The sequence below is a fragment of the Dama dama genome, chromosome 20 (assembly GCF_033118175.1).
Source record: "Dama dama isolate Ldn47 chromosome 20, ASM3311817v1, whole genome shotgun sequence".
NCBI classification, from domain to species: domain Eukaryota; kingdom Metazoa; phylum Chordata; class Mammalia; order Artiodactyla; family Cervidae; genus Dama; species Dama dama.
The window spans coordinates 48,336,660-48,625,017 of NC_083700.1; the positions used below are offsets into that span (position 1 = coordinate 48,336,660).

The window sequence follows — 288,358 nt, forward strand, 5'->3', positions numbered from 1 at the left end:
AGGTGAGGAAGCTGGAGAAGAAAAGCTTAAAACTAGCAGAGGTTTCGGAGAAGGCAATGGCACCCCACTCCAGTACTCCTGCCTGGGAAATCCCATGGACGGAGGAGCCGAGTAGGCTATAGTCCATAGGGTTGCTAAGAATCGGACATGACTGAGCGACTTCACTTTCACTTTTCACTTTCATACACTGGAGAAGGAAATGGCAACCAACTCCAGTGTTCTTGCCTGGAGAATCCCAGGGACGGGAGCCTGGTGGGCTGCCGTCTATGGGGTCGCACAGAGTTGAACATGACTGACGTGACTTAGCAGCAGCAGCAGCAGAGGTTTAAGGGAATAAGCCATCTCCAATAATGTAAAAGTGTAAGATGAAGCAGCAAGTGCTGATTTAGAACCTGCTGCAGGTTATCCAGAATATACAGCTAAGATCATTAATGAAGGTGCTATACTAGAAAACAGATTTTCACTGCCTGGCTTCAAAACTTCAAAGGACAGGTTGACTCTCTTGTTAGGGGCTAATGCAGTGGGTGATTTTAAGTTGAAACCAGTGCTCATTTACCACTCTGAAAATCCTAGGGCCCTTAAGAATTAAGCTAAATTTACTCCGCCTGTGCTCTGTAAATGGAACAACAAAGCCTGGATGACAGCACATCTGTTTACAACATGGTTTACTGAATATTTTAAACCCACTGTTGAGAGCTACTGCCCAGAAATAAAAGATTACCTTCAAAATATTACTGCTCATCAACAATGCACCTGGTCACCAAGAGCTCTGATTGAGATGTGGAATGAGACTAAAAGTATTTTCAAGCCTGCTGACATAGCATCCATTCTGCAGGCCACAGATCAAGGGGTAATTTCAGCTTGCAAGTTTTATTATTTAAGAAATACATTTCATAAGTCTGTAGCTACCATCGATTGGGGATTCCTCTGATGGATGGGAAAAGTAAGTTGAAAACCTTCTGGAAAGGATTCACCATTCTAGATGCCATCAAGAACATTGTGATTCATGGGAAAAGATTAAAAAATCAACAATTACCAGGTTTTGGAAGAGGTTGATTTCAACCCTCATTGATGACTTTGAGGGGTTCAAAATGTCAGTCAAGGAAGTAATTGCAGTTGTGGTGGAAATAGCAAGAGAACTAGGAGCAGAGCCTGAAGATGTGACTAAAGTTACGTAATCTCAAGATAAAACCTGAATGGATAAGGAGTTGCTTCTTAAGGAGGAGCAAAGAAATTAATTTCTTGAGATGGAATCTATTTCTGGTTAAGATGCTGTGAAGAATGTTGAAATGAAAGCAAAAGTTTTCAAAAATCACATAAACTGAGTTGAAAAAACAGCAGCAGGGTTTGAGAGAATTGACCTCAATTTGAAAAGTTTTCCTGTGGGTAAAATGCTGTCAGACAGCATTGCATGCTACAGAGAAACTGTTCATGAAAGGAAGAGTCAATCTGTGTGGCAGATTTCATTGTTTTATTTTAAGAAATTGCCAAAGCCACCCCAACTTTCAGCAGTCACCACCTTGATCAGTATGCAGCCATCGACATCAAAGCAAGACCCTCCACCAGCAAAAGATTATGATTCACTAAAGGCTCAGATGTTGGTCAGCTTTTCTCAGAAATAAAGTATTTTTTAAAGTAATGTATGTGCACTGTGTTTTTAGATATACTGCTAGTGCACACTTCATAGACTACAGTGTAGTATAAACATAACCTTTATATGCACTGGGAAATCAAAAAAGTTGTGTGACTTGCTTTATTGCAACATTTGCTTTATAGCAGTGATCTGGAACTGAACTCATAATATCTTCGAGGTATGACTGTATTGCCTATAACTCATACCTATACCTGCTTCAAGCTGAAAGTAAAGAGTGCTTGCATCACTTTACAATGCAGTTGCTTTGAAAACTTTTTGGAAAAAAAAAAGACTGGGTGAGGTCAAAATATTTTTAAGATCTGTGATCAGGATCCAAGCATTTTAAAATGCAAAATTGGAGAAAGAAATGGAAACTAATAGAGTGGCCAATTCTAAACATACAAAAAAGAGTGGAAAAATGTTTTCCTGTTATGGTGACCACATTCCTCCCCTAAGTAATAAGAATTTTACTTGAACAAGCATTATAATATAATAGGGGCTCATTTATCCAGAATGACTAGAAAATGGGTCCACCTACTTAATAATGTATCAGATAACTCACTCAAGAATTTCTATTTTTAAGTCATCTCAACACTTCACTTATTTTTCGGAAAATAAGTACGAAAGAATTTTTCAGGACCTCAGATCACCATTGCTACTTTTTTGAGGCCAAACTCCTCGCAGCCTTCAATACCTTCCTGATCTGGCCTCTGCCTACCTCTCCCACATCATCCTTCTCCATCTTACTCAAGACCTCCAGCCAGTTCTCTCTGTATCTTGAATCTTCTGGCCTTTGTCTCCACTTAAACATCATTCCTCCCTGGCTACCCTCTCTGAAGCTGCACACAGACTCCCCAGCAGAATACTGATACACTGTCTTCATGACTACAGGAAATTATCTCCCCTGTTGTATTTGCTTAAGTAAGCTCCTAAAAAGAATTTTTTTTTTTTTTTTTTTCTTTCTGCAAGGCATGTGGAATCTTAGTTCCCTGACTAGGAATCAAAGCCATGCCCTGTGCAGTGGAATCACAGAGTCTAAACCATTAGACTGGCAGGGAAGTCCCCAAGAAGGACTTTTTTTTTTAAAGCAGGTTTCAGGGTGGTTTTTACTTTATAAATTTTTAAAAATTTTATTTTTACTCTATTCTTTTCCAAATTCTTTTCCCATTGCAACTTCCCTGGCGGTCCAGTGGTTAAGACTTGTGTTTCCAGTGTAGGGGGCATGGGTTCCATCCCTGATTGGAGAACTAAGATCCCACATGTGCATGGCATGGCCAAATAAAGAAATAAAAAGAAGAATCTTAACTGTCTCATTTACCATTTTGTTTCCCGAGGCTAGAAGAGCCCTCAACAAATAATAAATGAAATGAGGGAAAGGCTGATCAAATGACATGCCTTCAAAAATGATTTCTAAATTTAAAAATAAATAAATTTAAATTTTAAAAAATGATTTCTATAAAATACATCCTGTTATTAACTTGCTGTTTTTCATTTTTTCATTAGATATTTATTTAATGGCTACTGTGTATAAAGTGTGGGAGATAACAATGTTGAACAGATTGGTTCCTGCCCTCCTGGAGTTTATAATCTACTGAGAAGTAAAAGAGAAATCCAGTTAATCTAGAAAAATAATACAGATGAACTTATTTGCAAAGCAGAAATAGAGAACAGACCTAGAGAAATGTATGGATATCAAAGAGGATGAGAGGGCAGGATGAATTGGGAGGTTGGGATTGATGTATATACACTGTGTGGGGGTGTGTGTGCGTGCGTGCTCAGTTGAACAGTCATGTCTAACACTTTGTGACCCCACATACTATATATAAAGTAGATAAGTAATGAGAACCTAGGGTATAGCAGAGGGAACTATCTTCAGTGCTCTGCAGTTACCTAAATGGGAAGGAAATCCAAAAAAGAGGGGATATATTTATATACATAGCTGATCCACTTTGGTGTACAGCAGAAACTCAACATTGTAAAGCAACTATATTCCAACAAAAATTAATAAATAAAAACCCAGTTAGTTTAGCTGACTATATTAATGTTTTTAATATTGTTGAACAAAACACCTATTTTCCAACAGTAAACATATTTATTTTAAGAAACAGGTGCTAGGCAACTTTCCGTGAAAATATTCTCCTTTATTAGAATAGTGCTTTGTGCTGAAATTTAGACCATTGAGAAAATGATTCCTGCTGGCTCAAAGAGAAGAAAGGAATTGCATTTCAATAAGGAACTCTGGCCTTTGCATTCCTGAGTAAACAAGTTTACAAAGGAATTAAACAGCATTAGTATTTTGATACCATCTTAAATTATCTAAACTTTCTGACAAGCAACAAAGATTGGAATGTGAATCATTTTGCATTTCAAAATGGTTGCCTAACTGAGATTCTTGATTTCTTGATGTTAACACTGCTTCTTACAACAGAAGTTTTTAAACATATCCTCTTCAAAATTAAGAACACAACTACTATAAAGAAGCTAAAATGAGGCAACTGTATGATGCAATGAGAAACTTTATGATCCTCTTTCTCTTTGATAATCAAGGGAAGCAGTAGGATCCTCCTCAAGAAAAATGTCACACACACACACACTCACCCTTGCATAACAGTTTTTTGGAAGATTATGAATCCCTGATTGGGATCTCACCCATCTTCCTAAATTCTTCCCCAGACTGCCAAGTTCTGGCAGCTGGTGAAGGACTGGTTTGATTTTGAACACCAAGCTTCAACAGTCAACAATTTCTCTCATCTTGAATGACAATATATAAAATGACTAGATATTACCCGTGGCTTCAGGTAGGAATAAGGCAAGAATAAAAGTAAAAGGAGGGAGAAGAGCAGAGAAGACACAGGAAGAGAATGAATGAGGAATGAATCAATATGGGAATGAAGGGAGGAAGGAGAGATAAAGAGAAAGGGAAACTGAGACAGCAGGTGGGGTGTGGGGAGGAGGGGGAAGCCCTCCCTCCTAGAAGTCCAGAAGAAGCACTTTATTCTCTCAGCTCCTGCTGGGTCTTCTGGCTCCACGAACGGCCAGCCATCTGTCCAGCTCTCCCAGCACCTTCCATTGTACACCTGCTTCTCTCAGCCCACCTGCCTTTTTATTAAGAACCACTGCACTTCTCTGCTTCTTCCCACTAGAGATGGGTTTTCCCATTTGCTGCCTCCATTTCTTCACTGACCCCTCCTTTTCTTACCAGCAATTTGATTTCTTTTTTTAAAAAATAGTTTTGGTTGTTTTATTGTATTTTGGTTGTGCTGGGTCTTCGTTGCTGTGTGAGGGCTTTCTCTAGTTGTGGGGAGTGGGTGGCTACTCTCTAGCTGCCGTGTGCATGCTTCTGGTTGCAGTAGCTTCTCTTGTTGTGGACACAGGCTCTAGGGCATGCAGGCTCCAGGAGCTGTGGCACATGGGCTAAGTAGTTGCTGTTTGTGGGCTCCATGGCTCGGGCTCAGTAGTTGTGGAGCACGGACTGAGTTGTCTCACGGCATGTGGGATCTTACCAGACCAGGGATCGAACTGGTGTCTTCTGCATTGCAAGGCAGATTCTTAACCACTGGGCCACCAGGGAAGCCCCAGTAACTTGATTTCTACTGTGCTCTTAGGGCCTTCCATCAAGAAGGACCATAGTGAAAAATAAAAGGTTTTTTTTTTTTTGGTCTTATAGTTACTCACCTTTGCTCTTAAAACACTTCTACCTTTTTTTCTGGGTTCCTTTTAGTGATTTTTTTTTTTTTTTCACTTCTTTGTTGTTATACTGTTCCATCTCTCTCTCTCTTTCCTTTTTTTTCTCCTCCTCTCACCAAATCTGAGCAATCTCAGAGTTTAGCTTTCACTTTCCTGCTTTCATCACATTTCCTCCTTGAAGAGACTATGAATTATAATGATGCAGTATAGTGCAGTAAGAAAACCATGTGGTTCAGAAGCAGAAAAAAACCTAAATTCTGGTAATATCACTGTTGTGCCACCTTGAACAAGTTATTAACCTCTCTGAGCCTCTGCTTCTTCCATCGGAAAAAAAAAACTGAGGATGGTAGTATACTCCTAAAATTCTTGGTGTAAGGGTTAAATGGGATAAGATTTGTAAGAAAGTGCTTGTCATAGTTTCCCATTGAGTAAGCATCTTGACCATCAACTATATATAAGATGCTGAGGAATGAGGCAATCAACAATATAGTTTTCTGTCCTAAATCTACTCGGAATCTAGGAAGATGATTGGCATGTAAACATGTAAATTAAATACACTGTGTCAGGAGCAATAATAGGAGTATTCACAAAATATTTATAAAGGACACACGGGGAAGGGAATAGATAAATCTACTGGAGGTATGTGATACAAGGAAGGCTTCTGGGGGAAAGGCAATGTTTGAGTTGGATTTTGAAGGATAAATGTGAAAGAACAGAAGCAGAAAAAAACAGATTATGTAGAGGCACCTAATTGTTAAACAGCATGGACTACTCAGGCCAGAAAAGTATGGACAAGCCAGATAATAGTGTGGTGGTGATGATAATGGTAATAACACCCAATTATTGAGTGAATGCTCTGTGCCAGGCATTGCCGCATCACTAAGCACTTGGCATACATGATTTCTTCATATCCTCATTATGAAAAAACCTTGTGAGTGGGAGAGCTTGGGCTTGGCCCTGTGGCCAAATGAAAAGCCACGAGACCTTTAAGTAGGGTGGATGTCATGATCATAGTATATTTAGAAAAGTGATTGAGGCATCATTTTTTTTAGTTTTTTTAATTGGTGAACTACAACATACATTTTGTCCATTTTTAAGTGTACCATTCAGTAGCCTGAAGTATATTCACATTGTTGTGCCACAATCACCACACCATTCGTCCACAGAATTTTCATCTTGTAAACCTGAAACTCTGTACCCATTAAATAAGAACTCATTTCTCCCTCCCCAGCCCCTGGCGACCACCAGCCTGCTTTCTATCTCTATGATTTTGACTATTCTAGGTATATGATATAAGTGGAATCCTACAGTATTTTTCCTTTGGGGACTGGCTTATTTCGTTTAGCATAATGTTCTCAGGGGTTGTCCATGTTGTAGCATGTGTCAGAATTTCCTTTTTTTTCTTAAAGCTGAGTGATATTCTATTGTATGTATATACCATGTTTTGCTTTTCCATTCATCTATTGATAGCCCCTTGGGTTGTTTTCACCTTTGACTATTTCGAATAATGCTACTGTGGACATGGGTGTACAAATCTTTTCAAGATCCTGCTTTCATGCCTTTTGTGTATACACATGGAAGTGAAATTTGGGTCATATAGTGAGTGTGTGTTTGTGTGTGTGTGTGTTAGTCACTCAGTTGTGTCCGACTCTTTGCAACATTGTGAACTGTAGCCTGCCAGGTTTCTCTCTCCTTGGAATTTTCCAGGCAAGAAAACTGGAGTGGGTTGTTGTCATTCCCTTCTCCAGGATCATATAGTAATAGTCTATTATTATTCTTTTCCACCATGACGCATCGCCTAGTTCCCCAACCAGGACTGAACGAGGGCCCTTGGCAGTGAGAGCAAGGAGTCCTAACCAGTGGACCACCGGGGAATTCCCAGTAATACTCTTTTTAAAAAGTAAAATACTCTTTTTAAAAAGTAATACTTTTTTTTTTTTTTTTTTGAGGCAACCCATGCTGAAAGGCATCAGTTTTGGAGAGGAAGCCTGGGGGCAGGATGTCATTCCCGGACAAGACTTGATAAGAACCTTAACTCCAGGCTATTGGAAATGAAGAGAAGGGAATGCAGGTAAGCCATTGACAAGATCTTGGTGCCTCACTGATGATAAGAGAAAGGAGGAGGTGGGTATTCTGGATGACTTCCTTACAGGTTATCTCCAGACTTTTTGCCTGAGGCAAATAAAGTTTAAGGACCCTCTTTGAGAAAAAGAATCCTGTGGTGATTGGGGAGCTGCCTACTTACCTCCCATTCCATATCAGGCCCAGACCTGCCAATCAGAGCTTTTCTCCCTGTGGCTAAAGAGATTGCTGTACAGAGTAGGTGACCCAAAGCAGAACTCTCAGTTCTGGGACTGTTGTTGGGACTGTTGAGAAATGGTTCGTTTTTCTATTACCTCTTTTGTGTGTGTGTGTGTGTGTGTGTGTGCCTGCTGAGAGGTTAGGATGTAAGCCTGGACCTTCTGGTGGTAAGCCTGGCACCCAAAGGGAAGGGACAATGGAAGAGAAGAGGTATTTGGAGATATACTGGCTTGTGATACCCTTTGATTGAGTCTCTGAGTCAGTCATGCATCAAGCTCGACCTATTTCAACCATTTCTGTCACATGAATCCATTTTTTTGTCTGTATCACTTTGAGTTAGTGTTCTATCTGATGTAACCAAAATATTCAGATTCTATGTCTGTTGACCAAAAAGAACAATGGTGGGCCCTGCTTGAAACATATGACTCCTTGGACCCAATAATTTCCTCAGGGCATAGGGTAAACCCTTTGACGTGTCAGCCAAGTGTGACTGAGAGACTGTGATTGAGAGACTAACATATCACATGAAGTGAGTGGTGGGTACTCCACAGACGGATGAGATGAAGCCAAAATTAAAAAAAAAGAAGAGCAGATGTGCCTTGTCAAAGAAATTTTAGATTCTTGAGGGATCTGGGAAATTGGTTTTTGAGAAATCATCCAAAAGCAAGCCTGGTTTCAAATCCTAATTTTGCTCTCGATTAACCACCTGGCTTTGGCCAAGTTGTGTATCCTTTCTGAATCTTAGTTTCTGATTGCAAAATAGGAATAAATAATATTTACCATCTCAGGGTTGTTGTGAGTGATGCCATTAAATGAAGTGATCATTTTAATTATTGAAATCTGTATGCAGGTCAGGAAGCAACAGTTAGAACTGGACATGGAACAATGGACTGGTTCCAAACAGGTAAAGGAATACATCAAGGCTATATATTGTCACCGTGCTTATTTAACTTATATACAGAGTACATCATGAGAAACCCTGGGCTGGAGGAAGCACAAGCTGGAATCAGGATTGCCAGGAGAAATATCAATAACCTCAGATATGCAGAAGACAGTACCCTTATGGCAGAAAGTGAAGAACTAAAGAGCCTCTTGATGAAAGTGAAAGAGGAGAGTGAAAAAGTTGGCTTAAAGCTCAACATTCAGAAAACAAAGATCATGGCATCCGGTCCCATCACTAAATGGCAAATAGATGGAGAAACAGTGGAAACAGTGGCAGACTTTATTTTTGGCTGGGTGCTCCAAAATCACTGTAGATGGTGACTGCAGCCATGAAATAAAAAGATGCTTACTCCTTGGAAGAAAAGTTATGACCAACCTAGACAACATACTAAAAAGCAGAGACATCACTTTGCCAACAAAGGTCCGTCTAGTTAAGGCTATGGTTTTTCCAGTAGTCATGTATGGATGTGAGAGTTGGACTATAAAGAAACCTGAGCACCAAAGAATTGATGCTTTTGAACTGTGGTGTTGGAGAAGACTCGAGAGTCCCTTGGACTGCAAGGAGATCCAACCAGTCCATCCTACAGGAGATCAGTCCTGGGTGTTCACTGGTAGGACTGATGCTGAAGCTGAGACTCCAATACTTTGGCCACCTGATGTGAAGAGCTGACTCATTTGAAAAGACCCTGATGCTGGGAAAGATTGAAGGTGGGAGGAGAAGGGGACAACAGAGGATGAGATAGTTGGATGGCATCATCGAGTCAACGAAAGTGAGTTTGAGTAAACTCCGGGAGTTGGTGATGGACAGGGAGGCCTGGTGTGCTGCCATCCATGGGGTCACAAAGAGTCAGACATGACTGAGCAACTGAACTGAACTGACTGAAACAGGCATACTTATTATTTATCATTGTTATTATTGGGCTTCCCTTCTGACTGAAGCTGATGAAGGAATCCGCCTGCAATGTGGGAGACCTGGGTTTGATCCCTGGGTTGGGAAGATCCCCTGGAGAAGGGAAAGGGTACCCACTCCAGTATTCTGGCCTGGAGAATTCCATGGACTGTGTAGTCCCTGGGGTCACAAAGAGTTGGACACAACTAAGTGACTTTCACACACACGTGGTTATTAGTGACTGTGCTGGGTCTTTGTTGCTGCATGGGCTTTCCTCTAGTTGTGGCAAGCAGGGGCTACTCTCCAGTCACAGTGCATGGGCTTCTCATCGTGGTGGCTTCTCCTGTTGTGGAGCAAGGGCTCAAGGCTGCACAAGGTTCAGTAATTGTACTCCTGGGCTCTAGAGCTCAGGCTCAGTAGTTGTGCAGCATAGGCGTAATTGCTCCAAGGCATGTGGGATCTTCCTGGACCAGGGATCAGACCTGTGTCTCCTGCACGGACAGGCAGATTCTTTACCACCGAGCCACCAGGGAAGCCTAACAGGGATATTTTGGATCGTAGAAAAGAACATTATCAAGGAGACTTATCAGAACTGCCTGAGACAAACAATATTAGCAATACCCCTTTTCACTCTCGGAAGTATTCCTATTCGGGTGATAAAATTATATGATCTTGCTGCCCATGATGCACCTCTAATATTGCTTAGCACGTAGTAGATGCTTAAAAGTTGCTTAGTCTCCTCTGAGTCTAGGATAAACTGATGCCTTCTTTCTTCTTTGTAATTCTCCTGCATTGTGTATTTACAGGGTGTATTCTCCAAAACATTTTTTGCTATTGTCCAGGTGGGAAGGTATGTGACAAATGTGACCCATAGATTTGTATCTGTGAAAGAACACTTTCTTACAGCTCCCCACCAACTTCTTTTAATTAATGGGAATTTAGAAAGGTAGTATTGACCTCTTTAAGAGCATTTATTTCAATTCTGCATATTAAGGCAGCTCCAGTTAAAATAATTGAGATTGTTGGACCACACCTGGTAGTTATTTTGTAATGTGAAATTTTACTTTCTAGCATTTGCTGGCACATTCTATTGTTAGACTTTGGTCAGGATTTTCTAAATCTATTCTGGCAATGATAAGTTAAAGATGTCTACTATAATAGGAAAACACATAAAATGGGGGAAAGATTGAAAAAATTCTTCATGAAAAATATATACTCATGACAAAAATAAGCACAAGAAGAGACACCTAGTATCATTACTTATTTGGGAAATTAAAATTTAAACCACAATGAGATATCACCTTACATCTATTATAATTGCTAAACTTAAAAATATTGACCATAACAAGTGTTGGTGAAGATGCAGAGAAGCTGGAATTCTTGTACACTGCTGGGGGGAATATAAAGTGGTACAATTATTTTGGAAAAGACTGGCAATTTCTTGAAAAGTGAAACCTATGCCTTTCTCATGATCCAGTCATTCCATTCGTAGGTATTTATCAGAAAAAAAAAAAAAAAAAAGATGATAGCATATGTCCATAAAAAGACTTGTACATGAATTTTCATCTAGCTTTATTTGCAATAGCTAAAAACTGGAAACAACATAAATGTTCATCAACAAGAGGATAGAGATATATATATGTACATACACACACACACACACACACACACACACACACACACACACACAATGGGGGAGACCTGGGTTGGATCCCTGGGTTGGGAAGATCCCCTGGAGGAAGGCATGGCAACCCATTCCAGTATTCTTGCCTGGAGAATCCCCATGGACAGAGGAGCCTGGTGGGCTGCAGTGCATGGGGTCACAGGAGCCCAACATGACTGAGTGACCTAGCACAGCATAGCATACTGTGGTATAACCTTACAATGGAATGCTACTCAGTAATAAAACTAGGATGAACTACTGATATATGCTACAAAGTTAACAAATCTCAAAATGATTTTGCTGAGTGAAAGAAGCCATTTGAAATGGAAACATTGTATGGTCTCATTTATATAAAATTCTAGGAAACACAAACTGACATGCAGAGACAGAAAATGTATCTGTGGTTGTTTGATGAGGTTGGGTAGCAAGGAGGAGAAAGGGAGAGATTAAAAAAGACCCATTTAAAAGTATATAGTGGCATTAATTACATTTTCATTGTTTTATGACTATTGCCACTATCCATTTCCAGAATTCATCATTCCAAGCTAGCCTTTGTACCCATTAAACAATAACCCCCATTACAAAAAGGTCACATTTTGGTCTTTGTTTCCATGATGAAATTGAATATGATTCTTGTATATTCTATGATACAAGGAATGACCTTGAAATATATGAAAGTGATTTTGACTCTATGTTCTCCATCTTACTGTAGTCAGACAAGCTTACATCATGTGTTCTCCATCTTACTATCGTGAGACAAGCCTTCATCACAGCAGGAACATCATGTGATAGAACTGTGACTTGTACCTCAAATTTGGCCGCCATTTCTCACTCTTTAACCCCAAAGAAGAAAAGTGGGTGGAGTCTTGTCCATGACACTCAGCCACTATCACACTTACTGGAAAAGCAGCCTAAATTGCTGGCCTCACTAATCCTGGGTCAATCGTGTCATTTCTGTGTGGGACGACTGACCTAATTATCATTCCTACCTCCTTACTAAATTAGCAAATCACATGCAAATCATACACTTTCCTCCCTTCTAGTTGCCTCCACCTTCTACCCTCCCGCCACCAAATCACTCAAAAGCGCTTGTAAAGCTAATAGCACTTTTGTGCATTTTCTTTCGAAGTTGCCCTGTTCATTTCTGTTCCAAGCAGGCTCAACTGCGGGAAAGTTTGACTCCTCCTCTCAAGCAGTTTGCCACACCTGGTTCCATGATCTGTTCTCGCACAGTAGCTGGTGTTTGGTAAACAGAACTCTTACACTAGCCTCTCAGGGATAGAAACACGCCCTAAGTGTGCACGAGAAAGCTGGGGCAAGAGGCAAAGTTTCAGAGGCCGGCAGACCTGGGTCAGTCTACTTCCATCTCTGAGTTTGGGTTTTCTCACCCCTAAAATGGATATGATGTCTACCTACGGGTTGTTTGAGGGGAGTAAATGAGAATGTGTTTGGGAAGTGTCTAGAACAGTGCCAGGCACTCTGATGAGTGAGGAGAGTTCTGTTCCCTTCCTCCTCTCTATCAAGTTACTTGAGATCTGAGGGAAAGAAAGTGATGCGTTGGAAGCGGGACCATGAAGGCCCTTCTGGCCTAAAGGATACAAGTTTACTTAGCTCTACACAAAAGATCTAGCTCAAAGAAGCCTACGGATTAGAAAGGAAAAAAAAAAAAAAAAAAAACAGAACAGTCACCTGGGTTTTTGGATTAGTTGAACCCTGGATAAAAGATGCTTGTAAAAAGGAGTTGGTGCGAATCCAGAAAATGACTTAAAATGCCCAGGCTCTGCCATGGCACATTCCCCACTTTTTCCGTACAGCACACACAGAGTGAGCTCGAATTTGGCCCGAAGCCTTGACTGTTCCCAGGACGGCAGCAGTGGAGAGGTCAGACCAACAGGTGTGGGAAGCTGCAGGGTAAGGGAGGAAGCAGCAGGTGTCGGAGGAGGGGGCCCCCTCTTTCTTGGGCACAGGGGCTCCAAGACTGCTCCCCGCATCGAATGGAGGGGTCCTGCCCGCCACCTGCGCGCGCGGAGTCTTTAGCCAGGGAGGAGGCAGAAGGAGGCGGTGGATCAGCCACGGGTCAACCCTGGTGGGCTTCCCTCTCCTTTGCTGGCCGCAAGCGGATGCCTGGAAGTTGACGCGAACTCCGGGCCTCTGCGAAGCCCCCGGGAGCCAGGGCGACTCCCATTGCGGGGCAGTCCTCCGCCGGCGCTGCCGGCTCCGCCAGGCCTGGAGGAGGGGCCGCTTCGCCCCTGCAAGGCGTGAGGGCGGGGACCGGGGCCAGAGACCCGCGCCGGGAGGGAGCGCGGCGCCCGCCGCCCTTCAATTGGCCGCGCCGCCCCCTCTCCGGAGACGCGGGAGGCGGCGGCCCTCCATTGGCCGGGCTAGTCGGCCAATCCCTGAAAGTCCGGGGGAGGCGGTGGGGGGCAGTTCGTGCGGGACTCCGGAGCCGAGCGGGAGCGTCTGGGGGACCTCGTCCGACCGAGTAGCCGAGGCACCGCCCGCGTCCCGCCGCCGCGTCCCGGCGACTCCTGCGCCGCCCAGGAGAGCGAGCTCCGAGCATCTTGTAGTGAGGCCACTCCTCGGGGCCAGGAGCGGGGAAACCGAGTGGAAGAAACCCCCGGACCCGAACTCAGCCTCTTCCCGCCCCCGAATCATCATGACCCACTTCAACAAGGGCCCTTCCTATGGGCTCTCGGCCGAGGTCAAGAACAAGGTATGCCTGGGCTCGGGTGGGGCGGGACCCTGGGGCCAGAGGTGGGATGCAGGGCGCCGCCCTGAGACCCGGGTGGCCGGGGCCGCGCTTCTCCCCGCGCGCCTTGGCTGGCGGGCTTCGCGGATAGTAGATGTCGGGGCGGGGAAGGGGGTGCGCGAGAGTTTCTGCGCGTCCCCGTCCTGTCCCCGGCTGCAGGCGCAGGCTCCCGGGCGCTCTGCTGGCTTTGTTCCAGCGCCGCGGGCCGAGGCTAGCGACGGGCGGTGGGTTCCCAGGCTCTTGGAATCCCTCAGCGCCGTCCCTTGGTTCCAGGAGCGGGTCCGCGGCTGCAGGACGCACCCCTCCGTGAAGGGGGCGCTCCTGCCTGGTCATTCGCCCTTAGGTGGGGCCCGTCGGCGCGGCTGGGGACCCAGCGAGCAGCCTCCGCCATCCACTCCGGCCTGGGCCCCTGGCAGACCCTGCACCTTCACCCACGCTAGCCCCCGGGCGGAATTCAAAGCCGCGAGTAAAGTTAGGCGGCTAGTGGGCAAACTGGGTCCCCATTGTTCCTCGCCTCTTGCCGGGTGGGAGACCGCTGAGCGGCCCCACGCAAGGGCCTTAGGACCACCGGAAGGACGGGAGCCGGCCAGAACCGTTCCTGGTTTTCGAATCCCGGTGCCAATTGCTGCTGCTTTTGCAGCAAGAGGAGACAAAGCTTGAGCGCGCCGCTTCGGGAATATCCGCTGTAGACTTGAGCTTTTTATTTTTCTTAAAAAACCCAAAACACTGAAGTTTGTAGTACGTTAGACTTTAACGGTGTCCAGGAAATCTTCGTGCGTTGTCTTTGTTCAGGGTGTATTTGCCGAGGTGGACTGTAGTTTGGAGTGATTGGGCTTTGGTAACGCTCTGTTTTGCCACTTTGCCCAGCATAAGAATGCGTTGAGTTTATCTTTGGGACTTTCGGTCTGGGAAGGAGATGAGAGGCGTCCCCCTCCCCAAACCCGCTCCTTCCTTCCTCCCTCCCTGCATTCCAAGCCCATGACATCAGGGGTTTCTGAGGGGAGAGAACAGCCAATCCGCGCGGAACTGCGCACAGAACGCTCATTGTCTCCTTTCTGCTGTTCTGGCCAAAGCGCCACAAAGCAGGGCTGCTGTGGTTTAATTCCCATTAACCTCCCGGGAGCCGAAGCATGTCAGGATTACCACCAAACCGTCCTACCTCTGGCAGAATTCACCGGCATTGTCAGAACTGTAACATCCCAGCGTTGGGCGTGTAGGAAGTGTGGAGGGAATTACCTAGGGACCATGAAGCGCACCATTGTCACACCGCAAGGGAGGATTGTGGCTCTGCTCAATCCCTGATATAGTCTCCACATCATATTATTAATTCAGTTGTTACTAAATTCTAAACAATCTTTGAAGCAAGCAGTTGATTTTAGTTTGTGTATCTAAAATTGAAATTTAGATCTTTTACCTTGTCAAGAGTGTTGCCCCTGTTAGAAAACGGTTTCCTGAACATTATTTTGAAGAACAGAAAATGAGTGGTTTGTGAGTACAAACCCCACCAATTGAAAACCCGTAGACTATTGTGCTGTTCTTCCCAAGGTTTGCAAGTGGACCTTTAGGAATCCTTTCAGTGGAATCAGCTGGATGTAATAGCCTGGCCTGGCTTGTGCACATTAATTTGCCCTTGAGATACTTGCATGGCAACCCTTAAGTCTCTACCTTTTGCGTTGTAAATGAGGTACTGATAACCTTGGCAGTCCTTCAAGTGACTGACTTTTCTTGGTTGTTAATATCATCTTTTTGCTGATTAATGAAGCAACTTCTGCCCCTTTCCTACTTATTATTGAGTAGACTGAAGGAAGTGCATAGACTGAGGCTAGATCACTGTTTTATTATACATTTTTAAAAATAGTAAAACCTCAGCTTTCAGGATCTTTGGAAAGTTGGTTTTAACTTTTGGTTTGTATAACTGTGGGTTTATCCCTTTAAGCATCAAACCAACCTTTAATAACCCCTTTCATTTATATGGTTCTTTCAGACAGTATCCTTTCATAGGAAGTCTTTTGATCTCCACAGCAGAGCAGCCCTCTGAGATGGGGAGGATTCCTGGGATTACCCAACATCGTTTACAGATCAGGATGCTGAAGCTCAGAGAGGTGTGATTTGCTCAAGATCACAGGAGAGTTGGAATATTCTAAGAATTTTAACTTGAAGAGTGATGTCTTAGTTTAGTGGAGTACTTAGGCCTGTTCTGTTACCAGTCATTATTGTCTATCCCCCTCCCCGCTATTTTTGCTATCCACCTGTCACTTCCTGGCATCATGGTTATTCATTTAATGCTGTTTTAAATATCCCTGTTTGCTAATTCTTTGTATGAGATAATACATTTCAGCTGAGGGCTCAGAACCACCTGATGAGTGACTCTGTGGAACTTCAACTTTGACACTGCTTTATTTGGATAGCTTTTGATTTCTTCTTGCTTTTTCTCTATGTATTGCATAACATAACTTGCTTTTTCTCTATGATAGGTTGCTTAAATGTCAGTTTTTTTTTTTTTTTTTCTTAAAACCTCGTTTAACCATGTGGGGGGTGGTAGTGTGGTATGGACCTTGGAGTGAGGCAGATGTGGGTTCTAATCCCCCCTTGCCACTTAACTGCCTTGAATGATGTTGGGCAAGTTATTTGATATTTCTGTCCTAGTTTCCTAATCAGTAAACCAGGGAAGTAATAGTTACCACTTCTAAAGTTTGTGTTACTGAGATGTGTCTGGCTTGTAGTAAGTACTCAATGAGTATGTTGTGGATATTAATTCTCAGAAAAGAAAATTAGCACTGGTATTTCTTAGACTTATATGTCACTGCCTCTTTAAATATTCCATTTTATTTTAAAAAGCCTTTAGTCTATTTATATTTGAGCTGTGAAAGCAGTTCATCAATGAATTGAGGAAACCTTTGATCTCAGATAGCTTTAATTAATAAAATTTCAAGGGAAAATCAGTCAATTTAAGATACTTGTTTGAGAAGATAATAATACATGGCAGAACATAGTTTTTTTTTGTTTTTAATTGGCAAGATGTTTGGAAACAGACAAAAAAAAGTAGAATCCTTTAGCCTGCAGTATAACAATCTCTCTCTAATAAGAAGAAAAGGATCATAACTTGCAATCTACAAAGACTATAATGTAGTAGAAGGTCCAGGAAAATATAGGAGCTGGTGTAGATAGTTCAGTGAGAGATGGAAGCATAAAGTAGAAAGGTCTTACATGGGTCATACAGGTTGAGCCAGGCCCTTGACTGCATCTAAGGGACCGGAGGTAAATACCTCTGTGCCTTATGAACCATGGAAACATGACAGGCCCCAAAGGGAAGCACAGCATTTCCGACACTTGGCTCTGATGTTGGAGTCAGGGTGCATGCATGCGTGCTCAGTCGTGTCCAACTCTGCCAGGCTCCTCTGTCCATGGGATTTCCCAGGCAAGAATACTGGAGTAGGTTGCCATTTCCCCCTCCAGGGGATCTTCCCAGCACAGGGATCAAACCTTGCTTGGTCTCCTGCAGCTCCTTCACTGGCAGGTGGATTCTTGACCACCGCGCCACCTGGGAATCCAGGGTACTTTCTTGTAAAGCTGAGGATGCAGTGAAGTATGCCCTCATCAGTCTTAGAGCAAGTGCTGCAGGGGCACTTACAGTTCTCAGGGAAGTAGAGGAGTGAGCCGTGGGGCAGGAGTGAGTGGAGATGCAGTGATTCTTACCTGGGCATGTTTTTGGGGAGGGGTCTAATTGAGATATTAAGAAGAATGGAATTGGAATGCACACTCACAGTTTTCTGCTCCCAGGGAATGTCTGATTTGAGCAAAATAGCTTCTCACACAGTCTTCTTGGTTTCAAGATGGTATCCCTCAACAGACAAAAACCACTTTGGAAGACTTACTACTAAAACTGTAAGTCTTTAAAAAGTAAGTTAAGCCATCATAGAGTAATAATTAAATATAATTAAATATTATTACCAGATGTCCCATTGAGACCCTGCCGGCCTGCCAGCCCAGTGCCATTTGGACAAGCAGTTTGCCCCACGGATCAGAGTAACCCCGGGGTGATAGTGGACTCCTGCTGTCAACTGATCTCTAAGGTGGTCTGCCTCGTTTTGCTGCCAGAGAATCCTGATAGAAACGTATGGATAGGTTTAACTTTAGCTTTTTTTTTGACTTTACAGTTCAGTAATAGCTTTTTAATTTAGAACTTTTTGTTTATTACCTCTTTACACCAGCAGTAGGATCTTTGTCTTATTCACTGGTGAGATATCTCAAAAATCTATCTTTTAGAATACTACTTGGCGCATAATGGATGCCCAATAAGTGTTTATTGATTTAATGAATTTATTCATCAGGAATAGATTTTGCTGTCTCTCAGAACTGGAAAGTAGCAGTGTTTGAGAGGTCTATGTAAAGAATTCTGTGGTACGAGTGTGAAATTTTTGAAGGAGATGGTGATTTTTATAGTTCATTTTTCTTCAGTTTCTTTTCATTGTTAATACTACACTGAAAATTTATCACTGAGATAATTCCTTCTTGTTGTTGAAGTTCTTTCTTAGACTCCCAGGTTAGGGAGGAACAGTAGAGATCCCCTCTGCAAGACTCTGTCAGGTCACCTCCCAAAAGGCCTTCTGCGAAGTGGCCCTTAAGCCCTCCTGGATATGTGCCACTCCTGGGAGGGGTGTACCATTGTAATTTGCCTGCTTTTGGGGTTTGTTTTCTTGTCTTGACCAAAAAATTAAAGGAAAAACAGTTTGCTGAATTGAGAAGAGGTACTTAACTACCCATTTAAAGTGGTTTAGTCACTAAGTTGTGTCCAACTCTTGCAACCCCATGGACTGTAGCCTGCTAGGCTCCTCTATCCATGGGATTCTTCAGGCAAAATTACTGGAGTTGGTTGCCATTTCCTTCTCCAGGGAATCTTCTCAATCCAGGAATCAAACCCAGGTCTCCTTCATTGCAGGCAGATTCTTTACTGACTGAGCTATGAGGAAAAAACCCAAAGAAAACACAGTTTGCTGAATTGAGAAGAGGTACCTATTACCCATTTAAAATACTTAAGACTTATTTCCTCTGGAATATTAATAAGGATCATTATCAAACATTATCCTATGATCTACAGCTTTTTACGTTCTTTTCTTCGTGGAAATTGTGCAGTTTGTCTACCTCTGTCCTTTAAAATTCCCAAAGTGAGCTTGACAGTGAAGATCTTGCTGATACCATCATCAACAAGAGTCAGATCCTCTATTTCTCTAGGCGTTTTTCCCTTGTAGGTGGGATCATGAGATCAGTGATTGTTTTCTTTTCACTGAACAGTGTATCAGGAACCCCAGTTAATATTATATATTTTTAAAAAAAGCACAGTTGGGTGGTTTTGGTTTTTCAGCCAGTCGTGACCATTATATCTAAGAGAGAGGGGAAATGCTTATTTCTCATCTCAATATGACTAGCTCATGGGAAGGAGCTTGTTAGAACTTTTTTGCAGGTTTGATTTTCTTCTAGGCATCCTTCTATAGCATTTACTATGTGCCTTGGCTTTCCTGAACTCTGAGCTCTAGCCATGTGGACTCTTAACTGTTACTCATATGTACTTGTGCTCAGGTTTTTGTTAAGGGTTTTTTGAGCCTGTGGTTGATTCACACTGTTTGTGGGGCCTGAAGCTTATACAATTTAGAGTTCGTCATTACAAAAGAAAAGTATTTTCCAAATTTTATGAAAACATGACCATGGGAATCTTTGTGAACTTGAAGATGTCAGGTGGGTCCCCTCTTAAGTTCTTCTCCATGAGAAAGTAGAACCTGGTGGCCCTGGAGGCTCTGGCTCCTGCTCTTGGTTCTGCCTCTCACCCCGTGACTTTGGGCAAATAACCTCTCAGTGTCTCATCTGTCAAGTGTGGGTATGCTAGTACTTATCTGTAGGGTTTGGGGTGAAATAAGCAAGACAATCTATGTAACGTGTTTCAGGTAATACCTAGAACCCAAAGTACACATTTCGTACATGTTAGCAATTGTTCCGTTTTGCTCTACCGGTTAGATTCAGTCCTAACTGGTTAGGTTAAGTCCTAACCAGTTCAGCTGGTTCGCCCCAGCTTCTTTTACCTTCTAGATTTTGAGATTATCTTGAGGACTCGGATATTCACGCACCAATCTGTGTCTGAATGAGGCTTCTGGCAGACTGGGGACTACAGAGCCAAGAAGTACCTCTCTATTTCTAATTCAGGACTGTGATCTACTCCCCAAGTCCTGATCCATACCTTCTCCCCCAGCAACCTGTAACGGAGTCCTGCAGTGAACCCTGGGCTGTCTCTGTCACACTGCCCTCAGGGCCGTGGACTTCTGTGTAGGGCTAGAGGCTTTGCTTTCTGGGTGTACCAGTACTTGGCTTTTTCTTCCTAAGAAATCGATCTCTGTTAGACAAGATACACCTTTCATTTCTGGATTTCAGACAGGGTAGATATTCCTCCACAGTGGACTGATAAACATATTTACCTTGTGGTGTTGTCACTGGAGACCGTCAGTCTTAAATGGTCTTAGGAAGGTTCTCCCTAGACCTGTGTGAAGCAAGTCCATGAGGAGAAAAGACTTAATTCCTAGCTTCCCCTTGGTCGGTAGGGAGGGATCCTCTTCAATGTCTTCCTTCCTCCCAGGGCCAGGAAGCTTCAGGGTGTGAGTGTGGGGCAGGCATATCCGCCCTGGGAAGGTCAGGAATTAGGGATTCAAGTGCAAAGAGAGGAGGTGCTCTGGGCAAGTCATAACCTAAGCATTTATGGCACTTTCCCCTCTTCCCCCACACGTCTTCCAGGGGATCCCAGCTGCTTGAGTGGCTAGGCACGCTGGCTATGATATCGTTCGTTCTTCTTTCCTCTTCTCAGATGTTTGCATACTAATCTTTCATCATTATCTTAAGCCTCTCTGCCTGCCTAGTGCTGCAGAAGGCTCCTCAATTGGATGGCGAGAGTGCTTTATGATTGCAGTTTTCCCTCCCTCCTTTTGTTTCACGTGGGAGGAAATAGAGAAAATAATCAATACCATGTGTAGTGAGTCTCTTATAACTCCAACATGTGATTCTACTTTGGAAGCAAAAATAGCAACAGCAATCATACTTCTAATTGAGTATAGAAACTCTACTTATATGAAATAGCACATTTTGAGCTTGTTGGAGTCCTTGGCCCTTAGGAGCTGAGCTGGAACCTTAGGGCGGCTCTTCAGAGTGCTCCCACAGCCAGATCGCTTCCCCTGAATGGACATGCATTCATCTCTGTCTTTCCATTTCTTCAGAGGCCTGGATGTGAATAAAACCCCCTCCCCCAACCTCACCTCGGCCACACGCACACGCACGCACACACACGCATGGGCTTTGCCTGCCAGGTTTTGTTCCTAAATTTCTTCCTCTCTGGGCTTCGTTTTTTTCATTTTCTGTTTCTCCTTTCAGTGACAACTCTGCTGTTGACACCCCTTCCAGCATTTTCTAAAACATGCATGTGGAAGGAAGCTACTTTTTATAGGGGCCAGTGGAAGAACTGAAATGCTTTTAGTCCGAAGCATCTCTGCCAAATCTCTTATTATGAACTTTTGAACCATGCTGGCAACACCCTTCGAGACTACAGATTCCGAGGCTGGTTTGAATCGAAGCCGCAAGTTCACGGTGCACCAATCTGCTGCAGTGATGGTGCTGGTTGTTTTTGGATGCCTTCTCACATCTCCCTGAGTTGGAAGGACTTTTTAAGCCACAGAGTCTAAGCCACCACCCTGTTCTCTGTTCTTAATCCTTTGTCTGCAGGCCGCAGAGTTGCCTGTGCTAGCTTAGAGAGTTCTGTCTCAGCTTAGTTAGAAGGGTGGGAATGGGAGAACGTTCAGGGATAGAAAAGACTCAGGCTTTGGAGCCACATGTGGGCTGGATGAATCCCTGCCAAGCCCGTGACCTTGGACAAGTCATCGCTGCATGAATACGATGCATCTACCTTGGGATGCCATCTTCCTTGCCTATGAGAACCTCTTTTCTTTTTTGATCCTTATTTTATGAATGAAATATTTGTCAGGAAGAATGCAAACAGTACCGAAATATGAAAGTAAAGAAGCGAAAGTATCCTGTATCCCTTACCCCCACCCAACTGCTTGTACAACTTTAAATATCATTTGGATGTTTTAGAAATTGAATTATAGTCTATTGTGTGGACTTCCATTATGTGTTCATTCATTACTTCCCTTCTGGTGGATATTTCCTTAAAAAGGCACTTGTGTGGAAAATTTAAATGTGCTTATGGATATTGCCAACTTGCTGCCTAAAGACAGTTGACTAGTTCCCACTAATGGTTCAAAAAAAGAAGGGAGGTTTCCTCTTGATGTTAAAAACAAAACTATCAGAGCAGCCTTGTCGAAGTTCAGGTCACTTGCTTTAGTTCTTTATTTTCAAGTCTTGAATCGGTGACATTTGTGGCCCCTTCTCCATCTGTCACCTCCACCAGACTCAAGTGGGAGTTGGCAATGAGATGAGGCTAAAGAATGGAGTGAGGGCATCTCTTTCTTAAATTATTTGACTATAATTTTTTTAAAAAAACAGCTCAGTTGGCATCAAAATGATAACTATCAAAATAGCTATCAAAGAGTAGCTGGACAGGAGTGGCCAGCAAAATGTAGATAGAAAGTGAAGGGTTAACATTTATTGGGTTCTTAAGATTTATGTAAATGAAGACATTGATTCTTCTCGGCACCTTCTGATGTGATTGTTATTAATGATCTCTGAGATACAGGTGAGGAAATAGGCATGGCAGAGATGGGATTCTAAATAGAGCATTCAGTTTCTGGGGCGCATGCTCCTAACCATTTTAATTTGAGGTCAGAACTCAGGGCAAATTGGCATCTCTCGGGGGAGGAGGAGAAGGCAGACCAGAGAGGGAAGCTCCGGATCTTTTAACAAGAAGTCAGAAGGAAGAGAGGTGGGAGGGGGCCCCAGGAGTGCTGCAGAGAGCCCCGGAAAAGGAAACAGGCCACCAGACTTGGCCACAGAGAGATCACTGGTGACCTTTTAAGAGATCATTTTCAGTAGAGCAAATTTCTGATGGGAGTGGAGTGGGGTTTAGGAATAAGTACTAAGTGAGGGAATGGAGAGGACTGTCTTGATAGAGAAGAGAAACAGGACAGTATTTGAGGCTGGCAGCAGGTTCAACTGAAGATGCGCTTGTTTCAGACAAAATAGGGGTAGTCTCTGCCCATTGATGGACTAGATGAAGGCCAGGGCTCAATACACATGGCGGCTGAGAGCAAAGCAGCCCAGAGAAGAAGCTTTGCCATGAAAATCTGGGAAGGTATTGGGTTGGTCAAAAAGTTCTTTCAGATTTGCCCATGTTACAAAAAGCCAAATGAACTTTTCCGCCCACACGATAAAAAGGACGAGGACCAGAGAAACAGAAGCGAGGTGGATAAGACGTCCCTTTTTCTGTGGGGGGTGCTGTGTTGCTCTTCTCACGGAGCCCCTGGTATCTGATGGCATACACAGGAGGAGCAGAAGAGGGGCCAGGCCAAGGCCTGCATGTGGAAAACACTGTTGATTCAGCCGCTTCTCTGCTCAGTCCTCCTGGAGCCCCCTTTGCAGCCTGGGCACCGCTCTCTCTTCATTCCCTTCCTCAGCCCTTGATTGGAAAGGATGCGAAGTTGGGCTGATTTTGTTATTTTTGCCTGGGTGAGCAGCGAGCCTCCGTGACACAGCGTCCAGGATACCTTGGTGTTGGGTGCAGCCATCTGACGGAGGCTTCCGTGCTTCCAGAGAAACTCACTTTCTCCCTCCCTTTCTGTGCTCTCAGATTGCATTACAATCAGGTACAATATGTGGAGTTAGCTTTTACTGTTGAGATGCAAGAGTGCCCTCATGGAAAATTCCTTCCCTCTAGTTTTCATGGGGAAAAAAAAGGGCGGTGATAGCTTGCACAGACAATACATTTTAAGACTCTCATGAAATATCTCTAGCCAACATCTATTCTACGTGTAAAATAAGATGTTTCAATCCTGTTCTTGCTGGTTGTATAAGGCCATCTCTCCAATGGGCAGACTCCATCATAGTAAGCAGAAAGGGACCCCCAAGAGGAGCTCCCCTGAAAGCTAATGAGATGGTGGGGTCTGCTTCTCCTTGGCCTACTTTCCACTGTTGTCCATCAGAAGCTCAGAGTAGGGGGCAGTGTGTGTGTTCTGACTCTGTGCCAGGGTAGGCAGCTGGGAACACTTGGGTGAGCGTGGTCAGTGGTCTGGAAGTGGAGAGGGCTTCCAAGATGGGGAGAGAGGAGTTTACAGTTGACACTTGGGATATGAGAGTGGATTTCATGCCTTCTTCCTCAGGTCATAATGAACTCTGAGACTTATCCTATGAAGCAAACTTGCCAATGAATAGACATTCTCAAGCTCCAAAAAAAAACTACTGCCATGATACTCCTTGTAATTACAGAAAAAGAAAGGAAGAATTTTTAGTGCTGTTCACATGCCCGAATCAGATTATTTAAGAGGCTTCTTGGGTAGCACAGTGGTAGAGAATCTGCCTGCCAATGCATGAGATGTAGGTTCAATCTCTGGGTCCGTGAGATCCCCTGGAGTAGGAAATGGCAACCTGATACAGTGTTCTTGCCTGGAAAATTCCATAGACAGAGGAGCCTGGCGGGCTACAGTCCATGGGGTTGCAGAGAGTTGGACACAACTGAGTGACTGAGTGCATGTGCATGCACACACACACACACACACACACACACACAGTTCTATGAGGAGACAAGTGCTTGAAAATCTTGTTTAGTCTCTAAGTTGTGTCCTCGCGACCTGTGCTGCATATGTGCACGTCTCCTCCCCTCCTTTGTGCCTCTAGTTGGCTCCTTACGATCTGTCCAGAGTTCACCGTCTGTGTGGCATTCAGAATAAATCACTCCCTCTTCTACATGACGTCCATCTACATAGTTAGGTGGTACTAGTCTGTTTTGCCTGCCCCCAGAGACCCTTCTAGGTCAAACATAGCCGTTCCCAGCTGACCAGTCTCTCATGATAGGCTGTATACGGTTTTCCTAATCTTTTCCCCAGCCAATTTGCTCCTTCTGGAAACTGATCCCAGTTTGTCAATGTCTTCTTTTAGAGTGTGGCACACAGAACTGACTACCGGGGTACAGTGGAATTATTAACTCACTCTTTTGTTTGACTACAAAGCACTAACCTGTTCTGTTTTGATCAATGTCATCACCTGATGAGGTGGTTTGAAGGAAGATTACAATCTGTGCTTGGGCAGGTTGATTTTTTTGAGTCTCTAAAGTAAGGGTGATGATAATTGCCTGAGGCTTTATAGTTCACATACTCCTCTCACGTTTGTTTCATTTAAATAATCCTTTCCTTGATTTACCTCATGAGGCTGTTTTCATCAAACAAATAAGATGAACAATAGTATGTATTTCATAAATAATTGTAGACCTCTGCAGACCAAGATAGCATTCACTTTGTTTAGGATCACTGAGTAAGCATTACTAGTTAGTTCTAGAACTTTGGGGCAGGATTTTACATGTATCTTGAATTTGTTTATTAAGCTAGGATCTTTCAGAATATGAATTTTGTTTCTTTTTAACTATTCCCGATTTATGTTCTGTAAGTTTAATAAGTGTGTCCAATAGTTTCAAATCATTAATTACCAAAACAGAAGAGCAGAGATCTAACTCTTAGCCTCTGGGTACCCATCCCTGGGAGCCCCTCCCGCCTTGACGCAGATCAGCACAGTGGGCACGGTTGTTCCTTCTGACCCGGCCCTACTTCTAGGGTTACAAAACTGGGCTTCAGGAGTGCCATAGACATAAGGGACTTTTATCAGAAAGTAAAACAGATATGTCCCTAGTGATCCATCTAAGATGACTAGATTGGTAGATCAAGGAGAAGTGATGCCCATAAGAGTCAGGCATTCAAATGCAGATGCCTTTTGGTAACAGGAGAGATTTTTAAATCTGTGGCATTTCCCTAGTCTGGTAACACTGTTGGTGAATGAAGAAACAATTTGCTGAGTATCCACGATGGGCAGACATGGGCTGTAAGGATGGAAAGATGACTGAAGCCTCTTCTGTCATCAAGAAGACACAGGAAGGTGTTCTTGGATGTGCCTTGCATACCTACTCTGGCTCCTGGCGGTGACTGTCCTGTCCCCTAAGTGCCAACACTCCTTTTCTGGCGTCTACTCGAGCATGACAGCCAGGCTCTTCAGCCTGTAAAGGAGGGGCCCTTGTTTTTGGGTGGGAGTGGGGAGGAGTGGGCCCCTCTCTAGATTCCTGTTAACTGCTGTTCGCCAAGATTTCTTACACGGGAAGCTATTCAGTATGCACATCTTTACTCATCATTATTTTTGAGTCTGGATTTTTCTGGGAATCCAGCCTCTGTGATTACTTCCTCCTTGTTTAAGTTTTAACTTTCTATATCTACTTTTTAACTATCTATATTCTAAATGCTATAGTCTGATGGTCATTTTCTAGATAGAGAAGACAAAGTTGACATTCTGTTGTTTCTGCATTTTCCTGTTAGTTATACTGTTTGCTTTAGGCCCTGGATCAGCTCCTCTTATTTTAAAATCTCTAATTTCTTGTTAATTTCACAGTGTTCATATGTTGAGTCATAGTACTTTTGTATTTGTTTGACTATACATATTTGGAGGGGAAATTTTGTGCTGGTGCCATATATTGCTACCTTGATCTGAAGATTCAGCTGTACCTCTCAGAGAAGGGCCCACATTTTAAACACCCTTAGATGTTGCTCTGGTTTACTGCAGGCAGATGTGGCTTTCCATAGCTTGGGAATATATAGTCATTTCCTGTAAATATTTAGTAAGTTCAGGCCATAGGATGAATCTCAGATTCTATAGTGAACTTGAGGAAGTTGCAGTGTACCTTGACATCAATGTAAAGTGATTTTTTTCTAGAATTCCTACCCCCTACTCTCCATAAGATATAAACCTGCCTTTAACTTTTTAAGTTAAAAAAAAAAAACTTTTTTTTCCCATTTAGGGGGAAAAAAAGTATGTTAAAAGTACAGTTGAGCCCCCAGTCCCATGCTTCTCTCTTCCCTGGAGAGGCTGTTGTCTGGCACTTGGTATTTATCATTCCCACAGGAGCCAATTTTAATCCAGTGTTTAAATGTTCAGTAGACTGAACATTTGTACCAGCTACATCTTTTTTTTTCCTTCAATTTTACACTTTTTATTATTTATTCAAGAAATTTAAAAAAATGTTATACAACTTTTAAAGGTTACGTTCCATTTATAATTGTCACAGAATCTTGGCTATATTCCCCATGTTGTACAATACATCCTTGAATCTAGTGTACAACCAACAGTTGGTATCCCCCACTGCCCCATCCCTAAATTCCTAAATTGCTCCCCCAGGTGTTAACTACTCGTTCTGTTCTGTGTTTGTGAGTCTGCTGCTTTTCTGAGAAACCCACTTAAAAAAATACTTTATCCCTTTCACCAGCAGTAATCTGAAAAGAACGAGAATTTGGCATGCAAAGACAGGCAGGAAGAAGAGTGGAGATGTGTGGCGATGGGAATGGACAGGAGTTATGGGCAGTAGGTGGGCTGAACCTGTCTGCAGTGGCATGTTCTTTTTGAATTGTGGATGGTAAACAGAACAGGTTAGTGTGGGATTTGATTCATACAGGTCCTGCACTCAAGCTTGAAACCAGAGGGAAGGGGCCAGGGCATAACCTTTAAAAGAACGACATAGCCCAAGGACACTACATAAACTGACTAGAACCAAATGGAGTTGACTTCCACTAGATCTTGAGCCTTATTGTATGTTCATTGTAACACATCAGCAAGCTAGATGATGCACCCACAGGCCTGCAATCCTGCAATAAAGGTCAAAAAGTGGCAGTGGCCCAATTCCTGCAAGTCCCCACCCCTTCCCCAAAATAGCTAGAGTACTCCTCCCACTCATTACCCTATGTAATTGTTGTTTAGTTACAGAGTAGTATGTGACTTTTTTGCGTCCCCATGGTCTGTAACCTGCCTGGCTCCTCTGTCCATGGGGTTTCCCAGGCAAGAATACTAGAGTAGGTTATGCCATTTCCTTCTCCAGGTGATCTTCCAGACCCAGGGATCAAACCTGCATCTCCCGCATTGGCAGGCGGATTCTTTATGACTGAGCTGCCTGGGAAGCCCACCCTATGAAATTACCCACCTCTATAAAAACTGACAGCCCCATATCTTGGGGCCACTCTTCACCTTCTGAGATAGCTCACACTCTGTCGAGTGAGTTTCTGAATCACTTCTTACCTATCATTTTGTCTGTCACTGAATTCTTTCTGTGATGGGACTTCAAGAACCTGAGCTTCATTAATTCCTGAGACCAGATGTGATCTCAGTTAAAAGACCAATTTGAGTTGCAATCTGAGTTGCACAGTTTCAAGCTGATATAAATGGCTAGTGTTAATCCGGAGGGGTGTGTGTGTGTGAGGCATTGAGATGGGCTTCCTCTTCACAGTGATCTTGGAAGGAAGAAGACTACTTGTAAGAAATGAGGTCGCCAGAGTTAAGTTACTTAGGTCACTCTGGAATTGGAAACACAGTTTTTTGGAAGATGGACTTCAAAGCATGTGATCTTTGGTCTGTTGTATCCCCAACGTGAATACTTAAAAATTTACCAAGGTGTTTTACATGCTTGGAGGATCTGTTGGGGGAGGGGTTTAGGGTGGGTAAACCCTGTTAAAGCCTGTTCATTGTGTTGCATGAGGTATCAATAGGGACAAGTGATAAAGGAAGGGAAGCGGCATCTTGATATTTCAGGTGGAAATTGACTTATTTCTTGTTTTGAGACTGGTGGTCCCAGTCTTTCTATTCTCCCTTTAGTTTAAATACCCTTCTTTATTCTCCATGGGGTTGCAGTGAGTCAGACACAACTTAGCGACTGAATAACAAGAATACTTTTTTTGGCGAATGTCTCAACACACCTTGTTTAGTATTTGTCTCCTTCCAGTAGAACTTAAGCTTTTAGGGCAGAGTCTTTGCCTTTGAATCATGCCTGTTACACAGTCACCATTTGAGTGAAAGGAAGCAGGAATACAGAAGGATATTGAAGGAAGAATGCGAGACACACTTGGATCACTTGAAAGCAGGAAGCTGACATTGAATGTGATTTTACAGAGAGTTTGGGGTAATGCTGCCTTGTCCTGGTGGCTTGAAACAGTCTGTGAGAGTTCAGGCACAGCTGAAATTTGGGGGACGCTGTTGTAACTACCAGAGAAAGAAACCTGTCTGTCTGTTTCAGGTTTTAACAACAGGGCAAGAATAGAGATGCAGATAGAGAGAAACTGACATGTGGGCACAGACCAGGGGGTTGTGATTTGGGAGATTAGCATTGATGTATTTACACTGCCGTGTGTAAAATATGTAGCCAGTGGGAAGCAGCTGGACAGAAGGAAGCTCAGCTCAGTGCCCTGTGATGACCTAGAGGGGTGGGGTGGGGGGTGCTGGGAGTGAGGCTCAAGAGGAAGGGAAGTGTTAGTCACTCAGTCAGGTCTAACTCTGCGCCCCCGTGGACTGTAGCTCGCCAGGCTCCTCTGTCCATGGAATTCTCCAGGCAGGAATACTGGAGTGGGTTGCCATTTCCTTCTCCAGGGGATCTTCCTGACCCAGGGATTGAACCCAGGTCTCCCGCATTGCGGGCAGATTCTTTACCATTTGCGCCACCAGGGAGGCCCCCAGAGGGAGGGGATATGTGTATACATATCGCTGATTCATTTCATTCTACAGCAGAAACTAGCACAACACTGTAAAGCAGTTATGCTCCAATTTAGAAAGAAGAAGAAACTACAGAAAAACAGGAGTTTCAAAAAAAAGGTGAGAAGGAATATATGGGAAAGACACGCCTTTATTCTTTAGCAGATTCTAGGATATCCTGGGTGTGAGTGGGCCGTCAGACACTTGTTGTAAGTATATAATCATCACTCTTCCTCTGCCAGGTACCACTCCATCTTTCCACTAAATCACCTCCTGGCTGAATGCTCCATAGTGCAGTGTGGGAACAGCACTTTCGGGTCAGTTGTTGAGATGCTTTTGAGGCTTGGTTTCCCTTGTTATTCAATGTCCCCTTGTAGGGATTCCGGGGGAAACTTCTCAGACCTTAGTGCCAGGAAGGGCTGGGCAATTCCTAACAGCCTGCAGGAGCAGGCGTTTATCTGATGTTATGGCTCCCTTTACTATTAGGAAGTTTAGGCCCTCAGGGCCTGTTTTTGAAGGGGATCTTTTTCTAGTGCTATTTTGCACATGATTTATTGTAAGATAAATGCGATCTGGAAGACAACTTGCAGACAGGACAGGCGCTTACCCCTGGGGAGGGGGGAAGGATGTGGGATTTGGGGGAGGAGTGAAGAGAGACCTGTACTTTTAACCTGTGTGTGTGTGTGTGTGTGTGTGTGTGTGTGTGTGTGTGTGTGTGTGTGTGTGTGTGTGTGTGTGCGCGCGCGCGCTTAGTTGTTCAGTCAAGTTCAACTCTTTGCATCCCTTCAGGCTGTAACCCACCAGGCTCCTCTGGCCACGGGATTTCCCAGGCAAGGATACTAGAGTCGGTTGCCATTTCCTTCTCTGGGGGATCTTCCCGACCCAGACATCAAACCTGAGTATCCTGTGTCTCCTGAATTGCAGGCGGATTCTTTACCCGCTGAGCCAACGATTTGTTTTCCTCATCTCTTTCCCAAAGACATCTTTTGAGATGTTTTTCCTAATTGCCTCCTAACCTCCCCCAAATTTAATAGAAAGGAACAGAGTTTGTTGGGGGAGGGTCACAAATGATTGTAATATCTAAGAGAATGCATTGCCCTACATAATTTTTTTAAACAAGTTATTTTAGAAGTCCAAAAGAAAGCTCACACAACCGGAGGACTGCGCTGCCTTTGAACTGTAGGGTGACTCCACACTGGAGCGCTTGGCTGCTCTGTGGAGAGCGTGGGAAGGAGCAGGGGCTGGAGCCACCGTGGGCCTGGGCCCTGGGCCCTGGCTCAGAAGCTGTAACAGGAGAATGGTCTACGCCATCAAATGCCCTGGAGGCTTTTTCCCAGTCTTCATTTCTGCTTTTTGATTGTATTTGGCAAGGTGGGGGTGTTTGGTGAGCTTTTGAGAGAAGCCTCCAACAGGTGTTCTCTGCAATTGTAGGAAAGTCATTTGCAAGAGTGTCTTGGTGTTAGAAGGGTTGGTAGGCCCTGCTGTAGAGAATTCCTGGGTGTTTAGGGAAGGAGGCAGGGCTGTATGAGGAACCAGGGACTGCTGTGGACTTGAAAGGACCAGGCAGAAATTCTGAAAGCTGCTTAGGAAGGTCAAATAAAATAAATCTTAAAGACTAGTACAGAAGTGAATGTTTATAAACAACTTAGAGGAGTGATTTTTAAACAGACTAAAGTGAAGTTTCCATAGGTATTAATGATTAAGTAATTTTTAAAGGTAACTTTTTTGGTCCAAGGGAAAAGAATGTCAGCATTTGCTTACTGCCTGATGTTTAGAAATGAAAGATTTTTAGATAAAAAATAGTAAGTAAATTTTATTGGCCAAAGCCTACTTTTTATTTTTAATTGCTCTCAGTCCCTTGATTTTAAAAGATGTGTATAACAAAAAAAAAAAAAACAATGTGTATAACAGTTTAAAAATAACCTGTGTAGTTAAACAATATAATTACATTAGTTTGAGGTGTATTCTAGTATACTTTTAAAGGAAATTTATGATTTTTGCATCCAGTGGAACAGAGCTGCAGGCTAGAAGCTAAGAGACAAATTGAAATAGATTTTTCTCCCTAGATGATTTCATAAATTTTTTATTGTAAACTTAAAAAGTGCACATTCCTAAGTCTTGAACTCTCTATTAAGCTGACATGACTGCAGAAAGCAGTCACTTATTAGCAGTATTTGGGCAGAAAAATCCTTGCTACTCCTTCACTTAAAGGAAAACTGTTAAGTGAAAACCAATCGTTACATGATGTGGAAGCATACCTAGTTTTCATTTTTAGTTTATCAGTTGGGGTGTTGAGCTTTGCATATATGAGCTTAACGAATTTTTTCTTCGCACGTGCTATTATTACATTAACTCTCTGACTCAGAGACAATCAGCAAGTGGTCTAGAGCCCCATCTGTAACTAGTCAGAGTGAGGGTTTGAACCCAGGTCCCTCTAAGTCCAGTCCTTGATTTTTCTCTCATGACTCTCTCGATAAGAACAGTGAACAGAGGAGATAAAAATTTCTCTCGGGTGTTCCTTCTGGGATATTTCATGTTACATCTGTAATCACTGTGGTTTGGGGCATGGCACCAAACCTGTCAGAAACATTTTGAACACAGGAAATGTAAATATGCTTTTATGTTTGTTTGGTTGAACATACCGAATGAACATACTGATTTGGTTAAGAATTACCACCACCACCCCACAAGAAAAACAAAACCTCCGACATAACTTCCATCTCTACAACTGAAAATAATGAAGAGAGAGAATTTCTTTTTAAATTTTATTTTGGAGTACATATAGTTAACAATATTGTTAGTTTCACTTGTATGGCAAAGTGATTCAGTTATATATCAGTACGTGTATCTATTCATTTTCACAAAAGAGAAAGAATTTCTTTACAGTTTTTGCTGATTAACCAAATTATTTAACAGAAAGCTTAGCATGGGAGCAGACCTGGTTCACTTTTCAGCCTTCCTGTTGTATAGACAGGAAATGGTTTGGAAGTGAGATGAATTAACCAGTGGTCCCTAGCAAAATGGGTAGAACCAGGCGTTAGCCAAGGTAGAGCCCCTCCTAGCCTAGGATATTGTATTTCTTTGATTCATTGAAATGCCTCTCCCAGTTGAGAGTGCTTTGCTTTTGAAAAAAATTCAACTCACTCTTAGATATTGTTTGTCATAGCTATGCTTAGGGAGTACTACTTTCTACATTTCTTCTTTGCTTGTCCTTTTCCATCCATTTTCCCTTTACTCCCAAATTTATATATAGACAGAACTTCTTTTCTAGCCACCTAGAACCGGATTTCAGTGTGAAAATAGAGTCAAGTCTTAAACTTTTTCTAGTTTGTTGTTTATTCCATTTTCGAAAGGTGTCATGCGTAAACAGGTATATTTGGTATGTTGGAGGAGATGCACTATCCAGGAGTATTCGTCTGAAGTATATATAGTAGGGGATGGTGCCTTCTTCACACCAGAGGCTGTGTGTTCCTATGGCAGAGCCTTTGAGCATCACTACCTCCTTCTCCCTGCTCACACGTTTAGATGCCCATGTAACTCAGACTGGCAGGGAATCAGGATGGATAGATGTGTGATTTTGGGGGGCTGGGGGTCCTCATGTAGGAATAACTCAGTGTGGTGCCTGAACGATCTCATAGAAACCAATCTCCAGGCCAAACACTAATCCAGGAAACGCCGCAGTGTTGCTTACCGTAACATGAAATATAAACTCACGGAGTTTCCGATTTCGATGGCTGGTTAAGTAAATCTACAGCTTAAATAAGTTACTACTTTGTCAGATATTTTGCTGAGCTCTTTCTCTAATTTGGGGAGCGATGCAGATGATAAGGACTGCTGTCTCAACTTGTGTGCGTGCTAAGTAGCTTCAGGCGTGTCTGACTCTTGAGACCCTATGGAGCCCATCAGGCTCCTCTCTCTGTCCATGGGATTCCCCAGTCAAGGATACCGGCACGGGTTGCCATGCCCTTCTCCAGGGGGATTATGTCTCCTGCATTGACACCAGCGCCACCTGGGAAGCCCCTGTCTTCTTAAAGGACACAGTAATGACTGGAGCAGAAGCCCCAGCCTTGGTGGGGGAGCGGGGAAAGGTTTCCTCTGTGTCTGAGACAGACTGGAACTTGAAGGGCCTCTCCATGACAAAAATGTCATCCTGCCATCTCATTTCTTTCAGTCATATGTTATAGAAGCAAACATTTCTACCAATTCTTTCCATTTCCATCAGTGCTGCAGCTCAGCCCCAAGCTTACTGTGATGCCATCCCCCCGGGCACTGTCTGTGTGTTGGTGGCGCTTTCACCTGTGCTAATGAGCAGGAAAATGACATAATCTTTCCTTCTGCCCAGCTGTGTTCTCCTTAATAACTCTGTCTGACCAGCCTGTTTAAGGACCGACCCTGGGATAAGGAACAGCTTAAGAACTTGAGCATGTGATCTTTAACAATATTTACATTTTATTATTATTTTTGGAATCGAGGTTTATGGTTTTATTATGAAGAGATCTTTTAAAACCTGTTCTTAGCAGGTATTTTTAGCATGTATGATAGTAAAGCAGATATCTGTGTTGGTAATGTTGCATTTATTATTGAATTCTCTAAGTAAAGAGTTAGCTTTTCTTTTACTTATTAAATGGTTGGGTGTTGGAGGCAGTGCTGGGTACTAAGAGTCTAAAGGTGAATTAAATGCTTTTCCTTCCTGTGAGGAGTCTAAGATGATACAGACTATGCATAAGCAGAATTTCAATATTCTAGTGTATATACAATAATTATTATGAGGAAGGTGTGTGTATATGCGTAGGGTGCTGTGTATTTGGCCAAATAGAAGACACAAACACCCAAACTTTATAGGCAACAGAACTTTTAGACTGGTAGGTACTGGCCAGTTGCAATACCGTGTAAAATAGTTGCATGTATCAGAATCCTGCCACTTTCTCTCACTTGATGTGGTAGCTGATGACTTAATCTTCGACGTTTAGTGTTGCCAGTGCCATACTGAAATATACTATTAGCCTGTCACTTCCTGTGTGTCATGAATGGGAATCTGTTTTATCTTGATCCATATCTTCTCCCTCGCAGTCCCAGCTTCCCTCCATGTGTTGTTCATCGTTTTGTATGACACCTCCTTAATCACAAAAGTTTTATTAGTTACTGAAGCTCAGATGGTTAGGTTTGTCAGTGAGTGCCAGTGAAGGTAATTTACTGCAGGTCACAGCTATGGTCTGAATGAATAATTAAGAAGCAGCCAGTAGCTTTGGGTGCTTCAGTGTGAAACTTCTAAAGTTAGTTAACTTGTATTTCAGATTGCTTCCAAGTATGATCATCAGGCAGAAGAAGATCTCCGCAATTGGATAGAAGAGGTGACAGGCATGAGCATTGGCGCCAACTTCCAGCTGGGCTTGAAAGATGGCATTATCCTCTGCGAGTAAGTCTTGGTCCTGACGTGGCTGCTCTTCCAGTCCTCCCTATGACCTCTGTCGTGCCCTCTTTCTCAGTCCAGGGTGTCAAACCTTGATATTCTGCAAATGTGTTTAATGCTTTCCTTTACTGATGTTAAAAGAACCAACTTTACATTCCAGTCCTTGTTTGTTATTCCAATAAGTATGCTGTCACTTAATGCTTTTCTTTTCAGACTCATAAACAAGCTACAGCCAGGCTCAGTGAAGAAGGTCAATGAGTCCTCATTAAACTGGCCTCAGGTAACAGCCAAACAGCAACCCCTGATACTACTTGGTTACTCTTTATGCAGCAAGAACTTGATTATAGTTTTTAAATAGACAATTGAGCAGAAATCTGTGCATATGACTATATTTAGTTTTCTTATAGTGCTACTTTTTTAAGTGTTCCCATAATTACTTAGAATTAGTTCTGTGACTCTTAGATGTTGAGCTTACATGTTTTTTTACTCTGTATTTAGTCTGTGTACTCTCAGGAGTTGACACAGCTTACACAGAGAAATACAACCTAGACCACAGGATGAATAAGGGAAAAATCAAGGAATTTAACATAACCGAGGGTTGACTGTAGAACATGGTATTAACCATAGTCTTAGTTTATGAATGTGTATGATTAAGTAAAATTGAATCTTTTGTCTTGAGCATGTTTTGAGATATAAGAATAAACATTTAGTAACCACACATTTTTGAAAATTAAAATTTAAACATAATAAATTGTGCATTAATGTAATTTTGTACCATTTGAGAAAGAAAATTCCAATCTTGGATAGCTCAGACACTGAATTCTTTAAAACATGTAAGGAAGGTCTTGACTTTAAAGAAAAAACCTGACTGCTTAAAAAGACCATTATATAATCCACTTGAAAATACTCTTTCCCTTTTTCTAAGAGAGCTACGCTTACTATGTATCTGGTCAAGAATCCTTGCCAAGTAGCTTTCTGCTTGCATCTTGTATTTAGTCATAAAGACTTAGAATTCCTAGATAATATGAACGTCAGTGTTTAGCTCCAAAAATTTTATGCTTTTTTTTTTAATAGTTGGAGAATATCGGCAACTTTATTAAAGCTATTCAGGCTTATGGCATGAAGCCACATGACATATTTGAAGCAAATGATCTTTTTGAGAATGGCAACATGACCCAGGTTCAGACTACGTTGGTGGCCCTAGCAGGTCTGGTACGTATATGTCTTTAATGGCTAGTTAAAAAAATCCCTGCTACATTGGTGATTAATTGCGTCTTTGCCCTCATGGGAATTCAGGCTAGGCAGGGAGAAGCCTGTCTCTCTGGTAATTATTAGCTTTGGAGAAAGGCTGCTGACATCAACTGCCTCATACTGGATAGCTTAATTAGAGTACTCACGTTTCAGAGGTCTCTGGTGTAGTTTGAATGGCCTTAGATATTTTTTTCACCACAAGTTTGGGTCTTACCGAATGAAACCTTTATCTGTGGACCACATAATTTCTTTGTTGTTCCTTCTGTAAAACTGTTGGCAGAATCTCTGTGTAAGTGTTCCTTTTCAGTTAGTGTGCATATTTCTGTGTAGGCCAAAACAAAAGGATTCCATACAACCATTGACATTGGAGTTAAGTATGCAGAAAAACAAACAAGACGTTTTGATGAAGGAAAGTTAAAAGCTGGCCAGAGTGTAATTGGCTTGCAGGTAAGTAATGTGGTATCGGGGCTTCCCTGGTGGCTGAGTGGTAAAGAATCCACCTGTCAATGCAGGAGATTTGGGTTCGATCCCTGGATCAAGAAGATCCCCTGGAGAAGGAAATGGCGACCCACTCCAGTATTCTTGCCTGGAGAATTCCATGGACAGAGGAGCCTGGAGGGCTACAGCCCATGGAGTTGCAAAGAGTTGGACACAACTGAGCAACTAATACTTTCACTTTTTCATTCTTTCCTGGAGAATCCCATGGACAGTAGAGCCTGGCGGGCTAGAGTCCATGGTGTTGCAAAAGAGTTGGAGCTGACTCAGTGACTAAACAACGATGTGGTACTGCTTATTGTTTTTCACCATCCAGAGTGTCTCTTATAAGGAACAGATATATACATTTTGTGATGGATATGCGGCTTATACAATTTATCTCCATTTAAAGCCCATTAGACGATGATGGTTTTAGGAGAAACCTCAGACACGCCCTCTGACTTGGTAATTGTTTCTCCAGGAAATGTTTTTTAGTCCTAATTACATTGTCCTAGTTTCCAAGAAAACATATTTTATAAATTCCTAAATGTTATTGACCAAATAAAGCAATTTTACAAAACCTCAAAGCCAGTCATTTATTTACCCTAAAGCATGGTTTGTCAGTCCTGGGGAATTTTTCATTCAGGTATTTTTTTCCTTTATGTTGTTCTCTTGGAGAATGTCACAAAAACACCACTGCTGAATGCCTAGTATGCTAAGGGCTTTACTATCTCATCCTTTTGGATACAATACCTCTCTGTTGATTGAGTCAAATGAGGTGGATCTGTTCATTAATTTCGGCTTTATTGGAGTATAACTGACATATGAATTTGTTTTTTACACAGTACAAAATTGTACTGATGGTGAGAGATTACAAATATGAATTTCCAGTAATCAATTATTTAAATTATGATAACTGATTACTCAAAATATGATAACTCCATAAATGGAACTAGTAATGAAAAAATGATAATACAAGAGTTCAAAGATTAAGGAAAACAAATGATTATAAAATACTGTAGTCAGTGTGATCCCAGTTTTATTTTTAAAATGCATGTGCATATTTTTGTATGTATGTGTGTGTATTTATAGGTATATGTATCTGGATATATACACAGAAACAAGGTAAAACTAAACGGTAATACACAAGTGAATGTCTAAATATTAGAACTATAGTGATTTTCCCCCCTTTTTGCTTATTTTTTTACCTTCTCCAATAAACAGGTTTGACTTGTAATAATACAATTTTCCTCTAATATATCTTTGTTTTTAAGGACAAAAGACCAACAGTAGAAATGTGTCCCCAACTAGAACAGGGTATGCTGGTTAGCCCTGAAGCCATGTTACTCACAGTGGAGAAGAAAAGTTAGTTAATTTTCTCTCAACATGGTTGAATTTAAATTCTTCATTCTGCCTCTCTATGTCTAATGATATGAGAATTGGAGATATAAAATGTAGCTTTTTTTCCCCTAAAAATGTTGATTTTAATGAAACTTAAGCCCTTGCTAAAAGCTGCCAGACAAGACACCTGGCATTTACTATCACATTTTATACAAAACACATCTGGAGTAGAAAAGCATGTTGTTGAGCCAGAGATTGTTCTGTCCCTTTGAGTGGCTGAAGCAGGTGCCCCTTAATTTGGTTACCTGTGCTGCAGAGTGTGGGGGAAAGAGTAGCATAGGAAATTATTCATAATTCTGCCACTGTCCTAATTTTGTGTGTCTGTCCTTCTCTTCCTATGTGCACATTTTTGTCTGATTATGTTGTGAGGTTTTATATCCAATGAAGTCTTTGAAATTTTTCTTTTGCAAATGAGCACCTTAAAATTTATTTGTAAAAGCATAAAGGTTTTGTGTTTAGTTAATGGCAACCTCAGCTCTGGAGGGGACTTGTCAATGGCGTGTCCCTTCTAAGAAACCTTTTTTAGCAGAACAGAAAGTTTGGTTGTGTCAGATAGACTGTTGACTTCTGGTAATTAGTGATTTTACTTTTAACTTAAAAGATGGGAACCAACAAATGCGCCAGCCAAGCAGGTATGACGGCCTATGGGACGAGGAGGCACCTTTATGATCCCAAAATGCAAACTGACAAGCCTTTTGATCAGACCACAATTAGCCTGCAGATGGGCACCAACAAAGGCGCCAGCCAGGTAAGCGACACCGTGTTTATGCTTGTTTCAGAGAGCACAAAAGAGCCATTTAAATTCACACTTAACTTTCTTATTAACCGAGTTCAAAGTGGTTATTTTTGTGCAATATATATAGAGTATACTCCTTGAGGAAGGTAAGATTTGCTGAGAAAGCAAAAGGATCACAGGGCCTTTCTGTAGCCACACAAGTACTGTGTGGCCCATGGCTGTTATTGGCAGTAAGAACAGCTGGCCTCTCTATCGAAGCAGAAGAAAAAGATACTTTTATTACAGTGTTCTTGCTCCAAATCCAAGTGAATTGCTCTGACTTTTATTTATTTTTAATGCTTCTGACTTAGTTTTAAAGGAGCCCTCAACAAACTTGGCAGGTAAAATTATCTGGCATTTTACACAGAACTCTAGCTAGCAACCTGGTAAATGTGTGAATAAGTGGATGGAAATCAGCACAAGGAGAATGCTGCTAATAGTATTCTAACACTATGCACGATGGAAGTATCTCCTGTGAAAAACATCACCAGTGCCTCGCAAGGAGGTGTACCCATGACTACATCAGAGCAGGACACGTCTCATATCCAACAGGAGTGGGGATAAGGTTTGAGAAAGCGTCTTGTCATGACCTCAGGAGGCGTGTTGTTGTTGCCCTTTATGGAACTTGTCCTGTCACATGGGCTCTGTCTTAGAGCTGCCACTCAGGTATTTTTTAACGATTAAATCTGAAGCATGTGCTTAGCATAAATGAAGAGATGAGGTGAGTTACCGGCCTGTGAAAAGGCAGGGAGTAGATGTGGTAGAGGCTCTTTGGTGCCTCAGAGCCTCGAGTCCTTAAGGACTGCTCAGAGTGAAATATTTTTTTAAGTTATAATATTTTGAGAAAGATCTTTATTTGCTTTACACAGCAGTAAAAACTATATTATACATTGTGTACGTGTGTGCTCAGTTGTGTCTTGACTCTTTGCGACCCCATGGACTATAGCCCACTCTTCTATCCATGGAATTCTCCAGGCAAGAATACTGGAGTGGGTTGCCATTTCCTATCCCATCAGTGTGATTTTTGTTAAATGTATTACAGACTTTTGAAATTGGTAACCTGGATAGCGTGTATGGTCATAGTAGGCATTCTGTAACTTTCAGGTATAACTTTCAGGTATGCCAGCATTATGCCTTGTTTTTCTATTCTTTGTGTCCAGTCTTCTCCCTAATCCAAAGTAGGTGGTATTGTCTCCATCTTGTACATGAGAAACCTAAAACTGAAAGTAAATTAACTTGTCTGAGGCCACAGAACAATGTTATAGCAGAGCAAGGACTTGAAGGGAAGGACTGACCTAGCTTGAAAGTCAATGAGTATTACTTTGTAAGAGAGATTCAGCATCAAGATATTTTGGTAAGCTAGCTTTACCCCTGAACGGAATGAAAGTTATTAGTGTTCACGTTCAATGTGCATTTCATAATTTAGAGACTATTCACAGGAAAAGATTTTAGCTGCTGTTTTAACTTTGCTATGTTTTAATACTAGGCGGGAATGTTAGCACCGGGTACCCGAAGAGACATCTACGATCAGAAGCTAACATTACAACCCGTGGACAACTCGACGATTTCCCTACAGATGGGTACCAACAAAGTCGCTTCCCAGAAAGGAATGAGTGTATATGGGCTTGGGCGGCAAGTGTATGATCCCAAATACTGTGCTGCTCCCACAGAACCTGTCATTCACAATGGAAGCCAAGGCACAGGAACCAATGGGTCAGAAATCAGTGATAGTGATTATCAGGCAGAATACCCAGATGAATATCATGGCGAGTACCAAGATGACTACCCCAGAGATTACCAGTATGGTGACCAAGGCATTGATTATTAGATTCACAGAGGAGCTCAGTATTTAGCTCATTGTTTTTATTCAGTGAGAACCAAGCTAGCCTTGAGTAATTTTTATCTTGTCTTCCTAAAACACTATTATGCTTATTGTACCTAAAGGAACTATTGCCTTACATACATTCCTTTTTCCTTTTTCTGCCTCTTCCCTAAATAGTTGCCTTTTAGTGCTGTGAAAGTTAAATCCTACAGCATAACCAATAACTCACATATGAAGTAAAAAGGAATACTGTGAAAGGGGAGTACTCTTGTACAGTCAATTCTTTCATTAAAAATCTATGCATTTTTACAGTCCTCTACTTAAACTGGTATTTTCAAACAATAGGAAGCTATTTTTTTTTTTTTACAGTTTAGTATCTTGTTTCTACATGGAAGACTAAACATGCTTATAGCTAAATGTGGTCTTTGCCAACTAAATTTAAGATGCAGCGTTTTAGAAATTTACATATCAATGTTTCTACAGTATTGTTTGCTAATTTTTAAATAAAGTCCTGATCAGTGTGCATTTGTGATTATATGTGTACTTATTTTTTACCTAAGCCGACGAGATCTTTTCCGAGTGGTGTTTCAAAAGGAGCATGTACAAAACTGGCCTGCAGACATCAGAGTCTGGGGGTGCCTTTGCTCTTCCTGTTTGTGCCAATGTATCGATGTAGAATTGCTCTGTTTTCTTCCACTGTATTTATTGCTGCATTTCTCAGCATAAACCTATCCCATTGTATTTTTTATAAATAAATATTTTTTTTGAACATTCATACGAGCCACAGGCTGATTATTTTTCTGGCTAACTTCAGATGGGTAGAGTCAGACTTTTTTTTTAAAGTATTCTTTCCCAGGTATTGCTACAAGGTATTTTAACATTTCTTTACTGAATCTACACACCATTACACTGGGACTGAATGCTCTAGATGAAGCTTAGAAAAATGAAGGGACCTGCCCATTGCTCACCGGAAATGCCAGCCAGGATTCAAACTATCATTTGACCCTTTGCTTATTCCATTGTCCTTCAGCTGCCTCTACCTCATTCTAAAACCAATTTGGAATAATCTTAAAATCATCTTGGGAAACACTGGGGATGGGGTGGGGTGATTTTATGTCATATTCTAGGGTGAATAGATACTAAGAAACGTCTGGATCAGGAATAGAACATGCTATTTGACAACAGATGAGAATTTATACTAAGTGTTAGCAAAAACCTAACCTTCAGTTATGACATGGAGGAGGTCGAACATCTCAGAGTTGTAATGATAAAAAAATCCAATCATGAAGAGACAAGTGGTTAACATACTTTTGGAAGTTTTCTCAGACAAGTGGTATCCTCTGATAGCACCGGCTCTCTCAGGCCTTGGGGGTGAAACATGCCTGCTTGTTTTTCGCTGAGGCAGATAATAAGGACATAGGGGTGTTTGTACCCGCAAAAGAAGCACAGTTGACTTGCTCATCACACAACAATGACTTAGTTTAACACTTCAGAGAAACTGCTCTGTAAATCCTTTTCTTAAAAGGAGACGAGTTCAACTAATTCAATGGTGCTGTTTAAGAGAAAAGTCGTAATTTGCATCTGTTATAGGAGACCTGAGCCGGCGTGCAGTTTTCTGCCCTCTGTGAAGAAGAGAGAAACATATTCACTGTTTGCCCTGCTAAATAAGCCAGACTGGGTGTCCTGTTAGGAGAGTGGGTGATTCTGTTTACCTGCTCATCTAGTTGAAGCAAGGCTGCCAATTAACATGTTAGATGTTCCTATTTGTTGAAAGCTTTAAAAAGGAAAAACAGTCCAAGGACACCCCTCCCACCCTTTCTCTGACCCACCACTGAATCTAAATCTGGGAATGGGGTCCAGGCAGAAGAACTTGAAATCTTCCTCTAGGCAGTTCTCAGGTGGGGCCCTGCTTGAAAACCACTTATGCAGAACGTTTTCTAATTTCTACAAGGTAGCCTTGTACTTTGAACAAAATTTAACTTCACATCTGATTAAACTCGTGCCTATTCTATGCCATGCCCACCAGGTGGTAGTTCCAGTTACACTTTTGGTTTTAATTGTCCCTAAATTGAAGAATTGTACTTTGAAAAGCTGTAACATAAATAGCTCATTTCCAGGAGTGGAGGATTAGGTAGGAAAAAGTTCTTTGTAGTAGGGCAATATTCCAGAGATTTCTGGTAAGGTTTATTGATTGTGAATGAGGAAGTCCTTTTCAGGGTGCCCTGAAATGAGTTTTTACATAATGTGCTTTTTTAAAAACTGACCACATAAACAAGGTCTTAAAAGATTTTTCAGTCTTATTTGGTACAAAAAAGGTTGCATACTTTTTCTGTGGTTCTAGTATTGTAATGTGGTCAAACAATGTGGACAAAAACAGTGGTGAAGATCTGGGGCCACACTGGGCCTTATCGTTTATTCTGCACACAGCTCTTAGGAGAAGGGAACTTTTTCAGGTGCAAATACCTGATGGGCACTTATCTCACAATGGCTGGAGTTCTGTCCCCTCTTCGATTGTTAATGAGCTCTTGTCTCTCTGTGCCCTTGTGTTTAATTTGTTGATCCTTTTTACAAAATTCTGAAAAATAAAAGAATGAGTTAGACTAGTGTTCTGTATCCACACTGATGGGCAGTCATTTACTTGGCCATATCATTTCGGGGAATTTAATCCTTAAAGTTTTCCCTGCTGAACTAAAATATCTTGGGGGGTAGATTTCAAAGTGGGTTTTTAATCAAAAAAGTGTAAATTATAGAAAGAGACCTAGTTAACTTCCTAATACCATACATAAGAACAACCATAAGAAACATGTTCTTTGGAATACATACCAAATATGTTAAAGTGTTATCATATTTTTATGTTCTGTTGGGAGAAGGATGAAGATACACTTATTTATAAAACTATAGACGTGCTTTTAAACTTCAGTGCCTGGCTGGACTAAGGAGTGCTTTGCATTCTCTGTTTCAAAGCAGAAGGGCCTTAATGCCTAGATTTTATGGTAATCGAGTGAAAGAAAATTGTTAAAATGTTACTTGACAGAGACAAAGGAAAGAGATGAGAAGACTCATTCAGCTGTTAAAATATCCCTGTCTACACAGGATAAGGCAAATATGCAACAACTGTGTTGCAAAAGCTGTTGGGAACAGCTGCCTGCTATTTCCAGATAGCAGGATGGGGGCTCTACTGAGGGTGTGGCTTTTCTCAATCTTGTTGTGCCCTGGTTAACAAAGGGCCTCAGAATCACAGATCTGTCAATAGTGGCCTTGAAAGTGATTGGTCTCCATTGGAGTAGGCGTTCCCTAAAATACAACTGGTATGACATGATATTTGGGGATGCAAAAATGCCTTGGAAAAAAGATCAACTGTGAAAGCTCCGGACCATACAAAAGGCCAAAATAAGCCATTAAAACCATTAGGGACTTGGATGGCTACTGCACCCAGAATACCTTCTACCCTGGGTCATTTGCTAAGTGTTCATTGTTCAGCTTCACTTTTCTCCAGGAAGAAGGTTTCAATAAGGGAGGTGGGATCAGCCTCAGAAAATAAAACACAAATCTTACTCTCAGGACATTTGGGTCTTGGGACATCAGGCTCACAGAGCCTGCCCACCCAGGAGAGAAAATAAGATGGGGACCAGCCTCCTTTATGTGCAAGTCTTCAACACTTTTGAGATTATGAGGATGGAGGTTGAAAAAGGAAATGGGATGTTTACTTACCAAAAACTCTTGGTCCATAAAGTAGGGCTTTTCTGAGGATCCATCATTTGTTTCCAGATCAACAGCAAAACACAGGAAAAGTGCATCCAGCACAGTTTCAAACACAGATAAAAAACTGTGTGCTACTAAGTAGGCAAAAAAAGCAACCAAGAGCAGTGGGATTGCCCACACCTGAAGCACACGGTGGTAGTTAAATGCCATCAGTCCTCCAAAAACTGTGAAACACACCACTAACACCTGTCCAAAACAATAGCTCATTGAGAATTTCTATAAATTGGTTAGGGTATTTTAGAAAAGACTTTTGTCAGGTATAAGCAATAGTTTGATATATGTGCATATGTGGGGGTGTATATGCCTTACTCTAATGAGTACTTGTCAGAACACTGGATACAGTAATATAGGAAGAAGAAAAAATGAAAAGCTATGATGATACCAAAAGAAAACCCAGTTAATTTGGAGAATGGGAAGAATATATATACTTTCATTTTATCTGTGCCTAATTTTTTTTAATTTATGTAGCGGTAATGGTACCTCAGGGCTTCCCTGGTGGCTCAGTGGTAAAGAATCCATCTGACATTGCAGGAGATGCAGCTTTGATTCCTGGGTTGGGAAGATCCCCTGTAAAAGGAAATGGCCACCCACTCCAGTATTCTAGCCTGCATAATTCCCATGGACAGAGGAGCCTGGCAGGCTACAGCCCATGGGGTCACAAAACAGTCGGACTCAACTGAGCAACTAAGCAACAATGGTACTTCACAAAATTTTTAGTCTTTTTTTTTTACTAAAAACTACAATAAGCATCTTCATTAGAAAAGTTTTTTTTATACATCCTTATTTTTAAAAACAATGATGCATCAATCCATTGAGTGGATGTACTGTAGTTTAACGTGTGATTACTTTTATCCTGGGGATTAAAGTGGATGGGCTTTCCAGTGCTGGTGTAGGGATAATAGGATAATACGCTTTTGCTATATGTAATTACTGTATTTCCAGGAAATGATTATAGGCCGTGAGGAACCTAATTCTTTACCAGACAAAATGGAACCTGCCGGACCCCTCATTGTGCTTGGATATCCATAAAGATGGATGTGAATCTGCATGCCACTTCATTCAAAAAAAAAACCATCAGTAATTATGTGTTCCTTTTGAAAAATACAAGAAAATGAATTACTGCCTAAAATAAAACACAAGTCTTATAAAAATGAAACCTCTTAATAAAAATCTCTGGAAGTAGTTATTACAAAATGTATCACCCACAACCCTACCAAGCTAATGTAAACAATATTATCCATTTAGATACACCTACAACTTCAATTATTAGGCTGTTTTAAAAGGCGTAATCAATTTGTGCTTCTAGAGCTACTGTCACAAGAAAAGTCTCTGGGACCCAGCTGTGCCTTAAAATACATGTGCAGTTAGCACACACCTGTGGAATCCAAGCATGTTCTAACTTGCTCCTGATGGCTCACCGAGATGGTGATGCACTGGGGACATACACCAAGTGCCACAGGAGCACACAGTGCTAAGCAAGGAGTCACAAGTCCCCACATTTGGCACTGGCACAAGTGGAGACTGGATCCCGTTCACTCTGGGGCTCCATGAAAGCCACCGGCGTTTATGTCCTGTGAGGAGGCATGGCTGGAAGAAGCAAGGATGTCTAGCTTAGAAAAGTGAAGATGTGGAAGGAGGGTCAGGATGTCTGTGAAACTGTCAGGATGTCTGTGAAACTGTCTGTGAAATTTCAAGAATTTGCAAGGCAGTCAGATGGAATTAGGATGAAGCAAACTGAGGTGTGCAGAATTAAGCCCAGTGAGTGACAACTACATGGAAAGAGACACTGGCCAGTATAAAGACCCTTCAGCCTGAGGCATGGTCAGGAAGGGGCTGGAGGACGGCTGCTACTTCAGGGACTCTAACCTGCAACCCGGAGGGGGATCTTATTTTTAGTTTGTAGGTAGGAAAAATGAGGTTTTCACAAGATAACATACAACTCCATAGAAAAAGATGACAGCAGGAATGCAACTGGCTCCCTTTGAGACATTAATAATTCTGTATATTTAGGAAATTAATGCTCTTAATGTAGACATTTCATCAGGCTTTAACACTATGTCCATACATATTTTTTAAAATATTTATTTATTTATATTTATTTGGCTCTTCTGAGTCTTAGTTATAGCATGTGGGATCTAGTTTCCTAACCAGGGATTGAACTCAGGCCTCCTTCATTGGGAACATGGAGTCTTAGCCACTGGACCACCAGGGAAGTTCCAATTTTCATATATTTTTATGACACAGAGTCTTCATTCTAGATATGAAAAAGTGGGATCACAGTGGTAGACTGGATAATAGCTAAGCGTAAAACTAAGATTTGAATCCTGACTCAACCTACTGTGGAATCCTAGCTAAATTATTAAACCCTAGTTTCTTCACCTGTGAAGCAGAGATACGTCACAGGATTGATGATTAAATGAGAGGATGAGGCCCAGCACAGAGTAAGCACCCAGGAAACAGTTCTCTGTCAAAGTCTTGTTGTATGTCTTAATTTTTGGATGCCAAGTTACTTTATTATTTTAGTTAAGACATCCTACCTTGCCTAGAAAAATTATGAAGTCTCCAAAGCAGTTAACAGATGTAAAATGACTTGAATTCTTGGATAAAAGTTTGAGTGCATCTTTTGCTGATGTACAAAAATCTGTCCCATTAATGGCAGTTGTAGTGTATGCATTCTGCAATAAAAGACAATAGTTAAAAAGATGACGAGTTTTACTGTTTTAAAGATAATACAATGCCAGTACAGAATATTTGCAAAATAGTTACTATAAACCCACTATCCCTACCCATAAAAGTCATTTCAAAGTCCCTTTCAGTCTCTGGAATATATGCACATATATTTTCACATAATTGTAGTAAATGGAAAAGAAATATTTCTGGTCAATACGGTGGATTAAATGATGAGTACTGCATAACTATCTTAATGCATAGCAGAGTTTGAGGGCAAAGAAGTTTAGGTACTAGAAACAAAGCAGACCCTACCTAATGGTGAGCACTGAACCACAAAGACTCAGAGGGCAGGGAATCAAGTAAGGGCTTTAGGAGTGAGGGGCTGGGGGTTGAATCCCTTGCGGGTAAGAAATAATGCTCAAGCCCATGCCAGGAAACTGAACTGTCTCTACAATCACAGAATTTATATTCAGTCATTCAAGGAAATTGGTCAAAAAATGCAACTTCTGCCTGGGACCCCTGAAATGACTAGGGTCTGGGCAGAGGAAACCATATTCCCCAGGGAATGGTGGAGCTCCACAGATAACCATACTTGAAGAAGATGAAGTGTTCGCACGAAAAATTTACAGGAGACTCAAAGAAATGAACAGTGCATCAACCAAGAGAATCTGCACCTTGAGAACAATCCGAAATAAAGCATCCAAAGAAGTATGTTTAAGATGTTAAGAAAATGACAGAAGGAAGAGTAACCATAAAGAATGAACAGTATGATATGAAAAATGAAGAGGCAGAGTAGAAGACAAATGGAATAGAAATTCTAGAAGTAAAAAGATATACAATTTAAATGGTGCGATGTCATCGTTATATATCTGACTTACTTTACATAGGAAATAAGCATCTTCATGTTGCTCCTTGACTTTTATTATTCTAATTTTTAATAAATACATATTATATCAGGAGTGTGTATATGCATGTACATATGTAGCTAGGACATATTTAAACTATTTCAAATATTTGATATTATAAATAACTATGCAATGAACATCTTAATTTCATGATTTTGGATCATTTTTCAAGGATAAATTTCCAGAAATGGGATTACTAAATCAAAGAGGACAAGTGGGTGTATGTGTTCATCTGAGATTTCTTGGGTCATTTTTCCAAAATACCTTTTCCTTATAACTACATGATAATTTCAAAGCCATCTATTTACATTTCCCCTGAAATCTTTAAAATGCTACCTGCACTGCCAGTTTACAATAATTTATAACTTCCCTTGGAAAATATACTGGAATGTTACCTGCTTTGGTTTTGCCTTTTCTTTTGGCTTAAAGGGAGAAAGTTTTATTTCATTATACAAAGCTAATCCTTTCAAACACCCATTCAAAAACACTGTAAAGAAACCAACTTGGAGTCTACTGCAGTAATCCAGCCCTCAGTGGTGCATGTCTTAATCAGAGCGAGTTACAGAAGAGAAGGGGAGTAAGGCCAGAGAATTATCTTTTATTTTTTGGCTATGTACACATTGCTATATTTAAAATGGACAAGCAACAAAGACTCACTGTATAGTATATGGAACTCCATTCAATATTATGTAACAACCCAAATGGGGAAAGATTTGAAAAAGAATAGGTACATGTACATGCACAACTGAATCGCCTTGATGCACACCTGAAACCTAACTCAACCTCTCTTGGTAATTCCCTCTTCCCCACGGTCAATTAGAAAGGAATATTTGGTTCTCAAAGATGAAAGATTGGGTATTTACCTCCCCAGAGAAAGCACCCTGCCTGCCTCAGCAGGATATTCTCTGTCAGATGTCAGATGAGGTCCCTGCAGAAGTGCCTTAATGGTATTCCACAAGAACTTTGGATTTCTGACTTACTGCGAATGCATGTAAAATTCACTTTTAAAATCTCAAACTGGCTGTTAGCAGACTTAAGTCCACTAGTTTGAGGACTTAAGTCTTGAGAAGTGATGTGAAAACTCATTGCTCATTATCTGATTAAGCATCTCTGATCATCTAAGGTTCTCAGAGCCCTCACCACCAACTCAATGTCCTGAAGACATATGTGCGGGGCAGGTAGGTAAATGACAGAATCAATCTTTTACAGACTGAAAACCAAGGTCAAAGGCATTGCCCCAAGTGCTCTGTAACATCAGGGAGGTTTTTTGTTTTTTTGTTTTTCTTTCTAACTTTCTGGATATGACACTATCAAAAGGCTATTTAAAAACATGGTGCTTGGCACAAAGAAAGAAATATAGATCAATGGAACAAAACAGAAAGCCCAGAGATAAATCCACGAACCTATGGACACCTTATCTTTGACAAAGGAGGCAAGAATATACAATGGAAAAAAGACAACCTCTTTAACAAGTGGTGCTGGGAAAACTGGTCAACCACTTGTAAAAGAATGAAACTAGAACACTTTCTAACACCATACACAAAAATAAACTCAAAATGGATTAAAGATCTAAATGTAAGACCAGAGACGATAAAACTCCTAGAGGAGAACATAGGCAAAACACTCTTTGAGATAAATCACAGTAGGATCCTCTATGACCCACCTCCCAGAATACTGGAAATAAAAGCAAAAATAAACAAATGGGACCTAATGAAACTTAAAAGCTTTTGCACAACAAAGGAAATTATAAAACAAAGGTGAAAAGACAGCCTTCAGAATGGGAGGAAATAATAGCAAATGAAGCAACAGACAAAGGATTAATCTCAAAAATATACAAGCAACTCCTGTAGCTCAATTCCAGAAAAATAAATGACCCAATCAAAAAATAGGCCAAAGATCTAAACAGACATTTTTCCAAAGAAGACATACAGATGGCTAACAAACACATGAAAAGATGCTCAACATCACTCATTATCAGAGAAATGCAAATCAAAACCTCAATGAGGTACCATTACATGCCAGTCAGAATGGCTGCTATCCAAAAGTTTACAAGCAATAAATGCTGGAGAGGGTGTGGAGAAAAGGGAACCCTCTTACACTGTTGGTGGGAATGCAAACTAGTACAGCCACTATGGAGAACAGTGTGGAGATTCCTTAAAAAACTGGAAATAGAACTGCCATATCCCACAGCAGATATCCCACAAATGGAACAGCAATCCCACTCCTGGGCACGCACACCGAGGAAACCAGATCTGAAAGAGACACATGCACCCCAATGTTCATCGCAGCACTGTTTATAATAGCCAGGACATGGAAGCAACCTAGATGCCCATCAGCGGACGAATGGATAAGAAAGCTGTGGTACATATACACAATGGAATATTACTCAGCCATTATAAATTTGAATCAGTTCTAATGAGATGGATGAAACTGGAGCCCATTATACAGACTGAAGTAAGCCAGAAAGAAAAACACCAATACAGTATACTAACGCATATATATGGAATTTAAAAAGATGGTAACGATAACCCTATATGCAAGACAGAAAAAGAGACACAGATGTATAGAACAGACTTTTAGACTCTATGGGAGAAGGCAAGAGTGGGATGATCTGAGAGAACAGCATCGAAACATGTATATTATCAAGTGTGAAACAGATCACCAGTTCAGGTTGGATACATGAGACAAGTGCTCGGGGCTGGTGCACTGGGATGACCCAGAGGGATGGGATGGGGAGGGAGGCGGGAGGGGGGTTCAGGATGGGGACCACATGTAAATCCATGGCTGATTCATGTCAATGTATGGCAAAAACCACTACAATATTGTAAAGTAATTAGCCTCCAACTAAAAAAATAATTGGGAGAAAAATAAATAAATAAAAGCACAGTTCTATAGCAAAAAAAAAAAAATAAAGACTCATAACTTAACAAAACTTTAAATAAAGCAATATAAAAGAAAAAAGAAAAAAAGCATGGTGCTTAAGGTCCTGTTGGCAGGTAATCTCTGGGTTCAAGTCCCAGTCTTCAGTCTTCACCACTGACTGGCTGTTGATTTTGGTTGATTTACCCCCTGTCAGACTTCAATGTCCTGATCTATAAAATGAATTACAGCACCTACTGCAAAGGGATGTTGGGAGGATTAAAGAACCTTTTCCCTATAAAGCATTTAGCAAAGCACAGGGACATAGAAAGCATGTAATAGAGGGTGGTTATTTTCCTCCAGACCTCACCAATGATGATCTCATTTACAACTGGGAAACATAGAGGCCATTCTTTAAGCACTGAGGAGGTGGGGAAAGGACCGGCGGTTTCTTCATCCGCAGGCTTTAATCCCTCACATTCATAGGGAGCCAGGAGAGGCAGGACCTGCTTCCCAGATGACACCCCAGGTCCCCACGTGATCTTGCTCAGCAGCAGGGCCACATGCCACTCGGCCTCTTTCTTCGGGTTCTGTCCCCAGCCCCTACCCCTCCACGTCTCCCTGTTTCAGGATGGGTACACAATTTCTGTGAAGATTTCCTTTTCCTACAGATCACAACCTCATAGGCAGTTTAGCACCACTGCTCATAAGCAATAAAAATAGATTTTGTTCCTTGGCTAAAATGATTAAATGTTAAAATGGTACTTTCTCACACATGTGTTGACTCCACAGATCTTGGGGGCCCGTAACCATTTATCTTTTCTTTAATGTATCATGCCCCATGAAAGAGGGCATTAAAACCACTTTGACAGGGAAATTATATATATGCCTTCCTGCCGCTACTGCACCACTGGTATTTTACCGCAAGGTTCAACCCTGAGTGCTGCAGAGAGACCTAGAATTAATGTCTGAATGAGGAGCTGGGGGAGGGAAGAATCACTCACAATACAGGATATGGATTGAAAATTTCTGCAGTTTCAGCATTAGCTAATTTATACTTAGTCTGAGGAGAAGTGCTTCCTTGTTAGGCAACTGGAAGATGAACAGCAGTAAGTGTTCAGTGCTGTTAAGTCCTGGCTTGGAGCACTGGCATTTTCCTGGGATGACAGAATGCTAAAGTGACCTGCAGACCCTAACAACATGTTAGGAAAGGAATGATACGATAAGGAACTGAGAATACATTGTGTTGGTGGTCAAGGTTAATCATGAGATCCTGAAACAAGAAAAAAGGAGGTAGCAGCACCAGGCTTTTAATACCAGACCAAATTCAGTGTGCATGTTTCTTTAGCATGACTGAACAAGGGAACATGTCTATGCCTTGAGCTGGAACCCACGGAAACACAAAATTGATACAAGGAAGGTTTACCCACTTGGACACTAGGTCCCACTGTACTTGCCTGGGACCTAGGACTCTCTGCAGGTACAGGTGGATTAGCTTTCAGACTCTCATGGACGGTCCACCAGGGCCTGTCCCAGGCTGCAGGGGAGGGTGTGGAGGGGGTCCTTGTATGGCTGGGAGGACTCGTGAATAATGAGCTACAACTCAAGCTCCAATGAGACAGCAGCACAGTGGAGTGGAAACCCAGCCTGGGGTGAGGGGAGGAGGGCTCATGGGGGAGAGGAAGGGGTGGAAGATGTCATAGAACTGGCATCGGGCTGGCTCCCTGCAGGGAATGGGGGTGGATGGGGTCAAGGCAGCAGCAGGAGACAGTGAAGTGAGACTCAGGGGTCAAGCAGAGAAGTGTGGTGGAACTCCCCCAGACCCGGACCTCAGTGAGGCTGAAACGTCATGCTGCGGAGCAAGGGGGTGACAGGAAGGCACAGTCTGTGCTTCTGGAAGCTCCCCAAGGCTGCCCCGTGAAGGTTCAGGGCAGATCTCTTCTCACCGTCTTCTGTTGAGCCAAAAAGCCCTGCACCTCCCAAAGCTCATTAGCACCAAAGCCTTTGGGGGGGCCCCCCAGACACCTCTACTGGGCCTCCTGGGCTCTGCTTGAAGCACACTGATTGAAACCGCCCACCCTGGCCAGGCACCATAGTAACTATTTGCATGAGCTGTTTTACGACAGGAGGTCCTGGTAAGGAACATGGAACTAATAAGCCTCCACCAACCGGAAGAGTTCGGGAAAGGTCAAAAGGAGACACCACCTGTCTGACCACCTCCCAGAATCCTCTCTGGCATCCATCTTGGCTGAACAAGGCGTGAAGCATCAGGAAGGGCTCTGAGTCAGAATGATTGGCTAAAGACAACCGGGAAACTAAGCCCATCACCATACAAGCCGAGACTGCAAGCCATGTGACAGAGCTGTTCTCCTGGCTTCCCTTACCCTCCTGCTCTCCGCCCGGGCGCCCTGTCCCAATAAAATCTCTTGCTTTGTCAGCACATGTGTCTCCTCGGACAACTCATTTGAGTGTTAGATAAGAGCCCAGTTTCAGGCCCTGGAAGGGGTCCCCCTTCCTGCAATGCTGTGACTGCTCAAACACTGAGCACATTGGTATCATTAGCTATCAGAAGCCAGGGGCCAGATTTCCCCCAAATTAATTCTTCTGTGGGGAGAAAACAAAGAGTATTAGGAATTAAACTCATGCCAGGTACTCTGCTCCCCTCTACCCCACTTCAAGAGATGCCTTAGGGATATGTCTGCTTGCCAGTAACCTGGAAGCAGCTTCCTAATTTGTTCCTGTGGCCTTGTTTTTCTTTTGCTATCAGTAGGCAGGTGTGCAACTTCTGTGTGTAAATAAATAATCGAAAACGGCAAGCACTCATGGAGTACATACTATGTGCTAGACCTTGTTCTATATCCCCCTGAAGACATCTAATCCTCTTAACAACCACAAGTGGATGATGAGAACTAGAGCGCAGAGAGGTTGGGTAGCATACCACCGACACATACATGCAACTGACATTGCATCACTTACAAGAAATGGACCTCTGACTCATTCAGGCCCATCAGGAAAACATTTACTTCAAGCTGTTTTTTGTGCTTCCTTCCAAAAGATTCAAAATAATAAAGTGGTGCTCTCAGGAGACGTATCATTAAAAAGACCCAAGGATGTGGCAGGATGGGTTAGTAGAAAGAGGCTGGGTTCCTGTTACGTTGCCTCCGCAGACCGGCTCAACAGCCCCACTGAGTAACGTCACGTCACACTAACACCCGCTCTCAGGTTCTCGTTAGAGATGCTTCACGTTTGCACAGTACTTCCAAGCGGACCAGGCACCCTCCTGCTATCATCTGACTTGATCTGCTTCTCACCACAACTCAGTGAAATAATTACCATAGGTATATTATTCCCATTTCACAGAAAACTCTTATTTTTGAAGAGAAAGGAAAGAGATTAAAGTGTAATTTTAGGCAACAGAAAAGTTGGATTATTTCTTTGATTTACTCTGAGAGCTGTCCAAGAGTGTTAATTGCAGCTTTTACACAGAAAGCACATTTTCCCTCCTTAACTCAAGCCGGAAGCCAGCCCAGTCCACTCCGCGTCCTTCATCAGCGAAGGGCAGCCATTAGTCCTCCTGTGAAACTGAAGCGGGCCCTTCTTCTGGAGGCGGAACTGTGAACCCGAGCTTCTGTTGACTCTTCAGAAAGGTAAACAGAGCTTCCCTCTGCACCGGAGGAAAGGCGTTTGCCAAAAGCCCTGCCGTGAATACTCAGCTTTATTTCTGGAGTGCCTTCCTCACAAAATCCTGATATTTATTAACTCAAAATAAAACAAGAACTATGAAAACAAACCCGAGACACTGGATGATGAATAAATAACACTGGTGTTCATACTTTCCGAGGGACTGAAAGAAATACAGTGAAATCTGTGCCCAGAGCCATCCTGGTACATCCAGGGGTCTTTTCTGGTAAGACTCGCAGGAACCATCACAAGCGACTTTCATCTCAGCTCCGTTTTTATCACAAACACATGCTGAGGGAGAAGGGGCACAGCCTCGGGGCCTGGCATCTGCCGCTCGGATCCGTCCAAGAGTTCACCGCTCACCAGTTACTCAAGTCCAGGGAGATGGGGAGTGCGGAAACCTGCCAGGCCCTTCGGGGTTGGGAGCAGGAGGCGGGTGAGGAAGAAACTTGCCTTGGCTGGGGCCTGATGCTGCCAGTAAAGCCGGGCACTAGTATTCTTGCCTGGAGAATTCCGTGGACAGAGGAGCCTGGCAGGCTACAGTCTGTGGGGTTGCAAAGAGTCGGACACGACTGAGCAACTAACACACACACACCTGCAGTGTGGTCCTGTTTGCTCCTTTAAAACGTATTTTCCTTTTGCTTATTTTTTTAGAAGAATGGCTCTATCATTTCCATGCTCGTCTTTAAATAAAATCAATCAACATAGAGACAAAGAAGAAAGCAAGAAAAAGTTACTCTGACTCCTCCCCTCAGAAATAACCATTGCTAATATCACATGGACTTCACCCCAGTGTTTCTCCGAAAAGCTACACAGCAGGCAGACAGACAGAAGAGCGGATGGATGGGCAGGTAAGCATGGGTCCTAAAACTGGAAACAAAAAGTGCTGTTAAATGAAAGCACGAATGTGAATTCTACTTCAACGAAAGGAAACTGAAACTGCAGGACTATTTGAATGTCAGACAAATGTATCTTCACACACAAGACTTCGGTTTCTAACAAAAAACAATCTTTCTAAAATTATTGTGAAAAACGTTAAGAGGTTAGAATGCTTATTTTTTAACACCATGGCTTAAGTTTCAGCAGCATGGATGGTGAAAGATGAATCCTCCCCCGTTTTTTTCCTGCCTCCCGAGTTTAGTGTGTTTTGTTATTGCCATGACTTTATCAGAAGCTTGAACATATACAGCTTCTTCCATAGTGACGGTCTCAGTTACTGAGTGGCATGTACGCAGCGCAGCCCCTGTCCCTGCTGCTTGACACTCAGCTCTGGGCCAGCGGTTCTGACTCTGTCCTGCAGGGCACGGAGTGGGGGTGGGGGGAGGCCCTCAGCTGAAAAGCCCTCTCTGTGAGGCTCATGCACATTGAATGCATAAAGGAAGATGCTTTCGGCAAACCAAGAATGGCCTCCAAATAATACTTCATCCAAAGCCAAATTCAATTCATTGGTACATTTGTTCCTTCAGTACAATGTTAGGATTAAAAGGTTATCCCAGACACCACCCTGGAAAACCCTCTCATTTGACTAATGAGGAAGCAGAAGTCTCAACAGGCTAAATGACCAGGCAGAGGTGATAAAAAATGGACATGAATTGGATATTCACAGTCATGCCCTCTCCTCTCCCCAAATCCAGAAAAAGCCAAGTCAGGCCACTGCATTTTGCTTGGCCATCACTGATATGCTAGCAGAGTTCTGTGCCCCTCCAGGGAAACCCACCAGGACAAGGATGCAGGGCTTAGTGATGAGCAGGCCCTGGATACAGGTCTGTGCAGAGTGCCGCCGCCTCCCCCAGGCCCTTACGGAGGGCAACCCCTGCTTCAACCTCATCTGACCTGGAAATAATTGGTGGTGGAAAAGAGGGAAGCAAAGAGGCCTGGGCATCCATATGGCAAAATTAAAGTTGTGGATCTGTGCAAAGGGAAATATAGGGGATGGGAAATGCTCCTACTATTTTTTGACTTTAGGCTTTATTAGAAAGAAGACTAAATGGATTGGCTGTCCCTGGTGAGTGAAGACCATTGATTTCCTCTCCTCCTTACTCTTACCCTTGACAGGGAACTCCAGGCAGCTCGGTGAAGCCAGTAGGGCTACAGACTTGAAGTCATAGGATCTCCACATAGCAGCTAGCATCCTGGGTAAGCTCTTCAGCCTCTGGCCTCAGCCTCCTCATTTGTACAGTGGCAGTAACACCTGCACGGTGTTCTTGAAAGGACAAACTTAGATCATATATGTAAATGTTTACCAGGGTGCCTGATAGATCATAAAAACTCAATAAATGGCTTCCTAGGTGGCACAGTGGTAAAGAATCTGCCTGTCAATGCAGGAGACACAAAGACACAGGTTCGATCCCTGGGTCAGGAAGATCCCCTGGAGGAGGAAATGGCAACCCACTCCAGTATTCTTGCCTGGAGAATCCCATGGACAGAGGAGCCTGGCGGACTATAGTCCATGGGGTTGCAAAGAGTTAGACACGACTGAGCAACTGTCTGAGCTGAAATGGCTATGTTTTTCACAGACCCGAGAAGACTGGTTCTTTACAGAATGTCAAACATCTCTGATTTGGAGTTCAGGCCCAAGGAAATGGCAAGAGGGAGATGGGGAACAGAAATGAAAATGTTTATATGTTTTCACATATTGCATATTTTGAGGGAATAATTTCTAAGTCAGGTGCATGTCCCTTCATGAACATGCTGTTGATGGGAGTGGGGCTGGCAAAGCAACAGTTGACTTGTGAGGCCTGCTGACAGAGAGACTGGTAATCAATTGAGAGGTTGCTGGGGGTAATCACTGCTCTGTGCATGGCTTAGCCCAGCATACAATGGAAACTCTCTTATAAGAGAAATGCATCTGCTTAAAGACACTGGCTGTAACAACAGATCTCTTCTTCCTGAAGCTCCAAAGACTACTTGCTCTTGCATTCTGGCCTCCTCTAACCACTAGCACTTCTGTTCAGAAAGCAGATTCCCTTGCAGTCCGTCCTAGGTGTTGCCAGGGCAGCTCCAACAAGTGAAGGCACCTCTTATGAGCTTGCATTTTTCTTTATTGTCTCCCTGATATTCCTAGCAGATGCTCTAGGCTGTGTGAAGGCAGCACAAACCAGGGCTGGTGCTGAGAAAGCAGGGGCTCATCCAAAGACATGTATGGAGGGGGTGCCTCTGCTGGGCTCAGGGTTGGGCACCGGGCACTGAGCCAGGCTGACAGGTTTGTGTTCTTGGACCTCATGAAGTTTCTTTATTGCTGCCTTGATGGAGGCAAGATGTTGACGGGGCCAACAGTCCCCGAGGGCCCTTCTTGCCCCCACCAAGATGCTTCCTGATGAAGTCATCCAGCCTCAGCTCTCTCACTCCTTGGATGAATGCAAGTCTAGCAAATGCTTCTCCCTGCCCCACCCCTGTGCCAGCTGAGGCCTTCTGGAAAAGGCAAAAGGAGGGAGAAGACAAAACTTCTTGAAGAACTTCAAAGACTGGATCCACTTGCCAAAACATTAAGGAACTTTCTAGCCCTGCCTAGATAAGAATGCTAACTGTGCCAAAATGCTCTTAGTCACTTCCTCTCCTATTTTTCACAGACCTCGTTTCTGATATGTCGGTAGAGATGAGACCTTAAATGGAAGGAGGACTGTCTAGCGGTCCCCAGTGTGTGTGATGGTTCACTCTGCTCTCATGACTTCTGTTTCTCTTCCTGCATCTGTTTTCTCATTTTTGGTCTGTCTGCCTCATTCCCACAGGATTCAATCTGTGGCTCATTCCCCCAGGTGAGGGGAGGGAGCTGGGGGTAGGGTACTAAGAAGACACTCAGTGTGAAATTCTTACTGGCTTTTGATTTCCAAAATTTTAGCTCTCTAAACCTTTCCTACCAGTGAATAAGGTGAAGGAAGGGGGTTCCCAACAAGACCCCAGTGTCTGGGAACAACAGGTGGGCGTGCAGGTCTTCCTCTATCCCCGGATTAGAAAATGAGACCCCCCCTGAACTGGGGAAGGAGAGGGAGAGATCTGTGGGTTCCGAACACATGTCCAGGTCTGCTTTATTTATTTACTTATTTTTAAAAAAACAGAGCATGGAGAATTGGCAGGACTCTAAATGGAAGTGTCCATTGGTAAGGTCTGAGTTTGCTGGGCGGGAGGGGGTTTCAGAGACCTGGGGCTTTCAGAACTAAAATCAGAACAATCTCAGGCAAAGCAAGAGGGTTGATTACTCTACCCATAGGCACATCTAGGCAGACAGGGCCAGATAGCCTTTCAGAAGACTCCAGGATCCCCAGCAGGGCCTGAAGGAGCCATGAGGACAGGAGGATGGAGGTCTCAAGGGCAAGCTGTGTGTACCAAAGCCTGGGGCTACCTGATACTTTGTATAACCCCATGGAGGGATAGCCCCAGAACAATGGCTTAAACTTTCTGCCAGTTCAGTGGAATGGGGGTTCACAGCCAGAAATTAGGTTGAGAGTCATGATATAATATTTCTTGCACATCTGAGACTGTGGTTGTGGTTCACACCTGTGTGGAAGTCAAAGCTGAGACTCATATAGTGGCAGTGTCAGCCCAGAATACCGTCAGGCTCTAGCTTGTAGCAGAATGTGAAATCAGTACCTGCCACATCAAAGTGGCTTTTACTCCCTCCACCACTGTGACTCACACCACCTTCCTTTAAAAAAAAAAAAAAAATTTATGAATGCATTCTCTAGTCTTTGGCCAACAATCAATACCTTCTCCCAACAAGTCTAATGCCCAAGACGAAAATAGTCGGGGAGCGACAGCTGAAGACCACACTCAGTCCCTCAGAAGGGTATGGTAGTGAGGAGGAGAGGGCGTGGCTTCAGAGGGGGGCAGTCTGAGCCTCGGACAGCAACTCTGTTCCAGAAGCAGATGCAGATAAAGAGAAATGACATGAAGACACCTGCTCTCCATCATGAGGAAGATTAGATTTGAGGTAGGAGCTAGTTGATGGTTTAATTTCATTTCCCACACTAAATGAATTTGGGAAATGTCAAAGCTAATCTATAATCTTTCTGTTTCTTAAGCACTTAGGATAATGTTGCAAACTTGGATTGTGGAAGTTCTATCTTCCATCTGAACCATCCCCCTGCCTGGCCCCGACCCTGGCCACCATCACAGATGATGACACAGCCTCAGTTGTAAGCCTGGTGCCCACAGCAGGCACTAGACTGAGGGTGTGAAGAACACAGCAGGAGTCAACACGCAACTTCCTCCACCCCAGGACAAACACTGTTCATCGGAGCTCAGTGTTTTCACGGGTCACCTGCTTCCTTATTTGTAGAAAAATTGGATTTTGCTGACTCAAAAGTCAGTTTCCATAGATCAAAGTTAAAAACACAGGCCATCTCCCTCAGCATATTTGCAGCACACCTAGAGCATGCCACGACGGGAAGGGACAAAGAACAATAAGGCAACATGTCCTGAGAGTTTGGAGGGAGGGTCAGAGCACAGGCTGGCTCAGCACTTTGGGATTCACCTGCCCCTGGGAACAAACCTTCTCAGCTTATCCACTGAGTTCACAGGGGCGACTTCAGGAGCTGGGGTTCGCTGTTGGCTGAACCTGGGAAAGAATGGTTTGGTCTCTTTGTTTCAAGGGTGAAACATTAATAACCTACTTTTACAATGCACTTTCCACCCAGTCATTAGATATTCAAGGTGATATTTTTAATTTTCATCTGCTGTCTCTTGGATCTCTCTGTTCAGAACTTTATTAGGAAGAGGGGGTGACTTATTAGGTCCCCAAAACCTTAACACTCAGCTCTGGTATTTTCTTCCTGTGTAACCTGGAGCCTTTTGATGAAAGTGAAAAAGGAGAGAGTGAAAAAGTTGGCTTAAAATCCAACATTCAGAAAACTAAGATCATGGCATTTGGTCCCATCACTTCATGGCAAATAGATGGGGAAACAGTGGAAACAGTGACAGACTTTATTTTCTTGGGCTCTAAAATCTCTGCAGATGGTGACTGCAGCCATGAAATTAAAAGACGCTTGCTCCTTGGAGGGAAAGTTATGACCAACCTAGACAGCTTATTAAAAAGCAGAGACATTACTTTGCCAACAAAGGTCCATCTAGTCAAAGCTATGGTTTTTCCAGTAGTCACGTATAGATGTGAGAGTTGGACTATAAAGAAAGCTGAGCACTGAAGAATTGATGCTTTTGAACTGTGGTGTTGGAGAAGACTCTTGAGAGTCCCTTGGACTGCAAGGAGATCCAGCCAGTCCATCCTAAAGGAAAGCAGTCCTGAATATTCATTGGAAGGACTGACTACTGAAGCTGAAACTGCAATACTTTGGCCACCTGATGTGAAGAACTAACTCATTGGAAAAGACCCTGATGCTGGGAAAGACTGAAGGCGGGAGGAGAAGGGGACAACAGAGCATGAGATGGTTGGATGGCATCACTGACTCAATGGACATGAGTTTGAGTAAACTCCGGGAGTTGGTGATGGACAGGGAAGCATGGCGTGCTGCCGTCCATGGGGTAGCAAAGAGTCGGACACGACTGAGCGACTGAACTGAACTGAACTGAACCTGGGGCAAATTGCTATTTAATCTCTCTGAACCTAAGTGTCATCTTCTACTAGAAAAAGAAAAAGGGTGATAATTGTACCTTTCTCACAGGATTGTTTGTGAGGATGAAGAGCGTTAATACATGTGAAGCAGTTATAGCTTGGTGCTTGGCACGCAGAGTGCCTGACAAGTGAGAGGTATTCCTGTCTTGAGGAGCTGCACACCTTGCATGCATGTGTGTGTGTGTGTGCACACGTGTGTGTGCCCAGTCGTGTCTAACTCTTTGTGACTCCATGGATAGTAGCCTGCCAGGCTTGTCTGTCCATGGAATTCTTCAGGCAAGAATACTGGAGTGGGTTGCCATCTCCTCCTCCAGGTGATGTTCCCGACACAGGGCTAGAACCTGTCTTCTGCATTGTCAGGTGGATTCTTCACCACTGAGCCACGTGGGAAATTGCTGCACACATTGGAGGGAGCCCAACAGTTGTCTCCCAAGAGCATTTTCTGATCAGCTGAGGGTCCCCTACATAACTCACCCTTCCTTTCCTATAATAAGGCCATCATTCATTCAACAAACAGTAACTGCTTCTCTGAGAAGGTAGAAGAATTTCAAGTCAGGAAAGACAGATGGCAACTGTGCACTGGGCCTTTCCCCAGAAGGACGAGAGGCTGCTGAGGCCCACTCGGGGCAGGAGGCTTTAGGGCCACACCTTCCTGATGTCTGAGCCTTGCAACACGCCCATGGCAGGTGGGAGCCGGCCTCTAGCAAGGCTGCTCCCCAGGAAGCCACATAAAGCCAGGGCCCTCAGCCCAGCAGGTTCTGAGCCACACACCAGGAAACATGAGGACACAGTCAGTTTTCTCCCAGACAGTCTGGGGCCTCTGATAGATAGGTGTCTCAATTCCTTTCTATCTAAAGTCAGGACAGTAGCATTTGGCACAAAACAGCTGGGCCGTGAGGATTACCATCATCTATAAATGGGCCTTAATGTAAACGATCATATTGACACACTTGTGTGTTTCCTTCTACACCATGCTCACACAGAGGCATCTCTCCAGGGCTCTTGCCGTCAGCTGGCCACCCCAGAATAGCTCTGAGCCAGTCGGCAGGGGTGGGAGGATTCGGAACCGCCACTGTCATGGAAAGAACAGCTGTCTGGATGCTCTGTGATGAGGCAATGTCAACTACCCTAAGAACCATGTCCTCCTAAGAACCTTTACATCATTTTCATAATCAACTTAGAGGAATTGCACAATATTCATTACTTTTCTGAGCTGCACATGCTGCTCTGGGGAGAAGAGAGGAGTCCCTGGAGGTTTGCCAGCTGGCTAAGGATGAACCAAAATCAGACACAGAAAAGTCACCGAGTGCTTTCGCTCTTGGTGGACTGTGAGAAAGAGAAGCATTGAAATCGAGCTAACTTCAAGGGAGGTGGTGGGGGGAGAGAAGGTTTTGGGGTATTACAGAGTTAAGTCTGCCACAAAGCCTTAGAAGACAGAGACCAACTTTCTGTGCCCTGAAAAACAAGCAGTGGCAGGCAGTGTGGGCTGGGATGGGGGTGGGGTATAAAGTAGGAAGGGGAGAGAGGTGTATGTTTGCCAAGTAGCAGCAAGTTTTTCTCTGTACTGGATTCAACAGGATTATCTGGAGCTTTTCTGTCCAGTATATTTGTTAGTCAGAAGCCAGGAAGCTATGGGCATTTCCAGTCAAACGCTAAGAGGCAATAATCTCTGCATGCATTTCTTGGTATTTCACATCTAGACAGACGTCACAGTAAAGCGGGCTGGCAGCTTGACGTGCTGCATTAAGGCAGATCTGAGTCACCCCATCCTCTCAAGTTGCTGACCAGGAGATACGGCAGAGATTCACCCAGCTTCCCTGCATGGCGGCCCACAGTAGGAATGGGGGTAAAAGCTGCTGGACACTACCCTCCACTGTTAAGAATGACCAAGGTGACTGGCATTTTACCGGCATCTGGTCACCAGTTGGATGTATTTGTTGCTGTCATTACTGCAGCAGTGTTGGGAGAATCACCATAAGGGGATGAAGATAGGGGTTCACTCACATCATCAGTCCACTTGACAAGATTCTGGAGGCTTGAGATCCAGGCAACATAAAGCATCACCCACCTTTGTGATCCCAGGGTAAGTCCTCACCACGGATAAGAATAACAACATGAAAAAAAAGATTCAGGACTTTCCTGGTGATCCAGTGGCTAAGACTCCAAGCTCCCATGCAGGGGTCCTGGGTTCTAGAACTGGTCAGGGAACTAGATGTCACATGCTACAACTAAGACCTGGTGCAGCTCAATAAGTAAATAAATAAATATTAAAAAGAAAAAGATCCTGCCATTCTGGACACAATGGAAAGACACACAGTTCAGGTTTTCCATCCTGCCCCACATTCCACACATGTCACAGCGGCAATGTGGTAACATGGTACCTGTGTTCCCCAGCTCTCAGCAAGCCACCAGGACAAGGCTGAGCACACCCAACAAAGACCTCAGGTCATTTAAACTGACCCTCTTCTTCTGCAGAAGCTCAGTGAGGTGGAGGGATTCACCCAAGTTCCACCAAGAAGGCAGAAACCAACTGCTGCCACACTTGACTAGGGGCTGCCTTTACTTAAGAGTTCCTCCCAGAAGACAGGTTGGAAATTATTTTCAAACCTGTTTGACCTCAGCCCATAGCTCACTTTCTACACCCACTCCCACTTCTTCTGGAAGAATAAAGAATTGAAAAAGAAGTCAATGCTCAACATGATAAACATATAATGTATTAAACAACAGCCAAATATTCACCAGAAATGAAGTGGGAGACAAGTAGGACTGTTGTTGAATAACAAAGCCAAACCAAGGGGACTCTGGTGGTACCCACAGTGAGGGTTCCTTCCCCAATCTGCAAAATCCCAACTCTTCCTGGGCTCACTTACAAGCCTTGAATGCTCATCAGGCTTCACTTTGGCAGTCAGACATCTCAACAGAATTATGAATTTGAGACCTCAGGAAATTAAGTAAAACACCACTTCTGATTCCTAAATGACACACTTCAGTAAGCTTTAAGGTGGTCCAGCAGTAAAGAATCTGCCTGCAATTCAGGAGATGCAGGAGATGTGGGTTTGATCCCTACGTTGGGAAGATCCCTTGAAGAAGGGTATGGCAACCCACTCCAGCATTGTTTTTTTTTTTTTTAATCCACTCCAGTATTCTTGCCTGGGAAATTCCACGGACAGAAGAGCCTGGTGGGCTACAGTCCACAGGGTCCCAAAGAGTTGGACACAACTGAGTGACTGACCATGCATGTGCAAACATACCAGGCACTTTACTGATTGGTAAAAAGCCTTTAGTTGTAATGTGAAAATGAAAATCCATGAAATTCTATCATTTGCCTGTAAGAATTGAAGCAAGAACATTCTGGAACATTTAACCACTTTGGAACCATCAGGAAGATGGTTCCCAAACCAGTGAGCCCACCAGTGGGTGTCAAACCTAGAGGAACACTGATCTAAAGCCACTATCAGCACTAGTTCAGATGGCTGTGTCCTCTGTGGACAGGATGTGCACTCAGGGAGGCATTTCCATGGGGAACCATGTGTGGACCATAAGAATAAGGGGCAGGCCTCCTGCTGATGGGCTAGCCTGCAAGGTCCCACTTGGGGACTTCTCAGTTGGGCTCCTGCAAAGTGCTGGGAGGGAGAGGGAGGCTGAAGGATCTCATCTGAAAAACTCTGAGAACAGCCTGGCCAGTCGGCCTCCCAGAAGCTCTGACACAGACGTGCCTGAGGGGAGGAGGTGGGTTCAGACCACCCTGACTGGCCTTTTCTGTGTTTATAATTGCCTCATCCAGCCTTCACCCCCTTCATTTTTCCCCACACCTTTCCTGTCCTCTTCCACAAAAATCTGCCTGAAACCAGCCTTGCTCAACAGCCAGTCTGGACTCTGGCTTGCGCAGGCGCTCAGGAGATGCACCCCAGACAGTGGCTATGACTCCCTCTCTGGCTGTTTCAAAATGCACAGTGTTCAGGGCTTGGGTCCCAGAGGCAACACGGATGTGGATTCAACTCCTAGTTCTGCCACTAATAAACTGTGGGCCCTCTCTAAGCCTCGGTTTCCTCATCTGTATGTTGGAGATAACTATCTCAGGGGGCTGCAATGAAAACTCACAGTTGATCTACTGCAGGAAAGTGCTGAGCACACAACTAGCCATACATAAGGGTAAAGTGCATGCGTTGTGTGCTCAGGCGTTCTGACTCTTGGTGACCCCAAGGACTGTAGCCTGCCGTGGAATTTTCCAGGCAAGAATACTGGAGCAGTTGTCCTTTCCTACTCCAGGGGGTCTTCCCAAACCAGAGATTGAACCCGTGTCTCTTGCATCTCCTGCATTGGCAGGCGGATTCTTTACCACTGCGCCACCTGGGAAGCCCGTGAGTGCCAAGAAGCCGTGACTACTGTTGTTGCTATCAACTGTGACCTCCGGGGGTGCTCTATGCTCATGCCTGACAAATCCTACCTCTTCAGGGCAAGCTGTCCTAACCATCAAGTCAAAGCCCTTCCCCGTACCAAGACTCCCTTTCCTGAACTTCAAAGACCTCATTCCAGCACATACAGTGATAAAAATATCTCATGCAAGTGTTTCATATTCTGCCCCATTCCCCACACTAGTTTGTCTGCTCCTTGAAGCCCTGACTTGCTTTATATTGACTCTGTTTCACTACAGTCCCCTCCTCGTTACACCTTATACAAATGGTTTGAATACGGCATAAATAAATAGATGTTGGATTAGTAATTGTGTGAGGTGTACACACACTTGGGATTTACAATGTAGAGAGGCAAGTAATGAGAAACAATGAGATGTGGAATTTCATCCCCTACCCTGCAGGTGAATTACCTCCCCTTAGGCTGGGTGTCGACAAAATGCGGCAACTGCCACTAGCCTCCCTCCCAGGGCTGGGGAAGACGGATTAGGCTTTTAAGCAGCGAAACTGAAACACAGCCCGCTCCTTGATGTTAAGTAAAGAAGAGCATCTGGGTTCTGATGGTAACAAATGGATCTCATTCTCCTCTAGCATTTCCCGGCTCTTTCTGCACAAAACTAGCACACACACACAAAAAAGCCTCAACTCTTTTAAATCGGATTTCCAGAGAAAATCTTTTCCTAGCAACTCATTCCAGTGCCAGGAAATTTTTCAAAGGCTAATCTAAATTCCTTCTCTCACTTTAAGCTCCCTTTCCTTTGTCCACTGCCAAATGAGATCGACAATAGCTCTGGCCGCGACTCCACAACAATCATCTTTATTCTTACAAATCTTTTTTTTTTTTTTTTCTTACCATGCTGCATAGCATAGGGGATCTTGGTTCCCCAATCAGGGATCAAACCCATACCCCCTGCATTGGAAACACAGAGTCTAAACCATTGGACTGCCAGGGAAGTCTCTACAAATCTTTATTTCACTCTGCTTTTCAGGAGTTGTTTGGACAACAGGTGACCTTTCCTTCCTCATCAGTATTCGCATTGCTTCTTTCTCTTTGATTCTTCCTCCTCTTCTTTCTCAGTCTCCTAAACCTGAGGCCCACATCACCTAGCAGTATCCAGTCCTATAGGAGTCACCCCACGTTAAAGCTGCTCTGAGGGACTTCCCTTGTGGTCCAGTTCCCAATTCAGGGGGCCCAGGTTCTACCCCTGGTTAGGGATATATCCCATGTGCTATAACTAAACAGTTTGAGTGCCACAACTAAAGATCCCACATGCCACAACAAAGATTGAAGATTCCATAGCCAAATAAGAAAGAAAAAAAAAATATATATATATATATATATACATATTTTTTTAAAAAGCTGCTCTGACGGCTAGTTTAGGCCCAGGCACAATGCACTGGCACCATGATCAAAATTCAAAGACCTATCCCTGTTTGCAATACTAAATCACCATGAGCTGGATCCTCGAGGCTAGCTGAGTCTTTTTGTGATTCAGAGACAATCATTCCTATTGTACGTCTGTGAAAAGGATTTCAACAATTTATAGTAATTATACTGCAATTAATACTAACACTACTTACGATTTTGGAAACATTTTGAACTCTCAAAAGTAAAGGTACAGGGTTAATATAAGATGCTGAAATGTCAGAATGCAGAAAGTATGTCCCTTAGGATAAGAGGGCAGAGAAAAGAAGCAAGAACATAGCTTGAGATTGTGGCTTTCAAGTGTGTTCAAGCAGCATAGCCTGTCTTTAAATGAAACCTTCAGTGGAATCCCACTCCTCAACCAGATAAAAGTGGAGGTGCTCTGGTTGGAAGGCAGGGGCGGGAGGTGGTGATGTTGATATGGGCCCAGAGCCCATCCTTGCCCCTTCTCACCCATTTCTGTCCTCTCCTGAAGTGGTGGTCCCTGCAGCATCCACAGAGAGCCCCAGGGTGGCGGGTCTATGAAGCAGTGAAAGAAGGACATGGAAAGAACCTGAATTTACTAATACTGTGAGGGAACAGCAACTCAGCTTTAGGGCCCTAAAGGACCATGTGACCAACATATTGGTATATCAAAGGTTCCACTGTTTTTGTCTTTCTAGTCTGTTTATATGTATCTTAGCTTGATTTTCATGTATATGTATTTTATCACAGTACATTTTTTTAATGCACCTCAATAGCATCTTAGAGAATAAGCTGGTGTCTGGATGTGTACAGAGTCCCAGGGGGGACAGGCTGGTATATTACACTGTCAGGACATTCACAGGGTCTGGCTTGACTTGCTACGGGACATACCGTTCTGAAAGGTGCAATAGTATTTTACTGTGCTTTATACATGCTTGCTTGAAGTGATCCAAGTGAAAACTAAACATACTCTGAAATGTATGCCAAGAGTCTTAAGAAGAGCCTTAAATATAGGGCTTTACTACAAGAAGACTACAATCTCCCCCGAATAATGAAAGGTATTCTTAACACCATTTATAAGACACTAAACATAGATGGCCTAATCAGTCCCTTTACTTCTACTGGTACATTTATTAGGAAGAGGGGCAAAAATAAGAAGTACTTTTCTAAGTGAGTACTGTGAACATTTAAATTATAAAACAGCCTGCTGACTTACAAAAACACTGCTTTGTGTAAATTTGACTAAGGGTTATTACAGTTTCCTAAATTATTGACAGAAAAATAAAATACATATCTAATTTTCCACTGGTTTGAAAGACACAGGAGGAAAAAAATCTGAAATTCAAACAATCACAGTATATAATTTTTCTGATTTTTAAAGGAATATTTATAGCTTGAAAGTGAAAGGCTGGTGAAATATATAAAAATTAGGGAGGCAGTCCTCTTCCTATTTCAGGAAAATTATAGTTCTTGGAGAAGACATTGAAAATTAACTCTCAGTTGATACATATGCACTGTATTAGAGTTTCTAAAGCCTCCTCTTTTTTTTTTTTGAAAGAGAGACACATTTCTTTCAGAATTTGAAGACTTGTATTATGACCTAAGGTCTTAAGGTAAAGGACTGCAGACTACAGCCAAGGAACCAGATCCATCCATCTATCTCCGCTTCCCTCCGGACAGAGCTAAGAATAATTTTCACATGTTAAAAATAGTTGGACAAATTCAAAATAAGGAGAATATGTCTTGACACATAAGAAGTATAAAATTCAGATCTCAGGCACTTCCCTGGTGATCCAGCAGTTAAGAATCTACCTTCCAATTCAGGGGATGTGGGTTTGATCCCTGGTCGAGGAACTAAGATTCCACATGCTGCAGGGCAACTAAGCCCTCGCACTACAACAAAGACACAGGGGAGCAAAAACAAAAAATAAAATTCAGATTTCAGTGCCCGTAAGTAAAGCTCTGCTAGAACACACTCAGGCCCATCCAGTGACATCCTGTCTGTGGTTCTGTCCTGCTGCGGCAGCAGAGCTGAGTATCTGTGACCAAGACCCAGATGACCCAAACCCTGAAAACTTTTACACAATCTGGCCTTTATAGCAAAACTGGCTAACCCCCGGCCTAAGAGACGGCGCCCACTGGCAGGCCCTCACACCGTGTGTCCCCGGCGCAGGGGGGACGTACCTGGTTGAGATGGCGCAGGCACTTGTCAAGACACCAGAAACAGCAGCAGCAGCACTGGGACACGCACCTTGACAAGGCACCGTCCTGCTGGGTCAGGTTCGGAAAGAAAGGAACAGTGTCACCAACAGCACAGGAAAGAGGCAAGCAGAAGTGTCTTCCAGCACACCCTGTTCGTACTTGGAGATCTGTGTACCTGGAGAAGCATCACAGCAATTCTCATGGGTACAGAAGTCCTTCTGTTCTGTATATGCTACCGCTACTACTAATTATTATCATTACTATACTGATGAGCAAGTGTTCTCTTCTGTGGGCTTACCTGTCAGGAGTGCTGTTGACTTCAGCAGAAAGGGAAATAGATTCGCCTGTTTTTACTAGCAAAGGTGAACCAGACCTTCTGGTTCTAGTAAAAAAAAAAAACAAAAACAAAAAACTCTCTTCCTTCCTCTTTTCCTAAGTGTCTTCAATCATCAACTCTGCTTTTTCAAACCATAGTTTATATTCATGAGAAATTCACATCCCACAGACAATAAAACTAATGCATTCTAGATACTAGTTGTGTGTCCACACACACAAAAAAATCAGGTTTAATTTTTTGGAAAAACATCCCATATTAAGACTTTCAGGGTTAAATTTTAGGGATAAATTAGTCCTTTGAAATATAACTTGAACTTGTGTATAACTCAAGAATGGATGAATTAATAAAACTCGTTGGGGGAAGGGGTGATTAAATGTATCTTACTGCCCAGATTTGGGGGGGGCGGGTGGGGGAAGTCCCTGAAAACAATCCTGAAATAGTTTTCTACTAGGACCCCAGGGACAACTTAGCCTTATATAGACATTTTCTCGTCCCAGTGTTAATTCGACTGGATGAAATCTGACCTGCATACTTTTCAGCCTGGCTATGGTTATGAATGAGCCATTTAATGTAAGAAGGATCTCACAGCTGCCGCCGTGTGAAAAGCTTATACTGCAGGTACAGTATGGGGCTATAAGGCTGCTGAGGAAGACTATTTTTTTTAACCTAAGAAAGGACGCATTTCTCCAACAGTGACATCGCTAAAAGGGAGTTTAACCCCTTAGTCTTTATGGGATCTAGGAAGTGATAAATAACCTCTTAGACCTCAGCCAGAGAGGCTGACCCATTGACTATTAGATTTACGGAAGCTGTTTCCCCAAAGAGTTTAAAGTGCTTAGCTCTGGGGGGTACAGCGAGTTACCTGATGTTTATTAACTTATGATTATCTAGTACTAATGCATATTTATATATAAAACACATGCATATATACATATATGAGGGCTTCCCTGATGGCTCAGCAGTAAAGAATCCACCTGCAGTGCAGGAGCCACAGGAGACGCGGGTTTGATCTCGGGGTCAGGAAGATCCCCTGGAGGAGGAAACGGCAATCCACTCCAGTATTCTTGCCTGGGAGATCCCATACACAGAGGAGCCTGACAGGCTATAGTCCATAGGGGTCACAAAAAAGTTGGACTGAGCAACCAAGCAGAGCATGACATACATATATGAATTTATTTAATATATATAAACTATATGAATCTATTTGAAATAAAAAGTTGCTCTGTTCAAGAAATCTTTCTCCAAGTTTCCTAAGATTGAAGGATCAATTTCAAAATGCAACAGCCAGAGTAGCTAGATTTATCCTCGATGTGGAAATGTCTCTTTAAGTCACAAATATGTAGTTAAGCAATATTTCAACAGAAAATACTCTCTGATCAGGGGTGATGGCTTAGTGTGCATTTCAAGGTAAGGAAGCTAGATAATTTTATGTGAAATACAATCAACTGCTCTTAATTAATATACTAATTTTAAATCTTGATTTACAATTAAATCTTGATTGGGCTTCCCTGGCGGCTCAGATGGTAAAGAATCTGCCTGCAATGCAGGAGACCGGGGTTTGATCCATGGGTTGGGAAGAATCCCTGGAGAAGGACATGGCAACCCACTCCAATATTCTTGCCTGGAGATCGTGGACAGAGGAGCCTGACAGGCTGTAGTCCACGGGGTCACAAAGAATCGGATACAACTGAGCAACTGACACCGACTGACTGAAATCTTCAACAATTCAGATTTCTGCTTAAAAGAGCAAACGAAAGCAATTCTAAAGTATAATTACGAATCCACATGTAAAACTTTCCCAGTTTACTAAAAGCACATACCTATACTCAAATGGCTGGACTCAATGTTTGTGAAACTCTGACCAAGTCACCAACACAGAGGTAGGGATGGGGGGTGGGGAGACTAACATTGTGTGAGAACAGAAAAGTTGGGAAAAATCCAACCTTTCCTTATATGGCAGGCCAGAAATACCATGAGAACAGCTGTTTTCCTGGTGTTTTGGTTTCCACTGGCATTCATAACCAAATGTGCACGGAAATAAAAACCAGGGAGAAGAAAAACCCCCAGGCACAAAAGCCCCACAGTTTTCTGTCTTTAGAGCTGAGATTTAGGTCAGCTTGCCCATTTCTCACTATTAAGCATGAACGCACACACAGGCACATGCAACTAACTTCCCATGACACCCTCCAGGAAACACAAAAGGTGGGGACTATTTTAGCATTAAAACAGAAACAAGCAAATCTCCTCATCTTATAGTATATTTTTCTTTCTTTAAAAAAGCATGATAAATGTCCATAAAACCTTGCTAGGAATTTCTGCCATTTGTTCATCATTTAAATAGGAAGAAAAACCAGCAAGCTAAGAACTATGCCCTCCCTACACCACCTGTGCCACCATGTTGGAGAAAATCCAACAAAATTAAACAAAACAGGGAGCTGGACAGGAAGGTTGCTGGGGGCGGGGTGCAGAGGGGACCTGAAGCACACCGGAGCTCTCTGAATGGCCCCTGGCACAGGTCACATTCCCGTCCCGGGACCCAGGGCAGTTCTCCAGTGATTCACTTCTCTGTAACCCAAACACAGCACACTGTTTTAACGTGTTGCCTTACCTTCTCTTTCAGAGTGTTACACACGTACATGAGAACGGCTCTTGGAATCCTCACTGCAGTGATTAAAAATGACCCTTTGACAACTGTTCCCTGATGGTAGCAGAAAAGAATGGAGAGAGATGAAAGGATCGGGTGATCAGGAGGGTCACTTTTATTTCTGGGAACAGGAGGAAAAAAAGACAGCATTTAAAAAACACTATTTAGAAAGGAACAAAAAAACTTCTCTCTGGTTCAAATCATCTACGGTACTAGCAATTCAGAAAGCAGTGACACCATCGGCATTTGGCAAAATTTTTATACTCCTTGCTAGCTAAGGTTAAATTATTTCTTGGACTAAGTTAAGAAATATTTTTTGGTGGTACTCAATGCTACGAACAAAGAAGAGAACATTTTAAAACATAGTGATGAGGTGAATAAGTTTTCCTCTTTACAATGCCTAACCACCTCCACCAATCCATTAAATTGGGTATTGATCCCATTTTCAGTTTCAGAAGTTTAATTATGTAATAATCCCCTAGGTTTAAATTACACACTTGCATCTGTAAATATTGCCAGTATTAGCTTAGTGATGAACATCACTACCACATCACATGACCAGGATTGGCAGCCAGAGAGAATCTGGCTCACAGCAGAGGGAGGAAGAATTCTAGCTTCTCCAGCTCCTGAAACCCAGCTGATTTCTCCTCTGTTCTGTAAAGGTCACCTCACTGTGAATCATTTACGGGACTTGTCATGACACAGCTCTCAAGAATGCGAAAGTCAGTTTCACAGGCAGGGAAAAAAAAGTGAAAAAGAACAGAATGGGCACATCTTTCTTCCCGCTCCCCCACACCTGAAAGATAAAACAAAGGAGGGAGGGCTGATGTCACCCCTCCCCCGGCCCACAGAGGCCAGTTCTAGAAAGTGAGGCCCTTTCCGAGAAGCTCCTTCACTCGATTCCAAGGGAGGCTTGCTTTCTTCATAATGGATTATTCTACAGCTCGCTCTGGTTGCTAATAAGTCACTATGAATTAAGGTCTTGACCAGAGCCTAGGTTTTCAGGGAGGAAAAGGAATGCAGCCAGAAATGTTTCAAGAGCTGGCAACGGCCACATTTTGCTGTTATTTAAATCATCCAGGAAGGAAGAGAGAACATGAAAGTAATATTGGGAGCAGAGTAGCTGCAATCCAATCGTCCCACAAAAAGGGCGATATGTGTTTCAACCCAATATTGTTGAAAATAGGAAATGCCAGGGAAGCTATTGCTGATATGAATTCACTTAGATCTGATAAATGAGAAAAGCAGCACAGCCAGGAAAGTCTGACACATTTTTTTCCCTTTCCTCAGTCCTTTTTTTTTTTTCAAGAGGAAGACTGTTTACTTTCCCATTGAGGAGATCCATGTGCCTTAGAATGGACTGGTTCTCAAGCAGGGATGCAGGCAGACGATGGAAGCGCTTGCTCTGCATCTGACAGGGAAACAATTTATTCACAGGCCTGGGGCTGGTCCTCCAGGTACTGAAGTTTGGGCTTAGGCATCCGTTTTCTGAGGTTTCGCAGGGATGGGATTGACCACTTAAGGCAGGGTGGGGTCTGCGTTGTCTAGATGGCTCTCATCCGTGTCACATCCCGGTGATGGCTCCAGCCACTTTTGGGCTTGGCTGGAAGAAGATGTAGAAGTTCCAGAAGCTGACTTACCACTTGGGAGAGAAAAACCTGAAAAGAGGGCCAGCTCACAAACCAGGCCAGCCTGAGGAGCCAGAACTCACTCAATACCCTGTCCTAAGAACTAAATGATTGAACTGGTCAATCACTGGGGGGTCTTGGAGACCCCACCTTCTTGCCCGAGACTCTTTTCCACATTCAAAGTTTATATCACCCTGTCACCCCTCCTCTGCTGCACATGTCCCTGGGGCCTTTATCTCTTCACAAGCAGCAAAACCTGCCTTCAGGAAGAGGCTTTGATTACACCTAGTGAAGCTTAAACTAATACATCACCGCATCTTGAGAACTGGAGTTTGGGACCACAATGCGGCGAGGGTCATACTGAGCAGCTCGGTGATGGGCTTATGAGGATGCCAGGGCCTCCTGGTGGGCTTCTGTCTACGGGGAGTGCCGCATGCTGGGCACCTTTCACTGGGTTCTGTGGTTGGTGGCAGTAGGAAGGCCCCGGGCAGTTGGGGAGAGCAGGAGACTCCAGGATGTACCCCACATGCCCAGCTCCTCTAGTTTTAAACTTGTGGCTGCTCTGAGTGCTGAAGGTGCCTGGCGCTGTGTGATGGGGCCAGGGGGTCCTAGGACACAGCGTCAGCTCAAATCCCTGGGCAAACCATTTTCTTTTTTTTTAAGCACTACTTTTTAACATTTTTATTTATTTATGGCTGTGCTGGATCTTCACAGCAGCACGCAGGCTTTCTCTAGTTGCGGCGAGCAACTATGAAGGGACTACTCTTCATTGCAGTGGCTTCTCTTGTTGCAGGGCACAAGCTCTAGGCACACAGGGCTTAGCTACTCTGTGGTACGTGGGGATCTTCCTGCACCAGGGATCAAACCCTTGTCCCCTGCATTGGCCGGTGGATTCTTAACGCTTGGACCATCAGGGAAGTTCTGTGCAAAGCATTTAATGCTCTCGTTCACCTAAGTCTATAACGCCTTTGGGTCATGGTATCTAAGTGCTATTTTGCAGCTATGATTTGTTTCAACATAACTTACTCCAGAAACTTAGGAATCTTGGAGGCATGTTTTAGCTCTGGTTAGATCCAGTCGAGTGCTCACGGAGAACTCTTCAGGAGCATGGATAATCCATTCTGTGTTGGGGCTCCTGGACAAGGATCAGGCTGCACAGGATGCTTGGCCTCCAGTGTCTGTCTGGTCCTGGGCAAAGGAGCGTGATGTGTCCCTGAAGAGACCTCGTCCTTTCCTGACATTTCCTTCAGCAGAATCACTGCAAGATGGGGTTGGAAGGACTGTGGGGGAAGCTGTGAGGTTCATTTATCCAATCCCAAAGAAAAAAGGAAACTCTTTGTTATGAAGAACAGGTCCTCGGCAGCTCTTGTCAGGGTTAGCAAACTCATGTGTCTCCTACCGAAATTCCTCAGGCTCTGCTGTGAATCCACTTTCTCACTTCCTCCTCAGCAAATCCAAAGCAGCTGGAAACCATCTTCTGTATACTTGGAAGCGATGAAGTCATGACTCAAGCGTCCCTTCTCCAAACGGAGCAGTGCTGGCTCCTTCCTATCACACCCCAGCCCCATCTTTATGCCTCTCAGTTGACCTCTCTGAAATTCAAGCAAATGGTGGTAAAAGGGAAATTACACAGGATGCCCATGTCCTGGTACTTGATGCTCCTTGGATGACCTCTTCATCTGTCTTACTGCTTAAATGAATGACAGAGATGAATGCACTCTGGCTATATTTAATTCTTACCCTGCATGCAGACTGGAACATGAGATTAAAGAATTGTAAGCCCTGAGATAAGGGAAAACCTTGAGGTTTCAAAATTAGCACTCAGTCAAAAAGAATGCAGAACTCTTTAATAAATGAAATAGCAGTGCTAAAAATAAGTCAGCATGCATTCTATTTTAAATTAGTTTATTTTTATCAAATATGTGAAATATCTTAAAAAGTCAAATAGTACTGCTAGGTGTAACAGGAAAAACAGCAGTTTTCTTTCTCCACCACTAATTGTCTCTCCCGAGAGGCAATATTTTAGCTGTTTCTTCTGGAACCCACCTTCACACTCCTAAATTACTTGTTCTTACTGGAATTTCTTCATTTTTTCAGTCTCAGAGAATGTCTACCAACTTCCCACTATGGAAGATACAGGTTTCATTCTCCTTGGCAGCTTAAACGGCCAAGTACACTCATTTTTCCCACTCCTCTTCTTCTCAATATAATTATACTGAAGTTCTAAAAGATTTCTCCCCAGTTTTATTGACATATAATCCACATGTAACATTATCAAGTCCAAGGTGTACAATGTGTTGATTTGATCCACATATATATTGCAAAATGATTACTATCTTAGCATTAGCTTATGCCTCCACCACCTCATATAATTAACCATTTCTTTTTTTGTGTGTGTGTGGTGAGAACATTTAAGGTCTCTTCTTTTAGCAACTTTCAAGTATATAACACAGTATTGTTAACTATAATCATCATGCTGTAGTTAGATCCCCAGAACTATTCATCTTCTAACTAGAAGTTTGTGCCCTTAATCCATACCTCCCCTTCCCCCCTACCCCAACTCCCGGGCAACCACCATTCTACTTGTTTCCATTAGTTCAGCTTTTTTAGATTTGACATGTAAGTGGTATCATCCTTATTTGTTTTTCTGTGACGTATCACTTGGCATATTGCCCTTAAGGTCCATTCGTGTTGTTTTAAATGGCACGATGTCCTTCTCTCTCATGGCTAAATAATATCCCATTACATACACCACATCTTGTTCATCTATTCAGCCTTCAGTGGACACTGAGGTCGTTCCCATATCTTGGCTATTGTGAATAGTGCTGCAATGAACATAGGCGTGAAGACATTTCTTCAAGATTCTTTTTTCATTCCCTTTCGATATATACCTAAGAAGTGGGCTTGTTGGATCCTACAGTTCAGACTTTAATTTTCTGAGGAACCTCCACACTGTCAGTTTCCATAATTGCTGTTACCAAATTTACACGCCCCACCCCACAGTGCTCAAGGGCTCCCTTTTCCCTACATCCTTGCCAACACTAGTTACCTCTTGTCTTTTTGATGACAGCCATTCTAACAGGTGGTATCTAATTGTGGTTTTGATATGTATTCCCTGATGATTAGTGATGTTGAGCACATTTTCATGTGCCTGTTTTCTGTATCTTCTTTGGAAAGGAAGTTCTGCTCCTCTGCCCCTTTTTTAACTGAATTTTTTTTTTTTACTATGGAGTTATAGGAGTTATTTATATATTTTGGTATTAACTCCTCATCAGACAAATGATTTGCAAATGTTTTCTCCCATTCCATAGGCTGTCTTTTCATTTTGTTGATTGGTTCTTTTATCATGTAGAACTTTTTAGTTTGATGTAATCTCACTAATTTTTGCTGCTGTGGCTAGTGCTTCTGGTGTCATATTTGAAAAATCACCTCTGAGACTGATGTAAAGGAGCTTTTTCCTTATGTTTTCTCGTAGGAGTTTAGGGACTTCAGTTCTTATGTTTAAGTCTTTAAACCATTTTGAATTAATTCTTGTGAACCGTCTAATACAAGGATTTAATTTTATTCTTCATGTTGCTGTCCAGTTTTTCCAGAACTGTTTATTGAAGAGATTATTGTTTCCCCTTTCTAGGACCTCAGTTCTCTTCCACTGATCTATGGGTCTATTTTCATGCCAGGACCACACTGTTTTGTGGTGTAGTTTGAAATCAGGACATATGATGCCTCCAGATGTGTTCATTCTTAAAATTGCTTTGGCTATTTGGGCTCTTTTGTGATACATATTTTAGAATTTTTCTATTTCTGTGGAAAATATAACTGAAAGGTTGACAGGGAATGCATTGAATTTATAGATGGCTTTGGGTAATAAGGGTATTTTAACAATATTAATTCTTCTGATCCATGAACAGAGGGTATATTTCCATTTGTTTGTGTCTTTCATCAGAGTCTTATACTTTTCAGTATACAGAGCTTTCATCTCCTTAAATTCATTCTTAAGTATTTTATTGTTTCAATGCCAGTGTGAATGAGACTGTCTTCTTTATTTCTTTTTCAGATATTTTGCTGTTAGAGAAATGCAACTGTTTTCTGAATGCTTTGTATCCTGTACCTTTACTGAATTCATTGACTAGTCTAACAGTTTTTTTGATAAAGTCTTTAGAATTTTCTTTATATATTAATAAAGTCATATTATCTGCAAACAAAGGCAATTTTACTTCTTCCTTTGTGATTTGTATATATTTTTCCTCATTTTCTTGCCTGATTGCTCTGGCTAGGTCTTCCAGTACTATGCTGAATAGGAATGGCAAGGGTGGGCACTCCTGTCTTGTTCCTGATCTTAGAAAAAAATTTTTCAATCTTTCACCACTGAGTATGTTTTAATTAATGTTTAGGGCTTACATTATCAGTGCATGAATAACATTCACAACTGTTTGAAACAGTGTATTCTGACTATATTTTCTTTTTTTTAATAGCTTTTGACTTTTAAGTTAATAATATTTCACCTTTTTTATTTGCTTGGTTTTCCACATGCTTCACCAAATGCTTCATCAAAGTATAATTCTTTTTCTACACATATTCAAACAACACATCTGATAGTCTCTAAGTTTTCTTTTTTCTTTTCCTCTAAGTTTCCTTTTTATTTTTTCTTGGAGACATCCCTCCTGGAGCCCACTGCTCTCCTGCTCCTCCTTGGACTGGACGTTTTCCATACCTGCTATATAGCTACCCTCCTGGAAATTCCCTTTTCTTCTTCACTGTGTTGGAGTTCAGTGCAATTCCTGAAATTCATGTTTTCCCCCTGGTTTACTCATTAGTTTCAGAGGAGAAGGGATATGGGGAGGAAATCTTTCGTGATATTACATGCCTGAATAGGACTTTATCTTCCTTTATCTTTGACTGATAGTATGAATAGGTATAGAATTCTAGGTTGGAAATAATCTTTTCTCAGAATTTTGATAGTTTTGTCCTACTATCTCCCTGGTTCAGAGTTGCTGTTGAACATCAGATTCCATTCTAGTTCTTTTTAAATTTTATTTTTTATTGAAGTGTAGTTGATTTATAAGACTAGTTTCAGATGTATGACACAGTGATTCAATATTTTTAAAGATTATACCTCACTTGTTATTTTAAAATATTGGCTGCATTCCCTGTATTGTATAATATACAGCTTATTTATAGTATATACAGTAATTTGTACCTCTTGATTTCCTACCCCTACCTTGACTCTGTCCACTTCCCTCTCCCAGATGGAAATCACTAGTTTATTCTCTAAATCTGTGAGTCTGTTTCTCTTTTGTCATATTCATTTGTTTTATTTTTTAGATTCCACATTTAAGTGATAACATATAGTATTTGTATTTCTCTAATTTATTTCACTAAGTATAATGCCCTCCAGGTCCAACCACATTGTTGCAAAATAGCAAAATTTCATTCTTTTTTATGGTTAATATTCCATTGTATAAATATATGACATCTTCTTTATCTATTCATCTACTGATGGACACTTAGGTAGCTTCCATATCTTGGCTATTGTAAATAAAGCTGCCTGAACACTGGGGGGCATATATCTTTTTAAATTAGTATTTTCATTTTCTTTGGCTGTATACCTAGCAGTGGCATTCATTCAAACAGCAGTTCTATTTTCAGTTTTTTAAGGAACCTCCATACTATTTTCCATAGTGGCTGCATCAATTTACATTCCCACCAACAGTGCACTTGGGTTCCCTTTTTTTTCATTTCCTTGCCAACATTTGTGGTCCTTTTAACAATAGCCATTCTGACTGGTGTGAGGTGATATCTCATGGTTTCAATATGCATTTCTCTGAGGATTAGCAATGTTGAGCATCTTTTCATGCGTTTGTTGGCCATCTGTATGCTTTCTTTGGAAGAATATCTATTCTTCCCATTATTAAATTGGGTTCTCTTTTTTTTATACTGAGTTGTATGACTTTGTTAATAAATAGTTTGGATATTAACCCCTTATTGGTCTTATCAATTACAAGCATTTTCCCCATTCAGTAGGCTGTCTTTTCATTTTGTTGATGACTTCCTTTGCTGTGCAAAAGATTTCAAGCTTAATTTGTTTATTTTTGCTTTTGTTTCCTTTGCCTGAGGCAATAGATCCAAAAAGACACTACTACAACTTATGTCAAAGAGTGTCCTGCTTGTTTTCTTCTGGGAGTTTTATGGCTTCTGGACTAATATTTAGGTCTGTAATCCACATCGAGTTTATTTTGGTATACAGTATGAGAAAATGTTCTAATTTCATTCTTTTACATGTAGGTGTCCATTTCCTGGCAACATTTATTAAAAAGGCTTTCTTTTCCCCCACTGTATATTTTTGCCTCCTTCATTGTAAGTTAACTGAGCCTAAGTACATGGGTTTATTTCTGGGCTTTCTATTCTGTTCCATTGATCTATGTGTCTGTTTTTATGCCACTGTAGCTTTGAAGTTTTGATTACTTCAGCTTTGTAGCACATTCTGAAGTCAGGGAGTGTGAAACCTCCAGATTCATCCTTTTTTCCAAGATTACTCTGGCTAGTCTGGGTCTTCTGTGATTCTGTATAAATTTTAGGATTATTTTAGTGCTGTGAAAAATGTCATGGGTATTTTGCATTAAATATGTAGATTGCTTTGGATAGTATGGATATTTTTACAATATTAGTTCTTTCAATCCATGAACACTGGTTATCTTTCCATTTATCTATATAATTTTCAATTTCCTTCATTAATGTTCTATAGTTTTCAGAGTATAGATCTTGTACCAGTTCTAGTTCTTGATGTTTTGCCTGTGATCTTTCTCTAAAGCTTCTGGGATCTTCTCTTTACTCATGTCCTCCAGCTCTGGGAAATTTTGACAATTTCCTCCCTTTTTTCTTTGCTCTCTATTTCTAGAACTCGTATTAGTCAGGTGTTGGGTGTCCTAAATTTTATCTTTTTTCTCCTATTTTCCATCTCTTTGTTCTATCTTCTGGAGGAGTTCAACTTTATATTTTAATCCATCAGTAGAAAACTTTCACTTTTGCAATCATATTTTTAACAACAAAGAGGTCTTTCTGTTCTCTCACTATTCTTTTTTCTTGGTTCTTATTGTATGAAAGCAACATTTTTTGGTTCTTTCTGAAGATATTATTACAGTTGCTATTGCAGTTTTCTTCTGCTGCCTGCATTGCCCCTATTTTTCCTAATTTTTTTTGTTTGTTTTGTTCATTTTGATCTTTTCTTTCACAACAGACTTCTTCAAATTTTTAATAATCACTGGCTATAGGTTCACATTTAAGCATGAGGAACCAAAGAGTGAATTGGAGGTTCTATACAAGGGTGACTGCTGACTGGTGAGTTTCACCATCTGCTTCAGAGTCAGGGCATCAGGCCATTTCATTGCGGGGATCCCCACGTGGTACTATCTGCAGGTCTTTGCTTTGGGTTATACAGTTTCTCCAAAGAAGAATCCGATAATCTCATGCCTAAGAAATATCAACGTGGCTGTCAACATCCTGGAGGCTGAGCTGTGGAGTGTGGATTGGTAGCCGGTAGAATGAAAGTGAAGTGTCAGTCACTCAGTCGTGTCTGACTCTTTGTGATACCATGGACTACAGCCTGCCAGGCTCCTCCATCCATTGAATTCTCCAGGCAAGAATATACTGGAAAGGGTAGTCATTACCTTCTCCAGGGGATCTTTCCAACCCAGGGATCAAACCCAGGTCTCCTGCATTGCAGGCAGATTCTTAGACTTCCACTTGCTCCCCCTTCTTTCAGGGTAGAGCTTTGTCCCAGCCTTGGCTGTGCCAGATACCCTATATCCAGGCCCTCTCTGATGACTTCTCCAGAGAGCAAAGCTCCCAACTTATATCTGCTGGTATGAAGGAGGGGCCATGGGGCCTAACTGCTCTTTAGCAAGACCTTTAACTAATCTTTGCAAGCACGTTTTACACCTGAATTCCTGAATCTCTCTAGATTTTCATGGCTCAAATCAGCCTCCTCTCCCACCAAATGCACAGAAGATAGGCTTTCTGAGGCTTCTCCAATCTGCTCACCGCTCATTCATCCTGTCTTCAGTTTTCAAAATTTGACTGATGTTTCTTCATTCATTCGTCCATGCTTAGTCATGTCCTACTCTTTGCCATCCCATGGGCTGCTCTGTTCGTGGGATTATCCCAGCAAGAACACTGGACTGGACTGCCATGACATTTCTAAGCTGCGATCATTGCCTGGTTCCTGCTGCCCTTCTGTGTTTATGCCTTCTTCATTTTCTCATGATTTCGGGGGAGGGGAGTTAGAGTGGGGGAAGACATTAAGCGATACGTATATACACTTCACTGGAGGTTAAATAAAAAGCCCTCACTGAAAATGTTTTGATTTTGTGTGACTAAAATAGAACAAAATCACTGCTATCAAAGAGATGTGACCTGCTGCTGGCCAATTTGGTTAGAATAATCTCTGCTCCTGTACTTAGGAGCAAGCAGCACATATCACCTCCTCCGAAGGCACAAAAGCTCTCAGGGCCAAGGGCGATAGCCTTTCGTGCGTCTGACAGGGTCTCTAAAGAAGGAGGCTCCCAACAGCACCTCTGCAATAAGACCCATAGCACTCCTTGTCGTCGGAAAGTAATTGTTCTACAGCATGAATCATCCCTAGATGACTTTTTTAGCCCCATGAACCCTCATGTTTTTCTGCCCATTCAGTCTGAGGGATTAGAGGAAGACCAGCCCCATCAGAAGTAAACTTCCTGTTCTGAGTCCAACCCTGTCATTGCACTGGCCTTGTTCTTCTTGCCTGTGGTTTTATCTGCCTCATAGAGAACCTCACAAACACAAAAGAGGTGAAGAGTTGAGACGTATGTGCATGTGTCCTCAATTATTTTGATGAGGTAATGGAGGATAAACACTTAAATAAGTATCACAGTGAACAGAAAAGCAAGAAATGAATTCACTAGCATTTAACTATAAGAACATGAATTGTATTTTATAGTTATGTACAATTCCCTTAGGATTGAAAACTGCTTTCAAAGAAAACATTCTCCTCATTTTACATAGGATTAAATGATGCTCATAGAGCTTACTGCAGTGTGTTCCAAATAGATCAGCAATTTTTTTAAAGTTTGAGGTTAGTAAGAATGGATATTTACAGGAGAAGTCAACCCTTTCTTTTGAATATCATTCAGTTCTAAGCAGTTTGATTACTTCCGTGTTTGGCTTCCTATTGGATTTTCTAGCTTAAAGCAAAAGAGGATGGAAATGTGACAGATTTAAGATATAGTATTCCTTTTTACTGCTAAATAAACATCCTGCCAAATTTTTTTTGCCTAACTTTTTAAAATTAATTTCTATTGGAGTATAGTTCCTTTACAAGGCTGTGTTATTTTCTATTGTACAGCAAAGTGAATCAGCTATACGTATGCATTTATCCCCTCTTTTGATGGATTTTCTTCCTATTTAGATCACCATAGAGCACTGAGTAGAGTCCCCTGGGATATATGGTGGGTTCTCATTAGTTATCTGTTTTATACACAGTATCAACAGTGCACATATCTCAATCTCTCAATTCATCCCACCATTCTGCCTAATTTCATGCTTAGTCTTTTTCTCTTGGCAATCTCTTTTGAGAGGTCATGTCAAAATTCCAAAATATCTTTTGAGACACACAAAGGAAGCACACAGACAAATCAACAGCAGTAACACACTAGACCTACCTGTTAAAATAACACGTCACCACTGTCCCAGCTACGGTCATTTGTTGGCATGCAAGGATGAATTCACTAGTCCAGATGAGGCCAATTAAATGGTACCACCACATATACCGAATGCCCGAAAGAGGCTTATATTCCACTTGGCCACCTTCAATAACCTGTGCAGCTCCTAAAGTTTAAAACACAAACATGCTTTATATCTGTGTTTTCCTAAGTATGGAAGAAGGTTCAAGAGGCCATTCTTCCTCCATTCTAGACTTTGGCATCACACGAAACACAGATGTCAGGGTCAAGTTTGTTTAAGATCTTCATAGCAAAACTAAAATTGAGAATCCACATTTAACTTATGAATAATATTAACAATGATGATTATGATAACTGGTAGGCAACTTGTATAAGATGACACTTATCTTCTAATAGTCACCCCACTTTACAGATATGAAAACTGAGGTTTGGCAGAGTCAAGTGACTTTTGCAAAGTCTCACTGCTCATAATTAGTGGAGGAAGAATATAAACCTAGACACGATGGACTCTAAAACCCATGGTTTTTCTATCACAGCACTTTGTGATGCAAACAAAACTTATGTTGATGAAAGTTATGTTATAGAACCCTGCCTAGGACTGTGTTATAGAATCCTGTGTTATAGAACCATGCTTCACCAAAAATTTAGACTCAAAAAAGAACCTTAATTTGTTCAAAAGGATTCATTTCAGATTTCAAGAGCAAACTCTCCTACTACATTTAAAATGGCTAGTGGGACTCAGTGTTAACCTCCTAGATTCAGATCTCAGCTTTATCCCTTTTTGGGTAGCCTGGGGCAAGTTATCTGGCCTCTTGGAGTGTTAGTACCCTTATCTGTAAAACCCATTTCCTGACGGTCATTCGAGAGAGAGTAGAATGGGTTTACCTGGTGAGTACTGGCCCACAGAAATATCAGTCCATAAGTAACGATGATTTTTATCACTTAAATTTCAGGAGCACAATATTATATTTAACTGAGGCCAGTGAGGTAACCCCAGCAGTGCTCTGCCATTCACTGACCATGTCCTACTTTATTTGCTCTCATCTAAAGAAGTCCTTGAATTGGCTCTGCAATTCAACTCAATTCCATACCAAATCAGAGTTCTGCAACTATACTTGATTTCTAGATGTTCTCTGCTCTGTTTCATTTTATTATTATTATATTAGATTTTTTTTTATGTGGACCGTTTAAAAAAATCTTTATTGAATTTGTTCCAATATTGCTTCTGTTTTATGTTTTGGGTTCTTGGCTGTGAGGCATATGGGATCTTAGCTCCCCAACCAGGGGTCAAACCCATACCCCCTACATTGGAAGGCAGTCTTAAGCACTGGACCACCAAGGAAGTCCCCTGATGTATATTTTAAATAAACCACTATAAGAAAGAAGATGGCACTTTGGTCTCTGGCAAAACCTACAACTTGAAGAACATTTAAAGACAGTTTCATACTAATATTTCCTTTCATAGCTATAAATTGCTCCTAGGTTCATAATTCATATGTCTTTAGACATTCACAATAGGGTCTGAGCAAAGGAAGTGGGAAAGATAATCATGTTGTAGAAGGAACTGATTGCGCAGACAAAGGCTGGTCTTAGTAACTCTGGCTCTGTGTTCTGCTGAGCAAGAGTCACATTGTGAGAAATACTAGATCAGCTTGGTTAACAGACAGAAGTTAATACTTTATTGAATACTGGATTCATTCTGGCTTGGAGGCAATCTCTATTTCAGGTAAGGCGCTAATAAATGCTTACGCATTTCCAAAATGGATGTGTTTCAGAAAAGCATTCCCAGTCCCAAAGGAGGTGGCCCCTCATGACTGACAGGCACATGTATGTAGTAAATCAGGTGAGTGGAGACTTGGAGAGCCACTCCTGGAACAGCAGAAGTGATGGGGCCAGTCAACATGTACGGGATCACCAGTGACAGGGACACACTGCAGTTTGCAAGCACAGGTCTACAATATCACACGTGATTTGGGGATGGATGAAGTTTCCAAAGAAGAGGAGGGACGATTTCCTCAACAGACAAAAGGCAAGTACATAAAAAGGCCTTGGGTGCTAAGGAGGGATTGTGTCTCCTTGGGGCTGCCAATGGCACATTCACACACACCCCAGCTTGGGACACTGATGGCAGCAGTCAGCAAGCGGAGGATGACTAAAAGGGATACATCAAGATCCGTACATGCCGCCACACTCCTGGCATTCCTCAAAGAAGCAGAATGCATAAAGATATTCTTGACTGGCCACTTGTTTTTGATCATCTTTACTGAAACCATCGACTATTTATTCTTCTAGTTCAGTTATACCAGGCTATTTACAGACTTTGCTTTAGGGCAGGGTTTTTCAACCTCTCAACATAGCATTTGGCATTTTGGATCACATAATTGTTAGGGGTGTGAAGTGGGGGAGTTGCCCTATGCATTGCAGGCTATTAAGCAGCTTTCTTGGCCTCTACCCACTAGATGCCAGGAGCATCTTCCCTCCCCTCCTCCAGTTAAGACAACCCAAATGTCTCTAAACATCATCAAACTGCTGCTTGATAACCACAGCTTTAAGCAAACATTCTCTGAAGAATCGGGAGCTCTAGCTTGAGGGAGAAGCTTAAAACACGACTGTGGGTGGGGCAGGTGTGTTTAAGCACACACGACTGCCCTCTCCTGGATGGCTAGGTTAGTGCAGGCAAGAGCCTCCCATCAAAGTATCAGTTGCTTTGTTATTAATACTAACACATTACAACACTGTTACCACCATGGGTAGCTAACAGATGCTAAGGGGAACTGGATCCCAAGATGAGATTTGATCTGGATCCCAAGATGATTTTGATCTGGTGGTGAAAATGGCACTGAACTGGATGAGGGCCTGGTTCCAATCTTGGCCTTGACATTTGTGATAAGTAACCTGGGCCTCCGTTCTCTAACGGTAAACATGAAGAGGGAAGACAAGATGAACCCGGGGCAGCGGTTACACAGTCTGACAGTCACACAGACTGAGATTCACATCTCTCTTCTGTCTCCTAATGGCTGAACAACCTCAGGCAGGTTATGAGGTTGCGGGGCCTTTTAAAATCTCTGTTTCATTGTCAGTAATCTGAAGATACTAATACCTACTCTTCCTTTCCTTGTTGATTCCATCCAGCCTCATGGCTCTAAATGCCATACATGTAGCTGTTAACGAGGATTAAACAGGCAGTTGCTTAGAATATTAAATATAAGATAAGATTAGCTATAATTGAGGTATAAGCAGATATGATTTCAGTTGTGAAGAAATATTTATTTAGCATTCTAGATTTATGCTGGATGTCAGCTATTAAGGGAAAAAAATGAAAAAGGCAAACAAAAAAATCAGCAAGAAGATACAATCAGAGTGAATATCAGGAACTCACATGCTGCTACACTAGTTTATTCACCTCCCCTTCTTCTGGACTGTTTATAACCTCTCCTCCAATCTCTAACTAAGAGTTGTTTTCCCATCCTCATGCTCAGTCAGTGACCTCACTTTTGGTTTCTCTAAGAAAGCCGAAGCCATGGGAGAATCTCTGCGAGCATCTACCCCATCTCTACCCCTCAGCAGCATGCGTCCATGACTGGACTGCTGCTGCTGCTGCTGCTGCTAAATCACTTCAGTCGTGTCTGACTCTGTGCAACCCCATAGACAGCAGCCCACCAGGCTTCCCCCGTCCCTGGGATTCTGCAGGCAAGAACAGTGGAGTGGGTTGCCATTTCTTTCTCCAATGCGTGAAAGTGAAAAGTGAAAGTGAAGTCGCTCAGTCATGTCCAACTCTTAGTGACCCCATGGACTGCAGCCTACCAGGCTCCTCCGTCCGTGGGATTTTCCAGGCAAGAGTGCTGGAGTGGGGTGCCATCGCCTTCTCCGATAACTGGACTACCCCACCTTAATATGATAAACTGTCCGTGATTCTAAGGTCAGCCCCTGCACTAGATCCCCTTTCTCATCTACTTGAAGATACCACTTCAGAAAATTTCCCTCTCTTTCTTGCTTCCTTAAAATATTCTCTGACTGAATCACTTTTAATAATTTCATATCTTAAAACCCCTACTTCTGAGCTCCCTTCACTCCTCCGACTTCCTTCCTACTTCTCTGTTCCTCTTCACAGCCAAATTTCTCGAGGTTGTCTCTTACTCTTTCCAATTCTTTTTCTCTTTCTCTTAAACCCACTCTAATTGTGATCCACTCCCCCACACTGCTCTGAAACTGTTCTGTTTCACTTCCATGCTACTAATTTCAATGGTCAATCCTTAGCTCTTATCTGACTGATCAGCAGCATATGACACATTCAACATTTCACCCCAATTCCATACAGCACGTTATTCTCCTGCTCACTGGTTGCTCCCTTTCAATTTCCTTTCCTTTTTCTTCCTCATTTCCAAGACCTGTTAACATTGACATGCCCCAAAGGACAGTCCTTGGATTTCTTTTCTGTCTGCACGCATTCAAATCTCATGCTTTTAAATACTATTCATGTGTTGCCCAATTGCCAAATGTATACCTCTAGCTGGGCCTCTCCAGAAACTTCAGACTCAAACTGTTAACTCCCTACCCAACATGTCCACCTGGATGTCTAAAAGATATTTCAATCAACACAATTAAAAATGAATTTTTGCTCTTCCTGGAAGATGTTCCACTCAAAGTCCTGTCCTGTCTCAGCTGATGGCCATCTCATCTTCCAGTTGCTCAAGCTAAAAAAACCTCAGTGTCATCCCCAACTCCTCTTTCACATTCTTTATCTAATATCAGGAAATTCTTCAAAATAGACACAGCACCTGTACATCAGAGCATGTCCACCATTACAACCCTGTTCTAACCCACTAACACCTCCTCCCTGAATCACTGCCATGAAAATGTGAGTCAGACCATGCCACTCTGCCGCTTAAAATGCTGCAATGACTTCCTGTCTCAGAAACAAAGTTCTGTAATGGCCCACGAGGCCCCAGGATCTGACCCTGTGCTCCCTCTGACCCCAGCCTGAACCACGCTCCCCCAAACCACACTACTCTGGGGAGCGGCCTCCTGACTGTGTCCCCAGAGTCTCTGCCTTGCTGTCCCCTTTGCCTAGAACACTTCCCCTCCTTTACATAGACTCACGGCTCTGCCCTCACCTCCTTCAAATCTTTGCTCACAATTATCTTCTCAACAAGGCCTTCCCCAATCATTAAACTAAGAATTGGAGCCCCCTCCTTAAGCATTTCTTGTTTTAAAAATATACTATGAAAATGTAATAAATGCTAGAATACATTTAAGATGTCTGAATTTTACACAGTTTGAGGTCCCTTGATAAGACAAAGAATACAAGGTTAGGTAGTCAGGTACTGAACTTTGCAAGAGTTCTTGCAAATGAAAGACCCTGAAGTTTAAGCTTTAGGGGCTTGAAGGTAAACTTGTCTCAAATTTGATTTAAAGTGTTATGATAAGTTAGTCTGATAAGTGTTATGGCAAAAAGCAGAACAGGTTAATTGGGGCTCCTTAAGCATTTATTCTGGAGTAGGAAATGGCAACCCACTCTAGTATTTTTGCCTGGAAAATTCCATCGACAAAGGAGTCTGGCAGGCTACAGTCTGTGGGGTTGCAAAGAGTCAGACATGACCGAGCACACACAGTCCAGCACAAGCATTTGTTATTCTTCTCTGCTCTATTTTTCTCCTTACCATCTATCAAATTTGAATATACTATAAAATTCACTGACTCATTTTATTTAATGCTTATCTCCCTGTAGCCTTCACACTGGAAGGAAAGCTGTATCTCCAGCATCTATAGCAGGGTCTGATATAGTAAATGTCCAATAAGTACTTGTTCAGTGAACAACTGCACGAATGAATGAACCAATCTTCCTCAAGTAATACATCGTATCAAAGAGATCTGAGACAACTTTCAGGAAGTCTTCCTAGAGATCATCGTCATAACCTGGAGGAAATGCATCATGCAGCTAGCTATAAATTTGGGTATTACAAGCAAGTTTTAAAGCAATTTGAAAGACTGATATGTTACTAATGATTAGTGTAAATGGCAGTTTCTCAAGAAAGGCAGTGCAGCTGATTGGGATCATCTCCCAAAGGATGCAGACCCAGCTGAAAACAGTCCTATGTTCTACCACATTCTGTGCACTTGGCCTCTTCCAGCCAAGTGGCTTGGTGTCCTGCTGACACCCAGCCTGCCTGAGCCTCCCACTGCCTCAGCTTCTGCTCTGACAGCACGGGGATCAGGGAAAAAGAGAAGAAAATCTCATGGCCATCATGCCTGGAGTTTACCTAGCTCTTTCTGGTATATATCACATTCAATACAACATCGATGTGAATTCACTCCCTGACTCAGCACACACTGAACTCACTCAAGGGCTGTGCACGAACTTTAGAGATAGAAAGAAAAAGACACAGTCCTTGCCCTCCAGATGTTCATTCTCCTGAGGGAGGACAACACACAAGTCATTATCTTGCGTGATTGTTCAGAGGTCTCATCGGCACCTGACATAACACATTTATGCTCCTTTTCCCATTCCCTTCATCTGGTTCACTGCTGTATCTCTAGTTCTCACGCCACGTAGCAGGCATTCGATGAATAGTTCTTGAAAGAATGAAGAATATACAAAATGTAAGGAAAAAAAAAAAGAAGAAATAGCTCAGTATGCTTGGGCAATTTATAAAAGAGTTTCCAAGAAATATACTGAAAGTGAAAGTATTACTTGTTCAGTTAGGTCCGACTCTTTGCAACCCCATGGACTGTAGCCCGCCAGGCTTCTCTGTCCAGGGAATTATCCAGGCAAGAAAACTGCAGTGGGTTGTCATTTCCCTCTCCAGGGAATCTTTCTGACCCAGGGATCGAACCCAGGTCTCCTGCACTGCACGCAGATTCTTTACTGTCTGAGCCACCAAGGAAAGGTCCAAGAAATACATTACTCAAAACAAATCTTGAATAATGACTCATTTTTCCAAGCAGTGATGGGCAGAAAGTTGGGGTGAGGCTTAGGAAGGGGAGAAAATTCTAGACTAAGATCACAGCAGGTGCAAAGACCCCCAGATGTTCATGGAGGCTGTCTCCCTGCACACTTCCCCACAGGGACATAAACTTCTGAAAAGCAGGAGCTGAATCAAATCTCTCCTGAGCAACCCCTCTTCCCCTGTTCCTAGGACAGAGCTGGGCTACTAGGAAGCTTTTGTGAAATAATTTCAATTATCTTCTAGATCTCTGATAACCTAAAAGGAGGACAATTTTCTTTTAGACTGTGTTCTCAAATATGCCAAACAGAGAACAAACCACAAACCGGAAGTTAGTACTAGACATTCCTTGGTTGACATTAGTTCCTAATATAAGAAATACCTAGGGTCCCCTAATTGCAAAGCAAAGCTCTGGTCCCATCTCAGCCTCCTAACTTCCTTATGAGGCAGCCTGGGGAAAGCACCATTTGTCTACTGCAAAAATGGGAAAAAGGAAGCCCAGATTAACATTCAAGGAAGGCCAGAGCCAGCCTAGATCCCAGGGCCCTTGACGGGAGTCCCTCTATCTGATCCTGCTGCCTCCTTTCCAAGCACAGTCCTTTGCCTTTCAGCATGCTAAGCACGTTCCTCTGAGGATAGATCTCTTCTGACTGTAGTACCACGGGGAGAGAAGGCCACCCCCAGCCCAAACGGGCCCCTTTCTTCTACTGTTTCAACTCTGAGGCTTCCTGACCACCTAATGATAACTGAGGGTCATCAGATCATCTGGGCTTTTTCCAACCTGCCAACCACACCTACTGGATTCCCAAGGTTATTACCGTGTTCCTGTAACTACTTCTTCCACTGGATTCTAGTAATCACTGTCACACTCTGGTAGCATACAAGTCCCAGCTGACTAATTACTGTCATTTCTGGGGGGCCTCTCATTTCTTCTGCTCCACTGAAGGAATCCCCAAACAAGCCCGAGTTTGTCACCTAGTTAAGAGACTTATTAACAGTCACTAGAGAAACAGCTCATCAAAAAAAAAAAAATGGCAAAAACTTATCAACCTAAGTTGGTTTTTTCTACATTTTTTTCTTTTTTTACACAATAAAGTATTAACTATTCAGTCACATGACACAATAAAAATCTCATCGGATGTACCACTGAGGACACCCCTACGACACTGGGGACTTTGGGCGGAGACTGGAGAGTCTGAGGGCTCTCTGACTGCCTGAGGGGTCATGAGATGAGACAGCTGCTGCGCGGGCATCCCTCACCACCCCCATCACCTGGGCATCTGCTGAGGGAAAGTGAAATGAGACAGGTGCTGCGCGGGCACCCCTCACCCCCCCACCCCCATCACCTGGGCATCTGCTGAGGATCCAGACAGCAGCAAATGACCCGCCCAGGCCCAGAGCTTGTCATCCTGGCACTGTATGAAAAGGCCTTTGAAGACAAAGGGACCTCTGTGCACCACGCTGGGCCACAGGTGAGTGGAAAGGAGAGGCAGGTGGCCTGGTTTCTATGCTGCCCAACCCTGGGGAGGAGGGAAGGCGGGAGCTCTGTCAACACCAGGCCTCCTGGAAGCCTGGTATCTACCTGCTCACAGATTCCTGAAGCAGGTCCTGGGCACCTAGTTTCCTTTCCTGCCCTTCATATTTATTTTTATTTATTTGGTCTGGTCTTGGTTGTAGCATCTTGTAACTGCAGCACGCAAACTCTTAGTCGTGGTCATGTGGGGTCTAGCTCCCCAACTAGGGATTAAACTCTGATCCCTGCATTGGGAGCAGAGTCTTACCACTAGACCACCAGGGAAGTCCCTCCTGCTCTTCAATTCATCTCACTTTTGCTCATTTATCTCCTTCCAAAATGGCCACGCTTTAATACATAACCTTCCAACGTGCTGCCTTCTACCCTATAGAGCAGCCCACTCTGTCCCCGGCCCTCCTCTCAGCCCTGGGGCCCAGGCTATTTAATGCTTCCCAGACCTTGGACCCAAGTGGGGCCTAAGAGGGAGAACTGAAGAGGCACCCTGCTAGCGGATCAAGTCACCGCCCCTCAACCTGAACTGGCCTTGGGGCATGATCCTCTCCACCTGGGCCCCCAACTCTCAGGACCAGCTCTCGTCTTATTACGACCAGGTTCTCTCCTGTGCTTGGACATGACCCCGCTAAACCCCTTTGCTTCTTTCTGTACTTCCTGATCTTCTGGTAATTTCCAGCCCATCCTCTGAGAAGCCTTCCCTGTCTCACAAAGTCGGCTGGAGCCTCGCTGTGGTACTCTCACAGCTCCCCAGATCTCTCCTCCTGTGATGGTCCTCTAACTTTTCCATCCTCACTGTGGGCAGAGGTCAACACTCTTCTCCACTGCCTTGCCAGGACCTTGTCGACAGCCATCACCTAACATTTGTGCAGTAAAGAAAGAACAAAAGAATGTGTCCTGCTCCAAACCACAGAGACAATTCCCTTCACCCAGGCTCACAACCCATAATGACAGCAAAGTTGGGCAACTGTGCTCTGGAGGCTGGAGGAGGAAGGCCCCTCCCTGGGCCCAAGTCATGCTTCCCAAGGCCTCATCTCTTCCCTGTGGTTCTGGAGGATGAGGGCTCAGCACCACAGCCTACCACCCAGAGCATCAAGTCCTGCCACCCCCCTGCCACCCCCTGGCTTCAGCCCCTAGCCTGCCATGTTGCCCTCTAGTCACAGGCTGCAAACACCACACTATGGGCATAGCCTGCATCTGCCAGCCAGGCTCTGTGGTCACAACGCTGCTTCGGCTTGAACGGACAAAGCTCAGGAGGCCTAGTTTGATTTCCTAGCCCCGTATCCCAGACACAGGGACACGTGAGGTAGTGGAAAGAGCACAGGTTCTAGAGCTAGAGCTGTTCTAGAGCTCTGGTGTCAGCTAGCTGGATGGCCTTCAGCAAATTACCTACTAGAACCTCAATGTTCTTGCCTATAACTTGAACACAACAACACAGGCATCAAAAGGGGGTTGCAATGCTTAAAGGAGAGACCATAAGGAAGCACCTAGTACAGAGCTCAGAATTCAGGAAATTTTCAACAAGTATTCACTTTCCTGCAGGCCCCGAGGCCACTGCCTTCCTATCTGACCAGGACTAAAACTGTGTCGAGGAAATGAGCTAGAATGTGATTGTTCAGTGCTGCCCCAGTTGAGACTTTCAACTGTCTCATGATTTCTGTTCTTTCATCTTTTCTTGGTCACAGAACCTCTTATTTTTAAACTGTGCACAGCTGCCCCAAATGAAACAGCCTTGTCTTCTCAGGACCAAGGCAATGCAGAGGTCTGTGTGCACTCTCATTAAATTTAAACTGGTTCTTCTGAGACAGCAACAACATTTCAGAAGGGTCCTTTCCCGCCCCCCTCCCCCAACATATTGACACAGTAGAGGGAAAAGAATTTCCTGCATCCCCCCATGACAGAGCCCCAAACACTATCACTGCTGCCACCAGAGGCCTCAAGGTGCATGGGAAGTCTGGTCTCTATAAAAACAAGCCAGTGGTTCCAGAATGCTGGGGCCTTCTGTGCCTGACTCCAGCATCATGGACCCCATCCCCACGACCCTTACCTGCAGTCCCCAGGCTCAGGAGCACAGCTACCCAGAGGACCCAGAAGAAAATGAGGATGGTAAATGTCCACAGTGGCTGGAACAGCAGGAAGGGAGAGCTGCTGATGGCTTTATTTGTGACTTGGAGAAGTTCAACTGTCAATTTGATCCTCTTTCTGAGGACATAAATCAAGATGAGTAGAACTGCCTGGTGAAAAAGGGGTTTAAATTATTCAAAATAATGCAGAACTGAGACAAACTTAAAACTTAATATTTTACTGACATCTCAGCAAATAGCTCTTTTAACACAGTCACCTCCTACTTTGTTATAATGGAATAGACATGTTCTCAAGTACTGATTGAGCATCTACTATGTGCTGGTACTTATGCTAGATTCTGCTGCAACAACAGTGGACAAGACAGAGCCCCTGCCCTAAAGGAGCTTGCAGTCTGTCAGAGAGAGAGAGAGAAAGAGAATAAGGTCCTCAGGTGTCAGGGAATTCTCTATTTCTTTTTCCCAATAGCACCTAACATGCTAGAGAATGCTGAAGGACTGCAGAAGGGCAAGGGGCCACAAGGACAATGCTCTTTCCTTTGGGTCTCCTTCTACTTCTTCAGTTGCTGTTTCTTGGGATCTTTTGGGTGGTCCTCCCTGCTCTTTTGTGGTTATAGCATCCTTCTTAGATGCTTTAAACTTACAAATAAAAATCTCCAGGGAATTCCCTGGTGGTCCAGTGGTTAGAACTCCATGCTCCCACTGCAGAGGGCACAGGTTCAATCCCTTATTGGGGAACTAAGATCCTGCAAGCTATGCAATGCTATCAATCTAAAATAAAAATCTCCAACCTCACCTTTCTCTACATGATGGATGAGTAAGCACATCAGTTACTGACCAGGCAGTGGGTATCCTACTGTGGATCAAACTCAACGTGTCCAGAACTGACTTCATCATCTTCACACAGAAATCTATTTCCCCCGTATTCCCTACTCCAGGGGTCCTAATTTTTCTGCACTTTCCAAGAAAAAGTTAGGTTCCTCTCTTGCGGACTTCCATCTTACCCTATTGTAGCACTCAGCGTGCTCTACTGTGGATGTTTATTGCCTGCACAGCACATTACTGACATCAAGCTTCTTGAGGGCAGGGCCATCGCTTATTGTCAAGGGCTGGCAAAGCGACAGTCATAGCACAATCTCAGTTTGCTGACAGAGCTCCCAGACTATTCTCTCCTCTCGATTCCCACATTGATGCCACAGCCCAAATCTCATCTTCTCTCTCCTAGACCCCCAATAACCTCATTACCTCTGCTTTTAATTCCCTCAACCCCCTACTCCTGACCTCATCCCTCCTCCAAACACAAGCTAAAGGGATCTTTATAAAATGTGCAGTCAAGGATGTCCTCTCCCAGATCAAAATCCTTTGACATTTCCCCAGAGCTCCTGGATAAAGACTGAAGTCATCACCACTGCAAATCAGGACCTCCCCGGTCTGGTCCCTTCCTGCCGAGGGAACGTCCTACAGGCTCCTCTCTTGTCCGTGTGACCCAGCACACCACCCCCGGAGCCCAAGATGTCATTCCTCTTCCCGCAGGACTCGGGTGTTGCTGCCCATTAGGATCTCATAGTAAAGTGGAGGGAAGTCGGGTGAAAGAGGAATAAAATGTGCAAAACCGCTCCCAGGGCTGAAGGGCCCAGTCGTCACCCAGCTGTGGGGACTGGCCTGAGGACCCAGGGAGGGATGCCTGGAGGAGATGTGAGAGTTGTGAAGGCTGAGTAGGAATTTTCATCTCTTGTGTCCTCAATGCCTAGCACAATCAACGAGGGAGAGGGACTTCGTTTTTTACTAAAAATTTTAATGAGGCAAAATGATATAATATTTAGGCAAATAAACTTGTAGCTCCTGAGTGATTGGTAGCTCCTGAATGGAATGCTAAAATGTGTGTATTTAATATGTGTGTTTTTCAACTTAAATATGTGTGTGTGTGTGTGTGTGTGTGTGTGTATAAAAGGCTCTCCTCATGGTCAAAGTACACCACGAGGACACTGACCAGAACTGAAGAGTTAACTATCCCATTACTCCCTAGTTTTAGGGAGATCAGCATTACCCACTGGGGACCCTGCTAGGGGTGTGGGGTGGGCAGCAGAGCTGACTTACCACAGGGGTCAAGCCTCTACTCCCCTTTCTGGGCCCTAAGCTGCAAATTGCTACATCTCAGCCTGCACCCCTAGGCTGACACCCTGAGGTGAGCAGCCAATGCCATTCATCCTATTTTCATTGCTGCTACTGAGTATATTGAAACCACTGAAATAGCATTCCTAGGCAGCTCCCCCCACAGGATGGAATCTTGCCCCATGCATCATGTCATGGCATTGCTGGCTCTGTAATTCACCTCACGGTGGGGTGTGTGCTGGCTGTGTGTTTTTTCTGGCCAGCTCCGTTGTCTAGGGCAGGGCCCTGTGCAAAACAGGTGCTCAGTAAAAGGTGATGGTGACAAAGAGTCTTAGGGATCTTGTTAGCACAAGCTCCCCAGAAGCTGGTACTTGGCAGAAACTACGTCGCAGGGACACACGTGTAAACGAATGGTGTGTGAGCCGTGGTGCGGCTCCTCCCTCTCCGCCCACAGCCTCCCCTTTCTCTATCCTTACACCCAGAGAAGAGACTCCCCTGACCCTGGCACCTGGCGGCCACTGATGGTTCAGTGTGTGAAGACAAAGGGAGCCCTGCGGAGGGCTGGGGAGGACAATGGTTGTGGGGGGAGTGGAAGGAGGTGAGCTCCCCCGGCTCCCAGCCCTGCTTCTCCCTGCTGCTTGTGCCCAACAGCCCAGCACCTGGCCTGGGGTGTGGGGGGCTTTCTTCTTCAGCCTCCTGCCCAGGCCCCGGCTCAGCCATGGGCCTGGACCCAGGACAGACCAGGAGTTTTGCTTTATCAGATACTTGCTCCCTGAGATGCAGTTCATGTGAGGAACCCAAACCTGACACCTCCCTAGAGAGGAGAAAATGTCAGGCCTGCATCAGATGTGAGAACCCAGGTATTTCCTTAAAGGTGAGTTGGTGTGAGTTGGTGAGAGAATCAGGCTCTTACGAGAACTGAGTTGCTAAAACATTTAATGGGCATGTGAAAACCCCTGACTGTCATGCCTCCATGACATAATGCTTAGGAAGCAACACACTAAAGGATGCACATGGGCCGCCTGAAGCCAACCCCTGAGCCTGTCCAGGCCTGTGATGCCAGCACCACCATCAGCATCCAGGAAGTGGCCTGAATGATTCTCAGTTGCCAACCATCCTCCGCCAACAACCTATATTGCCAGGCTCAATATTCTATGTTTGCCTGCTCTCAGCCAGGGAATTCACTGGGGAGGCAGCAGGTTCTCTGCAAACCAAATGAAGCTAGTGGCCGGCAGGTTTGGAGACAAAGGGCTCTCTGTGTTCAAGGGCAGTGGGAGCTGTCACGCCTTTGGGAGCAAAGCATCCACTGGCTAGAGGAGAAAGGGGGGCTCTTCTCAAACCAGGAAATAGGAACTGTTACAAGTCTGCCTCCCCCTCCACACTGTAGTGTTCACCCTATAGCTGCCTGGGGGTGAAAGCAGTCCTACTATAGCAAGGGTAACGGATCAGCAAGGGTAATGAATCAACTTCTGAGATGGCAGAAATGACCTGGAAAGAGGTAGGATTGTTTTTTCACTTTTTGAGGCTGCAATGCATTCCTACACAGGTATCTCAAGTGAAATGTGAAGGGACAAAAAGTGTATGTACACTCACTACATTACCATGTATGTACCTTCTACAGGGAAAGAAAACCAAATGCTCATTGTTTTGGGTTAAAATGCAACTGTTTGGATTTCAGAGTTCTGGCAGGCTACCTGATCTACTGCTGGAAGAGTGCTTCTTACCGTGATGACTGTAGAGACAATAGCAAATCCCAGCAGACACTTCATATTTTCCCTTTCTGTGTCCAGTTCTATGCTGAGGTCATTGGTATAGTCATAGTACAGCCACCATAAGACACCGCAGACAACTGGAAAGCAAAACAACAGTGGAACTTAGCACACATGCCGTGAGGTAACCCCCCTGTCCCCTGACACTGGGTGGCCCTGCTCGGGCAGTGGGTCCCAAATCCCTTGGGCTTTGCAGGCAATGACCGACCCTCTGAAGCAGTTAGGCAGGGTCACGGCGGCCCACGAGGAGCTTCCAGGCCTAGGGCGGCTGTGTATCTCTGGGAGATGTACGACGGTGATTCCAAAACACAGGTGTGCCCTGTGAGCCTAGCCCATAGGTGGGGCTGGGTGTGAGCCTGGAGCAAACTGTACGGACAGGATGGTGAGAGGAACATTAGAGTCCAAAGGCTAAAATTCCCAAACCAGCTCTGCAGGTGAGAACTCCAGAGGAGCCTGGATATTGGTCTTGCTGTTGTTCCATTGCCAAGTCATGTCCAACTTTTTGTGACCCCATTAACTGCAGCATGCCAGGTTCCTCTGGCTTCCACTATCTCAATGGAGTTTGCTCAAATTCATGTCCACTGAGTCTATGATGCTATCTAAACATCTCATCCTTTGTTGCCCCCTTCTCCTTTTGCCTTCAATCTTTCCCAGCATCAGAGTCTTTTCCCAATGAGTTGGCTCTGAGCATCAGGTGGCCAAAATACTGAGTTTCAATTTCAGCACCGGTCCTTACAAAGAATAGTCAGAGTGGATTTCCTTTAGGACTGACTGGTTTGATCTCTTTGCTGTCCAAGGGACTTTCAAGAGTCTTCTCCAGCATCATAATTCAAAAGCATCAATTCTTTGGCACTCAGTCTTCTTTATGGTTCAACTCTCACATCTGTACTGGTATGACCATACCTTTGACTATATGGATATTGGCTTGACACCTACAAAACTGGGCAGATGTCCCAACATCACAAATGCTCTGCATTTAGGGACGTGGTGACACCTGCGCCACATACACAGTGGCTTCAGGGAGGGCGTCTTTACCACTCGTGGGTGGGGAAGAGCATCCCTCACAAGCCGTCCTGCATGTCCTCCAGCACGGGCACGCCGGGCACCTGTGAGCTGCAGGGCTGGGAGGCGCTGAGGACAGAACTGATTGTTCAGAAGATGAAACACTATGGTCATGCCAAGTATTTATTTAGTCACACCAATTATTAAAAATTAAAATATCCTATACCAGGATCCTATACTGCTGCCTTGATCTTCCTGCCTGCCCCTGTCCCTCGGATCTTCTTCCCTGACAACTCCTGGATGGACCCAAGATCCAGCACTGAAAAGGAAAACAGTGGGCATGGGACATATCTCTGGTACCCTGCCCAGCTCAAGGGCTGTGTCTCTTCAGACTGGCCTGAGCCTTTGCAGGGTAATATGGGCCCCTAGGTGCCAATGGGTGATATGAAAATTCAGAAAAAAATCTTTAAAGGGCTTCCAACAGGCACTGGAATTGCCTTTTAATGGATGAAACCAGTACCACTCACTGGGCTGGCTCATCTGAGAGTGCAAAAGAGATGGCAGGCCAGGCAGGAACTTTGCTGTTAGCTGTGAGACAGAAGTAATCCTGTAGTCCTCCCTGTCCTCTTTGGGCCTGTGTTTCCTCATATATAAAATGAGGGAGCTGGACAAGAGCTTCTCTAAGATCCCATGTAGCTCAAAAATGCCAGCTTTTAAGTTCTACATGTAACAGAAAGGTTTTTCATTTAATCAAGAAGAAACCAATCAAGTGGAAATACTTACACAACAATCCCAAAACAATCAGTGCAATGAAAATGTGAACCAGAAGGGTGGTGATGAAGCGGAAGGTGAACATCATAGCCAAAGACAAGGCTAGAAAATTAAGCAAAACATATAAATTCTAACAACAATCAAGGCATGAGGGTGATTACAATGGGGCTGGAATGACTAAACCTTCTGAAAGAGTGAAGGCTGAGGACTTTCTTCAATCTCAAAATATCTTGGACATCTATCAAACAGAAAAACAAGACCCCTCTGAAGCATGTTCAAGTTCAGTCTGTGACAGTAAGCCATGTCCTGAAAGTGCTAGCATGCTTCTTAAACTATAAAAATGTTTTCAAAGCAGGTATTACTCTCAAATATCCTAAACTTTTTTTCTTTTAAGTCCAAATGAAATATCTAAAATTTTTTTTATTAAACTTAACTCTTTTGATTTCATAACTTAAAGTTCTAATCTTGTGTTCTCAGATATCCTCACTAAAAATGAAAGATGAATGCCTTTAAAAATGAAAAATTTAAGATTATATGATAAGATATATGTATAAAAATTTGCATATCTGTTTCCACTTTGGGGGTTTTTAAGCCTATGAATTTATTGAAAGTGAAAGTGTTAGCCACTCAGTCCTGTCTGACTTTGGGACCTATGGACTGTAGTGTACCAGGCTCCTCTGTCCATGGGATTTCTTAGACAAAAATACTTCTCCAGGGGATCCTCCTGACCCAGGGATCAAACCTGGGTCTCCTGCACTGCAGGCAGATTCTTTACCATCAGAGTCACCAGGGAACTTCAGTGAATTTATAGGTACTATTTTACTCTTTTTCTGAGCCAGAATTCAAGATTACATATAGATATTTCAGTGTAGTGATTAAGATCATGGGTTTGAAGTCAGACAGATCTGGGCTGAGTCTCAGCTCTGCCACCTCCACTAGATGTGTAAACTTGGTCAAGCCTCAGATGTCTTTGGGCCTCAGTTTCCTCTCATACAGATGGTGACGGGATTCTGATGAGGTTTAAAGAGTTAACAATAAGCACAATGCCTGGTGCACGTGGGTCATAAGAAGTCTGAAAGTTACATAATGGTGGCTAGTTAAGCATCCCCAAGCACTCAGGAATTAGTAACCTTTGGGTAATGAAATTATGGAAACCTCAATTTATAAACTGGAAACATGATGTTAATGGATGATCAAAGAGCTTTCAACCTTCCAAGGTTGGGAGGCAGCCATTGTAAATGACAGGGGTAAATAACAGGCCACTACTATTGCCTAAAGCAACAGAGAATATTAACTCATTCAAAGAGAAGGCTGACTCTTAAAAGGACTCATCAAGCTAAAATAGCAAAAGGGAAGTTAAACCGTCAGGAGTGGGGAAGTGGCTGCTTCCAGAAAGACTCAGAAAAGGCAGGATCCAGCTCAAGGCCTTGACCTGCCTGCAACCCAGCAAGCCTGTTCCTGGGAGGAGCTGGATCAGAGGCTCAGTGCCCTCTGACGCTAACATGATGGACACACCTCCTTCCCCTACTCAGCAGGCTCTGATCTTGCTTGCCTGCAGGAAGAGGCATTACAGAATGTCCACACTTGCTGGACATGCATTTCTGGCACTTTCCATGGCCAGTTCACAAAGTGGCAATCTTCTCTGCACATCCATCCTCAGGCAGAGCTGAAGAGCAGACCCTGGAACATCATCAATGTGTTAGGCAACCCCCACCTAGTGAGGCCTCTAGGCAGGGTCATCTGGCCTTTTCCCAGTCTTACCACCCCTCCCCCACTTGAACTTGAAACATTGACAATATCTACAAAGAAAATATATGAAGTGAAGTTTCATATTTAGGTCAAGAGGCTAATTTTCATTGTACAGCACACATAAGTGCTAGAAATTTTGGTATAAAGAGCCACTGCAGAAAAATTAATGAAAAATTACCAAAGGCGAGGATACAGAGGCCGAGGACTGTGTCTCTTCCTGACATTATTCCACTTAGAATTCGATGGAGGGAGTCCACATCATTGATCAGAACAGATGCAAACAGAGAATAGCACTCAGGAGTTTGAGGGATGCATCGATTAAACAAGGGAAAAGACTTGCTAAAAAGAAAAGATAGAATAAGTGGCAAAGATGTTGATTTCATTTCTTATCTTAAAAAAGATACTTATTTAAAATTCTCAGCAACCAAAATGTATAAGATCTAAAGTAATAAAAAGAAGGTTAAAGTCCTGATTGAAATGTACACCTTATGAAGCCAAGCCATCTGTGGTGTCACGGTGATTAGCTAATGCCTGGGTGGGAAACTGATTATAGGGACCCACAGACACCCAAAACCTAAACTTGGGGAGTGATATTTCTGAATCTCATATCTTGGCCCTGCCTGGATAACAAGCACCAACTCCAACGCAAGGATCACATTTCTTCAGGGAACTTTTAGAGCTAAAGACTGGCTCAGTCAGAAGGTGTACTAATGAAACCACAAGATTTATTTCTATCCTCTTTATGAAGACACATAAAGCTTGAGAGTTTTGTTACGAACAGAGTGAGTGCTTTAGAAATGAGTGATAAATGTATGAGTGAAACTGTGGTTGGTACCTGTCTTAGGTGGATGAGAAGGCTGACCTCTTTTGGAGCCTTTCCTGAAATGGAAAAATCTTTAGAAATGAGTCATAAATGTATGAGTGAAACTGTGGTTGGTACCTGTCTTAGGTGGATGAGAAAGCTGACCTCTTTTGGAGCCTTTCCTGAAATGGAAAAATGCCCAGGAATGTTCCTCCTAATGAATTTAATGTAGCCACAAATACCTTCACAGCATCCTTCTGTGGGCTCCACAGAGTAGAAATAATCCCAACCCATGAAGTGCCTAATCATCTAACAAATTGCTGAAGTATCAGGCAGTTACCGAATATTTTGTGAAATGTGTGAAGATGAAGCAGGGGGAACCCAAATGCAAATGACATTACAGCATCATGAAGGAAAAACGTCTTTGAAACACCCAATGTTTCTCAACACAGAACATACAGAGGATCTTTCTCAGGAGGCACAACAGTATAGAAACAGTTCCTGAGTCATCAAATATTGATTCAAGAGTTAAACAACCAAGCCATTTTTTTAAATTAAAAATTTTACAGATGGGATTCATTCACATGGCTCAGATTCCAAAAGTACATCAGAATAAACCATAAGAAACTGCTCTTTCTTCTCCTTGAGCCTCTGAAGTACATTTGTCCACAGGCCATCAGATTTTGGTTTCTCGTATATCACCAAAGAGATATTTGTTAGCATATATGAACGTAATAGGAAATTTAAATAGCAGTCTGCTGCTGAGCCTCAAAAATAGTAAAAATTATATCCTCAAATGAGATACCAGACTCCACCAAGCTGGGCTTTTCAAAAAAGAGGTAGGAAAAAAAACTGTTACTCTCATAAATCTTTCACCTACACATTATAAGGGGCTTTCCTGGTGGCTCAGTGGTAAAAAATCTGCCTGCCAAGGCAGGGGACTCAGGTTCGATCCCTGGGTCAGGAAAATCTCCCAGAGAAGGAAATGGCAACCAACTCCAGTATTCTTGGCTGAAGAATTCCATGGTTAGTGGAGACTGGCAAGCTACAGTCCAAGCTGTAGTCCAAGCTATAGTCGCAAAAGAGTTGGACACGACTCACTGACTAAACAATAACAACACATTATAAGTGTTAGAGGCTGGAGAACAGTAAAGCATTTTAAAACAGAAACTTTCATTCTGGAATATCTTTAGCATTACTGAAAAATCACAAAGAAGGTACAGAGAGTTCCCACATACCTTCCCTCACCTCTACCTGATGTTAACATCTGACGTAACCATAGTACATTTGTGAAAATTAAGAAATCAACACTGGTACTACATTATTTACTAAACCACAGCCTTTATTTGGAAATCACCATTTTCCACCAATTCCTTTTTCTGTTCCAGCATACCACACTGCATTTATTTGTTGTGTCTCCCTTGGTCTGGGACAATGTCTTAGTTTTTCCCTATTTCTCACTACATTGACACTTTTGAAGATTCATGATCAGGTATTTTATAAAATATCCTGCAAGCTACAGAATGACCCTCATGTTCTCTCATGATTAGACTGCAGTTACAGGTTTAGGGTGGTGGCCTGCTACAGGGTTGGGAGCACCAGGTGTAGCAGTACATGCATGGGATCTTCTGAGGTAGCCATTATCTTCACTACTTCCACCATAGTTTCAGTTCAGTTCAGTCGCTCAGTCATGTCCAACTCTTTGCGATCCCGTGAAATCGCAGCACTCCAGGCCTCACTGTCCATCACCAACTGCCGGAGTTTACTCAAACTCATGTCCATCGAGTCGGTGATGCCATCCAGCCATCTCATCCTCTGTTGTCCCCTTCTCCTCCTGCCCACAATGCCTCCCAGCATCAGGGTCTTTTCCAATGAGTCAACTCTTCGCATGAAGTTGCCCAAGTATTGGAGTTTTAGCTTCAGCATCAGTCCTTCCAATGAACACCCAGGACTGATCTCCTTTAGGATGGACTGGTTGGATCTCCTTGCAGTCCAAGGAACTCTCAAGAGTCTTCTCCAACACCAGGTAAATACAGGGAGGAACACAGATCCACCCATCAACAGAAAATTGGATTAAAGATTTACTGAGCATGGCCCTGCCCATCAGAACAAGACCCAGTTTCCCCCTCAGTCAGGCTCTCCTATCAGGAAGCTTCCATAAGCCTCTTATCCTTCTCCATTAGAGGGCAGAAACACTGAAAACCACAATCACAGAAAACTAACCAATCTAATCACATGGACCACAGCCTTGTCTAACTCAATGACTGTGAGCCATGCTCTGTAGGGCCACCCAAGACAGACAGGTCATGGTGGAGAGTTCTGACAAAACGTGGTCCACTGGAGAAGGGAATGGCAAACCACTTCAGTATTCTTGCCTTGAGAACCCCATGAACAGTATGAAAAGGCAAAAAGATAGGACACTGAAAGATGAACTCCCCAGGTTGGTAGGTGCCCAGTATGCTACTGGAGATCAGTGGAGAAATAACTCCAGAAAGAATAAAGAGACAGAGCCAAAGCAAAAACAACACCCAGTTGTGGATGTGACTGGTGACAGAAGCAAGGTCCAATGCTGTAAAGAGCAATATTGCATAGGAACCTGGAATGTTAGGTCCATGAATCAAGGCAAATTGGAAGTGGTCAAACAGGAGATGGCAAGAGTGAACGTCGACATTTCAGGAATAAGCAAACTAAAATGGACTGGAATGGGTGAATTTAACTTAGATGACCATTATATCTACTACTGTGGGCAAGAATCCCTTAGAAGAAATGGAGTAGCCATCATAGTCAACAAGAGAGTCCGAAATGCAGTACTTGGATGCAATCTCAAAAATGACAAAATGATCTCTGTTCTTTTCCAAGGCAAACCATTCAATATCACGGTAATCCAAGTCTATGCCCCAACCAGTAATGCTGAAGAAGCTGAAGTTGAACAGTTCTATGAAGACCTACGAGACCTTCTAGAACTAACACCCCAAAGACGTCCTTTTTATTATAAAGGACTGGAATGCAAAAGTAGGAAGTCAAGAAACACCTGGAGTAACTGGCAAATTTGGCCTTGGAGTATAGAATGAAGCAGGGAAAAGGCTAATAGTTTTTTTAAGAGAACACACTGGTCATAGCAAACTCCCTCTTCCAACAGCACAAGAGAAGACTCTACACATGGACATCATCAGGTGGTCAACACCGAAATCAGACTGATTATATTATTTGCAGCCGAAGATGGAGAAGCTCTATACAGTCAGCAAAAACAAGACTGGGAGCTGACTGTGGCTCAGATCATGAATTCCTTACTGCCAAATTCAAACTTAAATTGAAGAAAGTAGGGAAAACCACTAGATCATTCAGGTATGACCTAAATCAAATCCCTTATGACTATACAGTGGAAGTGAGAAATAGATTTAAGGGACTAGATCTGATAGACAGAGTGCCTGATGAACTATGGATGGAGGTTTGTGACACTGTACAGGAGACAGGAATCAAGACCATCCCCAAGAAAAAGAAATGCAAAAAAGCAAGATGGCTGTCTGAGGAGGCCTTACAAATAGCTGTGAAAAGAAGAGAAGTGAAAAGCAAAGGAGAAACAGAAAGATACACCCACTGAATGCAGAGTTCCAAAGAATAGTAAGGAGAGATAAGAAAGCCTTCCTCAGTGATCAGTGCAAAGAGATAGAGGAAAACAATAGAATGGGAAAGACTAGAGATCTCGTCAAGAAAACTAGAGATGCCAAGAGAACATTTCATGCAAAGATGGGCTCAATAAAGGACAGAAATGGTATGAACCTAACAGAAGCAGAAGATATTGAGAAGAGGTAGCAAGAATACACAGAAGAACAATGCAAAAAAGATCTTCACAATCCAGATAATCATGATAGTGTGATCACTCACTGAGAGCCAGACATCCTGGAATGTGAAGTCAAGTGGGCCTTAGAAAGCATCACTACGAACAAAGCTAGCGGAAGTGATGGAATTCCAGTTGAGCTATTTCAAATCCTAAAAGATGATGCTGTGAAAGTGCTGCACTCAATATGTCAGCAAATTTGGAAAACTCAGCAGTGGCCACAGGACTGGAAAAGTTCAGTTTTCATTCCAGTCCCAAAGAAAGGCAATGCCAAAGAATGCTCAAACTACCGCATAATTGCACTCATCTCACACGCTAGTAAAGTAATGCTCAAAATTCTCCAAGTGCGGCTTCAACAGTATGTGAACCATGAACTTCCAGATGTTCAAGCTGGTTTTAGAAAAGGCAGAGGAACCAGAGATCAAATTGCCAACATCCGTTGGATCATCGAAAAAGCAAGACGAGTTCCAGAAAAACATCTATTTCTGATTTATTGACTATGCCAAAGCCTTTGACTGTGTGGATCACAATAGACTGTGGAAAATTCTGAAAGAAATGGGAAAACCTGACCACCTGACCTGCCTCTTGAGAAATCTGTATGCAGGTCAGGAAGCAACAGTCAGAACTGGACAGGGAACAACTGATTGGTTTCAAATTGGGAAAGGAGTATGTCAAGGCTGTATATTGTCCTCCTGCTTATTTAAGTTACATGCAGAGTACATCATGAGAAACGCTGGGTTGGAGGAAGCACAAGCTGGAATCAAGATTGCTGGAAGAAATATCAACAACCTCAGGTATGCAGATGACACCACCCTTATGGCAGAAAGCGAAGAACTAAAGAGCCTCTTGATGAAAGTGAAAGAGGAGAGTCAAAAAGATGGCTTAAAGCTCAACATTCAGAAAACTAAGATCATGGCATCTGGTCCCATCACTTCATGGCAAATAGATAGGGAAACAATGGAAACAGTGGCTGACTTTATTTTTTTGGGCTCCAAAATCACTAAAGATGGTGACTGCAGCCATGAAATTAAAAGACGCTTACTCCTTAGTAGAAAAGTTATGACCAACCTAAACAGCATATTAAAAAGCAGAGGCATTACTTTGCCAACAAAGGTCCATCTAGTCAAGGCTATGGATTTTCCAGTAGTCATATATGGATATGAGAGTTGGACTGTAAAGAAAGCTGAGCGCTGAAGAATTGATGCTTTTGAACTGTGGTGTTGGAGAAGACTCTTGAGAGTCCCTTGGACTGCAAGGAGATCCAACCAGTCTATCCTAAAGGAAAATCAGTCCTGAATATTCACTGCAAGGACTGATGCTGAAGCTGAAACTCCAATACTCTGGCCACCAGATGTGAAGCGCTGACTCATTGGAAAAGACCCTGATGCTGGGAAAGACTGAAGGCAGGAGGAGAAGGGGACGACAGAGGATGAGATGGTTGTATGGCATCACCAACTCAGTGGACATGAGTTTGAGTAAATTCCGGGAGTTGGTGATGGATAGGGAGGCCTGGTGTGCTGCAGTCCATGGGGTCGCAAAGAGTCAGACACGACTGAGCAACTGAACTGAACGGGTTTAGGGGAAGAGTGCTGCTGAGGGGAGGTGCTCTCAGACGACCAACTCGGGGACACGGCAGCAGCCTGACTTCACTGCTGCATTTGACCATGATCACTTGGTTAAGGTGGTTGGGCCCTGCCAGATTTCTCCACTGGAATGTGAGTATTTTTTCTCTTTCTGTACTCTGTTCTTAAAAGTGAGTCACTAAGTCTAGTCTGCTCTCAAGAGGAAGGAAATTAACTTCCACATCCTGGAGGAGGAATTTCAACACACATTATCAGAGATCTCTCTGTAAAGATTTATCCATTTCCTCCCCTTTATTACTTAGTCACTTATTTATGTAAGTAAAGACTCATGGATATATATCCTTTGGGTTATAATCCAGTATGATTGTTATTTAGTCTGTTGCTCAAATTGTTCCATCTTTGTCCACTGGGAGGTATTTCAGGTAGGCCCCTGTGTCTTTTTGACATGGCCAATCCCTTTTTTTTCCCCTTGAGCACTTCCTTACTTTCTAATTTGACAAGATGATGCTAGGCTTATCCGGTATTTCCCTCATTCAAGCCCTAAAATCAGACCGTTTGGAGCACAGTACTTAGAAACCAAGCTCCAGACATTGGGTATATTCATTGCTACTGGAGAATCACTGATCCTAGGCCCTCTTATAATCAGCCATAATATGTAGCTTCAAAATGGCCAAATGGTCCCCTGTGAGAAGTAGGGAGGGCGATCAAGAGAATGTGGAACTCATCCCACCCCCACAAACACATCAAAAATACATCTACATGTGGAACAATTCTCTTAGAAAGCTAACTGGAAACCAGCAGAAGAACTCCTATACAACCAAACCTGCAAGAAAAAGTGGTTCCATGTAACTGGCTGGGACAAAAAGGCATCGCATTGGAACCTGTGCCCCTGAGAAGCAAGCTGTCAAGCCCAGTCTGGGCATCCACATCCTGGGCTCCTGTGTGGAGGAGACGAGCCCCCTTGACTGCTAGAAAATCTGCAGAGACAGACAGAAGGACTAGAGAAGCCCAGACTCCACTTGCACAGAGTGGGTGCATGCTGGCTTGCTGACAATCGGGGTGGAGAGAGCCATGTGCTGGTGGCTGCCACCTCGCCGCACTTAATCAGAAGGGGCAAACGCCCTGGCCCTGCTCACTCCACACCACAGCCTGGTGCGAGATCAGGGCACAGATCCAGTTCAACTATGCAGAAACAGACCGGGGCACCCGGGGTGTGCTCCAGGTGAAGCCACGCGGGACACTGTCTAGTCATGCATGGGGCGAGTGGAACCACACCGGCCATCGGTGGGGTGAGCCCAGGGAGGTGCCACACAAGTACACAGAGGCTAAGGGCCGGGCAGACAGGCCCTGGGACTCATCTAGCTACACAGAAAGCGTCCAGAGGGCCTGGAATGTGGTCTGGGCGGGGCGGCGATGGCCAGTGAGTGCATTCAGAAGGAGCAAGTCCTCTCCCAGTGAGAGCGTCTCAGCTTCGCCCTCACCACACCACACCGCAGCCTCGCCCTAGGTCTGGGGCAGACAGGTCCTGGAGAAGACTGGCACAGAGGCAGCACAGGTCCTGGTGGGGGGGGTGGGCACAGCCTCATAAACTTGCGCAGCCACAACATCCGACCCCTAGCCCCAGCCTACTCCACGCCACGGCCTTGCATTAGATCTGGGACCAACACAACAGAGAAAGGGATGTGATCTTGGGCTGCTTCCAAGCAGAGCCATGGGGACCCACAGGTCCTTTGTGACCACAGAGGCCTCACTTGCTTCAGCAATCACCTCCGTAGGGGTAGGGGCACACTCTCAAGGGCAATAAAGCCTGACTGATCCTGACCTTTAGGGTTTCCAATTCAACAACTAAGGAGCTGACACTGCTCCTAACAGAGTGACAACAGTCACGGAGCAAAAGGGAAGCCCCACCTCATATTCTGCACAGGTTCTAGAAACCCTCCTCTCCATAAAGGGCAAAATGACCAGCAAACTCTAAGGAAAGACCTGACTGGCAGCCATACTGAAATCAGCAACTTGCACCAAAGACATTGGACATGCAGAGGCTACACAGGGATGCCCCCACATAAAAACTTCTCTTCAAGACCATAGTAGATAATTGTTTCTCCTAAATTTATAAAGAAAAAGAAAGTTAAATAGAATAAAAAGGCAGAGGAACTACTTCAATTAAATGAACAAGAGAAATCCCCCAAAAGAACAAATAATAAATAATGAAACAGGCCTTTCTAATCCACTAGACCCCAAGTTCAAAAACAGGGCAATAAAAATGCTAACTGAATTAAGAAAGATTGACAGAAACAGAGATCATTGTAACAATGAACTAGAAACTATAAAGATGAACTGATCAAAAAAGGACAATTCAACTGCCAAGATAAAAACCAACCTAGAGGTAATTAATAGCAGAATAAATGTTATAGAAGAATGAATAAGTGATCTGGAAGATAGCATGATGGCAATCATCTAGTTAGAACAGCAGGTGGACATACAAATGAAAACAAATGAAAGCAACATACGATACCTACGGGATAATATGAAATGTGCCAACCTACACATAATAGACATTCCAGAAAGAGAAGGTGGTGGGTTGTTGAAAATGTATTTGAAGAAATTATGGCTGAAAAATTCCCAAACCTAAAGAAGGGAACATATGTTCAGGTATAGGAAGCACAGAGGGTCCCAAACAATAAGAACCCATGCATATTCACACCAAGACATCTCATAATTAAGATGGCAAATGTTAAAGAGGATTCCAAAGATAGTGAGAGAAAGACAAAGAGTCAGTTACAAGGGAATCTCCTTTAAGCTATCAGCTGATTTCTCTACAGAAACTTGGCAGGCCAGAAGGGAGTGGCAAGATAAAGTCCTAAAAGGGAAAACCCTGCAACCTAGGATGCTCTATGCAACATGATTATCATTTAGAACAGAACGAGAGATAAAGAATTTCCCAGACAGGCAAAAGCAAAAAGAATTCAGCAATATTAAACCTACCCTAAAAGAAATATTGAAGAGTCTTCTCTAAATAGAAAGGTAGCAAGAATCTATAGGAAAGGGAAAATTATAATAGGAAAGGCAAATCATAAAAGGATTGAAGATCACTTAACTAAGCCAGTACATAGACTAAACAACAATCAAAAATTGTAAAAAAAAAAAAAAAAAAAAAAAAGAATTATAACTACATTAAATAGTAAAAGAGGGCTTCCCCGATAGCTTAGCTGATAAAGAATCTGCCTGCAATGCAGGAGAACCTGGTTCGATTCCTGGGTTGGGAAGGTCCCTTAGAGGAGGGCATGGCAACCCACTCCAGGATTCTTGCCTGGAGAACTCCCATGGACAGAGGAGACTGGCATGCTACAGTTCATGGGGTTGCAGAGTCGGACATAACTAAACGACCAAGCAAAGCACAAATAGTAAAAGGATAAGCATGAAGATACAAAATACAACACCAAGAAAACAAAATGTGAGGGAAGGGAGCATAAAAATGTAAATCTTTTACAATGTGTTTGACCATAAATGGTTGATAGTTTAAAATGAGTAGATACAGTCATGAGTTAATATGCTTGAACTTCATGGTAACAATAAATAAAAAATATAGACTATATTCACAAAAACCAAAAGGAAAGGAAATCAAACATACTACAACAGACAGTCATCAAATCACAAAAGGAAAAATAAAAAGAAGAAATAAGCGAAGAAGAACTACAAAACAACTAGAAAACAAAGATTAAAATGGCAATAAGGGAACTTCCCTGTTGGTCCAATGGCTAAGACTCTGCATTCCCAGCGCAGGGGGCCTGGGTTTGATCCCTGGTCAGGGAACTAGATTTCACATGCTGAAACTAAAAGATCCCATATGCTGCAACAAAGTTCAAAGATTCTACATTCTACAACTAAGACCCAGAACAGCCAAAAAAAAAATTTTTTTTTTAAAATAATAAACATAAAGGAACTTGAAAAAGATTTTTTTAAATGGCAGTAAGTACATACTTATCAATTATTACTTTAAATGTCAATGGGCCAAATGCTCCAATCAAAAGACACAACATGATAGATTGGATAAAAGAAACAAGAATCTGCAATATGCTGCCTACAAGAGATTCACTTCAGGGCAAAAGACACACACATACTGAAAGTGAGGGCATGGGAAGATTTAATGCAAATGAAAACAAGAAGAAAGCAGAGGTAGCAATACTCAGAGACAAAACAGACTTTAAAACAAAGGCCATAAAGGAAGATAAAGAAGGGCATTAAATGATGAAAAAGGGGTCAATACAAGAAGAGGATATTATACTCATTGATATATATACACCCAATAGGGGAGCACTTATGTTCCTTTTACACCACTCTGTAAACCGTTGGTGGAAATATAAATTGGTGCATTCACTAGAGAAAACAGTATGGAGATTCCTTTAAAAAACTAGGAACAGTGCTATCATATGATCCAGCAATACCACTCCTGGGTACATACCAGAAAAAAATGAAAAGTCTAATTTGAAAAGATAGAGGCATACCAATGTTCATAGCGGCACTATTTATAATAACCAAGGCATGGAAGCAACCCATGTCCATCAATAGATGAATAGATAATGTTGTATATACATATAATGAAATATTATTCAGTCACGAGAAAGAATGAAATATTCTCATTTGCAGCAACATGGAGAGACCCAGAGAATATTATATTTAGTAAAGTAAGCCAGGCAGATAAAAACAAATATTATATCATTTATAATGCAGAATCTAAAAAGTAATGCAGGTGAATCTATATAGAAAACAGAAACAGACTCACAGACATAGAAGTCAAACTTGTGGCTACCAAAGGGAAGAAGGAGGGAGTATGGGATTAACAGATTAAAAACTACTCTACATAAAATAGATAAGCAACAAGAATGTACCATATTATACAGGTAATTATTTTCAATATATTATAATAAGCTATAATCAGAAAAAAATAACTGAATCACTATGCCGTACACCTGAAACTAACACAATATTGTGAATCAACCACACTTCAATGCAAATTAATGAATGCATGAATTATACATTAATGACTGATGAACACTGATGAATTACCCTCCTTAGAATCCTGCTTCAGCATTGTATACAAGTGCCTATTTCCCTACCCTTTTGCAAAGGGTGCTTTTTTTTTTTTTTTAAACATGTTGCCAGTCTAAGCCTGGTGTGCAGCAAGCAGTCCATGGTGTCGCAGAGTCAGACATGACTGAGCAACTGAACTGAACTATAAGGTGAAAACATCAGTCCTAAATGGAATTTCCCCTATCATAAGGGAGGTTCAGCCTTTTTTAGTATCTTTAAAAAATACTGTGCTTTTCTTTGAAGCATCTATTCATATTTTCATTTCGGTTTTATATTGTGATACTGGTGTTTTAAAAGTTGATTAGTAAGACCTTTCATAAATGAGAGGTCAATCTTTTTTTATATGAATTGTAACTTATCTGCCTGTTAATTTTGCTTCTACTATTTTGTCATGCAGAAATGTTTCTTTTTAATGTAGCCAAATTTACTGATTTTTTTAGTTTTATGTCTCTTGAATTTTAAGTCATAGTGAGAAGCCTTCTTTACTTCCAGGTTATAAGAGAATTCTCCCCTGTCTTCTAGTACTTCCTGATTTCACTTTGTAAGTTAAGATCTTTAGTCCATTTGGAATCTATCCATATAAGCCATGAGGTATAGATCCAGTTTTTCCCTCTGGATTCCTACCCAGCTGTCCCAACACCACTTGTTGAATAGTCCAAGTTTCTGTTACTGATTTGAGACACCATTTTTTATCATGTACTAAATTCTTGTAAGAATTCCTATTCCTGGATTCTATAATATCTTTCACTGATCTATATATGAACTAGTACCACAATATTTCAATTATTAAACGTTATGTTTTAAAAACTGGAAGGACTGGTTCTCCTTCATTGTTTTCTTCAGATTTTTCATGGTCATTTAAGAGAATTTTTTTCCTTACAGACATTCAAATCAGCTTATCTAGCTACAGAAAAAATCCTATTATATTTAATTATGATAAACCTATATTTTTCAACTTAGAAATATCATCTTAAATACTGTAGAGGGAAGTAACATTTTTATCATGTTGAGTCATACCATCAAGAAGACATTCTATCTTCCTATTTGTTCAAGATTACTTTGCACCTCAGAAGCATATGTAAGCTTTCATCCTGTGGTCCTTATACATTCTTGTTAATTTCTAGGCATTTTTTTGTATATAATTTTTCTTGCTGTGATAAAAGCAGTCTTTTCAAAAAACATATGAATGCTACAGATTTCAGTATATTAATCTTGCTCCCTGCTACCTTAGTTTTCTTATCATTTGTTGTTTTTCAATTAATTTTCTTACCACATTGTTGTTCAGTTGCTAAGTCACATCTGACTCTTTGCAAACCTCGGGACCATAGGGCATATAAAGCAGTATGTATATCTTACCACATATAAAGTAGTAATTTTAATTCCTGCTTTCCAACATTTTTTATTTATTTTTTCCATTTATTTTTATTAGTTGGAGGCTAATTACTTTACAATATTGTAGTGGTTTTTGCCATACATTGACATGAATCAGCCATGGATTTACATGTGTTCCCCATTCCAATCCCCCCTCCCGCCTCCCGCCTCCCACCCCATCCCATCCCTCTGGGTCTTCCCAGTGTACCAGCCATGAGCACTTGTCTCATGCATCCAACCTGGGCTGGTGATCTGTTCACCCTTGATAGTATACTTGTTTCAAGGCTATTCTCTCAGAACATCCCACCCTCACCTTCTCCCACAGAGCCCAAAAGTCTGTTCTGTACATCTGTGTCTCTTTTTCTGTTTTGCATATAGGGTTATTGTTACCACCTTTTTAAATTCCATATATATGCGTTAGTATACTGTATTGTCTTTATCTTTCTGGCTTACTTCACTCTGTATAATGGGCTCCAGTTTCATCCATCTCATTAGAACTGATTCAAATGAATTCTTTTTAGTGGCTGAGTAATATTCCATTGTATATATTTACAATAGCTTCCTTATCCATTTATCTGCTGATGGGCATCTAGGTTGCTTCCATGTCCTGGCTATTATAAACAGTGCTGCGATGAACATTGTGGTACACATGTCTCTTTCAGATCTGGTTTCCTCGGTGTGTGTGCCCAGGAGTGGGATTGCTGGGTCATATGGCAGTTCTATTTCCAGTTTTTTAAGGAATCTCCACACTGTTCTCCATAGAGGCTGTACTAGTTTGTATTCCCACCAACAGTGTAAGAGGGTTCCCTTTTCTCCACACCCTCTCCAGCATTTATTGCTTGTAGACTTTTGGATATCCTGCTTTCCAATGTTTAAATCTTGAATTTCTTTCTCTTTTCTGTTACTAAACAGTTTTAACACCAAAGAATCTGAACTGTTCTGAAAGAAAATGCTTTCTGAACTTTTATTTAGTGTTATAAAAAAATAAGATCAGATAAAGATTTCACGTCACTTTGTTTTTCCCCAAACACAATTCTCCATAAGACCCTAATCTTGACAGTGTGGCTTGTTAAATATTGTTCTTTTTAGGCATTTAATTCCCCTATGCTGATTCTGTCTTAGTTCTGAGAGTGATGGAGGGAGGCATGTAAAGGGTGGGTCATCCCTGGTAGGTTGCGGACCAGCCAGATGCACATTAATGAGTATGTCATTAGCTGGGGCAGGGGATGTGTCTATTGGTTACAAATGGTGGTTTCTTTCCCACTTCTGTTTTTCCTCCCCCACCAGGAAAGCCACTCAAATACACAGGGAGCTACCTAGAGAGCTGATCATGTATTTAGATGACCCTATACATGGAATTTATTCAAGCAAATAATGCAGTGACATGGACAGGCTCCTATGTGAGAGGCTAGAAACAGAATTTACTGGAGGGAAAAACCCAAGCCTTTTAGATTTTAAATCTAAAATTTAACGGGGGTGGGGACTCAAACTACAATATTACATTGAACACCAAAAGGAAAAAGATATGCTTCCTGTTATCTTCTGCAGTATTTCTTCACTGCTCTTAGCAGCTTGTTCCTAGGTATACAAACCTTCTCAATACTCAGTCATTGCTCTAAAAGGGTATGTTACACCTCACATGATCAACCCAGAATGAAGAAACAATTGGTTTAGTCAATGAGAAGTATTTAGAAAACGTTCTTTGGCCGTATGGCCACACTTCTCATGTTTTCAAGCTTTTTACTCTTGGCACTGCTCTACCATGATAAAATATGATAATTTCCATCTTAAAACAACTACTTGCTTGTGTAGGAAAAGGAAATGGAGCCCTCAAGGCTACTTCTATCTCCCTAACGCCATCCAAGAAAAACCAGTCAATCAGCAGTTTTGTCTTCATTTGAAAAGTTAAGTGTTGGAAAGGTCTGCATTTAAGGGGAGAAAGGACTTGGACTGGCTTGAGATGTAGAAAAGACGGTGTTCCGAGGACACAGGGTACAACAGGACCAACCCCGCCATCCCCTCCCCAGCTTGGTGTGAGCCCTTTGGGCTATTTGCCAGACAAAATAAAACCAACAAAGACCTGTTTGCTTAGAGTTACAGGAACAAATGCAGACGCTGTTTGGGTTTGAATGCCAGCTCTTCCACTTGTATCACTTTAACCTGCCTCTGCAACAGCTTTCTCAGCTATAAAACAGGAATGGAAATATCTACAACACACAGGTTTTATGAGGTCCAAGTAAATTAACACATGTTAAGAGCTTAGAAAAGTACATGATAATTTTCTGGCAAGCAGCAAACTCAATAGATGTTTGTTATTATCATCAGTATCAAGATATAAGCTTTCCAGGAAATTAGAATAACCATCCCATTGATAGTAAGAGGAGAGTTTATTCAACTCTGGTTAAATTACAGCCTTAAATATTCTATTCTCTTTCAATTCCTTCTTCAGGCCCAGTTACAAATAGTGTTCTTTAAAAAATCCTTCTCAAAAGACAAACACTGCATGACCTCACTTATATGTGGAATCTAAAATAGTTTATCTCACAGAAGCAGAGAACAGAATGTAGTAGCCACAGGGTGGGGGTGGAAGGGGAGATGTGGTCAAAGGGTATAAAGTTAAAAAAAACTTCTCTCCACATATTAAATAATTTTCTTTTGAGTTACTGGAATATTTTAGTTTTTTCTGGATTTAGTTATGTTTCATTGGGCTATGTTTATGACATCTAATAAGAAATCAGATTTTAAAAGATAAGGTATTACAGAAAAATAGTATGGTATTCTCCTCTGGAAAGAACTCTCTCCTCTTTAATTACTTATAACACAAAGTATTTTAGAAAAGGACACAAGGATGGTTAACTATATTCTTCCCTGTGTTCTGTTAAAATCTACTCATTTTTCTTAGCATCTGCTATCTCAGCATTTTTCAAGCTGTTAGAAGATTATGAAACATACTACTTTTTAAAAACTGAAACAGACTAGGAACTATTAGTAAGAAAGAAGTCTTGTTTTGTGAGACTTTATTTCTGTCTCCATATACATCAGTATGAATGAAGATACATGTATCCTGGAGTTGTGATGTAATACGTTTCATACTGGGAATCCTGACCACAAGTTTGATGAACATTATACTAGGGAGCTGGCATAATGCCTCGGTTCTACTTAAATTGTGATTATCTTGAAGGGATTTTGCACAGAGGTCTCATTCACTGTAAACATAATTTTCAAAAGAATGGTAATGCAAAATAAACCCAAGTCCTCCTTCAGTACCTCTCAGCATCCTGATGGTGATGGAGATTATTAATTGCATTTCCCCGCCTCAGCCTTCTCAATGGCTCACACATGAGCAGTGCAACTTCTGCTTCACCCTTAGAGCTTTAATTACAGGGGACCTCCTCTGTGCCAGGTATTGCCCTAGTTGATAGGGATGAATAAGACTGTGAAAGTAGTTTACTGAGTAATGTTCTTGAGCAGGACCTGTTTTCTATTCTCACTGAGAAAAAAGGTGTGTTGACCATCTGGCCTTGCCCACCAAAGGCTGCTTCTTATGGAGAAATCTAGAGCCAAAGAAACTAACAATATCAGGTTGCAGTAAAAAAGCAAAAGTAAACAATTTATACTTTGTATAAATAGTTGCAGTAGAAAAAACACATCAACTACTTTCAAAAATCATTCATTTGGTTGGTAATAATTCACACAGTACTTTTTGTTAGCTCAAGGATTGTCATTTGGAGACTAATTTTTTTTTTTTTTTTTTACTGTTTGTTGAGTTTTCTCCTTATTTAGCCTGGTTCCTAATCCACTGTCCTAAATCAATATGCATATTTCAAACAGCCCCTCCCTGTTTATCCCTGGCCTTCTGTAAACTATAAGCTCTCTGCAGGCAGTGAATATCTCCTTTGAGCCACTTCCCATGATACCCAGAAGAGTAAGAGACTCTCACCATATAAAAAGTTTTGTTAATGGATAAGGAAAATGTATGAAAACTCTTACCTTGGAGGAACTGGTAGCCTGGGGCACAGCAAGTCTGCATTTGGAATCTGGGTGTAGTTGAAGGAATTCAAATTATAAACACACAGGAAGGACCCTGGAAGCAGAAAACACACAGGCTATACCATTTTCCTACACTGTACTTATCTCTCTAAGGGAGCTAGTAAAGAAACCATAGTCATTTTACCCAACTGGGGAAAAGATAGAATAAACCACTCAGATTTAGAAAACAGGTCTCTGGGTGTACTAGAGACAAAAATAAGCATCCGGTTGAGATCAAATCCGGTTCTCTCCTTTCCTCTCTCCAAAATGTCAAATTCAAAAGTTATAAAATGATTGGTAACAAAATGATTTGAAGATGATTTATTATATAGGCTTGATACTTTTAACCCAGTCTTGCAAAGAATTTTTAAAAATTTGGCACCCCACTTCTCAGGCAGATGAAATTTGCAGTGGGCTGCCTCGAATTTCTTCTTACTTCCCTTTGCTTGTTTAATCCTTAAAATATAAATCTGAAAAGCAGGCTCAGAGTAAGTTACACAAGTGCTTTTGGAACAACATACAACTGTCCCACTGGTCAGTGAAACTATCCACAGCCCTAATATTTTAATGAAAGAACATACTTGTCGGCAATTCAACCCGAAGCCTGTGGGTGCCTCTCTAGGACTGGATGTGCCAAGTGCACTTCTCTGACCTCCATCTGACCCTGCCTTCGGGCCCTCAATGTCTGCTGTTTCCTCCCGCTTTCTACGGCAGACCAGACCCTGGCAGTGAACAGAGAACAGCTAGGGTTTCAGATGAATTCCAGATAAACCTGAATGCAATTAAGCTCAGGAGAAAATGTTTATGGCCCTTTCTACACAAGGAGAGGCACCCACAAGGAAGAGGACAATTTCCCACTTGGCAGAGGAAGCAGGGGCAAGGCAAGTGATCTGATCTATGTCTGTACAGGTTACCCTGCTGTGATCCCCAGCCTTAGGGGGAATGGCGACCCCATCCTTCGGTACCCACCACTGGTGTTTGCAAAGAGCTGGACCTCTTCCAGGGTATCAAGCTGCTCTTCAGGACAGCTGGACACACAGAGAACGGTGGAACCGAGCCTCACATCCCTGACTTCCAGGTTGCAGGAATTCATAAAAAACACGTGTCTAGGAGGCAGATAAAACGGAAGGAGAATGTCGGAGAGCATTTCCTGTCGTTGAGTTTAATTGTGGGACTTAAACGATAGCCACATGCTATCAAACATGGGAATAAATAAAGCCAACTTTCATCATCAAATACTTCCTGCATAATTTAACAAGTATGATGCCCACCTGGGGTCATCTATGGAGTGGTACAGTTTGGGAGCTGTATTCAAATGTTAACAAAACTTCCCTTTTACAGATTCAGCATTTTCTGGGATGTTGACAACATTAAAGGACTGATAACACTGCCCTGAGTTTGCTAGGTGAGGCCAGTGCATGAATGATTCGTGAAGTCCACAGAAAGCATAGTGTATTCAACTGTATCTCAGAGAATAGCTCAACCCAGGGAAGTGAGAAGGGGAGAGGAGGCGGCTGAGGCTGTGAATTAAAGGCTCACCCCTCCTGCTGCCTCCCAGTCTGAGCCAGGAAACTCGAGACCCTTCCTGCTGCAGCTGCCCAGCCACTGGGCACAGGAACAAAACTGCTTGTTGCCATTAACGAGGTCACGTGAGGGCTGGCAGCGGCAGCTCCCAGACCATGCCCCCCACTTATCCGGGCTGCTGAGATCAGAGCAATGTCAGGTCAAGAGCCCTGTAGGCAGTCCTCCAGGAGAGAGGCCCGGAGAAGGGGTCCCAGAAGCTTCTTTTCCCTCAACTGGGGTTGGGAGAGGGGGGAGGTGGTGTAACAGGAGATGGGTGAACAGATTTCCAAGCGTATGATAACTATATACTTTATTCTACTTATTTTATTAAGTTTTAAAATTTGCAGTAAAATACACATAAAATTTTACCATCTTAAAGATTTTATGTGTGCAGTGGCACGAACTACATTCACATTGTTATACAACCATCACTACCACCCACCCCCCCCAACAAGAATCTTTTCATCTTATAAAACAAGCTCTGTACCCACTTAATAATAATTCATCATCCCCCTGTCCTGGCAACCACCATTCTACTTTCAGTCTCTATGAATGTGACTACTCTAGACAGTTCATATATGTGGAATCAAAATGTTTATCTTTTTGTGATTGACTTATGTCACTTATCATAATATCCTCAAGATTTATCTATGTTGTAGCATGTGTCAGAATTTCTTTCCTCAAAAAGGCTAAATAATATCCCATTATATGTATATACATTTTGTTTACTATTCATCTGCTAGACACTTGGTTGCTTCTACCTTTTGGCTCTTAAGAATAATAAAATATATACTTTTCATTTCAAAGAGGATGACTGTTTCCCAGCACTGCATTATGAATACAGTATTCAAAGAGAAGCACAGGTGTATCTGGGAAGCCTCTTCCTCCTGTGTTCTGTGTGAGTGACACCCACAAGTGTATGGGGAAATGGCCCCGGGGCAATCCATTTCCAGCAGTGCAAAGCCCCTTACTCGAGAGCAACATTCAGGGGTAGAAGAGGCCTGCTCTGGGATCTGTATTTGGTGACTCCAAACTTATACCCAGGTCCTTATACACTTAAGATGTCTTTCCTAGGAGCTGCTTTCGTTTGTCAAGTCTTGAAGTTATTATAAGGCCTTATCCATCTTAGAAAATCATGGCCAGGGATTTCTCTCCCCTCGGGGATTCCTGTCTCTTCTCTCCCCTTTTGGTTTCTCTTTTGGAGTCAGAGGGATAAGAGTATGCACACAGTGCCACAGCTGGGAGTGTAGGCTGGGAAGGGAGTGGGACACAGGTTTTCAACATCCCCAGGTGGGACTGAGGTATTTCCACATAGAAACAATACTGTGTTTGGTGTATAATTAGTAACATGATTCTGATACATTGTAGATAATAATGCTTCCCAGGTGGTGCTAGTGCTAAAGAACCCGCCTTCAAACGCAGCAGACTTTAAGAGATGTAGGGTCAATCCCTGGATTGGAAAGATCCCCTGGAAGAGGAAATGGCAACCTGCTCCAGTATTCTTGCCTGGAAAACTCCACAGACAGATGAGCCTTGCGGGTTACAGTTTATGGGGCTGCAAAGAGTTAGACACGACTGAAAGACTAAGCTCACATTCACACACACACACACACACACACACACACACACACACACACACACACTGGATAATAATAGTGACAATTAATACCTATTAAGCCTTAGCTCATGCAGTGTCTCAGTGGATCCTGAAAACAGCCTTATGAAACAGGTATAATCACTGGTTTAAAAGATGAAAATTCGGCTCAGTTAAGTACCCTGCTCAAGGTCACACCGCTAAAAAGCAGCAAGGATTGAATTTGAACTTGGGACTGGCTGGTACTAAAACCTGTGTCCTTACTACCACATCAAAATTTCCTTTTATGAGTTGGGGTTGATCGAGTTTTGAGCGGGAGAACAGTTTCCAGGCTCAAAATGACTAACTTATACAAAGTTGTGAAATCTAGCACCTCTGTAGGTTGAGGACTTACTTCAACACTTACTTTTTTTGAGTCATATCCTGCCCTGAAAGAGGAGCCCCTTCTACTGGGGAGTTCTTCTTGCCACACACATTCCCAAAGCTGTCGTAGCCGAAGAGGAGTCTTCCTGTGGCGCCAGCCGCCACTGAGTAGCCCATGATGAACACCTGGCAAAACCCAAGTGGCATGTGAGAGCCTGGCCAAAGGGCTGGAAAGCAGCCCCCCACACCCCTGAATGCTGATGTAAAATGGAACCTGGTAAAATCAAATCTCCCCAGCACCAATGCACTTCCCTCCTTCAGCAGTGACACCGGCAAGTCACATCAATTAGGGGTCCCCAGCCTCCATGATCTAATGCCTGATGATCTGAGGTGGAGCTGATGTAATAAGAGAAATAAGGTACACAATAAATATAATACACTTGCATCATCCCCTAACCATCTCCCATCCCCGTCTGTGGAAAAACTGTCTTCCATGAAACCAGTCCCTGGTGACAATAAGGCTGAGAACCGCTGATAAGGGTACTGCTTCTCTAGTACTCACTTTAACAAGTTACAGAGGGACACTATTCTAAAACTCTAAAGCAGATTCCTCTCTGCTTTCTCCCCTTCTTCCCTAAGAGTCTGTCATTTTCTCTTTTTGCCTAAGATCACCAGGATAACTCAAACTTTTGCCCCTTGTTTTATCTAAGGCACTGGGGCTCTGCTTCTTTCCCTGAGGTTCTATCCATCCATCCATCCATCCACCTTTCCTCCCTTCCACCTCTCTCTCCTCCTACTTCCTCTTCCACTTTTATTTTTATCTTGTATTTAGGGGACTCTGATCTTCAGGGGTAGAAGCAACACAGTTGAAAAATACCAAAATACTGTCTGTAACAAGTGAGAAAATGGTGCTTTGGAATAAGTGCTTAAAATACATAAGGAACCTCAGGAATTTTGCTGGACAAGAACATCATGCAATCTGTAGTCACTTTTGTCCAATTTCATAATGAATATGGAATATTTAAAATTTCAGCTCAAGTGACTAGTCCCTTAATATGCATTGATGGGCCCTCTACTCAGATTGAGTCTGTATCTTCCCATAACACAAGCTTAGTATCATACATTTCTCTATCTGTAATACGGAAAATATCATTCAATATTTGGAAAAAATAACTGTGGTACCAGATGTTCCAAAAGGACATATTCCCAAAGTCAATTATGTTTCAGATACTTTACATTCATTACTAATTCAGGAATCAAAATAACAGTCTTAAAGTGCCTACTAAGGGATACGGAAACAAAATCAAGCCCCCAAGGAACTCAGCCTAGAAGACAGGCAGGGCTCAGGGCTGATACACTTCTGATATCCCAGGGAAGGAGGGTCTCTGCCACCCCTACTCTACCAGCACCTCCTCAACCTCGAGGTCAGACTCCAGGACGAGTGGGTCACCTGTGCATGTGGACAGATCCCTCACCCTTTACTCTCAGGCTTTGGGTGGGGGGTGGGTGTGTGCCCCTGTGGCTGGCACCGTCAGCTGACCCACGCCTCGGTTGGTCCCCCTCCTGCTCTTCCTTTTGGAGTGTGGTCAGATTCTGATTGGTTTTAGACTTAGAGGGAGGAAAGGGGTCCTGGTCTTCCACCCAGATCAGCAGAGATCTAATAATAAAGGTGAGCTTAAAGGGGAGCTCCCGCCCAGGAGGGGAAGGGATTTTTTTGGTGGGAGGGGCCAGTGGCTGGAGGGAGATGTGCATAATCCTGAGTCCCTGTCATACTACCACCTTAGACCATTAAAATTTTCTTTCAACTTCAAACACACAATTGCAATTCCAAACAGTAGGTGGGTATACCAGTTACCGTGGAGCTATCAAGGAGGTTACAGTCAGTCGTGGGAAGATATGGAGAAAGGAGTCTTGAAAGATGAGTAAGAAAAGGCAAGGTGTGAGGGGACACTGGAGAGGGAGCACAGGCAGAGATGGTCCAGAATTGAGTGGGTTCTGTCTATGCACATATAAAGAAAGGCTGGCACTCTTTCTGTTTGCAATAGACTGTCCCGGTTCATAATTCTGGTCCCTCACCCCAAACCTCCTTTGTTCAGCCCCAGCTCAGGACAGCACCATCAATAATTCCATCCAGCATGTGCCGTGTTCCTGGTCAGGATGTCATAACAAAGACCAGAAAGCCGAACAGCAGAGGCAGAGATAACATCCTTGCCCTCTTGGCTGTGGTTAAAAAAATATTGCAAAAGATACAAAAGCTAGTCACCTAAGGAAGAACTATCATTACTCAAATTTAATATAGTAAAGAGAACATGGGCACATTGAAGTTTTCTGATTTATTTTGCAAATGATATGTAAATGTGAAGCCATTTCCAGCTTTGTGCCACCTCTCTGATGGTTCTTAGTTCTCTGGGCTGTAATGAGCCATCTATAAATCCTTTCCCCAGACAACTGCTGGCTGAAGGTTTGATAGTGAGGCACTGGGTTTGAGCTGTGGAGAGGCAAGGGAAGATCATTAACAGTCCAAGTTCAAAGCAGCCGGGAACTGGCTGAACAGCTGCTCCCCGCATTTATACAACAGCAGACCCAGAGAGAAACACCAGCATCTGTGGAAAGTTTAAGAGGAGGTGTTATAGGTATAGTTTTCCCCAACTCCTAGAGAAGAGCTCCAAGGGTCATTCTAGAGGCTCCACAGAACATTCGATTATGCCTTTAAGGTCCAACCTTCCACTGTGCCTGTTATTCACCTATCTGTGTGAAACCAGTAGGTAAGTCAAGTGAGTAAATGCCTTTCTAGCTTGGAAAGAGGTTCATATTTCAGGGTTTATTCAAATTTACCTCTTTTCAACAAAGGTAATTACGTGGTAGCCACTGTCAGGCTTTATATAATCATTTACCATGAAGAAACAGCATGCCTCCAAATGAAATGGATGATTTCATGAACATGATCTTTTAAGAACTCGAGTGAGTCTTTTTCTGCTGTTACCTACAACTTTAAAATAAGTTATAAAAGCATCAAGGTTTAGCTTCCAAGAGACTATTCCAGGACTAAAATGGAAGGTCTACCAGCAATCACACACACCTGGAAACTAGAGTGGGCAAAAACCTCATTACCTATCCAACTAGAGGGTTTATAGCAAAGGCTTGTTTACCTATTAGCTGCTAAACACAACATTCCAAAAGCATGTTACACTCAGCTAAAGTAAGAGGAATTTATTTCTGGGCTTACCTGGATATCCCTCCGTGAGAGGAACATTTTATTCGGGGGACTGAGACCAGATGGTAAAAGAACTTGCTCCTCAGTGGGCTGGTACTAAGAGGCCTACTGAATAACAATCCCACTGCAGACGGTGGTTCTCATTTCCTAATGGCGTCTGGGTTAGAAAGTGGCCCATGGTAATAAGCCAGCCTCTCCAATTTACTGAGCCTAGAAGGTTAAGAGATACCCGACTGGCACTTCCGAGAACTGCTGTTTGCTCTGTGGCAAACGTCTCTAGCCGCGGCACAGCCTGTTACCTGGTACCACCTGGAACCCTCACCCCCACCTCACTTCACCCCCGCCCAGGGACGCGATTTACATTTGGGGCACAGCTATTTCTGGACACACACACACCCACCCACCATTCTGGGTCTGTTCCCTGCCAGGCACCCACACTTACCAAACCAGTCCAGAAGAGAAAGAACAGGAACAACCATGCCGTATCTGTGCATTTTCTATAAATCTGAGGTCGCCACGGTCTTTGCCTGGGGGTTCTTTCTGCGGAGTCCTTCCAGGATAAGAAGGAAGGGTGTTTAGGAAAAGAGGATAATTATATATTTAGCTCCCAACATAGAAAATAAGCCCAAACTTACTCGAAGACTGTTTAAAGTAACTTTTTTTTTTTTTTAAACGTGGCCTCCCCAAGCTTTCACCAAGCCTCTGAAACACCTGCCATGTGCGGAGCGGATGAGAAGTTCCCAGCCGCCGAGTCCTTACCCGGAGACGCACCTAGAGGCGGCCCCAAGTTGGTGCCTGGAGGCCAGCGACTCCCGCCCCTCCGCCCCAGCAGCCGAGTGGGTCCGCGGTCCACCCCGCCAGGTGCCCCCGGGACGCAGCGGCGCAGGGGCGGGAGGTCGATCCGCGGGATCCCGGGAGGCGGAAGTGTCCCCGCGGGGCAGGTGTGTGGAGGGGTCCGAGCCTTCCCCGCGCGCGATCCCTCCCTGCGGCCAGGTGCGGGCCTTACCAGGTGCTCCGCTCCGAGGCCCTGCATCTTGCCCCTCGCGCCAGGGGCCGCGCACTGGGAGCCCTGGGTGAGCCCGCGGCGGACCGGCTCGGGGCCTGGCGGCCGACCGGCGAGAAGGGGCGCAGCGCCGCCCCGCGGCAGCCTCCGAGCGCCACGGACTTCGCCCTGTGCGCCGTCCTGAGCGGCCCCCGGCCCCCGCGCGCCCCCGGGGCCGCTCGGGTGCACCCGGCGGCCCGCGCGAGTCCTCCCCGCACCTCCCCCGAGGCGGGGCTCTTCGCCGCTCGCCTAAACCACCGCGCGGTGCGTCTCCCGACTTGCCCGCTAGCGCGCTGAAGCGTGAGGTCGCCGCTGGCCCCTCCACGACCCTGCGCGCGCCCCCGCTGGGGCCTAGTTAGCGTGCGGCCACGCAGAGAGCAGGATATAGAAAGTCTCGGGAAACCGTTGCGGAGGGCCGGCCACGGTGGAATGCTGAATTACATCTACATAGCTAACAGGTGAGTGCCCGTTCCCTGCACCGGGTTCTGTTCTAACCGCTTTCAAAGGCATTATTAAAGAGTCAACCAGGCAGAAACTACCATTGCCCCAATCTACAGATGAGGCAAACCGAGGCACGGACAGTAGCCATGTAATTTGCTCGGGGACACACAGCCAGCAAACTGTAGAGCTAGGAGAGCTGAACCCCGAGACTCGGGGGTTGTCAAGGTGCTTCTCTTAACACCAGGATGCGGCCCGGGGCTGCTCTCCCACGATGCGTGGAGAAACTAAAGCAGCTGGAGGAACCGCAGCTTCCCGGAAGTAAAACAGAAATAAAAAGGCTGGGGAATCTAAAGATTGCCTTAATCTGTGAACATGTGGAAGGTGGGTGGCAGGAGGAGACGCCACAACGTTAGGTGGGATGAACCAGACTTCAGGTTCTGCTTTCGCCGCTCCGTCCCAGTGGCCGCTCTTCACAGGTGAAATGGTAACTCAGAAGCCACTGGTGGGGAGTCCTCCCTGGGAATAGCTGACCGACACAAAAGTGCTGTTGGGGTGAGACATTAAAAACTGAAGGTGGCCCCCCTACCGCCCTTTCACTCTCCTTCTCCCCACCCACACACCTAGGGCGGCCAGGTTACTGTTTCTTTTCAGCCTTGCTTCTCCCCGAGGGTAGAAACCTGGCTGAGGGATGATCTGGTGTAGTCAGAGAGCCGGAGGGACGCACAGTGGCTCTCCTGTGCTTGAGACTTTGGTTCTGGGCTCATCACCGACCTCCCACCCCTGAGTCACTGGGCCTTCTAGGTGCATGTCGATCAGAGTAGCTGAAATTCCAAGAGAACATGAATTCACAGGCCAAATAACTAGACCTGTGAGGAGTACAACCACCATAAAATGACAACAATTGAACAATGTATGCCGTCTGAAGTGGAATAATTAAAACTGGACCAAGATTTTTAAATAAGCATGATAAATATATTTAAGAAAGTGAGGAATGACAATAGCAATATAGGTCAGGAAAAAATCATGAAACTAAAATAAATAGAAACATCAAACATGAAGAATATGATAATAGAATGAATATTCTTTATCAATAACATGGATAAACCATAGACTGGATGCAGCTGAAGAGGAATCAGTGATTGGAAAGAGTAGTTTCAACAGCTTGCCAGCAAATAAGGCAGCTATTGTTAAAATTTCTAATTAATATCAAGAATAGAACTAGAACAGAAAGGGGAATGATATAAAAACAGAGAGGAAGAAATATTTGAAGACAATGGGAATAAATTTCAAGGCAGAAAGAGGGAAATAAATCTCACATTTAAAGGGCAAGTCTCAAGCCAAATATTTTTATTGTTTTAGGAATTTCTTAAAAATCCACTTATTAGAGCAATAGATTGACTACTCAAGTAATTCTCGTTAGAAATACAGCTTCTCCTCAGAACCATACATCAGTCAACGGGGTGATCCCATGACTGTGCCATTCATGGCTCTCTTCAAGCCTGCCCCTTGCTGGGCCCACCCATCCTCAGCTGTTAAATGACAAACCTGCTAATCCAATCAGGCTGCCTGCATTGAAAGGCCCGTCTTATACCAGACCCTAAAGATCTTATAAATATCCTATCCTTGAAATACATCAAATAATACTCATGTTCATAAATTCACAGTAATACTCAACAAAAATTCATTGATTGCCTTTAGAAGATTCTAGGGAACTAACTCATTATAAAAAACTGGTAAATAAAAGGACAGAACCAAGCATATATCCTGTCTCTTCTACCTGAACCATTCATCAGGGTAATCATGTAATGGATGAAGGAGGTTTCTCTTTATAAAAGTATTCTGGCTTTTAAGTGCCAAAGGAATGATAGAATTTAGGACATCACAGTTTTGTTTTATTTTTTTAAATTTATTTTTATTAGTTGGAGGCTAATTACTTTACAATATTGTAGTGGTTTTTGCCATACATTGACATGAATCAGCCATGGATTTACATGTGTTCCCCATCCCAATCCCCCCTCCCGCCTCCCTCCCCTCTGGGTCTTCCCAGTGCACCAGCCCTGAGCACTTGTCTCATGCATCCAACCTGGGCTGGTGATCTGTTTCACCCTTGATAGTATACTTGTTTCAAGGCTATTCTCTCGGAACATCCCACCCTCGCCTTCTCCCACAGAGTCCAAAAGTCTGTTCTATACATCTGTGTCTCTTTTTCTGTTTTGCATATAGGGTTATCGTTACCATCTTTTTAAATTCCATATATATGCATTAGTATACTGTATTGGTCTTTATCTTTCTGGCTTACTTCACTCTGTATAATGGGCTCCAGTTTCATCCATCTCATTAGAACTGATTCAAATGAATTCTGTTTAACGGCTGAGTAACATTCCATTGTATATATGTACCATAGCCTCCTTATCCATTCATCTGCTGATGGGCATCTAGGTTGCTTCCATGTCCTGGCTATTATAAACAGTGCTGCGATGAACATTGGGGTACATGTGTCTCTTTCAGATCTGGTTTCCTTGGTGTGTATGCCCAGAACTGGGATTGCTGGGTCATATGGCAGTTCTATTTCCAGTTTTTTAAGGAATCTCCACACTGTTCTCCATAGTGGCTTTACTAGTTTGCTTTCCCACCAACAGTGTAAGAGGGTTCCCTTTTCTCCACACCCTCTCCAGCATTTATTGCTTGTAGACTTTTGGATAGCAGCCATCCTGACTGGCGTGTAATGGTACCTCATTGTGGTTTTGATTTGCATTTCTCTGATAATGAGTGATGTTGAGCATCTTTTCATGTGTTTGTTAGCCATCTGTATGTCTTCTTTGGAGAAATGTCTGTTTAGTTCTTTGGCCCATTTTTTGATTAGGTCATTTATTTTTCTGGAATTGAGCTTCAGGAGTTGCTTGTATATTTTTGAGATTAATCCTTTGTCTGTTGCTTCATTTGCTATTATTTTCTCCCATTCTGAAGGCTGTCTTTTCACCTTTGTTTTATAATTTCCTTTGTTGTGCAAAAGCTTTTAAGTTTCATTAGGTCCCATTTGTTTATTTTTGCTTTTATTTCCAGTATTCTGGGAGGTGGGTCATAGAGGATCCTACTGTGATTTATCTCAAAGAGTGTTTTGCCTATGTTCTCCTCTAGGAGTTTTATAGTTTCTGGTCTTACATTTAGATCTTTAATCCATTTTGAGTTTATTTTTGTGTATGGTGTTAGAAAGTGTTCTAGTTTCATTCTTTTACAAGTGGTTGACCAGTTTTCCCAGCACCACTTGTTAAAGAGGTTGTCTTTTTTCCATTGTATATCCTTGCCTCCTTTGTCAAAGATAAGGTGTCCACAGGTACGTGGATTTATCTCTGGGCTTTCTATTCTGTTCCATTGATCTATATTCTGTCTTTGTGCCAGTACCATACTGTCTTGATGGCTGTGGCTTTGTAGTAGAGTCTGAAGTCAGGCAGGTTGATTCCTCCAGTTCCATTCTTCTTCTCAAGATTACTTTAGCTATTTGAGGTTTTTTGTATTTCCATACAAATTGTGAAATTATTTGTTCTAGTTCTGTGAAAAATACCATTGGTAGCTTGATAGGGATTGCATTGAATCTATAGATTGCTTTGGGTAGAATAGCCATTTTGACAATATTGATTCTTCCAATCCATGAACACGGTATGTTTCTCCATCTGTTTGTGTGCTCTTTGATTTCTTTCATCAGTGTTTTATAGTTTTCTATGTATAGGTCTTTTGTTTCTTTAGGTAGATATACTCCTACAAGTATTTTATTCTTTTTGTTGCAATGGTGAATGGTATTGCTTCCTTAATTTCTCTTTCTGTTTTCTCATTGTTAGTGTATAGGAATGCAAGGGATATCTGTGTGTTAATTTTATATCCTGCAACTTTACTATATTCATTGATTAGCTCTAGTAATTTTCTGGTAGAGTCTTTAGGGTTTTCTAGGTAGAGGATCATGTCATCTGCAAACAGAGAGAGTTTCCCTTCTTCTTTTCCTATCTGGATTCCTTTTACTTCTTTTTCTGCTCTGATTGCTGTGGCCAACACTTCCAAAACTATGTTGAATAGTAGTGGTGAGAGTGGGCACCCTTGTCTTGTTCCTGACTTTAAGGGAAATGCTTTCAATTTTTCACCATTGAGGACAATGTTTGCTGTGGGTTTGTCATATATAGCTTTTATTATGTTGAGGTATGTTCCTTCTATTCCTGCTTTCTGGAGAGTTTTAATCATAAATGGGCATTGAATTTTGTCAAAGGCTTTTTCTGCATCTATTGAGATAATCATATGGTTTTTATCTTTCAATTTGTTAATGTGTATTACATTGATTGATTTGTGGATATTAAAGAATCCTTGTATCCCTGGGATAAAGCCCACTTGGTCATGATGTATGATCTTTTTAACATGTTGTTGGATTCTGTTTGCTAGAATTTTGTTAAGGATTTTTGCATCTATGCTCATCAGTGATATTGGCCTGTAGTTTTCTTTTTTTGTGGCATCTTTGCCTGGTTTTGGAATTAGGGTGATGGTGGCCTCATAGAATGAGTTTGGATGTTTGCTGCCTTCTGCAATTTTCTGGAAGAGTTTGAGTAAGATAGGTGTTAGCTCTTCTCTAAATTTTTGGTAGAAGTCAGCTGTGAAGCCATCTGGTAGGACCTCACAGTTTTCCCAAACAAAAGAAGGGACAGCTCGACATCAGCCTCCTCTCAGTGAAGAACACACTGCCCCCTGTGAAAGAGTTGTACCAGAGGAGTTCATGTGAATCTATCAATTCATAAGAAATACAGGGAACAGAGAAAAGAAGTCAAATGACACCACAGTGATTCCATCAGCAAAACCAAGAATGGGACCTCCTACATACACATGACCTAGTGTTTTAACAGGGCTTCCCTGGTGGCTCAGATGGTAAAACATCTGCTTGCTATGTGGGAGACCAGAGTTCGATCCCTGGGTTGGGGAGATCCCCTGGAGAAGGAAATGGCAACCCACTCCAGTACTCTTGCCTGGAAAATCCCATGGACAGAGGAGCCTGGTAGGCTACATTCCATGGGGTCGCAAAGAGTTGGACACGACTGAGTGTTTTAACAACAACAATAACAGCAGCAGCAAAAATTTTTCAGAAAAAAGACAGGGAAGGAAAACCTGTAAATTAAAAGAGACTTGGGGAATATTTTAACTAATGATGTATGGACATTATTTAGATCCAGATTAAACTAACTGGAAAAATGAAAGGAAAGACAACCATTTGGAGGACCATCTGGGAAATGTGAATCCTGATTGGATATTTGGTAACTTGTGTTTCTGTTAAGGAATTTGAGGATGTGATGATGTTGATGGTGTCGTTGGGGTTAAGTTTTAATAAAGAAAAGTCCTGGGTTTCCCTGATGGTTCGGTGGTAAAGGATCCACCTGCCAATGCAAGAGACACGGGGTTTGATCCCTGGTCCAGGAAGATACCACATACGGTGGAGCAACTCAGCCCTTTCGCCACAGCTATTGAGCCTGTGCTCTGCAACAAGAGAAGCAGCCCCAATGAGAAGCCTGTGCAGTGCAACTAGAGAGTAGCCCCCACCCACCACAACTAGAGAAAAGCCCACACATGGCAACAAAGACCCAGCGCAACAAAAAATAAATAAATAAAATTATATAAAAAAAGGAAAGTCCTTATCCCTTAGATTTACATACTGAAACTTTTACAAAATGATACTATATCTGGGATTTGCTTCTAAAACTTCAGGGCAGAGGGCAGTGGGTAGAGGTGTGGGGGAAAGATGATTGACCATCAGTTGTGCAGAAGTTGGGGGAAGTCTCCATGGATGGAGGTTCATTATTTTCTCTACTTTTATATGTTATACATGGACACACACACACACATGCACGCACGTGCACACACACAGAAAATAACACATGCCACATCCTAGTCTCCAATTAGGAAGCTTCTAACATGTACTATATGCAAGTACCTGTTTTTGAACATACTTGCCTTCTCTCCATTCTCACTCCCTACTGCCTCGACCTGAGGCTCCGCCTGACCCCATCCATTCCTCAGGAGTAACATCCCCTGCTGGACCTCTAGGATGGTTGTATCTCCAGGCACAACCTATTAGCATAGCCAAGGTGCTCACCCTCATGGTTCCCCTGCCCCTCAATCTCCTCTTTGACTCCATCTGGACCCCCAGTTTTTCTGCAGCACTTTGGTCATAGCATTTTCTCCTCTTCTGTGTGAATCTGTTTATCCCCTCCCTCATGCTGCCTCTTCACCCATCTAATCCTAGGTTTCTCATGATTGTCTTTCCTGATTGTCTCCTCCTTATCAAAGGCTTTGGCACCTTCCTGAACTTCTAGCTGCTCTCCACAGCTGCTGGGCTCTTGCTCCTGGCCCAGCCAGCCAGAGATGCAACTGGAAGCACTCAAGTAGCCTGCTTTACTTTCAGGTGTCTGACATTTACCCTTTGGGTCACGTCTCCAGGTGCAGACGAAGGCTTGAGCTAAGCTTTGGCTGGTGTGTCTTAGTGATCCTGTGCTTGGGGGCCAGCTCCGGGGAAACGTCTGGATTCCCACCCTTTGTTCCTCTTTCTCAAACTTCCTCCCTCTCCTCACCAGCTCCTGTGGCTGAGTTCCCAGTATGCTTTAAACCATAGCCTGACGCTGTATTGTTAAAATACTGTGATGTTAGACTATGATAACGAAATTTCTTTTCCAGGACTTAGGGCTCACCTTAGAGAGGCCTGCAGTGCAGGAGACCTGGGTTCTATCCCTGGATTGGGACGATCCCCTGGAGAAGGGAAAGGCTACCCACTCCAGTGTTCTGGCCTAGAGAATTCCACGGACTGTATAGTCCATGGGGTCGCAAAGAGTCAGACACAGCTGAGCTACTTTCACTTCACTTCACTTAAAGAGACAGTTAGGAGAGGCTCCAGAGGGACCGTGACCCTCAACTCAGGCTGAGGGTCCAGATGGTTCTTCATCTTGCCTCTTCTATCAGTTGTGAAGACTCATCCCTTAGATTAGAAGCCAGAAATAAGATGAATACAGGGGTTCTTTGGTTTGAGCTTTGGTTTCTTAATTTGTCTGGGAATCACTTAAGATGCCCTTGTTAGATAAGGGGGTTGCAAAAGGCCGTTTGGCCAGGGGACAGGGAAGGGAGCCAAGAAAGGTATGTGTGCAAAGGAGTCCCAGCCCTTTGGAGCTGGGTTGAAGTAATTTCAGGATAAAAAAGTTGGGGGCTCAGAAAAGTCTTTCTTTTCTCCTTGAGATCTTTGCACAGAAATCTGGTCTCTGGGATCTGGACTAATTTTAGCACATATCCTTTCAACAAGGATTGACTGAGCATTTGCTTTGTACCAGGACTTGGTCAACTCTAGGTGCGCAGACACCAAAGCAGGGAGATTCGCCCCTTCAAGGTCATGCTCACTTGGGGTTGGTGATGAGACACGAGACAGGTGATAAGGGTTCTTCACCCAGTTGACGTTACCTGAAGCCTTCCTTGAAAAGGGCTGCCTGAGTGGAGAGGTGAAGGATGAATAAGATATGGCGAGGCGGGGAAAGGTGAGGGCATTCTAGGCAGAGGACACAGCAGCGTAGAGGCCTGGAGGATGCATGGACCTGCACAACCCCAAGCAGTGTAGCATGACGGAAGGAGGGGTGTGAGCCAGAGAAGGAGGGACGCAGAGAGGGTGTGGTGACCTAAGGGCCGACTGTGCTGGGCTAGGCTTGCTGCAGCAAGCTGTTGCTTGTTCTGCTGTGGTTTTCTCATTCCCATTAACCCTCACTTTGTAGGACAGCTTTTGGAGAATGTTCCCCTGCCTGGCTGTGCTCTGAGGACTGGAGGGAAGAGAGGCTTGTTTTATCCTTGTGTCTCCGAAGAGCTGGGAGCAAGAGTGACAGTCTTGTGGCCGGGCTTGGTGGAGACAGCAAGAATCAAATGAGAAAACTCTTATGGGGAAGTAAGACATGGAGACAGTACAGCCACAAGGTTTCCCCCTAAATGTGGTCTTTGGAACACCGTTGTCCTCAAGCCCTGAGGGGCTTTCAGTTTGGTTAATTTCTTTCTTGTAGAAGACTATATATATTTTGTGTGTGTTAGTCGCTCAGTTGTCTCCGACTCTTTTTAACACTATGAACTGTGGACCACCAGGCTCCTCTGTTCATGGAATTTGCCAGGCAAGAATACTAGAGTTGGTTGCCATCCCCTTCTCTAGGGGATTTTCCCAACCCAGGGATCAAACCCAGGTCTCCCACATTGCAGGCAGATTCTTTACCATCTGAGCCATCAGGAAGCCCATGTATTTTAGGTTAATATATTCTTTCAAATGTATCAAGTATTGCATAATAAAATTGTATATAACACATATGTTATATATGTCACATGTATGAGTTATAATGCATGTTAACATGAACACTCTGAGCCCACCAGCCAATCTCAGAGCTAGAATATTACCGTGCTCTTCCTCCTTGAACACAACCCTTGCCAAACCTTCAATCTCAGAGGTAACTGGTTCTCTGAATATTATCAGTCTCTTGCTTGAGCATACTCACCTCACATTGTCCTGTTCCTTAATATAATTTAGTTTGCTTTTTAGGGGATGTTACAAAAATGGCACATGATATAGAGTTGTTTGGAACTTTTTTCACTCATAAAAATTTTTTTTCATGCTTGGTTTTAAAATTGAGGTTGGTTCTTCATAACAATCAATTTCAGCGCAGACTTTCTGACTGTAATATGGAAGAGCAGATCCCAGAGTTCTCAAATGTTGTTGAAGACAAAATGCTTGTGCTGCTGGGGACTGACTGCTCTCATTTGTTGACTTTCCTTTGTCCCACCACTTTCACATAGTCTGATTATAATGTTATTTGTATATTAATCAGATCTCTCACCAGCTTTCTGCATTTGTGCAGGGCAGGGCCTTCCCATGAATGACCTTGAGACACTTCCTACTTCCCCTTACCAAGCAGTTGTTCCTGTCTCTAGGACACCTCTTGCCAAAGCCTTTTAGGTCCACGCATGTCTTCAGAAGCCATTTTCTTCTTTTTCTGTCTTACAGTGAATAATGAGTTCTAATGGCAATACTGTCAGAAAGCCTTCAGGATGGTTCTTTGATGGGGCCGGAGACTGAGCAGAAGGAAGTTCATGAACTGATTCCTCTTGTGTGTTCTGGGGAATGTTAGGCCTTGTGTTACTTCCCCTGGGCTGCTGCAATAAATCACCACACGTTTGGTGGCTTAAAACAACAGAAGTTTATTTTCTCACAGTTCTGGAGGCTAGAAGCCTGAAGTCGAGGCTTTGGCTAGGCCATACTCACTCCAAAGGCCCTGGAAGGGAAGAGCCCTTCCTTTCAGCTTCAGGACTTCAGTGTCCCTTGGCTTGTGACTGTGTCTTTCCAATCTCTGCCTCTGTGTTTATGTGGCCTTATTTTCTGGGTGGCCATGTGTCTTTTTCTCTATCTCTTGACAGGACACTCATCATTGGATTCAGGGCCCACCCTAATCAATTCAGGGTGATCTTACCTCAAGATTCATGATGTAATTATCTTCATTCCAAGTAAAGTGACATTCTGAGGTTCCAGGTAGAGGCATCTTTATTTTGGGGGAAGGGGTGACATTATTTAACTCATTACAGACCTCCAGATGCTACTTGAAGAAGATGTCTCATGGTTGAATATGTTTAGAAGTATTCTTCTCTATGTCCCTCTCAGAGCATCAAACTGTGGCCCAGTATATTAGAGACTAGACCACACTGTGCGCGTGTGTGTGTTAAAAACTCTAATGCTACTTTGGGAAGTGCTTTTGGGGACTACACATTTTTGGAGGACATGGCAAATTTGTGTTGAAATATTCAGGGTCTTGAATGGAATTATTTCTGAGCACCTGGAAAGCCCTTGTCCCCGCCATACTTACCTCCCTGATCAAAGCTACCTCATATTTCTTAGACAAGAAAACTCACAGTGAAGGAGAAGGTCAGATACAAACAGCCCTAGAGAGGGCACTTGAGCAATATCTCCTTCCTAGATGTAAATGACTAACCTCACATTCTTTCTTATCCAAGATCTTGGCAGAGGGAGGGAGATACCTGGCCCTCAAGGCCACCAGGGCTTCTGAAGTCCCAGGGGTGGCAGGAAATGAGCCCAAAAGTACAACAGCTCCCTTTTAACCCTACAGGACCAGTGCTTTTTACAAACAATTCAACACGTTTTATGGCTAGAAGTGCTCATCTGTTTAACCTGGAATGTAAGACTACCTTTGCATTTTGACACTAATACCTGATTCATTAAGATACTATCAATTTTTGCTTCTTTCCAAATAGATAAGTATCAGAATTTTTATAAATACAAACATAAACTTCTAGAAGGCCAATTGAATTTTGTTTTATAAAATTGGGCTGTATTTGATTACTTGTGACGTTTCTGTCTTCTTATTCATTAGGTAACCCTCCCTTTGGATTGGGCTTCCCTGGTGGCTCAGTGATAAAGAATTCACCTGCCAATGCAGGAGCTGTAGGAGACTCGGGGTCAACCCCTGGGTCAGGAAGATCCCCTGGAGACTCGGGTCAACCCCTGGGTCAGGAAGATCCCCTGGAGAAGGAAATGGTAACCTATTCCAGTATTCTTGCCTGAAAGTTTCCATGGACAGGGGAGCCTGGGGAGCTATAGTCCACGGGGCTGGAAAGAGTCAGACATGACTGAGCACGCACCACACACCCTTTGAACTGAACATGCTGTGTTATAACAACAGAAAACCCACCAACACAAATGTGCTCTGATTTTTAAGTTCTTACATGCAGCTCTTTTGAGGAAGATATTTATCTATTTCTTCTGAATTTTATCAATCCAAAAATATTATCTTTTTCTCTTCTGGGCTGAGGGAGAGGTATGGGAGAGGAGAGAGAGAAGAAAGGAGAGTGGTGGTGTGAGAAGCAGTGAATGGAGAGCGTGGGAGCTCTGTCCCCAGCTGGAGGATTTTAGGCAAATACCCTTTCCCTCTGGGCCTCTTTATAAAATGAGAGGGGAGGGCCAGGTCTTGTCTCCTTCCAGCTATGGAATTCTGTAATTTAAAATTACATGGCAGAGGTGTGGAAAGTAAGAACCCAAAGTAAGTAGAAGGAAGCAAATGACAGAGATGAGCAGAAATAAGTGAAGTAGAAATGAAAATGTAATAGAGATGGTCAATGAAAACAAAGCTTGTTCTTTGAAAAGACTGAAAAAAGGAAAAGGCAAGGCTGTGTAAGATCATAAATCAAATAGGCTGGAGATAAAGCATGCAAAATACCTGATGCATAAGAGAAGAGATATTAATGACACAATGATTGGTGACGTGGCACCGCCTCCCTACTTTGGCTTCCTTTTTCCTTTCCATTCTCTTTAGTTTTCCTCCTTTAAAAATTTATTTTTATTCTTATTTTCATCTTTGTTCTACAGCCACATATTATATCTGATATTGGCACTCACTGGTGATAAAGAGATTTTAACCCTCAGACCAGTGTCGATATTGAGGGCCAATGCAGTTGCCACTTTCTTACAGCAGGTGGCACTGTAAGCCAGAGGCTGCATAGTAAACTAGCCATAAATTGTAGTATGTTTTTTTTCCCCACAGATTCTATGCTCTCTTCCTCGTTGTTATTTAGTTTTGCATTTTCACATTTCCAAAATTGTTAGGCATCTTACACTCAATGTACGGATTTACTCTAGAATTTTATGCCCCTGAAAACTGTTATTCAAATGATGTTACTTCTTATTAAATCTTAATATTTTCTTAGAATGGAAGACATTCAGTATATTATGAACCTATGACTCTGGAATGAATGAATCACCTGAAAAGAATATTCGAAATCAGTGGACATGGGTTCTTACCAAAGAATTGAAAATGATGCATTATTTAGTTGTCTGGAATAACTTTTTCTTTGGGGTTAGACAGACTTAGGAGTTTGAAACCCAGCTTGGATACTTACTCACTATGTTATCTTGGGTAAATTTCTTATCTTCTGTAAACCTATTTCCTCATCTTTAAAATGGTGATAACAGTGGCTAATTTGAAAAATTGTTACTGGATGCCTACCAGGTATCTTGGCTCAAGACAGTTTCAGTAACCTCCATCTGTGTGTGTTAGTTGTTTAGTCGTTTCTGACTCTTTGTGATCCCATGGATTGTAGCCTGCCAGGCTCCCTCTGTCCATGGAATTCTCCAGGCAAGAATACTGGAGTGGGTTGCCATTTCCTTCTTCCTGACCAGGGATTGAACCTGGATCTCCTGCATTGCAGGTGGATACTTTACCATCTGAGCTACTAGGGAAGCCACAACCTCCATCTAGTGTTATGTAATTTTGAAAAGCTGAGGTTAACAATGAAATGTGAAACAGACTTCTGTTATTTTATAACAACTGAGGAGAGTGTACTTGTGCTATTCCATGAATTAGCTAATTGACTTGGGGACTGTGGGTATTGGACCACTGTTTGGCACTTAACCCAGATGGCATTGCTTTATCATCTCCAGTGGTTTCCCGAACAGAATCTCCTGGGATGTTTGTTAAACAAATGATGAGTCCCTGGGCCCACCCAGACCCACTAGTTTAAAAATCTTTGGAGGTAGGTCACAGAATATGTCTTTAAAATGAGCTCCTGGGACTTCCCTGGTGGTCCAGTGGTTATGACTTTGTACTTCCAATGCAAGAAGTGCACATTCAGTCCCTGGTTGGGAACCAAGATCCCACATATTGCATGGCATAGCCTATATATATATATACCTGAGTTCTCCATAGTGTTTGTAGGGAGATTAAAAAATATAGCTCTGACCTAGAGTATGATTTCCAACGGACTAGTGTTGGAATCATATTAACATAGCTTGCTTTCTGTAGTACTTGAGTGATATGTGATTTTAATTTGTCTGTTGGGTATTGGAAAAACAAAATGAAAGGGCAACTCTATTTTTTTCTGTTTCCCCATGTGTGGTTCATCTTTCACAAGTCAATCACACTTAAATAGGTCTTGAACTTGCAACTAGAAGATGAATAAATTCTGGGGATCTAATGCACAGCACAGTGACTATAGGCAATGATACTGTATTATATATTGCAAAGTTGCTAAGAGACTAGGTCTTAAATATTCTTATCCCCTAAAAGAAATAATTTTGTGACTTGACAAAGTTGTTAGCTAATGTAATCATACTGCAATATATAAATGAATCGAATCAGCATGTTTCACACCTTAAACTTATGCAGTGTTACATGTCAATTATTTCTCGATAAAAACCTATAACCCATTTTTTAAAAGTGAATGGGTCTGGCATGACAGCGATAAGGTATCATCTCTATTGTGTGAAATAGAAAAGGATAATTCTGGATTGGTGAATGACAGTTCTAGATAACTGAAGTTTAACTTTTTAAGTGTCAACACTACTTTAATGTGCCTGATGGGAATTATTTATTCAACAAATACATGCTGATGGCTTCGTTGGTCCCAGGCACAGGTTCCTCTTGTCCGTTCACTGAACGCGTGGAATAGAGCACATGGTGTTTGGAACTGGGAGACCCAGCTGGACCGGCTCTCCGCACACAACAAACTTCCTGTGAGGAGGGCCTCCCGGGCTGTCCGTTCCCTCAATCCCGCCTGTCGGGTGTGTGTTCTTCCTGCTGCCCTTCATGAAGTTGTTGGTCAGTCTTCAGGGCTCCCCCCAAATACCAAATTACCTGCTGAGCTTAACAGTCTTCTCCTCTAATGTTTTCATTGAAGGCAACTCAGGGTGCCCTAAACCTTGAATATACAGCTCTCTGCTTATCTGTAGATGTGTATACACACAGACACACGTGTGTGGCAGGTCGAGCACACTCTCGCTTCTGCACATTTGATCATCTACTCTGGCTCAAGGAGGTTTTCAAGTAACACGACAGGAGACAAGGTCACAGCTTGAGCCACACACAGGGCTGGATGAGGCATCCGGGGGGCTCCTGGCCGAGAGCTTCTGGAGATGCGGGTCCACGTTGGCTGCCAGAGAGCATAGCTGTCACGTCACAGAGCTCACGACAGCACCTGGAGCATGGGAGAAGGGAGATTGCTGTCTCCTGTATGACTTGACATCTCTACTTACTTCAGTAGCCTCCTATTTTACAGACAAATGGTATTACAGTGAAACAAAGTAGTGTGACTCCTTCAGATGGGGGCATGCGTGTCTCAACCTTCTTGCTGACAGAGGGTCGTTGTTGCGTGAGTGTTAATTTCTCAGTCACGTCTGACTCTTTATCACCCCATGGACTGTAGCCTGCCAGGTTCCTCTGTCCATGGAATTCTCCAGGCAAGAATACATAAATTATTGTACTGCGAGATCACCTGGGGACTCTGTGAGCAATTGTGTGGTTGGTGGTGGGCAGCGCATTTACCCTGCGCTGAGTGGCCCTGCCCTTTTTGCCTGGCACCTCATCCTGCCATGACCCTCTCCCCGTCCCAGGATTTTCTCACTGTGTGAGCCTCTTGCCCCGCCGGGTAGCTTTCTGCTCTCTGACGTCCTCTTCCATCTTCTCTCTTCTCTTTCTTTTCCTCTCTAATTCTGAATTTTATCTCAGACTCTTTGTTTTGAGCCTTTTCTAACCAATGAGAAAATGTCCTGCATAGCTAAGATTGTTAAATAAATTTCCCCTTGCCCCTAACCAAAGCTATTTTGTTGTGTTTGAATAGCATATAAAGACTATGGAATCAGGCCTCATATATATCTAGCCTCCTGATGTCCATTTTACAGTGCATTTTATCATAGTTGCTTTCCTCTGCTTATCTCCAACTCTTCTTGGGTTTTTAACTGGCTCTCATTCCTGTGTTCAAGGATTATCTGGTTCTTCCAAGTGAGTGGTGGTTCTGGACAGTTAAGGGTGGCAAAGGCCAGAGTGCAGGTCACGACTCCATTGACCTATAAAGTGGTTCAGACAAATGGTCATGGACCCTGTAAGAGCATTCCTATAGGTGTCAGGCAGTCACCCTGGTCTAGTATTTGTTTTTTTGGGTTTTTTTTTTTTGCTATCAAAATGCAGAAGTGACCTGGATAAGCAAAGATGGGGGCCATCTGTCAAGCAGGACTAAGAGCTCCTCACAGACAGGGACAGGCCCACCCCTGCAGGCCCCTGGCAGTGCTCTGGGGGTGGTCTCCTCTCCCAGCTGCGGGCTGTCACTACCCGGCACACGGCAGCTAGCCTTCTGGGGCGGAACCAGGACAGGGGTGAGGAGAGGGAGTCACCTCCAGAAATTTTGAATTTTGCATCATGGGCACCGCACCTGCTTCACTCTTGTCCCGACTCTGGGTACTCCAACTGTCCTCACTCCAAATAATTGGAATTCCACCTCGAAGATGGAGCCAAGTAACTTTAAAAAGAACTTACGACTCTCCTGTTCTGAGTGGTTATTCATGAGATAAAAACAAATGGCTTAGAGAATGCTACCCTTCTAGTTATAGCTCATGCCTCTTAGGCAACACATTGTTAGCTAATTGTTTAGGTAAATGAGAACTGATCCAGGATTTCTCATCTGTAGTAAATGAAAGTCCTATTGTGTTGTTTGGACGTGCATAAGGAAACAGGAGAACGTGGAGTGAAACTGAAGTGGGTGGGAAGAAGGAGACCAGATGTGGCAGAGATAAAAGTACCAGTTTTACTGAGCAATGCAAAGGAGGATGGAAGAAAGGGAAGGACCCCACGTGTTGAGAAAAGGAACCATTGTGGAGATGAGACTTTGCAAAAATAATTCATAGGCTTGATGCATTTTCAAATTGAACCCAGTAGGATTTTCTGTGGGGGAGAAGTCTTGGCAAATTTAAAGTCTCAAAATTGATCTAAAAATATATTCAGACAAGACCACCTCATATTCTAAAGATAAGGGGGAGGATGAAATTGCCTGGTTAAAGGATCTGTGTTATCAGAGGGTAGCACAGAAATAGTAATGGGATGGAAGGATACAGTTTTTGGAGCAGAATCGATGGCCAAACAATGGTGCATGTTATATGTACATTAATTCAACATGCAATACAAAGAGAAGGAATAAATAAACAATAATAAATGAAATTAATCCTTGTTGGAACAAGGCTACACATAAATGAATATATGTAATAAATAAATGTCATGAGTCAGTATAAGTTCTCATCTCATACCATGACCCCAGATACATTCTTGATAAATTAAACAGATATTATATTGCAGAACAACTTTATGGATGTAAGTTTTAATATTTGTCAGATTGCTAGTAGATGAAAGACTGAGTTTCCAAGTGGTAGAAAGAAAATCATAATGGAAAATATTTGACTATAGAATGTAATATAAAATTTTGGAGTTAGAAATTAAGTAAATTGTCATATATGCTGCAAAGAACCTGGTATCCTTATTCTAATGATCATAAAGACTGTAGAGAAAAATGGACAAAGGAAAAGAAATTAGCCAATTCAGCAGAAGACACACAAATGTAGAAATAAACACACATATGGAAAAATGCCAAATCTTGATATTAAAATCAGCAGGGCTAGAACATTCACTGATGTGAACATTTTAAGTCTATGCATTTTAAAAATGAATTAATCAATTGTTGACTGCACTGGCTCTTTGTTGCTCTAGTTGTGGAGAGCGGAGGCTACTCTCTAGTTGCGGTGCATGGGCGTCTCATTGTGGTGGCCTCCCTTGTTGCTATGGCGCACGGGCTGTAGGCATGATGGCTTCAGTCGTTGTGGTACATGGACTTAGTTGCTCCACGGGCCTGTGGGATCTTCCCCGGACAGGGATGAAACCCATGTCCCCTGCCTTGGTGGGCTGATTCCCATCCATTGTACCACCTGGGAAGTCTTTAAATATATGCTTTTAAAAATAAAACAATCCATTGCTGGAGAAAGGGTGATATAACAGATATGTTCACACTTAGAAGAAATTGATTTGTGTTTATCTTTTGAACACTATTTTCTAATGTCTCCTGTCTCCCTGTCTGCATAGACCCCTGGATAGCAGACTCTTATTTTGGCTTACCCCTAATAAAGATATCTCTGTGTAGCCCCAAGTGAAGTATTGTGTAAGAGCTCAAATTTTGGAGTTTAAATAACTACTCTGTGCCTTACTGGTTTGGGGCAAGTTGCTAACTTTACAGGCCTCAATTTTCTTATCTTTAGAGTGGGCGTATTATTACTTCCTTCTTTGCTGTGAGAATTAAATGAGATTATATGTGATGGACCTAATAGAGTGCCTGATCACAATAAGTATTCAATAAATGCTAGTTGTTACTTTTCTTATTTTCACCCTTCTCTCTAACTCTCCCACTTTTAAAAAATACTTGATTAGATGTGTTTGCTTTTGTAAACTGCTTCAAATCCTCATTGGAACAAGGCTACATATAAATTAATAATCTATATTTCCAGTGCCACCTTTAATAATTGTGTAAATTTATCCTGCCACGTCCAATGTAGGAGAGTAATTAGACATAAGGTCAATTGCAATATGCCAACATCTATCCTAAGACTTAAAATTCTCATTAACTTTGACACAGTAATTTCACTTTTTGACTGCACATGTGGAAAAAAGCTGAACAATTTTGTATCCATAAAAAGCTCCTTCACAGAATTTTTCATAGTTCTATTGTAGCTAAAACTTGAAAAGAATCTGAATGCTGTTTAAAAGAGAAATGGTTAAATTTTTCACTCAAGAAACTTTATGTAGGCATTGTTTATGAAAACTGCATGATAGCATGGTAAATGCTTATGATATAAAACCAAGAGGAAAAAGCAGTTTACTTAATTGTGTCTATAATATAACTGCAGCATCCTATGAAAACTTATGAAGAAAATGCCTGGAAGGAAATATACTAGTATGTTCACAGTAGATTTTGAGTGACGAAACAATGGATAATTTTTAAATCTGGTTTTTTCTTTTTCCATTTGTTTCTGTTAATTCCCAGTTTTCTCTCCTAATGAATCTCCCCACCCACACACAATGCCATATAAGGTCCCTGTTCATAACTCATGGATCAACGCAAAGGACAGCTAAGTTTGCACTGTTTTCTTTGGGCATGATGTCATCTTTGTTTCGCTAAAATGCAATTGCCTAAGGTATGCTTTTGGGACAGGGGAGTAGCTTTGGGGGCTGTATAAGGGGGCAATTTAGTGTGGATTCCTGTCATGGCCTTGCTTGGACTGATAAATTGAGAGAAAGCAGAACACCTGTAGAGAAGGGAGTGCGGATGCAGAGTTTTTGGTACCAGTCACAGAAGCTACAGAAATTCCAAAATCAGGAAAATGAAATTCCAGAGCAGAATTCTTTGCCCGATTGGGCATGAAATCACTCAAACCTTATTTCTTTAAGGAAGTATGCAAAATCCATTTGAAGCATGTTGTTACTGTCATTCCTATTTTAGTAATACTTATCTTTTAATCTGAAGTCATCAAATTAAAGACGTAGAATCCAAAGATAAAATTATATACTTTTAATTTTATGCCATGAATTGTCTTTTCTGATTAAAAATTTCAAATATACAAAATGTGTAAATTAATTAATGAAGTTCATTAGTGATCCTAGTGTTAGTTAGGACTTACAACATAAGTTTCTTCATTCTTTCCCTGGTATAAATAGAGCTAACATTCCTTGAGTGATTAGCAAGTGCTTGGCACTGCTTGGAGAATTTTATATTATTAACTAGGCTCATTCTCAGTGAAGTAGGTACAATAACCATCTACATTTCTTTGGTGAAGTTCAGCTTCTTGTCCATGCAACTAGGATGTGGCAGAGCCAGGATATGGAAGCCAGGCATTCTAGCTCTGAGTCTGTGCATTTAACCTCTTTCTCCAATATGTTTATGAATACATACTAACCACAGTTGGGTTATACAGTACCTAACCTTGTAATCTGCTTTTTCTTTCTAATGTAGCTGAACATCATTCCAAATCAGTAGAGATATATCCACATTCAGTATTTTTAATAGAGGCATTGTATTTTATTACATGGGTAACTCATAATGTAGTTAACCATAATCCACATGGTTGGATATTTTAAAAAATTTTCTCTACTGTAAACAGCAAAGGAATGCACATTCCCATATACAAGTATACATTTGAGAGAATATTTCACTAGGATAAGTTCTTAGATAAGGAACATGTAGGTCAAAGTGAAAATTTTCAAGGCTTTAAACCCCTGTTGCCAGAAGGCCCTCAAGAAATGTGCACATTTAAATTCCCCCTTAACAGTACAGGAGAGTGTAAGAAAAGCATTTTATATAGTGATTCAATACACACATATTAAGTTTTCTATTTTCTTTACTAGATGCAATGACCTCTTTTCCTCTCCTCTCTTCTCTCTTTCCTTTTCAAAATTCTCTTAAGTGCCAGATATGATTCATTAAGTTAATTACATGATCCATGAATGAGTAATAACAACAATTTGAAAAAAACACTATTCAATGCTTGGATACTAGCATTCTTTTTAGTGTTTGCCTGTCTGGTAGTCTGAGATAGTGGTAAGCTATTGTTTCTATCTTGACTTCTTCAATTACTCAAGAGGCTGAACATTTTGGAAAATCATGTTTTTGAACAGAGTAAACTATAATTCATTATTTCTCAACTTATAGTGCATATTAGAATTTAAAAAATTATAATTCTTGTATTAATTGCTGGGCCAAATAATCTCTAGAGACTCAGGTATCAAAATTCATAGCCAAGGCCGAGAATAAGTGTTGTAGATGGTTCTAGTAGACCATCTACATCTACCATCGTGTGATGGTGTTGTTCACAAGATACCTAGGTTGTTACCTTATAAAACTGCACTTGGGTTAATATTCCATTGAATTTGATACTTATTTCAAAATTTACTCCACGGGCATTTAAATAAATAAATATGACTAACTTTTTAAACAGTTTTATTCAATTGCAAGAGTTCTGACTATTAAGCACATGTCACTTCCAAGGGTCATTGTTGATTTAAATTTAAATACCTGTTCAGTTCAATTCAGTTTAGTCGCTCAGTCGTGTCCGACTCTGTGACCCGATGAATTGCAGCATGCCAGGCCTCCCTGTCCATCACCAACTCCCGGAGTTTACTAAAACTCATGCCCATCGAGTCGGTGATGCTGTCCAGCCATCTCATCCTCTGTCTTCCCCTTCTTCTCCTGCCTCTAATCTCTCCCAGCATCAGGGTCTTTTCCAGTGAATCAACTCTTTGCATGAGGTGGCCAAAGTATTGGAGTTTCAGCTTCAGCATCAGTCCTTCCAATGAACACCCAGGACTGATCTCCTTTAGAATGGACTGTGGATCTCCTTGCAGTCCAAGGGACTCTCAAGAGTCTTCTCCAACACCACAGTTCAAAAGCATCAGTTTTTCGACCTTCAGCTTTCTTTTACCTGTACCCTAACCTAGACATGCAGATAACTATAACACCAGGAAGAGAGTGGAACTTTTATAATCATATGAATTTATAAATAATGCGATTAAAAACATATGTTTCTACCCTGAAAATACTATCGAACAACTGCTGGAGCTAATCAATGAATTAAGTCACAGGATACAAAATCAATACACAGAAATCCCTAGCATTTTGATACACTGACAATGAAAAATTAGAAAGAGAAATTAAGGAATCAATCTCATTCACTACTACAACAAAAGAATTAAACACCTAGGAATAAACCTACCTAAGAAGACAAAGAAAGAAAAAGTAAAGTCACTCAGTTGTGTCCAGCTCTTTGCGACCCCATGGACTGTAGCCCACCAGGCTCCTCCATCCATGGAATTTCCTAGGCAAGAGTACTGGAGTGGGTTGCCATTTCCTTCTCCAAGGGATCTTCCCGACACAGGGATCAAACCCGGGTCTCCCAAATTGCAGGCAGATGCTTTACCATCTGAGCCACCATGGAATCCCAAAAAGACAAAAGACCTGTATATAGAAAACTATGACACTCATGAAAGAAATCAAAGATGATACAAACATATCATCTTGTATATAAACAGAGATACATATAAGAACATAATATATCTTTCAGAGATGGAGAGATATATCATGTTTTTGGATTGGAAGACTCAATATTGTGAAGATGACTATACTATCCAAAGGAGTCTACATATTCAATGCAATCCCTATCAAATTATCAATGGCATTTTTTCACAGAACTAGAACAAAAAATTTCGCAATATGTATGGAAATACAAAAGACCCCACCCAAGTAGCCAAAGCTATCTTGAAAAAGAAGAATGGAGCTGGAGGAATCAACCTTGCTGACTTCAGACTTTACTACAACTACAAAGCTACAGTCATCAGATGGTATGGTACTGGCACAAAAACAGAAATATAGACCAGTGGTACAAGATAGAAATCCCAGAGATAAACCACCCACCTATGGGCACCTTATCTTTGACAAAGGAAGCAAAAATATACAGTGGAGGAAGTACAGTTTCTTTAATAAATGGTGCTGGGAAAACTGGACAGCTACATATAAAAGAATGAAATTAGAACACTTCCTAACACCACACACAAAAATAAACTCAAAACTGATTAAAGACCTCAATGTAAGACCGGAAACTATAAAACTCTTATAGGAAAACATAGAACACTCCATGACATACATTGCAGCAAGAGTAAGGGAAATAACAAAAATAAACAAATGGTTCATAATTAAACTTAAAAACTTTTCCACAACAGAGGAAACCATAAACAGGATGAAGTAACAACCCTCAGAATGGGAGAAAATAATTGCAAATGAAGCAACTGACAAAGGATTAATCTCCAAAATATGCAAGCAGCTTATGAAGCACAATGTTAGAAAAACAAACTAACTCAATCAAAAAATGGGCAGAAGACCTAAAAGACATTTCTCCAAGGAAGACATACAGATGGCCAACAAATACATAAAAAAAAAATCACTCATTATTCAGTTCAGTTCAGTCGCTCAGTCATGTCCGACACTTGCAACCCCATGGACTGCAGCACGCCAGGCCTCCCTGTCCATCATCAACTCCAGGAGTTTACCCAAACTCATGTCCATTATTAAGTCAGTGATGCCATTCAACCATTTCATCCTCTGTTGCCCCCTTTTCCTCCTGCCTTCAGTCTTTCCCAACATCAGGGTCTTTTCAAATGAGTCAGCTCTTCGCATCAGGTGGCCAAAGTATTGGAGTTTCAGCTTCAACATCAGGCCTTCCAATGAACACCCAGGACTGATCTCCTTTAGGATGGACTGGTTGGATCTCCTTGCAGTCCAAGGGACTCTCAAGAGTCTTCTCCAACACCACAGGTAAAAAACATCAATTCTTCAGGGCTCAGGTTTCTTTATAGTCCAACTCTCACATCCATACATGACCACTGGAAAAACCAAAGCCTTGACTAGACGGACCTTTGTTGGCAAAGTAATGTCTCTGCTTATTAATATGCTGTCTAGGTTGTTCATAACTTTCCTTCCAAGGAGTAAGTGTCTTTTAATTTCATGGCTGCAGTCACCATCTGCAGTGATTTTAGAGCCCCCCAAAATAAAGTCAGCCACTGTTTCCACTGTTTCTCCATCTATTTGCCATGAAGTGATGGGACCAGATGCCATGATCTTAGTTTTCTGAATGTTGACCTTTAAGCCAACTTTTTCACTGTCCTCTTTCACTTTCATCAAAAGGCTCTATAGTTCTTCTTCACTTTCTGCCATAAGTCTAGTGTCATCTGCATGTCTGAGGTTATTGATATTTCTCCCAGCAGTCTTGATTCCAGCTTGTGCTTCTTCCAGCCCAGCGTTTCTCGTAATGTACTCTGCATATAAGTTAAATAAGCAGGGTGACAATATACAGCCTTGACGTACTCCTTTTCCTATTTGGAATTAGTCTGTTGTTCCATGTCCAGTTCTCACTGTTGCTACCTGACCTGCATACAGATTTCTCAAGAGGCAGATCAGGTGGCCTGGTATTCCCATCTCTTTCAGAATTTTCCACAGTTTATTGTGATCCACACAGTCAAAGGCTTTGGCATAGTCAATGAAGCAGAAATAGATGTTTTTCTGGAACTCTTGATTTTTTGATGATCCAGTGGATGTTGGCAATTTGATCTCTGGTTCCTCTGCCTTTTCTAAAACCAGCTTGAACATCTGGAAGTTCATGGTTCATGTACTGTTAAAGCCTGGGTTGGAGAATTTTGAGCATTACTTTATTAGCATGTGAGATAAGTGCAGTTGTCGCCCATTATTAGAGAAATGCAAATCAAAACTACAATGAGGTATCACCTCACACCAGTCAGAATGACCATCATCAAAAAATCTACAAATAAATACTGGAGACGATGTGGAGAAAAGGGAACCCTCTTGCACAGTTGGAATGTAAATTGATGCAGCCACTATGGAGATTTCTTTAAAAACTATGAATAAAACTACCATATGACCCAGCAATCCCACTACTGGGCATATACCCTGAGAAAACCATCATTGAAAAAGACACATGTATCCCAATGTTCATTGCAGCATTACATACAACAGCTAGGATATGGAAGCAACCTAGAAGTCCATCAATTGATGAATGGGATAAAGAAGTTGTGGTACATATACACAACAGAATATTACTCAGTCATGAAAAGGAACAAATTTGAGTCAGTTCTAGTGAGAGGGATGAACCTAGTGTCTATTACACAGAGTAAAGTAAGTCAGAAAGAGAAAAACAAATATCACATAATAACATACATACAGAATCTAGGAAAATGGTACTGATGAATGGTACCTACCTATTTGTAGGGCAGGAGTAGAGACACAGACATAGGGAACAGACTTGTGGACACAGCAGGGGAAGGAGAGGGTGGGACAAATTGAGAGGGTAGCATTGAAACGTGTACATCATTATATGTAAAAAAGATAGCTAGTGGGAAGTTGGAGAAGGAAATGGCAACCCACTCCAGTATTCTTGCCTGGAGAATCCCAGGGACAGAGGAGCCTGATGGGCTGCCGTCTATGGGGTCGCACAGAGTCAGACATGCGACTGAAGTGACTTAGCCGCGGCAGCAGCAGCAGCAGTGGGAAGTTGCTATATAATACAGGGAGCTCAACCTGGTGCTCTGTAACAACCTAGAGAAGTGGGATGGGGTGGGAGGTGGGAGGGAGGTCCAAGAGGGAGGGGAAGTATGTATATTTATGGCTGATTCATGTCGTTGTATGGCAGAAACCAACACAACATTGTAGAACAAGTATTCTGCAATTAAAAAAATTTTAAAAATGCATGTTTCTAATATCCTCATGGTATAGCTCATTTATGACAATTTTATTATTTATACCAAAAGCAACAGGGAAGTTTGGAAACTCTTAGCTGGGTTCAAATAGAGTATGTTTGCTCTTAAAATATTACATATTTAAAAAATATCTTAGTCATCTGAAGGTATGATTTCACTCCATCTTAAGTGTGGTGTTAAAGAAGTGTTCTAATTTGGGCTTATGAGCTATTAGCTGTGCAAATCACAGTTAATGCTTGTGTAAAGTCTGATTTGATGGTGGATTATGGTGAGGAAACTCACGTGAGAGAGTTTAGATTCTCATGAATAAACTCATGTAGTGGGAGAAGCAAGGTGCTAATTAGTATTTCAGCGTTCCATCAGAGAGTTCCAGTTGCCTGCTGGACCATCCACCTAGGTAGTCCTCTGGAACCCCAATTTAATGTGTCTCCCTAGTAGAGTTCCTAATGCCTTCCTGCCACTTCCCCAAACCCACCCTCCCTCCTCTAACTGTGGCATAGTGAATAGCCGTGTGCTTTGCAGTAGGACAGAGGTTTCTTTACATTTCTAATGCAGTCTCCTCAAGTTAGAGATATGGAAACTAGGCTAGCGTGTTGCAAGTGGTCTGTGGGGCTGACTACTGAGGTTCCAGCTCTTGAAAGCCCAAGAAGGCCAGCCTTCCCACACCTTGCCCCTCCAGCTTCAGTCTTTTGCTTCTCTGTTGTACATGGAGGGGGCTTCAGGAAATGAGGGGTGCTCACAGGAGGCTCTCAGAGGGCCAGTGGGACCAACCTCGGTCACAGGACTATCCTGGAGAAGTGAAACCAGCAAAGTAGCATGACTGCCCTGGGTGTCGCTCTGAGAGCAGGCACTGATGAGTGATACGAATTCCAAATGTGCTCTATAAATTGGTGAATGGCAGGTGACTAAGAGGAGCTGGGGGTTGAGGTCAAAACGTGACCTCCCTTGGCGTCTGTCTTTAGCCTGTCACTAGCCGTACTTGGCAATTCCTGTCTCCAGGTTCCTTTGCTGCTGCCCCCTTAGAAGTATGCTGCAGTAGAGAAAGTTTTGCCTGGAATAAGTTACTTAGCGACTCTTTGCGACCCCATGAACTGTAGCCCGCCAGGCTCCTCTGTCCATGGAATTCTCCAGGCAACAATACTGGAGTGGGTTGCCATTTCCTCCTCCAGGGATCTTCCCAACCCAGGGATCAAATCCAGGTCTCCAGCATTGCAGGCAGATTCTTAACCAACTGAGCCACCAGGAAGTCCAAGAATACTGGAGTGAGTAGCCTATCCCTTCTCCAAGGGATCTTCCTGACCCAGGGATTGAACCAGGTCTCCTGCATTGCAGGCAGATTCTTTACCAGCTGAGCTTCCAGGGAAGTCTATGCCTCAATTAACTAATCTATAAAACTGGATGAATGACAGCTCTTTAGAAGGAGCCAGCCCTGATGACCAGGATCAGACCCCCTTCACACATGCAGCTGATCTCAGATGATCATATGGAGTGTCCAGTAAGGGGGCTGGGAAGTGGGTGTGGGCTGTAAGTTCACATGTGGTCCCCGCTATCTTCTCCTGCAGGGTAAAATGATCACCCTTGGGGGCAGCACAGCTCTTGGCAGAGATACAGCAGAACAGTTATGGATCCAGTCAGATGTTGGATCAGTTCAGTTTTTACCTGCTCTTTACCTGTTTCAGGAGAGGAGACTGCTAATCATCTAGGAAAATTGTAGCAAGTTCAGCAGCCTTCAAGCCTCAGATGATTGGAATATGGATTTTCCCCTTGTTATTCATGGTTACTAGAAGTCAATGATCAAGTCATCAAACCCAGACATCAGGCTTTCAGAGCTGGAAAGTTGAAAACAGGGAGAGCTGCATCCTGTTGGGTCACATCCTGTTCACGAAGGCAGGAAGTGGGGCAGCAGACCAAGATGGTTAGAAAAAGATGATGCTCACGAGGCCTTTGCACATTATGTGTGTGTACATGTGTATTGATATGTAATGTTTTTTAAGACTCTGAATCAAAGCTCAAATATAATGTTTTCGGAAGACCTCAAGCTTCTTGTGAAATACTGGCTAAAAGCCAGCTCTTTTGTTGCATGACTGTGCTCAATCTGTAGCCATACCCATCGAAGAAGTAGAAAGAATATCCTATTTGTCACCTGAAAACTGGTTACAAGGGCACTGAGTGTTTCCTCGGGGAATAGGAATGTAATGTTGGGAATTTCTCAGTGGCAGTCTTAGTGAGTATGAGATTATAGATCATGTCCAGAAATAGAAATGTCATGGCTTCTCTCAAAGGGAAGGATGGATTTTCCCAGTTGTGGGAAGCCCTTCGTGCATTGCTGGAGAGGCATCGGCTCGTGTGGAATTGCTGTCACATGATAACTCCCTGCTCAAAGCACAGCTTGCCTTTCCTTCACTCAGCTGCCTCCGTGGACAGAAGAGCTTCCGGGACTGAGGAATGTCCGAAGTCCTTTCTGCTTCTTTATAATTACCTTTACTGCTTTCATTCGTCTTCTCTTTCTTCTCCCCTTTTCTTTTTTAATTTATTTACTTTAATTGGAGGATAATTGCTTTACAATACTGTGATGATTTTTGCCATACATCAGTATGAATCGGCCATGGGTATACATGTGTCCCCTCTATCCTGAACCCCCTCCCACCTCTCTCCCCACCCTTCTCCTCCAGGTTGTCACAGAGCACCGGCTTTGGGTGCCCTGCTTCGTACATCAAGCTTGCACTGATTATCTATTTTAATATGTATGTTTCAATCCTATGCTCTCATAGAAAACCCTGAAGATCCCCCTTTCTTATATGTGTTTCAGTCAGGATGGTGATTGCACAATGGTTCCATGCTGCTTTGCATGGGGGTGGGATTAAGCAGAAAGCAGTTTTATGCTGGTGATTGGCATCTGTCAGGAAATGAGAAGCCTCTTCCAGTGCTGGGCTATCCAGTAACTCAGGAGTGAAGGGCTTTGAAGATAAATCAAGCATTCAAAATGATGGTGCTCAAACTTTTGGACTGCTGGTCCCAAGCATCTGCCTTTTTAAAAAAAATATTGGTTTGGCTGTTCTGGGTCTTAGGTGCAGCATGTGGGATCTTTTAATTTATGGCCGTGCTGGGTCTTTGTTGCCGCATGGGCTTTTCTCTAGTTCCGGTGCATGGGCTTCTCACCCTGGTAGCTTCTCTTGTTGCAGAGCAAGGGCTCTAGGGCACTCGGGCTCAGTAGTTGTGGCTCCTGGGCACCAGAGCACAGACTTAGTAGTTGTGATGCATAGGCTTAGTTGCTCCATGGCGTGTGGGATCTTCCCAGACCAGGGAGCGAACCTGTGTCTCCTGTGTTGGCAGGCAGATTCTTTACCACTGAGCCACCAAGGAAACCCCCAAGCATCTGCCTTTGAGATTTAAAAACTATGTGCTTTGCAATTAGTACTCAATCGTTTGCTGATTTCTTTTATTTCCTCTAGTCTCTGGTAAGTAATTGTGCTAGGAATGGGTCACAGTTAACTAGGGAAATATCTCTTAGGAATATCCATACATCCTGGAACTAGATGAGAGGAAATCTGCTAAAGGCTTTACCTATCACCTCGTGACTTCAGATTTTAGTATTTAGAGAAAGAGACAGAAAGAAAGCAAAAGAAGAGAATGATATTGACTATACTAAGATCTATGCATGGGTAGTGTAGGTTTTATTATAAAAATTTTCAATAGTGGAAACCTAGCACAAATATTGCATATAATTTTACCCCAAAATAAAATTGTATTTTTATTTGTTCATGTGCTCTTCTAGTTCTTGTGATATGTAATGTTCAATCTGTATATGTATCATCATAAATATTTTTTCACCCCAATTCATGTATAAGAGGTGTTCTTTAAAAGAAGAAGTGACAATTAGACCCGCTTTTGGTGCTCGTGGACAGAGCAGCAGAGTGGGTTACAGACCACAGCAAGTTGTGGGCTTCCTTTTGGTTTTGTCCGTGGGGACTTCATCGTTTTGGTATTTCGGCTCAACCTTTGAAAAATGGGAGTGGGTGACTCGTCACCTTACAAATATATTGAATGGAAAAATAACTGGTATGTAATTTCAGTATCACCAAGGTGGAATGATGTGGTGTGAAATGCTGCAGTATAAACCTCAATATTGAGCAAGTCATCAGGCCTTCTGTTATCCTTTAACTTCTTTCTTTTCATTTTATTTCTTACTATACTCAGTCACTCCTTCCTCAAAATCTAAGGAGCCAGGATCCTGCTTGATAATCCCTGGGTGCTTGCTGTGTGACAGGAAATGTGTTAAGTAAGGTCTTTGCTCACATTCCTCATTTAATCCTCCCCTCTAATGCAGGAGGTACCCTTATCCCCACTTTAGAGATGAGGAGACTGAGATACTGTGATTAATTATTTTGCTTAAGGTCAACTGGTAAATTATGGAGCTACTGTTCTCACAGAGATTTTTGCAAGGGTAAAGACCTTTCTACTTACAGATTAGGCTCTTCTGCAACACTGCACTGCCTCAATGCAGTACCTGGAACAGAAATGATAGAAAAAGAAGGCATGTTTCAGAGTTGACTACTAGTTCTTTATGTGACATGATCTCTTGTTCCTTTCGTTTTTGTAGCTTGGATTTACTGTCACCGCCTTCTACAAGCGGGGGACAGTCATTAACAGACGTAATTGTTTAGAGAGTATGGTTTTATGTAATAGGAAAATATATTTCAGAAATGTAATCTGGAGGAAAAGAAAAAAATATTGCATTTCCGGATATGTCAGTTCCTTTTTTGTTTCGTCTTGTTAATCATTAGGTTGATTCTGCTCAGAATGTGACGTTAACCTCCTGAAGGATAAAAATAACTTCTCTTGTAATTTTTCTTCATGTAGCAACAACATATTGTGCTTGTTCATGGAAAGATCTATTTTAAAAAAGAGTGCAAGGCACCCTTAGTCCCATGAGTAATAATTGGCACGATGATGCTTATGGCAGGTCATCACTCTAAGCTTTGGAAGGCTTGTGAATTGTTTTTCACACGAGTTGTACGTGTTATTTTGTGATACGTGAAACCTCATTTAGTAATAATAGAAAACTGCCAAAGGGTATCATGTATATGGTTTGGGGAATTCCTTTTACTTCCCGTATAGTGACTCACAGCTTAGATGTACTAAGTTGGGTAGGGGAAGCATCTCTATCATTGTCTCACAAAATACAAACCAGGAACCAGGAAGAGAAACTGCAGACCTCTGCATGCTCCTCTGCACTCCCATAGGCAGGAGGTGGCATCTGGAGGTGGTAGCTGAGGTCTAGCAAATGCAGCCACTGGGGGACCAGGAACAGGATGATCCTGGAAAGAGGAGGGGGGAAGTTTTCTGATACTTAAATTTGTGACATTTACTTTTCGTTTTTGGTTTAATTTTCCCCAGGTTCATCTAATCAAACACAGCCAGAACTGATTCCTTGCTCTGAAATATACACATGGCTTAGCAAAACAGAAAGTGGATGACTAGAATATGGATTTCCATGTAAACTGGTTCAACTGCTATGGAAAATAATATGACGGTTCCTCAAAAAAGTAAAAATAGATCTACCGTATCATCCAGCAATTCCACTTCTGGGTATATATCCAAACGAAATTAGAACAAGACATCAAAGAGATAAGATTACTCCAAAGTTTATTGAAACATTATTCACAACAGCCAACGTATGGAGACAACCTCAGTGCTCATAAATGGATGTGTGGTGCTTGGATGAAGAAGATGTGATATATATATATTTTTCCTTTCCCATGAGAAAGGACATTCTGCCATCTGCAACAATATAGATGGACCTTGAAGACTCAATATTAAGATGTTAATTCTCAAAAATTGATTTATAAAATCAAAGCAGTTATAATCAATTTCTTGGCAGGATTCTCACTCCCTTTCCTCCCCCCCTCTTCTTTTTCCTCTGTAGAAATTGCTGCACTAATCCTGAAATTTATATAGATATGCATATGAAAAGGACCTAAAATAGCCAAAACAGTGTTCAGAGAAGAAGAAAGCAATCGGAGAACTTAAATTATATGGTTTTAAGACTTAGTAGGAAAAAAACTATGGTAGTCAAAAAAGTTTGGACCTTAAACTTACAAATGTAACACATTAATTATATCTTAATAGAGCTGAGGGGAAAAAACCCTTATTGGCCATTTTGGGTTCTGAATCAAGGTTTTCAATCCTTGGCATCTTATTAAATGTTTTACAGTTTAAAGGAACACATAGCATTATACTTTTCTCTGAACAATTCCTTTCCTGATTTGGATTGGAAAATTGATCAAGATTTTGTAAAAGGCACACAAATACAACCCTAAGTAAAGAGGCCTTTAGTTGTTGTTGTCTAGTCACTAAGTTGTGTCTGACTGTTTGCAACTCCAGGCTCCTCTCTGTCCATGAGATTTCCCAGGCAAGAATACTGGAGTGGATTGCCATTTCCTCCTCCGGGGGACCTTCCCTACCCAAGGATTGAACCCACTCTTGCACTGCAGGTGGATTCTTTACCACTGAACCACCTGGGAAGCCCTGTGGCTCTGATATTGCTTTTAAACATTGTGAGCCTCAGTCCTGGCTAAGGTTGCTTGTGGATGTTTGAGAGCAGGGGAGCAACCAGTGAGAGAACCATTGTTTTTGGATAATCTATGATGAGATGGTTAGATAGCATCACAGACTCAATGAACATGAATCTGAGCCAACTCTGGGAGACAGTGAAGGACAAGGGAGTCTGGTGGGCTGCAGTCCATGGGGTCACAGAGAGTCGGAGATGACTTAGTGACTGGACAATGACAGCGACACAACATGGCAGATGCTTTAGGGGATTTTATCTCATACTTGCATCATCAGGCAGGTACAGCATTACCCTTAATTTATGGAAAAGTGAGAGGTGAAGGCAAACAAGATCCTTTGAGTTCAGATTTAAAACTTATTGTCCTAAAAGCAGAAGTGCTCAAGGGGACTTGTCTGGAGGTTCAGTGGTTAAAAGTCCACTCTTCCAAAGCAGGGGATGGGGGTTCAATTTCTTGTTGGGGAACTAAGATCCCACATGCTTTGTGGCCAAAAATAGGGGAAAAAGCAGAAGTGCTCAGCTTTGATATCTTAGACTCTCATATACTTTATTCTGAAGCTCTCTTCACTTATAATCAATGACTGGCCTGTCCAATGGAGCTTCCCAGGTGGCACAGTGGAAAAGAATCTGCCTGTCAATGCAGGAGACACAGGAGATGCGGGTTTGATCCCTGGGTTGGGAAAATCTCCTGGAGGAGGAAATGGCAACCTACTCCAGTATTCTTGCCTGGGAAATTCCATGGCTTCCGATGCTGGTGGTCTACAGTCCATGGGGTCACAAAGAGTCAAATGTGACTGAGCAACTGAGCACGCACAGGCACACACACACACACACACACACACAGCCCTGTCCAATATGTTTACCAGAGTGGCTGCTGAATGCTTGCAGAGCAATTAATCCAAATTGAGTTATGCTGTGTCAAATACATATCAAAATTCAAAGTCTTGGTGTGAACAAAAAATTTTAAATATCTCATTATTTTTGTACTGCCTGTATGTTGAAATTATATTATTTGGATATATTGGGTTAAGGTATATTATTACAGTAAAAAGAGAGCTTGGTATTAGCATAAGATAGACAAATCAATAAATGAAACAAATAGTCTAGAGCTACTCATATACTGTCAATTGATTTTCAACATAGGTACCATGATAATTTAATAGGGAAAGGATAATCTTTTCAATATATGGTGCTATATAACTTAATACCTGTACAGAGAAAAATGAACCCTGACTTTTAATATATGTGAAAAATTAATTCAAAATTAACTTGAAGTTATTAACTAAAACTATGAAGTTTGTAGACCCAAATAGGAGAATATCAGTGAAACTTGAGGTAGTCAATGACTTAGAGTGTAAAACCACTAACCATGAAAGATTGATTTTTAAAAAGACTGATTAATTGTACTTCATGAAAATTGAAAACTTCTCAAAAGTCACACACCATTAAAAAAATCTAAACACAAGCTACACATTAGGGGAAAATACTTGCATCATGTATCTGATCAAAAAACTGTATCCAAACTGTATCAAGGAGTCCAATAATTCAGTGATAGACAAAAATGCCAATAAAAATGAAAAGCAAAATATTAAAAAAAAAAGAGAAAGAAATATGGATTTCTGAACTTTGAGAGTCACTAGAATTACATAGATGAACTCCAGGGAAGTTTTAGGGATGGTTCCTGAGTGAGGTGGCTGGTCTCTTTCACATCTGAGCTTATATCATTCTACAGCTTTTTTCTTCCTCCAGGTCTGATATGGGGTCTCCCTGGTGGTTTCCCTGGTGGCTCAGTGGCTCTGCCAATACAGGAGTCATGGGTTCGGTCCCTGGGTTGGAAAAATCCCCTGGAGAAGGAAATAGCTACCCACTCCAGTATTCTTACCTGGGAAATCCTGTGGACGGAGGAGCCTGGTGGGCTTCAGGCCATGGGGTCTCAAAGAGTCACACAACTTAGCAACTAAACAATAACAAGGTCTGATAAGTTTCCCCTAGGAAACAAATTTTCAGATTCCCAGAATCTCAGAGACATTTGACCAAAATAATCTTCTGAATAAGAATTCGATGAGTAACGCTCTCATTTCTGGGGAAGCAGTGCTGACATTAGCTGGAAAGAGCTGGTGATCTCTATCATTATTCCAATTATAGAAATAACTACTATCTTCTAAAAGTTACATTTCATCTAAAACCCACCATTTATAAATAGAGCCATGGGTTTTTTGCTACTAAATGTGTGTTGGGGTCCTTTAATGGGCCGGAACCTGGTGATCCAGAGTCTACGATAAGAAAGTCAAAGAAGGAAAGAGGCTAATATTTCCTGGGTTATGCAGCCAGCCTTTGCGCTCCAGGGAATCAGTCAGAAATAGAAAGAGAGGAAGAGAAAGAAAGAAAGACACAGGGACCCAAGCTCTGATGGATCAAAGGTGTTTTAATCAACATGGTGTGGGCCTATATACTGTCTTACAAGGTAGTTATTCTCAGCAAAGATAAAGATTAAAATTCCAGACTTACAAAACATAAGGTGATCCATATTAGAGTTGTAAACAATCACTTTTACCATATGGTTCATAAGAAGGAAGAGGGTACTTATCACCGTATTAAAAAACTAATGAAGGAAAAGCCTACATTCCGCAGCCCTGGGAAAATCTTGCCTCTCCTCTTGATTCCTGAATATTCAGGAATTAATAAGGAACAGAGGATTCATGACAGATCCAAAACAGCACACAGGAAGCCTCCTGTTAAATGCTTCCTGACAATTCCCCCTATTTTATTATATTTGTAAAAAAGGTCCTGACCAAATGAGTTTGGTTAGTATTAACCAACCTTATAGAAAGGCAACGATAAACAACAAATATAATCACCAAGACAGTCACCAAAGTTACAGTTCCAGACCTGATGCTGTGGGTAATACTTTGAAACCATCTTTGTGGGTCTAGCCCAGACAATCAATCAGTGAGCCGTTTAGCTAAAGTTTTCAAATTAGTGGAAGAGGGCAGATGTTTAGAAAAAGTTTCAAAGATTTCCTTTTGCAGTAATTGTACATCCAGAGAGGCATTATCATGTAAATGAAACTTGGTTTGTTCCCAGTTGTAGGTACTATGATTGAAATGAACAGGAGTAACACAAAATTGGCAATTAATACGAGTTACACAATGTAAAGTCTTATTAAATTGTAAATTTCCTATGGCTACAACAAAAGGAAATGGGACACAGGCCTGTATAAAATATGACTGATTATAGCGAAAGAAATAGTTACTATGACCACGACTGGTCCCTGTGAAATGTCTGGTGGTCTAAGTCCCAAGTTCTTCAGTGCTGGCAGCAAGTTTCCATATGTCCCATTGTTCAGGCCCAATTTGTTCATCGAGGACGATTTGAGGAGGTGGGGGGGTGTCATTCCACTGTCAAGCCAGCCAAGAAGTCCTTTGTCATGGTAATGTTTTATTACTAACCTTTTACATAATGTTTTTTTTTTCTTTCCCTAACTTTCCCTAAAGTTTCAGTAGTGTAAACATGGTTCACAGTAAATAACCCAAGCAATGTCCGAAGGTGTTTTGGAGGCAGGATGAAAACCCAAGTTTATTGGCTGATGTTTATGTATAATTTCCCTGAGCCTAGGCACAATGGAAGGACTTCATAGCCTAAAGAAATGTTAATTAGTTTTCCCTCCTCCCTAGGGTGTGAGGGTTCCAGGGAGGGGGCATATGGGTGGAGTCACTGGTTGATACGATCAGTCTTTTCTGTGTCCATTTTATGACCTGTAATAAAGGGGGGTTGGGTAAGTAAGCCCAGTTAAGTCTGATTTGTGAATCCGGCTCAAGCAAGGGTCGAGCAGGTCAGCATAGCGATAGGAAGGTTTTCAGGACTCTGAGGCATTCCCTGTTGAGAAACCAGATTTTTAACTTGATTAGTAAGGGTTTTTATTTGTCCGCAAGTGGGGAGATCATAGGGTTGATGTCGCCGAGGGCGGTGCTTTCTGGAGATCTTTAGAACCGACATGGCCCATATAAGAATTTCTTCCTCCTGAGGTTCTTGTTTCGTTTCTGTTTTAATGTCGAGGGCCCCCTTGGGTTGAATTTTCCGAGGAGAAAGCCATGTGAGTTTGTTGGACCCATCTGGGGGAAATACAAGCATATCCCTTTCCCTGTAAGATTAATTTTCCAGATTTCCATTGTTTATTGAACCTGTCTTGATACCAAATGGGCAGAGGAAGAGAAGTGTCCTTCAATTCCTCGAAATGTTTTTCTGTTCTTGTTAAGATATCTCCCTGTAGTAAGTTAAAAAAAATTTTTAAACACATAAAGCTGTATTAAACTGTAGTTATAGGTTTAGAAAATATCTTATATTAGAATCTAGTAAAGTCTGCTCTAGATAAGGAAGATAGTAGTGTTCCTGTGTATTCCCCCTTCTTTTAATTTTTTTATTTGTAACTTTAGTGTGTGATATGTTCGTTTGACTATGTCTTGTGTCTTTGGAGTATAAGGAATACCTGTAATATGTTTAATAGAAAAAGATTGTAAAAATTGTTTAAAGTGTCTAGAAATATAGGCAGGGCCATTGTCTGTTTTAATAAAACTGTTAGGGGAGGCATACTGATTGAAACCGCCCACTCTGGCCAGGCACCATAGTAACCATTTGCATGAGTTGTTTTATGACAGGAGATCCTGATAAGGAATACGGAACTATAAGCCACCACCAGCCAGAAAAGTTCAGGAAAGGTCAAAAGGAGACACTGCATGTTCGTCCACTTCCCACAATCCCTCTCGCTAGCATCCATCTTGGCTGAGCGATGAGTGTGCCACCAGGGAAGACTCTGAATTAGAATGATTGGCCAGGGGCCACCCAGAAACTAATCCCATCACCATAAAACCCAAGACTGCGAGCCAGCCACATGGCAGAGCAGTTCTCCTGGGTTCCTTTACCCTCCTGCTCTCCACCCGGGTGCCCTTCCCCATAAAATCTCTTGCTTTGTCAACACATGTGTCTCCTCGGACAATTCATTTCCGAGTGTTAGACAAGAGCCCAGTTTTGAGCCCTGGAAGGGGTTCTCCTTCCTGCAACAAAACTAGGAGTTTATGGTGGAGGTTTCTATATTTTTTAATACAAAAACTGAATATATAGAGTCAGACTATTAATGGGGTAAGGATGTAGGCAAGTAACTTGAATAAGAGCATATAATTCATTTTGTTGAGCAGAAAGAAATTTAGTATAAAAGACTTTATATTCCTTAAAAGACCAGAATGAAGCTTTGGCATTTTTAGTCCCATCTATATAAAAAAACCCCTCAGCTTGTGGTATAGGCTATGAGTTGATAATGTGAGAAATAATAAATTCAGTGTTCTTGAAGAAATTCCACAGCTTACCAGGATAATGAAATGAAATTTCTCCAAGATATTCCAGAAAAGCTATTTGGAAATTGGTAGAAGTTTGTGATGCGTTCTCAAATTGAGATTTATTTGTAATAAAATTTTATTAAAGTATAAAGGAGATAGAGAAAGCTTCTGACAGACATCAGAAGGGGGCATAAAGGGTGCCCCCCTGCTAGTCTTTAGCCAGATGTCATATAACAACTAGCAGTCTGCTAATTAGAGAAGGGAAATGTCTCAAAACTCAGAGAATAGCACCAGGTCCCTCACCCACAACATGCATTTTGAGATGACCTTGGCACCAGGTGAGTTGTTCTGAGCCATAAAATGATTGACATGAATCTTGAAGAAGGCAGATTACCATACAAATAGTTTTGTTTACATAGATTAGGGGGACAATATCTGAGTATAACATACTGGTTTGTCAAGTAGGTTCTGAGCCATTAGGCAGAACTGACTTGAAGACAGTGTCTGGGTTAAATGTATAGCATATTAACATAGCTTAAGACATATATTTCTATAAGAAAATTGCATTGGTTAACTCAGGGTTTGAGAATAGTTAACTTTAAGTGAAACCAGGTGTCACTATGGCAACACAGTATTTCAAGAGAAATCTTTTAAATTTGTATAGAGAAGGAAAAGAAAAGAAAAAAAAATTATATATATATATATATATATATAACTAGTTTGTTTCCTCCTGCCGCTTAAGAGAGATAAAACTGTCTGACACTTGCAAACTATTTTCTCCATTTGGAGACCCCTGGCCTTTCTGCCTGTTAAGTCAAACTAGATCGGCCAAATAAAAGACTGAAGGTTTGTGGGGGCAGGGGCCCATAAAGTCCAGTAGGTATTCTAGAGGGGACTTCTTGAGGGTAGAAGAGAAAGTCACTTAGGGCTGGTACATCAACGGCAGCACTGCCGGATGTTGAGGGTTTGAGGGAAAAGATAGAATTTGCCCCTGGTTTTTGTTGAAGGGGACCTGGGGTCCCCTGTTTGGAGTTTCCTGGAATAGGTTTTCTTTCAATATCAATTTAAATTTACACTCTTTGGCCCAATGCATTCCTTTACAGCAGCGGGGGCAGAATTTAGGAGGTTTCTTTTTCTTTTCTCTTCTTTTTTTTAGCTTTCTTAGGGCAGTCCCTTTTTAAATGGTTCTTATCTCCACATGTAAAGCATCTTTCATTTCCCTTTCTAAAGGTAGCAACCATTGTTTCAGCCAGCATATGCATCTTTTGAGTTTCTGATCCTAGATTGCGACAAGCCTTCAAATAATCAAAAATAGTCCCTGTCTCACAAATTGGGGCTATAGCCCTTTGACATTCCTGATTTGCATTTTCATAAGCAAGTAATTTCTCTAGTTGCCTTTTAGCTTCTTCTCCAATTACTGTACGGGAAATAGTTTCTAATCTAGGTAAGAAATCAGCGTGCGTTTCATTAGGTCCTCGTAAAGGAAAAACTTTTGGATTTGCGCCTGTTGACAGAGGAGGAGCATCTGGAGCAGCCAGGGCAGGGCTTGTAGGAAAATTCTGAAATATTTTATGTTGCCGAATATCAGGAGGGCTAGAATTACCTTGAAATGTCAGAATAATAGCTTTAATGAGAGCCCATAGGGTCCAGATATCTATTGGAATATTTTTTCCTTGTCTGGCGGCTCATTCAACATTCTCTTTGACCCGGTGCCAAATTTTTAAATCAAAACCGCCTTCATCAGGGCACCAGGGATTATATTTAACTATTGTTTGAAGGCAAGCCTCTACTCTACTCGTTGGTGCGAAACTGAAAGTCCCTGAACTTTAAGTAAAGTAGAAAAGTGAGGGGGCTTTCCAGCTGATTCACCCATGTCTTAGTACTTATCGGCCTCAATAGGCCCCGGTGTCACTCCGTAGGAATGACCACGTGTACCAGGCTCCTGTTCGGACGCCACTTGTTGCGGTCCTTTAATGGACCGGAACCTGGTGGTCCGGAGTCAACGGTAAGAAAGTGAAAGAAGGAAAGAGGCTAATGGTTCCTGGGTTATGCAGCCGGCCTTTGCGCTCCAGGGAATCAGCCAGAAATAGAGATAAAGAGAGGAAGAGAAAGAAAGACACGGGGACCCAAGCTCTGAAGGAGCAAAGGTGTTTTAATCAACATGGTGTGGGCATATATACTGTCTTACAAGGTAGTTATTCTCAGCAAAGATAAAGATTAAAATTCCAGACTTACAAAACATAAGGCGATCCATGTTAAAGAGAGAGAGAGTTGTAAACAATCACTTTTACCGTATGGTTCATAAGAAGGAAAAGGGTACTTATCATCGTATTGAAAAACTAATGAAGGAAATGCCTGTATTCCTCAGTCCTGGGAAAGGCTTGCCTCTCCTCTTAATTCCTGAATATTCAGGAATCAATGAGGAACAGAGGATTCATGACAGATCCAAAACAGCGCACAGGAAGCCTCCTGTTAAATGCTTCCTGACAGATATGGGCATCTTTTCCCAGAATTGTGTGTATATTTTGTTTGGAATTTCATTGCACAAACTAGTAGGTATAGTTTGTTTCAGTTTTTAGCCAACTGAATTTTTTGGAGTGATAATTTCATCAACAGTTCAACTTAGTTGAAATTTATAGATTGATAAATAGATTCTAAGCATGATTTGATTTGGGATTTATGAAGTGTGAAAATTTTAAAAATCTTTTAAATCACTCACAGAACTTTCTAAGTATGAAAGAAGTGCAAAGTTTGGCTGAAGGGGCCAGTGAGATTTACTTAGGGTTTCCAAGATCCCAGAACTCACATTCTGGGTGGCACTGGGTCTGGAAGGCTTAATGAATAGGCTCCAGATGCTGATGCTGAAGCTCCAATCCTTTGGCCACCTGATGTGAAGAGCCAACTCATTGGAAAAGACCCTGATGCTGGGAAGGATTGAGGGCAGGAACTGAAGAGGGTAGCAGAGGATGAGATGGTTGGATGGCATCACCAACTCAATGGAAATGAGTTTGAGCAAACTCCAGGAGATGGTGAAGTACACGGAAGTCTGGTGTGCTGCAGTTCATGGAGTCGCAAAGAGTCAGACACAACTTATTGACTGAATAACAACAACCATAGAGGAGTGTCCCAGTAATTTCATCTCTATGTTAATTCGAGGAAGATGCAATATAATTAGAAACTATAAATCTTCTTAAAGAAGACTTTAAGTCTTTAAAAAGCAGTAACCTTGGCTCCAAGTAATCATTGCTATAGATTTGGAGGAAAGATTTGCACATAGGGGAGTGGAATCTTACCTGGACCTCATGATTACTGTGGATTCTTGTGTTTTGACCCAATTCTTGAGCCTTTTCCCAGTGAAATAATTTCAAAGCACAAAAGATTTTGAAGAAGGAATCAAAGATATGTAACAGAATCATTTGCATTTTCAAAATAAATTATAGGATGATGAAGGCAGGTGGCCAACTTTTGTTCAAACTGATTCTCATAGTAAAAAGGATAATGTTTTCTTGGGGAAAACTAAAATAGATGAAATAGGTATGAATTTAAATCTATAAATTCGAGAATTCAAGATTTAGTACAATTTTTAAACACAACTTTATCAAAGTATAACTTATATACCATATAATTCATCCACTGTAACCTCATCAGTTCAGTTCAGTTCAGTTCAGTTCAGTCACTCAGTCATGTCCAACTCTTTGCGACCCCTGAATTGCAGCACGCCAGGCCTCCCTGTCCATCACCAACTCCCAGAGTTTACTCAAACTCATGTCCATCGAGTCGGTGACACCATCCAGCCATCTCATCCTCTGTCATCCCCTTCTCCTCCTGCCCCCAATCCTTCCTAGCATCAGGGTCTTTTCCAATGAGTCAACTCTTTGCATGAGGTGGCTAAAGTATTGGAGTTTCAGCTTCAGTATCAGTCCTTCCAATGAACACCCAGGACTGATCTCCTTCAGGATGGACTGGTTGGACTACATGGCCACTAATGACCCTTTTAAATGTAAAATTCAATGATTGAATAAATGTTAGATAATAATTTCTAACTTATGAGTCATAACAACCAAAAAAATGTTAGACAGTCTCCAAAAGATATATATATTTGCACATGAAAAGCAGATGTTCTGATGGGAATCTAAATCTTTGTTGACAATATATGAGAATTCTCAAGAAGCCAGCAGGATGTTGCTCTTGAAAAGAGATAAATCATTTTAAGATAATGGAATTTAGAGAAGCATTACATTTCAGGGTGTGTTTAAACATTTGCTCTTTAATCCATTTACCATATCCAAAACCCAGATTTATGAACAAAATAGCCAAGAACTGAATCCCTTCAGTTCAGTCGCTCAGTTGTGTTCAACACTTTGAGACCCTGTGGACTGCAGCCCTGAATAAGAACTGAATAAGAGAGCTAAAACAAGCTTTGGATGAATCTTTTTTTGAGAAACCCTAAAGGTCTAGACTTTGGTCACTCTTCGGGAAATCTGATTGCAACACTTTAAGACAAAAATTTCAATATGTTGGTCTTATAGACGTGGGAGTCAAAATTCATTTATTCCTTCATTCAAGAAATAGCTGGGGGGGTGGGGGGAACAAAAAGAAAAAGCTGGGAAGAAAAATTACCTCGTAGTAAATATCCACAAAGACACATACACAGAAGACACTGCAGGCTGAGCAATATGAGTAATTCCAAAAGGAAAATGAGATAATCTATGATATGTTTTAATAACCTTTTAAAAAAATTTATTATAAAGTCATAATCATCCACTACATAAAAAAATTTTTTTTTCATTTATTTTTATTAGTTGGAGGCTAATTACTTTACAATATTGTAGTGGTTTTTGCCATACATTGACATGAATCAGCCATGGATTTACATGTATCCCCCATCCCGATCCCCCCTCCCACCTCCCTCTCCACCTGATTCCTCTGGGTCTTCCCAGTGCACCAGGCCTGAGCACTTGTCTCATGCATCCAGCCTGGGCTGGTGATCTGTTTCACCCTAGATAATATACGTGTTTCGATGTTGTTCTCTCTGAACATCCCACCCTCGCCTTCTCCCACAGAGTCCAAAATTCTGTTCTGTACATCTGTGTCTCTTTTTCTGTTTTGCATATAGAGTTATCGTTACCATCTTTCTAAATTCCATATATATGTGTTAGTATACTGTATTGGTCTTTATCTTTCTGGCTTACTTCACTCTGTATAATGGGCTCCAGTTTCATCCATCTCATTAGAACTGATTCAAATGAATTCTTTTTAATGGAAATAGCAAAAAGATCACCCATAATCATTTAATAAATAACTACTGTTATTATTATTTATTTCCTTTGAGTGTTTCTATGCATGTAATTTTTATATGAGTGTAATATCAGCATAAAAGTTATTTTGAACTTTAAAACACTAATCTTTGGATAAATTGGTGGGAATTTCTTAATTTGTTGGAATGTTAACCTAATTACCTAGAATTTAAATGTACATGTCCTGACTTTCATTTGCGGACCTTAAGTATAAATCTTTTAATTAAAATTATAACAAATTTGTATTTAAACAACAGCAAAGTGGATTAAAAAACTAGAATTAAAAAAACCAGAACTTTGTAAATTTCATGGCCAGATTGCAAAATTAGGTTACAGATTAGTAACTGGATACCTAAATGGTCAGAACTGACTATGCTGTGTACTCAGTCTCTCAGCTGTGACTGACTCTTTGCAACCCCATGGACTGTAGCCTGCCAGGCTCCTCTGTCCTTGGAGATTTTCAAAGCAAGAATACTGGAGTGCGTTGCCATGCTCTTCTCCAGGGGATCTTCCCAACCCAGGGATTGAACCCAGGTCTCCCACATTGCAGGCAGATTTTTACCAACTGAGCCACCAGGGACAGTCATTGCCATTAGCTTTAAATAGCACACATCATATCAACCATAAATTATTTGGCTACTGTTTGTTTAGTGACCATATCCTTTGTTAGATTTTAGGCTCTGTGAGGCCAGGGCTATGTCTGTCTAGTCCACAGCAGTATCCCTAGTGCTTGTTTATTTCCTGGTCAGGCTTGGTTCTAGTATAATTTGAGTAAGTCAATGAGTGGTTCATTTACTGGCAGGTTTGGGGATAGTTATCCATCTATCCCATCACCCATTCATCCATCATCAAATGCCTTAGGGAGAACCTGCCATGTGTCAGGTACTTTGCTAAGCACCAGGGTGGTGCTGGGCTTGCTGCCTGGTGGAAAGGAGTAAAGACCTTCCTTTTGGGCCCTCAGACACCACTTCTGTGGCTCTCTTGCCTGATGGTCTACTCTGGAAGCTGTTCCTTTGTATCAGGGCACTGTTCCTTTAAAATCACATATATGCTGCAAGGTGGGCTTGTCATTCCTTTACAATTTAGAGTTTTCAAGAACTAGTTTCTCAAATTTTAGAGGGGAGGGAGAGTAGGCAGGTCATACAGCTATGGAAGGGGTGATCAAGGAATCACTTGCTCCCTTCTCTGTAGCAAGAGGCCCCAGGTTGTAACAGCAAACAGGTCCAGGTTGGCTGAGTCCATCACCGCCTGTGTGGTGACAGGCTGCATAGTGCCTTACCTGCCCAAAGACACTGCAGATCAAATGGGGCTGCTGGCCTGGCAACCCTGTGAACCACACGGGCCACGCTGTCCCTGCATCAGGGAGAAGGTCAGCCCCTCAGACCTGCTGCTCTGCGGATTGCAGATGCATCTCCTGGGCAGCTTCTCCTGGAAGGGTTTCCTCTTCCAAGCGTGGTCTTCCGCATCAGGGCCACAGGGACACTAGCTTGAGTCTCCTTTTCCTTCCGTCTATGGACAGAGGCTGGAGCCGAGCTCCCAGCTGCCGCAGGCAGGAGGGAAACTCTGCCAGAGGAGAGTCAGATCTGGGGAAAGAGGCAGGGCTTGAACTGAACTCTGCCTTATTGCCACACAGCCACCATGCCCCTCCCCAGGGCAGTCCTCCTGGCCCCCTGGGGCCCTTTGCGTCCTGGGAGGTGGCCCTCAGAGGCCTCTCGGGCTCTGTCCTGTCCAGGAGGACCTCATTCCTCCTGGGTACCAGGACAGGCAGCTCCTCCCTCCAGCCCCTGGAGGCCCTGCACCATCACCTCCATATTGGTGGCGGTGAAGAGGGGCTGCGGTGGAGGCCTCACTTTGCCTCTCTCTTGGCTCCGGAGGATCCCCAGTTTCTAGCCCCTTCTCTTTGAAGTTCTTTCACTGTCTCCTCTCCTTGTGAGGTGGACTGGAGTGGAGGAGAGACACTCCTATAAATAAATTCGAGGCCAGTGGCTCCGTCAGCTGGTCTCAGACAGGAAACTCTGGCTCTCAGACCTCAGGGAAGGTACGGGGAGGGGAGGAAGGGTGGGCTTCCCATGGTGAGTTCCTGAGGAAAGCAGGCATCTGAGTCCAGGTGTTTTCACTTGTTAGCAGTGTCAGAGTTTAAATAATTACAGTAAAAGAATTAGAGTTGGGATGGTGGGATTTATATCTGTTTCTTGGGTGTAAATCTGAACTCAAGGAAATAAGCACTCATTTCAGTAAAAGATTTTATTCAAATATTAATGTCATCCCATATTTTAAAAAGGCAAAGTGCTTGAACATTGATTTTTCAAACATTGAACACATGTTCAGATGTGAAGCAAGTAGGAAAAGTGTTATTATATTTATTTCTGACAGATGGGGAAACGGGGACTACAGGGAAGCAACAGGACCTCCCTGTGGGAGCATCTCGAGCGTCTGCCCTGAGCTGGATCTTCTGCCCTGAGGACTTTGGTCAGATCACCCAGGTCTGAGCATCGCAGAATCCTGACCTGCACTGAGTTCTTTTTTTTTTTTTTGCACTGAGTTCTTAATAAATGCCAGTCAATCAGACAACAGCCCCCCGCCCCCCTTATATAACCTCTCTGGTGCCCTGTGCTTTTCCTCTATGCCATTGATTACAGCCTCCAATTACAGTCAACACTTAACTACATAGTTTGAACTGCATAGGTCCACTTATACACAGATTCTTTTCAATAGTAAATAGTATAGTACTACACAATCTGTGGTTGGTTAAATCTGAGGATGTAGAGTTGTGGATGAAAAGGAATCATGTAATGGAGGGATGACTCTAAGTTATACACAGATTTTTGACTTCATGTCAGGTTGGTGCCCTTAACCCCTGTGTTATTCAAGGATCCATTGTATATACTTATTTGGCAGACGTCAATCCTTCCGCACCCATTTCTTGATGACAAACACCAAGTCTGTTTTGTTCAATTCCTGTGTGCTTGCTAAAGAGGTTCTAGGTTAATGAATGAAAAATGGGCCTTCTCATAGCAGTTCTGCACAATTGTGATACTTGGCCACTTTTCTGCCTTAATTGCTAATCAATTAAATGGGAGCAATAATATATCTTTCTCAAGGAAAGATACATTGGGAAGATAGCTTGGGAAATTTTGCTGTTCCCTTGGAGGATCCATCTCCCAGAGGCTTCTCCAACCACAGCCAACGTGTTCTCTTTCTCCACCCATGAAGTATGGAAAGAGATGTTACCTTTCACAAGGGTCAATACAATTCTTTTTTTTTTATACAATTCTTAATTTGTACCCCAAACAGAAGTTTGGATGTTGCCGTGTTTTGAAGGAAAATGAGGTCAGAAACTATCTTCAGGAACTCCTGAAACTGAGGCCATTCCAAGGCCACCATTGGTCATGGATCATTTGTCTGAAACCTTCTGTCCTGCTCACTCCTTGCCGTGCCCCACACTCGGCCCTTCAAGTCCACTCAGGGTGGCCTACATGCAGACGCTCTCATTCTGGTGATGAGGATACCGTGTGGGTGTCCTGGGAGGCAGGCCAGGTGGCCAAGGAAGGACCTAAGGATCTCCAGTAAGTCTTGTAGGACAAATGCAAATTAGCTAGCAAAAGAAGGGTTCTGGGTGGAGAGGACCGGATGATGAAAGCCACGAAGAAGTGAGAACTCCCGGCTAGTCTGGGATCCATCTCTACATGTTGTCTTAGGGTGTGTAAATGGCTCAGCAGTTTCTGTTTTTTCCTAAGCATGAAGCAGTGTGTGGTGGTTTGTTCCAGGTGACAATGCTTTCTTACCTTGGGCTGTCTACAAGAGTGGTCACCCAGTATGCTTCTGAGAGACCACACTCCTAGCCAGCTAATGCCAGTGGGGGCATGAGAAGGCACGCTGTTCCAGCTACTTCCTTAACGGGGGTCCCAAGAGAGTGCTGTTGTGCTATATTTATGATTCATTTTTTGGCAATGGATGGACCTCTTGCCAAATCCCTGTCAACAGAGCTGAGAACTGGGGTGGGGTGCCCCAGGCCTGGAGAGGTGGCTGGGCTGAACCTCAGGGCTTCCCAGAATCTCAGAAGAGGAAGGGGCTGAAATGGGTAGGTTGGCCAGCGTCCTGTAGACGCTGATGTGGAGACCTCTGCGGAAAAGTCCAGTGGGCTGCATGCACACTTGCTGCAGAGGGGATCATGGGCTTGCGGAGGAACACGGCCTTAGATAGTCAGGTCCAGCTTCCCTTTAGGTTGGCGCACTGGGCAACAGAGCCTGGGAGAGGCACACCCTCAGGTCAGCCTGTTCTTCAGTGCCGCAGGTGGCTTCGTTTCCCTCAAGGCTGGTCTGCTTATGTTGATTCTGGTTCTTCTTCTAAAGTGATGCAGATTGTACTCACAGGTGAAAAACATTAGGGCCTGGATTACCATGAGGTCCGTTTGCTCCCACCTGGGAGGTAAAGCCTTCTTTCTAACTCAGCGTTTCTAACTCAGAGTTTCATAACATGAGTGTCACAATAAACTAATGAGTAGTCCATTTTCTTATTGAGGCTCCTACGAGTTTCCACATTTCCGGAGTGGTCCAGCTCTCGGTGGCAGCTAGGGTTTCTGTCCCAGTGAGCTAATGTTCTTATCAGCAGTTCCTTCTGATAAATTGAGGAAAGTGGGGAGTTTAAGGACTGGAAACATTGAAACCTAATTGGGGAAAGTGAGCACTTGAACTTCCTACCCAATCAATGATCCTTTTGTTCTAGTCTAGTCTTCTTGGGATTTGAGGTACAATGAATTGAAATGTGGCTCTGCTCTTCATCTCTGGGTTCCTCCTTCACTGGAACCACTAACTGGAAGGGACCTCCGGGATGGTTTATCTCACCCCACATCGCTCATTGAGCACAAAGGCCCAGAGACCTTATGCCTGAGAGCACGTAGTTATTAATGGAGGGGATGGGCCCAGAATCCAGGCTTTTCCACAATCAGCTCAGTGCTCAGTCCACCAGCCCACACTGCCTCCAACCTCATGTTCAGCCCTGGATATTTTATTACCTTCTTTCCCCCAACCCTTTGTGCCTTTGTAGCCAGAGCACAGTGTTCTTTATGCAGATGATACTAAAGAAAAGTGTTGCTTAACTTTTGATTTGTTGAGGTTGTCATGTCATCTTGAAGGAAATGCACTAGAAGTGTGTGGGGAAACACTGCATGTCATCTTCCATGACTTTCACGTTTGGTTTTCAAGGAGTAGGGCAGTGATATCATTCGTTCTTGAATAGGAAGAACAAACCAAGCTTGTTTTCAGAGTCTAGCATAGCACTTCACACGGAGGCTGAAAGTTCCTTACTGACCGTCATGCTGAGTACAGAGCATCACTGTACTGTCAGGTCTCTGGATCTTTGGGGCTTAAATGGAAAAGCATCATCTCCAAGGTGGGGGAGAAAGGATGGGCTTTGTAGTTTCACATAAGTAACATCCAAGTAACATCCCTTGGAATACTAGCTGCCACCATGGCCTGCTTTGTATGTATCACATATGGTGCTCTTATTAAACTGTGCAAACCATTAGCTCATTCAATGCTCAGTGCTAAGTGGTGAAATTTATATTATTCCAAATTTTACGAATGAGAAGAGTGAGACTCAGTTTCTTACCCAAAGTCACACACAAAAAGTCAGACACAACTGAGCGACTGAACAACAACAGCAACAATGGCAGGAGGGCTTCTAGGAAGGAGAGTCATTGAGCTACTGTAGAATGTTGCAGAGCATGGAGTCAAATTGGCTGACTATAAGCCCTCCAATCTAGAAATGTCTGAAGACGTGGCAGGAGGGGAAATAGATGGGGAAACACTGGAAACAGTAATAGAGTTTATATCTTGGGCTCTAAAATCATTGCAGATGTTGACTGCAGTCATGAAATTAAAAGATGCTTGTTACTTGGAAGAAAAGCTATGACAAACCTAGACAGCATATTAAAAAGCAGAGACATTGCTTTGTCAACAAATGTGCATCTAGTCAAACCTATGGTTTTTCCAGTAGTCATGTATGGATGTGAGAGTTGGACCATAAAGGAGGCTGAGCACTGAAGAATTGATGCTTTTGAACTGTGGTGTTGGAGAAGACGCTTGAGAGTCCCTTGGACTGCAAGGAGATCAAACCAGTCAATCCTAAAGAAAATCAATCTTAAATATTCTTTGGAAGGATTGATGCTAAAACTCTAATACTTTGGCCACCTGTTGTGTAGGAGCCTCAATAAAAAAAGTGGGCTGATGGAAAAGAGCCTGATGCTGGGAAAGACTGAAGGCATGAGGAGAAGAGGACAACAGAGGATGAGATGGTTGGATGGCATAACCAACTCAGTGGACATAAATTTTAGCGAGCTCTGGGAGTTGGTGAAGGACAGGGTAGTCTGGCATGCTACAGTCACAAAAAGTCAGACACAACTGAGCGACTGAACAACAACAGCAACAATGGCAGGAGGGCTTCTAGGAAGGAGAGTCATTGAGCTACTGTCTCCTGCCGAATGCTGGACTTCTGTTCTCCATGCTCAGACTCCTAATGGGGACTGCCGAACACTTGTTCATGCTCTCACCTCCACATCCTGTCCCTATGGAAGGGTGAAAAAGGAGAGGAGGTCCAGCCATCTCCACTTGCCCTCTCAATGTTTGTCATCATGAGCTGCAGCAATGAAGATGGACTGGACTCTGGTGTGATGTGCTGGTAAGCCATCTCAAGTTTCTAGTGCTGAGGTTTGGAACACAGCTAGCTGCACTTGCTTCAGGGAGAAAGAGGAATGCTGTTTATCAACACTAAGCCTCTGAACTCATTCTAGTGACCTTTGAGAAGTCACTCTCTATGGGACTAAAAGTTATGGAGAAGGAATTTTTTTTTATCCTCTCACATGTCTAGGTTGAATTACTATTGCCAAGTAAAACAAGTATAACTTTCCCCTCCCATATTCTTAACAGACATATTCCAGAAACATTTCGTCCTTCTCTTTAGAAGATTTCTGTGGTTTTTCTGGTGTCAGATCAATAGAAAAATGTGATACCCTGGTAGTAAAAGCCAGGGCCAATTTTTGAGCAATATCTGTATAACTGGTAGATTTTATGTTATTATTACTTTTTGTTTGCCTTTCATCATACATTCCTCAACAGAACTAAAGACACTCCCTGTCCTAAAGAAGTTCATAATCTAATGATGCCATTGGGAAGTCACTGGTTTTTATTGCAGATATTTTGCAAATTAAAAAAAAAAGAATTAATGCAAGTCATAGTCCATATAAACAAGCCTATTAATAAGGAATCAGAGAAGTTACAAAGTGTCATGAGGATTTGTTATTCTTGGAGATTTGTTATTTCTCTCTGTAATGAAAAGTGTTTGGTTTTGTTTTTAAAACAAAATTGCAAAAAAACCATTAAACATGGTGGTGGGAGGATATGTCCATAGGACCACCTTATAAGGAGCAATGAACACTTGAAAATTATCGATATTCTTTTAAATTTAGGAACACCTTGAGTGCTCTGAGTGAATAAATGAGAGGGAGTAAAGAGGTAGGCTATATGTGAACTCCATTCTGGAGTTAGTTTTCTAGGGGGATGCTTAGTTTATGTAAGGAAGTAAGCAAAGGTTGGAGAGCCAAATGGAGCAAGGTGATTCTACCCAGAAGGTTCTCCCAGAGCAGTGGGGAGGAGGAAGAGTGTTGCTTCCTTTTTACCATGTGACTGGCTGCAGATCCATGGGTCGGGTGACGCCATCGGTGTGAGGACATAGCCATCTCTCCCCTCCCCTCTCCTCCTCCCTGAGCCTCTTCATAATTCCAAAGGAGCCAGAAGCAGTCAAGCCAGTCAAGCTCTCTGAGACTCAGCATGCCTCCCAGGATCTTCTCTGCCACATGGAAGAAGAGGGAATATGTCTTAGTTTGATGATTTGCTTCTAGTCCATTTAAAGGTCAACTGCCAAAAGTGGAAAGGGGATGCACAGTAAAGACTAGATCTAAACGTTGTTAAGGTAGAAAACTGGTACTTGAAAGTCTGCATTTCTGCATTCAGGGGTGGAAATAGAAATTTACCTTTGGGGCACCCTAGTCATTTTTTGAGGAGACAATTAGGTGCCACTTCCTCCATTATACTGGTCAATATAGCAGCAGGTGGCCTTGTTTTCCCCTTTTGGAATATCTAGGGAGTGAATTCTATTCATTGCTGTTTGTATAGCACCTAGAGCTGTGCTTGGTGCAAAAGCAGGTAAAGAATTGTAGGAATGAATGAATGCTTAATCAAAGGAGGTAATTCTCTTCTGCTTCTAAGATGAATGTGGGGGCTGGGAAACATGTTTTGAAAACTCTACATGGGAGTTTGACATGCACTTTTTAATAGAAGCAATTTGATATATAGTGATTAGGAGGTGTACTGAAATAGCACTCTTTGCACCACAGTTGCGGTAGGCACTTATGGCTTGACCTGAGGCCCTTGTTCAGTTGGTCACGCTGTTTCCATTGAAAAGGCATCTGAGTCCTAAAAACTGGCTGATAAGTGACCATGGAAATACACACCAATCTTAGTTGAAATCTGCCTGAAAATTCAGTTCAGCTGTGGCTGTTTAGCAATCTGTCCACAAATAAGGCATTGCTAGGAAACCCGATGGCTTTTATTCTTGCAGTTGGTCCCTGCAGGAAGCATTGGTATAGTATCAGAAATGTGAACTTGGACTTTTTAGACCTCCTTGCAGCTATGACATCTCCTTAAGTGGCCCACATGGACCAGGGAAAGTCCTTCCACGTATGTTAATATCTTAGATGCTCTGGCTTAGCAGCACATGACCCAGAAACAGAGTGGCCTCTAGTGGTCACGACTTTCAAGGAGATGCAGATAAACCAGAGAAAAATCAGGATAACATCATGGAAGATCATAAGGTTGGACATGAGGCTGGTCAATCAGTTCTAGGAGATGGCTGGCCTGTCACACGTAGCAAATAGCATTGTTGCATAGTGATGCAGATTTGAAGGGATATTCTCCATGTAGGTTCATTCAGGTACCCTGGTACCCCAACCTGCTGTCCTGGAGATTGGGGTTTGTGAGAAGCAGGTAGTCTCAGATGGCACCTGTGTTGAGGTCACAGATACCCAGGCAGAAACCTGACACCTTGTTCTTCTACTTGAAGACCCTAGGACCTCAGGGGAAGTTGGAGAGTCTAAGGCTTTCTAACTGTGAGACAATGCCTCCCTGCTGATGGAGAAGCCTGTATCAGTTTGGAGAGAGTTCCAGACTGACTGCTCACAGGGGTTCTTCCTGGAACATGAAGAAGGGGTTGGCAGGTCTTGGCAGGGTATAAGGATAGTGTTATAACACACCAAGCAAGACAAAAGTTTTAAATAGTTGAAGACATTATTATTATTATTTAATGTATTTATTTTTAATTGGAGGATAGTCGCTTTATAATATTGTGTTGGTTTCTGCCATACGCCAACATGAAGCAGCATTAGGTATACATATATACCCTCTTTCTTGAACCTCCCTTCCACTTCCACCCCATGCCACCCCTTTAGGTTGTCACAGAGCCCTGGTTTTACTTCCTTGAGTCATATGACAAATCCCCACTGGTTATCTATTTTATGTATGGCAGTGTATATGTTTCCATGATACTCTCTCTGTCCATCCCAGCCTAGGAGAGGTTATTTGATCTCCACCGGGATGTGGGGAATCAAAGTAGGATGAGGGGCCTCTTGAATAAAGGTGGTATCTGTGGTCACCGTGTCCCCCATCAGGGGCTCCTCTGCTAGCATCCAGTTGCAGTGACATTCGTAGCCTCATGGGTGGGTGGGGAGAAAGCCATGAAGGGCATTAACCAGCCTGAGCAGAAACATGACATTGTGTTAGCTTCATTTTCAGGTGACCCTGCTCAAGCAGTGGCAAAGATAAGTCCTGGTAGTGCCAAGTTCACATGCCACCAGCTTGTTACCAAAGTGGGGAAGAATTTTTCTCCTTCTCATGAGAACCAGTGACAGTTCCAAGGCTGAGGATGCTCCTTGGCCCACATGTGTCAGGTAGTATGACTGTGACTTTGATCAGCTAGGCCTGGGGCAGGTAATCTCTCTTCAGTCCTTGGCCTGAGATTGAGGGAGAGGTGGTTGTCTAAGAAAAGGGCATGAATTCCAAGCAGCAAAAATGTCATATTTCCACACTCCCTGACTTGAAATACTTGACTGGGTATAAGTCAAAGCCAGAATTTAAATGAAGAACTGGTCACCTAGGGACTTCATGCAGCTGCAGTGTGCCTAGAAAGTGAAGGGGTTTTCCTGATCTGCTCTAGAACATTTCTTAAGAAATAAAATATGCTCAAGCACTTGGCCTTGGAAAAAATTCACGTGACTAACAAACAAATGGACTGGAAGCTGGGGGAAGGGTAGGCAGGAAGCTAAGAAAGAAAGCTCATATCCTTTAAACAAATAGGCAACACTACTGAGAATAAAGGAGGAAATGAAGCAAGAGTTGAAATAATGAAGTGGTTTATTTTTTTGGCAAAAAATGATGCAACATCTGCGTTGATATATAACCTAAAGAAAACCCCAGTAATTTCCGTTATTGTGATATAATTAGATGACAGTGACATTTTTTTATTTCTACCTTGTCAGTTTTTTCTAAGCTATGAGTTAATCTAATCTGGCAATCACTTTCCTCAGGTAAAGTCCCTCTCATTCTTCAGTGGTACCTCTTTGAAAGTACCATTCATGTACCTTTTTTTCAGATTGACGCAGGGTGAGATCCTTTTTCTTTCTTGTCGGCTTTTCTGCTTCTATACATATCCCTAAGATAGCACTTGTCATGTTGCACTGTAATTTTTCATTTGTTCAAAAAGTTCTGTTAGGCAAGATGGATTTGAGGTACGTCATTTGACTTCTCTGAACGTCAAAGGGGAATAAAAGTTCCTTCCACAAGGAAGTGCCATGAGAATTCAATTCAAGGAACTGATGCAGGAACAGCATACTAAGTTGCTTCAGTTGTGTCTGACTCTGTGCAACCCCATAGACTGTGGCCCACCAGGCCATGGAGAATTCTCCATGGAGAATTCCATGGACAGAAGGGCCTGGCAGACTACAGTCCATGGGGTCACAAAAGAGTCAGACACGACTGAGCAACTGACACACACACAGAGACCAAGAAAAGGTAAGGAGAAGGTCTAACACCATAAATGTGGTATTTTTGGTAGGGGCTGGAATACAGGCTGACTCTCGGGGTTATTCCACACAGCTCCTGCTGTTGTCTGGGTCAGCCTTTTGTCCTCTCCATCTTCCTTAGCAATGCCAGGCATCCACATGGCTTGATAAACCTCAGCTGACCTCTGCCTCTGAGAGAATAGAACCTTTCCTATCCATGCCTAGCTGGAGACTGAGGAAAACTTAGGTAGTTGGTGGGAGTTTTTGATTGTCTCCTGTGAAAAACAGAAGACAGCCATTAAGGAGTAACATGGTCCTGGCCTTAATGTGGTTTGTTCTATGGGATTAATTCCTATTTGCACCTATAAGGAGGATCACTAATTACAAGTGATGAAGCAGTTAAAGAAATACAGTACATGTCCTTCCTGAACATAGGTTTGGGCTGAACAGCCTACAAGCATTACTGCCTTCCTTGGGAAATGGGCTTGCATTTAGGTGACCTAAGATTCCAAATAGGATATCTGCAGCTCCTTCTGGAGGGAGTATCAGAAAAAAAAAAAAAAAACAAACATTCCTGTGTGTGGGTGGATTTGGCTCCTCAGAAGTGAGTGAAAACTAATATAGAGACTTACAGGAAAAGTTTAAAAGGGGATTTGGAATAGAATTGAGAAAAAAGAGCCACAGTGGGTGTTGTAATATCTGTAATATACTTTTAAATATTTCATCACAGGCAGTGTATTCTCATGTTTGTAGGTTACATTATACTGTAGGTGTAACCAGTTGTCCTATTTGGGAATTCACACACTAGGGTGGCAAGTCAGCATTCTAATTAGGAGAACTGTATTCCAGAATCAGCTTCTATAAGAGCTTTCATGATCTTTATCTCTAATCAACAGCAGAGGCTTTACCAGTTGGCATAGAAATAGATTTCCATTGTTGAAAGCAGTGGCTTTCTAATTGACATCATAATGCAACATTTATATCATTTTAATATGTTATGAACCGAATATTTGTGTTCCTCTAAAATTCATTAATTGAAACCCTAACCCCCAGTGTGGGGCCCTCATGGTGGGATTAATGCACTTATGAAAGAGGAAGGCATGGGATCTGTCTCTCTTTGTGCACGTACCAAGGAAAGACCATTTGAGGGCCCTCAAACTAGGAAGAAGGCCCTCACCATGAATCTGACCATGTTTCAACAGTTGAAAATGGGGTTTCAAAAGCGAGATTGCTAATTGTAAAGATAAATGGATTGTCTAAAATATTAGGATAGCTCTCTGCTCTTGCTTGAGAGTGTAGAGAACTAGATAGTCCCGTAGCTCTTAGTGAGGAAATCCTGTATCTGAATTTGACTTCTGATGATTCTGGTTGTTTAATGCTTATCGTAAAATTAATTGAATTTTGCTCCTAGAATATTGTCACATTTTCTGACATGATGCGGTGACGTCCGGAGTTGTAGCCTTCATGCCTTAACTATGAAGGAAAGCCAGCATGGTGAATGTATTAGTTATATAATGCTCCTTAAAAAATTACCCCAAAGTTTAGTGGCTTAAAACAACAATCATTTATTATCTTCCGATGGTTTCTGTGAGCCTGGAATTTGGGAAAGGTTCTAGCTTGGGTGTTTCTCATGACGCTGCAATTAATGTTTACTAGAGCTGTAATTATCTAAAGTCTTGCATGGAACTGGAGGTCCTACTTCCAAGATGTCTCACTCATATGCCTGGAGTCAGTATTTCCTGCTGCAAGGAGGGCTCAGTTCCTTCCCATGTCAGCCTCTCCATATGGCCAAGACTTCCTCACAAGCATCCTGAAAGAGAGAGTGCCAAGGGGAAGCTAATCCTCTCTGTGACCTAGCTTCATATAGCATCACTTCTGCCTTACTCTGTGGATTGGGATGGCCACAGTCCCCTGACTAGACCTGAAAGGAAAGGACATAGACTCCACATCTCATCAGAAGGGACATCAGTCACATTGTATGAGGAGCATGTGCCATGGAAGAAATATATAGATGTGGCCACCTTTGTGGAATACAATCAACTGCACAGTCTTAGTCTACTTCTGCTGCCATAACAAATACCATAGGCTGAGTGACTTAAATAGTAAATGTTTTTTATTTTTCTCACAGTTCTAGAGGATTGAAGTTCAAGATCATGGAGCCAACATGGTCAGATTCATGGTGAGGGCCCTCTTCCTAGTTTGAGGGCCCTCAAATGGTCTTTCCTTGGTACGTGCATAAAGAGAGAAAGATCCCATGCCTTTCTCTCTTTTCATAAGGGCATTAATCCCATCATGAGGGCCCCACACTGGGGGTTAGGGTTTCAATTACCGAATTTTAGGGGAACACAAACATTCAGTTCATAACATATTAAAATAATATAAATATTTGGAGAAGGCAATGGTACCCCACTCCAGTATTCTTGCCTGGAAAATCCCATGGACGGAGGAGCATGGTAGGCTGCGGTCCATGGGGTTGCTAAGAGTAGGACACGACTGAGTGACTTGACTTTCACTTTCATGCATTGGAGAAGGAAATGGCAACCCACTCCAGTGTTCTTGCCTGGAGAATCCCAAGGACGGGGGAGCCTGATGGGCTGCTGTCTATGGGGTCACACAGAGTTGGATACGACTGAAGTGACTTAGCAGCAGCATAAATATTACATTAATATTTACGTAAATAATATAAGGGGCTTTCCTTGTGGCTCAGATGGTAAAGAATCTGCCCACAATGCAGGAGACCTGAGTTCGATCCCTGGGTTGGGAAGATCCCCTGGAGAAGGGAAAGGCTACCCACTCCAGTATTCTTGCCTGGAGAGTTCCATGGGCAGAGGAGCCTGGTGGGCTACAGTCTATAATATAAAGAGAAAAAAATAGAAAAAAACCTAGGTCCTTGATACCATAATTGTGCTGCTTAAATAACGAATCTTACAAACATTGCTGAATGTCTTATTTCATAAGAGAGTACATTTTCTTTACTGATTTATTCCATTATTGTAGCTGAGAGTATATTACTTGGTATAAAAGTGAGAGTAAAAGAACTGGGTATAAATTCTCCTGAAGTCACTTAGATAATTCAACCAAAGCATTTAATTACATTCATTTATTCAACAGATACTTATTAATGGCCTTCAATGTGCCAGGGAGGTATGATGTAAGACACTAGGGAGGCAATATAGTGAGTAAAAGAGAAATACCTGTCATCGTGGAGCTAAGAGTCTACTATGTGTTCTGTGGGTCTCTGTGTGTGAGAGTGATGGTGGTATGTGGTGGCAAGTGAGACACCAGATAAATAATTAAAATGATGTAAGTGGTGAGGAGTACAACAGAGAAAAATAATGCAGAGAGGGATAGAGTGGCAGGAGAAGTCCTCACACAAAAAGTGACATTTGAGTAAAGACTTGGAGGAGGTGAGGGGTGAAGTATGTGTAAAGGCCCATGTGGAAACACACGTGTGTGTATGAGGAGCATCAAGGAGCCAGTGGGGCCCAGGGGACTGAGGACCATAGAAAATGAGGATGGAAAGTTTATAGAGATGGGAGCAAGCTGTATCACGATATGGGAAGCCATCTGAGCTTAAAGAGAATGAAAGTGTTAGTCTCTCAGTCGCATCCAACTCTGTGCGACTGTAGTCTGCCAGGCTCCTCTGTCCATGGAATTCTCCAGGCAAGAATACTGGAGGTTGAGGGTTGATGTGATCTGACTTACATTTTAATAGGATCACTTTGGCTGCTGTGTTGATGATTAGATTGAAGAGGAGCAAGGTAGAAGCAAGGTGACTAGTTGGGTAGCTATTGAAATAACTCATATGAGGAATAATGATGAAAATTTGGCAGCAGTGGAGGTGGTAAGAAGAAGTCAGATTCTAGACATGTTTTGTTAGAATTTTCTGACAGATTGGAAGTGGGCTATGAGAGAAAGAGAGGGGGCACAGGTGACTTCAATGTTTTGGGACTGGGCAGCTCTAAGAACAGTGCTTTTTTTTTTTTTTTTTTGGTTTCTACTACTGTATAACCAGCCTGTCGAATTGGCATAAACAATAGCAACATTTATTGGCTCCCAAATCCGCAGTCTTAGCTGCACTCTGAGGAAACAGCTGGTCTTTTTCTCCCTTGAGTCAGCCAAGGCAGCTCAAGTTTAGGGGCTGAAGTCATCTGAAAGGTTGCTTGCTCACATGTGTAGAGACATGCTGATTGTGGGCCAAGGTTGGCTTTGTGTGGCCTTTCCATTTGGCTCCATGGCTTCCTCACAACATAGTACCTGGGTTGTATGAACTTTAAATTGGCATTTGCCAAGAGCATTGCCAGTGACCAAACAAAAAGGGCATTTGCCATCTGCCTCTGCAGAGGTTGAAACCTGTGCTGTTGCAGCTGTTGACCTTCAACTCCCCCTGAGGGAGTTCAGGGCGGAGTGAGGCACTATGTGCTCTAGGGAATCTGATGGGACAGGTCTTCAGATGGTTGGATGTTGTCAGGAACTGATTTCATGATTACAATCCTTCAGTTCAGTTCAGTCGCTCAGTGTGCTGACTCTTCTGCTACCTCATGGACTGCAACATGCCAGGCTTCCCTGTCCATTACCAGCTCCCAGAGCTTGCTCAAACTCATGTCCATTGAGTTGGTGATGCCATCCAATCATCTCATCCTCTGTCGTCCCTTTCTCCTCCTGCCTTCAAACTCTCCCAGCATCAGGGTCTTTTCTAATGAGTTGCCTCTTTGCATCAAGTGGCAAAGTGTTGGAGCTTCAGCTTCAACATCAGTCCTTCCAGTGAATATTCAGGACTGATTTCCTTTAGGATAGACTGGTTTGATCTCCTTGCAGTCCAAGGGACTCTTCCTTCAAGAGTCTTCTCCAACACCACAGTTCAAAAGCATCAATTCTTTGGTGCTCAGCTTTTTTTATGGTCCAACTCTCACATGCATACATGACTACTGGAAAAACCATAGCTTTGATAGACCTTTGTTGGCAAATTAAAGCCTCTGCTTTTTAATATGCTATCTAGGTTTGTTATAGCTTTTCTCCTAAGGAGCAAGCATCTTTTAATTTCACAGCTGTAGTCACCATCTGCAGAGATTCTGGAGCCCAAGAAAATAAAGTCTGTCACTGTTTCCATTGTTTCCCCATCTATTTGCATGAAGTGATGGGACTGGATGCCATGATCTTAGTTTTTTGTATGTTGAGTTTTAAGCCAACTTAAAGATGAAATTCCAATGCTTGTATCTCATCATATCTAGAAAAGCACTAAATACCTTTGTGATGACATCAGATCCTCATGACCTTTTGCAAAAAACCTTTTTTCTGGCAAGGTTTTTTTTGCAAAAAACCTTTTGTAAAATGAGTGCTTAATTGTATTGAACTCCCCCTTCACCAGAATCTTATATATTGACCTTCCCCCACTGCCTCTTTGGAGCAGTCTGTCAGTGCTGTATAAGGTGCTGCCTCCCGGTCTGCAACCCTCATTTTGCCCCAAATAAAACTTAACTTGCAGCTCTCAAGTTGTGTATTTTTTTTAGTCAACAGTTGCAAAGATTCAAGGGTGAGAGGCCCCAGAAAAAGAGCCAGGTAGAAGCTGTATCAACTTTTATGAATTCCCCATGAAAGTCTGTGTCACTTCTGCCACATTTATAGCATCAAGGCAGTTACAAAGTTCTGCCAAGAGTCAGAGAGTAGGAAACAGTCTCCATCTCTTGATGGGAGAGTAGTAAGAACACACTGTTGTTGGTTAGTGTCTGACTCTTTTGTGGCCCCATGGACTGTAGCCTACCTGGCTCCTCTGTAAATGAGACTTCCCCGGTAAGAATACTGGAGTGGGTTGCTACTTTACCACTGAACCACCAAGGAAGCTGTCACCAATGTATCAGTTCAGTTCAGTTCAGTCGCTCAGTTGTGTCTGACTCTTTGCGACACCATGAACCGCAGCATGCCAGGCCTCCCTGTCCATCACCAACTCCCAGAGTCCACCCAAACCTATGCCATTGAGTCTGTGATGCCATCCAGCCATCTCATCCTCTGTCGTCCCCTTCTCCTCCTGCCCTCAATCTTTCCCAGCATCAGGGTCTTTTCAAATGAGTCAGCTCTTCGCATCAGGTGGCCAAAATATTGGAGTTTCAGCTTCAACATCAGTCCTTCCAATGAATACTCAGGACTGATTTCCTTTAGGATGGACTGGTTGGATCTCCATGCAGTCCAAGGGACTCTCAAGAGTCTTCTTCAACACCACAGTTGAAAAACATCAATTTTTGTGCATTTAACTTTCTTTATAGTCCAACTCTCACATCCATACATGACCACTGGAAAAACCATAGCCTTGACTAGACGGACCTTTGTTGACAAAATAATGTCTCTGCTTTTCAATATGCTGTCTAGGTTGGTCATAACTTTCCTTCCAAATAGTTAATATTTAAAATCAGAAAGACAGATTCTGTGACCAAAGAAGTGAATGTAAACAGAAAAGAATGTGACCCAAGAATTGAGTTCTAGGGCCCTAGACATTTAGCAGTAAAGGAAACATGGGGCAAATGAGACTGATAAGGAGAGGCCAGGATGGAGCGTGGTATCCTGGAAGCCAGGTGAGAAAAATGCCAGAGGAGGAGTCACCGGCCGGAGTTTTCAGTTTTGTAGATTGTGATTCTGTGATGGGAAACACCTGAACAGGTATTTGTGTTTCTAACTCAGGCTCTTAGCTCCATCAGTACAAATTCTTCTCTCTTCTGCTGGATCAGATAGCTTCTGGAGGACAAAGATGTTAGCTTGGTCATCTCTGGACCCTCTAAGGTCCCATCATGATGTTTTCCACAAAACTGATACTTACTAAGTGAGGGTGGACACACATTAGCAACGAAGGGGTACCATGTAAGTTAAATTCCCTTAAAAGAGCACTTGTAAGCTTGAGAAGCTTCCCTGGTGGCACAATGGTAAAGAATTTGCCTGCCAATGCAGGAAATGTGGGTTCAGTCCCTGGGTCAGGAAGATACCCTGGAGAAGGAAGAAATCCCATGGACAGAGTCTAGTGAGCTACATATGGTCCATGGGGTTGCAAAAGAGTCAGACACAACTTAGTAAACAACAACAACAAAGGAATTTCTCATTATTTGTGGTAGTTATGTTCTATAAAGTTGTTGTAAACTTTGAATTAGTGAACACTGAACCATCACTCCCGGTAGAATATAGTGCTAGATTTCTGTGAGCCTCTGATCATAAGTTTTGTCATCTGAAGACCATTATTGAGTACATACTATTGGTTCATTAAGTTCACAGTCAGCACCAAAACTCAGGCCTGAAGGAAGCTTATCTAACATTTTCTCCATCACAGCCTGTGTTGTGAATAGGAACACTGGACAGCACTTCAGCACATGCTTGGAAATCATCTTAAACAAGGAAATCTAATCACCAAAAAAATGCACGAAAACGTGAGGAACGTGACACTAACTAGCCTGAAAAGAATTCTTGTTTATAGTAAGAGGGCTGAACCAGGGTAGAAAGGCCCTCTGTTCTGTGGTCCTCTCCTTCTCAGACCTTAGCCAGAAGCTCTTGCACTGGGTGACTCAGCATTTCTGCTGCTCTGCCCCTGTCTGCTAACGACCATGGGAGGACAGTGTGCATTCATTTTGTCATCATGAATAAATTTTAGAAAGTACACATATTTGAAAATACAGAATCTGAACCATGAGGATGACTGTATTTAACTTGTCTTAAGCTGAATGTAAAGGTCAAAGAAGAACGGTTTTTATAGCTTTATCTCTGTACATCCATATGGAAGGGGCCCTAACTTCAGTATTTTTTAAAAATTTAAAGATGCCATCAATACTTTGCAGCTTAACAATTTGCAAAAATAACTCTGAAATTATAGTTTGCTTTCATCTCATTGGTTTGAAATCATATTTTATTGCTTTAAAAATGCGTTACTATTTCTGAGTGTGTCTTCTTTGGTTAGCACATTCTTCTTATAGTCCCATAAATTAGTTGCTCTGAGCAGACTTTTCTATTTGGACACTGAGGTCATTGAACAGAATAGAAGCTGGGGTACCCCTTTAACACTCTTGGGGAAGGTAAGCTCCTGCAGTGTGTTTCAGTGTCTGATTTTACTCTAGGCCACAGGTGAGGCTGCCTAGAATCCTGCCACTGTACAAAAGCTCTCAATACTGGGTTGGTGGCAATTTGCAGAAATTCCCTGGAAGTTTTAAAAAGCCCCAAAATGGGTCAGGTGGGTGGAAATTGGGAAAAGCACAAACTAAATAATAGTATTTATAGAGATTGAGCCAAAGCAGCACTAGGTCACCGAAGCAGAGGGGACCACTCCCTCTCTAAAATTCTGTGAAATTCCTGTGAGAGAAAACATATTTGGCTTTAAGGGAGAACAATATCTTGATCTTTTGGTTTTATTAAGCAATTTCCTAAATAGCTAAATTAAGTTAAAGGAGAAAAATAAAAACAAAGTGAGCAGAAATGTGAACCCCAATGTCCTTTAAAAACACCTTTATAATTTTCCATGGTAAAGTTTTTTGTTTAGTTAAGGAGAAGCAAATTTGTCATCTTTTCTGGCAGCCTCAAACTATTTGGTTTCTAATTCCTAAAGTCATTTAGCTCATTGAAGAGTAAGCCTATCTCTCCTAACAAACACCCACTGCCTGCTTGGAGCTGGGGAGACTCTCTGGGGGCGGGGGGCTCAAGGGCACCCCAAGGACATTGCCCTGTACTATTCCCTGTTAGACACTGCTACATAGCACGTCCAAGACAAGCCAAGGGTCTCTGGGAGAGAAGGCAGCACCAATCTTGCCATTAGTCTGACCAGCTTTCCTCCGCCTCTTCTCTTTCCCTAAGATATTGTCTTCCTGCCAAGATAATGTCCTGAGTTGTGCAGATGCGAGAAGCAGGGTAGAAAGCCACTCCACTTTGTTTTGCCTACAAGTTAACCTTGAACTCTCAAGGGAGCACTTAGCCTCCGGCAGAAACAACACCCTCCAAATACAGCAACCCAGTTATTCTGGGTGCCAGACTGCCCTTGACTTCAGCTTTCCCAGCTGCAAAAGATTTGGAAAACGTCTTTGAGGAAAAGGTGATCGCGAAAGCTACCCACTTTTCTCAGGCCAGAGGGCCAGGCAGATTAAGGAGGAGGCCCCGAGAGTGGTATGGATGTTGCCTAGGATACTGGTTTTAAAGGAGCGCTAAAACCTCACTGGAATAAACTAGAGATGTAATGTCATTTAACTCAGGCTTTCCCTCACAGCTTTTCTGTGGAAGTAAGTGGTTCCAATGAAGCATTTGTTTTTGTGATGCCATGCAGACAGCGGGGCACATCTACAGGCCTGCCTCAGACCCCCACCCTCCCCACCAACCTTGTTTACACAGGTCAAGACTGAAGTCACATTTCCGTCAGCTGACCTGGGAATAATGCACAACTCCTAAGATGTTGTTTCCTGGAAATGAGGGTTTTATTATTACAAAAATCTTTTCTTGTCTAAATGATAAGCTCTTTAACATACCCCCCGCCAAACAGCCTAGCTTAGAAAATTGCCCACAATAAGTAGTCATTCTCTTGTTTTGAATATGAGGAAAGAAGTATATGATTTTTATCCATAGAAACTTCTTACCCTCACTATGTTGAACAAATTAGCTTTAAGGGGAGTGACATTATTACTATTCTGGAGCCCCTGTGTCTTTCTGGCCCTACTGGTTTAAGTTGCTTGGTTAATGATTCCTTCCTGGTCCTCAATGGCTAGGGACAGACTACTGGCAGCAGAACATCTGGTCTGCAAAAGCCAACTTTATGGTGAGGGTTTCCTGCTCTCAAGTAAGGGTGACCAACTCTTGTGGTTTTTCCCGGACTGAGGGTTTTCAGTGCTAAAACCAGGAAAGTCCAGACAAGTTGGTCACTTTATTTTAGGCCGACTTGTGCCGAGGGAGGCAGCAAGGTAAGGCTGTTACAGGCTCTGAAAACCACTACCTGAATTAGGACTTGTCTCCATCATTTCATTTGCCGTGTAACCGTGGGCAAGTGACTTAGTCTCCCTGCTTTTTAGTTTTTCACACCTAAAAATAACATTGACCTCTTAGGGCTCTTATGAGCCCAAAGTAAGAATAATGTATGCAGAGTGCCTCTCAGTGTGCTTTGCAGTAGGAAGTGCTTATAAATGGTAACTTTTTGTTGTTGTAAGTATTATTATTTGATGGTATAATGGCAGTGATTGGGTGGGCAATCCTGTGGGAAAAATAGCAACTGATACATCTGATGTCCACCCAGAGCTAGCAAGAAATGATCAGATAACATTCCAGAAAGCTTAAGAAGAGGGTGAGTGGGATTATGTTCTTCCTTTTAGAAACAGTTTATCAAAGTGGAATTTACTTTTGAAAAGTTTGAAAGTTTGAAAGAAGTTTGAAAACTTTTCTTTTTGAAAAGTTTGGGTGTCTATAGGGACAAATTTCAATAATCTGGAAAATCCAGGCAGATGGCTTTTTTTGGATAAGGGAGACACTGTTCTGTGTGCATGCTCAAATCTCTGCAGGCCTCTTAAGCGCCTTCAGTGAGGAAGGGAGGGAGCCTGTGGTTCATCAGCCCCCCTGGGGCACAGGATCAGGCTGCACACCCTTGGCATGTGCTACGGAAAACCTGTGCTGGGGCTCCAGACACATGTGTTTTAAATCAGTATTAACAGAGTCTGGTTCTGAAGCTCTTATTTCCTGTCGGTGAATTTTTGCTGAGTCACTGGAGCTCATGCATCTTCTGAGACAGCAATAACATGACCAGATGAAACTGCTGTGGGCCCACCGCTTGCCTGTGGGCACATATTTTTGCAAACTTGATTCAACCAACATGCCTTCACAGATCACATACTGCGTGCCCTGCATTGAGTTAGGGACCTGGAACTTACTCCAAGGGACAGGGCCCAGCTTTGTCCACAAAGAGATTGCTTTCTAGTGGGGAGGACAGGTCCATAATCAGGGACTACAAATTGAATCTTGAAGAGTTTTATAGATTATAAATAGAAATATAAACCATGTGACTGGGAAGCATGGAGTAATTCCTTCTGACTGGGGAGAATCTCAAAGGAAAGTATGTAGAGCTAGGTTTTGGAAGAAGAAGAGACTACTTTAAGTAACACTTCAAAAAGCTGAGAAAAGGAAAGGAAGTTTGGGCAGAGGATATGAGGAAGCTGTAAAATGTATACAGCTTCATGGCATCATGTCAGGCAGCCAGCATGCTCCACTGGACCACAGGAAGCCCAAAGGCAGCTTCGTGGGAGATCAGTTGGGCTGCTGATAGAGGCTGTGGAGTGGCTGTGAGACTACAGAGTTTGTACTTTCCTTCATAAGCAAGCGAGTGAGGGAGCAGAGTTCAAGTGAGGGAGCAGTATGATCATGGCTAGGTCTTAGAAAAATGAATTGGTCAAGGAGGGAGTCTGTCTGTGGTTATGGAGGATGCAGGAAGACAGGAGAGAGCTCAGGTATTAGCTACGAAATGCAGATAAGAGTTGTTGAAGGCCTGAACTTTGGAAGTGCCAGAGAGAATGGAAGGGAGGGAAGAGAAGCGATTAAGGAAACATGTGGGAGGCAGAAAGAAAAGATTTATCTATGTCCAACCCCAGTGTGGGAATTAGGCAGGGTGGTGGCAGCTGGGAATGGAAGAGTGAATGGAATCTGTGAAGAGCTGCAAAGATGACAGGTGGTGAAAAGGAGGGAGGTGGGGTCATTTAGCTGAGAAAAAAAGGTTGACCAGAACCTTAATGAGAGTGTGAAAGAGACAACTGTTTCCTGGTCTCAGAAAATGACTCAAGCTAAGGTCTAAAGAATATGGAGGACTCATAAGAAAGAATTTCCAAGTAGGGACCTGACAGGAGGAGACATTTTGCTGTGAGCACCAATCCCCACATCACTGCCTGGAGTGGGGAAGAAGTGCCTGGAGTGGGGAAGAAGTTCCATCCCCCTTACTAGAAACCCAGCTAAGTCCTTCCTCCATCAGTTGTTTCCTAATATCTCTTTAAAAATCATAACAGGATAAAAATTCAAATCTTCTCTGAGTATGTGGCTGAGTATTTGAAATGTAGAGACCAGGAATATATTAACCAACATAGAGTAAGTTGTTTAGAAAAGTTGCTGTTCAGAGTTATAGAAGCATACAATGCAAATAAATTAGCTATTAAAGTGGCCAAGAAAGCATTGACCAGCCTTTGGCATTCTTGAAACTCACCAAGAGTCACCAGTCATTCCTGTCCTATGAACAGGCAGGAACCACCACTACCAAACTTTCCTCATGCTTCAAGTATATGGCAGCTTTGTTTTGATTATGTCAGTTCCCTTCTCAGAAATCGTATTTGTTGCAAGTCTTAAAATTTTTTAGCAAGAACCTCAAAGCCCATAGCATCACATCTCATTATTCTCTATTCCCCGCTCTTTGCTTTGATTCTGTTTGCTTACCTCAGTGTATCCAATCTCACTGGTTTCAAATCCAATCTCAGTGGTTTCAAATCCATGTCATATGTTAGATTCCTGTGTCTCAGCCCTGAAGATCCTAATTCTTGGTTTTGGGAGTCTGTGTATTTTTTAAAAATGTTTTTTGGAACATAATAGACATATAATAGCCTATTTTATTTATAACATACAATTTGATACATTTTAACATATTTATAGGGACTTCCCAGGTGATTCAACTGTAAAGAATTTGCCTGCTAATGCAGGAGACACAGGGCTGATCCTTGGGTAGAGAAAATCCCGTGGAGGAGGAAATGGCAAACCACTCCAGTATTCTTGCCTGGAGAATCCATGGACAGAGAAGCCTGGCAGGCTATAGTCCATGGGGTCCTGAAGAGTCAGACAAAACTGAGCGACTGAGCATATACACATGCAACATTTGTATATGCCAGTGAAACTGTCACCACAATCAAGACCATGAATGTATCCATCATGCCCCAAATTTTCCTCCTGCCACTTTGTCATCTCTCCCTCCTGCCCTTCCCTTCCTGCTGCTCTGTCCCCAGGAAATGACCAATCTGCTCTTGTTACTATAGATTAGTTGTATTTTCAGGAATTTAATACAAATTCTAGCTCCTTTTTGTCTAGCTTCTTTTACTTTCATTTTATAATGGTTTTGAGATTCATCTTGGTTTTTGCTTTTATCCATAGTCCATTCCTTTTTATGGCTAATGTAATATTTATTAATAGTTGTGTGACTATATCACAATATGTTTATGCATTCACCTGCTGATGGATTTGGATGGTTCCCAGGTTTTGTCTATTGCAGATAAAACTGCTATGAATGATTGTGCACAAGTCTTTTACAGGTATATACTTTCATTTATCTTATCTAGGAAGAAAATGACTGGAGAATATGGTAGTTATATATTTAACTTTATGAGAAACTTCCAAACTATTTTCCAAAATGGTTGCACCATTTCACATTTCACCAGCAGTACATGAGAGTTCTAGCTCTTCTACATCCTTGCCAATACCTAGTATGATCAGTCCTTTTAACTGTAAGCATGCTAGTAGGTATGTAGTGATGGCTCATTGTGGTTTTACTTTGCATTTACTTTGCATTTCTAGTGACTAATAATGTTGAATGTCTTTTCACATTTTTGTCATCTGTGTATTTTTTTGATGAGGTTCCTGTTGAAATCTTTGGCTGAGTTTTAAAAATTGCATTCAGTTCAGTCACTCAGTCATGTCTGACTCTTTGCGACCCCATGAACCACAGCATGCCAGGCTTCCCTGTCCATCACCAACTCCCAGAGTCCACCCAAACCCATGTCCATTGAGTCGGTGATGCCATTCAGCCATCTCATCCTCTGTCGTCCTCTTTTCCTCCTGCCTTCAATCTTTCCCAGCATCAGGGTCTTTTCAAATGAATCAGCTCTTCTCATCAGGTGGCCAAAGTATTGGAGTTTCAGCTTCAACATCAGTCCTTCCAATGAATATTCAGGACTGATTTCCTTTAGGATGGACTGGTTGGATCTCCTCGCAGTCCCAGGAACTCTCAAGAGTCTTCTTCAACATCACAGTTTAAAAGCATCAATTCTTCGGCGTCCAGCTTTCTTTACAGTCCAACTCTCACATCCATACATGACCACTAGAAAAACCATAGCCTTGACCAGATGGACTTTTGTTGGCAAAGTAATGTCTCTGCTTTTTAATATGCTGTCTAGGTTGGTCACAACTTTCCTTCCAAGGAGTAAGCGTCTTTCAGTTTCATGGCAGCAATCACCATCTGCAGTGATTTTGGAGCCCAGAAAAATAAAGTCAGCCACTATTTCCACTGTTTCCCCATCTATTTTTTCCCTGCAATTGAATTTGGAGAATTCCTTGTATAGTGTAGTTACAAGTCCTTTATCAGATATGTGATTGGCAAATATTTCCTTCCAGGCTGTGGCTTTTCATTTTCTTAGCAGTGTCTTTTAAAGAGCTCCTAATTTTGTCTTTTGAAAAGTTCTAAATTTTAAGTTTCAAATATTTGTTTTTTCTCTCATGGATCACAATTTTGGTGTTACGAGAAATCTCTGCCCAATCAAATGTCAAAAAGGTTTTCCTACCCTAATTTTTTTCTAGAAGTTTTATAGTTTCAGCTTTACACTTAGGTTTATGATCCATTTTAAGTTAAGTTGTAAAAGTTACATATTGAAGTTCAGTTTTTTATGTGTATCTATTAATGGCAACCCACTCCAGTGTTCTTGCCTAGAGAATCCCAGGGATGGGGGAGCCTGGTGGGCTGCTGTCTCTGGGGTCACACAGAGTCGGACATGACTGAAGCGACTTAGCAGCAGCAGCAGCAGCAGTATTGATATAATGAATTTGGTCTGGAAGCATTTGTATAAAAGACTTTCTTTTCTCCACTGAATTGCCTTTGTGTTATACTTTTGTTGAAAATCATCTGACCACTACATATGAGTCCATTTCTGAGCTTTCGTTCTGCTCCATTGATCAAGTTTGTCTACTGTTACACCAATGCCACACTGTCTTGGATACTTACTACAGCTTTGTAATATTTTAAAGTCAGGTAGTTTAAATTCTCCAGTTTTGATTTTCTTCTTCAGCATGATCTATTTTATTTAGGTCAGTCATAGGCTGAGTGTTTAGAGAATTATGACCTCACAAAATTCATCCGTTGAAGTCCTAACCCCAAGTATCTCAGAATATGAGTGTGTTTACAGATAGGGCCTATAAAGAGGTTATTAAGGTAAAATGAGGTCATATGGGTTTGCCCTAATCCACTATGACTGATGTCCTTACAAGAAGAGAACACAGGTACATAGAGGGAAGACTGCATGAACACATAGGGAGAAGATAGCCATCTTCTACAAGCCAAGGACAGAGACCCCAGAAGAAACAACCCTGCCTCCAGAACTATGAAAAAATACATTTTTGTTGTTTAAGCCACCTGCTGCTGCTGCTGCTAAGTCGCTTCTGTCATGTCGGACTCTGTGCGACCCCATAGACAGCAGCCCACCAGGCTCCTTGGTCCCTGGGATTCTTCAGGCAAGAACACTGGAGTGGGTTGCCATTTGCTTCTCCAGTTTAAGCCACCTAGTCTATGGTATTTATTATGGCAACCCTAGCAAACTAATATAATGTTCCATCACATTTTCACTTGGATTTTTTTAACCAGTTTGTTATTTTCTAAAAAGTTCCTGCTGAGATTTGAATTAGGATTACATTAAATCTATAGATAAATTTGAGGAATATTTATGAATTAACAACTTTGCATCTCAAATCTATAAACACAGTTTATCTCTCTCTTTAGATCTTCTTTCCTTTTTATAAGCAATGTTTTGTAGTTTTCTTTGCCTGCCTTTTGAGATTGAGCTTCTGTCAGATCTATCTCAAAGTATTTAACACTTTTTGATGTTATTATAAATAATATTGATGTTGATTTAAATATGTAATTCTTCATTATACATAAACAGATTTTTAACTGTTTAAACTTTTCATTTTGAGATAGTTGTACTTTCACATGTAGTTGTGAGAAATACAGAGAAACCCAGTGTATCCTTTACCCAGCTTCTCCCAATGGTAGTATCCATAGTACATATCGCAGTCGGGATATTGACTTCCATACAGTCAAGACAGAGAATCATTCCATCACCCTAAGGATATCTCTGTTGCCCTTTTGTAACCACATCCACCTCCGGCCTCGTAACTCATCTCTGATCCCTGGAAACCGTCAATTTGTTTTCCATTTCTATGGTTTTTCTCATTTCAAGAATGTCACTATAATCTTTGAGACTGGCTTTTTTCATACAGCATAATTTCTTGGAGTTTTATGCAAGCTGAATATATCACTAGTTCATTCTTTTTTATTACTAAGTATTATTCTGCTCTATGGATATCCCATAGTTTGTTTAACCATTTACTCTGTTGTTTCTTTTTATTCTTTTTGCCTCTGTTTTATTGAGGTAAAATTGACAAAATTATGAGCTATTTGAAGTGTACATCATAATGATTTACTATATGTATACATTGGGAAAGGATTCCTGCGTGAAGCTAATTAACATATCCATCACCTCACAGATTTATCTTTTTATAATTTATCTTTCTTTTTTTTTTGTTGTTGGTTGGTAAGACCCTTTTAGTGGGAAAAAAGTGAAAGTGTGACTTGCTCAGTCATATCCAATTCTTTGTGACTGCATGGACTGTAGCCCACCAGGCTTCTCTTTCCATGAAATTCTCCAGGCAAGAATACTGGAGTGGATAGCCAGTCCCTTCTCCAGGGGATCTTCCCAACCCAGAGATCAAACCCAGGTCTCCTGCATTACAGGCAGATTCTTTACCATCTGAGCCACAAGGCAAGTTGTAAGCAAATTTGTTATACAATACAGTGTTATCAATTATAGTCACCATGTTATACCTTAGATCTTCAGACATTATTCATCTCATAACTGAAAAGTTATTGAGTTGATCATAGTTTTCTTTTGGAGTCTGTTCATATGAAGAATTATACTAATTAGTATTCAAATAATAAACCATCCTACATTCCTGAGGTAAATTCCATCTAGTCATAGATTTTTTTTCCCAATATAGTGTTGGTTTTGACTTGTTAAATATTTGTTACAAGTTTTTAAATCTATAAGGGTTATATTGATCTGTGGTTTTATTTTCTTTTAATATCAGTTTAGTTTTTATATCAAAAGTCATGGTGGCCAGTAGAATGAGTTGGGAAGATTTCCCTTTTCAAGTTTCTAGAAAAGTTTTAGAATTGATATTATTTCTTCCTTATATATTTTGTAGAATTTCTAGAGAAACCATCTCTTCCTGAAGTTTTTTTTTTAATGGAAAGATTTTTTAGTATAAATTCAATTTCCTTAATAGATACAGCATTTATCTATAATTTCTTGAGTGAAATTTAATAGTGTGAGGCTTTCAAAATAATTGTCTATTTCATATAAGTTGCTGAATTTATTGGCACAATGTTCATGTGCTCTTATTTTTTTAAAATATCTATAGAATCTATAGTGATACCAACCCTCTCATCTGCGACATGGACAATTTTTGTGTTTCTCCTTATCAGTGTGGCTAGAGTTTTCCAACCTTATTGATCTCTCAGTGTTTTCTCCCCATTGTTTTTATTTCTTTCTTTAAAAATAATTATTATTTTTAACAAAAAATATTATTATTAACAAAAAAATATTATTATCTAGAGTCTATTGTTGTTGTTTAGTTGCAAGTCGTGTCTGACTCTTTTGTCACCCCATGGATGGTAGCCCACCTGTCTGCTCTGTCCATGGGATTTCCCAGGAAAGAGTGCTGGAATAGGCTGCCGTTTCCTCCTCCAGGAGATCTTCCCTACCCAGGGATTGAACCCATGTCTCCCGCATTGGCAGGAGATTCTGTTTTTGGCTACTGAGCCACTGGGGAAGCCCAGCTAAAGTCTATTCCTTATTCAAATTTCTTTCATTTTTACTGGTCTGATCTGCTTGATAGCATATCAAGCAGGTTTCAGACAGTCAAACATCTGCAACTTGGAACAGGCAGGAACATATTCCTTGTGACTACAGAGGATCACCTCCCATGTGTTAGCTAAAGTTAGGGAGGCACTTAGATTCAGTGTGAGCCTTACCGCTTCTCCAGCCAGAACTGTCCAAAGATAAAATGGCCTTCCTTGAAAGACAAGTGTCCTATTACAGGGGCCATTCAAGTGCTGGCTTAAGGAGCACTTGGTAGGAATGTTGTGGAAGACATTCAGATGCCGACTGGTGGGAGTGGGACGGGACAACCTTACAGCTCCATTCCAGCCAGACAGCATGTGCTTTTGTGAACTCTGCTGCCCTCGTTTCGCAGTGGGACGGCATTTCCTGTCTGCAGCTGGGAGGCTGGCTGGGCTGCCCCACCACCTGTTGCCCGGGCTCCTCCCCAGAGATGTAGCAGAAGGGCTGGCAGCTGATTGCTCCCCAGACAGGCAGCATGCCCTGGGCCCTGCTGTAGGATCTTAGAGCCTGGAGGTAAGCCCATGCTCCAAGCAAAGTGCCAAAACCACCCCTCCCCAAACCCCAACACTGCGAGTTTCTTCTTTCTATGACCCTGAGGTCACTGTGGCTGAGGTCTTGCAAGACTGGAACAACACAGCAGGACAGACTGTTTTGTAAGTGTTTCTTAGTCTGTCCAACTTTCTACTTCTTTTAAAAGACCTTTCAGGTGTTTCCTTTCCTCTCCTTTTCATTAACTTGAAAATTGCAAATTATATTTGCAAAGAGTGAAAGAAACAAAAAATCCCTTGCCTGAAGGATTTCTTCTCAACTTACTTCCTGGTAAACTCTGCTCTGAATGGGGTTTCTAGCTGGCCCAGCTCTGGATCTACTGAGGAGAGTACTCAACAGCATTTCAGAAAGAAGATTTAGGACTTGTGGCCTTGATTTGAAAATTACCCTGTCTCTACTTCTGTTGTTTTTCAGAGATGAAAGATCCTTGTGGTGTGGAGTGTGTATGTGTGTGTGAGTGTGTGTGTGTGTGTGTGTGTGTGTGTGTGTACAGTCAAGGGCACATCCATCATTTTTCCCAGTGATGAAATATAGAATACAATAGACAATAAACAATAGATAATAGAATGCCAACTGTTATGATAAAAAGTGGCTTGTGGGCCAATGGACTCCACTTCGCCATGTTGAATGAATTCAAATCCAAACACCTTAATATGCTGTGAAATATACTCATGGTGATCTAGCTCCAAATTTTCTCCCTGCTTCCTCTCCTATTCACACTCCTTCCTCAATAATCTACCAAGTTGCTTGAAATTGTTGCCTTTAACAGTGCTGCTTACATGTCTCTAAGAATTCTAGTTGAAAGGATTGAGTATCATAGGATGGATTTCTCACTAACCTATTTGTACGCATCTTAGCAGGGATAGCTCGATCACAGAGTCTACCTGAGAACTTAGATTCTAGAGTGGAGATAGAATGGGATCTAAGACAAGCAAAATTTTTAAAACACTTTTTATTTTGTACCAGGGTATAGCCAATTAACAATGTTGTGATAGTTTCAGTGAACAGTGAAGAGATTCAGCCATACATATACATGTATCCATTCTCCCCTCCTATCCAGGCTGCCACATAACATTGAGAGTTCTTTGTTCAATGCAGTAGGTCCTTGTGGTTATCCATTTTAAGTACAGCAGTGTGTACATTTCCATCCCAAACTCCCTAACTATCCCCTCCCACATCCTTCTCCCAGCAACCATAGCTTCATTCTCTAAGTCTGTGGGTCTCTTTCTGTTTTGTAAGTTCATTTGTATTATTTCTTTTTAGATTCTTTTTATATTGTGACATATAAGAGATGTCACAATATTCCTCCTTCTCTGTCTGATTTACTTCACTCAGTATGGTGATCTCTAGGTCCATCCATGTTGCTGCAAATGGCATTATTTCGATCTTTTTAATGACTAAGTAATATTCCATTGCCTATATGTACTACATCTTCTTTATCCATTCCTTGCGTGTGGACATTTAGGTTGCTTCCATAAGACAAGCAAATTTTGATGGAGAAGGAAAGAGACGCAAAGGACCTGATGGAACAAAGACCTGGAGCAGCTCTGACAACAAAATGATATCAGGCTTCTGTCTCCACCCACCAGGTGAGCTCACGGACTCCTGTTATAGCAACTAGTGCCAATATGCCAATATCTCCAAAATCCAAATCTCCAAGGCAGACCCCTCCTCTACGCTCCTGAGGCCTGAATCCAAACTTCCCTGATCATCTCTGTTTGGAATTTGCAGGCCCCTGGAGTCTTGTATCAATCTATCTGCTCACCTTTCCTTCAAAACCAGCTTCTCTTCCTAGTCACACTCAGGTGAATTACAGTGTCACCTACCCATAGGTGCCCAAGGAAAGCTGGATGTTTGCTCTAGCTGTTCCTAGACCTTCCACGTCCAGCCGTAAGTCCTGTGTGGTGTCCTCTTAAATATCTCTTGAATCTAGCCCTACTCCCCAGCCCCACTGCCATTGCTCTGAATGGAAATCTCAGCATCTGTCTCTCCTAGACCACGTTAGTATCCTCCTGCCTCACCCTCAGTCGGGTCACTGCCCAATTACTTTTTCTAAACCGCGAATCTCATCGTGTGCCTCTTTTACTTAACACCCTTAGTGATTGCCTATTTATTCCCCTTGGAGTAAACTCCTTAACATGTCCTGAAATATATTGCCCTGTGGTCTGGCCCCCGAGGTCCTCTCTTGATTCATTCCCGGCCCATCTTCCCTACCCCATCTTACATTCTGTCTCAGACCACATTCAGCTACTCAGAGCGCCACAAATGGGCCAGACTTTCTCTTGTATAACTTGAACGTCCTGCTCTCTTGCCTGGCATTCCTTTAGCCTCCTTCTTTGCCTGTCCAGGCCCTCCCATCAGGGCTGAGATCCATATTCTTCCTCGGGAAGCCTCCCTGGTCCATCTGAGCTAGATTGCACCTTCACCTGTGACATCTGGTGTACTGAGTGGTGTGGCTGCGCCTGCCCATCTCCCCTGGGAGTCTGTGAGCCCCTCATATGTGGGCAGGATGCTGCAGCCACCCCCGCCGCCCCATTGCTTGCAATGGTGCTGAGCTTTCTATCACTGCTTGTTGAATGCATGAGTGTCTGAGTCTTCATTACCTCACAGAGTGTTTGTGAGAATTAAATGATGACACGAGAAAGGACTTCATAAACTGTAAATGTGTTAGGGCTATTTTGGAGTAGCAAAAGATTTAGAGAGGAAATGAACAAGCTAGATAGGTCCCCCAACTGTGAAAAAAGAAAGATGTTGAGCTGCGATGTCCTAGGGAGTCAGGAGAATGCCAGGACAGCTCTGAATACAGTACCTGTGACCTGGAACTACTCGTAGAGGGAAAGGACACCTTGAGGAATCACTCTGGGTCATGTGAGCTCAGGGAGGATCATTCTGGTGCAGTTCTCGTCTCTTCTGTAGCACAATCAGTCATCTCATTAGATGCTCGGGCAGTGAGCCGACACATTTATAGCTTGAAACCAGAGCTTCCTTGTGTTTATATGACTCTTTATTAGATGGAACATGCAGACTGTTGGAACAATAAACTCATAGTCCTCATTAAAGATGTAGATCAGATTTTGATGACATTTTGGCAGAGATCCTGGAAATGTCCATATTCGCCTCATCAGTGATGCCTTTCTTGGTGTGTGTGTGTAAGAGAGAGAGACAGAAGAGGGGGGAATGATAACAAATGGGAAAACAAGTCCTGCTCTTTTTTGTTGGCCATGCACAAGACTCACTCTACGTCTCTCCCATCCCCTCCCCAGAGGGCAGAGGTCTGACGAAGCTGAATTAAAGCACACAGCTGAGGCTAGAAGCTGAAGTAGGGTTCCTTATCTCCCCTAGTAGTGAACACGGGTCTCAGACGCTCACATTCCTTGGGCTAGAGACAGAGTGTCATAGGGACAGAGGGAGATAGAGGGGGCCAAGAGACCCCCATGTGCAGGCAGGGTGGGGATGGAGGTGACTGGTCCTGGACATGTGGCTGTTTGTCACCTCATAGAGACATTGTAAAAACTATACCCTTGATGACCTGGGTAGTGCCATCATATTGGCAATGGCATTTGCCTTGAGGAAGAACTAAGAAGGATGTAGAAAAAAAGGAGGAACCCCATGTTTTGGGAAAGCAGTCAGATAGATCAGTAGTTAATTAACCATTGGTATTTATTCAGTACTGTTGTGAATTAAATTGTGGTCCTGGCCCTTCATATGTTGAATAACCCCCAAGGTGCCTGTGTTTGGAGACAGGGCTTATAAGGAAGTAATTAAGGTTAAATGAGGTCATAAATGAGGCACCTTAGCAGATGGGATTGGTGTTCTTGTAAGACAGGGGACCACAACCTCCAGGATCTAATGCCTGATGATCTGAGGTGGAGCTGATGTAACAATAATGGAAATAAAGTGTACAATAAATGTAATACACTTGAATCATTCTGAAACTACCCCCTACCCTGGTCTGTGGAAAAGCTGTCTTCCATGAAACTGGTCCCTGGTGCCCAAAACACTGGGGACTGCTGTTATAAGAAAAGAAACAGATATTAGAGATTTCTTTTTCCACATATACGCACAGGCCACGTGGAGACACATGAAGAAGATCTGCAAGCCAACAAGAGCCCTCACCAACCCTGTCAGCACCTTAATTTATGGATTTCAAACCTCCAGAACTGGGGCAAATAAATGTCAGTTGTTAAGACATTCAGCCTGTGTGTTCTGTTATGCCAGCCCCTGCAAGCTGAAACAGGTATCTGCTGTGTGCAAAGTCCTTTACTTTTGGGGGTTGTGAAAGAGGATCCCTTCCCTGGACCCTTGGTTTCATCGGGATTTTCCTGTTTGAGTCCCATTCTTTGAGTCTCCCTAGGTAGCATTTCTTTCCATGGCCCTATGGTTTAAGACAGAATTGTGGCTTTCTCAAAGTTTTGAGAGAAGACATCCCTCATCCTTCACCAAAAGCCACTCCCTCCTGCTCCTCTTTCTTTATCCTAAACTGAGAAGTTCATGCACGCCTGTGATAAATGGGGGAAGAATCATTCTCAAGCTCTTGCTGCACAGGCTTTCTGCCGTAAATAGACTCTCATCCCTGGTCAACCATGCCAGGCTAGAGGTGGGAGGAACGTGGGTTCTGAATTCCCCAGATCTTCCCAGTTTGCTACATGAATGGACTAAAATGCCTTGTCTTACTTAAAACTCCTAAGAGGCATGTGTGTGTGTGTGCTCAGTCACTCAGCCATGCCTGACTCTTTCCGATCCCATGGACTGTACGCCTGCCAGGCTCCTCTGTCCATGGAATTTTCCAGGCAAGAATACTAAAGCAGGTTGCCATTTCTTACTCCAGGAGGTCTTCCCAACCCGGGAATCAAGCCTGAGTCTGTTGTGTTTCCTGCATTGGCAGGAGGATTCTTTACCTTTGTGCCACCTGGGGAGCCTAAGAGGCACATACCTGACTTCAGGTTTTCTCAGTATTGTTGTGACTTTTCAAGATTAATTTTCAGAAAGGGTTTGATATGTGTGCCCAGATAAAATACATTGTTCAAGAAGTGCTCAATTATTGAAATAAGCTGCTGTGAGTATGGTTCTGAGCTGTAGCGGGCAGAGAGAGAGTTCAGCTTATAGAAACCAAGGTGGGGGCCCCTGGGCTTCTGACTAAGTGGACACTGGGAGCTGTCGGTGTGTCCCCCAGTTGCCACTCACGGAGCCTTTCATCTCGTACTTATGCCTTGCTAAAGAGAGGAATGTGGGGAGGGGTGCCAGCCTACCGTGCATCAGGGGATTTTTCTTGGCAGACAGAGGTGGCTCCAGCCACAAGTCTCATGTGGATCAACTCTGAGAGCAGAGACACACTTGGGAGGGGGGTCACAATTCAAGTAGATGGCAGGATGGAACCTGACTCAAGGAGAAAATACACAGTGTGGGGCAGCCTTTCCTTTTTGCCCTCCATTTCTCAATGAAGTTAGGAAAGAGGAGCAGGAGGCAAACTTGGAGAAAGGAGACTATCAAGATTTTTAAAATGACAGTTTGACTGTTGCTGATTAATAATTCATAGGGAATTATGGGTTACTACTCACAGGATTGAGAGTTAGCAAGTGGCATGTCTTTGCAGCCTAAAATGGTCTGTGCGAGAAGCTGAAGTAAAACTCCTGCTAGACTTGAATGTCTAGAACCATTCATCATCTGCACATGTCTACTGAAGGAGTTTAAATGGCCAACCAAATATGAGAGGTGCATAACCTCACTGAAAATGACAGAAGGACAGGTTAAAGGTGAGATCTGCTTGCCTCTAGGACAGAGTTTGAAATGTTCAGCAGTTCCACTTTGGGCTCCCAGGTTAGAGAGTGAAGTGAGCCCACGAGTTTCTTTCACTCCAGCTCCGCATGTGTGTGCTTAGTAGCTTTGTTGTGTCTGACTCTTTGCGACCCTTTGAACTGTAGCTCATCAGGCTCCTCAGTCCATCAGATTCTCCAGGCAAGAATGCTGGAGTCAGAGGCCTGTTGAAACGGCAGTGAAGATGTGCAAAAGGAAATACATCCAAGTGGTGGAGAGTGCAGCCGGTAGGGACATCAGCAGTTTCTGAAAACTTTCTGGAAGATAAATGGGCTTCCCAGGTGGCTCAATGATAAAGAATACACCTAATGCAGGAAACACAGGAGGTATGGGTTCCATCCCTGGGTTGGGAAGATACCCTGGAGGAGGAACTGGCAACTTACTCCAGTATTCTTGCCTGGAGAATTACATGGACAGAGGAGCCTGGCGGGCTACACTCCATAGGGTTGCAAAGATTTGTACATGACTGAGTGACTGAGCATGCATGCATGCATGCATAGAAGATAAATAGGAAGCAAATAAGATTGAATTGCCAAATGACCCACAAAGGGAGAATCAGTATCTGAGGTGTGAAAGAATGTTGCAGTGAAGAGAGAGCTCATTTCTGGGAAGGAGTGCCATCTTCCTAGGTGCTCTGGAAGACATGCTAAGCTGAGTTGACAGGGGGAAAGTAGAGGTGAAAAGCAGTCTGGCAATCAGGTTGACTATTTGCAGGATGATCTGTGGAATGGCTGAGCCAGTTGTTCACCCTTATTGTCACCATCTCCCCACCACATGCCAGAACAGCTGAACATGTACTAGTTGCCTTTAAAAATGAGTCTGATTTTTAGGGAAATTCTGCAGTTTGTCTGGGGGGTCTGGGAGGTTTGCATGCTAAGTCAATTCAGTCATGTCCAACTCTTTGCAACCCCATGGACTGTAGCCTGCCAGGGTCCTCTGTCCATGGGATTCTCCAGGCAAGAATACTGGAGTGAGTTGCCATGCCCTCCTCCAGGGGATCTTCCCAACCCAGGAATCAAACCCGTGTCTCTTAAACCTCCTGCATTGTCAGGGATTCTTTACCACTAGCACACCTGGGGAGGTCTAGGGTTGGATGAGGGTGGCCCTCCAGAGTGAGGTTTTCCTTGTTTTGGCCCTAAGAAGGGGGCATACAGGGTGTGGAAAGCATCCCATCAACCTGATTTCTTCCCCTGTGAGTGGTACAAGTCCGTATGCTCCACTTACTGACACATACTCGTGAATGCGAATGGATAAGCAAGGATAGCCAGAGTTCCTGAAAATTAATCATTTCAATAGAACGTCTGGAAAGAAAGTTGAGGAAATATTCCAGAATGTAGAGCAGGAAGGGAGAGGTGGAAAATATGAGGGGAAAGTTAAAAGATGTGGAGGATTAATCAGGAAGTCCAACATCTTTCTGGCAGAAATTCCAGAAACAGCAGAGAAAATGAGGGATAAAAATTATCACTGAAAGGCAAGAGCTTTCAAATTGGAAGTAGCTACTGGAGACAGAAAAAATAGTTTTTTAAGGACCCATATGCATTGCGTTGGGCTTCCCCAGTGGCTCAGAGGTTAAGAATCTGCCTGCAATGCAGGAGACACTGGTTAGATCCCTGGGTCTGGAAGATCCCCTGGAGGAGGGCACCGCAACCCATTCCAGTAATCTTGCCTGGAGAGTCCCATGGACAGAGGACCCTGGCAGGCTACAGTCCATGGGGTTGCAAAGAGTCAGACATGACTAAAGTGATTGAGCAAACATGCAAGCACATACATTATATTAAAGCTTAGAGCATGAAATATAAAGAGAAGATGCTCAGTGCTTCCAGGGAGTTAAGATGGAGCACCATATGCACTGGGACAACCCAGAGGGATGGGATGGGGAGGGAGGTGGGATGGGGGTTTGGGATGGGGGACACATGTACACCTGTGGCTGATTCATGTTAATGTAGGGCAAAAACCACCACAATATTGTAAAGTAATTAGCCTACAATTAAAATAAATTAATTAATTTTTACAAAGATGGGACACCATAAAAGAATAAGAATTAACATGGCCTTGGCCTTCTTTTCAGTGATTTTGGATGTCATAAGAGTAACCTAGTGGTGCAATGCCCTTGTCGTATCATCAGAATATGATTTTCCATTTAGAATTATCAACCTAACCAAATTATTCACTAAGCATTGGGGCAAATAAAGAATATTTAGAACCACACTATTCAATTCTTCAGTTAATAATGCTTATACAATTATACTGTTATAAATCTGATGATTGATTTTCAATTTTCAGAATTAATTTTGTTTATAGACAAAACAAAGGCTTAAACATTTATTCACTATCTTAGTTCATTCAGGATACCACAACAAAATACCACAGACCGGGTACCTTATAAACAATACCATTTATTTTTCACAGTCCTGGGGGCTGGAAGTCCAAGATCACGGTGCCAGCACGTTGGGTGCTCTTGAAGGCCCTCTTCCGGATTTCAGACTGCTGACTTCCTCACATGGTAGAAGAGACAAGCAAGCTCAAAAGGGCCTCTTTTATAGGGGCACAAATCTCTTCATGAGGGCACGACCCTCATGACCTGAGCCTCATGACCTCTTAAAGACCCTACTTCCCAATATGGTAACACTGGGAATTAAGATTTCAATGTATAAATTTGAGCTGACACAAACATTAAGACCACAACATTGTAAGATTACTTGTGTGTACATTCCAATAAGAGTAAAAGGAATACAACAAAGATGAAGTCTTGGAATTAAAAAAATATTAGAAATAAATGAGGGTGTAATTAAAATTAAAAAGAAAAAAGAAACAAACATAGTGACTGTATTACATACCTGAAAGACAAGAAAATGGATGATAAACTTATAGTAATGAAGATATTTGTTTATATTGTCAATTTGTTAAAAAAGAAAAGCAACTAGAAACCCTAGAAATAAACAAAAATCAGAGGGAAAATCCTAATTCGAACAGGAAGCAATCTAAATTAAGGCATAGTTGTGAGAAACTGATTAGGATAAGGAAAGGATTCTTTTGATTTTGACTTTTGAGCATTCTTTTGAGTGGCTCAGGGTTATTTTCTTCCTTACTTGATTTTTTGGTAAATAATTTTCATATATTTACAGAATTATAAAAACTACCTATTGATTTTCAATTTTTAGACAAAAATATGAAAGGCTTAAATTTGGTTTCAGAATAGAATATAACTACTGCAAACCCAATAAACATAAAAGGCATTGGGTGGTGATGGGAGAAGAGAGGAGGTGAAGGCATAGAGAGAAAGGATGGCAAAGGTAGAGGGACTGCCTATTTGTTCATTTACATGGTGACACATTAAGGGAAACATTGTCTGAAATTATGAAGGTGAGAAGAGACAGAGATGGTGAGAAGATAAGTTAGCACAAATCTCTATGCAAGAGACAGTCAGAACTGTTAAAAGTTGACAAATCAGGAAATTGAGATATAAACATGCTATTTAGCATTTTGCAGCAACCACCAGAAGAACTAAAATCAAAACTGGCTGAAGTTGGTTAGCATAGGGAATGGAACAGAGGAGAAGGAGATTTTTCACAGTGTTATGTACTCTTTTTTTTTTTTAATGTACTCTTTAAATGTGATTTTCATCACATGCTGGTATTACTTTAAAAATAAAAGTGTAAATAATAATACTGTTACCAAGTGTTGAAAGTGGTGAAGAAAAGAGACCCTGCAATACTCAGCAAGAGTGAAAATTGAATTGGTCCAAACTTGTGAAAGGGCAATTTTGTAATATCAAAAAGAGCCGGGCTCTCCCTCAAGTAATAATATTGTGTAAGTTTCCAATGCATGTTCGGTGGCAGCTGGCCGACCAAGTGGAGGCACAGGATACACAGAGGTTCTCCTTCTTTGCACATGAGTGTGAACATGTACACACACACGCTCTCATCCCGCCACATGTCTCACAGATTAACTCACTAAGCTGGAAGCATGAGCCGCCCAGGTTCTTAGAGCTCTCCCGTCTCCAGCTTTAATTCTTTACAGTGAGCCTCACAAGGGAGGCTGTCTCTAGTGGTTTCTTCATCCTCCCATGACTCATCTTGGTTTACTTTTGTGGAAATGACCGACTTGGGAGCTGGGCTTCGTCCCTCCTGCCAGAGTCTGAGGCTAACCAAAGTGTTCTGAAGCCCGTGGGTGCTGGTCCGCCACTTGGAGGCATGCCCTTGAGTCTGCTCCTCCGTTCCTTGTGGTTACTCAGAAGAGGCTCTGTCTGTTTTCCAAATGTGGTCAGCCTATCAGAGAGGCAGTCCTTGTGGCCTGACATGCTCACACTCCCTGTGTCATCGTGGATGTTATGGGAAAGAGAACACACTGACTTTGGACAGCCTCAGCAGTGGCCAATCAACTTGAGTAGGGAAGCCAGGTTCTTCCCATGATTTGGTGATGAAGTTCTTGGGAAATGCTTATGGTCAAGCTACATTTTTGTAGAGAATAAACATTAATACATAATTACACACAGAACTCTTAATCTCTCTTTTTGATGAGGAAACTGATGCTCAGCAATAAGACAGTTGTCCAGGATGATTCCACTAGAAAATAGTAGTGTGGATTGGGATAGAAATCTTCTGAATCCTAGTCTTTACTGTGAGACATTTTTTAGGACTTCTTAGTGTAACAGTTGTCAGGATTAGACAAGAAGCTCTTTACTCTGCTTCAGAGCTTTGTAGAAATCCCTGTTCTGAATAGTGACATCCAACATCTCACTTTTTTGGGCTTTGGATTGGATCCAAAATTTGCTACTTAAGGACTGTGTGCCCTTGGTCACGTTCACATTAACATCTCTGAGTTTCAGTTTTCTAATCTGTGAGATGGAGATAGTTATTTCCAAGAAAACCTCACCAGGATTGTTGTGACGTTTAAATGACATAATGTACATCAGGCACTCAGTAGAGGCTCCAAATGGTGGTGGTAACGGTGGCAGCGAATGCAAAGAGGATTATTTTGAGGCATATCAGATACAGTGATCAGCTTTTCCAAATTGCCTCTTCATATGAGTTTCTAATTAGCTACTCTCCTGTCTTCTAAAATGTCAACTCATCTTTATATGATTACTTTTAAAAGTAGCTGGTTAGCCTCCAACTAATAAATAAATAAATAAATAAATAAATTTTTAAAAAAAGTAGCTGGTTATACTAATTTGTAAAGATAATTTTGAGTTAGCAAACTCTCTCTCCAAAAGCAATTGTAAATGTGTTGTTATGTGCCTGATACTGAGCATCCAATGCAGCATAATGCAATCAGATGGCAGAGTCTCATTCTTCCTTGTCCTCAAGAACATGGTTTCTCAAAGAGGAATGGAAACTGTGTGCATGGCACACAGGGTCATTTTCAACAGATGAGATAGCATCCTTTCTATCTGTGAGAGAGGCATTTGTTAAGTGAGTGGCAACATCACAGGTGCTCAGAGCATTTGTATTTGGTAAATTCATGCTTACCAGGTTCATAAGCAAGCAAGTAGAGACCATTAATAACAGCTTTTGCACTTTGGAGAAAATGAATGTCAATCAGAACCATAGACTGTGTTCTTCAAAGGAGGGTAGACAGGAGATAGGGAAGAAAGTAAACATCTTGTCTGAATGAGAGAACTGGCCCCAGGCATCAAGGGGATGGAAAAGTTATGTCATTGCCTGTGAATTGGGGTAAGTCCACAGAGGTACCAAATCCAGAGGAAGGGAGGGAGGTAAGGAGCAAAAGTACATATGTGGAAAGGAAAATAGGTGTAGTTCCTTTAGGAGAGAGTTGTTTGTGGTAATATAAAGGGACCACATCCAAATTTAGACATGCTACAGACCCAAGGTCCCTCTAGTGCAGTGAGGCTCATAGAGGGAATGGATTATGTGTCTACTTGGGGAACGCTAAGAAGCCAGGCCATCACAGCCCCTAGAGGTAAGAAGCCTACTTGCTTCTTAGAAGAAATGGTGATGGAATTGTCAGATTGATCTTCAGTGTCTTGGTGTAAATGCTAGATACTGAGGCTGTCCCAACCCTGAGTATGGAAGAAGAATAAGGGAGAAAGAGAGAATTTCTCTGGCAAGCTGGAAAATTCTCTCTGACTCATCATATACGCTGAAGGACATGGCATGAGTACCTTCAAATCCAAGTCAGTGAACAATGCTTGGAGTAGGACTCAGACTGGTCTTATTCTGCAGCACTTAAGAGAGTTGAGTTCCTACATTTCAAATATTGAGAAAGTTAATATTTAAAGATACAAGAGAAAAAAGATAAGTCAAAACTTCAGAGCAGTAGTGCTTCACAAGGAAGAGAGGAGGGCAATTTTGTCCCATCTCCTTCCAGGGGACATTCAACATTTTTTGATTGCTACTTGAGTAGAAAGGAAGGGTGACACTGGCATCTTGAGGGTTGAGGGGGCTGAAATGCTGCTAAATATCCTAAAATACACTGGACAGCTCCCCAACCCCAACAAAGAGTTATCTGGCCCAAAGTGTCAATAGTGCAGAGGTTGAGAAACTCTGGCTTAGAATTGTCTTCCTTCCCCAGTGGCTCAGCAATAAAGAATCTGCCTGCAATGAAGACAACTTAGATTTGATCCCTGGGTTGGGAAGATCCCCTAGAAGAGGGCACAGCAACCCACTCCAGTATTCTTGCCTGGAGAATCCCATGGACAGAGGAGACTGGTGGGCTAAAGTCCACGGGGTCACAAAGAGTCAGACACAACTGAAGTGATGAGCAGGCACACATACCAAGTATATCAACCCTTAAACAATATAACTAATTGAATTTTAAAAAGGACATGTGAGAACAGAGGTTTATATTCGAAGCTGAATAAGTCATGTGATTAATAAAAATCACTGTAAATGAGCAATCTTAGCTTTTTCTCACAAATCCCTTACCCTAAAATTTTCAAATATGAAGAAGGACTAATTTAATGGAACCATAATTTTAAAAGCTCTGCAGATTTCTATAATGACATTGTTATAACTTTTAGATATGCATATTATTCTTTATAGTTTATAAATTACATAAATTGCCTTTTAAGATCTTTATAATTTGGTATAATTACTCTAATTTATAAACTTCAAGAGGTTATGTTTTAGTTTTTGGAATGTCTACTATGTGTCAGGCACTGTACTAGACAATGCCATTTTCCCCCAGACCAATAAAAGCTTGGTCTTGAGAAGTTTTGAATCTCCTAGGGAGCACAGAGATATGATACATATAATAATAGAAGTATAAACATAGTCATGAGAGAACGGAGGAGGGAACTGAAGTCATCTGCTTGAGGTTACAAAACTAGTAATTGGCAAATCTGGAACTTGTCTTAAGATCTTCTGTGTCTCAAGCCAAGTCTTTTGTCTTGGCATAACAATATAGCTTTTCCAGAGATGTAAAAACAAAACTGAAGAAAATCACTTAAATCTATCCATATGTTATAGAACAGGCAGAAGTATTAATATAGAAACATGGTTGAAAGGTCAAGAGTAGGATATTAGAAGAGAAGATAAACCCTTGCAGAACAGAAAAAATAAAGATGCCACTGGCTTCAAATCCACCCCCGGGCTGTTCTTGAGGTTTGTGATTATTTTAGGACCCAGGAGGAGTCTGACTTTGAGTTAGAGGAGCAGGAAACAGAAAATTCTTGTGGTTGGGCCAAGCTCCCACTCCTCTACTGGAAGGGGAGATGCATTCTCCATCTAGGGAGAAGTTTAGGTAAGTAGAAGGAGTGGCCCATGATGCAGGTGAATGTGGAGGAGAGCACAGAAGGCAGCTGGTTCCTGAGAACTGCATCCCAACGGTCAGCTCTTTCCCATCTCACTTCCTCCTCCAAACCTGGATGGAAATATGAAACCACCATTCACTCGCGGTTACTCATTCTGATGACAGAAGCTGATTCCAACAAAATGTCATTTTGCAGCTGTTTGCTTCCACTTCTACTTGCCTGCTCCTCCCCGCCTGCCCCCCCACCACCCTGCCCCAACTCAGACTGAGCTGCTCCTGTGGAGGAAGGCAGCCTGAAGCTCAGGGTCTAAATCATTCCTTTTGTCTTTTCAGGTGGAGATGGCATAATGGGACCCATGTCAGTGACACAGAATACTCTGTCCTCTCAGCCCCAGGCTTTGTCCCCAGGGGAAGGGGCAAGAGGTAAACGTAAAATCTGGTGGGCTTGTGCTGTGTGGAACTGCAAAATCTCAGTGCCAAGATTGGCATCCACCCTCCTGCTTCCCCCACCACTTCCTTCTCCTCCAGGCTGTGTTACCATCACAGTTATTCTGCCTGGAGCTCCACGATGGCCATAGTTGATTGGACCAGAGCAAACCCCTGACCTGGCTGGGCCAATCACAACCTTCCCTGAGAATTTGGAAATGGGCCTCAGAGACATGGAAAAAGTCCCTCCAAAGGTTCTTTACCTTTGCTCTGTGTTGAAATTGCCCAGGGAATTCAGAACCCCCGCCCACACACACACACACATGCGCGCACCCCTGATCTGTTTTCGGTATAGCCTGCTTTGCAGAGCCTCCTAGTGCAGCTAGGCACAAGTGTACAGAGAAGCAGACACATGGAGTTTTTTGAGGTGGATCTTCAGAGAGAAACTGGAATGAGAAACTCTCACTCTAGAAAGAGTTAGACAGTGATTTTGACCCATGATAGTTTTCTATTTCTGGATTTCCAACTCCCTGGGACCTCATTGTAGCTCTTGCCCTTGAATCCTCCTTTTAAAATGCTTCTTCTGAAGCTACTTTGAGTACACAATGTACTACGACACAATGAACCTTTACCAAGGCTTTCTCACAGCCCTGCCAACACTGGTCACTGCAACCTACTTATGGTTTTACTAATTAATTTATTTCTATTTGTTTATTTTTTTGGTTGCTTGGGGTCTTTGTTGCTGCGTGTGAACTTTCTCTAGTTGTGACAATCAGGGACTACTCTCTAGTTGTGGTGTACAGGTTTCTCATTGTGGTGGCTTCTCTCATTGTGGAGCATGGGCTCTAGGGCCTGCAGACTTCAGTAGTTGTGGTACACAGGTTTAGTTGCTCCACAGAATGTACGATCTTCCCAGGTAAGGGATCAAAGCCATGTCTCCTCCATTGGCAGACAGATTCTTAACCACTGAACCACCAGGGAAATCCCAAAATGCTTATTCTGCCTCAGAAGCCTCTCTTGCATCTCATCCTTATGGGCTTTTCAGTGGGGTTTTCATCTTTGCCCTCTCTGAGTGGGCTCCCTGGCCTTTCTCTCTCATCCAGCCTCCACATAAAACAGATCCAATCCACTCACCCTTGAATTTAGGGTCCTTTACTGGTTTCTCATTCAGTTTAGTTCAGTTGCTCAGTTGTGTCTGACTCTTTGAAACCCCATGACCCACAGCACGCCAGGTCTCCCAGTCCATCACTAACTCCCGGAGTCCACCCAAACCCATGTCCATCGACTCGGTGATGCCATCCAGCCATCTCATACTCTGTCGTCTCCTTCTCCTCCTGCCCTCAATCTTTCCCAGCATCAGGGTCTTCTCAAATGAGTCAGCTCTTTACATCAGGTGGCCAAAGTATTGGAGTTTCAGCTTCAACATCAGTCCCACCAATGAACACCCTAATGTTCACCCTGATGCTCACCCAATGAACATCAGTCCTAAAGGACTGATCTCCTTTAGGATGGACTGGTTGGATTTCCTTGCAGTCCAAGGGACTCTCTAGAGTCTTCTCCGACACCACAGTTCAAAAGCATCAATTTTTCTGTGCTCAGCTTTCTTTATAGTACAACTCTCACATGACCATGTATAGTCATGTATAGTCCAACTCTCCATACATGACCACTGGAAAAACCATAGCCTTGACTAGACAGACCTTTGTTGACAAAGTAATGTCTCTGTTTTTCAATATGCTATCAGGTTGGTCATAACTTTCCTTCCAAGGAGTAAGCATCTTTTAATTTCACGGCTGCAATCACCATCTGCAGTGATTTTGGAGCACAGAAAAATAAAGTCAGCCACTGTTTCCACTGTTTCCCCATCTATTTGCCATGAAGTGATGGGACCAGATGCCATGATCTTAGTTTTCTGAATGTTGAGCTTTAAGCCAACTTTTTCACTCTCCTCTTTCACTCTCATTAAGAGGCTCTTTAGTTCTTCTTCGCTTTCTGCCATAAGGGTGGTGTTATCTGCATATCTGAATTTATTAACATTTCTCCTGGCAATCTTGATTCCAGCTTGTGCTTTATCCAGCCCAGCGTTTCTCATGATGTACTCTGCAAATAAGTTAAATAAGCAGGGTGACAATATACAGCCTTGACGTACTCCTTTTCCTATTTGGAACCCATCTGTTATTCCATGTCCAGTTCTAACTGTTGCTTCCTGACCTGCATACAGGTTCCTCACTACCCATTAAAAACAACAAAATAGTTCTGTATAAAGTGACGTGTAAAAATATCTCCTATGTTACTAACTGGGGGCAGGCGGGCGGGAAATGCAGATTAGTAGGTATAGGATCTTTTAAAATGTGATTTAAATTTGAATACATAAAAATACCTGCAAAAATTTAGGAAATGGGGAGGACATTTATTAAACTATTAGCAAAGGTTTCCTTGGTATGGTGATTTTGGATGTGCAAAGAGGAAATTTCCATTGTGTAGTACTTCCTGTAACATTTGATAAAGGATGAGGAGTACAGGTAATTTTTCATTTTTTCTATTTTCCTCCAATATATTTTTAAACTGTCCAAGGTCCTTCATATTCTTGCCCCCACCTACCTCCCAGTATCCCCTCCCACACTCTGCTTCACATACTCTCCAACTGTTCTAAGTTTTTCACCCTTCCCCAAACTTAGCACCCCCTTTCACGCAACTATGGCATTGCCTGTTCCGTGCCTTTTTCCTGAAATGCTTGTATTTCATTCTTCCTCTGAAGTGCTTCTACTTTTCTCTTTTGACTCAGCTCAAATATCACCTCCTCTGAGAAGCCTTCTTGCATGCTTAGTCACTCAGTAGTGTCTGACTCTTTGCAACTCCATGGACTGGAGCCCATCAGGCTCCTCTGTCCATGGGATTTCTCAGGCAAGAATACTGGTTGTTGTTGTTTGGTTGCTAAGTTGTGTCCAACTCTTTGCAACACCATGAACTGCAGCATGCCAGGCTTCCCCATCCTTCACTATCTCCCGGTGTTTGATCTAACTCATGTCCATTGAGTCAGTGATACCATCCAACCAACTCATCCTCTGTCATCCCTTTCTCCTCCTGACCTCAATCTTTCCCATCATCAGGATACTGTAGTGGGTAGCCATTTCCTCCTCTAGGGGATCTTCCAGACCCAGGGATTGAACCTGTGTCTTCTGTGTCTCCTACATTGCAGGCAGGTTCTTTACCTGCTGAGCCATCTGGGAAGACTTCTTATACTGATCAATCTCTATCCTACATCAGAGTTAGTTGTTCTGTCCTAAGGACCCCATGGTGCCCTGCCTCTGTGTCTGCTGTAACACCTTGGAATTGTGTTATGATTGATGAGATCACACGATCGCTGCCTTAGTCTGAGGTGCAGTCCTTGAAGGTGAGGGCTGAGACTTACTCATCTCTGTGTCTTCTGTATGTATTAATGGCAGAGAACAGGACTAATAATGGCTGCACAGAAAATCGTGGTTGATTGAATAAATGGTGAACAGGCTATGCCACACAAGCTAGAGCCGTGATGCAGGGCTGCAGCTTTCCCCCACCTCTACCAGATAAAACCAACTAACCAGCTAGGACTCCTGAGCCAGCCTCAAGCACAGAGTTGGTGTTTTTCACCAGCCAGTTGGCTCTCTCATCAAGGTGGGATGGTAATCGTTAACGTGACACTTTAAGCAGCAGAAAGATTAGAAAGAAAGATGTTTCTAGTGGTTAGTGACTAAGATTAAAATCATGAGGCTATGCCTATTCTGAAAACTGTCGAACTGATGGACCAGAGTTGATGTCAGTGTGCGTACTCACTACTCCCTCCCTCCCAGCATCTAGAAAGAATTCTTTAATTGTGCACTCCTGACTTCTCCCCAACTTGGGAAACATCCTTTTGTTGGGAGAGGAGCCACATCGAGCCATAGAACACTGTCCTGGGGAGGAAGGGAATGGGGGTGGAGGCAGAGGGTAGAGGAGCTTTCTTCAGGGATAGAAGGACAGCCTCTCAGAGCAACTCTGAGCCGAGGAGATGGAAGCGAAAATGTGATGTTCACGAGTTCCTGTCTTTGTCTAACTTCTGTAATGACTTGTGTGAGGAACGAGAAAGAAAGAAATTCCTTTTAGATTATATTTTAGCTGTTGTCCTGTACTTCTGAAATGTGACACTGTCCCAAGCCAGACACAAAAGAGTTAGTTTTGTAAGATTCTTAGTGGAGGAGAAGGGACTGCAAAAGGACGAAAGCATGCCTTTCACTCAAGGGTTTGCCGCTCCACAGGTGGCTCTGCCAAAGAGAACACAGCCAGGACAGGCAGAGGCAACAGGAGTCCTGGTGCTGGTAGTTCTGCTGTGGGTGAGGAGACAGCCTGGACAGTGAGGCACTGCATGGAGTGGGGGGCGGTGGAGGGCCACCACTCCCTGGGGCTCTTAGACCAGGGATGTCTAGGAGTCCATGGGGATGCCTGGAGGGAGAAACTGTAGGGAATCTCAGTTTGGAGCCAGGTTACGGCTGGATGTGGTACCCTGGGGGAGCTGGCAACTAGACAGGCTTCCACCCGGACCAGGGATGCCCCAGAAACTGCCAGACCACTGGGTCGTGAAGCCCAATACTGGCAGGTGGTGGCTCTGGGGCAGCTAAGGTTTCTAATAGCTCAACAGTAGTTTACTCAAAGAGTAGCCTCTGGGCTATACTCAGAATCTCCCCCAAAGTGGCTGCAGATCTTAGGATCAGATGGGGAAGGTCCTGGGCCAAGACAAATGTTAATGAGACAGTAACACATATGGGTTGTTGTTGCTTAGTTGCTAAGTCGTGTCTGACTCTTTTGTGACCCCATGGACAGGAGCCCGCCAGGCTCCTCCGTCCATGGGATTTTCCAGGCAAGAATACTGAAATGGGTTGTCATTTCCTCCTCCAAAGGATCTTCCTGACTCAAAGACTGAAGCTGAGTCTCCGGCATTGGTTTCCCTGGTGGCTCAGTGGTAAAGAATCTGCCTGCCAATCAGGAGACTCAGATTCAATCCCTAGGTTGGAGAAGGAACCTTCTTCCCTGGAGAAGGAAATGACAACCCACTCCAGTATTCTTACCTGGAATATCCCATGGACAGAGGAGCCTGGTGGGCTACAGTCCCTGGGGTCACAAAGAGTTGGACATGACTTAGCAACCAACCAACCAACAACAGCAATAATACATATGGGTTAATTAACTGTGGAGAGAGGAGCTCATGATCGTGGCAGCCCCTGTGGTCCAGGACTTATTACTGAAAAATTAAGCTTGGCCGAGGGAATAGCAAAGGCAAAGCAAAGTTGCTTGTTTGAAGGAAGGCATCTTAGATGGCAAGCAGTGGGTGCATTTGACTACAAAGGCCAGAAGGTCTGATGTAGAGGTCTTGCCCACTGCTGACACTTTAAATGATATTGGACTCTCAGTTTTCACATGTGAAAAACAAGATCGCCCATATTTTGTACATGAGAGTGTTTGGCACACAGTGTGCATTCATTCATTTATTCAGTTTATAAAAACACCGAGCACTTGGTATGTGCCAGGCAGTAGATTGGGCACTGGGGACACAGGCAAGCTGGTAGATGTGGCCCCTGTCTTCGTGGGGCTTACGTTCTACTGGAGCAGTCAGAATGCTGGTTGAGTCTGGATCCTTCACTGCCTACCCGCTCCTGGGGCCCCTTTCTGTGGAATGGGCTTCAGCTGGTACTTTTAGAAATGGTTAGCAGGGAAGGGTAGACTCAGAACAGCATATTTTAGGACTGACAGGGAAGCGAAGTTGATCCAGCCATAACTGTCTTCTCCAGAATAAGGGGTTTGCGGAGAAGCCAAAGACGTTCCACGATAAAAACCAGGAAATGATTACAATCTCCTCCCAGCCGTTTCCAAGAAAACTGTCTTTTTCCAGGCTGACAACAACAGCAAAGATAATCACACCAACATTTTAACAGTTCTTCTGAATCAGTAGGATAATTCAACAGGCCACTTCTACAGAGTGACCAGAAAGTTGGAAAAGAGGACCACAGAGGAAAAATTAAAAGAACTATGATGATCTGTTGTAAAGGTAAAAGCACCGTTTTGTTGTTTGTTGTTTAGTTGCTAAGTTGTGTCTGATTCTTTTGTGACCCCATGGACTGCAGCCCACCTGGCTTTTCTGTAGTGGTGTTTCAATTGAGGCTATCTGTCTATCTACACACCAGTTCTTTTCCCTCTCTATAGAGAACTCTTTAAATACAATATGTTTCTGTTGTGGTGGGAATTTTTGAAGTGAGACATAGGGAAGGACTTCCTGACTCCAAGAATGGTTAGGTGCCAGCCGAGTAGAGGGTTATAGAATGAGATCAGCCCTCTTACATTGAGAAAACAGACTTGGCCCATGTGAATGCTTGCTATCAGATTCTATCCTTCAAGACCCAGTCTCATTGGTTATTATCTCTGGTGTGTAAGCAAGACCCGACAACTGCAGGCTGAAGGGGCTTCAATCCATTTAAAGCCTCTCTCTCGAGTCTCCTTTTGAGCCTCCAGCCCATCTTGCCCAAGAGGCTGATCTTTAGGAGCTGTGTGAGGGCTCCTTGCCCTGGGCTTGACCTGGGTTTAGCCAGTGGGAAGCACCACCTGGGGGTCCTCCAGATAAGCTGGAGGAAATCGAGGTGGGTTGTCTCTCCAACCCCAACTCGATGGTTTGACACCTGCTAAGTTCCTTCATGGAGGCTGCAGCTCTCATTGGATGGCCTTTCCTACAGCTCTGGTTCTCACTGGGTTCAGGGCAGTGCTCCCCCATCACATCTTCATGTCTAGAGGTGGTAACAGGCTGTTGCCAAGCCTGGACTTAACTTAGCCCTGCTCAGACCTTTGTAAAGAGTCCTTTAACAAACCCTTCTTAGTCATCTCTTTAAGTGTATGTACCATCTGTCTCCAGCTGGAATTCTGACTCATACACTCTCTGAATTATACTTGAAGAATTTCTGAAATTTAATTCAACATTTATTTTAACAAAAGTGTTTGAGCAAGTACTTTATACAAGTGACAAATACTGAAAGACTTAATAATATCTAAATGTTTTGAGTGTGCCAGCTAATGGACTAAACAATTTATATAATTTAATCATCATGATAATTTCGTGGTGACATATTTTTAAACCACTTTTCAGGTATGGAAAACAGTGTTCCTTGTAATTCAGTAGGGGAGGCAGGATTCGTTCCCAGATGGGTTTCATTTTCAAACTTATAAACTTCTTCTCTTTATGGTCTCTTATATACAGTGATAATTATGATAGGATATTCAGAGAAATGAAAAACAGAGGAGGAGGGAGGAATTCATATGCTAAGAGTTGGATACAGAAAACTACACTCTTTTTTCAAACTTGAAGACTAGTAGGAGGGCAAAGCTACACAGACAGTGTATTAGATGATAAGTGTATCAGATGAAGTAGGGGTGGGAGAAGAGGATTTATACAAGGGTATTATGTGCAGTGATATGTTAGCAAGTGGTCCCCATCCTCCCAAAAGACTGAGTTACAGTGTTTACCAATCTCTGTGATGTAAATACTCCCACCATAGCTCATGTCAAGCCACTAATATGGCATCACTGAATGGGATGTGGGGAAGAGAAGTGCAGAATTGGCTCTTGAGAGCAGGTACAGACCTGTTACTGTGCATCACTGTGTTTATGTGTAAGCGTGGGGAGTCAGAAAATAGCATGTGTGTTTGGGGTACTCTAGGCTGGTAGGATCTGCAAGAGCAAGAGGAACAAGTGGCAGGGGGAGGTGGAATTGGGGACAAGGCTGAGAAAGGAGAGGAGAAAGAAAAGACCATGGGAGAGGGCTCTGGCTGAAAGGCTGGAGCTGCACTGTCCAATCTGGTACCCACACATTGCTACTGATTGTGTGAAATGTGTCTGGTCCAAATGGGGGTGTGCTGTTAGTGTAAATTATACACTGGATTTCAAAGACTTTGTGTGGTGTGTGATTCATATATAACTATATATATAAATCTCAATATCTCTTGTGTTGATTACATGTTAAACCACATATTAATATTTACAATTAATTTTACCTGTTTTCTCTTTACTTTTAAAAATGTGGCTACTAGAGAAAGCCAAACTACCTGTGTGGCTCACAATCTATTTCTTATAGACAGCTTTGGGTCAGAGAATTTGGTCTTTATTCAACAGGCAATGGAGAGTCTTAGAAGAGTTTTAAACAGATGTGGTCTGTTTCCCATAAAGATCCATCCAGTGTGATGTGGAGACTGCTGAGCCCAGGCCAGATGAAGCAGACTTGAGAGTCCAGGCAGAGGGACGCGGCCCTGAAGGAGGGAGAGGAGTGGGAATGAGGCGGGAGAGAGCAGATTGGATGGGACAGGGTGTCTGATTGCATGTGGAAGCTTGAGGGTGATGGACCACTGTCTAGATGGAGTGATATTAACAGAGACTAAAGTACAGGAGGGATGACAGTTTCTTGGGGGGAGATGTTGAGTCTGGGGTGCCAGGGAACTTTCAGGTGTCCAGCAGGCAAGTAGGTACAGGGGTCTGGAATCCTGGTAGCACCATCTACAAACTGTATTCTGAATCAACTGTCTCCCACCACCTCTACTGACACCACCCCATCAAACCACCATAATATCCTATCTGGGTTATCACTGCAGCCTCCTGATATCTGACGCGTTGGCCTTGCTTTTCCTCAAGTCTCAATCTACAGGCAGAGTCATCTTGTTGAAAGCACATCAGAACATGGCATGCCTCCCCTCAAAGTCTTCTGATGAATTCCATGGCACTCAGGGTTCACACCACTAGGTACAATGGCTTAAGGCCCTGTGCAACCTGGCTGTGAGCCTCACAGCCATCTCCCTCGGTGACTCTGCTCTAACCACATGGGGTCCCTCACTATTCCTGGGACTCACCAAGAATCCTCTTTGCCTCAGGCCTTTGAACTTGGTGCTCTTCCCCATGGATATCTTAGGAGACGTCTCCCTCACCTCCTTCAGGTCTTGACTCAGCTTCTTTGTGAAGCCTTCCTGCTCACCCCATTTAAAATGACACCCCACTCTTTCTTTCCCTTCTTTATTTCATCAGCTCCTACCACTATTAATCATACTATAAATGTTACTTATTTATGTTTTATGTCTGTGTCCCTCATTAGAATGTAAACTCCTTAAAGCAGAAATTTTCTCTTTTATTTTCTACTGCAGCCAAGAAACTGGAATGGTTCCTGGCACATAGTAGATACTGAAATAATATTTGTTAAATAAATGAATGAACTGTAGAAGACCAAGAAGACCAATGGGGTGAGTACATAAGACCTAGAAACAGACATGCCCTTGGAATTTGAGCTTTGACACTAGTCACTGTGACCCTGGGTTGGTTATTTAACATCTCTGAGCCTTAATTTCTCATCTATGAAATGGAGACATTAATAGTATCTCCCATAAAAGATCATTGTAAGGATGCATACAGTCAAGAAATATTTATGGGCCCACTCCTGTGTGCCAGGAGCTGTATCTAAATGGAGATTAGATGAGAGAATTTATAGAAGAATTGACAAGGTGTCTCCCATTTCCTCCTGACACTGGCAGGGGAAAGAGTGGTAGACAGTCAGGAGACAGGGCTGAGCTGGGAGTGAGTGTACTGGCCCAGGGGGAGTGAGCAGAGTGTGGGTGAGGGGAGGGGACTGTGCTGACCTTGCTGAATTCACAGGGCTGAACCCCGTGAGGGGGAGCCAGGAAGCAGGCTGGACTCTAAAGACTGGGTAGGGAGTGGAAGGGGAATTCTGGTGTCATCATCAGCATACCAGTGCCAAAATCCAAAATTGCAGACACAGGCTCTCCCTAAAGTGATAAGTCATCCCTCCCGGGAGAAATGACACCATGGGGGCCCCCCTGTGAGGAACCACGGGCCATGAGAAGAACACAGTGACTTGTCCGGGTCCCACTGACTTCAAATGGGATTAGGGTTGGAGGCCCAAGTCCCCTGCCTCACTATCTGAAAATCCCATGAAAGAGCTGGAGTCTCATTCTGGGCAGCAGTGGACAATGGCTCTTTGTCACCAGCCAGTGAAGAGTAAGTGAGAGCAATGATGAGGGCAGAGGTCTGAGGGGTCTGTGCCTGTGGGGGTCTCAGATGGCATGGAGAGGAGGGTCAAGGCTGGGAGGTCACAGTCAAGCAAGATGAGCACGTGAAGGACTAGGGGCCTTGCCTGTTCCCTCTGGACCCAGCACGGCTCTGGCCCTGGCTGCCCTGGGCTGAGACTTGCTCTGGTCTTCCTGGTGGATTATTCTGGAGGCCTTCCCAGGGAAGTTTGGAAGAAGCCCCTCCCCTGCCTTCATGTCCAGGCCCCAGGATGGCAGTTTTTTCAATCACATGAGCCTCTCAGGCACTCTGGCTCCGTTGGTGCCCAGGAGGCTGTGCCACAGGGCCCACAACATGAAGCAGGGGCCCCAACGCGCTGTGGGAGGACCGGGCTGAGAAGCAAATCCTGAGGTGGAGCTTCTAGCTTTCCACCCATGTAAATTAGAAACCACAACTGCAAAGCTCAGTGTACGCCTTCCTCTAGCCCTCAGTAATGTGTGTTACATAGAGGCGCCTGCAACTCAACAAATCACTACAAAATGAATCCTATGTAACCATCACCTGGGATTCCCAGGTGGCTCAGTGGTAAAGAATCCACCTCCAAAGCTTGAGACGCAGAAGATGTGGGTTTGTTCGCTGGTCCGAAAGATCCCCTAAAGAAGAAAATGGCAACCCACTCCAGTATTCTTGCCTGGAAAATCCCACGGACAGACAAGCCTGGCAGGCTAATGTGCATAGGGTCGCAAAGACTCAGACACGACTGATGGACTGAGCATGCATGCAGCCAACACCTAAGTCACGAGGGAACCTTGGCCATCTCTGCTTCATCCCTTTCTAATATCTATCCCTTTTCTTCCCTAAAGGTAAGTACTATGCTGACTTCCGAAGCAATCATTCCCACGTGCTTTTGTGTGATTTTTACAAGGCAGCATAGTGCAGTGGTAAGAACATGGACTCTGAGGACAGAAGGTGTCCATTCACTGCTTGGTTCCTCTACTCACCTTCTGCATATCCTTGGGAAGAATACTTTATCTCTCTGTGCTCACTTTCTTTGTCTGTGATGTGAAGATTATGACAGAATGAAGGCCGATGAGGCTGTTTAAAAGATTAACTCTGAGCTGATATGTGTGTGGTGCTTGTGACAGTGCCTTGGTTAGTATGGGTGCTCTTTTTAGCATGCGTGTTAAGTTGCTCCATCGTGTCTGACTCTTTGTGACCCCATGGACTGTTAGCCCACCAGGCTCCTCTGTCCATGGGATTCCCCAGGCAAGAACACTGGAGTGGACTGCCATTTCCTTCTCCAGGGGATCTTCCTGATCCAGGGATCAATCCCATGTCTCCTGCATTGGCAGATGGGTTCTTTACCACTAGTGCCACCTAGGAAGCCCCACTCTTTGTAGTGTATCACCTAAATATATACCCCTTAGCAAATATGGTCTAGTTTGCTAGCTTTTTCTTAAACTCTGTGCTAATGAAGCATACTCTAAAACCAACCAATAAATAAACCAAATATATAAGTACAAACCCTATATAATGAAAGCAGCAATGATGGTGGAAGGGAAAAAGAATATGCTAGTGGCTGAAGTTCTGGAAATAGGAGGATGGGCTGGGGCATGGGGATAAGAGCACACAGAGGTGGCATAAACAGATCATGGGGATTTATTTATACACTCAGCAAAGGGGTGTAACTGAGCATGTTACCGAGTCTACACTCATACTGCACGTTGCAAGGCAGGCTAGTAAGTCCAGTTGTTGGGGCAAGGAATAGTGGCTTTATTCAGAAAGCCAGGAAACTGAGAAGATGGTGGATTAGTGTCCCAAAGAACCTTCTTACTGAAGTTAGAATTCAAGTTTCTTTTATACTAAGAGTGGAGGGTGTGTGGTTGGTTCCTACAAACTTCTTGGCATGGAAATCCTTTGTTCTTGCTGCTGTTTACGTAGGTCAGATCACAATACTCCTGTAAACCTCCAACAAGACAAATGTTATTCTCTGTTCTGTCACTTTTAATTTCTGTATGAATGGTTATACCATTCATATATTATACCATTTCTAAATGAAGCATTATACTTTGAAGGTTAGATCCTTGAGAACCGGCTATCCTGTATATTTCAGGCTATAGGCAACATTCTGTACTTGTAGCAAAAGCAATAGAATACAAAGGCTAAAGTAAAAGGAGCAGATCCAATATGGAGTCACATGTGTTCTTCCCTATTACAAGAGAAGACAGCCTGGGTTCAAGGTGTGGGAGGGGCTCTGGAGAGTGAGGCAACCTGTCCCTCCTCTCCCACCACCAGCACCCAGCATGGTCCTTGTGAGTTTACCCTGCCTCCTTCATAGTGCATTCTGCCTCTGATCACTTGCCTTCACACTTCTCTCCCAGTTTCAGGGCCTGGGAGCAGGTCTCTGCCCTGACAGTAGATGTTTCAGTTTTGATGCAACCTGGACAGTGCTCTAAGGCACATGGACCCCTGTGTTTGGAAGGAATAGCCCTGTGCTTGGGGAACAAGAAGCTCCACTCCCAACTTCACTCTAGGTAGAGATGAATTGAAAATGTAGTTGTTCAGTGAACTTGTGGTATATACTTAGAAGCAGCAAATACTTCATTGAAATGATATGGTTTTCTTGGCTTTCTCTGGATCTGCCCACTCAATCTTCATGCCTTCCCTGAGCTCCGCTTGTCCCACAGATTCTGTTTTGTAGAAGTAGACACAGAGGCAGGGTAACTCACCCCAGCTCATATGGCTAATAAGAGCAGGGGGGCTGGCCAGGGCCATGCTCGTAACCAGTCCCAGCCCTGCTCGGGAGCCTTGGTGCTGCTCCTCCAGCTCTGGACACACTGCTGAGCCTCCATGGGGCTCAGTTTCCCTGCTTGGGAGGCACAGGACTGTGGGCCCCAGCACTCACACTGCCTGATTCAACGTCCATCACCAAGGCCTCCCATGGGTGCAGACCAGCCCCGGGTACCTGGAGACTCCATGAGAAGTAATATCATAGTCTCTGGCCCCCCTCGGGAAACTTCTGATGTATTTGGGGGCATAACTGATGATACAAGATGGTGAATAATTAATTTCTCAAAGTGTGATTCAGACCAGAGTGTAAGAAAGGGCTCTGGGAGGGCCGCTGAATGAGTCCTGCCTAGTGGAAAAATAGATCATGTTAAAGCAAGAGCAAATCCTCCCTAATCGGTGCTAAAAATTACTTTTCTGTTAGGCAAGGGTCAGACACACTTGTCTGGCAGACAAGTCATTGCCATCTGGTTCCCAGTCTGCCCAACTGGCCCCAGTCCCAGCCGGGGAGCCCTGCGCAGCTGGTGGTCTCGCCTCATTTCAACGAAAGCATCGGCCCTTAGAGGGTGTGTTTTCTCTTCCTCCGCATTATATGCTTCCTTATGTTGAAATATTTCTCCACGGGGCTATGAATGAGATGAAGAGGATGTATGGTGAGAAAGCAGAGCCCCAGAAATAGAAGGCTAGTTGGGATTGTGCAAAAGTCACTGATTGAACCCGGTGACAGAGACACCACGCATCCTGAGGTTGGTTTCTTCAGCTGTGTACGCAGACGTGAGAAACGTGGTTTGAACTGGGAATGGAAATCCTGGAGACAATATTTTAAAATGTTGAGCTTGAGTTCACCAAGTGGGCTGGAGAACCAGTCTTGGGTTTGTTTTGACGCATGCGGTGCCATCTCGGAGCCAGTGGAGAAGCGGCATCCATCCAGGGGTCCTCGGTGGTCCAGCGGGCCTCTCCCTCCGTGGGTTTCCCTAGGGTTCTTTGCCGCCCCTGCTGCGCATTCTGCCGCTGCAAGGGTGATTCCAGGATGCCAGGACTCAGTGACAGGCTGCAGCCTCACAACTTTATTTTTTAACTTTTCATTTAAATTTGAAGGATTTTACAGTTTGACTGAAGAATAGTTGATGTACAACGTTGTATTGGTTTCAGGTGTAGAGCGCCGTGATTCAGTTACATTCAGCTTGTTTTTTTGTTGCTCAGTGTTTCTGACTCTTGGCAAATCCATGGACTGTATGTAGCCTGCCAGGCTCCTCTGCCCATGGGATTTTCCAGGCAAGAACAGTGGAGTGGGTTGACATTTCCTTTTCCAGGGGCTCTTCCCCACCCAGGGTTAAAAACCCTGGTCTCCTGCATTGCAGGCGGATTCTTTTCTGACTGAGCCCCCAGGGAGGGCCTATTGTATATTACATACAGTTTTAGATTCTTTTCCCTTATAGGTTATTACAAAATATTGAGAATAGTTCCCTAAGCTATACAATAGATCCTTGTTGGTTATCTGTTTTGTATATGTGAAGCAAAAGTCACTCAGTTGTGTCCGACTCTTTGCAACCCCATGGACTGTAGCCCACCAGACTCCTCTGTTCATGGGATTTTCCAGGCAAGAACACTAGAGTGGGCTGCCATTTCCTTCCCCAGGGGATCTTCCCCATCCAAGAGCTGAACCTGGGTCTCCTGTCTTGGAGGCAGATTCTTTACTGTCTGAGCCACCAATAGTGGTGTGTATATTTTAAACCCAGTTTTGGAGTTCCAGCTGAGAGCTGTCCATGGGATCTGGACTCTTATATGTGGCTGCCTTCTGGGTATATTCATTCTGCATCCCACAGGAACTTCTTCCCGAACTCCTCCCACACTTGCTTCTTCCCATCTGCCATCAAGCACAGTGAACGGCCCCATCACTAACCCTCACCATCCCCCACGTGCAGATAGTCACCAGTTCCTGCCTCTGTAACCTCTTTCCACTCCATGGATGAGCCTCAGTTCAGGCCTGCATCTCCATCCTACAGCAGCTCCCACAGGGTTCTCCCTGTGAGTTTGCTTCCAGTTTGCTGTCCTTGAACCACCCTCCACATAGCAGCTAAAGCACTTTCACAGCGTGAATAGGAGGCATACCTCCCCTACTTAAAGCTCTTCAAAGCCTGCCAGTTGCTTTGGGGATTTAGCCTAAACTCATTCAGTGTAAAGCACCATTCCTAAGTTGAGCTTGGTGTATTATTCCAGTGGTCTGGGACTTGGCTCTTGTGGGAACTTCACTCCAGGCCTATGCGTTCTCTGATAGGAATAGGGGATGGAAGAGGGGAAGTTGTTAAATGAAAATTGCTCTCTCTCCCAACAACCCCACTCCACCATATTTCTGAATTCAAAACATCCCAGCAGAGTCCAAGGTGCTGTTTCTAATGACAGCACATTTGAGTAACCCACTGACAAATCGATAAGAAGATAACCTGTACAGGAAAAGAATATGAAAAAGAATATATATATATATATATATATATATATATATATATATATATATATATATATAGGCTTACCAGGTGGCGCTAGTGGTAAAGAATCAGCCTGCCAATGCAGGAGATATAAGAGCTGTGGGTTCAATCCCTAGCTGGGGAAGATCCCTGGGAGGAGGGCATGACAACCCACTCAACTATTCTTGCCTAGAGAATCCCATGGGCAGAGGAGCCTGGCAGGCTACAGTCCATAGGGTCACAGAGAGTCAGACATGACTGAAGCCGCTTACACACACAGGAACATATATAAACACACACACACAGATCACTTTGCTGTACCCCTGAAACTAACACAGCTTTGTAAATCAACTGTACTTCAATAAAAAATAAAAAAATACTTTACTGAAGTGAAAAAAGGAAAAAAGCAAAGTACAAACAGCTTAAGCCAACCATGGTAGACAACCAGGATAACCAGGGAAGAGATCTGGAACCTTTACTGCTCTTCCAGACCAGAGCCAACTCTCTCCTGCTGGGCCCTCACTGGACCTTGCCTGTAACTCTCTTATGACATTTCATGTGATGTGGCATCTATTTATTTATTTGTCATTTGGTTTATCTCTTGTTTTAAACAATTAGCACCCTGAGTTCAGGGAAGGTGCATCTGCGTGCATCTTCCATGTATCTTTTGTGTGGTGCATATCTTCTATGCCTAGAGCTGAGGAGGATCTCAGTATATGAAGAGCCAGTTATTTAATCATAATATTACATATTTTCCTCAGTAACCAGGAACATTTACTAAAATAGCTTTCTAAAAATATCTCCCTACATTAGAAAGATTATGTCCCTAATAAATAACCTGTACTTAGAAATCAATAATAAAAAGACAAATTCCCTAAGAGAAAAGTTGACCAAAGATGATAGATAATTTATAAAACAATTTACAAAAGAAACAATATCAATGGCCATGAAACATGGCAGAACTTGATCTCCATGTAAACAATGAAAGTTGCTATTTCTAGGAGGTGGGAAAAACAGGAACTCTCTTGCACTGTTGGTGGGAGTATAAATTTGTAGAACCCTTCCTGAAAGCAATTAAGCAATAATAATTCAAAATTTAGAATTTATAGGATCTTTGACCCAACAGTCCCAGGACTCTGTCCTCTAGAAATAATTGGATAAGAGTACAAAGTTTATGTGCAAGAATATTATTTGCAGCATTAATAATAAAACAGTTGAAAATGAAAATAAGTCAATCTTTTGTCATAGTGATTTGGTTAAATAAATCATGGTAACAGCCATATAATGGAATATTATGCAATTGTTAGAAGGGAAGCAACCTCTATATCTTTGCATTTCTATTGTTGTTCAGTTGCTAAGTCGTGTGAACCCATAGACTGCAGTATGCCAGGCTTCTCTGTCCTTCACTGTCTCCTGGAATTTGCTCAAACTCATGTCCACTGAGTCAGTGATGCCATCCAACCATCTCATCCTTTATTGCCCCCTTCTCCTGCCCTCAATCTTTCCTAGCATCAAGGTCTTTTCTGATAAGTAAGCTCTTCACTTCAGGTGGCCAAAGTGCTGGAGTTTCGGCTTCAGTTTCATCCTTCTGATGAATATTCAGGGTTGATTTCCTTTAGGATTGACTAGTTTGATCTCCTTACTGTCCAAGGGACTCTCAAGAGTCTTCTCCAGCACCAAGGTTCGAAAGCATCAATTCTGTGGCACTCAGCCTTCTTTATGGTCCAACTCTCACATCCCTACATGATATTTTTATTAATATAAGGAAATATGCCTGCAATATATCAAGTAAAAGAGACAGATTATAAAGCTTTTTATCCATCTACCTATCCACCCTTCCTTTCATCCAGCAAGAAAATAGAAAAGAGTATTATGAAACCATTAACAGTGATTATCAATGGATCAAGTTGGACTTTTTAGTGAATTTCATACTTTATTTTGACCTTGAGCTGCTATAGCTCAGTTGGTAAAGATCTGCCTGCAATGCAGAAGACCCGGGTTTGATCTCTGGGTCAGGAAAATCCCCTGAAGAAGGGAATGGCTACTCACTCTAGAGTTCTTGCCTGGAAAACTCCATGGATAGAGGAGCCCAGTGGGCTACAGTCCATGGGGGTCACAAGAGTCAGACACAACTGAGTGACTAACACTTTCACTTTTTCATATTTTATTTCATATTTTGAAAAATTTACAATGAATAGTGTGATGTATTATTCTTGTAATAGTAAAAACAATAAATTTGCCAAAATGGGAGAAAGTTTTTCTTTCTGTTGATTAAAACAGCAATATGAGAGATTTATCTTTGCTGGCATTTGGGGAACATGTTGCCATGTGGGATAATTCTCATCATGAGGCATCTTGGCTTGGTAGATTAGCCCCTGGTGGCAGAACTTCACAGCATATGGAATTTGTCCTGCATTTTCGACTCCAGCTTTCACTAACTCCCAAGAAATACAAGATAACATTTTCATAGTCCATTCCTACACTAACAAAGGGGAACAAATTATATTTAATTTCCAACTATTGATGGGTAAGAATTGTTTGGGTAAATACAACATACAAATAATAGACATCTTATCCATGCATTTTACCTCTTCTACCTACACTCTTCTCAATCATTCTTTTGTACTCATTATCAAGACAAAATGAACTGATTTCCAATTTCTCTTTTGCACCCCATGTGCTCTTGGCCTGACTTGTTCTTAGAGAACTCTTGCCAATTACTATTGATCACTAATTTCTTTTCTACCCAATCACCAAAGGTTAACTAATAAATACAACAGTACAATTTTCCTTGGCATTGATGGCATGCTCATCTAAATATGTCTCCTGGAACTTCATCCTTCTCCCTTCTTAAGAAGCTATAAGTGTTTTGCCCTTCAGTCCACCATATTGATGTCTTTATGTTGATAAGACTTGATAAACTGGAAGTGGCATCTCTGGATGCCCTGGTAAGATGATACATGTGTTCTAGAGTGTTGGAAATAAACCTTACAGAGATTCCAGAGGTCAGCTATATGGTAAAGTTTTTAGGCTCCAGTATTCTGGACTATGCTGAACATTCTCGCCAAAGCAAAGGACCAGTTAATACATCTGCACCTCTTTACAACTATGAAACAGGCACAGATCTTGGGAAGTCCTTCAGGTAGTGGAAGCAATATGTATTGCACTTGTGACAACTGCTTCATCCCATTTTTCAGAGGACTTTCACATGACTAGCAATTTTGATTTGGTCCCAGAGAAGGAGGGGGCTCTGCAGCAGGTCTGGGCTGCAGTATAAGGTATCCTGCCACTGGGGCCACATGAACTGGAAAACCCCACAGTGCTGGAGGTACCTGCAGTAAAGGAGAGCACTGTGCAATGTCTCTGACAGGCTGCATTAGAGGAGATGCAGTGCAGATCTCTATGTTCCAGAGCAAGGACATGCTATCTGTTGCAAGAAATAATGCACTTTTTAAATGGAAGCCCTTGGCAGGGTACTGAACCTGGGAAGAGGCTGAACATCTTGCCAGAAGTCATCGAGTACATGTGAATCCAGAGCTACCTTTCAGAGACGGAGGGCTGTCATTCACACAAGTCATAATGCTGGAGAGGCCCAGCATAATGTATCCTACAGAGGTCATGGTGCAGCTAGGGGTGGGCCTGAGCAGGTCCAGGTCCAGAGGGCATGAATATGCTGACTGACTGAGTTGAACAGACTCGCATATCACCTACTTACGTTGGACTGACACTTCCCTATAACCTCTTACCAATGGCCAGGAGTTTCCTGTGATCAGTTGGCAAAGGAGGGGAAAAAATCCAGGCCTGACTCATGGAGAGCTGACTGGATCTGTTGGTGTGAGCTGAAGACAGACTGTGCTGCATCACAATTCCACTCTGGGGAGTCTGAAGAGAGTAGGAGGGCAGGAGAAAATCCTCCCTGTGGGCAGAGCTGCAGGCAGCGTAGCAGTCATCCTGTTTGTGAAGAGAGACACGTGGCTTTAGTCCTGAGCTGTGGCACGTGGTTTGGCTGCTGGGTCAGGGGTCTGGATGCAACAAGACTGGAAGATTGGGGATGAGGTGATGTGGGAGAGGAGCACCCAAAGGGTCCCAAAGTGTAAGGATTATTATATCATATATGAATGCCCACTAGAGAGACTCTACTGTAGAATCAGAGACTCAGCAACCAGCTGGACAGGATGACGTGACCTGCTCTCAGCCTTCCCAGTGCCAGTACATGGGCCTGTGAATGGAGTCACCAAGGTTACGGGCGTTAAAGATATGAGAACAGCGTACAGATGCAGCGTGGTGGAGTAAACGACCCTGATCATCATGAGGAGGTAGGGTTGCTGCTGCATCCTGGAGATAAGGAGGAATAGTTTGGATATTCGGGGATTTATTGGAGGGTATACCTTGGTGCCAGGTTTTAGCTGGAGATGGGCAATTACTGTAACTACCACCTGACGAGAGCATGGCAATGAAGGGTTCAGACCCTTCACGGATTAAAGTTTGTGCCATTTCAGCAAGCAAGCCACCTAGACTGGTAGAACTGCTGGTGGGGAGTGAGGGAAATGGTGGAGGGAGGAGAATCACTTCCAGAGGTCGACTCCAGCCAAGTGACCAGCTGCAGTGGTGGGGGAGAGCTGCTTTTCCTTCAGTGGCCTCATACCAGCCAATCTCTTTGGAAGACTGCCACCTGGTCACTACACTGCCTGCCCGGAGGTGCCTGGGAGTTTCCATTTCTTCAGCCCGCCCCCCAACCCTTAGCCAGGGCTGACAGTTTATGAGCACAAAGTCCAGCTCCTGGCCTTGATGGGGACCAGCTCATAAGTTGTATCTCATGAGACTTCTCCTGAAATCTCACAACCTGGGGTCCCTACCTCTCCAGGCCTGATTCCCTCACTCTGCTACAAGTTTCTTCCAGGGCCTGTCTTATTAAGCTACCAGCCCTGGAATCCTCCTCTCAGAGTCTGCTCTGAGTAGTCTCCCACCCCTCATGTAGATAAATGAAGGTAATAATAGGTGGCATTCAGTGGGCATTTACCTTCTGCACAGCACTGTGGTGAAAGCTCTTACATTACAGGGTCCACTGAATTCTCCAGAACCCCATCAGGTGCTGAATAAACTCTCAGCAGCAGAGCTTAGGGCTTAAGGGCACGGATCCTGGAGCCCCACTGTGCTGTGCAGTGCTTAATTGCACAAAGAGTCAGTCGTATCTGACTCTTTGTGACCTTACGAACTGTAGCCAGCCAGGTTCCTCTGTCAGTGGGGATTCTCCAGGCAAGAATACTAGAGTGGATTGCCATTTCTTTCTCCAGGGGCTCTTCCCAACTCAAGGAATCAACCCAGGTCTCCCGCATTGCAGGCGGATTCTTTATCATCTGAGTCACCAGGGAAGCCCAAGAATACTGGAGTGGTTAGCCTCTCCCTTTTCCAAGGAATCTTCACAAACCATTAATTGAACTGGGTCTCCTGCATTGCAGGCAGATTCTTTATCAGCTGAGCTACTAGGGAAGCCTGGAGCCCCACTATCTGGGGTCAAATTCCAGTTCTGCTAGTGACTTGTAATCTTGTGATCTTGGCAGGTTACTTGCCATCACCTGTAAAATGAGGATAATAATAGAGTCTATGTCACAGGCTATTTATGAAAATTTGATGAGTTTATGTAAAGCATTGGAATGCTTTGTAGATATTTGTTAAATGAACAGGTACTTCACACAAGGGGCAGTCAAGACTTAGGAAGATTAATTAACTTGCTCAAATTCACCCAGCTAAAGTGGCAAAGCCAAGACCTATAAGATTTCAAAAGTCAATCTCTTAGCTATGACACTGCGCCACCTCTGGTCAGGCCTACCGCACCTTCGTTTGGTTTGTGCATGTGTGCTAAGTTGCTTCAGTCATGGCCAACTCTTCAAAAGGCCCAATATTCTCTGAGGCCACTCCACCCATCCCTGGCAGGCCTTTGTTGGGAGACAACAGAAAGATCCTGGATCTCGCTGGGGCCACCCTGGGGCTGAGGCCAGCTCTGCATCACTATATATTTTGTCTTGTCTTGTAGGGGCTGTGGTGGTGGTGGTTTAGTCTCTAAGTTGTATCTGACTCTTGCGACCCCCTGGACTGTACCCTGCTAGGCTCCTCTGGCCATAGGGTTTCCCAGGCAAGAATCTGGAGTGGGTTAACATGCCCTCCTCCAGGGGATCTTCCCAACCCAGAGATTGAACCTGCATCTCCTGCATTAGCAGGTGGATTCTTTACCACTGAGCCTCCTGGGAAGCCCACTTGAAGGGGCTGCTGTGTAATTCTCAAGGGGATTTCTCCACAGACCTACATCTTCTTTATTTCATTGCTGCCCCCTGCCCCCACCTGACTTCCCCAAAAAGCAGAGAGAGACTTTCCTCCACTACTGAAGTGAGAGCTTATGAAGACTGTTTTTTAAAACTCAAAAATCTTTTTCTCTGTTTCCTCAATTGCCAAGGTTAATAAGCTCATAATTTAAAACAAACGGAAACATATAAGAGGGGAGAGTAAGGAAACTCTCACTGGTCCCCCACATGGCTTTCTGAGGCTGTTTCACCCACCCAGGCCTTGACTCACTGGGGACATCACGGTCTCCTCTTGGACTCCAGGATGACACACCTGGCAGGCTTGGCGAATGTCCTTATAAGGCAGCTGCTGGGCCACCCCAGAGGCTTCCCTGGCCTGCGTTTCACTCGGGTGATGAAGCAATGTCCTTGAATGGGAAGGGCGGGGGCCGCCTGCCCTCAACTCATGTAGCCCCACTCAGACGGCCCTACTTCCTCTTCTGATGGTTTGAATATGAGACATCTCATTACAGGAGAACCTTAAGAAGCAAGCCATTTATTTCCAGGCTATTCAGTGAGCACAACTTGTTGGGCAGCTGCTTCTATGCCGTGCTCTTTAATCTCATGGGGTCACTATTTACAGGAAAGGTAAGAAAGCCAGATGTGGCGCTGAGCTTCCAAGCTGTTGGGGATCCAACATAGTTTCATTATTTTTTCTTTTGAGGCCCTCAAGGTCCATGCAGGGTTCGGGACTTAGGAAAGGAGGTAACTTCTTTAGTTAGAAAAAACAAGGAAAATTGAATATCTAATGGAGAAAGAAATGGCAACCCACTCTAGTACTCTTGCCTGGAAAATCCCATGGATGGAGGAGTGTTGTAGGCTACAGTCCGTGGGGTTGCAAAGAGTTGGACACGACTGAGCAACTTCACTTTCACTTTCAATGTCATAGGTATGAAGCACAGGGTTTTACATGCATCATCTCATTTAATTCTCAAGGTGATCTGTGAAGTTGGTATTTGGGTATATAGTGGAATTTCCCTGAAATGTCTGCTCTGATCTATCTAGCTTCTCTCTAGAGCCCAGAATCAGCCAGGATGAGGTCCCTTGGGTTATTTATATTTTAACCTCAAAGGGTGTTTTCTGCTTTTCAACCTTAACATTGCATACGGCTCAGATCAGTCCCAAAGGCTTCCTTCCAGCTCAGATACCCAAATAAGCTGCCCCCACCAAAGGCAAGTGCTCGACTCCCCGGCTTCCCACAGCCATCAGAAGCCCCGGAGCCCAGGAGACCTTGTGCACCCGCAACTCCACCTCTTTACCTTAGCCCATTGTGGGGGGAGGTGGAGGGTCCACAACCCCTTCTAGGGCTTCATCTCTGGCTCCCAGTTCGCACCCCATGCCATCCCCTTCAGTTAGTCTGCTCCTATCTGAATTCTGATCTCAGTCCTAATGCCTTTTCTTCAGGGAGGCCTCCTCTGACCTCCTTCTTACCTTAAAGGGTGGCCCCATCCTTGCGTCCACTTTCCCTTGCCTTATTTCCCTCTCAGCAGTACCTGTCTGGCTTGCCCTTGTGTATTTTCTGTCCATCTCTCCAGCAGCATGATCACATCATTAAGTCAGGGATTCACATCAGTTTTGTTCACGGCCGTGTGCACAGTGTCTAGGAAAGACCTGACCTAGAACAGTCACCCAAAACATTTGTTGAATGAATGGACTGTTCTGCACGATCAGGAGAGAAGAATTTTGATTTTCCTGGTCTGAAAGGTAAGAGAAGACCTTGAGATAAGAGGGGGGAGGGTGGGGGTAGGGAATGGGAGGAGAGACACAGACAGAATGAACTCAGAGAAGAGACAGGATGTAGTCTGAGACTGTTCTCCTCTGCAGGTTACTCAGAAGTGTGGCAGCCTACACAGGCTGCTAGAAGACGTGTGCACTGAGGGGCCATACAACATAAATTTTCAGAACATGGGCTTTGCCACAGACTCAAAAACTGAGTCAAGACCTCAGTTTCCCTGCCTGTTAAGTGGGAGTAACAATATTATTGCATCACAGAGCAGTTGGAAGCCATAAATGAGATACACATGTCAAGCATGTAGCACCGAGTCTGACTCCTGGCAAGTGCAGAAGAGAAGATAGCTGCAAATGTGCCTGCCATCACAGCCATGATTCTCCTGATCACAAGATTTGCCAGTGATTGCCTCTTCAATTTTCACTGACTCTCAGTTGATTACCATTTTCCAAAAAGCAGCAAGTGGTTTGGTTTTTGTTCTTTTGCTGCCATCTGTAAGAGATTGGTGACTAGCTGGGAGTGTGCCGTGGGGTGCTGAGAGGCCAGCATTGCTATTCTGCCTGTGAAGCACCTTGCCCCGCATGCAGCCCTGGGGATAAGTCTCTGCACTCAGCCGCCTTGAAGGTTTTGGGGAATATGGCCACAAGTGAGAAACCCAGGGTATTGCGGGCCTGTGAGCCCACAGGACAGGGCACAGCCTGTCCAGCCTGGACGTGTGCTGGCTCTGTGACCCCTGCGCCCCCCAACCACTCAGCCTCGTGTTCTTCCTGTGGAAAACAGGACGGTGTTTCCTGCTCTGTTTCTACCAGGTTTGGATGACCATGACACGAAAGAGGTTATGACGAAGAGCTTTGGCAACCCTAAACTGCTATATAAATCCCCGACCGTCGTGATGTCATCAGCATTGTCTGCAGCGGGAGGGGGCCCGACTAGCTGACTGGGGATCCCCAGCTCCGTGGACATCTCGGTGTCACCCACACCCTATACCTCATAGACACACGCCCTGTTCGCGGCGCCAGGATCAAATACCACTCTGAGATGTGTCTCCGGGGGGTTAGAATCCAGGCCCTCATTCCCAGGAGCACCACCAGTGCACCCCCGGTCAGGCTGGTGGGTGTCTGCCAGATGTGCGAGGCAGGAAATTAGCACCAGCTCTGAATAAACATCTCTGCACTTTCGTAGGACTGGACTCATCGAAGTCCCACGGTCCCCCGCCCTGACGAGACAGACACGATCCAGCCCTCCCCATCCCAGCCTCAACATTTCTGGGGAGCACTCACTCTTAGGTGGCAGCACTGTCCAGGGCTCCACGATGCCTCCTGAGGCAGACAGGCAGGGACAGGATATGGTGGCGCCTGTGGCCTCGGCCCGTGGGCCAGACACCTGACCCAGCCCACAGAACCAAGTCACCGCTGAGAAGCAACTTTCCTTTCACTTGGCCAGAGCCGGGCCCCAGCTGCAGCAGGCAGGGTGCTTGCCTCAGGCCCTACGTGCATTTATGAGATAAATGTTAACTGCGTGACTGCTATGCACTATGTACTAGGTGCTAGGAATGCATCAGTGAACAGAGCTGACTTTGAATTTCCCTTCCCTTATGGAACTTCCATTCTAATGTGGGGACGATGAGGGACAGAAAAGAAAAGGTAAAGAACTAGATTATGAAGTGTGTTGTTGTTAAGTCGCTAAGACGTGTCCAACTTTTTTGCGACCCTAGGCACCATAGCCCACCAGACTCCTATGTCCATGGAATTCTCCAGGCAAGAATACTGGAGAGAGTTGTCATTTCCTTCTTCAGGGTGAAGTGTGTTAGCAGATGACAAGTGATGTGGAAAACTGAGTGGGTAGGGAGGGTGAGGGTGCGTGCAGGGGGAGGGAGGAGCAGGTTCCATGCGGAGGTCTGTGGAGACGGTACCACCTGAGACAACCCCAAGGAAGTGAGCACCTGGGAGGGGAGCCGGGGAACATCCTACAAAAGGGGACAGCCAGTGCGAAGACCCTGAGGCCTTGGCCACCGCCTGAAGTGCTGAAGGAATTAGGAGACCAGTGGCTGGAGTGGCTGGGGGAAAGTAGTGATTTGGGAAGTGAGCAGTGGTCAGGTGTGGAGAGCAAATCCTGGCAGGAGACAGCAGGAGAAAGGGGGTTCAAAATCAGCTGGTGGCAAAGGCTGGCTCTGGTTTGGGGGTCCTAGAAGTCTATATAATGTGGGTATGCCTTAAGAAAAGCTGTGAAATTGCAAATATGAAATTAGGCATAGAGTTTTGGAACTGCAAGCGAGGATCCCTGGAGCTTAGGTTCCTTAATTTCCCAAATGTGGAACAGTGGAGCTGAGGCCTATGCTTGGGGTGGTCCTAGGTCCCTCCCTCTCTTCTTTTTCTCTTTTTCCTTCATTAATGAGAAAAGATCCCATTTAAAAGTAGCCAATGTATGTAGACCTTTCCCAATTAAAAAACTCATAATAATTTTTCTTTAAAGTGCCAATTGTTATCTCTGTCTAGATGGAGACATTTGAGCAATTTTGGATATGATAGGGAAACTTTGATAAATTTGTTTCAGAGGGATTAATTGTAATGCAATCCTTTGCCTTTGGGAATAAATCAACCAAGAAGCATTTGTAGCACAATTGCCATATTCAGAATCCAACTCCTGGAGGCGTTTTCCGGTCTGGCTGTGAAATCAGCGCCTGTGCCTGTGGAAAGAGTGCTTGATGGTGCCATGACATTGCTTCTCCGGCCCTACACTCGATTACTTCTCTTCTTAGTTAATGTGTTTTCCCTAGGGGCTTCCCTGATGGCTCAAGTGGTAAAGAATCTGCCTCCAATGCGGGAGACACAGGAGATGCCAGTTCGATCCCTGGATTGGAAAGATCCCCTGGAGGAGGGCCTGGCAACCCACTCCAGTATTCTTGCCTGGAGAATCCCGTGGACAGAGGAGTCTGGTGGGCTACAGTCCATGGGGTCACAAAGAGTTGGACACGACTGAGCGCACAGAGAGACAGACTCTCACACGCACGCTCGAGATGTCAACCACCCTCTGTCAAGCTTCAGTGGCAAATCAGTCTCCATTCTGACTTTCCGCTACCTCCTGGGTGGTTTCCCAGGAGGCAGAGAGCTGTGGTCACACTCCTTATACCCCTTCTCCACACAGTTGATGGGGGTGGCCTGCCTGAAACACACATATCTAACCACAGCTCTGTTCTAAGCAGCAGCCTGTACTAGTTGCTGTCCTCCACATCAGAGGTTCAAACGTAGAAATGTAACTCATTTTTCAACTAAAATATTACATTGAACACCCACAGAAGAAACAGAATACAGCCACTATGGAGAACAGTGTGGAGATTCCTTAAAAAACTGGAAATAGAACTGCCATATGACCCAGCAATCCCACTTCTGGGCATACACACTGAGGAAACCAGATCTGAAAGAGACTCATGTACCCCAATGTTCATCGCAGCACTATTTATAATAGCTAGGACATGGAAGCAACCTAGATGCCCATCAGCAGACGAATGGATAAGGAAGCTGTGGTACATATACACCATGGAATATTACTCAACCATTAAAAAGAATTCATTTGAATCAGTTCTAATGAGATGGATGAAACTGGAGCCCTTTATACAGAGTGAAGTAAGCCAGCAAGATATATATATATATATATATATATATATATATATAGTATACCTATATATATCTATATACCAATATATAGATATATATAGTATACCAATACAGTATACTAACGCATATATATGGAATTTAGAAAGATGGTAGCAATAACCCTATATGCAAAACAGAAAAAGAGACACAGATGTACAGAACAGACTTTTAGACTCTGTGGGAGAAGGCGAGGGTGGGATGTTCCGAGAGAATAGCATTGAAACAAGTATACTATCAAGGGTGAAAGAGATCATCAGCCCAGGTTGGATGCATGAGACAAGTGCTCAGGGCTGGTGCACTGGGAAGACCCAGAGGGATGGGATGGGGAGGGAGGCAGGAGGGGGGATTGGGATGGGGAACACATGTAAATCCATGGCTGATTCATGTCAATGTATGGCAAAAACCACTACAATATTGTAAAGTAATTAGCCTCCAACTAATAAAAATAAATGGAAAAAAATAAGTTATTTCATTGGTAGACATGTACTTTACAGGCTACATTTATAACATTTGCTTGTTATGAAGCCAGCCCCTCTGAATAATGAGGCTAATTTCAAAAGCATAAATATTTGAAAATTCACGGTCATGGATACACTTGCAGTTTATATTTTTTTATTTATTTACTCATTTTAGTGTAGATTATTTACAGTGTTAGTTTAATTTCAGGTGTAGAGCAAAGTGATTCATACATATGTAGATATTCTATTTTAAATTCTTTTCTATTAAAATTTATTACAAGATACTGAATATACTTTCCTATGTTCTTCAGTAGATCCTTGTTGGTTATCTATTTTAAATTTAGTACTGTGTATCTGTTAATCCCTACCTCCTGATTTATCCTCCTCTCACCCTTTTCCCCTTTGATAACAAGAAGTTTGGTTTTTATGTCTGTGAGTCTATTTCTGTTTTGTAAATAAGTTCACTTGTATCATTTTTTTAGATTCTATATATAAATGATATCATATGGTATTTTATCCTTGTCTGATTTATTTCACTTACTATGATAATCTCTACCTCCACCCATGGTGCTGCAAATGGCGTGATTTCATTCTTTTTTAGGACAGGCTAATAGTCCATCATAGGGATATGTGTGTGTGTGTGTGTGTATAATCTTCTTTACCCATTTATCTGTTAATGGACTCTTAGGTTTCATATGTTGACTATTATAAGTAGTGCTGCTATGAATATTGAGATGCATGTATCTTTTCAAATTAGAGTTTTTGTGTTTTTCTGGATATATGCCCAGGAGTGGGATTGCTGGATCATATGATAACTCTATTTTTAGTTTTTTGAGGAACCTCTGTACTGTTCTCCATAGTGGCTGCACCAATTTACATTCCCGTCAATAGTGTAGGAGGGTTCCCTTTTCTCCACATTTATTATTTGTAGACTCTTGGATGATGGTGCACTTGCAGTTTTAGATCATCCTTGGTATCAGTTTATTTCTGTATTTGTTTCTATTGCCCAATGTTGAGAAAGTTTGGTTAAAGATATAAGTAATAAAATTAGCAACATTTTTATGTTTTATTTTTACACAGCCTACCTTGCCAACTTGGGATGCTCTTAATTAAACAAATCTGAGATCTGGAATGCAGAGGAGCAATTTTGAGTCTAATATTGAATAATTAACAGTATCTGCTTTCATTGCTTATGTTAAATGTAAAAGCCCCATCAGAAGTAGCTCAAAGTCAGGATAGGTGCATGTGCAGTGTTATCCTGACCCTACAGCTGACCATTATGGAAAGGGAGTGAATGTAATTACCTAGGTCTCATCAGCCTGCATATGGTTAGTCTGTTTACTGTGGTTGTGCATTTGTGCAAATTGATGCAAGAGGACACACACTGGCCTGAATTTTAGGAGATCACCTGTACAGATATACGGTCTTTCTAATCAATGACACGTGTATTAAATATTCAAAATCATGAGCCAAACCATAAGAAAAGATCAATTCTCACTCTATCAAAGAGCATTTGCCCAGTGACATAAATTAATGCATTGGTGGTCTCCAATATGGTATGATATAAAGCACATGTGATTATGTTGATGTAAAATTACAGTTAATTTTTTAATGATTTAAAGTACTTATTGTACTTTTAATGATTTAAAATTCTTTAAAGTACTTATTGGACTTCCCTGTAGGTCAATGGTAAAGAGTCTGCCTGCAGTGCAGGAGACCTGGGTTTAATCCCTGGGTTGGGAAGATCCCCTGAAAAAGGGAATGACAATCCACTACAGTATTCTTGCCTGAAGAATCCCATGGACAGGGGAGCCTGGGAGGCTACAGTCTGTGGGGTCACAAAGAGTCAGACATGACTGAGCGACTAACACTACTAAAGTATTTATTTTGAGTCTCTTTCTTTAAAAAGTATTTTATTTTTTAAATAGGGAGCAGGCTCTCAGAGCTATCTGAGATGCTGCCTCCCAGGCTGCAGTCCTCATTTTGCCCCAAATAAAACTTAACTCACAATTCTCAAGTTGTACATGTTTTTCAGTCGACAGTTATGGCGACTGACGAAGTGACCTAGAGTGGACTTCCTTCTTTCGCCAGGACTCCACAAGGAACTGGAGCTTTGGTACCAGCAGTGGCCCCTTGCACCCATCAGCCTCCTCAGGGAGTGCAGACTAACTTGGATGCCTCAGGCATGACCTGCAACCAAGACTGGAAAAAGACATAATTTAAGAAACTGTCTCCAACCTGGATGGATGGACCTTTCTGTCAGATGCTGTTAACTGACTCATGCACAGTGAAATGGAGGGAAATTGACTCTTGAATTAACTCCCACTTCCAAAGGCCCCTAAGCTGGACTGGCCTATAGAGAGGCCTGCTGACCTCAAACTCACTTTAAAATGAGTCTCAAAGCTGAAGCTGCACTACACTAGGATGAGAAGACAAGATCAGAAGCAGACAGCTTGCCCAAGATGCTGGAACTGATTCATACGATCGTTTACAATGTTTTCTTGATTCCTTGGACCTGTGCCTATCAATCAAATGTTTTCTATCACGGACATGATTCTATGCTAGTTTAAATCTCAGTTCAATTGTTGGGTTGTGGCCAATAATCTGTGTCTAGTAATTCTGCGTTACCTTGGTGGATTTCTCTCTTTCAGGACTCTGATTGGATACCCCCTAGGGAATTTATTTTAGATGAGACTTCAGTCCTGTTCTGTCTATTCATGATATTACTAGATGAGATCCTCTCATCTGGCCAATTAATAATACCTGCTCTGATCCTGGCCATAGATTTAAATTTTCTCTTAGAGTCATTCAAACTCAATCAGAGTGACAAGCTAAGTCTCAATCAAAAAACTAACCTTTCATCTATTAAAAGGAAAACTCCCACAATAATGGGATAGATCTACGTGGCTAACACCAGACTATGATCATTTAAATTTAAAAGCTCCTCTATGCTGGGAACAATTAAATCATACTAAAAATGACCAACCTGATAATATTATGAGACAAAGCTGGGTGTTTTATGAACTATGCCTATTATTACCCTTAGAGAGAGCAATTGGTATGGAACTCAGTAGATTTGTGGCACTAATTTATGGCCTTGATATCTACAGGAATGAATACAAAGGTGTAGCCTGGATTTCCATGAATTTAAGGTCATACACATTAACAAATTAGAGGTAACCCCAACCAATCTACCACTGGTATGATCCCAATTGGTCAAAGATCTGTATTCTACTGGTATAACCATTTAGCAGCTTTTTGTGTGTGTGTGTGTGTCTTCATTGAGGTTGGAGGATATAATTGGCTATATTGAAGCCTTAACAACTTTCATAAGCTTTAAATGATAGTAACCGGGCTATTAGCTTATTGAATTCTGAGATCTCTATGATGAGAAAGGCAGTGCTACACAACTGCAAGGCCCTTGACACTTCACAGCATCACAGGAAGATATCTGTGCTACAATTCAAAGTGAATGCTATATTTTCATTCCTGATAAATCCTTTAATGTAATACACTTGATGAACCATATGAAAAATCATATTTCTGCCTAAGTGACCCATTCCCTAGTCTTGACAATCTTTTAAAAAACTGGTTTGGTATGGGAGGCTCATGGCTAAAATATTTACTTTTAATTCCATTGTTATTAACTATACTATTTGTATTTTGCCTGTTTCACAAGATTATTGTTTCTTGTATTACCAAGTGTATTACCTAAGCCTCCAATGAAAATAATGATGACTAGACTTGAAGCAGTTGACCAAATGTATAGCTCGATATATGATCAATGATTGTATTAGTGTAACTCTAGATATGGGAAGATGCAACAAAAGGGAATACTTTCCTGGACCATGACTAGAAGACAGGTGTCCAGAGATCTTTGACTATTAAGAAATAGTCCAGTAATAGCGCATTGAGTGGCCTATCAGCAAAAACCTTCAGAACTGGGAACAAGGCTTCCCAGCAATGCGAGAATGGTCATGAAATGCCCCCCAAGCTATGGTCTGATTTACGACCACAACGGGGCCATGTCAACTACAAATTGGCACTTAACAAGAGCATTGCCAACAACTGAACAGCAAAGGCATTTGCCATCTGCCTCTACAGAGATTGAACCCCATGCTGCTCTAGCTATTGACCTTCAACACCCCATAAGGGAGTTCAGGGTGGAGTGAGGCACTCTGTGCTCCAGTGAATCTGGTGGGACAGGTCTTTAGATAGTTGGAGGTTTTTAGGAACACATTTTATGATCTCAGTCCTTGCATCTCCTCATATCTAGAAAAGCACTAAATTCCTTCACGGTGGCATCAGAGCCTCATGACTAACAAAAAACCCTTTTGTAAACTGAGTGCTTAATGGTATTGAATTCCCCATTCACCGAAACTTTATATATTGACCTTCCCCCACTGCTGCTTTAGAGCAATCTCTCAAAGCTACCTGAGATGCCACCTCCTGGGCTGCAGTCCTCATTTTGCCGCAAGTAAAACTCAACTCACAGCTCTCAAAAAAAAAAAAAAGTTGTTTTATTTTTTAAATATAAAATCCATGGACATGATCCAAAAGCCAAAAGGTAAGAGAAAGATATTTAGTGACAAATAAATCTCCTGCTACCTCATCCTCAACCAGTGTTCTTCTCCCTAGTATTTTTCTTCACTGTTGCCAGTTTCTTTTATTCCAACCAGAGATTGTGTGTGTGTGTGTGTGTGTGTGTGTGTGTATGAGTGTGTCTTAATTTGGGCTACCCTAGAAACGGATCTTGACATAAGGATTGAAATGCGGCTAGTTATCTGGGAAGTGCTCCCAGGAAACTTCTGCAGGGACTGGGACGTGAGACTGGGGAGGGAAGGCAGCCAATAAAGGGAAGATTGTGTTGTAAATCCCACCATGGACAAACAGAACGTAAGTCCATTGGGGAACTCTGGGAGCCAGCATAGGACATGTGGCCCACTATTATTTCTCCCAAGGGGAAATAAAACTGATGTTTTATAACCAACTGCATTGTTTGAGGTCTGTGGGGGTGTGGGCAACCAGCCATGTGGCCAGGCTCAGTGAACCCTGGCAGTCAGAAAAAGTTCTTGGTCTGCGCAAGAGCTGGCACTTCAGAGCGTGCAGGTATGGCCTGGAATGTTAAGGAGCAGGAGGTATCTGCTATAGCATCTGCTACAACGTTCTCCTAAAAACATTTAAAGTGAAGTTGAACCAAACATTTGCAGCAATTCAGGCTCAGTCCCTCGAATGCCAGGCTTCCACAGGGCCTGGTCTGAAGACTGTTGGCATTCATGGGAGCACCAAAAGAAGCTTTCCAGGGTCTGGCTCCAGTCAGTGATTCCTGGTTCTCATTCTCGCCTTAATTGCAGTCAAATTCTAACCCAGTGATAGAAGCTATCTGCACTGACAGGCCTCGTATATCATGTAGCACCCCCTCCTGCTCTCTTGACCTGGGAGCACCCTTTCCTTCCTCTTACTTGCCTGATGCTACTTGTTCTCCAGATTCAGGTGAGTAGAAAGAATTAACTTTCCTTTGGGGTTAGTAGGGGGCTCACTGAGGCATTTAGCCCAGAGAAGTCTGAGAGACACTATGCTCTCAGGAATGATTATCTGCCCAACTCCCCATCTGTCTGATGCCTTGGGGAATATTCCTTGTCACCCCCAAGCTCAACTGGGATTCCACTCTGCTCACTGTCCTAGCACCCTGGGCTTACCTATTCGGTCTGCTTGCCTGTCTGTCTCCCCCCATGGTACCAGGAGCTCCTTAAGGGCAGGAAGCAGACTTTGCTCATCTCTGAATCCCTGGGGTTGGCAGTAGTGCTCAGTAAGTGCCTTTGAGTAGAATTCAGCTGAGGCACTGCACAGCGCCCCTTCTTTGCAGCATTTGTCGGAATCCTGAGGGAGAAATCGCTGCACACAGGGTGGCCCTTGAATGTGTGTTAGGCAGCTTTATATAAGGCACACATATGTAATGGAGGTTGCTGCCTCCTTCCTGGGGAGAGACCTGTAGACCTGTTCCTTAATTTGCATGCAAGATTGTTTCTGCTCTTTTCTTTTTTGTATTTGTTTAATGGATAGTCAGTCCCTCAGTCCATAAATATTTCCGGAGTCCCTACTACGTGTTGGGCGCTGTTCTAGGGGATGGAGATACAGGGGTGAACATGGCAGAAAGAGAGTCTGCCTCAAAGAACTTACTCTCATCTGGAAGGTGTAGAATGGTACCGAATTCATTTGGACTAGCCTTCTGTTACCGTCAGAATCTGAAGAATCTGGAAGAAGGGGAGCTCCTCTGGGACTGGGTGATGAAAATCTCTGGCAGTTGTAAGTAAAGGCAAGGGAGGCAGACACTCCAGTAGAAAGAGGGAACCAAAGGAGGTCAAGGACTGAGCATACTGAGCATGTCTGTGCTCAGCCTATGGACGTCATAAAGAGATAAAAGCCCCAGTCCATTCCTGTAAAGATCTGCTGTCTATGGTGGGAAAGTTACAGTAATCCTGACGGTTATCTACTGGTGGGGACCATCCAGGCAACCATTTTTAAAGACTTTTACTTTGGAAATAATTAGAGACTCAAAGAATGTTGCAGAAAATGATACAGAGACGTTGTGTATATTGTCCCCCACTTTCCCCTATTGGTAATATTTACGTAACTGCAGGACAATGTCTCTGCCAGGAAATTGACATGCGTAAAATGCACAGATCTTATTCAGATTTCCTTTGCTTACATATGAGTCTATGAAATCTTTTCACATGTGCAAATGTGTGTAACCACCACCTCAATCAAGATATAGAACATTTTGTCACCACAAAGAATCCCCAGTGCTTCACCTTTATAGTCACACCCCCCCAACCCCCCAACCCCTGTTTAGTAGTGAGTTTTGAAAGTCCTTTATGTTCTAGACATGAGTCCTTTGCCACATGAATGGTTTGCAAGTATTTTCTGCTAATCTATAGCATGTCTTTTCATCCTCTTCACAGAGTCTTTCACAGAAAAAAGATTTTAATTTTGATGAAGTACAACTTAATGTTTCCATTTATGGATTGCACTTTTAGTGTCATGTTTAAGAACTCTTTACTTTCCCCTAGATCTTGAAGGTTTTTTATGTTTTCTTCTAAAGGTTGTATAATTTTACATTTAAATCTATGATCCTTTATGAATTAATTTTGTATAAAGTGTGTGGTTTGAGTGTTGTTTTGTTTTGTTTTTTGCCTATGGATATTCAATTGTTAGCCTCATCTGTTTTAAAAAACCTATCCTTCCTCCATTGAGTATCTTTTGCTCCTTTGTCAAAAATCAGTTGACTGTACGTGTGTGGACTTATCTCTGGCTTCTCTATTGAAGTCCACGTGTGTGGACTTATCTCTGGCTTCTCTATCTCTTCTTCTTCATTGATCTGTGTATTTATTCCTCCATAAGACACATTATCTTGAATACTGTAGTTATATAGTAAATCTTAAAACTGAGTGATTTCTCCCACTTTAGTCTTCTTTTCTAAAATTATTTTCTATTCTAATTCCTTTGCCTTTCCACACATACTTTATAATAATCTTGTCTAAACCAATAAAAATTTTGCTGGGGTTTTGATAGAAATTGCGTTAAAACCTATACATCAACTAGGGGAGAATTGACATCTTTACTAGGTTGGGTTTCCAAGATGTTAACATGGCATGTTTTTCCATTTATTTACATCTTCTTTAGTTCCTTTCATCAGCATTTTATAGTCTTTTGAAAACAAGTCTTATACATGTTTTGTTAGAATTATGTCTATATATTTTATTTGGGAGGGGGTGTAGTATAAATGGTATTATTTTTTTAACTTTAGCTTCCACATGGTCATTGGCAGTATATGGGAAATACAATTGATATTTTAATATTGACCTTGTATCCTGTCACCTAGCTAAGTTATTAGTGCTAGAAGGTTTTTTGTTTGTTTGCTTTGTTTTTGTTTGTTTGGGGCTCCTTAGAAAAGATTCTTTGGGATTTTCTACATAGACATATGTTATCTGAAAATAAGGATAGTTTTATTCGTTCCTTTCCAATATGCATGCCATCATGGGTGGATTATCAACTAGGAGAATCATCCAGGCAAAAAAAAATGTACTTAATTGCAAATATTCTATTTTCCCACTCTTTTTAAATTATTTCCCCATGTCCACTGTGTGTTCAGGGAATGCAGACTCACTCTCACTTTAGATAAAGCAACTATTATTAGGAAAAAACATCTGGAAATAATAAGATAGCACATCATAGAGCCAAAGAAGGAGGATTTGGGGACTGTTCACATCCCGCCTCCTCCCTGAGCAAAGGTCATCAAAAGATGACTCTGGGTACCGTGTGTTCGTTTGGATGAGGGCCATCCAGGCCTCAGCTAGCCTTCCCAAAGCTCTCCCAGGAAAAAGCAACCCTTCTCCCACGACTGGCTAGAACCAAGACTTCCCTGAAGGCAGACTGGGAACAGGGACTGACCCTGAGGTTGGAAGGGAAGTGTGCGAGGCATTGAGAAGGTTGAGGAAGGCCTTCACTCACCTTGATCCAGATAGGTTTTCAGCAGGCATGTGAGGGACATCAATGTACTTTTCTTTGAGCTGAGACACAGCTTCTACAGGTCCCATGTGATATTGGTTTAGGTGTGATTGGAGAAAAGAAGAACAAGACAATGTTTTTCTTCCCACTGGCAGTGAAACTGGATAATGCAAGGAGGATTGTGTCCTTGACACCAGGAAACCACCGAAGCCAGAGTTGGATCTGTAGACCCTGGAATCATCTGTGATGTATAAGCAATGCTGCCTTAGCAAAGGGATCCTGTAAAATGAAAACTACTTACCCAGATTGCTTGAAGTATTTTAATCCCAGTGCTATTTACTTTCCTAATTAAGTATTGGGCAATTCATGGCTAGAATATACTGAAATATTATACTGTATGCAATGCTTAATCCACACATTTGTTAAAGGCAGGTATGTTAAAAGAGGCTGAAACAAGGGAAAGCAGTTCTCCTTGATACATGCTTGACTGTGGAGAGAATTATTTAATCTAAAGTAGTAAGATATTTTTATCTACTTTCTGGAAATCAAGAGATGAAAATACATTTTTTTTAAAGCTACGGCTATCTTGAAAATAATAAAGTGGAAAAAAATTTCAAAGCAAATTTAGTTAATTGGGATGTGGCTCAGACGCTCCGTCATGTCAGATTCTTTGCGACCCCATGGACTGTAGCCCACCAGGCTCCTCTGTTCCTGGAATTTCCCAGGCAAGAATACTGGAGTGGGTTGCCATTTCCTCTTCCAGGGGATCTTTCCAACCCAGGGATCAAACCCATGTCTCTTGCATCTCTTGCATTGGCAGGCAGATTCTTTATCACTAATGCCACCTGGAAAGCCCAGTTAATTGGGGTAGTAACTTCTTATTGTTTCTGAGTTCTCTACCAAACACCATTTACAAGTTAATAAGTTCTTACAGCTCACGCAGTTATGAGGCCAGCAAGTCCCTAGATCTGCTGGATGAGTCAGCTAGCTGGAGGTCTGGGAGAGCTGTGGGGGTTAGTCAAACCAAGTCTAAAGGCCTAGGAATCAGGAAAGCTGATGGTATAGTTTGTGTCCAAAGGCTGGTAGCCTCAAGACCCCAGAAGGACCTATGTTTCCATTTAAGTCTGAAGGCAGGGGGAAAAAAATGATGTCCTATTCTGACAGCACTCAGACAGGAAAGGATTCTCTCCTACTCAGGGGATGATCAGCCTTCTTGTTCCTTCAAGGCTTCAGTTGATGTTTGGGCCACAAACATGGAAAAGAGCAATCTGCTTTACTTGGCTTATACGCTCACAGAAACACCCAAAATAATGTCTGACTAAATATTTGGGGACCCTATGGTCCAATCAGGCTGCCATGAAATTAATCATCTTGGAAACATGGGCAGGAACCAGTGAAAGACTGCTTCAAAAGAGTGTGAAATTCTGGAGTGGACTTCTGATTACATTCTCAAAGAGGACCAGGTTTTCTTTATCCCCTTGTAAAATATGAATACTTTCTGGAGAATCATTTTTAAAAAAAGAAAAGAAAAATATTTATTTATTTGGCTATACCCGTTCTTAGTTGCACCGTGTGGAATCTAGTTCCCCGACCAAGGATCAAACCCCGCCGGCCCCCTGCATTGGGAGCTCAGAATCTTAGCCACTGGACCAGCAGATAAGTCTCATGAATACACCCTTAAAATCACAATAATGAATATCATTCTCTGTGTACCTACTCTGTGCTGACTGCTTAGCAAACATCTCACTTCTCACTACCCCTGCTCTCTACTAAGCTTCTTCTGAAAGGAGGGGATATGAGTGGGATCAACATATGAGGAAATCAAGGCTCCAAAAACTATGTACTCATCAGTGTTTACAGTACTTGGAACACAGTAGGTAGTCAATAAATATTTGTTGAATGATGCTAATTAAGCTTCTTGTTAAAGGCCATACAACTAGAAGTGGCGAAGTTAAATTTCAAATCCAGATCATTTGACCCCAAAGTCAAAGGACTTCAGAGAAAAGCCATGAGCACAGGCAGGGCAGAAAATTTGTGACTTGGAGTTTAGGCAGTTGCACGTCTGACATTTCATCTGACTCCTGCATGAGGTAGGCCAACAAGACAGAGCCTGAAAAAATTCCAATAATTCCAACAAAGTCTGTCAGCCTCTGGTACAGCTCCTTGAAAATGACTTAGAGCAATTAAGCCACATGCATTGGCAGACATTAGCTCTGGTACTGTTTGACTCAGAAACTCAACAGCACCATTCCTGGCATGATTGTGAGCATAATTTTCTTCTGGGTTGTTAATTCATCCTTTGTTCATAGTTGGAAAGATGGGGACAACGTATGTTTCAAAGCTGTCTGCACTCTCTTGATGAACAGTGTTCTGTTTGTGGGAGGTGAAGCTGAGGGAGGAGGTCTGGTTATTAATTTCCAGAAGTTACATTGTTCAGCCTCAGTGAGATGTTTATTAAGGAGCTAAAATTCTTCCCAGTAACTTATTAGCTATATTTGGAGGCATATTAAGTCTTGGAGACCACAGGGCACTGTTTGATATGCCTCAGCAGTGATTCATGACACAGAAGGTACTATAATCACCCCCCTGAACTGATTCTCAGCTTTCAACCGAGAGGCAACTTTTCTCTAGGACACTGGCCTTGAGCATTCCTTAGTGTCTCCCTCCCCTGCTCGCTTCCAAGGCTATGCAGAATCTGTTTTTTCATCTTCAACGAAAATGTGTAAATTAATTTTAAAGGGGAATTTTGCTACTCCGTCTGAACTTGCCAAAGACTTGATAAGATCACAAAAGGGACAATGCGGTTCTTTCAATTATTTGACAATTGGCGGTGAACAGTCAGAAGGGAGGAAAGTTGGGCATCATTTAAGAAAGAAGATTCATCCAGGCAGAGACCCATGGAAATGCCCTGTTGTTCAAAACCAAAATGAGTCATATGAGAACAGATAATGGTTGTTCCTGGGAGGGACATGTTGACCTTCAACCTAAACCTGGAACTGGAGCCAGAGCCTTTGTTTTGGACCATATCTCTCTAGGATATCATGTTTGTTGAGATGACCCACCTTCAAATCACATTTGGAATGTGGTTTTGCCTCTTCTCACAACAGCTGTGACTCCCACCCTCATCTGTATGTCCATCATATCCCCTGGTGTTGCGCAAACACCTGTATCCTGGCCTCCCTCCAGGCCATTTTCCTCACAGCAGCCTGGGTGATCTGTTAAACCTGAGTCAAACATGCCTCTATTCTGCTCAAAAGCTCCCTGCGTCTCCTCACATCTCTAGAAGTAGAAGCCAGGGTCCTCTGCACCCTCCATGACCCAGCCATGTGATCCAGCCCCTCTCTTCCCTCGCTGACTTCTTCTCCTACTCAAAGGTAGGACCCAAAGCAAGGGCTCAGGTTTCACTTTCCAATCTTAGATTGGAGGTCTAGGCTTCACCTCAACACATCCCTCTCAGGAACAATCTCTGCCTTCCTTACACCTCCCTTGTCCTCTGGTCCCATCATGCTTTGGGCATGGATCCATTTCCAAGAGCCTTTCTCTCCTCCTTGCTTGCCCTCCAGTATATTGGTGTCACTGATCTTTCTCAAACACACCAGGCTCTCTCTGCCTCAGGCGTTTGCACTTGCTGTTTTCTCTGCCTGGAATGCTCTTCCCCCAAATAATTGTATGGCTTGCCTCCTTATCTCCTTTAGGACTTTGTTCCCATGTTTTTCTCTTCCCTGACTATGTTATTTACAATTACAACTCCTTCTTCCTCCCATCCCTCCACCCTAGTGTGCCCTCTCCTGATTTATTTTTCACATGAGCACTTTTCGTGACCTAAAACTTAGTTATATATATTTTATTTATTATATCTTACCAATCCAGGGGGCAGAGATTTTTTTGTCTATTTTGTTCATTATTTTATCCTTATATCCCTAGAGCTCAGAAATGTACCAAGCACATCATAAACACACATTGCATATTTGTTGAGTGTGAAAATGAATACATGAAGCATTAAATGAACAACTAAATTCTGCATGGTGCTAATGGTAAAGAACCTGCCTACCAGTGCAGGAGACAAAAGAGAGCTGGATTTGATCCCTGGGTCAGGAAGACCCCTGGCGAAGGGCATGGCAACCCACTCCAGTATTCTTGCCTAGAATCCCCATGGCCAGAGAAGCCTGGCAGGCTACAATCCATGGGGTTGCAGAGTAGGACATGACTGAAATGGCTTTAGTGCCAACTCTGCCCAGACTTGAGCTACAAGTGCATGGTGTGGAATATATGCTGTCTGCTCTAAACAAATGCATGATCCATTTGGGAAGACAGTAGTAGGGGAATTGGTCATTCAGATGTTTTTTCTGTGAGACATAGAAACTCACTCAAAAATACTCTCAGAACTGAGGTTGATTTTAAAGACAGCTGTGGACTAAAGCTGGTCCAAGAACCAGTAAGCCATGAGGAGCCAAAGGCCACACTGGAAATCCCCTCTGGTCCTTTTCCCCATGGTTTCTTTTTCCTGTGGAGCCTCTGGCCCATCTCACAGGTCCAAGTTTGTTCTCTTCAACTGCCAGACTGCCCCCTCTCCATTCCCCACTCTCTCGTCCAGATCCCAGGAGAGTGGCTCTGTCAGATGTTCACTGTCCCCATGTTGGGCAGAGGCCCTCACACCTCATGGGTCACTGGATATGCCCATGCGTGAGCTGCTCTTGACTGGGTACCTACTCTTGGAACAGCCTTGCTCTAATTTCCTGAGCAGATTCAGGTCAGTCAGCCACGCCCAGGACAGGAAGAAGACAACACAGTTTGGAATTCTTTGGATTTTTATATGGATTATTTATAATTATAGACAAATTAAAAGCATATATAAGGAAAACTAGTATAAAACCCTAAATACCATTAACACCTTGGTATACCCTTTTCCTAGCATGCATGTATGCTCATTATTTTTTATATTTTTTAAAATGTATCTACTTTTTAATAAAATGATACCTACTATATCATTTTATATATATATATATTAATCACTTATTAGCCATATTTCATGGACATCAGTTCAGTTCAGTTCAGTCGCTCATTTATGTCCAACTCTTTGTGACCCCAAGGACTGCAGCATGCCAGGCCTCCCTATCCATCACCAAATCCTGGAGTTTACTCAAATGCATGTCCATCAAGTCGATGATGCCATCCAACCATCTCATCCTCTGTCGTCCCCTCTCCTCCTGCCCTCAATCTCTCCCAGCATCAGGGTCTTTTCAAATGAATCAGTTCTTCACATCAGGTGGCCAAAGTATTGGGGTTTCAGCTTCAACATCAGTCCTTCCAACGAATATTCAGGACTGATTTCCTTTAGGATGAACTGGTTGCATCACCTTGCTGTCAAGGGACTCTCAAGAATCTTCTCTAACACCACAGTTCAAAAAAATCAATTCTTTGGCACTCAGCTTTCTTTATAGTCCAACTCTCATGTCCACACATGACTACTGGAAAAACCATAGCTTTGACTAGATGGACCTTTGTTGGCAAAGTAATGTCTCTGCTTTTTAATATGCAGTCTAGGTTGGTCATAACTTTCCTTCCAAGGAGTAAGCGTCTTTTAATTTCATGACTGCAATCACCATCTGCAGTGATTTTTGAAGCCCAAAAAAATAAAGTCTGTCACTGTTTCCACTGTTTCCCCAACTATTTGCCATGAAGTGATGGGACCAGGTGCTGTGATCTTAGTTTTCTGAATGCTGAGTTTTAAGCCAACTTTTTCACTCTCCTCTTTCACTTTCATCTTGAACATCATTCCATGTCATATCCAGAGATATATTGGTATTTAATTATTGACTAGTGTTTCATTTCATGGATATATTGTAATTTATTCAACCAATTACTCATCCTTGGATATTTAGATTGTACCTAGATTTTGACATTATGAAATATGCTAAAGGAATTTTTTTTTTTTTAATAAATCTACAATTACTTTCTTGGAAAAAATTCCTAGAAGCAGAATTTCTGGGTTAAAGAACATAAACATTTAAAAAATAATGATATTAACCATTGACATTTATTGAGCATGGTATATACCAATTACTTTACATGTCACAATTACAACATGAATATGAAGTAGACACACCTATTGTACCATCCTGCAGATGAGAACACGTTCACAGAGACATGAAATTACTTCCCTAAGATCCTATGCCAGGTAAGTGGCAGAACTGGGATTTGAATGCAGTAACTCCAGCATAGAGCCCTCAACCTCTAAACTGCACTGCCTCCCTGGAAAAGTAGGACTTTTTTGTAGGAAGAAAGGCCCTATTAGGGTCTTCAAGGGAGGTTAGCCAGCTATAAGCAGGACTTTGACCCAACAGGCCACATGCTACTGGTAGATTCATTCTCTAACAAATGATGTCTGGAGGGCCTCTAAATGGACAATAATGTGCCCCTTAGCAACATGCAGCTAAGGTGTTTCATTTTTGACCCTTTCAAGGTAGAGTTGATTTGGTATCCAGCTGATAGACCCCTGCTTGAGAAAACATTGACTTTACTCATAAAAGGACTGGCAGTTTAGCTGGCAAGATCACTCGCTTGTCTTGACAACTTGTGCTTCTGGAAAATTACTAGCCTAGAGGAGCCTGGCAAGCTATAGTTCGTGGGGTCGCAAAGAATCAGACAGGACTGAAGTAACTGAGCACTCACGCACTCTAAAAATTGCAACACAAGGTTGAAAAGTCCACCTTCAGGGCGATAGAAGGGATGCGTGAGTGCATGCTAAGTCATGGGTTGCCATACCCTCCTCCAGAAGTCTTCTTGACCCAGAGATTGAACCTGCATCTCTAACGTTTCCTGCATTGGCAGCAGGGTTCTTTACCATGAGCACCACCTGGAAAGCCCAATAGAAGAGATAAGAATGGGCAAAAGGGAGCTCTAAGTGACTTTCAAAAGGCGGTCTGGAGTGGGAGGCCAGGTGGCTGTTGGGCGGCTTTCTCGTGGCTGAGTCATAGGAGGGCAGGTGTGCATCTGGGGCAGGATAACAAGTCTAGACTTCATGAAATAACAGTCCTCCACCCGTCAGCGAGAGCAGGACTAGGTGTGACCCAGAAAAGCAAACATGTTTTTTTTTTCCTGGAGATAGTTTATGATGATGTGGAAACGTCACCTGAAAGTTCTTGGCTTCTTCACAGGTACAGGGACCACACATTCCCAGTGAAGAATTAGTACAAGTGGTCTGACACATAGTCATCTAGTGAGTCAGAGTTTGTAGAAGACCATGCCTGGGAAACCTAGGAAAGCATACAGCCTAGGTAGAGAGTACTCAAGTGCTTGACATTGAGAATTCTACCCCTTTCATCTTTTTAACTCCATGTTGCTGGTGTTGTTTAGTCAGTAAGTTGTGTCCAGCTCTTTGTGACCCCATGGACTGTAGCCCATCAAGCTCCTCTGTCCATGAGATTCCCAGGCAAGAATACTGGAGTGGGTTGCCATTTCCTTCTCCAGAGGATCGTCCCAACCCAGAGATCAAACCCCTGTCTCCTGCTTTGGCAGGCAGATTCTTCACTGCTGAGCCACCTGGGAAGCCCTTTTAACTCCATACTTTTTTTTTTTAATTTTTTATTTTATTTTATTTTTTTTATTAGTTAACTCCATACTTTAAAGATATTTATACAGATAAAATGCATACATATTTTAGGTACATACTTTAAGATATTTATGCAGATAAAAATGCAAATTTATGTTACATATACAAGCATATACTGCAAGGACATCCGCTAGGTTTGCCTTTGTTTCTTGCCCATCCAGTTTCCTAAAACAGAGCTCCCCTCACCTGTTTGGAGAATGAGAACCAGGCAGCAGCACCCCTGAAAAGAACAGCCTGCCCTGAGTGTACTGACTTGCCCATCACCTTCCATCCTACCTGCAGCACTTTCTCAGGTATGTCTGCAGTGGGCACTGTTGGTTGTCTCCTCCTGTGGGCGTGGTACCCACCTTCTTCCCAACTGAATCCCAGTTCTATTCAGTATCCCCTCCTTAGTGAGGCCCTTGTGCTTCCAGGTGGATTGTGACCATCCCCAGCTTCCTGAGGCTGGGTCTTGATGAAGTTAAGCTATTTCAAGTGACCCTTACTCTTCCTCTTACTAGAGACAGTGTAAGCCTGAACATGTGATATACTTCAAACCAAAAAGAAATGAGAAGATTAGCTCCTTCTTAAAAGAGAAACAGGGATATTTCTTTTATTTGACATTTTTGTGTTTTTATGTGATACTCATAGCAGTGGCTGCCATTTTATCACAAGCTAATAACGTAAGGACAAGGCAGTAGACTTCCACAAAGGGTGGCAAAGCAGAAAAATAGAGAGAAACTGGGTTCTTAGTGATGTCACTAACTTGGGAGCCATCCTATCACAGGGCTTTTTGTTATGTAAAATAAGAAATGTTTCTTGTTGTGTAAGTCCTTTTGACTTGAAATTTTCAGTTACTTGCAAGCAAAAACATTTCAATACAACCCTCCAATATTCTCATACCCAAAGAGCTTCTGGCCAGCAGTAGGTGATCTTAGAAACATCTGGCATCTCCTCTCCTCCTCCCTCTCTCCCAGGGAGAACATTCTAAGAGGCATCTTGACTATGAAAACAAATTCAACAGAATTTTACCACATCCTATTGGAGGTATTGATCGAAAGAGGTGGAGTTGATTGATACACATTCCACATAAACCAAATGAGTTCTGAGAAATGTCGCCAGTGATTCTATAACTGGAATTCTCAAAACCAGGATTCTGAGCTCAAGACTTCAAATGTTAATGGTAAGCCTTCAAAACTTATGATTTTTGGCATACCAAATGTTTTCAGACAGCTATTTATCTCACTCTGGGGTGCTGGGTGCCAATAAATTTCACTAGTTTATTACAATAGCATGTAATGTTTCAGTTCATGACAAGATTAGTAATAATAGATGATGTGGATAAGCTGGCTGTAAAACTCATAAAAATCACAATTCCAGTTCCATTTAAGGATACGCAGTGCCATTTAGGTTAAGAAATGACCTAAGCTTAATCCAAAATGGTCATAAAATTTTGAAAGTAAAAAATTCTCCTTTAACTCTCATATAAAACCTAGACATTTGATATATCACCATTCTCTGACTATAAGATGAAGACATGTTTCCTATGTTAATGTCTGTAAAATGACCCAGAAGCAGCTCTTCTTTCTACAGGACCCTGGAAATCTAGTATTTTATACTCACAGTGTGTGAAGGCAATGGAAGATAGTTTTACTTCAGCAGACAGCTAGATCCATGACTAGCTGACCTAGTCAGGTGACCAGGAAGTTCCCAGAATCTCTAAAATTATCCTCTCTTAGCCCACGTGACCTAGGATTCAAAAAGAACAAATATAATTCAATATCACAGATGCTGCTAAAAGCCAGCAGCAGGCAAGGGCCTAGGACTTGTAGACTACTAGTTGGAGAAGTTGGGTACACATATCCTCTTCAGGGCTTGAGAAGAGACTTCTCAAGGCTTGAGGGAAGTCGGGGCTCTGAATTGCTGTGATATGGACATTAAGTAAAGGAATGTGACTTTATTTTTTAATCAAGGGCTCACTGCATAATCCTCATTTGCCTTTTCAGATGGGTTTTCCTTCCTTTCCACCATGCTCTATGCCCCAGGAGGCTGTAGATTTGTATCCACAGGCTTCTTGGTCCTCCAAGCCTCTGGTTGGGTTTGCCAAGGAATTCTCATAAGAGACTAGAAGGCTGACAGAGAGTGAGGATGGGTCTTTATTCCCTCCAACTCCCTCTCGGCTCCTGTGGGCAACCCCCTGCAGTCTGTTATTCCCAGGTTCTGGTAACCCCTTCAGGCCTAGGAGCAGGAGCAGCTTCCCAGGGTTGCTAGGCTCTGGGCACCTCATCATCCCTGACTGTTTTCACTGGACAAGAATTAATCCCATCTCACCTTTGTCAAGGGCTTCTCAGGTGGCCCAGTGATAAAGAATCTGCTTGCCAATGCAGGAGACACGGGTTTGATCCCTGGGTCGGGAAGATCCCCTGGAGGAGGAAATGGCAACCCACTCCAGTATTCTAGCCTGGAAAAAATCCCATGGACAGAGGAGCCTGATGGACTACAGTCTATGGGGTCATAAAGAGTCAGATACGACTGAGCACACACACACACACATCTTTGTCATTGGTCCCTTTGTTGATCTATCCTTAGTTACTATCACAATTAAAGCTGCAATTACAGGTGCTGTTGGTCTCCTGTTGGGTTTTGACTGATGAGATCGTTCAAATGTCCAGGCTGCTCATGAAATAAGAGCACTGAAGCAGCAAAAAAAAAAAATATATTTAACTTAGAAAATTTTTCTTCTTGAAATTAAAATTTTATTTATTTAGGCAAAATACAAAGTCTCATTACATGATGATTTTGGCTATAAGCTACTGTCATTTCTTAATCCTGATTGCCCTTCCTGTCCCTAATTCCTTCCAGGTACTTGCTGAGTTCTTATGAATTTGTGATTTCTAGACAGCTTGCTGTCCCCTATTCCCCCTGGTGAATCTCTGAGTCCTTAATATGGAAGTCTGGCAAAGAAGAAACATCATTGGCTTAGGTTTCTGCCTATGAAATCATGAAGATAATAAATCACATTAATGAGATCTGTCTCTTAAGAAGTTATGAACAGTTTAGTTAATTTCCACCAAGGTTTACCGAAAGCCTATTATATACAGGCTCCGGGGGTTCAAAGACATTTAATATACACTGACTGACTTTAAAGAACTGAAGGCCTGGTAGAGGTGTCCTAACTCTTCACAAAGGGGATGGCAGGACAGTGAGTTGTTTGGAAATCATGAATTTGTAGGCACTAGCAAGTGCCACTTAGAATTTAGGGATAGGTGGGCAGTTTAGATGCAGAACACCAGTTTTTAGCCAAAATGTGCATGCAGTGGGAACTCAGATTTTTCATACACACACCCTCAATTTTAAAGTGGAGGGGAATAGAGTTAGGGTCCAGGAAGGAGTGGACTCATAAACACGTGAGTGTAGCACATATGCACTAAACGCTAGAATGGGATTTCATGTAGTGTTATGGGAGCACCAGGGAGCATTGGACTCTACCCGGCATTTGAAAAAACTTCTATAAGACAATAACTGGGCTGCCCTTTGGAGAGAGTTATCCAAGTGAAGAAAGATGGGCATCAAGTAAGGGAGGAGAGGGAACAGTGAGGGCAGGCACAGTGTGTGAGGACAGCTAACCACAGCTGCGTGCCCAAGACAGAAAGAAGCTTTGGGAACTCTGCAGGACCCAGAGGGCCAGACGAGGCCTGAGACCCACAACTGTGTGCAACACTTTGGGTGTGCACCCAGCCCCTTCATTTATTATGCTCCTTAATCCTGCTGCTTCCCTGGGGCTTAGAACAGGCTCCAAAAGTAAGACTGTTAGGAGGACAATAGGAGTGACTCCAGGAAGGGATGGTCTCCACAATATCCTCACCAAAGCAGGGAGTCAGGCCAAGGAGAAGAAGATCTAACTGGAAGTGGCTCCCCTTCCCTGGACCCACCTGAGTGAATGGGGTGAATGACAAATAGAGCTGCTCCCAGCTTCCTCATCCTGGAAGGTGAGTGTTTAGGAATGAGGACTTCCGGATCTCACTCCAGAGAGAGTATGGGAACTGGCACTTAATAAGCTCCCCAGGTGCTGCAAATGTCCAGCCAGCTCAAAACCACTGTTGGAGCCGCATTTCCTAAGTGGTGTTCCATCATTCTGGGAATTACTGGGTCAAACACCTTTAAACAGTTGTCTTGGTTACAGGACTCCCCACTGGTCTCTATCTGCTGCTACACTTTAAGACTTGAAGAGAAGTTGGGCAAGGGTAGGGAGAAATATATCATATTTTCTAAATGTATTTGATTATACAGTATTTCTCTCACTCTCTCTCTCACCCTCTCCCTCTCTCTCTTTTTGGTGGAGCATTTCTTAAGACTGGGCTCCATGAAGCACATATTTTGCAGAAAGCTCCTCTAGAAGCTCAAAAGAATGGTATGTGATAGTTAATTTTATGTGTCATCTTGGCTGGGTCACAGGGTACCTAGATATTGGCAGAACATTCTTCTTGCTGTTTATGTAAAGGTGTTTTTGGGTGAGCTTAACATTGAATCACTAGACTGAGTGAAGCAGATTGCCCTCCCTAATATGGGTGGGCCCTATCCAATCAGTTGAAGGTGTGAATAGCTGACTCTCCTCTAGGTAAAATAAAATTCTTTCCTGTCTGACTGCCTTCAAATTGGGATATTGATCTTTCCCCTCTGCCTTTAATTTGAACTGAAACACTGGCTCTTTCTGGGTCTTGAGCCTGCCAGAAATGGCACATCACCTCTCCTTAGTCTCCAGACTGCTGACTCATCCCACAGACCTTGGGACTTATCAGTCTCTGTAATCTCATGAGCTAATCCTTATAAATAAATTTTTATCTACCTATTATAGGAGATCAGAAGAGGCCACCCCAAAAAACACCCTTGGCATAGAGATTATTTTGAGCTGATTGTTCTGAGAAACAGTAAACACAGGAGAAGCCGTCAAAATAGAGTATAAGTTACTCTTCTGTAAGGGAAATTTGCATTTATTTAAAAAAAAATCTCTGTGAGGGTATTTCCTTCTCTTTACCTTAAAGAGAAAGATGACCAATTATTAGAGACTTATCAATGGAGAAGACTTCAATTAAAGCCTGTATAACAAACTGTACTTTTGTTTATCTCACTTTTCCTCATCGCCTCTGTAACTGACTCCCCCACACACTTGTTTCTTTGATTTAGCTGAAGATGGTATTTGAAACAGAATTCTAACATACCTCTTTGAGAGTTTCTCATTTTTTTCCTGGGTGTCTCCCATGAGACATACATGTTAAAAAAAACTTCTATTTTTCTCTTATTAACCCATTTTGCTACAGGGACCCCAGCTGAGCATTTAGAAGGATAGAAGGAAAGCAATTCTTTTTCCTCCCCTACTTTATCTATAATTTATCTGTCTGTCTATCCTTCTACCTATCCATCTATCCATCCATCTATCTTATCCATTCATCCTATTGGTTCCATTTTGCTGGAGAACCTTGTGTAATACTGGTAACCTCCATCAACCACTACAGGAGTGGTGCCAAGGCAGGGCAGACTGCCTCCCCGCAACTGGTCACTACTGTCAGTAGTCAGGAGCCATCATGGTGATGGGCAGCAGCCTCCACACATAAAACCTATCTGGTGAGTGCTTCCTTACAGAGCCAAGGCTTTCTCTAGGCATCTGGAAGGGGATGACCACCCTTTCTCCTAGGATACTGCTTCTTACTTGTGGGAGGGGGGATTACAAGGCTTGGCTGGTTCACTGTGATGTGTGGGCTCCAAAGTGAGGGACTGGATTCTTTATGGAGTTCTACAGCTGACCAGAGGACCCCCTTCTCCCCAGCCCCTTCATGCTTGCTCAGATGCTTCAGAGGGACCAAACTGGGTCCCTGTAATTGTCATGGGACACCTCACAGATGCACAGTGCTGTAGCCCAAATAAGTTGAAAAGGAAGCAAAGTAGAGCTGCATCCTTCACAGGAATGCATCCCTCCTGCCTGCTCTGGGGAACGATGCTCAGGCCCTGCAGAGGCAGCAGCTACAGGAGACGTTTTAGCTGGACAGGGAAGCCTGGCATGCTGCAGTCCATGGGGTTGCAAAGAGTTAGACATGACTGAGAAACTGAACTGAACCGAAAGGAGACCCCTGTTTCCTTATCTAACACAGTGAATGTCATCTAATGCAGAAAAGTTACTCCAAGTCACAACGTGGGGCTGATGACGAGCTAAGCCCTGCTGGGACCCCTTTCCTGTGTGGTGGCCGGCCCAAGACAGCAGTGCAGGGGGCTCCACAGATGGGCAGAGCTGGGAACTGGGGGAAGATCAGATCCCTCACCAGGATGCACAGGAGCCTGCAAACCAGCTGGGAGTGGGGGTCACCCAGCTTACCACTGAGGCTGAGATGGAGGTTTAAATCTCAAAAAGTTAACTTCAGGAGAAGGAAGGAAAGACAGTGGAAAGAATGGAAAAAAGGGAGGAGGAGAGAGAAAAGAGAATAATAAAAAAAAATTCCTGCACTTGCTCTGGACTGAGTGAACATGTTTTCTCATTAACCCTCACCATAGCTCCACAAAGAGAGGGCTATTATTACTCCCAGGACATGCAGACACAAAAGGGAAGCACAGTAGTCAAGAGATTTGCCCACCGTCATCTGGCAAGGATTCTAACTCCCACCTGCCTGGCTGCAGGGCTTGGATGCTATATGGGAAGGAAGAAGGTGAGATGGAGGGGACAGAGGACAGATGTTGGGGGTGAGATGTACAGAAAGACAAGCTCCTGGGCACTGGGCATGGAGGTTCCTGGGGTCACAGGGCTAGAAATGAGAAGAATAGGGAATGGAGTGTCTGCTCCCCCAGGGTTAAGAGGGCACTTCCTTAGCATATAGGATGAGGGCTCCAGATAACCTTTGACTGTTTTTTCTGGATTCTTCTCCCTGGAAACATATGCTTTGTAAGTTGCACTCTTTCTTATTGATGTTTGTCTTCTGTTTATTGACCTGTTCCCTTGGAGCTGCTCAGAAGGGTTGTGGCCTGTGGCCGCTTTTCCTCGAAGTGGAACCGGGAATTGGGAGCCATGGGAGCAAGAAGGGAGAGGTGGGGCCATCATGGCTGTGGGTGGCCAGGAGACTGCTCCTGGCCTCTTGGGAACCCGGCCCACCCACGGCGCCCTTTCCTCCGTGGAGCTTTCTTTATTACCGGCAGACCCAGAGGCCTTTCGGCAGACTCAGGTCCTCTGCAATTTCCATGGGCCCAAATCCTTCTCCTGAGGCCTGTGCCTTTGCCAAAATGGGCAAAGGATCCTGTGGCTGGAGGGATAATTGGAGATGCGTGGGCCAGGCAGATGTCCACATCTGACAAGACCAGCACTGTAAACAGCCTGGAGAGAATTTCAGAGTCAGGCAGGAAGACTTCTGTACAACATCCCACTGTTCCCCGGCCATAACCTCATTCTGGGTATTACTCAACAACCCCTCCAATCACACGGAGCCCCATTCTGAAACCATGTGGAAAGGAAACCTTGATCTTACCCACTGCCTGAAAAGCCTGCTTTCAGCCTCTAGGTCTTGGGCAACCTCTCCCCACCACCCCCTCCTCCACTGAGGATTTAGCATCCAGACCTGCGTCTGGTCTTGCTGTCTTCCAAGAACGCATGCAGGCCTGAGAGGAAATGGTCAGCTTGGAGAGAAATCAGGTGGGTGAAAGTGAAAATGAATCTCCTTTAGGTTCCCCTTGGGCTTCCATTCGTGGTATTACTGAAGCAGGGTCAAGAGGTTGTCTGGTTCATAACCCGGGACGGATCCGCCTCAGAAGCCTGCTGGGGGCCGGCAGGGAGGCCACATGGGGCTGAGTCACACTTGCCAGAAGTGGTAAGGCAGGAAGCCCCCTGCATCTGGGGAGGTGGCCCCGCCGAGGCAGGGTCCTTGTCCCTGCTCCAAGCCAGCTGATAACCAACCCCTGAACTTTTGTGTGTGTAGTTTTAACAGCGTTGTTGAGATGTAACCATATAACAGCATTATTGAGATCTACCATGTCATCTACCATTTAAGGTATACAATTCAATGACTTTCAGTATATTCACAGGGTTGTGCAGTTATCACCACACTCTAATTCTGAAAATTTTCATCATCCCCAAAAGCAATCCCACACACCTTAGCTTTCACCCCCTTTATAACCTTCCCTACCCCCCAGCCAGACCTAGGCAACCACTAATCTTTCTTTCTCTTATCTACTCAGTTGATTCTGAATATTTTCTATAAATGGAATCATATAGTATGTGCTTTTTTCTGGCCAGCTTCTTTCACTTTAGCATAATAGTTTTCGGTTTCACCCATGTTGTAGAATGTAAAAGTGCTTCATTTTTTTGATGAAAAACATTTCATTGTGTGGGTGTACCTTGTTAATTTAGCCATTCATCATGGACATATGGATTGTTTCTACCTTTGAGCTACTGTGAATTATATGCAATGAATATTCATGAACAGATTTTTGTGTGGATATGTATTTTCAGTTCTCTTGAGTATATTCCTAGGAGTGGAATTGCTAAGTCATATGGCAAACCTTGTTTAATCTTTTGAGGAACTACTAGACTGTTTCCCAGTGTACCATTTCAGCACACCATTTTGCATTCGTTCCAGCAATTTATGAAGGTTTGAATTTCTTCACATCCTCAACAAGCATTGTTTATTTTCTTTTTCTGATTATTGCCGTCTTAGTGGGTGTGAAATAGTATTTCATCATGGTTTTCATTTGCATTTCCTTGATGGCTTGACCTTTTGTTTTTTGAGAGTTCAAGTCTGTTTAAGAACTTTAAACCTTCCATCTTTCACCCTAGTCTCCTACTCTTGGCACCCAGAGGAGTGGAAACTTTTTCCTGAGCCATGACAGCATCAGCTTCCTGACCATCCTGAAAAACCGGGGGTTCATTCTGGCATTTTTTTGAGATTCCTCACCACTAACACCTTGTTGGTAGCTCTTCTTTGAACTTTACACATCTCTCTTTATAAAAGCTGGGATTCTTCAACAAGTTAATAGCAGGGGAAAAAAAGTGAGGAAGTACTGTTCTAAATTTAAAAACACATGAGATATAACAACTAGATGTAATGTGGGCATTGTATCTCTACCAGGATTTAAACAAATAGTAAAAAGACATTTGGTGGGTATTCTGAGAAAATTGAGTATGTACAAAGTGTCAGATGACAGCAAAGAATTGTTTCTAATTATGTTCTACATGATGACTGTGATGTGGTTAGACAAGAAAAGGTTCTAAACATTTCTAAAGAAAATGTTATTAAAGTAAGTATGGGAAAAATGACGCAATATCTAAAATTTACTTTAAAATATAACAGGAAAAAAAGGGAAAAAAAGAAGTAGATGAAGCATGGAGAGCAGAGTTTAGATGACGAAATATTGAAATTTACTGTTCTCTCTACTTTTATAGATGCTTAAAATATTTTATAATAATAAAAACAAACACAAGGGAAACACCCTAAAATCTGAATATAAACTATAAACTGAAAAACTTGATCAAATATTTGAGTCCCAGACTGCACACTCTTCATCTATATTACTAGGTCTGCTACTTGAAAAGTAATTGATTTGAATGTATCATTTGTGCTGTATTTTAACTTATAAGCTACAATACTAGCCAGTGTTTTAATATTGCCTTAAGGCTTTTTTTCCTTTGAAGATGGGGCCTTTTGATTGGCATTTGTATTGCTTCTCTTACCTAGACTCCATCCATAGTATCTCACCTACAATTTTTGATTCTGGTTTCTTCAAAGGGGAACAAGAAGATATAGACACTGCAGAGCAATCTATATGGTGAATATTTCTATATATTCATTATCTTTCACCAAATACCAACATTTATTCCACATCCCAATACTGACCTCAAGTATCTATAAGAATTTAGCTTCGTTTACTCCTTTTAAACTAACCAACAGCTCTGTTTTGCACTCATGGTTAATATAGTGGGCTAGGAGGAGATTGGAAAGCTTCTTCTCTATCTGAAAAAATTTGAATTAACTGACTGATTTCTCACCTTACATCAAATCCTTTGAGTGACGGGTACCTGGCTAACACGTGTGCCGGGTCTGGGGTAGGTCAATGTGGTGCTGGCAGACCGCAGTTCCTTCCATGAATGGGCACGTGGCTGGGACCAGAAACAGCACACAGCGGAAGGGAGCTGGCACATGAGGTGAGGAGGGGGAGCTTTTCCATCAGGTAGTGTTAGCAGCTCCCCTTTCCTCTCTGGAGGTTTAATTTGCTCACCTGGTTCCCACAACAACTTAAGCAGAGAATGGGGACAAGTGACTAAAATTCAAGCCCTCTGGACTCAGTCACAGCCTCTTCAAAATTCAGCTCACCATGGGGTGAGGGTGGGCATAGCTAAGTATTTTTTTCTCACTGGCAGGTGGCTTGGTGGCCACATCCTTGTAGAACATGATGTGCTGTTTGTGGGAGCGAGAGAGAGAATGCCTGTGAATCACTGAACATCAGAGTTGGCAGGGGCTTACTCCAAGCATCCCATTTTACTGACGAAATTATGTTCTAGACAGAGGGTGCGGCTTATTATCAACTTGACCACCCTGCTGACCATGTTCAACTAATAAAGATATGTTAGTCATGGATTAATTCCAAACTTCTGCCCTCAATTCTCTCAAACTTAGAAAGACACTGTGTTTCTGGATGATAATAAAGGAGCAGAGTGACCACTGAAGTGCTGGCAAAGTGACGACAGCGAATGAACGAGACCCATTGTTGAATGAGAAAAGATCTTCTGTGACCTTATAGCACAAAGCTTATTGCTTTGTAGTTGAGGACACCCAAACTCTGAGCGGGCAGTGAATGAATTAACTAAAGAATGAACTAGGAAGAGCCCATATCCTCGAAATTCATCATTTGAAACAAGTACTACCTGGTCTTCTAAGAGCCTCATGTTGGCTGGGTTAATTTTATCTTATGCATCTCGAGGCTTCCCTGGTGGCTCAGTGGTAAAGGATCTGCCTGCAGTGCAAGAGATGCCGGTTCAATCCCTAGGTCTAGAAGATCCCCTGGAGAAGGAAATGGCAACCCACTCCAGTATTCTTGTCTGGGAAATCCCATGGACAGAGGAGCCTAGTGGCTTATAGTCCATGGGGTTGCAAGAGAGTCGTACATGACTTAGCAACTAAACAGACGATAGACAGACTTTCTCTGTCTCCAATGTCTGGCACAGCACATAGTAGATTCTTAATAAATGTCCTCTAACTGAATTATGAAGCTTATTATTTAAGGCAACACAGCATAAGGCACAATATATATTCCATACAGAGATTAAAAGGTAGTCAAGACCACAGATGGCTGAAGGGGTAGGACATACTTCCTGAAGGAGATAGCATTGAGGTGGAACTTGAAAAATGGGAGGAATTTTGAGAGGTGGGTTATTCAGGTAGGAAGTGGGAAGAGCATGTTCTCCACAGAGGGAACAGCATGTTAAGGAGGCAGAGGGCAGGGTGTCCAGATGTTTGGGAAGTATCTAGACATCCATCTCCATCCAGTTGGCCGCAGTGCGACACTGTAACAGGAGAATTGGGCTGATGGGCTTGCCATCAATTGCCCAGAACTCTGTCCTTCATCATCACGAGGTTCTGGAGAGGCTTATCATCTTGAGGGTTGGGAAGGACATACAGCATCCATCATTGGAAAGAGACCTTGCAAGACAGTTCAGAGACAGGAATTTCCCCCACTTCATCCAAATGCTCTGGCTGTATGAAAGGTTAGAAAAACACTGGTGACTGTCTCTTTTGGGAAATACTTTCAGACCATTTAAGCTGTCGGGGAGATAAGCGTCCTTATGATGGTTCTGGTGATCCAGGCCCGTTCTGGCTCAGAAAGTACAGACGCACAAAGATTAAATACGCCGGAGGAAAATATTTGCTAAACATCCTCAGATCTTCAGAAAAGTTCAAGAGAAGTTCAAATTTGGGGCTGAGGTTGGAGTCAATGTTGATTTTATCAGCACCTGTTTGCCCAGAGACTTTAGATGAAAGGCTGTTTGTATTAGTACTGTTGATGCTGATGGAGGAAACAGCAGTGACTATCGATTGAGCATTTTCTTTTAGGCTCTTAGGTATGTCTTCCCTAATCTTTTTGGCAACTTTGAAAGGTAGATAGCTTTAGAGGTAAGTGGTAGCTGTTGATTTTGTCTGTCTAGCAAGATTTTCCATCACCCTCCAATTGGTGGTGGCCACCTGGTGGCTCAGAGGTTAAAGCATCTGCCTGCAATGCAGGAGATCTGGGTTTCATCCCTGGGTCGGGAAGATCCCCTGGAGAAGGCAATGGCAACCCACTCCAGTATTCTTGCCTGGAGAATCCCATGGATGGAGGAGACTGGTGGGCTACAGTCCACAGGGTCTTGAAGGGTCGGACACGACTGAGCGACTTCACTTTCACTTTTTCACATTCTTTCACGTGACAGGGGATTGGCCAATTATAATCATTCATCTCCTGGCCACAGTGGTTGGGTCCAAGGAGCAGGTGAGGACCCAACCTGCACCAACCACAGACCTTTCCTGAGACTGTTACCTTGATGTCGGGAGAGAGAAGCACTTCCTGCTGGCTGGACTGAGGTATGGTGGCCACTGCGATGACTGTGCTGTAGTCTGGTCCCTACCTCTGCCCAGGTGTGGGGCCTGAGCACTCATCTCAAACACCTTCTTGCTTTTTAATCTATTTCTCAGCATGATCTCCCAAGGAACAGACCAAAGAAGAAGAGAAGGAAGAGGATGATAGTGGTTGGGGTGAGGAGCTGATGTCCAGCTTCACAGAGGATTTTACTTCTATTCCATAGTGTAATTAAACATAAAAATACAAGCATTCAGGAAGCCCTCCGAGCCCATCCAAAATCTTTATTTGCCAAAGGCTTAAACCAACTACCTTTCCATCAGCTGCCAAGAGGGCTTAGGATAGTTTGGAGGTGGTTTTGCCCAAAGGCTGAGGAACGACCCAGGTGGCCTCTCGAGAGTGCTTCTAGCTTTGAGTCTCTGTCAATTATGTCTTACCTACCTGAGAGCTGTTTTGAATGGATGATTTCAGAGGCACTTGTAGTTGCATGGGCTGAGATTCAGTGCCCTTTGTGCTGAGCAGGCACTGGTGATGAGTGCCTCAGAAAAGGGATGGGACTTCACTGGTGGTCCAGTGGAAAGGACTCTGCACTTCCAATGCAGGGGGCCTGGTTCGATCCCTGGTTGGGGAACTAGAATCCCATATCCTGTGTGGCGTGGCCAAAATTTAAAAGAAAAACAAACAAACTGGGGATGATGCAGCCTTTGGCCAGCCTGCTAACTCCAATCAGTCACTGTCACTGCTCCATTACTGACATGATCGCTGACCTCAGGTCTATGGTGGGCAAGTCCCAAGCACACACTCCAAGATCTAAGACACTAAGAACCTTCTCCAGAGCAGGGCAGAGACCACCTCAGCAAAGCTATGTGGTCTGGGTCTGGGGCTGTCTCACACAAGGGGCTGAATGGGGTCTGAAATCAGCCTGCACTCTGCTTGCTGAGTCTTGTGCTCACCTGGAGGACATGTTGTCTCTTTCCCGTCTCACACAGGCACCACACTGACTAGTTTCTCCCACCAGGGACACACCTTCCTTCTTTCTAATCGTTTTCCCACATGAATTAAAAAGGAGTCTGAGGCCCCAGCATGAGTGATCGCCAGGGATGGGGACACACCTATAGCAGGCAGATTTGTTCACAGTCCACAAGGCAAAAAGATTTAATTTGTTTTCACACTGAATAGGCTGATTACATTTGACAACTAAATTTCTCATTGTCCTCTCATCAACAAAAAGGATTTGGAGCCCTAGAGAAAGAACTTGCCTTTTGTTTCATGCAGGAAGTTCACAGTGTTCCTGTGAACTTAGCTCACAACCAGACAAAAAGATTAGAGCTGGGTGTGTGGAGTTGATTCAAAAGCTTAGAGTGAGACCAAAGAAGAGCAAATATAATTTTTCTTTACTTCTTTTCTTATGGCCATGTCAAAATAGACACATTAATCAATATCTTGAAATCTTTCCTACCTGCACTAGAGGTACCTGAAGCTGAGGTCTTGCCAGAGGCTTGCTGCAGCCCAGGCCTCTGGCATGGCCTCTTGGTCACTCTTAAGGGGCACATGGATACCATGAAAGCGGCAAGGCTGGCCACTTCTGGTAAGTTGTATCTACTGCAATGACACATAGACTGAGGGCCTGGGGCTGGTGAGAACGGTTAGCACATTTGTGCCCCAAAACCTTATTCTGAGTAAGATGGGGAAAGCCTCTCTAGAGATACTAGAGAAATGAGAAAAGAATTTGGCCTTGAGCTGTTCTCCAGGTCTATTTGATTGAATAACATTAGTAAACAAACACATAAAAATAATATCACAGATGAACAAGCTAGTCTGAATGATGGGCCTGGAGTTATCACTTGTTTGCTGTAATTTGAGCAACTCTGCCTCTGAGTTTAACCTTTGCTGTTACTGAGGAACTTCTCTCTAATGGGAAAGGAACATAGTCACTATAGCTTAGCAAGAATGAGTTTGTCATCTGGAACCAAGGGAATAAGAAGAGAGGTCTGGGGGTTATATGAGGGTTGGAATGATTGTTACCAAGTGCAAGTTTGTGTACCTGACACACAGTGAGGCCAACAAACCAAAACATCGACTTTTGGAGCAGAGAAAGGTTTATTGCAGGACCATGCAAGGAGATTGGATTGCTCATGCTTAAAAAAATACCAAACTCCTCAAAGTGTTTCTGAAAACATTTTTTAATGGCCAGGTGAGGGAGAGGTGTCCCAGGGTATGTGATCCTCTCAAGCACAGTTTTCTTTACTTTTTTTATTCTTAAAAATTAAAAATATGTAGTATTTATCTTTATTGGAGTATAGGTGCTTTACAATGTTGTGTTAGTTTCAAGCACGATTTTCTGATTGGCTGAAAGTGATCAATCCTTAGGCCCCAAAAGGTCTCATGTGCTCATGATCATCAAGTAGTTAATTTCTTCCATTTGGTGGTGGTTTTTAGCATCTCAAAAACTCAGGAAGTATGCATCAAACATCATTTTCTGGATACTGCAGAGTGGAGCTACAGTAGATATGAGGAGGGATCTGTCCCAGGAAGGCCCCATAGGGTCCTGCTGGGTCACACGATGATGGGGGAAGAGGAAGTGAAGTGGGGAGAATGCCTGATGTGTAAGTTTGGCCCCCTCCTGTGAGCCCACCTGTTCCATGAACTTGTTCTGGGTTAGGCTATGTCCAGACTCAGCCTCTGTTTTGCAGCAGGGAGTTAGGAGAGGTGGAATTCCTTGTTTCTGCACAACAGGGGTGCCTCCGACTTCTAGACATAAACAACAAATGCCACAGCCTGAGTCAGACGTGGGCTGCGGGACCCCACCAGGATAGGGAACAGCCAGACTGAGAAGGGACTGAGCCTCCCTGAGCAAATCTATTTTGAATTCCAAAGTTAGCTGGAAGCATCTAAGAAAATAAGTGTGGCAGAAATAACAGTCAGCAGAACACAGCTGCTCTGTTCTGTGGGACTAGGTGCTGACAGAAAGCCCTCCTCTTACAGACAGAACAGCACCCAGTAGGATTTGGAGAAAAGAGGCAACAAAACATCCGGAGTGTTTATAACTTTGAGTTATCTGTGTTCCTTGTGTTCCAAAATGTTTTTCTGCACAAAAGATCTTAAATCATGTGACAGTCCACTCATCGATTTACCTGTCATCCACCCATCATGCACTTACCCACCCATCTGTCTACATATCCATTCACCTGTCCACCATCCATTCATTCATCCCTCCCTCCATCCACCAAAAGATACTTGATACCTATTACATGTGTCAGTCAGCCACATATACACATCTACTCCCTGGGTGGGCAGAAAGCAGATAGCTCTTTTCTTTGGTAAAGGAAAGAGCTGGCAGATATATTAAGGCCCAGTAAGATGCAGTAGACTGTTGTTGTTTATTCACCACGTTGTGTCCGACTCTTTGTGGCCCCATTGACTGCAGCCTGCCAGGCTCCTCTGTCCATGGGATTTTTCAGGCAAGGATACTGGAGTGGGTTGCCATTTTCTACTCTAGCGGATCTTCCCAACCCAGGGACCAAACCGGCATCTCCTGCAGTGACGGCAGATTCTTTACCACTGAGCCACCAGGGAAGCCCCAAGATACGGTATAGCACAGACATAAATAACACAGGCACTGGAGTTAGCTGTGTTTTAATCATGATTCTGTCACTTTCTAACCATGCAGGAAAGTTATCTAACCTCTCGTTCAAGTGCCTCAGTTCCACTTCTATAAAGTGAAAAATAATAATAGTTCCTACCCTACAGGATTGTTGTAAGGATGAGACCATGAATGTAAAATGCTTAGCACAGTGCCTGACACATATAATGTGCTCAATGCAAGTTAACCAGTGATGTTCAAAGTAGGAATTTGAACAGAACCACAGTGAAGTCTGCAGCGTCTAAAGAGGTAGTGAGAAAGGGGAATTTCCCAAAATGCAGAAAAATGTGTCAAAGGCCACGACCAAGCTCTGGGGACACTTTACAATGCCCCAGCCTCTGGTCATGGAGAGAGGAAGCTGATGGTGGGGTAGGGGAGAGTTAAAACCTGGGGCTTTTTTTCCCCAATATGTTTGTCTTCATGGACGAGACCCAGCAACAACTCAAGCCAACAGTTCTGTCAAAAAGCATTCTGGTGGGGAAAGCGAGGGAATGGAGAATGTTCCCAGAAGATTAGAGGAAAAGATCAGAAGACCTAGGAGGCAGAAACCTTGCAGGATCATAAAAAGGGCAAACTGACAGCCAGAGGAGCCTGCAGAGACTTTGAGAGACAAGGCACATTGGAGCCTGGGAGCCTGCAGGGCCCTGGCTCTTCTCTACTAAATATTCCCTAAGGAAGCAGTGATAAAGAGGAGGAGTTAGAGGAGAGACAAAGCCCGGGATCAGACTAAAGGTTTCTATAGCCATGACCACAGTGACTCCTATAATCCCACCTGAATGTCTGGAGAAAGGAGACACTGGTTTAGTATCACACATCTGGTGATACAGAGAAGCCAGATACTGTCTCTGGAGGAGAAGTAAGGTAAACACCCTAAAGAAATCCCACCTGGTCTCTGAAAAATGAGAGTTAGGGTCGGGAGAGGGGAGGATGCTATGATGAGTAGGAAAAGACTCTTTCTGATCCTGCAACCTACAATTCAACTTCTCTGGGACTCTTTCTGTATATCTTGAAGATAGAGGGTAGGTGTCTGGACACCCCCTGCCGATGGCAGTGAGGCCACCATCTGGCTGCCTCCACGTCAGAGGGACAGGATCAAGGCAAAGCCCGAGGAAGACTGGAGACCCAGGGCAAAGGAAAGAGGATTACTGGAGAATTCCGCCTGCTGGTGGTGGATCTACTCTGGGAGAAAGCCAGGCTACCAGGGAGTTCAGTTCGATTCAGTTGCTCAGTCACTTCTGACTCTTTGTAACCCCATGGACTCCCTGTCCATCACCAACTCCGGGAGTTTACTTCAGGATTATTTTTCCCGAATTATCAAAAAAGTAGGAGAGTTACAGAAAAACATCTACTTCTGCTTTATTGACTATGCCAAAGCCTTTGACTATGTGGATCACAACAAACTGTGGAAAATTATTCAAGAGATGGGAATACCAGACCACCTGACCTGTCTCTTGAGAAACCTGTATGCAGGTCAGGAAGCAACAGTTAGAACTGGACATGGAACAACAGACTGGTTCCAAATAGGAAAAGGAGTATGTCAAGGCTGTATATTGTCACCCTGCTTATTTAACTTCTATGCAGAGTACATCATGAGAAACGCTGGGCTGGATGAAGCACAAGCTGGAATCAAGATTGCCAGGAGAAATATCAATAACCTCAGATATGCAGATGACACCACCTTTATGGCTACCAGGGAAGGTGCTGGTTATCTCCAGGCTTACACAGCATAGAGTGCACTGCTTTGAGGACAGGCAGTCCTGAGGTTCCAGCAGGGCTGACCCAAGGATTCTGGGACAAAATGTTTGAGTTTGTCCAGTAGGTGTCCTATGCAAGATACACAAAGAATCCCACCTTATCCTTTGAGACTCACCAGGGTTGACTCAAATACCCAATCAAAGACCCTGGAAAGTACAAATCAATCCAAAGATATTTGCAGATTCTAAGAAGGCTTGTTCGTGGTCAGCCTTGAATCAGGTCCATGTCTGACTCTGCTCCCTGTTCTAGAGCTGCTGTCCTGGTTTTGCATCACAGTGACCTTTGTGGAACTCATTCCCTTCCCTTGGTTTCCGCTAAAAAAGCCAGTTCCACCAGCTTGTGTGAACACCTGTGATATAGACTCTTCTGAAGGCACAAAGAAGCTGTGGAGGTGGTTACATTGGAGCAGAGCGACTGACTGAAGATTCTAGAGTAGATTTCCTTGTTTGCAGGGGTTCATTGACCTCTCAGCAATTAGGCTAGTCATCTTTCTTCTCTCTCCACTCCCCTCCACAACTGGTGAAGACCAAGACACTGACATAAAAGGTGCATTGGAATAGTTTGATCAAACGTATTGCACTGTGGCTTGGTAAAAGCAATGCTTCTACATCATAACCATGCTGGATTTTTAAATATATGCTTTAAACTATTAACCTCTTAATCAATATTTATAAATTAACACACATTATATGTGATTTGGGACTTCCCTGGTAACTCAGATGGTTACCATCTGAGTAACCATCCAATGCAGGAGACATGGATTTGATCCCTGGGTCAGGAAGGTCCCCTGGAGTAGGAAATGGCAACCCACTACAGTATTATTGCCTGGAAAATCCCATGGACAGCAGAGCCTGGCAGGTTACAGTCCATTGGGTCACGAAGAGTCAGATACAACTAAGTGATTAACACTGACACTGCCTAAATAATAAGCGATTTTAAGTATGTATGTGTAATTAAAACAACACATTAACTATTATACACAGATGTGTCTGTTTCATTTATACCCTGACACATTTTTATATTCACAGCAACAAAACCTTAAACACTCACTGGGTAAATGGAGATGCTCTAATATTCAGTTACCTCATCCTTGTTACTTACCCAATGCTTTGTGTCCACTGCTTCACTCTCCTGGAAGTGGTAGCTATATCTCAACACACATTGTCCAGCCCAATGTAACAGTCTGTCCTCAGTCAAAGGTTGTTGAGTTGTTGCTGTTATTTTAGAGATAAGAAATGGCAACTCCAAAGGGTTAGGAGAAGGAGCCAAAGCACACAGCTGTTAATGAACAGAGGTGGCTGATTCTAGAACAGTTTCCAACATCCCAGCCAGGGCACAAGCCACTCTACCAGGCAAGGAATCGTTCCTCCTATGCCTTTGGAAGCAGAGCCCCATAGTGAGGCACAGATTCTGCAGAGCCTTGGATTGGAAGCCACAGAGCTGGAGATATCTGGAGACGTGTTTTTCTTGGATATGACCATTGCCCAGGCCACACGTAATTCTGCCCTTTGGATAATTTGTTATCAATCATGATAGCTGGGAACCAGAATTGGCAACATTTGATTATTTGGTTTAGAAAGTCCCATTTTTTTTTTTTTTCATTTCAGACATTATCTCTTTTATTTTCACATTCTTTTCAACACATGATAGTAACACTCTCTGTGGCCAGCAATGTGCTTGTGGGGAGAACACATCCCTGGAATTCACTTTCCAGAGGGGACAAGCTCAGTGGAAAATTTGCAGATGTATGGGAATGTACGGAATGTGAGGAAAAGGGCTTTGACACAACAGAAATTGCAGCAAGGTTGCTCATGCTGCAAGCTGGTGTGGTTTGATTGCCAACAGTAAATTTAATTATGGAATATAGCAGACTTTTTTAATCATTTTTTTGAGATTTTGGAAATACATTCTCATGAGTTGAAAAAAATGTAGTCTCCAAATATAGTTTGAAAAACAACACTTTAGACACTTCTGGTGATCCAGTGGTAAAGAATCCACCTTGCAATGCCAGGGACATGGTTTGAATCCCGGTTGGGAACTAAGATCCCTCATGCTGTGGAACAACTACTAAGCTGGTGCACCACAACTAGAGAGTCCATGTGCCACATCGAAACATCATACATGATGCAAGGAAGATCCTGCGTGCCTCAGCTAAGACTCCATGCAGCCAAATTAGTTCATCAATTTAAAAAAAGAAAAACACTTTAAAGGAATGCTAACATTCTCCTAAATAGGAAGTGTATGTGTGCGTGTGTGTGTGTGCTCGTGCATGTGGGTGTGAACATGTACATGTTTAAATCCTCCTGATTTCTGGAGAAGTGGACAAGTCAAGCTTTCACAGGCAGAACTGTCTCTGGGTGGAATCATGCCGTTGCTGTAGGTTGTTTCCTATCTTGCTGCCTTCCCCCGAGTCAATGGATCAAAAAGTCCTTGTTGACGTCCCACCTCTCCCCCTTTTTCTTCCATCTCTCTCTAGGCCCTGGTTGGCTCTCAGGGTTGTCCCCCATGAAACAGTCTCCTAGGGATGCAGCTGGAGATGGCACACCTCAATGAAGTTATTAGATCCCAGACCATGAGGGTGAGAGAGACCTCAGGGAATCCTCTGAGGCAAGGCCTTCATTGTACACATGGAAAAAGGCTTAAGGAACAAGAGCCTGAATTGTCAGTGGGGACATGAGGGTGGACTCTGATAATGATGTTTGGGGGTTCCTTAGTGCTTCCCCAGAACCCAGGACAGCTGGATTCTGATGGAGGGGATCATCCTTGAGATACAAGCACCAGTCTATTCTCAGCCTTTTCTCTCTCCTCCCACACCCCTGCCCCCAAATCCTTGTCTTTGAATAGGCCTGGAGTGTCATACCTCTGAATACAACTATGCAGGAAGACCCTTCCAGATTCAGACTGCTGGCAGAGTGGGAGAGCAAATACTTGAGAGGGTTGTTGTTTAGTCACCAAGTTGTGTCTGACTTTCTTCTGTCCCCACGGACTATAGCCCACCAGGCTCTTCTGTCCATGGGATTTCCCAAGCAAGACTACTGGAGTGGGTTGCCATTTCCTTCTCCAGGGGATATTCCCGACCCAGGGATCAAACCTGAGTCTCCTGTGTTGGCAGGCAGATTCTTTACCACTGAGGCATCAGGGAAGCCCTCTTGAGAGGATTACCCAGGCTTAAACCATTCTTGTCAAGAACAAACATTTACTGTGAGTGCTTTATTTATTTGTCTATTCTGACTGTGCTGGATCTTGGTTTTGGCATGCAGGCTTTCTGTAACTGGGCTGAGTTGCCCTGCAGCATGTGGGATTTTATTTCCCCATCCAGAAATCAAACCCTTGTCCCCTGCATTGGAAGGTCAATTCTTAACCACTGGACCACGAGGTAAGTCACACCGTGAGCCTTTTAAGGGTCTCCAAGTTAAGACAGCTTCTAAGTTATGACAAATTTACTGTTTCAGAAAGACAAAGAACCAAAAAGGAAGTTGTTAATTCTCAACTTGATTTATAAAATTTGTTGGCATAAGTGTCATTCCCTTCTTCCCTGACTTATACACACGTATAATTCATCACCCTCACCCTACAAAGGAGTCTCATCATTCCAAGGAGAGTCCAGGTCTGTAAATGGCCCTCGAGATGGGACCTTGCTTACCTCTCTGGCCTCATGCTGGACCTCTGGCCCTTTCTCTGCATCCAGCCATCTTGTCTTCTTCCTGGGAGATGCTTTTTCTGATTCCTCACTTCCAGTCTGGACCCCTGACCCCACCCCAGGTATCCACTGTCTTAGCAACTTTGCAATCTTTGTCGAATTTATACAATTGTAGTTAAGCAAGTAATTGAGTAACTAGCTGGTTATTGACTCCACAGTCCTGAATGCCAGCTCCCAGAGGGCAGGGACATCTCTGTCTTATCCCTCAAAACCTTAGGACTGTGCTTTGGTATATAGTGGGTGTGAAACATTTGTTTGAATGAGTTGTAGGGGTGGGAGGTTGGACATGTCTGGACAGCCACACTGAAAATGCTATGAGTTTGGTCCAGCTGATTAGCTCTGGGAGCCAGAGAGATGCAGCCTTGGTGGGTGGGGCAGGCAACCAGGGGCCAGGGAGAGGGAGGCCCAGCCTTGGAACATCTCACAGAAAGGCCTGCACTACCCTGCTGAACTGGCTCCTCCAGCGTTGAGCAAAGATAACACCCAGGGATGTGACTTCTGGTTCCTTGTTTTTCTGAGCAAAACAGAACTAGAAGAAAAAACAACGCAACCTTAATGTGTTCCTTGAAGGCCCGGGGATTTACAAGGAACAGGACAAGCTGGTGTGACCAAATTCCTTCACACTGCAACCCCACACTGAACACCAAGCCCTGATGTTCCATGGGCTTTAGGTATTTGTGGCTCCTGTTGACTGTGGGCTCTGGAGTCAGAAAGACTCAGGTTCAAATCTCCCTGTTTCTATGTGCTGGCTGTGTGAACTAAGGCTAGTGACATAACCTCCAGCTTCAGCATTTTTTTGGTAAAATGGACATGATTCCTGGATTACTATTATAACTAATAAATCATAGATTAGGCATATGACATAGAGGAGACACTCTAAATAAAGAATAGCTAAGATTATAATGGCCTGTTTACTCTATTAGCTCCTAGAGGAATGTGGGTATTGATTTCTGTGAACTTTGACCTTTCTGTTACTGGGAGTTAAATAATAACTCATTGTGTGATGGGTGTTTATATATCTGTTGTGTGTGTGTGTGTGCTCAGTAACTGAGTCGTGTCTGAGTCTTTGTGACCCCATGAAATATAACCTGCCAGGCCCCTCTGTCCGTGGGATTCTCTAGGCAAGAATATTAATTAGAAAGGTTTGCCATTTCCTTCTCCAGGGGATATTCCCTACCCAAGGATCAAACCCGCATCTCCTGTGTCTCCTGCATTGGTTGGCAGATTCTTCACCATTGAGCCACCTGGGAAGCCCTTATATAGCTGTTAGAAAGTTTGTTTTTCAAATAATAAGAAAGTTGCTTGTTCTCTAACGAACTCTTTGGCCCCATTAAATCCAAGTGTAGCACTGACTCTGAGGCTCTGCAGTTGGGGTTATCTCCAGCAATCAGGACTCTCTTGGCTTGGTGAGAAGGGAGCTCCCCTTTCTATCGTCCGGGAAAAGCTGTGCTCAGGTGTGGAGCCCCATCACCAGGTAACGTGAGGAAGAACACACGAGGAAGCCCACGCATTCTTGAGCCATGAGCTGAGCTCTTTGTCTCTCCTTATAAGGAGTGAGTTATCATCCATCCTGCAGAAAGGTCACTGCTCTTTCTTTCTTTCTGTCTCCTCAAGCGGCTGAAATAAGTTTTTTTTTTTTTTCCTCAGAGGGGTGGGGTGGTGATTAAACAGGGTAAATATGCCAGTGCTTCAGCTATCCAACTATGGGATGTTGATAGGCCCTGCAGTACGCTTTTTTTTTTTTTTTATCCTAAGGACTCTAGGAAGACAGATACTGGAAGCCCCCCCTTCCCCTAAAGATGAGTCAGACTTAGGAGACTTTTGCAGCCAGGGGGCAGACACAAAAGATTTTTACCTTCACACAGCTGCTTGTTCCTTTCCGCCCTCTATGGTAGCCCTCTGCACTGATGATGAAATAAGAGGCTGCTGGGAAGAGCAGGGGACCCAGGAAGTGCCAGGTGGTAACTTCTCCTCTCAAAAGAACCAGCTCTTCACACCTCACGGAAGCAAGGATGCAAGGCCCCCACTCCAGAATCACTGATGTTTGAGCCTCCCCTCCGCCCTGAAGCCCCCATCCTGCTGACCCCTCCTCGGTCTTTAGGATGCCTGCCACACCTCCTCGCTCCCAAGTCTGACACTCACCTGCCAGTCTTTTGGATGGATTGGGGTGCTTTCCTGGTCACGCTGGTCTCAGCTCCTCACCAAGCCCACAGGTTCCTCACAGGCAAGTGTGTGTCTTCCTCTTCTTCTGTGGGCCTGCCTTCGTGCTGGGTGTTAAGTGGCTGCTCAGTGCTTGAGGGAAAGTGAATTAGGTGCCATGAAAGAAAGCCTGGATGATCACCTTTGTATGTTTTGCTGAGAAGGACCCCAACGTGGTTGAGAACTGGCTAGCTATCTGAAGGCATCTAGGTCTCCTCCACCTGATGCTTCTCTTAGCTGTCCCTGGAGGTCACCAGGCCCAGCAGTTCCACTCTGCCTTCCTCTTGCAGGTGTCCACTGGTGAAGTCTACTTTCCAGTTGCTCCTCTAGTCCCATGTGACTGAGCCCCAAAGGGCACAGACATCAGTGTAAAGAAGCAGAGCTACCACCCTCCCCAGGAACCTTCTGTGTAATTCAGGAGTGAAAGCACACGCTGCACAGTATCTCCATGGGCCCCCGCTTCAGCATCAGCCTTTCTTCCATCCCTGAGGGATGTTTTTAAGGCTTTTATCATCTTATCCAATTTCCTGCTGTTCCTTTCCACAGCCTGAGAACATGGATCAACTTCTCAATGTTCTCTTTGTGGTTCTCTGACATCCTTCGTGGACCTCCTTGCTTCTTTATGGATTTTATTGTTAATCATCATAGGAGCAAATAAGAGTAACAGGCATGGGAGGTGACAATGTTCCCTAAATTGTTACCTTTTTTGCTCAAACAATTAAATGAACTTTATAATCTGAGCAGATACAAGATAATGACACACATACACACACAAACAAGCTTACAATGTAAGCTGAAGTAAGGGTCAGAACAAAAATACAAAAATAGGATATATAAGGACAAAAAGACTTTTTATTTCTTGTTGGAAAAATTCAGACCCAAATCATTATTTTTAACTTCTGCTTATGGAAGGTAAATTTGGTGCAACTTTTCTGAACAGGAAGTTGGCAATACTGCCTTTAAAAGATCACATACCACCAAATATAAAAATAAACTAAAAATGGATTAAAGACTTAGATGTAAGACCTGAAATCATGAAACTCCTGTAAGAAAACATAGGCAGTAAGCTCTTTGACCTTGGTCTTGGTAACAATTTTTTGGGTGTGTCTTCTCAGGCAAGGGAAACTAAAAGCAAAAATAAACAAATGGGACTAGATCAAACTAAAAAGCATTTGCACAGCAAAGGAAACTATCAACAAAATGGATAGGCAGCCTACTGAATGGGAGAAAATATTTGAGCAAATGATGTATCCAATAAAGGATTAGTATTCTAAATATACAAAAAAACTCATACAACTCAACATCAAAAATCCAACAATCCAATTGAAAAATGGGCAGAGGACCTGAAAAGACATCTTTTCAAAAAAGACATAGAGATGCCAACACACACATGGAAAGATTCTCAATATTGTTCATCATCAGGGAATTGCAATTTAAAACCACAATGAAATATCACCTCACACTTGTTAGAATGTCTTTTAGCAAAAAGACAAGCAATAACAAGTGTGGGCAAGAATGTGAAGAAAGGGGAGTCCTCATTCACTTTTGGTGGGAATGTAGGCTGTGCAGCCCACTATGGAAAACAGTATGGAGGTACCTCAAAAAAAGGTGTGGCTTTCACGTCCCACTTCCTGCCTCCTTTAGACTGAGCCCATCCTGGATCCAGAAGGACACTGCCTTCCTGAATGCTCACTGCTATCAGGAGGCCCAGTGCTGCTTTCAGGGCAAATACATGTGAACCGTGGATGTACACATGCCCCAGCCTGTTCCTGCAAACCCCCATCTCTGTCTCCTGTGGCTGCTCTTCCCAGCCCACCCCTTCCAGGTCTTTCCCCACCTGCCATACAGGTCACAAGGGCATGAACTCCTGTATCCTTTCTCCACCTTTGGTCAGATCTGTGGCTTCGCAAGCTGTGAACTGACAAATTGCTGGGGGGACTCTCTTTCCGACCATTGTTTCTCTGGGGAAACCCACTCACCTGTGCAGGGAGGGGAGGGGTGCAGCAGCTCTGAGGCTCCTCAGCGCCCCCTCCAGCAGCGTGACCCTTGGCTAGCTGTTTAGGAAGAAAGTGCAAATGGACTGCAAAGGCACTGCTGGCATGGCCATCAAAAGAGGTGGATGGAATCCCAGCTCTGCCTGTGCCTGCAGGCAACACACCCAGCCTGAGGATGGCCGTGAAGGTTTTAGGAGCTGATACAGGAAAGCACATTGTAAATTGTTAAGCTCTAAGTAAATGCCAGGTGTTGTTACCCAGAAAGGGACATGAGTCAAAGAATAAGACCAGAAAAACTGTGGGACTCTTGTCTGCTTTACTCACAGCTGCATCCCCAGCACTGAGAATGGTGTCTGACACACGGCTGGTGCTCAGTAAAGTTTTTAAATGAATGAACAAATGAAGGCACTATCTATAGGGTCTTGGTGGTTTCTCCATTCTCTCTTTTGACCTGTGGCATTTCAGACTTATCCCCCAAGAAAGCAGATGCTGTGGAAAAGTGGGAAAAGGTACTGGAAGAGAATGGTTTGTTTCTTGCTGTGTGAATTTAGGCCAGTTCTTCATCACTCTGGGCCTCAGTTTCCACATCTAGCAAAAGGAAATGATAATATGACCCACAATCTTCATCCCAGGGGTAGTGATAATAGCAAATGAGAGCACTTAGGTTTAAAGGCTTTCCTGGGGCTTCCCTGGTGGCCCAGTGGTAAAGAATCTGCCTGCCAATGCAGGAGACACAGGATGGATCCCTGGTCTGGGAAGATCCCACATGCTTCAGAGCAACTAAGCCTGTGTGCCACAGCTACTGAAGCCCGTGAGCCTAGAGCCTATGCTCTGTAACAAGAGAAGCCGCCACAACGAGAAGCCCTCACAAAGCAATAAAGAGTAAGCCCCTGCTCACCACAACTAGAGAAAAGCCTGAGCAGCAACGGAGATCCAGCACAGCCAAAAATAAAAACAATTTTAAAAGGCTGTCCTATGGTGCTTTTTAAGGATACCTTGTTGTTTTTAAGAATACCTTTTAAAGTTATCCTGTACCGTTGGATTACAGCAGCCCAGACAGAGACCCTTAAAAGACCCCTATAAACACTCAGCTAGGTTCCACTGACTAGTCAGTCTCTAAGGTGAAAAAAAAAAACTTTTATTTATTATAAGTTGCCTGTACTAAAGTGAGTGGAGTCCTCTGTGTGTGGGTGGAAATTTGTTTGGTTAGAAATTGAATTCCTGATCTGTGGCCAACCTTCCTTAATGATCCATATAAGGAAAGGGAAATACTCCCACACAGAATCAGTTTACAAAGTCTTGAGAAATCAATAACTCTAGGTTTATCTAACAAATGCGCCCGCTCCTGACTCAGCCTGCTCTAGTCTGGAGCCTTTCGGGAACGCAGTGAGCTCCCTAAACAGACACGAGAGCTCTTCTTTCATCACCGAAACACGTCTTCTGAGAGGCAGAACTGAGCCCCAGCACACAGACCAGCTTGGACACAATCCATCCACAGGGCCCAAGGCTGCTTGCAGAGATGGCCTCACTATTACACATATCAGATTTTCCACCTCCTCTCCTCCCACCTTTGTCCCTGCTTGCTGGCTGGGCCTGAAGTCTCTTTGAGGAAAACACAGTTTTTCACTGATGGTGGGAGAGAGAGCCTACTTGAACATACATACCCCAGAACACGGCTTACATTCCTACCAGGCTGTCACCTGTCAGAATCTGAAGAAGAGCAAGGGACCCGGAAAGGGAAACTTAAGGACAAGGACAAGTTTGACCTACTTTAGAATTTGGTCAAGCATCAGCTCTGGACCACAGTAAATGAGGCACTTTTTTGCCTGTGTCCATCTCACCCATCCACACAGAACACCTTCCATCATTGTCTGCTTCTTGACCTCAGAGAGACTCAAAGAAGGTCTTCAAGAAAACACATGTCCTAATTTGTAGCCTTTTGTCCGTGAGGCCCTGGGCGTAGGTTCATGGTTTGCTGCGCTGAACAGGGCCGTGAACTATGTAGGCACATGGAACGTCAGAGAAACCACCTGATCTCATCTCAGTGAGCCTCAGTCTCCTCATCTGTAAAGTGAGGTGGTTAAACTGGAAAATTTCCAAGTTCTTTTCTAGTTCTAAAAGACTGCTCCACTCCCCAGGTCACCTGGCCCCGTTTGGATTCAGTAGAGCATCGGTGATTCTGTATGTTGCCCTCCCAAGCCAAGAGTCACAGGGCACACTCGATGTAGTCGTTTGAACCTCTACAATTGATTATGTATGAGTCCTAGAGAGCATCAGAGTTATCTGCGTTCCTGGTCTTTGAAGCTTCCTGGCTGTGTGTGACCTTGGGAAACCTTTGTACTTCAGCTTCTTTATCACTAGAAGAAAGTGAAAGCTCCTGCCTGGCCAAGTCAGTGGGAGGTTAGAGTTGATGGATTTCTTTCTTTCTTTTTTTAGGATAATGCTTGGCTTATCACAAGGGAGCCAAGGAGTTATTGGCTCCCTTCCTTCCGTCTTGCTGATGGAATCACATTGGACTGAATGTGTTAGGAGAAGGTAAACTCCAAAAGTGCTCCACAGATGTATCAGTTAGGCTATTGGCTAAGTTGCTGTAACAAAGAGGCTTCGAAATACAGTGGCCCAAATGTGCTCAAATTTAATTTCTTTCTTATTAACAGAGGTCATAGCTAGAGGTAGGAGGCTGATAAGCAACTCTGCTCTGTGAAACTTTGATTTTCCACATCCTGCTCTTTTTCAAGACCAGCTCAAAGCCCACCTCTCTTGGAGGCCCTGGGTCCTTCTTGTCCACAAGGATCACATGTAGTTCTCCTCAGCAGACACTGCACTCACTGGGCTGGATAACTCTGCAGGTGAGAAAGCTTTATCTCCCCCACCAGACTGGGAACCTCTTGAGGTCAAGGGTCATGTCTTCTTGACATTTGTCCTCATGATGCTAACACGTGGTAGGCTTTCTGGGAGGGTTTGCCCCAAGGGGGGAAGTATTCCTGGGAACTTCAGCCAGCCACAATCATGAAAGCTGAGGTGTTTGCTTAGTCATCACCACTACTTATTTTTCAGATTAATTACCATGCAGTTTCTTCATATCTTCCAATAAATGAAAGAAAAAATGTGTGTTGAGAGTGTGTGAAAATTAACTCATAAAAATCCCTGACTCACCACAAAATTTCAAGAAATGTCTTACATGTGAACATGGAAATATGGATTCTCCTGTCATGTGTAAGTTAAGAGCCTTTGGGTGGCAGAGCTGACTGGGGTGCCCAGTGGAGTGAATATTTTTACTCTGTGGGAAGTTTATAGAATCAAATTTCATAGTGGAAAAACTTGCTACAGTGGTTAGTTGTGATAACTGCCCCTATTTAACTGGTTTATGGCTAATCCCGGGCTTCCCCAGTAGCCCAGTGGTAAAGAATCTGCCTGCAACTCAGGAGACATGGGAGATGTGGGTTCAGTCCCTGCATTGGGAAGATCCCCTGAAGAAGGAAATGGAGGAGGACAGCAAGGAGGCTGGTGTGGCTCTGCTGGTGGAGTGGAGTGAGTAGGGTGGTGATGTGGTCAGATAGGTCTGGAAGCCAGACTGTGTAGGGTTTGGAAGGCTGTGATGTATTCAGACAATCTGCTATATCAGATGAGAGGCCACCCGAGGGTTCTGACCACAGGGGAGGTGAAAGTTTAAAAAAATCACTCTAATAAGTTGAGATCAGACAAAGGAGACAAAAGTAGAAGCCAGAGAGCAATTAGGAGAGAATTGCAAGGAGGTGACGGTGCCATGAGGCAGCTTGGCAGTCGGAGCAGGTGAGCAAGGATCTTGTTCTGGATATATTTTGTAGGTAGTGCTAACAGGACTTGTTGACAGATGCAATATTGGTATGAAAGAAAGGGAAGAGTTAAGGTTGACTATGAGGGTTTTGGCAGGCTGGAGCTTTTCAAAAGTACAACATGCTATATTGTACTTCCCAGGAAGTACAACATGGGACAGTAGGTTTGGACATACCAGGTGTGAGAGGCTGGTTAGACACCAAGTAAGGTTGGGGCTTCCTGGGTTGTGCTAGTGGCAAAGAACCCATCTGCCAATGCAGTAGACATAAGAGTCTCAGGTTAGATCCCTGGGGTCAGGAAGATCCCCTGGAGGAGGGCATGGCAACCCACTCCATTATTCTTGTGTAGAAAGTCCCATGGACAGAGGAACCTGGTGGGCTACAGTCCATGGGGTCACAAAGAGTCAGACACAACTTAGCAACTAAACACCACCAAGAACAAGTCAAATATAGTTGAAACCGGTGCTACAGCAGTGACATCATGTCATCATGTCAATGACATCATGTCATTTAAAGAATCTTTATTGAGAGCCCGTTATGTGTGGGCTTTTGGAGCTGGGGATAACCAGCCAGCCTCTGCCCCCAAGAAGCATCTATTACAGTTGAGGAAAACGACACTACCTGACTTGTAAATAAATACACAAGAAAGATACATTCAAATTGCAATGGATGCTGTGAAGAAACTAAAACAGATAAAGGAAGAGAGGGCAATTCAGGACAGGAGCTGTGGTTTCTCTGAAGACACTATTGAACTGAAGAAACTATTTGAGCTGAAACCAAGGTGATGAGAAGGAGGCACGTGGTATTCGGGGAGAAGGGAGTGTTCCAGGCCGAGGGAGCAGACTGTGGAGGTCTGAGATAGGAACGTGCGTGGCTATGTGGGGATGACAGAAAGTAGACAGCTGGTGTGGCAGGGACACAGTGAAAGGGGAGCTGTGTGGCGGACAGTGTTAGAGAGGTGGGCAAGAGGTGGTGTGGTCCAGGTTCAGTCTTGCTGACTTGGCAAGAACATTGGGTTTCATTTCCCAGCGGGGGAGTGGTGATGGGCTTCGGTTTATCCTGACAGCTAAGTGTAGCACGGCCTGTGAACGAACAGGGAGACTGACATGACGGATGTCATAAGGGATGAGAACACAAGTGGTCACATGAGGGAGGGGCTCAGGTGATCTTTGAAGACCTTGCTGATGGACTGAATGAACCAAGAGGAAAGTCTGGGATGACTTTTAGGTTTTGGCTTAAGCAGCGGAATGGCTGCCGGTGCTGGTTACAAGACAGGGGCAGACTGGAAGTCACTTTGCACTTCTGTGTGTTATCTACAAAGGAAGTCACATATACGTAATAATTGCTGAATGAGTGAGTGGATGCTGGCCCTTTTTAGATGAGGGAGGCCAGACTAGGAGTTAAAGATTGGCGATTCAGAGTGATGATGCTAATATGACACAGTGGGAAGTCATGTCCATGACTTATTGTGATCATCTGGACACAGTGATCTCTCTTTATAGGTGAGGGGTTTATGCCAGGGAGACACTGCAGGACCAATGCACCTGCCCCCAGGAGCAGACCCAAACCCTGTACCTGTGCTTCTTCCACTATCCTACACTGCAGGCTGCTGAAAAAGCCACCACAGAACATCCCACGTGATGTGGACACAAGTGTGGCCCTTGGGGACATGATGGGTGACTCTGGCCAGCCAGAATCTAGGGACCCAATGCCAGCCAGAAATGGTTGGGGCCATCAGTAGGTAGCCCAGAGCTGGCCAGAGCTTCCCAACAGGCCTGACCCAGCTCAGCGACAACTGCGATAACACCCTCAGGCAAGGCTCCTCCCCACGCCCTGTGAATCAGAAATACCTTGGGGGAAGGTTAGCTCGGTTTCAGGAATGGAATCCAGGCCAGCTTCCTTCTGCTGGAGCCAAGCCTTTTCTCTGGGCAGCTGACTTCACTAGAGCTAATTAATGAGGGGGAAGGAAGGGTGGATGTGGTCCCTGGCCAAAGCTATAGCCTCTCCTGTCCCTGTTTTCAAGTTTATAATCTCCCAATTCTTTCAGAAGGAACTGAAGAGCCTCTTGATGAAAGTGAAAGAGAAGAGAGAAGAAGCTGGCTTAAGCATTCAAAAAATGAATTTCATGGCATCCAGTCCCATCACTTCATGGCAAATAGATGGGGAAACCATAGACACAGTGAGAGACTTTATTTTCTTGGGCTCTAAAATCGTTGCAGATGGTGACTGCAGCCATGAAATTAGAAGATGCTAAAAAATAATAATAAAAAAAAAATAAAAGATGCTTGCTCTTTGGAAGAAAAGTGATGACAAACCTAGAGAGCATATTAAAAAGCAGAGACATTACTTTGCCAACAAAGGTCCATCTAGTCAAAGTTATGGTTTTTCCAGTAGTCATGTATGGATGTGAGAGCTAGACCACAAAGAAAGCTGAACACCGAAGAACTGATACTTTTGAACTGTGGTGTTGAAGAAGACTCTTGAGAGTCCCTTGAACTGCAAGGAGATCAAACCAGTCAATCCTAAAGGAAATCAGTCCTGAATATTCATTGGAGGACTGATGCTGAAGCTGAAACTCCGATATTTTGGCTACCTGATAGGAAGTATTGACTCATTGGGAAAGATTGAAGGCGGGAGGAGAAGGGGACAAGGAGAAGAGGACAAGGAGAAGGGGATGGTTGGATGGCATCACCGACTCAATGGACATGAGTTTGAGCAAGCTCCAGGAGTTGGTGATGATACAGGGAAGACTGGTGTGCTGCAGTCCATTGGGTCGCAAAGAGTTAGACACGACTGAGTGATTGAACGGAACTGAACCCTTTCAGAAAGTTTATTTTGGTAAATGTTCACATCAAAGTTAGAAATCTAGATATTTATCTTGCAGATGAAAGTAATGTATTAAATAGTAACTGTAACAATGAGTCTCAAGTGTAAGAATCAATGGGGAGAAGAGGTGATATCTTAACCATTTGGGCTGCAATAACAACATGCCACATATCTGTGGCTTACAAACACCATAAATTTATTTCTCACAACTCTGGAGGCTGGGAAATCCAAGATCAAGGCTTCAGAATGGCCATGTTCCCTTGAGAGCTCTCATCCTCAATCATAGCTGGGACCTTCTCTCTGTGTTCACATGATGGAACCTCTGGAAGCCCTTATGTTGTTTAGTCACTCAGTTGTGTCTGATTCTTATGACCCCATGGACTGTAGCCCAGCAGGCTCCTCTGTCCGTGAGTTTTCCCAGACAACGATAGTGGATTGGTTTGCCATTTCCTTCTCCAGGGGATCTTCCCGACCCAGGGATTGAACCCACATCTCCTGCATGGCAGGTGGATTCTTTACCACTGAGCCACCTGAGAAGCAGGAACCTCTTTTACATAAAGGCACTAATCATTCATGAGGCTCCCCACTCATGACCTAAGCACTTCCCGGCAGCCCCGCATCCTAATACCATCACAGTTGGGGCTTAAGATTTCAGCATATGAATCTGGGGAGACACAAATGTTCTATCCATAGAAGACAGTATTGTGAAGTGATCAAGAATTCAAAATCTAAAGCCAGACTGCCTGCATATGACTCCAGGCTCTATTACTTACTAGTTATGTGCCTTGGGGAAAGTTTCTTCATCTCCTAGTACCTCAGTTTATTCATCTGTAAGATGGGAATAATAGTAGTACCCAGTCATAGATTGTACAGAAGATTAAATGATGTTAAATACTTGGGATAGTGCCTGCACATAGTATTCTATAGGTAAAGCTCCTATTAATAATAGCATTGTTTTTATTGCTAGATGATTTGTTAGAGATGCCAACTTCAGAGTCATACACATACAGTTTCTGTTTCAGAGGGTCCTACTGAATTTGTGT

General features: G+C 43.1%; 2 protein-coding genes and 3 long non-coding RNA genes across 11 annotated transcripts; 3 read left to right on the plus strand and 2 right to left on the minus strand.

Annotated features, from left to right (window-relative positions):
• The first annotated feature begins 13,519 nt into the window (after window positions 1-13,519).
• CNN3 (calponin 3) lies at window positions 13,520-41,457 on the plus strand. The gene is made up of 7 exons (XM_061121333.1): window positions 13,520-13,828; window positions 34,846-34,967; window positions 35,175-35,241; window positions 36,036-36,173; window positions 36,543-36,659; window positions 38,689-38,835; window positions 40,349-41,457. The coding sequence occupies exons 1-7, from the start codon at window positions 13,772-13,774 to the stop codon at window positions 40,688-40,690; spliced, it is 990 nt and encodes a 329-aa protein (XP_060977316.1). The 5' UTR covers window positions 13,520-13,771; the 3' UTR covers window positions 40,691-41,457.
• Window positions 41,458-41,587: 130 nt separating this feature from the next.
• SLC44A3 (solute carrier family 44 member 3) lies at window positions 41,588-125,983 on the minus strand. 7 transcript variants are annotated; one of them, XM_061121330.1, is made up of 17 exons: window positions 125,489-125,620; window positions 125,296-125,403; window positions 124,866-125,063; window positions 121,683-121,825; window positions 119,089-119,225; window positions 118,081-118,174; window positions 101,584-101,744; window positions 99,669-99,758; window positions 97,839-97,963; window positions 93,969-94,155; window positions 83,432-83,597; window positions 72,076-72,232; window positions 69,113-69,199; window positions 46,984-47,121; window positions 44,396-44,632; window positions 43,148-43,259; window positions 41,588-42,306 (listed from the first exon to the last, which is right to left on the minus strand). In XM_061121330.1, the coding sequence occupies exons 3-16, from the start codon at window positions 124,890-124,892 to the stop codon at window positions 43,164-43,166; spliced, it is 1,845 nt and encodes a 614-aa protein (XP_060977313.1). In that variant the 5' UTR covers window positions 124,893-125,063; window positions 125,296-125,403; window positions 125,489-125,620; the 3' UTR covers window positions 41,588-42,306; window positions 43,148-43,163. The 7 variants fall into 7 exon arrangements, with proteins under 7 accessions (XP_060977313.1, XP_060977311.1, XP_060977309.1 ...); XM_061121328.1 differs by lacking the exons at window positions 124,866-125,063; window positions 125,489-125,620 and adding an exon at window positions 125,860-125,983 and having other exon boundaries at window positions 69,113-69,196; XM_061121326.1 differs by lacking the exons at window positions 124,866-125,063; window positions 125,489-125,620 and adding an exon at window positions 125,860-125,983.
• Window positions 125,984-126,077: 94 nt separating this feature from the next.
• LOC133040232 (uncharacterized) lies at window positions 126,078-159,018 on the plus strand. The gene is made up of 3 exons (XR_009688927.1): window positions 126,078-126,353; window positions 136,755-136,918; window positions 155,898-159,018. It is a non-coding gene; the product is annotated as an uncharacterized LOC133040232 (long non-coding RNA).
• Window positions 159,019-197,329: 38,311 nt separating this feature from the next.
• LOC133041018 (uncharacterized) lies at window positions 197,330-236,378 on the plus strand. The gene is made up of 6 exons (XR_009689098.1): window positions 197,330-197,364; window positions 198,726-198,849; window positions 211,121-211,210; window positions 217,116-217,271; window positions 220,396-220,491; window positions 234,687-236,378. It is a non-coding gene; the product is annotated as an uncharacterized LOC133041018 (long non-coding RNA).
• A 10,846-nt stretch (window positions 236,379-247,224) lies between these two features.
• On the minus strand, window positions 247,225-274,172 carry LOC133041019 (uncharacterized). The gene is made up of 3 exons (XR_009689099.1): window positions 273,883-274,172; window positions 256,425-256,550; window positions 247,225-247,451 (listed from the first exon to the last, which is right to left on the minus strand). It is a non-coding gene; the product is annotated as an uncharacterized LOC133041019 (long non-coding RNA).
• Window positions 274,173-288,358: the final 14,186 nt, after the last annotated feature.

Coding starts and splice junctions, on each gene's coding strand:
- SLC44A3 (XM_061121326.1), bottom strand. CDS start 125,886: ATGCAGGGCCTCGGAGCGGAGCACCTG. Junction 119,226..121,682: donor CAGGATATGACTCAAAAAAA/GTAAGTGTTGAA, acceptor TCTGCCTCCTAG/ACACGTGTTTTTTATGAATT. Junction 72,233..83,431: donor GTGACGTGTTATTTTAACAG/GTAGGTCTAGTG, acceptor TCCTGTTCCCAG/AAATAAAAGTGACCCTCCTG.
- CNN3 (XM_061121333.1), top strand. CDS start 13,772: ATGACCCACTTCAACAAGGGCCCTTCCTATGGGCTCTCGGCCGAGGTC. Junction 13,829..34,845: donor CGGCCGAGGTCAAGAACAAG/GTATGCCTGGGC, acceptor CTTGTATTTCAG/ATTGCTTCCAAGTATGATCA. Junction 36,660..38,688: donor AGAGTGTAATTGGCTTGCAG/GTAAGTAATGTG, acceptor TTAACTTAAAAG/ATGGGAACCAACAAATGCGC.